This window comes from Mustela nivalis (genome assembly GCF_964662115.1).
Source record: "Mustela nivalis genome assembly, chromosome: 13".
Classification (NCBI taxonomy): domain Eukaryota; kingdom Metazoa; phylum Chordata; class Mammalia; order Carnivora; family Mustelidae; genus Mustela; species Mustela nivalis.
This window is the reverse complement of record NC_139032.1, coordinates 9650920-9875433: the sequence shown is the minus strand read 5'-3', so window position 1 is coordinate 9875433 and position 224514 is coordinate 9650920. Positions and strand designations below refer to the sequence as shown.

The 224514-nt window shown below is 44.8% G+C and overlaps 1 protein-coding gene, 1 long non-coding RNA gene and 1 pseudogene across 8 annotated transcripts; 2 read left to right on the top strand and 1 right to left on the bottom strand.

Moving 5' to 3' along the window:
• Window positions 1–13534: 13534 nt before the first annotated feature.
• LOC309846986 lies at window positions 13535–20701 on the bottom strand. 3 transcript variants are annotated; one of them, XR_014302238.1, is made up of 4 exons: window positions 20571–20682; window positions 18235–18457; window positions 16749–16827; window positions 13535–16086 (listed from the first exon to the last, which is right to left on the bottom strand). It is a non-coding gene; the product is annotated as an uncharacterized lncRNA (long non-coding RNA). The 3 variants fall into 3 exon arrangements; XR_014302236.1 differs by lacking the exon at window positions 16749–16827 and having other exon boundaries at window positions 20571–20701; XR_014302237.1 differs by having other exon boundaries at window positions 13535–16827.
• A 155-nt stretch (window positions 20702–20856) lies between these two features.
• DOCK8 (dedicator of cytokinesis 8) lies at window positions 20857–223312 on the top strand. 4 transcript variants are annotated; one of them, XM_082696632.1, is made up of 48 exons: window positions 20857–21301; window positions 66840–66942; window positions 77542–77717; window positions 80268–80339; window positions 96285–96408; window positions 101500–101712; window positions 106567–106652; window positions 110624–110690; window positions 112786–112935; window positions 114972–115052; window positions 116173–116332; window positions 118669–118805; window positions 122232–122325; window positions 123230–123392; window positions 143054–143171; window positions 145011–145081; window positions 146158–146296; window positions 146868–146969; window positions 148570–148665; window positions 149345–149579; window positions 152041–152205; window positions 153845–153990; window positions 157602–157697; window positions 160757–160852; window positions 163837–163986; window positions 165906–166019; window positions 170318–170473; window positions 172428–172567; window positions 178354–178523; window positions 182337–182482; window positions 184512–184694; window positions 185067–185199; window positions 186174–186261; window positions 189755–189851; window positions 191185–191319; window positions 192650–192802; window positions 193916–194074; window positions 194787–194887; window positions 195872–196064; window positions 201035–201178; window positions 202405–202536; window positions 203011–203145; window positions 204550–204639; window positions 207873–208109; window positions 210447–210590; window positions 212291–212397; window positions 221575–221745; window positions 222203–223312. In XM_082696632.1, exons 1-48 carry the CDS (start codon window positions 21249–21251, stop codon window positions 222261–222263), a joined length of 6282 nt encoding a protein of 2093 aa, XP_082552758.1. In that variant the 5' UTR covers window positions 20857–21248; the 3' UTR covers window positions 222264–223312. The 4 variants fall into 4 exon arrangements, with proteins under 4 accessions (XP_082552758.1, XP_082552757.1, XP_082552760.1 ...); XM_082696631.1 differs by having other exon boundaries at window positions 153845–154014; XM_082696634.1 differs by lacking the exons at window positions 20857–21301; window positions 66840–66942 and adding an exon at window positions 67818–68216.
• On the top strand, window positions 41154–42990 carry LOC309847184 (importin subunit alpha-1 pseudogene; annotated as a pseudogene). The gene has a single exon. The product of its transcript is annotated as an importin subunit alpha-1 pseudogene (transcript).
• Window positions 223313–224514: the final 1202 nt, after the last annotated feature.

The following is a 224514-nucleotide window of genomic DNA, read 5'->3' as shown; positions in this document are numbered from 1 at the left end:
GACGCCTCTGCAATTAATATTTCGATATATATTTATAATTTGTCTTTCATAAAAAGGTTGTTGATATGTATCTTATTTACTTTAAGAACTTTAACTTTCAGGGGCGCCTGGGTGGCTCAGTTAGTTAAGCACCTGACTTAGGCTCGGTTCATGATTTCGGGTTTTAAAGATTTTAAAATTAAAAAAATAATGCTTTCTTTGACTAATGCGAGAGTCACTAAAAGGATATATTGTTAAACAGAAAAAAAATGCAGGATACTGTATATAGTATGGCTCTTTAGGGAGGGGAGGAATAAGAAGGAAAGAATTGTTAATATAATATTTATTTTTAGTACTTCATTTAAAAACATCTCTGCATTGACTTATTTTCTTACTTATTGCTTTCTTAACATTAGAATTTGGTAGAATTTGGCTGATCACTTCACCATTCATTTCTTATCAATCCACTGCCATTTTCCAAGCTGAAAAGTAAAACTTCATTTTAATTTTTTTTATTATTAAATTAGTTTATTTATTTTCAGAAAAACAGTATTCATTATTTTTTCACCACACCCAGTGCTCCATGCAATCCGTGCCCTCTATAATACCCACCACCTGGTACCCCAACCTCCCACCCCCCGCCCCTTCAAAACCCTCAGATTGTTTTTCAGAGCCCATAGTCTCTCATGGTTCACCTCCCCATCCAATTTACCCCAACTCCCTTCTCCTCTCTAACACCCCTTGTCCTCCATGATATTTGTTATGTTCCACAAATAAGTGAAACCATTTGATAATTGACTCTCTCTGCTTGACTTATTTCACTCAGCATAATCTCTTCGAGTCCCGCCCATGTTGCTACAAAAGTTGGGTATTCACCCTTTCTGATGGAGGCATCATACTCCATAGTGTATATGGACCACATCTTCCTTATCCATTCGTCCATTGAAGGGCATCTTGGTTCTTTCCATAGTCTGGCGACCGTGGCCATTGCTGCTATAAACATTGGGGTACAGATGGCCCTTCTTTTCACGACATCTGTATATTTGGGGTAAATACCCAGGAGTGCAATGTCAGGGTCATAGGGAAGCTCTATTTTTAATTTCTTGAGGAATCTCCACACTGTTCTCCAAAGAGGCTGCACCAACTTGCATTCCCACCAACAGTGTAATAGGGTTCCCCTTTCTCCACATCCATTTTATCATTTTAACTTTTTAATATTTCATTTAAAACTATTTCTAAATAGCTTACAGAAGTTACAGAAATAGGGCTACCTGGGTGGCTTAGTTGGTTAAGCATCTGCCTTCAGCTCAGGTCCTGATCCCTGGGTCCCGGGATTAAGCCCTGCTTAGTGCAAGTCTGCTTTTCCCTCGCCTTCTGTCCCTCCCCCCTTCACGCATGTTCTCTTAAGCTATCTCTCTCTCAGATAAATAGATAAAGCTTTAAAAAAGAGTTACAGAAATAACACAGAGATTCTTACATACTCTTCATTCTGCCTCCCCTAATTTTAATATCTCACACAATCATAGTGCAATTAGCAAAAGCAGGAGATTAACATGAACACAATACTATTAACCAATCTGCAGACATCTTGCAAATGTTGCTGATTGTCCCACTAACATCCATTTTCTGGGCCAGGATCCAATAGAGGATCTTACATTACACTTAGTTACCAAATCTCTTTAATCTATTTATTCTGGGGCATTGTTCAATCTCTTTCATACTTTGAAATAGTACTTCGTGGACTGTCCCTCAACTCAGGTTTATTCTATGCTTACTCAGGATTAAATTCAGGTTGTGCATTTTGGGCTGGAATTCACAAGTTGATGTTATATCTCTGTGCATCACTTCAGAGGGTACATGATGTCCATACATCCCTTTACTGGTGACATTACCTGTGATCACTTGGTTAAAATGGTATCTGCTAGGTTTCTCCACCATAAAGTCACTATTTTCCCCATTATAGGGTTTTTTTTTTAAGATTTAATTTATTTATTAGAGAGAGAGAGAGCATGAGAAGGGAAGGGTTAGAGGGAGAAGTAGACTTCTTGCCAAGCAGGGAGCCTGATCTGGGACTCGATTCTATGACCCAGGGATCATGACCCGAGCAGAAGGCAGATGCTTAAGTGACTGAGCCACCCAGGCAGCCTCCCTATTATAGTTAATAAATATCTAAGGAGGAGATAATCTGAGACTATGTAAATATCTTATTTCTTATCACATTTTAGCCCACTAATTTTATCATCCATTATTCTTTTTTTTTTTTTAATTACAGTTGTGGTTCCTGGGTGGCTCTGTTGGTTAAGCATCTCCTTATGCTCAGGTCATGATCCCGGGGTCCTGGGATCAAGTCCCACATAGGGCTCCCTGCTCCGTGGGGAGTCTGCTTCTCTCTCTCCCTCTCATCCTCCCCCAGCCAGTGCTCTCTCTCTTGCTCTCTCCCTGAAATAAATAAATAAACCCTTAAAAAGAAATAAAAGTAAAGTTACAGCTTTATTAAAGTGTAATTGACCTAGCATAAAATTCACCAATTTTAAGTGTACAATTCAAGAGTTTTAATTCATTTATACAGTTGTGCAGCAGTGATTACAATCTAATTTTCAAACACTTCCATCATCCTCCAAAACTGTCTGTGGACAGTCTTCTCTCTACCCTGGGTCCCAGGCAAACATTAATCTACTTTCTATCTTTATTTATACAATACTGTAATTTTTCTCATTTGTTTCCTTTACTTTTCACCCTTGTTCACGTGCACAATAACAGACATAGACACTTCAGGAATGAGAAAACTTAAATCTAACACATTGTTTGCTATTTGACACAGGACACTGATAAGCCTGAAGTCAAGAGAAATGTTGAGTCATTCAGACTTTGACCTCAGACTAAAAATGAACTTCGGATAGTCTATATATTAGCAGGATCTCAGTGATTCTCTTGCTTTAGATCTTCAGTTAATTTGTAGACGTTATCCCAATTAAATTCTCTCTCTGAATATGGGGAAGTCAAAGGCATAATCTTTGATATTTTATAAGCATTAAGCAATTCCGATTTTATCACATCAGCACGCCTTGGAAAAATGTTCTGGTCCAGAGGTTTTTGTTTCTTTGTTTTGTTTTGCTCTGGCTTGTTAGTTTTATAGGTCATTGCTCCTTGGTTTGCTGTTTAAAATTACTTTCATCCACAGCCAACTTCACTAACCCAATGCAATATAATTTCAGAGATATTAGGTCTCCCCCACATCCAGGAGAGGATGACAAAGCTTCATTGCTTTAACTGGTAGATTATGGGCCAACTCTCTCCCCCAGCTATGTTTTTTTCATAAAGCAATGGTTTAAAAATCAGGACATTTTTCATTTGTAAAAACTTACAGATATGTCTTCTCTCAAAAAGTCCTTAAATTTTGTGATACATGTTTTTACAACTGGAGCTAAATAGGGACAGCCCACTTGAGGAACAGAGCACGTCTTCTTTGGTTTATTGTGTCCATACCGATACCCCTTCCCATATATATTTTTTTAAGATTTTATTTATTTATTTGACAAATCACAAGCAGGCAGAGAGGCAGGCAGAGGGGGGTGGGTTAGCAGGCTCCCCGCTGAGCAGAGAGCCCGATGTTGGGCTCGAGCCCAGGGCCCTGAGATCATGACCTGAGCCAAAGGCAGAGGCTTTAACCCGATGAGCCACCCAGGCGCCCCTCCCCATCCCATCTTATCAAGATTGCTTCACCTGGTCAAGCTCCTTGCCCAGCCCCACTGGGCATTTGTGTTTGTGATCCTAAGTTGAAACCTGAGCAATAGTTGGTGTTTTTTTATTTTAATTGAACCATAAACAATAGATAAAGCTTACCAATCCTAAGTGTGCAGATGAATGATTTTTTTAATGTAACCACAGATTTGTACATAGGAAAATGTAACTAACTCTCTCTCTCATTTCTCACCTACAGGTACACCCGGTACCCACCACTCTTTCTGTCTCCCCACACTCCCCACGTGTGTGTTTGTCTTGGTGATATTAATATTTATTTGAACATTATTGGGACTGTGAAAATTATATTTACACTTGAGCCTACATTTATTTCCTACTCAATTGTTATTTTCCCTGAAATTAATGTTTTTCTTGTTTTTGTGTTTCTAGTTTTGCTTATTTACTATTGTGTACTTATCACTAATTCACCTTAAACTCTTACATACTTGTCTGAAATGTCCTTTTCATACATTCAAATGGGTTAGGTGTTCCTTTAGTTTTACATCCTCAAAAAAAAGAAAAATTCTATTTTGGGGTCTATAACACCTTGATCGTGAACTTCCAGGCTTTAAAACCAAGATGATGGATTTCTGTTATTTAAACCATGCACTCTGTGTTATTTCATATACCAGCCCTAGCAAACAAATGCATAGTGTTTGGAAATTGCACAATGACGTGTCTTGGAGTGGGTCTAATTTCATCTAGGATCTGGACACTCAGTAGCTCTTCCAATCTGCAAACTCATGTCCTTTCCTTGAATTTTCTGGAATCATTTTGTTGGTGATTTCCTTCCTTTGGTTTTGTCTGTCTCTCTTTATGGAGTTCCTCTTAAGCAGCTATTAAACTTCCTATTTTGGTCCTCTAATTGTCTTTTCTTTTTTTCAACTATTTTCCTTCTTTCTTTTTGATTTATTTTCTGGGAGATTTGCTCAACTCAATGATGTGCCCTTTCTCTGAATTTTTAATTCTGTTATCATATATCTTTTTAATTTCCCAAAGCCCCCCTTAATTCCTTGAATAATATTTTAAAATTACATAATATTCTAATTTGTGCATATGATATCACCTCTGATCCTTCTGTACATATTAATAATAGTTTTCTGATCCCATTATAGTTTTGTTTTCTTCCACGTTGCTTTTTTTGTTTGTTTGGTGTCTACCTTTTGATAAGAGAGATGGGGAAAAAAAAAAAAAACCTCTCTAAAGGTCTGATATAAAAGGGAAGGCAGGGGCACCTGGGTGGATCAGTGGGTTAAAGCCTCTGCCTTCGGCTCAGGTCATGATCCTGGGGTCCGGGGAATCGAGCCCTGCATCGGGCTCTCTGCTCAGCAGGGAGCCTGCTTCCTTTCCTCTCTCTCTGCCTCTCTGCCTTCCTGTGATTTCTATCTGCCAAAATAAATAATATCTTTAAAAAAAAGGGGGGGGGGAGGCATTTTAGATTTCTTTCTGAGTTAGTAGGACTGTACATAAACTTGGTTTGAACCAAAAGCCTGGTCTAGGGTACTCCATGGTTACGTGGTAGGTCTACCTTACAGAGGAGAAGCCCACGGGAAAACACTTCTTGTTCTTGAGATATCAAGCAGTAATCTCTGTATTCCTTGATGTTAATACTTGTGATTCCTGCCTACAATCTTTGAGCATTTTACAAAATGTAAAAATGTGTCTAACCCTGTAAAACCTTTCAATCTCATTCACTCTCCTACTACTTTCTTCCCTATGAAGAGCATGTTTCCAGAGCAGTTGTCCTAACTTGGTCTCACGTGAAACTTTGTTTCTTGTTAAGAGATTCTAAAAGATTGGTTTACGTCAACACTTTCATGTTGGTGCTTTTCCTTAAATGTCTGATAATTTGTGGTTACCTAGGGAGTTTAGGAGGGAAGTACTAAAAAAGCGTCTGGGAAATTCTGGTCCCACGGGCGTGGGGGTGGGGGTTCGGGGGAGGGTGCTGGGAGTCTCATGAACTGATGGCTTCAGTTTCTGGTACTCTGGCTGGGCCACTGAATTGGGACATTCTTTTTAAAAATTTCTTTATTTTATTTAAAGTCAACTAATTAACATATAGTGCATTATGAGTTTCAGAGGTAGAGTTCAGTGATTCATTGTTGCATACAACATCCAGTTCTCATCACATTACGTACCCTCCTTAACGCCCATCACGCAGTTACCCCATCGCCCCTCCCACCTCCCCTCAGCAACCCTCAGTTTGTTTCCTATGCTTAAGAGCCTCTCATGGTTTATATCCCTCTCTGATTTCATCTTATTTTATTTTCCCCTCTCTTCCCCTAGAAGAAATAATTGGGGCACTCATGATGTCAATATCTTTATGTCCTTCCTCTCCACTTGGTCAAACACCTCAGACATTCCAATCTCCAGGTCTGGAATCAGAATGGACGTAAAAGACCTTGGCTTTTATTTGGTTACAAATGTTTCCGTAAGTGTTCACGGAAACCACCTCCCTCTGTTCACTGCATTGAATCCATCCCCAAATGTGCCAAACGTTCTCCAGAATGTGATGCTCTCTATTTATCTTATTCAGCCTCTGCCAGGCTGGGAGAGGGCAGTAATCTGGCTCTATGTTAGCTAGGGCATCTAAAGAGATCTCATTGCTCCTTAAACAGACTTACGAAACAATACTCCTCTGTTTAGCCCCACTTGGTCCCCATTTCCAGAAGTACTGACATTCCCACAACTTTAGGGAGGTCGGCGATGCAATCAGGCCTTCCCTAGCCTTCTGGAGGCAAGTTTCGGGATCACCTTTCTCAGATCTAATAAATAAGATGGCTTCTAATTTTCTAAAGTTTGTTTTATTTTCCCTCCTAATCTCATCTGCACTGTGGGTTTCTGCCTTAAAATAATAATTCCTTTACTATCATTACACTAGGTTTCAGAAGAAAACCGAAGTAAATGCAAATATCCAATCGATCACCCTACCCAGAAGTCCATTTTGAATTTTCACAAGGGAACTAAAATCTAGCTCAGGAGTGTTTGAAAACAAACAGATCTGCTTTATAATTCTGCTGCTGGCCATCCCTTGCCTGGGCATGTCCGGTAAACAACTAGGTCCCCCGAACATAAATTATTACTCTGACTGGTGCTTTTATCTGAGTAACCACAAGTTCATTCACTTTTATGGTTCACTTGTCAATTGCAAAGGAAGCTAATTGCTAGTAGCTTTAACTCTAGCCAAAGGCATCTTGTAAAACTCTTTTTATCTTCCTGGGTTTGTTTTTTTTTTGTTTGTTTTTTTAAAGATTTATTTATTTATTTATGAGAGAGTGAGAGAGAGAGAGAGAATATGAGAGAAAGAACATGAGAAGGGGGAGGGTCAGAGGGAGAAGCGGACTCCCCTCTAACCAGGGAGCCCTATGTGGGACTCCATTCTGGGACTCCAGGATCATGACCTGAGCCGAAGGCAATCACTTGACTAACTGAGCCACCCAGGCGTCCCTGGCTTTGGTCTTTGAATACTCATCCTCCCCCCCAACCCTCACTCCTGATTTTCTTCCAAAATAACAAAGCCTCCAATTTTTGAGCTTTCAGTAAGGACTAGGCACTTTTATATGCATTATCCCACTGAATCTTCCAGTCTTCCCTACACCCCTATAATGTCCACGTTGTTGTCCCCTTTTTATACAGTGGGGAAACTGAGGCTCTGAAAGTTAAAGTTAAAGGATCTGTTTAATCTCACACATCTGTCAGATGGTGAAGCTAAGGTTTGAATCGAAGTTGGCTCAACTCCTGACCCACGTTTACTCTACTAACCTGTCTTACAGATTATTTCTTTCTGAGCTTTTTGAGTCTTTATTTTTAGGTCCTCAGCTCATTTAATTATGTTCTCCTCTCCTTCTCCAATCCAGCTCTTATACTATATGCCCTTTGTCTGGTGATGGCATCCAGTTGCTTTAGCCTTTGTGAATGTCTACACCACTCTCCTGCCTAACCTATATTTGGCCACCCATCTGAGGTATCACTTGCTTGGGGAAAGAGTCCATGGCCATCCTAGGATGCTTTCGGTGCCTTTTATGTGCTCCTATAACATACGCAGAATCCTACAGCACATATAGAAGCAGTGATTATCCTGTCTAGAAACTATCTCTTTATGTATTTATCTCTCAACTACGCTAAACTATAGGTTCCTGAGGACAACAACAATATTAACCAAATTCATGCAACTTGTCTCTAGCCTAATGCCATGCCTGGTGCAAAGCGGATGCTCCTCAAATACTTTGTTGAAGGAATGATAAATGAATTTATTTATATATATGTATATATTATAACATATATATGTATATATATCTGTTTGAATGAAAAGATTTTCTTTTTTTTAATCTCTTTTTTAAAAGATTTTATTTATTTGACAGACAGAGCTCATAAGTAGGCAGAGAGGCAGGCAGAGAGAGAGGAGGAAGCAGGCTCCCTGCTGAGCAGAGAGCCCAACACGGGGCTCAATCCCAGGACCCTGGGATCATGACCTGAGCTGAAGGCAGAGGCTTTAACCCACTGAGCCACCCAGGCGCCCCATGAAAAGATTTTCTAATTTGAAATGGTGTTCTATGGGTGCCTAGGTGGCTCAGTTAGTTAAGAATCTGCCTTCAGTTCAGGTCGCCATCCCGGGGTCCTGGGTTCGAGCCCCAAATCAGGCTCCCTGTTGAGTGAGGAATATTCTTCTCCTCTCCCTGCCCACCACTTGCTTCTCTCTCTCCCTCTCTCTAATAATCTCAAAAAATCTTTAACATAATAAACTAAACTAAAATAAAATGATGGTCTAATGATACTCTAATGTTTGTTAAACAGAATTTCATGAAAACACAAGTCTTTAGTGCTTTTCACTTATTAATAAGAGTGTAGATCCTATTTTAATGTCAACATTTTTAAACTGAGGTGTTGCTGTTAATCTATAAAGTAAACTCTGATAAGTTTTCAAAACACATATTGAATTTCACTGTGGAAATTTTAAAATGTGAATGTTATTGAAATAAACTAAAAAGCCATCTTACTCTTGATAAAAATCTACCATTCCCTGAAGCCTTTCATTTTAATTGAAATAACGTCTACCACATAATTGCAAAGTACAATGCAAGAAATATTCAGAGAAGTATTTCTGGTCTTCACTTGTTATTGTGAATAGGCTGTTGCAGTTTTTCTTGGGGCTATGTGATAAAACTTCTTATCATAATTCCTAAGGAAATAGGAACTCATACTACTTATCAGAATTTATGCAAAATGTTTCCCAGGAGATGTGTTGTTTTTTTTTTTTTTCGGCTCAAACATTCTATGATTCTAAATAAGCCAAACTAAAAGAGCAGATTGATGGGATAAAATAAAAAGAATAGGGAGAAATAATAGACTTCTTCCTGAAGGAGCCTAACATTGAACATAGTTTTTTTTTAATCATGGGAGGTTTTTTTTTTTTAATTTTTAATTTTTAATTGCTCTTCCTGAAACCCAAGGCAGGTCATTAAAGTGACTTGAGAGTCCTTCTGTGAATTCAAGCTGGAATCAGAGAAGGTCAGGAGAGCCCAAGCCAAGGGTCCGCTACCCTTCACAAAGAGAGTTACTAATCAGATAGTAACTGTTTTGGTGTATTCGTATCTTGGGCACACAGAAATGAGGTGAATCATCTCCTGCTAAGTGTGGAAATATGGATGACTCAGGGGGAAAGGGGCCCCTGGGTGCCTCAGAGGGTTAAGCCTCTGCCTTCCGCTCAGGTCATGATCTCAGGGTCCTGGGATCGAGCCCCACGTCGGGCTCCCTGCTCAGCGGGGAGCCTGCTTCCTCCTCTCTCTCTGCCTGCTTCTCCGCCTACTTGTGATCTCTGTCAAATAAATAAATAAAATCTTAAAAAATATCAGGGGGAAAATGGACCTATAGTGTTAATAGTCAGGATATTAATTACCCTGGGGAACCCAACGGAGAAAGGGTATCGTAGGGACTTCTGGAAGTTGGTGATGTTCTCTGTCTTGGTCTTAGTGCCTGTGACATGGGTGTGTTTACTTTGTTAAGTTCATCTAGCTGTACGCTTACTCATCTGATGAGACTGTATACTCATCTCCATGTGTATTTTACATGGCAAAATAATTTCTACTAAATTAAGCCTTAACTGTATCATTTTCTAGTAATCTATTTCTGTCTCCAAGAACTTCAAACCTAGGGGAAAAGTTGCCCTGAAGTATGGCCCCCCTAAATGTGGCTTAATGGTATGGTAGGGCACCTAACACTACAATGATGTAAAATCAAAATGTAATTTTCACTAGGATAATCAAATACAACAAATACAGATATTTCAAAACTAGGTTACACAGACAGCATTTACCAAGGGAACTGAGAACCATTTCCATGACTCTTCAGTCTCACAGGACTTTTGAAGAGATTTTTTTTTTTGGAGAAGATATTTCCAAGGAGAGCTTCCATTTTGAGGAAAGGGGGTGGTAAATGAGGAAGGGCTACCCCTTCCTTCCATGGATTGCAGAACACCGTTCCGAGAATTGGAAATGACAATTCTCCTGAGCTGGGAGATGCAAAGAGGTAGCCCGACTCCGGACCACGGATGTTCAAGCAGCCAGGGGCACCAAGGTAGAGGCTGTGTTAGGATCAAGCAGGACTTTTCATGAGCATTTTCAGTGGGTCAGGACCACAGGGGTGAGATTCAACTAAAGGTCATTTGGGGTCTTGTCAAGTAGGATCCCTTAGAAAGCAGAGGACCGTAGCTGTAGGAAACCGGAAGTAGCTGTAAAAGAATCAGTGAACACTATGAGCACAGGTGCATGAGATAAGTGAAATAACCTACCAGAGAGAAATCTCCAGGAAAGCAGTCTTCCAAAAGACCTAAGAAAGTAAGGCCTCAGCTTTGCATATCTATCAGGCACAGAAAATTCGAAGCTAGCTCATAGCGGTATCAGTTCTAGAGTTCTTTCTTCCCAAAAACTTATTGGCATAGTTGACATACAATGTTATATTCATTTCAGGTGCACAGCATATGGATCTGGTAATTCTGTACATTACTCGATGCTCAGGGCCATCAGTGTAGTCACCGTCTGTCACCATGCAACATTATTACCCTATCGCTAACTGTGTTCCCTATGCTGTACTTTTCATCTCTGTGACTCAGTCTTTTTTAATTCGAAGTTTGTATCTCTTAATCCCCTTTATCTGTTCTGGCCATCCCCTGTCCATCTTCCCTCTGGCTGCCATTGTTTAAGAGTCTACGTCTAAGAGTCTGTTGGATTCTTTGTTCATTTGTTTTATTCTTTTTTTACATTCCACATATAAGTGAAATCAGGATATTTTTCTTTCTCTGTCTGACTTAATTCACTTAGCATTGTACATTCTAGGTCTATCCATGCTGTCACAAATGACAAGATCTCATTCTTTTTATGGTTGAGTAATATTCCATTGTACGTGCGTCATACATACAGAGAGCTTATATCCTATCTTCTTGATCTCTGGATGGACACTTGGTTTGCTTCTATATTTTTGTAAATAGTATTGGTAAATAATACTGCATTAAACAAAAGAATATGCGTATCTTTTCCAGTTAGTGTTTTTGTTTTCTTTGGGTAAATACTCAGTAGTGGAATTACTGGAGCTTTCTTATATCTCACCATTCATTCAACCCCAAGAGGTCAGAAACTGGCTAGCCAGTCGGAGTGGAAGAAGAAAAGAGGTGTGGCGCAAAGTGAAGGGAGGAGCCAGCCATGCATCCTTCCCCCTTCTTTGCAGCGGCAGCCAGCTGGAGGGAAATCTGTCATTAAAGATAAGGTGGAGTTTTTTTTTCTGGAGTTTTTTTAATAGTGTTAAGTGACATAACCTTGTAAAAGTGATACTACAACTTGAGTTGATCTCTGATGGGCTTCTGTCTGGACTTTGGATTTGGTTGGGGTCAAAGCTGATTTGTGTTTCAGTTGAATTCGTTCTGTTGCTTGACCCCCTTTCCCCTTGTCCATTGGAGCCCTACTTCTAAAAGTCACATGCCATCTATTTGGCGTCCCAGTTCACAATTAAGAGTAGGCTATAAGGGGAGATTGTCAATATTTTGTGTGGCAAGAAAAGCCACAGTCATGTTGTCTTTGCACTTTGGTTGCTAAAAATCTTCCTATGGAACATAGCCACATCTAGATAAATATGAAATTTTTATTAAAATTATTTCCAGTGTCTATAAAAAAATAATATATCTCACCATTTATTTAACCCCAATAATAATGGTCAAGCTATATTTGCAGCTAAATTGTACCCTAGCGTAAGGGAAAAGTCGTGAGACCCGCCCACATTCCCATATGGGATTGTCAAGGATTATCCCCACTGAATGCAGTGTGTACCCATAAGAAAAGATGTGTTTTGGTTCCATCAATAAGTCATACATTCACCTTATGTGTTACATGGGTTTTACTTAAGTGTTTTTTAAGCGGCTGATTGGTGGGGGCACCTGGGTGGCTCAGATGATAAGCATCTGACTTCTGCTTGGGTCGTGATCCCAGGACCCTGGGATTGAGCCCTGTGTCGTTGGGCTCCTTATTTGGCTGGGAACCTGATTCTCCCTCTCCTTCTCCCTCTGCCTGATACTCCCCCCGTTTGTGCTTTCTTTCCCTCTCTTTTTGTCAAATGAATAAATAAAATCTTTAAAAAAGAAAAAGAAGCTGAACCATGAGTTAGTTCTAGAAAGAGAATCATTTCAGGATCCTAAATTCCAAATACACCTGCCCATATAGATTATCTATTTTATCGGTCATTGCTTCCAGGGGTCCCTCTCAATTCTTCATCTAAGCTAAACCTCCGGCAGATAAACGTTTTTAACCTTACGCTTTTAGGAATAGTTTCATTTTATTTGGCAGCTCTCAAACAATGGTTCTCTAACAATGATATGTAACAGAATCACTTGGAGAAATTGACCGATGTAGAGGGGTCTCTGCTTTCTCCATCCTACTTCAATGAGCCTGGGACTCTGTTTACTATTAGCTCTCTAGGTAATTCCCACACTTGCAAAGTATGAGAACTTCTGTCTTAAAGACACAGCTTGCTCCTGAATGGGACATAGGTTTGTAGACATGACAGTCATGTCACCTGGATCTAACATCCACTTTCTAAGTCTTAGTACCATGTAATTACGCTGTTTTAAGAATTGCAGTGATCACGCAATCAAATTGTGCCGTGATACTGCCTGCGACTTTGTGCGAGCAGTAGTGTGTAGGGCTCAAGAAGCCTGAGTCAAGCAAATCTGTCCAAAGAACCACCACACAGCTTGCTTTCCCCTCTTCTGAAGATGTCCCAGGGCTTGTCATGGTACCTAAATGGTTATGGCAATATGGGATTTGGGAGGGGGGCACAGTTTAGAGTGAAATGACTGGGAATATATTGGAGAATACTGAAATGGGAGAAATTTCATATAAAAATTTCATATAAACTTTGGTCCTACGCTGACACTCAGCACGGGCCACCAAAATTTCTAAAGATTCTTTAAACCTGTCTGGGTAGTCCTTCCCCAAATGGCTCAAGACATTTAGGAAGATCGTAGTTATTCAAAGAGAAATACTCCACATTGTTAATGTATTAGTTAAAGGGCAAATACAATTAATAAGAAAAATGCTAAGATTTTAATGGACAAGTGGGACAAAACATAAATGGACACATCCCCACAAAACACAACCATGTCCTAAGATAATGTGGAAAAATAGTCAGCTCATCTAACCAATATGCGCCTAATTAAAACACTTCCAAATGTATTTTTAGGCTAGTCAACTTGCAAAGCTGCAGATAAATGCTAGCATAAATGAGGGTAAAATGAAAGTCTTTTATTTTAAACATGGATTAGAAATTGGCATGAGCTAGCAAAAGTCAATTTTATTTTTTATCTTTTGAAAATTTTTCAAATGTATAGAGCAGGAACTTTTACATAATCTTCAGCTAGGTTGGCCAACTGCTTTATTTGTGTTGTTTATTATCTTATTTTAATGTTATCAATATCAGGGGCACCTGGGTGGCTCAGTGGGTTAAGCCTCTGCCTTTGGCTCAGGTCATGATCTCAGGGTCCTGGGATTGAGCCCCGCATCGGGCTCTCTGCTCAGCCAGGAGCCTGCTTCCTCCTCTCTCTCTGCCTGCCTCTCTGCCTACCTGTGATCTCTGTCTGTCAAATAAGTAAATAAAATCTTAAAAAAAATACTCTTAATGTTATCAATATCATCGTTATCGTCATCATCAAGGGTGAGCATCTGAACATACATTGCAGACATTATACCTTTCTGCTGTTTTATCCTAAAAACTCGAGTATGTATCCCCTATGAATAAGGAGAGTCTCTTATGCAACCACAGTATAAGTATCAAATTTAGAAAATATAACTTTGATATAATATTTTGTTATCAAATACATAGTCAATATGCAGATTTTGCCAATTGCCCCAGTGATATTCTTTTTTTTCCTGATTTTTTAAAAATTTTATTTTGTTTTTTCAGTGTTCCAAGATTCACTGTTTATGCACCACACTCAGTGTTCCATGCAATACGTGCCCTCCTTAATACCCACCACCAGGCTCATCCATCCCCTCATCCCTTTCCCCTCCAAAACCTTCAGTTTGTTTCTCAGAGTCCACAGTCTCTCACGGTTCATCTCCCCCTCCCCAGTGATATTCTTTAGGGTAATTATTTTTCTTGATCTGAGGTCTAGTCTAGCATCATCCCTCATTGCCTTTACTTGCTCTGTCTCTGCACTCTCTCTCTCTCTCTTTTTTGTTTTAAGATTTATTTATTTATTGGAGGGGGTGGGGCCAGAGGGAGAGGAAGAGAATCTCAAGCAGACTCCCCACTGAGCGTGGGGCCCAACGTGCGGCTGGACATGGGGTTTGATCTCGCCACCCTGAGATCATGACCTGAGCCGAAATCAAGAGCCCGATGCTTAACCGACTGTGCCACCCAGGTGCCCCTCTGTAGTCTCTTTGCATCTGAACCTGTTCCTCAGACTTTCCTTGTCTTTCATGACGCTGACATTTTTTAGAGACTGCCCTGTTAGTAGAATGTCCTTAATTTAAGTTCTTCTACTATCTCCTCATGATTAGATTTATGCATTTTTTGGCAGGAGTCTATAATTTTTGACCCAATAAATTCCAGTTCTCGGAATCTGCAAGGAGAAAATAATAGTAAACATGTAAAGGACAGTTTATATGGCTTTCAAGAAGCACAAATGTTGAATAATAATAAAATCACAGCTCACATGCCCTGAGACGACTGTCCAGCAGTATGCTCTGTCCTTCATGGGCATCATCTTACTCAACTTCTCAACAGTGTGAATATGGTGGGTTGTCTTCACTGTCTACACCAGCTACCTTCCCCTTTGTCCCTCTTCTCCTTCGGTAGCTCAGGAGAATGAGTCGGAGCTCTTCTAAGCCAACCACGATCACCCACTCGTCTCCAGGTATGATTTTTTTCTTTAGGGAGAAGAAAACAGACTGATGGGGAAGTGGATCAGTGGGGGTGGCCTAAGGGAAGTCAGTGAGAGAGCTGAGGTCAGGAATGAGGCAATGACTGTACCCCAGTGAGGCACCCCAGTGAGGCACTCCAGTAAGAGGCAGAAGGAACCAGACGAGAGCACCACGCCTGACTTCTCTCCCTATCCGATGTGACTCTTGGAAACCTGCCTAAATCCTTCTGTAGAGAACTGTGTAGGTCTTCATTCGTGTCCAGTGCGTGTGCGCAGGGTGCGAAAGATGGGGGTGGCAGCGCCGGATCTAGGAGGCCTCATCCTCACCACGCTGGGTCTGTCCTCTCCTGGATGGTCTCCACCACGCACCTCCAGGTAGCAAGAGGCATCAACCCCCAGGAGACGATGACCTAGATACAGAAACAGCAACCACCACCTGGTAGAAGAAAGTCTCAACTCTTCGACAGGATGGTCCTAGTCAGGCCCCGCCCCCCTCCTTTCTCACCACTTGCCTCTGTGCTGGGCAGCTCCCCTTGTACTTTTCATTCCTGGTATGGACCATGGCGGGTCTGGGCCCTCCGCTTTGGCACGCAGTGCTCCTTGTGCCTGCGACGTCCTGAACGCCCTTCTCTGCCGGGCGAATGCTTCCTTGTTGTTTAAGACCCAGTCCCCGTGTCACTGCGTGAGTTAAGTCACTCTTCCTCAGCGTCCGACCCTCTGCCAACACCCTTTCCACTAGAATAAATCACTTCCCCTCTGTGTTTCCGCATTCACCAGAGTTTTGGGAAACAAAACTTCCCTGCCTTGTCACAGGAACCCAAGCTGCTTCTTTCCTTTGTAACGCTTTTGCGTTCCTAGACCCTGAGTTCTGCGAAGTCCGGGAGCAAGTATTGTTCATTGTTTTGCCCGTAGTATCCCTTAGCACAGAGCCGGACACATGCATGGTCACCACTCAGTAATGTCTGGGGAATGAAGAAAAAGCATACAGATGATAATAAAATAGTGAGTTAATGAATTAGTGAATTAATCCAAGGTCTTTCTAGTTATAAAATGCTATGGGACGAATATTACTATTGAAATAACGTGGCACATTGGAATATGGGCTAAATCCTAAATTAAAAAATAATATAAAAAGTGTACATATAAAATATATACATTATGTTCATACATGTGTGTTTATCACCATGATCATTAAGGGAAAGTTTCTTATTCTATATTCTTTTCATACTTACAGATTTCTTGTGACAGTACAAGGAATAAAGTGGAGAAAAATAGACATTCCAATTCTCATGTTTGAGTTATGGCTGGATTTAAATGCCAGCACGCGAATCTCTCTGTATCTGTTGTCAATGACAAAACAATAATACAAATATATACTTTCTTGTAATAATCTACCTGCTGGTTTCATTTCTCCACCCAAGAAAGAAATACAGAGATTTCAGACAAAGGCACAGCTGAAAAACTCAAGAGAATAAGAAAAGAGTCTTACTTTCTTCCGAAAGACACAGGAAACTCGATCACTCCCATCCAAGTTCACTTTAACAAATACTGAGTGTGTGGTCTGTGCTCAATACTGAGTCAAGTGTGCATTTATTTATTCAATGAGTACTTGTCAAACATTTACTATGCGTCAAGCATTGTTCTAGGCAGTGGAGGTAGAGCAGTGGGTAAAACAAAATTCTCTGCACTTATGGAATCATATTCTAGAAGCATGAGGGATAATAAACATAAATTAATAAGTCTTAGAGTATGTCAGATAGTGAGAAAGTCCTATAGAGAAAAACAAAATTGGAGATGGAGTTAGAAGTATCAGAGCTGAGAAAGGGGCATTCCAGTGTTAAACAGATGCTCTCAGAAGGTGACAGATGAACACAATCTTAAAAGGCTCGGGGAATAAAGAAGGAGTTGTGCAAATGATCACACTTTGCTCTGCAGTCCTGTGGACCTTAAATTCCACTAGGGTGTGTTCTTTGGCAATGACCTACCCTTTCTAGCTAGTTCAAGGTGCTGTCGCATTGAAAGACAGGCTCCTTCAGGTGGAGGTGGAGGTATAAACTCCATTCAAACTTTGAAGGATCAGGAGAGACTGGCTAGGACTTCGGCCATGAGGAAGACAGGAAAAATGACACCAGCAAGGAAGGCCCCAGGCCAGATCTTCTTTGCTTCTACAGAGAGGTGAGGGTCAGAATTAGTTACATAGGGTGGGCCTATACACAAACCAGTTGCAGAGAACCCACTTGGTTGTAGCGCTATGGGAAGTCACTAAAGTTAACTAAGCAGGGAAAGAAGATGATGAAACAAGTGTCTTAGTAAAATTCATACAACGGTAGAGTTTGCTTCAATCAGAATAAAAAGAAGCAACAGGCAGGGAGGCGATTAAAAATTTTCTTTGTGCTGTTACCGGACGTTGATTGCTGAGGCCAAAGGGGAAGGAGGAAGGACAGGAACAGTAAGTAGGAATGAGGTTTCTGAAGTATAAATAACAGGGCTTGGTGGACGATGAGACCCAAAGGGTAAAGAAGAGGAAGAAGTTAGAGCTGACGCGTTCAGAGTTCAGAGGGAGGCAAGCAGATGGCGTCAGCCCAGCGGGGGGTGACTGGCTCTGGGTCACACGGTTTGTGAAAAGCTGAAGCCAGAATGCAGGTTTCCTGCTTTTCCCACCCTAAATGACTCCAAACTTCTCGAACTGGCAAATGGAGAAAGAGGGCCATCAGCAGAAATGAGTGATCACAAAGAAATAGCCAGGTTACAAATAAACAGGTAGGGAGATAGAGAGGGTTAGTTTTAGGATAGTTAAGTGGACGTATTTGGGAGAAAGGCATCAATTTAGGATTGGAAATGACTCAGTCCCTTACTAGTTTGTGATCTTGGGCAAATCACTTAACCTCTCCGAGCTTCAGTTCTCCTGGTTGCAAAGTAGGCATAATGTTCTCACTTAATGCTTGTAATTAACTAATTAATTAATTAGTATTTGTAAGGGCTCACAACAGGCTCTCGTACAAGGTAAATCTTATTTGTTTGTTAAATAAAATATGCAAGATGCCCAAGAAAGAGGTTGGCTTTCTGGAGAGGTAAGAAGAAGACATAGGGAAAGCGAGAGGAGATTTTACCGTGATGGACATTACATCTGGTATAGTCAAGGGAGGTAGATGCCTGGCTGGCTCAGTTGGTTAAGCATTAAGCTTTGGATTTCAGCTTAGGTCATGATCTCAGGGTGGTGAGATGGAGCCTGAATCAGCTCTGTGCTGGGTGTGAGTCTTCTTAAGATTCTTTCTCTCCTTCACCCTCTGTGTCTTCCCTGACTCCCCCACCCAGAGCTCGCTCTCTTTCTCTCTTAAAAAAAAAAAAAATGTCAAGGGAGGAATTTTATGAAGATGAAAACAAAAGCGATGACATGGAGATGCAGAGGAAGAGGAAGGCCATGAGAGGTCTTACTTGTGGAAAGAAGGCGGCTTTCTAGAGTGCATTTTGGACAGAGGGGGCGCACAAGAGAGACACCCAAAGACAGGAAACTAAAGAAATAGTGAGAAGCCAGGGCTTTAGCTAGTGATCTGTGATCTGTGAATGTATCCCAGAGCAGATACATTGTTAAAATAGGCATCTGACTAAATTAGTGGAAAACATACTCACAGTGAATTGTTAAAAGGCTACTGAGGAAATTTGGAGTCATTTCTAACCATCCGAGAATGGACAGCATGGAGTGTAATGCTGGCCTGATCTTTCTTTCTTTTTCTTTCTTTCTTTTTTTTTTTTAAGATTTTACTTATTTGATAGACAGAGATCACAAGTAGGCAGAGAGGCAGGCAGAGAGAGAGAGCAAGGGACCTGAGCCAAAGGCAGAGGCTTTAACCCACTGAGCCACCCAGGCGCCCCTGGCCTAACCTAATTAGGTATCCAATCCCAAGTTGTATGGAGTCTGATGCATGTAAGGTGGAAGGTTTTATGGTTCCTTCCCCCTTACCTACCCACCCCCTCCAGAAAAAGTTTTCCTTGATTGCAAATTCTGAAAACTTGAGATACTCTCATTACATTTTATTTGTGTTTATGTGGAAACCAGAATATTTTGGCTGTGTAGGCACACCTGTGTCACGAACATTTAGAAACTCTGAGAAACCATATGAAAGGCCAACCTGGTACACAGCAGACTCAAGATTCTGGTGTGAAGAATTGGCCACCCATTTGCTCCCAGTTGGAGAAGTCATCACAGAATTGTTCTCTCAGCATCTCTAGATCTAAATGTTGGCTTACAGCTCCCAGTGCAGTAAATAAACTCAGAATTTTTGAAAGCCAGAAACTCCACATTACAAAAAGCTTTCTTTTCTTTGGATCTTTTTTCATAGCCTATATAATAACATTGGACTGAAGAACTCTGTCTTATGTGCTTAAAGGCATTTATTTTTTAAAACATTTTAAAAAGATTTTATTTATTTGACAGAGGAAAGAGAGAGAGGGAGAGCAAAAGTAGGCAGAGTGGCAGGGAGAGGGAGAAGCAGGCTCTCCACTGAGCAGGGAGCCTGATGCAGGGCTCGATCCCAGGACCCTGAGATCACGACCTGAGCTGAAGGCAGATGCTTACTTCACTGACTGAGCCACCCAGGTGCCCCACAGGCATTGATATTTACAGGGAAATGTCACCTGACCTGCTCTGAGGAATTACTAATCTATCAGAGTCATCCAAAACTGGAGAAAAGGAAGGTGATCAAGAAGAGACTCAATTCAGTCCTCAGGTGTTTTACTAATATATTAGGTTGCCAACGACAACCACACACATACGTGTGACTGTCATATGTGAGCTACACGTGTAATTTAAACATTCTTTCACGCAAGCCACAGTTTAAAGAAGGAAAAACAAGCAGGTGAAAATAATTTTAATATTTTGTTTGCCTAATATTAAAACTATTATTTGAACATTCAATTAATGTAAAAAAAAATCACTAACAGGATATTTTTGCATTATTTTTTCTACACTGTCTTCAAAATCTGACGTGCATTTTACATAGCACACCTGAATTCAGAAGAACCATCTGTTCCAATGGTCAGCAGTCACCCTGGGCAGCAGTGTAGCTCTGAACCAAAAATATCTTGCATTAGTATTTTTTAAAGGGCAAGTTGCCAAACAGAGGCAGAATTTAGAGAGTGCTCTATTATAGCAAACCAGTAACTTGAAATAAACATGTACTTTCCCACTCTGGTGAGCACTGGGACTTCTCTGATTTTTCTTGAGTTGGGTCTGGCCTCTTAGCAGACTTCTCAGTCTGAAAGCGCAATAAACAGGGCCGCAGCATATTCTTGAACCACAGGAAAGAGGCGTGCAGGGTTTTCCCAGAGAAAGGCATTTATCCTTCTGTTGGGGAAAAAAAAAAAAAAAAAAAAAAAAAGAAGAAGAAAAAGAAAAAGAAAGAAAAAAGAAAAAAAAAATTGAAGGGGGTGTTAGGGAATGACTTACAATGTTTATTCCTTGGCTGGATTCATTATATTTATATCAAGTGCCCCAGGAAGGTTGCGGGACCCATCTTTTGGAGAAGTTGATTTGTAGGCTGGTTGGTTGGTTTTTGTTTTCAAATCTGACACCCCCCCCCCCCCCCCCCCCCCGGCTTGGAGCGGACCCTTCCGAAGGCCCAGCCCCGAGACGCGCAGGGCTGGCCTCCCGAGCCGGCAGCCGGGCCGAGGGCGCGGGGCGGGCGCCCAGCACGTTGCCCCTCGTGCCCACCCGCGCTGGCGGTCCGGCGGCTCCGGGCAGGTGGAGTTTCCGGCCTGGCCCGGGGTCGCGGGGCCCTCCGCCCGCGCTCGCTTCTGCCCGAGGTCAGGGCCCCGGCCGGAGCGCGCCGTCGGTCGGAGCATCCGGAGGGCAGTCCCGCGGCGTGTCCACACCCTCTCGCCCGCCGCTCGTTGCGTGCCGGGCCGGGCGCCGGGGGGCTGGCCGGGCTCGCGGCCGCCGCTCCGAGGCTGGGCCCTCCCCCCGCGGTGACCGCAGCGCCGAAGGTGGAAATGCGGAAGTTTCCAGCGCCGACTGACAGATGAGGCTCGCGTCCCGCTCGGCGTGCGCTGCAGCGGCTCCGCGGCGCGCCGGGCCCCCGCCGTCCGCGCCCCGCGCCCCTAGAGGCCGACCAGCCGCGCGCGGGCCATGGCCACGCTGCCGGGCGCAGAGCGGCGCGCGTTCGCGCTCAAGATCAACAGGTAAGACGCGCCCCGCTGCGCCGCCGCGCCGCCCCGGCGGACCGAGCCGGGACCGAGTCCCGGGGACGCCAAGGTGGGCTGCACCTGCGACCCCCCGGAGCGCCCCCTGCCCCCCCCCCCCCCCCCCGGCGAGGCGGCCGCGCTGGGGCCGCTGAGCGCGCGACAGTCTCCGCGCGCGCCGCCCCCCGCCCGCGCGCCTCCCGGACGATTCCAGCCCTCCCGGGTGTCCCGGCCACCAGCGTCCCTTCCCTGAGCGAGCCCTCGGGGCCACCTCCCTCGCCGACCCCGCCTCGCACAGGTGGCCGCTCCGGGCAGGGTGAAGGGCGCGGGGTGAGCTGTTGCTGTTCAACTGCGCCGGCCTTGGAGGCCGCTGGGAGATGGGGCAAGTGGAGAAGCGGTTGCAATGAGAGTTGAGTTTCCAGGCAGCGGCTGGAGGACTTTGGCTGTTCTGAGCTGGGCTTTTCACCACCACCCTCCCCCCCACGCCCGCCCCGAAGAAGTTTGGCTCCTGTTGACTTCGCTATTTTTATTCCCTGGTCCAAAGGAGCCGTGAAGTGGAAAAAGTGATTTTTTAAAAATTCTCCATTTAAATAAACAAAAAGGAATGGCCTGTGGCTGGCATTTTGTGCATTTCCAGCACTCTGGCAAAGAGCGAAGGACAGTGAATCCACTCCGCGTCCGAGGCATAATCCAAGTCGCGCCACTCAATGCGAGCACGTTTGCAGCTCCAAGTTCTCGCCGAGGTGGCGCAGCTGCAGTCCCTCCGCTGAGAACTGCTGACAAGTATTGGGGGACCTTTTTGTCTTGCCCTGAGAAATTGAGACTGTCCGGTGAAAAGATAACATGAACCTAGGACCTGAAGGGTCAACTTATTATTGTACGGTGCCCTGAGGGCTCTAGGACTTGTTATTCCTCTTTTAGCTGAGCCGGCGAGAGGGTAGTTGGACAGTACGTGTGTAAGAAGTGCGTGTGGGGAAGTTGCAGCCACAAGGCATTAGACGCCCCCAATAGGCAGTAAGGACCTCCCCAGGGCCCATTGGGCTTCATTGCTGGTGGATGTCCACCTGCTGGGTGGCTATGGGCAAAGCATTCTTGGTGCATATTTCTTCATCTTTAAAATGAATTTAATTATTAATGTGCCTCGTATATTAATGTTAGAGTACTAAAGGTACTAGTTAAGAGGCATGAAGTCCTCAGGAATCTCTGCCTATGGGGATGTTTGTTTGTTTGTTTGTTTTTGTTTTGTTTTGTTTTTGCATTACGGTTCATGGCTGTTGCAAACCACAAAGGGCGATGAATTCATTTGGTGAGTGTGGAAACCCAAGTAGTTAGTAATGGGTGGCCCACTTGCACAGCTGTAGCTCCTCTGTCCTGTGAATTTTAGGTCGGGAGGCGTGGCTGGAACAGAAAGATGTTGGAAACTGTGGGGTTTGGTGGAGCTGATCTGGGCGGAACACCAGGGCCTGCGCTAATGCTATACACACTTGAATGCAGCCATGGGGTTGGACATGGCCTCGGGGTTAAGAATAAAGGTCTCAGCTGGTCTCAGGCCTGCTTGCAGAGTTGCCTCCTGCTATACACCGTGTGACCCTGGGCCCGTTATTTAATATGTCTAAACTTTGGTTTCTTTATATGTCAAAGGGGATAATCATAGGACCTACTTCTTATGACCGTTGGGAAGGTTGAGTGAAATAATGTCTACACAGTGTCTGTAGTACGTGGCTCAGAGTAAGTGTTAAATGTCAGTTGTCACCATTGACATTGTCATCAACTTCATCAATGTCTCTAACATTGTCATTTTTGAAAGCCGAGGGGAGAAGGGTAGGAGAGGAAGCTGGCATTGGAGAGCACTTTGGGCTGGGTCTGCTGTTGCCAGTGACAGGTTGGAGCTGCTGGGGTGGGTGTTTTCCCTCATATGACTTCCATCCCGGTGCTGAGCTCACCGGACACACCCAGTGGAACAGGGTGTGTGATACAATTTGAACAAGAAGAGCCCCATTCAAGTGAAGTAGAGAAGGTTCCCTAATCCTCAGGCAAGGAAAAGAATTGGATATTCCTTGGGGGGTGGGGAGGGTCTGCTTTGCCTTTTGAAGCATTTGAGTATCAGGTGAGTTATACTAAGGAGCTTAGCAGAAAGTATTGTGCAAAGGAGAGGGTTGGTAAGGACATACCTAGTATTAGTATCATATAAAAACTCTCCCTTTATTGATCCCTTACTCTGTCCTAGACACTGTGATGTGCTTCATGGATTACGCCACTAAATCCTTACAAAAATTCTGGCAGATGCACATGAAAGCTCATATAGGAGGACAATGAAGCCTGGAGAGGCAGTTTGCAAAAAGCCATGTGACTTGGTCAAGGCCACCCAGGCAACAGTAGTAGAGATTACCAACTACTCCAGAAACTGTGCTCTTAATCGGGCACATGTGCTATCTGGATGCATGAGCCGTGATAATTCCCCATAAAACCAAGCAGGGAATTACTTTTTTAAAATAGCTGGCATCTCGTTAGCAGCCCTGACAAACTTTTCTGTGCTCTGATCGTTTTTTTAAACCACCAATGTGACATTTTGCAATTTTGCAGTTGGAAAAGAGAATGTTTTCGCTTGCATGCCTCCTCAGTGTTGAAATATGGCCCTCACTACATTTAGCATGGGTTCCTATTAGAAGTCCCTGTTTTTTCACCTTTCTATTCAGAATGAGATGAACTATCCCTTGAAAAATATTTGTTGGGGAGGGGAATAAAATCAGCATGCTCCTTGTTATGGAAATATTCAAATCTGATGTATTAAGATTTTTATCTGTAAAGAGCTCAGTTTTGCCTGCACCAACTGAGTGAGCAGACTAACTCACAGTGGGAAACGAGTGTCCCCCACTGCTCCCAAATTCTGTGGTTTCCTGTAAGCTACATTGCTCAGTTTAGGGGCAGGGCCAAAGCAAAGTAGGAACCTGGGAACGCCCACTAGTCCCCAATCACCACGATTGCCGTGCCTCTCCCAGGCTCTGACGAGGCCTAAATTCCCATATTTTGGAAATCCACATGTTAGTAGAGAGTCCCATCCTATAGGTCTTTCTGTTTTGTTTTGAGTACAGAGTAAAATTGTATGATGCAATCGTATGACTCGTTACAGTTAAACGTTTCTCTAGAACCCGTGTCTCAGGGAGATACAGGGAAAAGATCTGAGCTGGGGAAGTAAAATTTAATTTTGCATAAGTGTCACATACTCATCTTCTTTGGGGTGTGCCCAAAAGAAGGACTCGGTTGAGTTAAGAAATTCACGGTAATGTTTGTATTTGGGATTTCAAACACCGCTGCCTTAAATGTCATAATACAGTCCATGTATGAGCACCAAGTCTTATCAACTACCCTTCTTCTTTCCTGGCATTTAGTGCTTCCATAGATTATAAAAATTATTATGAATATTTTGAAAATTCATTAAGTGAAATCTGGTTTTCTTTCACACACAGAAGAGATAATAGAATCTGGCATGTATTAAAGCAAAATAAGGGGCACCTGGGTGGCTCAGTGGGTTAAAGCCTCTGCCTTCAGCTCAGGTCATGATCCCAGGGTCCTGGGATCGAGCCCCGCATCGGGCTCTCTGCTCCGAGGAGAGCCTGCTTCCTTCTCTCTCTCTGCCTGCCTCTCTGCCTACTCGTGACCTCTGTCTGTCAAATAAATAAATAAAATCCTTAACATAAAGGATCTCCTGGACACTCGGGATGGAAAGGATGAAATAATAACAGCTTATACTTACGACATGGCTACTGTATGGCAACTTAAATCTTGGCACGTTATGATTCATTGACCCCAAGAATTGTGAATAATTATTACCTCCATTTTACGCACGGAGAAACTGAGTACAGAGAAGTCCTAAAAATTGTCCAAAGTCACAAAATAGCTAATGAAGGGCAGAGCTGGGGCTCAAATGCAGCAGCCTGGCTTCAAAATCCTCTCCTTTAATCTCTATCCCATGCTGTCATCTCCGTTTTATTGTAAGATAATAATAGAATAAGAAATGTTTACTCACTGCTTGCTATGTGCCAAGCATTGTGCTAATAACTTTATCCATCTACATTGCACTGTTGTAGAAAAGGGACAAAATAATTGCCATTATTTAATGGAAGATAAAAACAAGGAACCGGGAAAACATTGCATTCAAGAATCCCAGTGATTTTGGGCATAAGGACCAGAACAAGATGAAGGTATAGAGATCTCCCTGAGAATTATATGTAGGCCTTTTCATCTGTGAAGATAGCCTAGGCGTAGAAATCTATGTTTAAATGCTTGTCAACAGGGAAGCAGTGCTGTTCATTAGTAATGAGGACAGAGTGGGGGTTTTGGTGTTTTCTGGAACTGCTTGATTTGTCAGACACGTTCTAGACCAATGGCCAACACACGAGGCTTTAGGCAATCAAACTCAGGATTCTGGTCCTCACTTTCCGAATTGCTTTCTTCCATTCTTGGGACAGCTCCTTGAACTTTGGGCGTCAAGGGCAAATGACAGAACCTTCTGCCAGGGTGACATGTCCTTCCTTTGGAGTTCTCTTAGTTCTGACAGTTCACATGCATTTGCCGAGCAACCGTTTACTTCTCCATGGAACATAGATGTATAATTACATCATGTGGTTACCTGTGGAAAGCAAATATAATTGCATCACCTGGGGGAAGAGGTAGAGCTCCAGGGACCCGGGTCTCCCATCTCAGTGCCCCAGACAGAGCTAGTGCTGGAATGGGGACACGTGGCGAGCTCCCCGTCTTCCTGTCCTCTTGTTTAACAGGGATTGCGAGGAGGCAGGGAGGTGATGCTCAGACTTCTTGCCAAAGAAGGCTAAGAAATGGGAGCCCTTAGTTCTTTTCAGTAGCAAACGATCAGGAGCTTATTATGTTTTGCAACAGAATGTACTTTGTTGGTTCCCACAAGTGTCTAGTCTAATTTATTAGCAACCGGCAGCCACGAGTGTTCTCTAGGGTCTAGGGAAATGCACATGTTTATACAGTTGTGGCAAGTGTGGTCCTTCTGCTTCTGGAGTTTGCTCTGTAGTGGTACAGTTGGCTGTTTGGACAACTTGGGGACGCACAGACTAAAAACAGGCTGAAATTTCTGAAAGTGCATATAAAGGCATCTGTACGCCTGCGTTTGGTGAAATCAAACAAATTGATAAAGTTGGCATAGGATGTTGTGTCTTACTGCATTCAGATCAGACGCAGGACCAAAAAAGCAGGATTAGGGGTGGCAGAAACAGAGCTTCCCCTGCCCTCTGTTCTTTTCATCCATGTTCAACATCAGAAATAGGAAACAAGTAAGCAAAAATGTCGACCACCCATAAATCACAGCTGCTAACCTTTGCATATATATCCTCCCATTTTTTTTTTTTTTTACAAAAATAAGATCACATTGTGCATGCTGCTTTAGGGCTTTTTTTTTTTTTTTAAATTTTAAAATACCTTGAACAACTCTCTATGTCAGTCAGTATAGATCTACGCTATCATTTGCATAAGGCCCTGTAAAACTGCTCTGACTGCATAGACAATGATTTATTGAATTCATTTTCTGCTATTGTACCTCAAGAGAGTTTCTAGTTTTTTGCAGTAACAGACAGAGGTTGATGGAATGTCTTAAACATACATCTTTTTTTTTTTAAGATTTTTTATTTATGTATCAGAGAGAGAGAGGAGCGAGAGTGAGCACAGGCAGACAGAGTGGCAGGTAGAGGCAGAAGGAGAAGCAGGCTCCCTGCCGAGCAAGGAGCCCGATGTGGGACTCGATCCCAGGACGCTGGGATCACGACCTGGGCTGAAGGCAGTTGCTTAACCAACTGAGCCACCCAGGCGTCCCTTAAACATACATCTTGATGTGTTAGTGCTACCTTAGAAATTCTGGGAGTGGCCTTGCCTTGTCAAAGGAAAGAAACTTTCTTTAAGCTTTTGATACACATGGACAAATTGTCTCCCAGAAAAGTTACAGTTACTTCTGCTTCCCCAGCAGCCTAGCCCAAGACTGATCATTTCCTCACATTCACACCCCTGGTGGGTTTTATCATTCTTTTAAATCTTTATTTGCAAGCTTGACCCCTGCCCTTCAGTGTCTCTCACTTCTTCCTGTTTAGCTTCTCTGCCAGATCCCTGTGTGACCTATGAAGTCCTGCTTCAGGGATTAAAATGGTCATACATTTCTCCTTCTTTTGCCTGATAGACAACTAAAGATGGTGGTAACCTCCATCTTCCTTGGTTTCTTCCTTTATTCATTGAATGGGTAGGTTAATGATAAAGGTAGATTGTTCTAGCAACTTAACTTTCTTCATTCTCTTTTAGATTCTAGTTGTCACACTTTCACTCACTTTGTACCGTCACAATCTAATCTAATCTACCTGTCCTTTGCATAAACTCTTGCTCTTTGAGGTGATATGGCAGGTAGGGAATCAGAATCCCTTTCTATCACAAATAAGATCCAGATGACGTCATTCACTGTGTTTCCTCTTGGATCCGGGTGTACATAGACTGACCTTCTTCCGCACTTTTTTGGGTCCCTCTGGCTCTGGGATTGACTTTATGTTTATACAACATGTTAGTGTCGCTCTGCTCAGAAACCTCGAGAGGCTTCACGAGTGCCCTTATCATCCAAAGGATAAAATTTATTGTACTTCCTATGCAAGAGGTCAAAGATAAAAAATAGGGAACAGGTTACCTAATGGTATTCAGGCTAGACTGGAACTAGATCAAGAAATGCAGAACTGTAATCAACTTCTTTCTTCCATCTGTTGACTTTCTGTTGCATGGATGAGTTTGTTGGGAGACTTTGCAAATCCTAGGCTCATAAGTTTGAGGTGGTATTCATGAATGCTCTCCAGCTAATGAGCCTTATGCTGTTCTAAGCAGGTCATGGAAGTTGTGGCCTTGCCTGCAAGGAACAAGGACATCGACCCAAGATTATGGACCGGGAAAGGAGGGAGACTTCCTTTGCCTCTTAACCTTGCCCTTCGGGGCATTGTGCTTTTAAAGTGGTCATTTTGGCTTTGTGCTACTTATTCTCAGAATCCATCCAGAACATTCTTGGAGGTCCTTTAAGAATTGCTCTCAAAGTTTAGAGTACATTTATTCTAAAAAATAAGCTCAGTGGCATGAAATCTTTTTCCCTTGATGGAGAATCTGCTTTTTGCCTTACTTGGAAAGTTTCAAAAATGTAGCAAATTTAGAGAGATGGTAACATGGCAGGTACCCGAGGGCCTGATGAACGGAATGAACAAATGTGAACTTTTGGTCACTTAAAAAAAAAAGATTTTATTTATTTATTTGGCAGAGGGGGAGAGAGAGAGAGAGAACACAAGTAGGCAGAGAGGTGGGCAGAGAGAGAGTGGGAAGCAGCCTCCCTGCTTAGCAGGGAGCCCGATGTGGGACTCGATCCCAGGACCCTGAGACCGTAACTTGTGCGGAAGGCAGAGGCTTAACCCACTGAGCCACCCAGGTGCCCCCACTTTTTTTTTTAAAAAAAAAGTAAGCTCCATTCGGGGCTCTGTCTCACAACCCTGAGATCACAACCTGAGCTGAGTAAGACCAGGTGGCGGGCGCTTAACTGACTGAGCCTCCCAGGTGTCCCAACATTTGTGACTTTTGTCTTAGATATTTCTAAATGGAAAAAAAAAAAGGACATTACAGATAAATCTGAAGGCCCTGTATTCTGCTCTCCCATCCTGTTCTTTCTTTTGCTCCTCCAGAGGCCAGCACTACCACCAAGTTGTACTTTTAGTGTGTGTATGTGTGTGCGCGCACGTGGGTACACGTCCGTAAATGATATATTGTGTGGTTTCTGGCTTGAGCCAAAGTCATTAGCATTTGATCCGGTCTGCGAAATTAGATAATCTCAGTACGAGTTAATGGAAAGATATGACTGTAGAATCACGGAGCTGTTTTTTAAAGGCCTCTTCGAGTAACTGTGAAAGCAGTTGCCGAGAAGAGCTCCTAAGATGATTTCAGGAAGACCGCTCTATCAGAATAGACTGCATGGCCCTTCTTGGGTGACGTTGTAAGAAACAACCAATGAGGGGTGCCTGGGTGGCTCAGTGGGTTAAAGCCTCTGCCTTCGGCTTAGGTCATGATCTCAGGGTCCTGGGATCGAGCCCCACTTTGGGCTCTCTGCTCAGCGGGGAACCTACTTCCCCCTCTCTCTCTGCCTGCCTCTCTGCCTACTTGTGATCTCCGTCTGTCAAATAAATAAAATCTTTTTTAATAAAAGAAAAAAGAAACAACCAACAGCAGGTATTTACATGTGTACAGTCTGGTCATGCTTTTTTCAATCATTCCTGACATTATAGTCACATTATTCATTTCCTGGAAAAGCCAGGAAATTAAAAAAAAATTTTATTTTCTCCATCTGATGATTTGCATTTGACCTGAGATAAGGAGTTGAGTTGATAACATGTTTATTTTTAAGTAATATGTCATTTGTTAAAGATCTTACTTTTAAAAATTTATTTGAGAGACAGTGAGAGCATGAGCAGGGTTAGGGGCCGAGGGAGAGGGAGAAGCAGACTCCCCACTGAGCAGGAATCCGGACATGGGGCTCGATCCCAAGACCCCGGGATCATGACCTGAGCTGAAGGCAGACCCTTAGCCAACTGAGCTACCCAGGTGCCCCAGTAATATGGTTTTTAAAACATAGAATAAAGAGTCTGCCTCATTGCCTGGACTTTTGATTAGAAAAAGTAGGTAGATTAGCAAAAGAGGGTATGGTGTTTGCTAAGAAGTGTGTGGCTTCTCTGGCATGCGTAGGTCTGCACGGTTGGGCTGGATTCTCCCCTGTTTGAACAGGGAGATTTAATCCCCTGGGGCACCAGACCTCCCGTGAGAAAAAATGGGAAGAATGGCCATAGATAGCAGGTCTGTCCTCCAAATCACCACTTTGCCTTGCTGCGACACAGGGCACAAGGCACAGGGCAGCATTCCGCACCCAGAAAACCCCTTCTGTGGTAGAAGTGTTTGAGCTGTCTGCCTTGGGTTCTTGGCGCTGTCCTTGAGAACTCAAGAGAAGTTGAGCTCTCACCAAGACAATAGACCCTCCCCCTGGGGTCCCAGGTCCCTGGGGAGTCCAACCAGAGCTGCCTACCGGGTGCTTATCACCCAGCAGGGATTTGCACCAGCATGACCGTCTGCTTTCCCTTCTGCTTGCAGAAAACATCAGGCTCAAAGTCCACCAGAAATGTACCTTCTCCGGCGAGTTCACAGACATGTTTCAAGGCAGTGGCGGTCATCTGTTCTCTGCAGAAACAAGATTGTCACCTCCCTGTTGAGGTCCTCCCTGGGTTGCTTGACCTACTAGTATTGCCTTCTTTTGTTCCACATCGCTGCCTGCTCTCACGCTATCCCTTGACAGGGGATTTCCACTTTACCTGTTGTGTGTGGCTCTCTCGCCAATCACTTTGTTCAACTCACACGAGTTTTTTTTTTATTGTCTTTAACTTTCTCTAGGCAGCGTGAGGAGGGAAAAAATAGCAACCGGCATCTGTTCCCCAGAATTCAGCGGGAGTGAGCAGCTTGACATAAGAGAACACAGGAGATGGAGTTCTTGTGGCTGGGTGGGGAGCAGGGCTAGAGTGTTGACAGAACCCTGGGTAGGATGGAGGAATTCCACCAGCGCTGGAGGGGTTCAGCCAGGCCCGGAGGCACGGGGAAGGGAGTGACAGAGGAAACTGGTATAATGGGGAGGTGAACTGGCCAACCAGGAGCAGAATGGGTAGGGTAGAGGGAGCTCGGTGAGATGGATCTGGAGGGAGCTGCAGTCATCCCCATGGTGAGGTGATGAGGTCTGGGATTAGGCTCTGGTCACAAGAAGGGACTGAGAGGGGACTGTGTCCCCAGATACTTCAAAGGAAATCAACTGGACTTGAGAAGCACCTAAATAATTACTCATTAGCTCGTGTCATGCACCTTGACTATAGCCTGCTCTGTGCCTGGCAGTGTTTTAAGGGTCATGGATAGGGCCACAAGCAAGACAGACAAGGTTCTTGTTCTACAAGAAGTCATTCTCCAGGGGTGCCTGGGTGGCTCAGTCGGTACAGCGACCGACTCTTGGACTCTTTCTGGGTTGTGATCTCAGGGTCATGAGATCGAGCCTTGCATCAGTCCTGCACTCAGCGCGGAGTCTGCTTGACATTCTCTCTCCCTCTCCTCTGCCCCACCCCCTCTCATGCACTTGCTCTCTCTCTGAATAAAATAAATAAACCTTTAATTAAAAAAAAAATAAAAGAGGTTATTTTCCAGTGGCAAGATCATAAAGTAAAGCAGGAAAGAAATAAGGAAATACAGGTAAAATGAGTGCTACGCAGAGAATGCTCAAGAGCCGTGTGGCGAGTGTGGCTACCTCAAAAGAATGGACAAGGGAGGCCTCCCCGAGTGGCTCAGTGACGGGGACCGGGACTGGGTGGGGGAGTCAGCGAGGGCCGTGGCTGGAGTAAGAGGAAATCTGGTGCGCTGGAAGCAAAGAAAGAGCCCGTGTGTCTGGAGTAGAGCAGGTGAAGGGAGAGTGGGAGAGGTGAGGGAAAAGTAGGCAGCAACCAAATCCTTCCAAGTCATGGGGAGAGTTTAAGTATTACTCCCAGTGCCGTGGGAAGGTTTCTGGAACAGAAGCGTGATGCAATTGACTTTTGTTTAAAAGTGCGCTCTGGCTTGCCCACAGAGAAGCAGAGGGTGGGAACAAGGAGTCAGGTTCTAGGGGATGTTGGTGGTGGCAGCTGGGTCTTCAGGGGAGAGGGCTGTCAGGTCAGAGATGCAGCTTGGAGATTGAGCAGATGGGTTAGATGTGGTCCAGGAACAGTGGGAGAAAAAGACAAATCACTGTGTCTCTGGGGTCGGAGTTCTGGGTAGACAGGGATGCTTTTTTTTTTTTTTAAGATTTTATTTTTCATTTATTTGACAGAGATCACAAGTAGGCAGAGAGGCAGGCAGAGAGAGAGGAAGGGGAAGCAGGCTCCCCGCTGAGCAGAGAGCCCAATGCGGGGCTCGATCCCAGGACCCTGGGATCATGACCCCGAGCGGAAGGCAGAGGCTTCAACCCACTGAGCCACGCAAGCGCCCCAGGACATGGATGCTTTGCACAGAAATTGAAAAGACTGGGTGAGGAGCAGGCTTTCAGGGTGAATCAAGAGTTTAGTTGGAGGCATTTTACGTCTAAGATGCATATGAACAGTGCAAATGGAATTTTCTACTATGTAGGGAATATAGTAGTAGGAAATTTCCTATTATGTAGGTTTATTTAGAAATCTGAGACTCAGGAGAGAGGTCAGTGCGGGATACTTAAATGTGCAAGTCATTACCATGCTATTTTTCAAAAAGGAAGAAAAGAAAATATTGCAGTTATCTGGATAGATTTTGATAGCCATAGAGCTGTGTGTATGGTATGAAATCATTCTTAATTGAAAAATAAATATGTATATATCTCCCTGTAGCGATAACAGATCAATGCATATGATAAGGAGACCAGAAGGACATATGTGGATGGGTTATCAGTGTTACACCTGGGGAGTTAGTTGTGTGACTGATGATTTTTGTTTCCTGGCATGTGAAGCGTGTGTTTGCATGGTATGTATATTTTCCAAATTTTCCTATGAATTTTTGTAACTGGGAAAGGTGAGATTTCTAAAAGAGATAACGCCATGATTTCCATTCGGGGAAACTGGATAAGGATGGTGGCATTGAGTCATTATGAAAACCTGGAATCCGAGTAAGTTTTGGGTGGCTGACTTGGCACTTCTCTCGTAGAGTTTTTGTTTAAGAGAACATAGGAGGCTGCGCACTGATGTAGAATTAGCCCTCCTGCCCTGCGAGAGGATTTTATTTTTTACCTTACTGAAGGTGATGTGGTCACTTGGAGGTGAAACTTCAGGAGCCAGGCTGGCCTTTGCCATGTGCTCTTTTTCCTGTTCTGCACCATCAGCAATGTTCCAGATGGGTCCGTAGCCTATGCCGGGGAGTCAAGACAGTCAGGGGAGGGCCGCGCTTGCTCTCTGAAGGTCTTTGTGTTTATAAGCTACGAAGATTTTTGGACTATTCGTTATGACAACATAACCAAGCCTACTCTGATTGATACAGAGAAGCATAAAATATACAACATATCTTATAGGGTAGCTCGAGATGTAGTCTCGGAGCTTGCACGAGAGGTCCGGATGGAACTCATTAATTAGGAAGTCATCAGTGAAGGTGGGAAAATGTAGTGGGAAAAGGAAAATAATGGGACGGGGCATGAGCCCCTGCCAGTTGGTATAAGAGGGAAAAGCTACAAAAAGAGAGGAAGAAGAATTGGGCTCAGGCCTGGCAGACAGTGTAGTGCTCGAAAAGCAAGCTAGTAGGGCAATTCGAAAGGTCAGAGCACAAAGGAAGAGCCATTGGATTTGCCTTGCTGGTGGTCAGCGTAAAGGTCTGAAAAGGCAGTTTTAGTGAAGCTGTGGGGAAGGAAGTCAGATTTCAGAGTGTTGGAGGGGAGTCAGGGCAGGGGAAATGGAGGAAGCTGGGAGCTTTAAAAAGTTCAGACGAGGCAGAAGAGAAAGTGGGTAACCAGAATGTTCCAACAGACCTTTGACTTTGGCGCAGACGTCACACACATGCTGGACAGAGCATGCTCTGACCGGAGAGGGAAAGCGCAGGTAAATTTCATTCCCATAAAATGAGTCTTAACACATGGATAAAGATAAGATCCAATACTGCCTGATAGATTAAGAACATTTTGCTTTGCACCACCGCTGAGACCCTTAATCATAAATACAATATTCTGTTTATCTGTTCTCTTGCGGGGAGATTCTGAAACTGTCTAGACACTGTCAGGTGTTATGTTTCAGAACTAAAAATTCTTTGTACTTTATTATCTTTATGTTTCTGTGCTTGAAGGACAAAAATTATAGGAAGGAGCACCGGGATCAGTTCCATTTTGCTACCTAACAAACCACCTGTTGTGGGTCGAATTGTGTCTCTCCCCAAAGATTCCTGAGCCCTGGTACCTGCAAAAGCCATCTTGTTTTGGAAAGAGGGTCTCTGCCGATGTAAGTTAAGTTGAGGTCATACTGTATTAAAGGGGGCCCCACATCTAATCGGTGTGATCCATATAAGAAGAGCCACAGAGCCACGGACACACACAAAGAGGCCACGTGAAGACAGAGGCAGAGACGGGAGTCACGCCTCCACAAGCCAGGGAACGCGAATCTGCCGGCAACCTCCGGAAGACAGGGAGTCAAGGAAGGTTTCTTCCCTTGAGCATCAGAGCTGGAGCATGGTCCTGCCGACACCCTGATTTTGGACTTCCCCTTTCCGGAACAGTGAGGGAATAGATAGCACTGGGTTTGTGGCTATGCGTCATGGCAGCCTGGGAAACTAATACGTTACCCCAAAGCTTATTGACTTAAAGCAACAGCAGTTTCTTGTGTCTCATGATTCTGTGGGTTGGCATTTCGGGTTGGGCTCAGTGGGGCCCTTCTGCTGGTCTTGCTGTGGTCATTGGTGTGGCTGCTATCATCTGATGGCTTGGCTGGATGGGATGTCTGTGATAGCCTCACTCACAAGTTTGGGGCCTCGGTGTTGCTGTCCCTCTTCACCCGGTCCTTATCCTCCAGGAGTCTGGCTCGCTATTCCTACTGGGGTGGAGGGAGCTTTCTAAGAGGAGGAGAGTGGAAGCCACAAGGCTCCTGGAGGCTGAATTTGGAGCTTATTAAACATTCCTCCTACCACATTGGTTGGTTCAAACAAGTTACAAGGCCAACGAGCTTTAATGGATGGGGAGATAGACCCGCCCTCTCAGTGGGAGGAGGTGTGGTGTGTTTGGCCATTTTAGTCTTTTACAGCACTGAAGCAAGCAAGCAATCATATTCCGCTTTAAAGTCCATGGATTTCAGCAGAAGGTCTTGTCATTCCCTGCTCCCATCACCGTACCCATTTTACTGGCTGGGAAACTGGGAACAGATTTAATGGACTCCTTCGAAGTTACCAGTGAGTCATGCTTTGTGAGAGGCTTCTCTGGCCCATGGACGTCAGCTCTGTGTCTGGAAGAGCTAATCACAGTCCTGCCTGGAGGCAGGTGAATGAACGTAATAGCTTCTTGGGTTTCTTTTAAATCCCGTAATTACATCGATGGAGCCGAGATGGCAGAGCTGTCTGGTGCAGAGGCGAAGCAGCAGTGGGACCATACCGAAGAGACAAGGAGCTCGGAAAGTCCCAGGTGTCACTCCAAGGAGCAGGATTTGAGGCTAATGACTAGAAATGGGGTCAGCAAGCTCTTTATTCTCAAGAGTTACCCTGTGGGCTTAGAGCTTCGGTGGTCCCGTGTGAGTCCTGGCTGGGAAGCATTAAGGTGAGTAGAAGAAGAAAGCACACCAAGGAAGGCAGAAAGACCGGCCTGTCAGGACGATACATGACGTGGAATTGCTTTTAGCTGCTGCAGGAGCAGACAACCCTACAAAACAGTGGCTTCGACAGATGGGGAGTTTATTTTTCTTACGTAACAAGAACTCCAGTGGTTGGCAATTCAGACCTGGTAGGGGAGATGCCACTTGAGACTTTGTGTCTTTCTGTCCCGTCATCCTTAGTGTGTGGCTCTCATGCTCATGGTCGTAAGGGAGCTCCTGAAACTCTACGCACCGGAAAAATATTGAGGACAAGAAGAAGACAGAAGGCCAGAGAAGCATGTTGGCTAACATTGCTCCCCTTTAAGGAACTTTCCCAGAAAAAGGAAACTGGACATTTGCTATCTATCACATTTGGTGGGATCCCTCTGCCTACAAGGGAGGTTAGGAAATACAGTTTTTAGTAGCCCAACACGTTGCCACCTCCAACAAAACCTGGGTTGAGTTAGAAGGAAGGGGATAATAGCTATTGATAGTCAATTAGCGGTCTCAGGCATAGTCCCCCTCCCTGCACATTGCAGTGGGCATGAATTAGTGACAGGACTTCCATTGTAGCATCATGCCACCCCCAACCCATTAATACTCGTGTCAGATTCAGGCTCATCGAATTCCATGATCCTAATGAGGAGGGATGATCCAGACCTCATGAGCTAGGCCTCATGAGGGGGGTTTCCTGGACTTATAGGTCCAGTATGATCAGGGTAAAAGAGCTGTCATAACAAGTCATTCCAAAATCTCAGTGAAATCACCCAACAAACATTTCTTTTATATTTATGTCACAGACTGACACAGGTTAGGTGGCTCTCCTCTAAGCAGTGGCTCTGAGACCTAGGAAGCTTCGATGTTATAGCTTGGCCATCTTGTAACTTTTAGATTACTCTGGTATCATTCAGCCAATGGCCAAAATGAAGAGATAGAGAAAGACTTTGTAGCTCATCGTTAAATACCTCAACTTAAAAGTGGTACACATCTCTTCTGCTCACGTTACATGGTGAGAACTACTTATAAGGCCTACTGATAGGCAAGGAGAGCTGGTGAATACGGTTCTTGTCTGGCAGTCACTTGCCAGCAACAGATCCTCCCTGGGAATGGGGAACATGAATCTTTGGGGGTCAACTAGCCATCTCTGTCACAGGGCCCCAGTCACAAATGAGGGGCTGTTAACCAAATGTCAGTGAACATATGGATAGGCCTGGTTTGCTGTGCTGTTGTCAGATAGATGAAGACCATGGGGTCTATGTCACAGGGATATGGTGTGGAGACAACCAGAGAAGCAATATCCAAACGTCTATAGCTAAGCACCTGAGATTCCAGATGGAACCACTCAGAATATAAGGCATACCCATCCTTTAAGGCAGGGTGGCTGACAGTAGGAAAAAGAAAAACAATTTAAAATCTCATTGAAATTGAGGACACTAGAAGTACTATGTGAAAGCGAATCTTTTCTAGAAACCCCACAGATTGGTAAGGAGCCCAGTTGCTCAGCACTTTTTTTTTTTTCTTTCTGAGAACAAGCATTTAAAAAGCATTTGAGGAAAAACCAGAAGATTAAGATATTTTTAAAAGCTTTTGAGTGATTAAATGAGAATTTTTTATTTGACAGGAAATAAGATGTTATCTAAGAGAAAGAAGCTTTCTAAAACATTCACTCCCACTGGAGGGGTAACCTTGTGATGGTCCCAGCTCCCCTCTGTGACAGCATTTTGATGAGAAGCTGAGTCACGTTGCTTTTTGTGACTGGCTTGCTTTGGGTTTGAGGAATCCTCTTGTTTGATTTGCCTTTTAATCATTTTAGTAACCTGTGAAATCAGTCTTCTCATTCACGTTATCCTTTGTAGTAATAAACAACTCAGAAAGCCCTCACTGCAGGGAGGAGAGAGCATAGACCTTCAAGTCAGAAACGTGGGGAGGCAAACAAATCTGATTCCTGTCCCGCTTCACTGATTCTCGGTGGGAGCATCTTGTGAAAGTTCTTTAATTTCCCTGAGTCTTAAGTTTTTTCGCCTGTAAAACAGAATAATACCTATGTCATTGGGTCAAATGATAAAATCCCTATGAAAATGGTACGTAAGTCAAAGAGCACAACACGCATATTAATGACACATTAATAATTAATAATTAATGACACATTTCTGTGATTCGTCAACGTGTCTTGTGTGATATACCTGCAACCAGGTCTCCAGCTAGGAAGGTGCTCAGAAAAGAAAACTAAGAGTGAGCACGGACAAAGTGAAAAAACAGCAAACACAAAGGATAGAGAAGTGTTAAAAACAGCTACCACAACATAAAGTCAGGTTTCAACCCATTTACTAAGCCTGTCCCCCAGAGCACGCACGCACTTGTACCCATGCACACACGTACACGCCACACACGCATTGTAGCTCACTCAAATGGAAAGAGATGTAAAGGCCAAGGGGAAATTTGGACCTTAAATTTCCCCATGACCTCACATCTTCTGAAAACCGAAAGAGGTGGTAGACACACACTGTTGCCTTTTCCAAAAAGTAGCTTCTGGGGAAAATCAGGGCAGTTCTGAAAGTCTGCAGAGGGAATGGTAGAGCCACTTAGATAAGGCTCATCCTGGGTCTAGGGATGTTTTATATGAGAGATGGGGAAGAAATATGGGAGGGCAGAGCCGTTCAGAGAAGATGTGGTTCATCCTAAAGATGACCTAGAAGATGACCTAGAAAAGCTAGAGTTACAGTTTGGAGACTGCAGACCTGTTTCCTAGACTTTCCTTAAGTGAAAGATGGTTTCTTATGACTAAAGCTCTATGTGCGAATTATAGAAAAAGCAGGAATGCACATGAAGCAAATATTTTTAAAATATTTTTTTAAAGATTTTATTTATTTATTTGACAGACAGAGATCACATGTAGGCAGAGAGGCAGGCAGAGAGAGAGGAAGGGAAGCAGGCTCCCTGCTGAGCAGAGGTCCTGATGTGGGGCTTGGTCCCAGGACCCTGGGATCATGATCTGAGCTAAAGGCAGAGGCTTTAACCCACTGAGCCACCACCCAGGCACCCCATCAAGCAAATATTTTATTTCTAGGGGTGCCTGGGTGGCTTGGCCAGTTAAGTGTCTGACTCTTGATTTTGGTTCAGGTCTTGATCTCAGGGTCATGAGATTCAACCCCTGCATCAGGCTCTGGGCTGAGAGTGGAACCTGCTTAAGATTCTCTCTCTCCTTCTGCCCCTTCCTCCTCCCTGCTTGCTCTCTCTTTCTCTCTCTCAAATAAATAAACAAATAAATAAATAATTTCTAGTTCTTTGACCAAAAGTTTGTCACTTTTAATAGCTTGATATATTTTTCACACAATTATGTGCATATTTTTTACAAAATTGGAAGCAGACTTATAGACTATTTTGTAACCTGCTTTTTAATTTAAAAATATATTATGAACTTTTCATGTCACTAAATATTCTTGCATGACATTTCTAAATGAATGCATAACATTTCATTGTGAAGATAGATTGTTATTTTTTTTTTCTTCTTGAATGATTCTTCAGTATAAATGCTGGAAATTGAACCGCAGACTCAAAGGTTATTCAGTGATTTATATAGCTGCCCAGTTGTCTTTCTGGAAGGTTTTGTGTGACATCTGTCTTTAGAAGGAAATTTAATTTAATTTAGGAAATTTAAAAAGATGGCATTCCTGAACTTTACCTTAATTCTTAGGGGGAAGTACCAAAAGATGGCTTATGTTCAAATAGATACAAACAGGTAAGATCAATTTTTTATAGATAGCTTCAAGTAAAAAGATCAACCTTGAAAGATCGAACTGAAACCATTATTGTGATTGAGTCAATGAACCCAAAGATAAATTTGGTTTGGACAAATACTATTAATTCATGAAGTTTCCTGGTAGCCAGTTTTAAAGTGAATGGTTTTCTGGATAATCTCAGTCCTATTTGAGGGCATCAGTATGCTGATATTAGTTACCAACATTTCCAGCTGTATCAAGAATCTATAAACTAGCCCTCTTGAGACAGTTAAATGCATATGTTCTTTTTTTTTTTTTTTTTTTTTTTTTATTTGTCAGAGAGAGAGAGAGAGAGAGAGCGTGAACACAGGCAGACAGAATGGCAGGCAGAGGCAGAGGGAGAAGCAGACTCCCCGCTGAGCAAGGAGCCCGATGTGGGACTCGATCCCAGGACGCTGGGATCATGACCTGAGCCGAAGGCAGCTGCTTAACCAACTGAGCCACCCAGGCGTCCCTAAATGCATATGTTCTTAAAGAGAATACAATTATATAAACGTATTAGATCACCTAGAAAAAATAATTTATTATGTACACTTTCTTTTTTGTTGCCAGAGTTATATGCTATTTACATTTGAGTCTGACATTCGGAGGCGCCTGGGTGGCTCAGTGGTTTAAAGCCTCTGCCTTCGGCTCAAGCCATGACCGTGGGATTGAACCCCATGTCAGACTTCCTGCTCAGCAGGGAATCTGCTTCTCCTTCTCTTCCCCTCCGCCATCACTCAGTCTCCCTCTTCTCTCTCTCTCAAATAAATAAGTAAAATCTTTAAAGAAAGATCTGGCATTTAATTCTCCATTATCTCCCCTTACTAATTCATTAATTAACTCAACAACTTATTTATTCATTCCTCCATTTGTTCATGTGACAGATATTTACTTGAGCACATACTATGTGTCAGGTACTGTTTTACCCTTGGGGGATATAGAAAGATCCTACCCTCATAGAACTTAGGTTCCAATGAGGAAAATAGATAACAAATACACAGATCAACATATAATATAACGTCAAGTGGTGTTAAGTTGCTGTGAAGAAAATCACACAGGGTGAGAGCTTTGGAGACACCAAATCATTTTTAGAGCGAACACGAATGAATGTTTGAGTCACGACTGGGTTCCAGTGCCCATTTTACCGCTTCCTGATCAGCTTTGAGCAAGTCCCTTAGTTTCTCTGGCCCTCAATTTCCTTATCTATTCAAAGATACTCTTGTATTTCCTAGTGTTGTTAGGGGGATTAAATGCGATTCTGTAGAAATTGCTTATCACGTTGGTGTTTGAGAAATATTATTCCTCTTTCTTCCTGTCTTTTGGGAAAGGGAAAGGGAAAACGATTTGGTATAAATAATTGAATTCTCATGTGAGATGAAGAAACTAGCATGTTCTTTATTCCATATTTAAGGAAGAGATGGGTAAAAATTTTTTCAAGTTTTTTTTTTTTTTTTTCTGAGCAAAATCAAATACCAGCTTCTTCTCAGGAGAGAAGGGCAGAGTGAGCCTTCGCATACTTAGACGACCTCTAACATCCCTTTCAGTGCTGACAGCATTTTGTCCTCCCCTACTCCATCCACTTGAAAGGGTGAAGGCCAGGCGCCAGACTCTCCTTGATAAGAAATAAAAAATGATAGTAATGTGACTATGAGTTTTTTTTAAATTCTGTTTTGCTGAGAAATAGAAAGATCAGTTGTATATGGTGTCTTCATTGACAGGGGGAGACTGATATAAACTGGGGAAGCTGAGAAACCAGTGGTGTGTTTCTCGCTGTGCCAGAAGGAAAGAGAGATACAATGTGGTCACTAATAATTATTTTAAAACATTAATTCTTGGGCCGTCTGGGTGGCTCGGTTGGTTAATAAGCGTCTGCCTTAGGCTCAGGTCATGATTGCAGGGTCCTGGGATTGAGTCCCACATCGGGCTCCCTGCCCAGCAGGGAGTCTGCTTCTCCCTCTTCCTCTGCCCCTGCCCCCAGCTTATTCTCTCTCTCTCAAATAAATAAATCCATAAAATCTTTAGCCACACTGTCCTTGGGGTGATCCATGCTGGACGTTTTTAGGACAGCTGACCCGCTCTGGCCTGCCCTGGACCACCTCCCGTGGAAGACTGAGCTGGCCATGTAGCCTTCTCCCTTTGTCTCATAACCATGGCCAACAAGAATGTTAATTCACCAGCTGCTCAGCTTAACAGATTCAAGGACAAGGGGAAAGACAGTGCAGAAATGAGGTGGTGCCGAATAGCTCCTTAGCCGAGGAAAGCTAAGAAGGTTGACCAGATGCTTTCAGCATCTGGGGGGAGCGTAAGCTGATTTCCTGATGATGCTCCCTCAGCGTTGCAGGAAAACCACAACAACTAGGGCACTGTAAATTGGTCTGTTGATGACATTGTCAAAGGCAAACATAGCAACAAATTGGAAAGCCACCTCCAGGCTGCTCACGTTGCTAGGAAACTGCTTTCTAGGGAAGAACAGCCCCGTAGATGCCATAATCCGGGCTGGTTTGATTCCAAAATTTGTGTCCTTCTTGGGCAGAACTGACTGTAGTCCCATTCAGTTTGAATCTGCTCGAGCTCTCACTACCATTGCTTCCGGGACATCAGAACCGACCAAGGCTGCGGTAGGTGGAGGTTCTCTCCCAGCATTCATTCCTCCGTTGGCAACTTCTCATGCCCACGTTATGGAACAAGCTGTGGGAGCTCTAGGAAACAGTGCCGGTGACGGTTTGGTTTTTCGAGACTTGGTTATCAAGCACGGTGCAACTGACCCGCTATTGGCTCTCCTTGCAGTTCCCGACATGTCGTCTTTAGCCTACGGTTACGTACCTAACCTTATCGGACACTTTCAAGACTTGTGGTAACAAGAATCCTGCGTCCCCGAGATGCTCTTGAGCTGATTCTTCCTACCTCACTTGGTCTCCCGCATCATGATGATCCAGAAATACTAGCAGATCCCTGCTGGGCCATTTCCTACCTTCTGATGGTCCAAATGAATGGTCTGAAATGGTTGTGAAAACAGGATTTGTGCCCCAGTTTGGGAAGCTTCTAGGAGCTACTGAATTGCCCATTGTGACTCCTGCCTTAAGAGCCACAGGAAATACTGTCCATGGGACAGATGAACACACCCAGGTGCTAATAGATGCAGGAGGGCTTGCTGCCTTTCCCAGCCTGCTAACAAACTGTCAAGCCAATGTTGAGAAGGAAACTACACGGACAGTGTCAAACACCACAGCTGGCCACCAGGACCAGACACAGCAAGCTGTGAATCACGGGTTAGTCCCCTTCCTTGTTGGTGTTCTCTCCGAGGCAGATTTTAAGACTCAAAATGAAGCTGTATGGGCTGCTGAGAAACTAGGTGACATGGAGACAATATAATGATGGAAGAATGCGGAGGTTTGGACCCAATGGGAGCTCTGCAAAACCACAAAAATCAGGGTACAAAGCTTCCTTAAACTTGATTGAGAAGGATTTCTCTGTAGAGGAAGAGGGAGATCGGAAGCCTCTGAAGGCTCTCGGTTCCAAGTTGAGGGTGGCACTCCTGGGACCTTTAGTTTTTAGCTTGTACACCTGAGGCGGAATGTGGTTTGTTGTGTGCTCTGTTTGGTTGGAGTTTGTCTTACGGTTTCTCTGCTAAGAACTCCTTTTCAGTGTGGTTTGTTATTGAAGCACCTTTTACAACGAAGATCTACTTGACCAGTTCTAGACTGTACAAACTGTACAGAGCTTCTCCTCTCAGTGGGCTTCTTATTTCTATGTTGAATCTTCTCTGTTGCAGTATTCTTAAATAAAGATTAAATTCTACCTTTTTTAAAAAAAATCTTAAAAAACCCTCAACATTAATTCTTGTACTGATGGACACCTGCTATGTCCTTCCCATGCGTGTAATTATATGTATTATTATATATTCATATGCATATAATTATGTCTTCTAGTATTAAATTATGTTGTTATAATTCTATAGTTCTCGTAATAGGCTCACGGGTGAAGGGTGTTCTTCTGATCCCAAGGTGTGGATTTGGAAACAGAGGCTGGCTCAGGTTATGCAGTTGTGAGTGGTAACGCAATGGTGGAAACCCAAGTGTAGGAAACCCAGCTAAGGCCAGACCCGTGTGGTTAACCCCTTGCTTCTTGTCATCGCCAGCACCTGCTGCCCACAAGCTGGCTCACCTGCCCACATCAGTTCTCACTGTGGCCCGGCCGTGGAATTTGTTGAGATTATTTTTTCCATATGCCGTGATACGTTTAGTTTTGCCTCAGATGGGCGAGCGGATTAGCTTTCAAGAGAGATGGACCGTCTCCACTCTAAACACAACTAGACGTGACCTTCCCGCATCTGAAAACATTGTGGTAGAATCCCTTCATCACTGCGCACATACCCTTTTATGGGGTTGGTTTTCTTTTTCTTTTTTTTTTTTTTTAAAGATTTTATTTATTTATTTGACAGAGAGAGATCACAAGTAGGCAGAGGGGCAGGCAGAGAGAGAAGGAAGCAGGCTCCCTGCTGAGCAGAGAGCCCGATGCGGGACTTGATCCCAGGACCTTGAGATCATGACCTGAGCCAAAGGCAGCGGCTTAACCCACTGAACCACCCAGGCACCCTGGGGTTGGTTTTCTAATCTTCCTATTAGAGTGGTCAACACTGACTTAGTTTTCCTCTGGTATTAGCTATTGAGTAGAGATGCATTTTCAAACTTAAAAATTCTTTTTTTTTTTTTAAGATTTTATTTATTTATTTGTTCGACAGACAGAGATCACAAGCAGGTAGAGAGGCAGGCAGAGAGAGAGGGGGAAACAGGCTCCCTGATGAGCAGAGAGCCCGATTCGGGGCTTGATCCCATGACCCTGAGATCATGACCTGAGCTGAAGGCCGAAGCTTAACCCACTGAGCCACCCAGGCGCCCCTCAAACTTAAAAATTCTAACTTCCCCTGCCCCCAAAAGCCCTAAAACTAGGACGGATGTCCTAAAAATACTGCCCTGCCTTCAGAGACTTAATCAACTCAGTGATACAATGCACGTAACTTGATTTTCAGACGGAAAGGAGGAGAATGGGACGTTGGGAGATGACCTCTCTGTATTTTGGTGTCACAAGTGGTAAAACACCTCATTTGAGATGTCACTGCTGGGTTCCACCAACACTGAGGTGTTCTGTATGTCCACACTCAGGCTGTACCTTGGGCTTGTGTCCCGGGAGCCCCGGAGGGACTCCTCAGTTGTTTGGTTATTTTCCCCTATATTCTCCTTGGTATGCATCTTTTTTTTTTTTAATTTTAATTTTTTAAAGATTTTATTTATTTATGAGAGAGAGAGAGAGAAGGGACAAGCAGACCTCATGCTAAGTAGAGCCCAATGCAAGGCTCTGTCTCAGGGACCTGAGATCATGACCTGAGCCAAAATCAAGAGTCAGATTCTTAACAGACTGAGCCACCTGGGTATGCACTTTTTAAAGTGCATCGCCCTGTTCTTTGGTCTCCAACACTGAACTTTCTATCATCATATGGCCTGGTTCATTTACCAGATTTATTTGGTCAATATCATATTTCTTCCTTTCAAAGAAACACCATTGGGGTACCTGGGTGGCTCGGTGGGTTAAGCTGCTACCTTCAGCTCAGGTAGTGATCTCAGGGTCCTGGGATCAAGCTCCATATCAGGCTCTCTGCTCAGCAGGGAGCCTGCTTCCTGCCCCCCCCACCCCGCCTGCTGCTCTGCCTACTTGTGATCCCTCTCTCTGTGTCAAATAAATAAATAAAATCTTAAAAAAAAAAAAGAAAGAAACACCATTCACCTATGTGAAGAGCTCTCTCTCTTTTTTTCTTTTATCTGACTCAAATACCATAGCCCAGAGAAAATCGGGACGTAAGTGAGGTTGCTTTTAGACCCCCTCCACCTTCCAATTCCCTTCCCTCTTTGGCTCCACCCATTTCCAGAATGTTCTGGGGTTCTCATCCAGACATGGTGTCCAAGCGTTCTAACTGTACCTTTCTTTTCCCCCAACCCCCTTCAAAACCAGCCACTGGCTGATGCATTCTTCCACATGAATTGGTTTGGGCTGGTATGGACTCAGAGTGTTACTACTCATGACTTAGCTGCATTTCGACTGAGCTAAATGCAGGGTTGCTGTCCGAGGAAGCAGAACTAACTCTGGAAAGTAGGGACTTTCCACGGACATCGTCACCTTAACAGATGGGCATTTGTGGCCTGATCTTGCTACCTCAGCCTGGGTGCTGGAGTTGGGTGCGGGCACCGCATGTGGCCTTACTGGAGAAGGATTACACAGAGCAGGGAGGAACGCGATGCCCCATCTTCTCCTTTCTCTCTTGAAGCCTGGTTGTCTTTGTAACTGCTCTTTCTGCTGTAATTACCTTTCCTACCTGAGAGCTCCCAAGACAGGGTGAAGGCCCAGGCAAAGGACTGTGGGGAAGATGCCTAGGATCTTGGGCCGGGGCCAAGAACGGCAAGCCTTCAAGTCCAGAGCTAGCCCTATGGCATGACCTTTTGGGGACAGATCTTCCTTCACCAGAGTGTTCACATCATCCCGAATTTGCCATGGTGAATTCTCTCCAACCGTAGGCTCTCTACAGCAGCACAGAGACAAGCCTCCACCCAACACATAGCCTGCCTCTGACCACAGCTTATCCCTTCCAAAGGTAAATGCAAGAGAAAAGTCAGTGATGTTTTAGATGGTTGTCAGCTCCCGTTGGACAGCCTCAGTACATTTTCCTTAAAAACGTTTAAAATACAATACCAAACCTTTCTTTTCTGTGCCTGGTCGGTGAGAGTGTATCGAGTCTGCCATGTTAATTTTGACCTTTCAGAGAACATGCTGTTACTTTTAATTATAGCATCGAGACAATTCGTAGCATCCTGAAAACTCCATGAAGTTGCTGTTGGCCCAAAGTCCCTCTCCCTTATTCTATTTTATTTATTTTTAAATTTTTATTTATTTATTTGACGGATCACAAGTAGACAGAGAGGCAGGAAGAGAAAAAGAGAAGAGGAAGTAGGCTCCCTGCTGAGCAGAGAGCCCGATGCGGGGCTGGATCCCAGGACCCTGAGATCATGACCTGAGCTGAAGGCAGAAGCTTAACCCACTGAGCCACCCAGATGCCCCTCCCTTATTTTAGACCACAGGCTGTATAAGCAGGAAGCACGTCTTGGGACCATCGGAACCTCTCAACAGGATTCCACACTCTAAGGATCTTTTAAGTTGTCCTGTGTCTTGGACAAGCATTTACTGTATCTTGAGGGGCATGTGGAGCTCAAGATGTGAGGGCAAGAGAGGGCTGAGTTGTTTATTATTAAACTGACAGGAAACAGCCCAGGCTCATTTGCTGCTGCTTTCAGCTGGGCAAAAGAGGATAAATTAATTGCTTTATAGAAATTCCTTTCTGCATTCTTTAGGAAAAATTTTTCCATGTAAGCTAAATGATGAAACTGAGCAGTTTGGGGCTCAACAACTTTGACATTGTCCCTTGAAAGAATGAAACAATTAAAGAAACTGATTTCCTTGGAGAAAAGGCCAATTATAATAATATAGGTACTCTGCAGAAAATATTCACAGCAGCCTCATCACACGATCCTGTAATACCATGTAATATTGGGTTTTTCCTTGCTGGGATTTCCCCACACCCCCTGCCTTTTTTTTTTTTTTTTCCTTCAATGTTTTAGGCATACGATGTATTCACTGAGCACACCTAGGGGATCCTTTCCCTCTCATTTTTAGAGTTATCCCAGTACCACCATTTGGGAATAAACAACATTGAAAGGACCCAAAGGGGAAGAAAACCAATTTAAAAAAAAAAACACACACACACACAAAATCAAGGGCAATTGACTAAGAGAGTTGGCAGGATGTGTATAAGCCCAGGGAGGGGTTTCATGAAGAAGGAGAAGGTCACTAGTATCTGATGCAAAGAAAGGTCACGTTAGACAGGACAGGAAAGAAATCACTGGTTGCCCAGGGAAAGGTCATCAGTGGCTAGATCAAGGATAGCTTCTGCAGAGGGGCGAGGGTGGACGCCTCCTCAGGGCAGGGCAACGGAGCAGAGAGGAAGTGGAGGCTTGGCGGTCAGGGCCAGGGGAGAGAGGAGCTTGACGATGAAGGTTTTCCTTTCAGATGAGACTGAATTGAGCCGGTTTCTAGGAAGAAGCAAGGAGTCAGGGAAAGGAGGGTGCTGGCCAAGACAGGATATGATGCTGGAATCAAAACTGAAATAAAATTTTCTGTTCTGGGTGCCTTTTCTGCCTTCCCCATCCCACATCCCGGACGAATATTTGGTGCATGAACAGATTTTGGACTTTGAAGAGCTCCCCTTTTCTTGTGCTTGGGATTTGTTCCTTGGTGAAACACAAAGGGACAAAACTGTACATACAAGAAGAAAATGGTATTTGGTGGAAACTCTCCCTTCCCTAATTGCTCTTAAATCCTTTGCCCGTTGCTCGTATGGGTATTTGAATGACGTTTGGAATAAATTCCAAGGCTGCTTACCCCTGGAAGGATTCATGGTGTTGGAGCTGAGTTCAAAGTCTCAAAAACAAGCCAAAGCCTGTTCCTTTCAGTAGTCAGGATAAAGTTTAATATCCTTCTTCGGAAAGCTTTCACGCGTTAAGTTTGCCACTGCTAAGCTGCCGGAAAGGGAAAATGCCAGAAGTTTAACTCCTATAGCAACTTTCTGGTGCAAGTTACATAACCGTTCTGGATTTGAAAAGCGCAGGTAATAATACCTACTTCTTGGGGTTGTTGTGAGGATTAAATGGGCCAATTAATACAGTCCCTGTCAGACAGTAAATATGTACTAGGTGAGTAATATTGGTTACGGCAGCAGGCTTTTCCAGGTTGTAAGGGTTACAGACACTGACTGTCAGGTTACCTCTGTTCATAGTGGATTATTTAAAGGATACACCACAAGGTAAGGAGAACAGGAGACTACTTACTCAGCACACTGAGTCTGCAAATCTAAGGGCAATTCTTTTTTCTCTCTCTCTGTCTCTCTCTCTCTCTCTCCCCCCTGTGAGCATTTACAAACTGCAGGTTTCACATGAAAATCCAAATTTCCAGTAGCACTAGGCATATTCTGCGGCTCTGTCTGGAGCTCAACAGTCCCTCACATCTGCACACAGGTCTGGGATCTCAGGTTTGCCAAGATTAGTGCCAATCCCTGCCAAAAGTAGACATGGGCCCGAGGCCTCCATGTAAGGCCATGCAGGTTGCTCACTGTGCAAGGCACCCAGCTATGGGGCCAAATATGGGCTAAGTTCCTATGATCTGCAAAGGGCAGTTATTAAACCCTGACGGATTTGGGACTTGGGGTCTCCTTTTCTTCTTTTCTCTACCTGCTCTGCCTTCCTCATCTGCTCACCCTGCTGCGTCTTTCTGTCTCATGGCCTCCTCTCACTTGTAGCTTCTACTCCTTGACTCCTTCTGTCTGGGTGTTTCCGCACCTGTGCCCACCCCACTTCCCAAATCAACTAACTGATTTGCCCAAGATCGTACAATTAGTAGGTGATGAAGACGGATTTGAGCCGAGCTTATCCCTTGTTGGAAAATGATTACTGTGTAAGTTAGCATGAAGACATTGAAGATAATTTCTTATTAGATTTGCTTATTAATATGATTTTTTAAAAGATTTTTATTTATTTATTTATTTGACAGACAGAGATCACAAGTAGGCAGAGAGGCAGGCAGAGAGGGAAGGGGAGGCAGGCTCCCCGCTGAGCAGAGAGCCTGATGCGGGGCTCCATCCCAGAACCCTGAGATCATGACCTGATCTCAGGTCTTAAGCAGAGGCTTAACCCACTGAGCCACCCAGGCACCCCTTAGATTTGCTTATTAAAAGAAATTCTTATATAGATTTCCTTGTTAAATGAGGACAGGCTTTCTTGTTAACTTTTACGCATAACCCACATGCATTTAAACTGACTTGTCATTTCCTGGTCTAAGGAAAACTCGGAAAGGGGCCAAGTTGATCCCAGGGCATTCAAAGGCGCTAAGTGCTTTGTTCTGTCCTTGGCACAAGGGTTTGATTCAAAGGTGTATTTGTCTGGGACTAGCCGTGAAAACCTGGTTTTACCTTCTTTACTCTCTGTCTCTCCTGGCGAAGGACCGGACCTGCATTCTCTCATCATTGCGCTTTGGAAGTCATTATCTTCCTCAGCCCCTGAGGCCCCCGTGGGATGGTCTGGGCTTCATTTCCTCAGAGTTCCCGTACGCAGTTAGCGGAAGCAGGGTGACATGAACAGTGACCTGACACCACGGCCAATTTCGTTTCTGTGTTATTCTCTCAAGTGACTAACCATTCAACCCAGTGAAACACTTCCTTTATGCTTTAGAGGGGTGGGAATTACAAGCATAGGTCAGGGATTCCCGACACCTTGAAGTCATAATGCACGGATTTCTTCTGACTTAACGATTGTACTTAAATGCAACTTTCTATAGGAGCAAAGACCGCCATGGACTTTCTTGAGACTTAAGAGAACCGAATTCTCATCTCCTCTTTGCTTGTTAGTTTAGGGAGTGGTTCAACCTCACGGAGTGTTTTCTGACTTGGCTCTTCCCCTCCCTGAGTACTGTGCCCTTGTCTTGCTCACTTCCCAGGCAGTGAGGCTCTGGGCAGAGAAGGTGGGCCTTTGCAAAGTTCTAAATTTATGCCAAAATAAGATCCTAGCAAAGCTGGAGACACGTTCCCCGTCTTCTTGTGGAGAAGACCTTGGGCTTGACCGAAATCGATGTGACGGGAAGAGTTGTGTGGGTCGGCTTTGCACCCCTGATGTGCGATAGCTTCAGTTCAGAAATCAGTTTTAGGTTTTTCGTTTCTAAAATCTCATTCATGTTAATGACTGTGTATTAACGTCACCTCAGTGGGCTCAGTGCCAAGTCACCTGGTGCAAAAGGATTTGAACACCCTCAGGGATCATAACTCCACACTGAAGCATGAGAAAAGGAGGAGTAGCCAACATTTTGAATTGTGTTCAAATGCAAATTTTTGTAAAACATGGGAGTATTCAGGAACTGGAGAAAGTTAAAGCTTTACGTTATTCCCCTGTGGATGTTGAGAAGTAAAGCTATTTTCTCGTGTGTTTAATATTTACGTAACTGCATAGGAGTTTAGTTTAATAGGAACCACAAAATCAACAGTAAGATACATTCTCTTTTAAATAAGATTTTATTTGTTTATTTGAGAGAGAGTGAGAGAAAGAGAGAGAGAGAGAGCACAAAAGTGGAGGCAGAGGGAAAGGGAGAAGCAGATTCCCTGATGAGCCAAGAGCCCGATGTCAGGCTCGATCCGGGGACTCCGGGATCACGGCCTGAGCAGAAGGCAGACTCTTAACTGTCTGGGCCACCCAGGTGCCCCACGTGACGAACCCTTTTGTAAGGGAGGAGCAAAGGAACTTATTTTTATAACTGGGTAGAGATGACATCAAGGATCCAGCATCAGGATTTTTATGGCCTGTAGTGGATGGAAACAAGAATGAGGCTCCTTCTGAGACCAGCCGGAAGGACTGTTTACGGAAAAGACAAAGAACATGGGGGCCTCCTGACAAGTGCTGGCAGAGGACGAGTGTTCAGCCGAGCGGGTGGGAATGTGCCCACCCAGCCCAGGGAGACCCCTGCGAGAGGACACGGGGCTCCTTAGGTCAGAGGCTACGTAGGCCTCAGAACTGGCTCCAGGCCCTCAGGTCTTCTCTGCTTCCCTTCCCTTTTCTGGAAAACGGGGCTATTACTTATCCCGCGGGAGAGCTGTGTGAGGGCGAGTGCGGCTTTACAGAATGTGTATAATACTCAGAACTTATAAGGATGTGCATTTCAGAAGTCTCGGGGACGTTTCCTTTGCTCTGAGCTGAATATGTTAGTTGAGGTGGGGTCTGGTCCCATATTCTTTTTTGGACAATTCTCCCTCATTTTGGCCATCTCCTGCCTCCAGTGAAGGCACCAAAATGTTCTCTTGCCTCAGATGCCTGCAGTCATGAAACAGCAGGACCCTGAGCTGAAAGCTCACTGGCTAGTGTAATGCTTGGTTCAGAATAAGGACGCTTCTTACAAAATACAGAAACCCAGGCATCAGGGCTCATTTGCATATATGCTTCTCAAGGGCAGGGGACCTTTGCTGTTCTCACTGTGGAACCTTGACAAGATGGGTGCTTAATAATTGTTGAAAGAAGAAATCAAGGTCAGACGTCTGGGTTTTTGTCTCCCCTTTCCTTCCTAGTCTTCCTAAGAAATTCTCTTCATTCTACAACTTTCCTGATCTGCTCTCCAGAACATTGGCCCTTATGGACCGGTCTTCCTCCTCCCCCACTAAAGAGCTCTTTTTGTTTTCTTTTTCTTTTTTCTTTTCTTTTTTTTGGAAAAACATTTTATTTATTTATTTGACACAGAGAGAGAGAGAGACAGCGAGAGAGGGAACACCAGCATGGGGAGTGGGAGAGGGAGAAGCCAACTCCCCGCTGAGCAGGGAGCCCGATGTTGGGCTTGATCCCAGGACCCTGGGATCATGGCCTGAGCCAAAGGCAGACGCTTAACGACTGAGCTACCCGGGCACCCCTAAAGAGCTCTTTCCTCAAGTGAGCAATAGTTAGCCATTAGTAGCTTCCTGACTTAGGAACAATGCGGTTTCTCTAGCGTAAGAAGCATGGTTCGCATCCCCCAATCTATAATAAATGTTGAGGGGCACCTGGGTGACTCGTTTAGTCAGGTAAGCATCTTACTCTTGGTTTCACTCAGGGTCCTGGGATCAAGCCCCACATTGAGCTCCACACTCAGCGCAGAGTCTGCTTGAAGAGTCTCTCCTTCTCCCTCTGCCCCTCCCCCCGTTTACCCGCTCTCTTTCTCTCTCTCCTCAAGTAAATAAATAAATAAATAAATAAAATCTTTAAAAATAGGTATGATTAAATAAATTTTGAGGGAAATATAGTGGTAGTTTGGGTTTGGGGATTTGGTTATTTTGGGGTGCATTTATTTGTAGAAAATGGCACATTTTGGCTAAATCTGAGGAGGAAATATAATCGTTGGTCAATGAATGTCTGTTAGCATCTTGATTTTCAGCTTCACTGGGTAGGCAGGGTTCGTTAGGCTAAGGGAGATGGTCAGATGGCGGAGTCCAAAGTCTGAGGGTGGGGGAGTTAGAAGGCAAGGGCAGGATGGCCGGTGGAGCTCCAGGTTCTTGGCTCACGTCAGAGAAGCGGTTCTGAGGCTTGAGAGTACCTCAGACTCACTTGGAGGCCTTGTTAAAACACAGAAGGCTGCGCCCCCACCCCTGAGTTTAGGCCTCAGTAGGTCTGAGGTGGGGCCCAAGCATTTGCTTTTCTAACAAATTACCGGGGGATGCTGATGTCGCTGGTCTGGGGACCACACTTTGAGAACAGTTGCCATCTAGAAAGAATAGGAAGATACAGCTGATCTTACTGGCCTCTGCTTAGTACATGTGTCCCCCTCAAGCTGAAGCTGGGTTCGAGAGCGAACAACATCTTTCTCAGTCATCCCAGTAAATTCCACAATTTAAGGAAGAGGAAACCGACAAGAAAGGAAGGGGTTAAAATCGTCCCGTTTCACCTCAGAGTCAAAGGCATTTTTGTACTTCACAGCTGCAGTCACCTTCGGGGGTAGAGGCCACAAGTCTCTGGGGGTCTTACTGAAGGAACTTCACTAAGACACAGACAGGCTGCCAGTTCACTGCCTTGGTTGTGTATCCAAAAACAAATAGCCTTATTCTAGGGTCTTGGGTGGAAAAAGAGTGTGTGACCTCTCAGCGGCCAAGGATCTGGCCAAGCCCAGGACCAGTGATCTGGATAAAGCGCAAGTCAGAATGGAGAAACGAGGTGCTTTGAATTAATGGCACCCAACAGTGTTTGTTGAGTTTAATGGAATTCAGGTGGATCAGGAGGGGAACATAAGGGCTCGAAGTCTCCTGAGAACACAGTTTTATTTAGGAATTCCAGGAGACGAAGGAACAAAATAATAAAAGAGCCCTCAAGAGACTCTTAAGATGCTCAGGCCCATTCCTATGTCTCAGCAGAAGAATTTATGTTATTTAGAAAGCTGACGACATTGTAGCTTAAAAATGTGTGTGTGTGTGTGTGTTTGTGTGTGTGCGCGCGCGTACATAGTTTCTGTCACAAAATTAGGGCAGCCACAGCACAAACTATACGGAAAAACAGAAGAGAATAGAAGAAAAGATTCTTGTCTCTCTAACATACTTGTGAACAGCATTTCCTGCTAGTGGTTTTCCTTCTATGTAATTTTAAATTGTGTATTTAGATTTAAAAATATATTTTTTAAAAAAGCTTATATAATCATAGTGTCTAAGAGCCCAGTCTCTGGAGTTGGATAGCGTTGGTTTCAAATCCTGACTCCAGACATTTCCTGCCCTGAGTTTTGTACTTGTCCGATGGGGGAAGACACTCCATTCACAGTGCTGCTGAGGAAATTCGGTGGAAAGGTCCACATCCCGTGGTCAGCGCAGAGCCAGGCCTAGAGCAAGCACTGGATCCGTATTGGCATAATTTTCTGTTCTCACTAAGAAGCCATGCCTACGTTCCACAATCCTAATAATTGGTAATATTATCGACATCTAGAAACATGCCTATTTTTATTTCATGAGTCTGGTAAGATTTCATTCCACAAATTCTTCTGTGGTTCAGACTGTGCTTGGAAGAGGTTCTTTGACCAGCTTACTGAGAGCTCTTATTCCTTGGGTTTTCCTCAGAAATTAGACTCATCGAGGAGCAGTCCAAGCCAAAACATACCAATGACCATTGGGCTTGGAAAGTTTGGTTCATTTGCTCCCTAGCAGCCTTAAATTCTAGCAGCCTTGCTAGAGAGCAAATGAACCAAAGGCTCATTTGGAGCTTGGAGGCTGCTTCCTCCAAGACCACAAACTCTGTATCATTGCAGGCATCACTTACAGCCTTGTTGATGGTGGGTTGCTAGGGAGATAGGTGAGAAACCGTGGGTGGAGAGAGGAAGATCTCTTACCTCTATTGGACAAACAGCTGTAAACTCAGGCTTAGCCAAATCTACATCTGCAACCTGGACCTATCATTTCTGCCCCAGACCTGCTTATCCTTTCACCAACTTGACTGCCGCTGGGTGTCCTCTTGGGACCACAAACCCAGAATGTCTGAACCAAATCTTCAGGCTGACAGAAGGTAACCACACTGTCCTGAGTTTTCTAGATGCCCTGTAAATGAAGAGATTAATTTTAGATAGCAGCTTCCTGCCCGTAAAGGGAAGAAAAGAGCTCGTCATTGAAGACCTTAGTTTTGTTTTTCAGATAAACAGATCTTGACACTACAGGACAATTATAGGTACAATAAGCAGAATAGCCAGCTGGCTCATGAACTCCTTAAATTTGATGCAAACATGTTGTTCATTCTCTTATACTGCTAAAGTGTTAATTGATCAAATAGTATGAAGAACAAGTATGCAAATCCTTTGGCCCAGGAATTCCACTTCTAAAACCTTATTCCACAGCTATACTTATAAATGTGTGAATTAGCAGATGTGTCATTTACTGAACGTTATTTGTGCTGGCAAAAAGTTGTAGACAACATGGGAATGTTGTCAAGTTAAGTCAGTTAAATGGATTGTGGTAAATTCATACAATGTAATATTCCTTCATTAAAAAAAGGAACAACTGTTGTGTTCCCATTTGTGTACAGTATTGGGGAAAGAATATGTATATATGTATTTGCATCTAGACTGCATCTGTACAGTAATATCCACAAGACACTATTATGTAGATTGTCTATGGGGAAGGAGCTTACATAACTGGAAGACAAAAGTGAGAGGGCGACATTTTATAATGTTCTTTTTTATATTTAAAAGTACAAAAAATATTACATACTCAAAATAAAAATAGGATAGTTTACAACTATATCTAGATATTACATATAATTTTTCTTTTTTTCCTTTTTGGTTTATAACTAGTTTTTAAAAATTCGTTTAATCAGCCTATGTGTATAAACACAAAGGAGAGGTTTAATATTATTCCATCTGCAAAAATTAGCAAATATTTAGAAAGCTAGTATTTTTTTTTTTGACTCTGAGTTTAATTCTACTGTGGTGTGAGACTACCTGTTCTATGTGATTTCTGAACTTTGAAATTTGTTGAGACTTGATTTTTGGTTCAGTATATGGTGACTTCTGATAAATGGCACAGGAAGAATGTGTACTCTGTCATTAAGTGTAGATTTTCTGTATAAGTGAAATAGATCAAGTTTGTTTATCATCTTCAAATCTTACATATCTCTGATTTTTTGCTTTACATGTTCTATCACTTACCAAAGGAAGTATGCAGAATTCTTTCACTAAAATTATATATTTGATGTTTCTCCTCTTCTGCAGTTCTTGCTTTATATGTTTTGAGCCTTTATTACTTTGTGCATACACATTTAAGATTACTACATCTTTCTGCTGAACTGACTTCTGATCATTCAAAATGTCTTCTTGACCTTTTGTCACAGTTCTTGCTTTAAAGTCCTTTTTGCCATATTATTGTAGTTACACCAGATTTCTTTTGGCTATTTTTGCCTGATTTTTTTCCACCACTTTGTAAGGAGTTTATCTAGGCATTTACCCAAGACAAATAAAAAGAAGATGTTTCTAAAAAGGTTTGCCCATGAATGTTAATAGCAGCTTTATTTGTAATAGCTAAAAACTGGAGAAAACTCAAATGTCCATTAACAGGTGAACAGATAAACAAATGGTCATATATCCACCCAGTGGAAATCGTCTGTAAGGAAAGGAAATGAACTACTGAGAGATGCTACAACATAGATCTCAAAATAGTTAGGGAAAGAAGCCAGAAAAAAGGAGATCTATTGTATTATTCTATTTATGTAAAATTCTAAAGAATACAAACTTATCTATAATGATAGATGACAAATGAGTGGTTACCAGGGGAGCAATGGGTTGGGGGAAGGAGGGAGATTAAGAAGTGGCAGGAGGAAGTTTTGTGATTGCAGTGACGGTTTCATGGGTGTAGTTTGTGTCAAACTTATAAATTATCCACTCTAAATATATGCAGTATATTGCATGTCGGTTATGCCTCCATAAATCTGTTAAAAAAGAAAAGTATATGTGTCTCTTGTAAGTAGCATAAAGTTTTTTTATGTAATCTGATGATCTTTGTCTTGTAATTGGTGAATTTACTCTAACTACAGTTAATATAATCACTGACATGTTTGAGTTTGTTTTTTTCCCTGCACTCTTTCCTTCCTAAGACTGAGATAACTTATCTCAAACATGATGCTAAACCATTCTACCTATTTCCCTGGGTCATTCTAAGGAATGAGATCATTAGATGTAGAAGTCTCAGTGAGTTATAAATCATTGTAGTTTTCAATTTCTTTCCTGGTTTTCAGAAATGAGCAAGATGAATCCTAGATAAAATTCTAAAGCAGATGCCCCTTTTCAACAGAAAGGTTTATATTTTGGCAGATTGCCTAGCCCTTTTTTTTTACCTTTTGAACCCCTTCATTCATTTCTCCCGTGCCTTTTGGCAAGCACTAATCTGAGTCTGTATCTATGAGCTTGTTTCCGGTTTTGTTGTAGATTTCATATGTAAGAGATATCATACAGTATTTGTCTTTTCCTGTCAGATTTATTTCACTTATCATAATGTCCTCAAGGTCTGTACATGTCATTGCAAGAGGGAAGATGTCATTCTTTCTTTTACTTTTTTAAAATATTTTATTTATTTATTTTAGGGGGGGTGGCAGACAGAGGGAGAGAAAGAGAGAAAATCCCAAGCAGACTCTGTGCTGAGCACAGAGCTCCATGCAGGGCTCAGTCCACGACCCCGAGACCACAACCTGGGCCAAAATCAAGAGTCAGATGCCCATCTGACTTAGCCACCCAGGTGCCCCAAGATTTTATTCTTTTTTATGGCTGAATAATACTCCATTGTGTATGCAGTCAAATGCTCTACCACTGAGCTATACCCCCTCCATTGTGTATGTGTATACAATTTTTTTATTCATTCATCCATTGACGGACACTTAGGTTATCTCCATGTCTTGGCTTTTATAAAGAATCCTGCAGAGAACATGAGGGTGTCTGTATCTTTTCATGTTAGTGTTTTTGTATTTTTTGGATAAATATCCAGAAGTGGAATTGCTGGATCATATGGTAATTCTATTTTTACTTTTTTTGAGGAAGCTCCAAGTGTTTTCCAAGTGGCTACACTAATCTACATTCCAACCTATAGTGCCTGGGGGCTCCCTCTTCCCACATCCTCACCAACCCTTACTATTTCTTGCCTTTTGATGCTAGCTATTCAGACAGGTGTGAGGTGGTAGCTTCTTGTGCTTCTGATTTGTATTACCCTGATGATTAATGATTTTGAACATTTTTTTCATGTACCTCCTTTGGAAAGGACATCTTCTTTGGAAAAATATCTTTCTGTATATTTTCTTTGGAGAAGTGTCATTTCAGGTCTTCTGCCCATTTTTAAATCAGACTGGCTTTTTGCTATTGAGTTGTATGAATTTTTTAATATATTTTTGATATTGGCCTCTTACCAGATACATGATTTGCAAATATTTTCTTCCACTCAGTGGATTGCCTTTTCATTTTCTTGATGGTTTCCTTTGCTGTGCAGAAAGTTCTTACTTTAATGTAGTCCTATTTATTTGTTTTTGCTTTTGTTCCTTTGCTTTTGGTGTTAGATTTAAAAAATCATTGCCAAGACCTATTTCAAGGAGCGTACTGCCTATATTTTCTTCTGAAAGTTTTATGGTTTCAGGTCTTATGTTCATGTTTTTATTTGAGTTTAAATGTATATTTCTACTGTGTTTTTCCCCTATTTTTCAACTTGTCTCTTGTTCCCAGAGAGATTAGAATACATACTTACTAGAATTCTATAATTAGTACTTTAACCATTTCACAGACAATACAGAAACTTTAGAAGATTTGAACTCCATGTACCCTTCCCACCTTTTGTGTTATCGTTGACATGGATTTTGGTACTATGTATATCTTGAGTCTTAGTTTTTAAATTTTTTAAGATTTTTAATTTTTTAAAGTGATCTCTAGGGACGCCAGGTTGGCTCAGTCGGTTAAGCCTCTGCCTTGGGCTCGGGTCATGATCCCAGGGTCCTGGGACAGAGCCCTGCATTGGGCTCCTTGCTCAGTGGGGAGTCTGCTTCTCCCTCTCCTGTTCCTCCTGCTTGTGTACATGCTTGTTCTCTCTCTCTATCTATCTATCCCTCTTTCTCTGTCAAATACATAAATAAAATCTTAAAGAAATAAAGTGCTCTCTGTACCCAACACGGGGCTTGAACTTATAACCCTGAGATCAAGAGTTGCAACTGAGCCAGCCATACAAATAGTGTATATTTTGAATCTACATTATGGTCATTACTTTGTACTGTCATTGCTGCTTGGATTTACTCACACATTTATCCTTTTGACACACTTGATTGCTGTCAACACTTTTGTGCCTCCATCTGGAACACTTTTCTGCTTTCCTTCTGTCTAAAGAGCTCTTCACTCTTTCTTTTCGTCCAGCTATCCTGGTAATAAATTCTCTCAGGTTTTGTTCATCTGGTGAAGTTGTTATTTATCCTTCTTAATGAAGGATATTTTCACCAGGTAGAAAATTCTAAAGATGTCATCGCATTTGTTTTGGGGTTTCAAGATCTTTTTCAGGAACATTTAAAATTTCGCCTTGATTTTTGTCAGTTTTACTATGAGGTGACTAGGTTTGGTTTTCCCTGTATTGATTCTGACAGGAGTTCGTGGTACCTTATGAATCTGGGTCTTTGTCAACACTATTTCTTTAAATCTCACTTCTGCTCCTGTTTGGTCTCTCCTCCTCTTTGGGGACTTTAATTTACATATGTTAGATCTGTTTCTTTATGTGTCAGGACACTTTTTTGGAGGCATCTTTTTTTCCCCCCTGCTTTAAACAAGTACAAATATGGGACGCCTGGGTGGCTCAGTCAGTTAAGCGTCTGCCTTCGGTTCAGGTCATGATCTCAGGGTCCTGGGATTGAGACTCCTCTCAATGGGGTTGTGGGGGGAGATTGGCTTCTCTTCTTCTCCTGCCCCTACTCCCTCTCTCTCTCTCTCTCAAATAAATAAATAAGTCTTTAAAAAAATTAGTACTTATAGGTGTACTTTTATGCATTTATTTATTTTTAAAAGATTTTCTTTATTTGAGAGAGAGAGAATGAGAGAGAGAGAAAGCACACGAGGCGGGGAGGGGCAGGCAGAGGGAGAAGCAGACTCCCTGCTTGCAGGACTCAATCCAGGGCTCCAGGATCAGGACCTGAGCTGAAGGCAGTAGCTTAACCAACTAAGCCACCCAGGCGCGCTATAGGTGTACTTTTAGGTGATTATTCTGCCTCATCAGTAGGACATGACTATGTCAGGAGAGAAACTAACTTATGTCATGTTTTTCTTTTCTTTTTGTTTTTTTTAAAAGATTTTATTTATTTATTTGACAGACAGAGATCACAAGTAGGCAGAGAGGCAGGCAGAGAGAGAGAGGAGGAAGCAGGCTCCCTGCTGAGCAGAGAGCCCGATGCGGGACTCGATCCCAGGACCCTGAGATCATGACCTGAGCCGAAGGCAGCGGCTTAACCACTGAGCCACCCAGGCGCCCAGATCATTTTTTTAAAAAGATTTTATTTATTTATCTTGGGGATGTGGTAAGGAGCAGAGGGAGAAGGACAAGCAGACCCCAAGCCAAGTGGAGTGTGGAGCCCAATGCAGGGCTGGATCCCACGAACCCCAGATTATGACCTGAGCTGAAATCGAGAGTCAGACACCAAACTAACTAACTGATCTACCCAGGCACCCCACCTTCCATTGTTTCGGTGTGGTCAGCTCCAGGAACTGCTCACTCGTAAGCCCCGCTGTGTGTTTTCAGACTTGACCCATACCGTGCTCTGTGATCCAAGCTGGCTTATTTACATCAATCATCATTTACTTTTTCTACATACATTTAAACATCTTTATTGTGGTTGTTACGCTGTACTGCCCTGATGTTATAATTCAGGAAGTTTGGGAAATAACATTCTTTCATTGCTTACTTGGTGCAAATCGTTGCTGGTCCCAAACAATGGTTATTTTGCAGGATTTAATGACGCCATGTGCCTGTGGTCACATACATGTGTGTGCCACCCACACGTGTCTATAATGAGCATTTCTTACTAGCTCCCTACTTTACCCTTGTATTTGTTGAGTGTTTTGTAGTTATGGAGTCAGTTGTTAGTTACTAAGAGCAAATTACAATTTTGCTTTTCTCCATTTCATCCCTTTCACTATTGTTTAAAACATATCGCATTCGGGAAAACCCTAAGCCCCTTTGAACACTTACTTGGTTTTTTTTCTTGAATCAGTTTTAAAATTCTTCCAGCCATTATGGCTGCTGGCCGTCCAGCATGTAGTAAAAGAATTTTCTTTTAGTGATGAAAGCCAGCGAGAAAGCATCCGGGACGATGTAGTTTCCTAGCACAGCTGCTGGTGTAGATCATGGTGCTAAGTGTTCCACTTGGAGATTCTGGATCCTCTTTGCCAGTTCCAGCTGGAAAGGTGCCCAGGAGATCCGATAGCCCAGCCCCTTCATTCCACATGTAATGAAACTAAGACAGCTTGGTTAAGGAATCCACTTGAACTCCAACAGCTGGCAAATGGCTACATTTATTGTAAACAAACAGGACAGACTGATAGTTAAAATACTTGAAGTAGGAGTATGGAAACCTCATACTTAGATATCATGAAATGATAAAAGCAAACAAACTGCTTTTTTCCATCAGGTCTGTTCCTACTTTCTTTTTTTTTTTTTTCTCCCCCCAAGTATGCCTCGAAAGTCCTCTTTTTATTAGGGGGACAGAGGGCGAGGGAGAGAGTGAGTCTTGGGGCTCTCGAACTCCCATGGACTCAATCTCACAACCCTGAAATCATGATCTGAACAGAAATCAACCTGCTAAGCCACTGGGCACCTGGGCTCGACAGTCATTCTTATTCCAGAAGCTTCCTAAGCGTTCCTAGGCTGAATTAATAACCCCCTGCTCTTTGCTCACAGGGCATGGTCATATTTTTTTATTGTGATTCTCATCATGTTGTATTATAATTATTTATTCAGTTGTCCATCTGTCCTCCTACCTCCCACCCACTGGGCTGAGCCTCCAGGAACAGCTACAGGATCATCTTGGACTTTAATCCCTAGCACTTGGCAAAGAGCCTGGCACTTTTGTGCTCTGGATGTTTTATGAATGAATGAATGAATGAACTAATACTCTCTTATTGTCTTGCACTATTAGGGAATCTTTACTGACATAAAAATCACCTGGAGTTGCTGGCTAGCCATGCAGTTTTCCAGGCCATGCCGTAAGAGATGCTGTTTATAGATGGGGATAGGGTCTAGGAATCTGCATTTTATTAAGCAGCTGATAATTTGAAGCATATGGTCCATAGACCGCCCTTGGCAAGCTCTGCTCCATCATTAGTTCCACTGACCCTTAGTCCCAACTGCGTGTATCACAATTACCCATCCATCTGAATAAAAACAGAGCTTGGCTACACATCCCCCTCTACAATTTTGACTCCTGGGTATGGGTACCAGTGTTTAAAACAAGTTCCAAATCTCCCTCCCAGTTTAATTTGTATGAATCAAAGAAATAATATTTTAAAGCATTTTGAGTTATTAGAAGAAGAGTGTCTTAGGTCATCAAGGAAATATCATCATGATACATATAAATCTGGCATCAGGAAAATTATCTGAGACTCGTTGAATTTGGGCTGAAACTCAAGTACAGAGGAAATAAAACCCACACGCCAGGACTACCTACGTGGACACAAGTCTGGATGACTTCTTGCCCGGGCTGAATTCTCTTAGCTCTGTGGGCAGGCTTTCCCCTTCGCTAGGGTCAATGTGAAGATGAGGAGGGTTGATTCTGATGCTGGGAGGCTGGGTGCTCTTCTGAGAATGAAGTTCCATATCTTGGAAATGAACAAAATTTTAAAAAATTTTTGAAATTTACAAAATTTTAAAAATTCCCAAGACTGCACCTTTGCCTGCCTGCCTTTTTTCAAAATGCTGAATTTAAGCAGCTCTACATCACAGAGAGCTAAATGAGGTAGTTTTTAAGCTACCTTTAGATAATTACCGAACAGATTTTTTTTTAAGGTTTTATTTATTTATTTGACAGAGATCACAAGTAGAGTGGCAGACAGAGAGAGGAGGAAGCAGGCTCCCCACTGAGCAGAGAGCCCGATGTGGGGCTTGATCCCAAGACCCTGGGATCATGATCTGAGCCGAAAGCAGAGGCTTTAACCCACTGAGCCACCCAGGTGCCCCCTGAATGGATTTTTAATCCTTTTGTTGTATTTACACATATACCGTTAGTCATTTCTATTCAATTCCTCATTCTACCTTTCACTTGTAACTTGGTATGCACCTTTCCGTGGGTGAGCCTAATTTGCATTTTTATTTGAGGTGGTTAAAATCACATTTCACCTATTTGCTGTTGTTGACTTCGTGCTCTCCCTTGTGTTAGGTGTTTCGGTTATTTTCAGTTATTTGCCGCCATCTGGAATTCTGATATTCATTTCTGCTCAAATTATATGTTTGTTTGAGTCCCCCGGTGTATACTCTCCAAAGTGAAATGATTACATTGAAAGGTAACGACAGTTTTAAGGTTCTTGTTGTGTATCACAGTGTTGCTTTCCAGAGGCACCGAACCTATATACAACCCTGGGGGGTTCCAGCGAGGTGTGGGGCACGCCGATTTTCCCACGGTTTGACCAGCACGTGATTTTGTCATTCTAGCTTATTTTTGTTGCTTTAGTATGTGCTCAGGGCCTCTCCAGAGAGATTTAATTTTGACGTTCTTTAAACGATGGACGTTCTTTTCTGTGTGGGACAATTCACTATTTTCATTTTAAGGACCAACAATTCCTCTCCGTGTTTGACAGTTTTGAAGGGACGGGCTTAATTGCCTTCTGTAGAATTGATCCTGTAGGGATGGGAAATGGGGTCAGGCTCGAGGGTCAGGGAAGAGGATCGGTTGTTCGGCTCCGAGTTGGGAACCCGATGTGGAGAATCGCAATGGGAACGCCCGCGGACCCTCTTTAAGGAGGATTGAAGAGTGGGAACATTCTGATTTCGTGCTGAATTAAATCCTGGGGTTTTGGCATAGGGTGATAGATCTTGCTTCAAGATGGAAGCAAGAATGTGTCCCTGCTTCCTTTCTTTGACTCTCTGTAACACCACACCTTTTTAGAAGTTCCCATTTCAGGGGTGCCTGGGTGGCTCAGTGGGGCCGCTGCCTTCAGCTCAGGTCGTGATCCTGGGGTCCTGGGATGGAGTCCCGCATCGGGCTCTCTGCTTCGGTGGGGAGCCTGCTTCCCCCTCTTTCTCTCTGCCTGCCTCTCTGCCTACTCATGCTCTCTGTCAAATAAATTTAAAGATCTTAAAAAAAAAAAAAAAAGAAATTCCCATTTCAGGTAGACCCGTCTGGTCTATGGCGGGAAGAGCTTCCGTAGGACCAGGAGATCATGTTATTTGAGAGGTCCTATGGGGAGGCCCTGGGGGCAGAAGTCGCAGGAGCAGTAAGTCCTGTCTGTCGAAGGCCCCCAGGTCACAGCAAAGGGCCTTTGCTTGGTTGTCTTGTCCCTCTGTGTGTACGGCCATCTCCCCAAGTAAGCATATAACTGAACGCCATGGTGGTTTGGGTTCCTTTGTAGTGCCAAATGCAAGATACAGGGTTGTTCATGCAAGATGGGCCTTTGGATATGGCCAGGAGTCTAATCTGCTGGTTTTTTAAAAATTGGTGATGGTTCAGCTTGTCATGAAAATCAGCATATTGAGTACTTGGAATCAAATTCTGAAGGTTTTCCTCCATTCTTGGCTGTTTCATTCAATTTAGTAATTTTTGCCTTCCCTCTTGTGTCTTTAGGACACTTAACACACATCCATATCTGTATCTGTGTTTTTATCAGCTTTATTGAGAAATAATCCACACACCACTTAGTTTACCCATTTTTCATGCACAATTTGCTAATTCTTAACATATTCACAAAATTGGGAATTGGGTTTCTGTCACCACAATCTATTTCATTTATTTATTTTTAAAAAATTGTTTAAGTCTGTTAATTTATTTGAGAATGAGTGAGAGAGAGCACCAACAAAGTTGGTGCAGGGAAGGAGGAGAGGGGCAAGCAGACTCCCTGCTGAGCAGGGAGCCCGGTGCAGGGCTCCATCTAAGGACCCCGAGATCATGACCCGAGCTGAAGGCAGACCCTTAACCGACTGAGCTACCCAGGTAGCACACCACAGTCAATTTTAAAATATTTTCATCACCCCAAAATGAAACCTCGTTCCCATTAGCAGTCACTCCCCATTTGTCTCCAAAGCCCTAGCCCCAGACCTGATTTCTGTCTCTGTAGACTTTCTTGTTCTGGAAATTTCATATTAAGGAATAATAAAATACGTGGTCTTTGGCTTTAGCTTCTTTCTCTTGACGTGATGTTTTCAAGGTACATCCATGTTGTCCTATATGGTAATACTTCTTTCCTTTTTTGTTGCTGAATAATATTCCTTTGCATGATAGACGGCATGTTGTTTATCCAAGCAACAGGTAATAGACATTTGGGTTGTTTCCACTTTTCTATTATGAATAATGCTGTGAGCATTCCTGGCTAAACTTTTGTAGGAAATTCTGCTCTCATTTCTCCTGGGTGTACTCCTAGGAGTGCAGTTGCTGGGATCTATACGGGAACACTATGTTTAACTTTTTGAGGACCAACCAGATGACTTTCCAAAGCACCTGCATGATTTTATATTCCCACCAATAACGCGCAATGCTCTGATTTCTCTCTACTCTCACCAACACCTGCCATCGCCCGTGTTTTTTTCTGAAATAGCCATCCTAGTGATTGTGAAGTGGCAGCCCCTATGGTTTTGGTTTGCGTTTCCCCAGCAGATCATAGAATACTTCTTATCCTCATGTGTTCTTACACTTAAAAAAATTAAATAAGGACAAGATCTCAGATAATTCAGGAATACAGTGAGAACGAACTGCTTTCACTTCCTGGGGGAGGGGATATCACTTCACTGCTTTCTTCTGTAGGGAGTCCCCCCCTGGCCATGAAGCTGCTCCGGCCATATTCTTCTATCCTCGTCCCCACTCATCATCCGGAATCCTGGGAAGGAGAGATCATTGTCCTGTGTTGGGTTATGTGCCCACCCCTCTGTTTTGTAGTTATTAAGTACAAGATGAGAGTGTGGATCCTGAAAGGACTTTGAGGTGCTCTCGGATTGGGGGAATGAATGCTCCACGTGGGACCAGAACAGGGTTTCTGAAGTACCACGTTGCCACGTCGGAGGGTCAAGCAGACAATGTCAGAAACCTTATCATGCAGAGTAATTACCAATTATGCTTAGCACACAGTGTAATGGAGAAAACATAATAAGCTTTATAATATTCAAATATTATTTTTTAAAGTCATCATTTAAAAAATTTAGATAGCCCTTGGCTTGACAAACAGCATATTTCAAACACACGATCTCACCCGATCCTCAGGAAACGTCTGTTCATGTCTCCTTCTGTTATGTCGTGGTCTCACTGGGGTTTAAATACACTTCAGAGAACTAGTCCGGGAATCCACCCACCAACAAATGAGATCGGATGAGAAAGGTGACGTGAGAAAATGTATTCTGAGCTCCGAACTAACGACTAACACATGAGTGCCTCAAAGACAATCTCTTTGCAAGCTGGGGTTTCCCTGGTCCACAGCTCGGGCCAGTAGGTGTGAGCAGACAATGGGGAACAACTTTCCTGTACCTGGTTTCCAGCTACCGAGGGTGTTGGCTGGGGACAACAGTGTTGGGCTATGAATGACTCAAAGGATCGCTCTGCTAGGAGCAGTTTGGAAGGAGTGCCGTCCTTGGAATCCTACATAGCACTCAGGGTACCTGGAGGAAGGAGGGATTGTTCATATCATAGATCTCTAGAATGTTCTTTCATAGCAGGCAGCCGACCAGAAGGGTTCAGCTGCTTAAAATGAGAATGGCGGGATCAGAATGGCAGCATGGGGTTCAAAGGACTCTAGTCTGAGACCAGATGTTCTCAATGCATGTCCTCATGTCCTGAATGGCTCAGGAAGAAGGACCCAAGCACTCTGGATCTTTCCTCTGGCCTCAAACTCTTCCCTCCTTCATGCTCCCATCCTTTCAGTACTGGGCAGCAGCCATGGTCGGCTGTGGGTGTCCTGGCCTTGGTGAACTTTTCAGGGCTGTATATGGTCAGACAAGAGCTACGCTGTCCACTCATAGGCCGCCGAGGACATGTTAGTTCCGCCAATTGCCCAGCCAACGCCTGGGTTTTATAACACGATACCGAAGATCGTATCTGTAATTGTGATAATCTGTGAAAATAGCCTCTTCATTTGGATATTTGTATCTTACCCAAGGTATTCTTCTGCGGAAATAAGGAAGCAGTTCACTCTCCCTCCGAACCTTGGCCAGTACCATCGACAGAGCATCAGTACCTCTGGTTTCCCCTCTCTTCAACTAGTAAGTATGAGTATGGGTTTGCTTAGAGAATGGTCATGTGCAGAAAGGCGCAGTGCGTCTTTTGCTTCCTGCTTTTCCTTAGCTCTCTGCTGCCGCCTTACACTTCCAGTTACGAGTTCCTACCTCCATACCTGCTTCTTGACATCACACGGTTTCCCTCTCACCTTCCATCTGCCCTGCGGACCTCCAGGGACCATGCTTCTGAAGTCTCCGGCTTCAGTGGGCAAACAGGCTGCTTGATTTCCCCCAAATTATGATTCATATTTTGGGGAAGGGTGGAGTGGCCTGGAACCTGACTACCATTTGTACACAGGCTTTTATTAGGAAAATAAATCCTGAAATCCGGAAAGCCAAGTTAGGAACCTTAATTTTTAAAAATGGTTTTCTTGGACGTATAATTTACACAACAATAAATTCACTCATTTTAGGTGTATGGTTTGATGAATTGGGCCAGTTTCTAGTCATTTAATCTTTAATTAATCAAGATACAGAACAGTCTCTTTACCCCCTAGATGCCCCTCATGCCCCTTTCCAGTGGGTCTCTTCTTCAAACCTCCAACCCAAGGCAATCACTGATCCACTCCTGTCACGATTTTGCCTTATCTGGAACTTCATATAATTGGAATCACAAAACAGACCTTAATTTTTTTTAAGATATTTATTTATTTGTCAGAGAGAGAGAGAAGAAGCAGCATGAGGAGCAGCAGGCAGAGGGAGAAGCAGACTCCCTGCTGAGCAAGGAACCGGATATGGGACTCGATCCCAGGACTGGGATCATGACCTGAGCTGCAGGCAGATGCTTAACCCACTGAGCCACCTGGGCATGTCCAGACTTTCATTTTTGAAACACACTCCCCCTTTTAATTTGAAGGTTGCTTACATTTTTACATTAACACCTACTGTCGAGTGTGTATTATGTGTTACATTATTTGAGGGCTAAATGCCAGACATATGTCAGGTGGGCTACACCTCACTTAAATGAGATGATTTGTAAAACCAGAAGTTGAGTATTCACTTCCTTTGTGTGAGGCTACAGCCCTCGCTGTGCTCACTTCCTCACACGCAGCACGGCGGCACCTTATTGCTTCTTCTAGTGGTTATCTTGAGGAGGTTAGGTTTTTTTTTTTTTTTTTTTTTTTTTTCATTTCTCACTTACTACTTCAAAACCACTTCTGCTCTTCGAAGTTTTGTAACCTTCCACTTGTTTCCGGTAGCTGCCATCTTGCTCCTGTAACAATTACAAGACACGGCGTGTAACTCTGTGTCTTTCAAAGGTATGTTTGCGGCAGTGATGTGTGGTGATTTCAGTAGGATAATTTGTGTGTTGTTTCATGGACGAAATGAGAGTAGCAAAAAGTGGATAGCACCTTTTACTGCAAGAGGTAATGACATTTCTTCAAAAAAAAAATCTATTTTTTTTTTTTTTAAGAAATGCTGACTTCGGTGTTCGGTGGCTTGCTAACTGTCCTTTTTGTTTGTACTTATCCTGCTTCAAAATTGCAGATTATAATAAAAGCACATTAAAGGCATGATGTCCGTGCTTTCAGATGGATTAGATAACCTTTAGACTAAAATATTAGCTATGGGTTTTTTTTGGTTTAATTTAATGCTAATCTATATTTCATTAAAAACCCTCCTAAATTTTTTAAAAAATTTCTGCCTCACGTTGTATTCCAAACTGTGCAGAATTCAGTTAAAAAGTGACCAGATACATGTTTATAGTTCAAACAAGGTAAGGAGGGAGGAGGGTTTGGTGCCTTGCTTGTTGGTTAATTAAGACTGCGGCTCTCTGCAGTGGCTGTCTTGAGAAACAGTCGGACATCATCATGAAGAGGCTTTAAGGAAGTTGAGCTCACAAGCGTTAACCCTTTCTCTACACACCAGCTTTGACATTAATGCTGCTGTCTTAAGTTTTTCATTTAAAGACACAAAGAAAAAAAACCTTGCTGAATGTCTACGGGTGTTCTTTTGGTAGTTTTGCCTCTTTACCCATAGGTTTTGACAAAAGTGAGTTTTGGTGAATTTCTTTGTTAGCTAGGTAGTCAATTACCATGTGGCTTAACTACCCATTTTCTAACAGAGGCTATCAAAGAAGTTGCAAAAAGAAGCAGCAACGTTTAACTACACAAGACTCATGCTGTTCCTGCCTGTCCTAATTTATTCCTGGTTCTATTTGCAAATAAATAGCCTTTAAAATAGCCATATATTTAAAATATATCTTAGCATTCCAGGTTAGCTCCTGGATATCTCTGCCCAGATCACAACTCCAATTTCAACACTGGGTGCTGCCCTGGACCCTTCTTGTTAATTGCACGGGGAAGAGGAGTCAGGAGGGAGCTAAGGGGCCTTATTTTAATTCCCCCTTTAAAATAAAAGCACAACTTGTAGAGGAAATCACCTTAACATTTATCTGCTGTCACACTGTTGTATCTCCATGAAGTGGCCTTTCTTCTCCCTGAGTCATCTTCCCGAATGAAGGCTCCTCCACCAGAAATCATCAACCTAATGGTGATTTCCCTTTACCTTTAAAAAAAAAAAAAAAAAAATCAATTTCGTAGAAAGCTAATGGGACATTTCAGCAAGCTTCATTCCTGGCAAGGTAGAGAAGGAGCTTATCCTCTAAAGACTCTGAGGCTGAACTAGCTTTTAAAAACACTTTTCCTTCCCAGGGTCCTGGGATCCAGCCCCGCATCAGGCTCTCTGCTCAGCAGGGAGCCTGCTTCTCCCTCTCTCTCTGCCTCTCTGCCTACTTATGATCTCTGTCTGTCAAATAAATAAATAAAATCTTAAAAAAAAAAAAACACTTTTCTTAAATGCAAAGCTATATAGGCTGCTCATTATATGACTTTAGACAATTGGAAAATAAGACCAAACAACTTTGTTGTTTCTCAACAAAGGGAAACAAGACCTTTGTTTCCCTTACCTTTATTTATTTATTTATTTTTAAAGATTTTATTTATCTGTTTGACGGAGAGAGATCACAAGTAGGCTGAGAGGCAGGCAGAGAGAGAGGGGGAAGTAGCTCCCCACTGAGCAGAGAGCCCGATGCAGGCTTCGATCCCAGGACCCTGAGACCATGACCCAAGCCGAAGGCAGAGGCTTGAACCACTGAGCCACCCAGGCGACCCACTCACCTTTATTTATATAACTATCCATTTCAACAACCAATGGCTGTTTAATTTTTAGAAGTATTTAATGGTGCCAAGTTATTTAAAACTGGACCAGGGGTCAGTGGGTGGCTCAGTCACTTAAGCATCTGACTCTTGGTTTCGACTCAGGTCATGGTCTCAGGGTCGTGAGATTGAGCCCCACTTGGACTCTGAGCTCAGTGGAGAGTCTGCTTAAAGATTCCCTGCCTCTGCCCCTCCCTGGACTCACCCATAGGCACTCTCTCTCTTTCTCAAACAAATAAGATCTTTAAAAAAAAAAAAAAAATCAGTGATTAGTTTGTTGTTTTGCAAGCAGTCCAAAGTTGGCCACAAGCCCAGGTGGACCCCATTTTGCATGAGTATTTCTGCCTTCTGTGAATTTGTGTATGTGAATAGAATTTTTGTGTTGCAAAAAGTTGCATTGCATTATAAAGTTGTATCATAAAATTTACTTTTCTTTTAGACATAAATCATTAAAAATAACCATGAGGTTTTTTTCTACAAAAACTCATGAGATGGATCTGGGTGAGAAGCATTACTGCCACTGATTAGGTATCTAACCGGGAACAAGTTAACCTCTGTGAAGGCTTCAGCTTTTTTCATTTGCGATGTTGGATGAGTGCTCCTCCCAACCCCGTCCTGCTCCCTTAGGGCTGATAGAATGGTGACAGACGTTGTGTAAATAGTGTATTGAAGACAGCAGTGAGAAAACTGGTGGCCAGAGGTGGTTTCAGCTCTGAAAAGCCTTGTGGTCTACTTGGGAGGAAAGATGATCCCGAGGACCTATACTGTCTTTAGCGTGCTAGGTGTCCCAAAGGAGGTAAAAGCTTGCTGGCCGAGGCGGGAAGACTTAAAGGAAGGTTCTCAGCCTGGGCTGCCCCTTAGAATCATCTGGGACCTTTCAAAACACCTGCGGCCAGGCCCACCAGAGAACATATGGAAACGGTAAAGTTCGCTGGGATTTTGGCATGTGATCTGGACGTAGGATTCTTTAAAGAACCGACATTGGTGGAAGTGTTCCAAATAGGAGAAAACATAAAGTTCGTTTCTTTTGTGGTCCTGGTTACTCTGGATTTCAGAAAATGTGGTAGGTAAGGACCACTTGCTAGCCCTGTGGATATATCCTTATATAAATAGAGAGGCTTCTGTTGTAAATGGATCAATCCCATGAGAGAAAGGGTGTGTGTGTGTGTGTGTGTGTGTGTGTGTGTGTGATTTTGTTAGATTTTTTTTATAAATTATATAAATTATAAATGTCAGCTCTAATTATAAATGTCAGCTGTGATGTATGGGGTGTTTTCAAAGTAGATAAAATATTTTTGAGTCTTGCATTCTGGAATATGAGGAGGATTGACCATTTCAAGCTGGCTTTTTAGGCCTCATGATATGGTTATAGACCTGCCTTGGGTGTCTTTGACACCCCTGTCTGAGTCATTTGTGACCAGTGCTGGGGAACATGGCCTTGTGCACAGACTCATCTGTGTGTAGCATTGCCCTCTGGCTTTGGAATCTTCCATTGCCACAGCTATTTGGACAGGTTGGCCAGACCCCCTCTCATGCTAACCATCCACACCAGCAAATGACTCTATAGTTGACGTCTTCTTTAAAATGAAATAGTAAAGGACGAAAGCCATATTCTGGTCATTCAAAGTCAAAAGGAGAGTGAACTACACGAAAAGGTTGGGACCTCTGTCTGAAGGTAGAAAGGAGGATTTGAGGTGCCGCACATGGTTAGTAATCTTAACCTACATTTTCATAGAGGGAAAAATTCTATTTTTAGAAATGAGACTAGAAAAGATTGGAATGTAATGGTTCTGCTGAAGAAAAGGATATAAAAAGCCACATCCTAAACACTATGGTTACATGACTTGTTTGTGTATAACATTTATATTAAAAAAAAAAAAGTCTCATACCTTTGAAGGCGTTCATTTCTCTAGTGTGTTTAAGCTTCTGTGCAATAAAGCAACCTTTTGCTTTTACTGGCAAGGATGACCTAAATGTTAGATCACTTGATAAATACGGTTCTTTTAAATTTTTCTGATGCTGTTGTCTTTTTGTGGATCATCTGTCAAGGAGTCGGGCTGTCCTCAGGTTTCATTGATTTCCCTTGAGGGGCGTGATGGAAATGAAGATTTCAATACAGTTTTCACGCAGATTCACAATGGAACATAAAATGACAGAGTGACAGCCTGCGTGCAGAGCGGGAATTTCATTACCGTCTTTGAAAAGCAGGGACATCAAAGTATCTTGGTAGAAATAGATTGATGCCCATGATGGCCTATCAGCCATCTTCCCCTCGGTGGCAGATGGCCATTGGTAGAAGTAGGGAATCATTGTTGGAGCTAAGTCGTGAAGTTCTTTGAAATAATGGAGAAGAACTTGACTGTCTTCGGCTCTGTTTACCTACATATAGTAGAAAACTGAGAGGATTGTCTTAAGCCTGGCTTCCTTCCTTCCTTCCTTCCTCCCCACCCCTCCTCCCTTCCAGAAATATGTTTTGGGTCTCGCTCTGTGCCAGGCACTGGTCTAGGAGCTGGGGATGTGCTAGTGGATACAACAGAGAGTCTAGCGTCATGGAACCTATGTTCTAGAATGGGTGACATGGACAAACGGATGAATGCGGACTCTGTCAAGGGGTATTAAGTGTTGGAAGAATGAAAGAGGGAAAGAGGATAGAGAGTGATACCGAAGAGGAGTTATTTGGGTGTCTGTTGGAAAGGAGACACTTGGGAAGAATTCTGCATGAACTTGAGAAGCGTCTGAAGGAAAAGTTTTCTAGTCAGAAGGAACAGCAAGGGCAAAGTCCCCAAGACAAGAGTATGTCTTCTCTTCCAGCGACAGCAAGGAAGTGGAGTATGAGCTGAGCAGAGCAGACAGGAGACATGAGATCAAAGGGAAAGCAGGGCTGGGTCCTAGGCCTCAGAGACCACAGAAGAACTTCAGCTCTTACTCTGATTAAGAAGGGAAGTCTCTGGAAACATTGAGCCAGAGGCCAGGCATGATCTGACTTTTTATAAAGATGACTTACAGAGTTCCTTTTATAAGGATCACTGTACTGTGGTTGCTACGTGGAGAGTAGATGGGGGGTAGGGAGGGTATTAGGAAGTTGTCCCAGTAACCCTGGAGTAGGGCTGTAGAGAGTGATTCCAGTAGAGAAGGAGAGAAGGTTGGATGCTGAATATACTTCCAGAAGTAAAGTGGATGGGATTTTCTCATGGACAACGTGTAAGGCATAAGAGAAAGAGAGAAACCAACATAGACTCTGAAGTTTTTGCCCCAGGCAGCCGGCAGAATGGAATCACCAATCCCTGAGATGCCAAGACCTAGGAGATAAGGGAAGAAAAGATGGGCAGGAGGCAGGAAAATTAAGAGTTAGTTTTGAGTTTGTTGTGTTTGGCAGTCCTGTTAGGCCACCAGATGGTGATGTCTGGACCAGATGGTGGTGTAGCTGGAAAAGTCAACCTGGATTTCAGGGCAAACATATAAATTTGTCACATTGAAAAGTGATATTTAAAGCCATGGGATGGATGAGCTCCTCGGGGAGTGAATGGAGATTGAGAAGCAGAGACATTTAGGACTGAATCCTGGAGCACTGCATTGTAGGAGGAGAACCTGGAAACAGCGATATCCCAAAGGGAGAGTGACCGACTATTTCAACATGTTCAGGACTGAGGGGTTTCGTGGTACACGGACTTTCAGAGACTGCATCACCTTCCATCTGAATAAAGTATTGCAAGAAAGAGGGGGTGATTAGCTGTGTCCTGTACTGTAGATGAACCAGGGCTGAGCAATGACCATTGAATTTGGCAGCAGGGGAGTCTTGGATGACTTTGACGAGAGATCTCTCATGAACAGCCCAGGAGATTTGAGGACCATCCCATAGGGGTGCACACACATGAGGGCACCAGGCCAGTACCCCTGGAGACATCACGCCTCTCCCCCAAGCCCCACACAGAGCAGCATGAAGCAACCCCTGCCCCCTCCCTCACCGCTCCCCCCCGCCCCCGCCGCCAGTGCTGTAACAAAGGACCCTTGTGATTACCTGTGTGATTTGGGTCAAGTCATTTAACCTCTCTGTTTTTCAGCATCCTTCTTTCTGAAGTATTTGCCAGATTTGTTATTTTATTTTTAAAGATTTTATTATTTATTTGTCAGAGAGCAAGAGAGCACAAGCAGGGGGAACAACAGACAGAAGGAGAAGCAGGCTCTGCACTGAGCAAGGAACCCGAGGCAGGACTGGATCCCAGGACCCTGGGGATATGATCTGACCTGAAGGCAAACACTTAACTGACAGAGCCAGACCCAGGCGTCCACAGATTTGTTATTTTAATCTGGTATCCATGTGCTCTCTGCATATACACTGTGCTAGGAGCTACACGGATTCATTTTAAACAGATACCGTTCTGGTGCTGTAGGAATTGTCAGTTTCAGAACAAATGGAATCCCAGTCATGTCAGGAGAACTAGGCTTTGATGTGCATTAGGGGGCAAGGGAAAGTACTTGGGGTCTCCACGTACTTGCCAAGGGCGAGAGGAGTTTGCATCGCCTTAGGAATAGACAGCTTCCTCCCTTGTCCATTTCGGTGTAGAAAGAGAGGGGAACTAGTCAAATGCCAGCTTGTCTGTTGTGCTGGAACCATCCTCAGTGGTCTCTAACACGGTTGATGTTTACAGTGTGCTCTGCCCTGAAATCTGTGCTGACCTCCAGAGTTTCACTCTATGATCAGTCCCGCCTATTGATTACACTTGGCGCATGGCCCCGCAATTCGTGCTTGGTGAGGTTACCGTGTCCTTATGATGGCTGCCCTCTTCAAAGAGAGCTTTATCTGTGAGAATGTAGCTGACTTCGCCTTCTCTTGGCTGACCGGAGATCTGTGCAAAGATGCTGGAGAGACGCTACCTGATTCTTCTGTATCCCCTGCCCCACTCTCCACCCCCGACCCCTGCTCAGGGACTGGCGTGCAGCAGATACTCAGCAAATCGTAGCTGAAGGAGGGAGTTATCTGTCCTTGTCACCCAGGTTCCTGGACACCCTGTCCTGTAGGCAACAAAGGCTGCTCTCAGCCACATTTGTGTCACCATTCATAGCTTTGGATTTTAGGCTTGTGACAAGCAGACTACATTGGCTGCACCGGAATTAGCTTCCCTCCGATGATTTCGCACAAATGCCATTTCTCCGTGGAAGCTTCTACTCACCAGTGATGAATGCTAGCGTCACAGTGCTTCTGAGTGTGCTTCCAATACGATTTTAAAGTATATATTTAAAGGGCCTCAGCTTGAGGGATCGATATGTCTCAGCATAAATTTACATTTGTCATTACTTTAAGTAATTAATTATGTCATTACTTTGAGCAGCTGGGCTCGTGAGAAACACAGAGTGGAACTTTTGGTCAGTGTGGTAAATGTAGTGATCACCCTCTTGCAAACACACTTACTATTGCCCTTTGTTTTAAGTATTTCTGGAAGTACAAATTCCCCAAAATGCCTGCAAGAGAAAACACAACTATCGTGGTTAAGAACATGAGCCCACCTAGGTTTGAATTCCAGGAGGTCTACCGACTTCCCAGCTGTGGAGCCATGGACAGATGATTAAATCTCTAGCCTTCAGCGTCCTCATCTGTAAAATGGGGTAAGAAGGGTGTGGAACTTAGAAGCTTTAGTGAGCCGATTTCTTGGCACAGAGTAAGTGCTCGATAGTTACTGGCTTCATGGGGATCAACTTGGCAATAAGGAGATGGGGTTTGCAAAAAATGCTGTTTCCTATTTCCGTTCCTGATTCTGAGTGCTGTGTACTGGGTTGTGGTAAGGGGTGGGAAAATCCACTTTCTCCTTTGGGGTTGGTTGGTCTTAGGCAGGTCTGCAGAGAGAATGCCTGTCATTTCCTCTGGCAGAGGTCAGTAGCGGCCTTGACCAACTCTGTCCCCACCTGTCTTCCGCAGAGGCTGATCCCCGACTCCCTCTGCTCCTCTGCTGGTCCCTGTACTTTCATGGTCTTTTCCTTAGCTGGCCTGCAGGTCCCCCAAGAAACTTCCCTGTCCCCTGTCACAGTACACGGGAGCCAGGCTGAGCTAGGGATGTCTCTGCTCTCCTCCACCAAAGTATATCCTGTTGCTTCTCTTCCGCTCCCTTTGTCCTTGCAGCCCAGGACGTGACGTACGTCAGCCACCTTCCAGAATCTCAGAGAAGGAGGAGGGACCGTGTTCCCCCAGTTCTTTGCTTTGTCCTCCGTCCCCAGAACATCACTCAGGTCTCCACCACGAGGAGGTGGGAGGAGGGAGGGCGAGCCGCATCCTCTCTGATTTTAGGTCCTTTTGCCTCTCCAGCGAGCTGCGCATTGCTTCTCCTCTCTAACGTGGCGCCCTCGCATCGAGTCTGGTGTGTGGTTTCAGGGTGATGAAAAACCGGTTTTGTTAGTATTTCCTTTGGATCTGGCCGTGTTTCCCCTCGCGCCAGTTCGAATCAGAGTCTGGAGTGTTTGTTTCAGGGGTCCGTGGTTGGCGGGGCTAGAGAGCAGTTGCCTCCCTGGGCCGGTGATTCCAAATAGACCTTCGTAAGTCACCCCCACGGAGCTGCTGGTCCCGTCATCCCACGACACCCCTCGCTCCGGTTCTTTCACTTCCTTAAGGCAGTGGTTCCCGTTTTGGGACTTCACAGACAAAAAAAAAAAAAAAAGTAAGTTGCTTCATCGCCAACTATTTTATCAACTAGAGAATTGTCTATTTTGAATCACCATGTTCTTCTGTCACTTCTTTTGTCCTCTCCCTGCCCCCCCACTGCGCGTGGATGTAGTCAGAGCAAAACAGGACAGTCCTGTAAAAGGGAGTACATTGAGGCCAGTTGCCCCGAGTTTACTCATTTAACTGCAGTCCCGGTGCCCAGCACCAGTCGGTCCAGAAACATCTGGAAATCACTGCCACCAAGTCTGGCCCACGGTGGGCTGTGATTATGTATGAAGTGTTTTTAAGAAGCAACGTATAGGATAAGTGAGGCCGGCGGAAACATGGGGCCTGAGTAGTCCCACAGCAGGAGTGTTGCATTTGCCAGGATTTAGGGAAAATTGCCTCCACGTGCGACTTCACTGTATTTGGGTAGACGTGGCCTCAGAGAGCTTTTGCAGGGGAAATTATAAAATTCAGCAAAGCCTCGTGATCTCATTTTGGATCTCCTCAGGATTCCTCATCAAGACGCAATTAAGCAGAGAAAAATTCTGCCTTGGGGTGTGATTTGGGTGCCTCACCGTGTTCTGACTTGACTTGCCGTGCTGTGTCTCTTTCCATATCACTGCCTCTGGCTCTGACAGCCCCTCTGAGGACGGCGCCACTGAGTTGTGCGCTAAGAGCCAAGTGCTTTGCCGAGTGGAAGGGGCAGGCCCAGGGCGCGCCGGCTGTGGCCTTGGTGCTTTCCCTGGAAACCCCGTGGGAACCTCCTTCTCCTTCCCCTTATCTCTGCAGCCTCAGTTTTATGACCCGGTGGAGCCAGTGGACTTCGAGGGACTTCTGATGACACAGCTCAACAGCCTGGATGCAGAGCTCGCCCAGGAGCTGGGGGACTTCACGGAGGACGACTTGGATGTGGCGTTCACGCCAAAGGAATGTCGCACTCTGCAGCCCTCTTTGCCGGAGGAAGGGTAAATCGTTTTCCTAAACCGTAGCTGTCAGTGTGAAGTCGTGACTGTTACTGGTGTGGAGGGGAGACGCCTTAATTCTGGACTTCTGTTGGAACTCACGGTACCCCGATCCATTAAGATGGACAGGATGCCAACTCATTACTGTCGCCTGTGGTGCTTTTTAAATCGTTTCAACCAGAGGCTTTAAAAAGGCATGTGGGGGCTAAACCACTTAAGGGGATACTCAAGGACAGGAGGAGGGGGCAGGTGGAGGCCTGGGAGCGCGAAAGCCTGGGTGTCCGCTCAGCGACCTTGGGTGACTCATCTGAGCTCCCAAGAACCTCCGTGTCTCCATCCATAAAAATGTCCAGTGTTTCAATAATAATCAGTGAAATGATTCAGAAGCATTTGAATGGTTTCCACCAAAGACCCTGGATCAAGTCACAGACAAGTTCAACCCACATTTTTTGAGCATCTACTATGTGCCGGGCACATAGTAGATGAGTAAGGCAGCATTCCTTCCTTGGAAGAAAGTTTTGCCAAGTGGGGAGACAGTGGGGAAAGCTCTGTGGAGGAAATATGTGGAGATCTGGGTCGAATTTGAGTTTCCGCGGTGAGTCAGTCAGTGTGTTTCTAGGCGCGGGCATTAGCTCTAGGTAGTGAACAATGGAATTGTGTGCTGGTGAAACTCTTGTGACTTCCATGGTGGAAAAAAACAGTGCCTCTTTAAAAGTGTAGGGTGAACTTTAATGTACATTAATTTTCAAAACAAAATCAAGATTCGCGTCTCTCTTGGACACTTTCTACTTAGTCACCTTCCCCAAAAATAGTCCCCGGAAGGAGATCATGAAACACGGCCCCTGCCCAACTGCTGTGCAATACATTCTAGTTCTGTTTTGGATTTTCTTCCATCATAGTTTAAGGATGTGGGGTGACAGAGGTACAGTATTATCGTGAGTCTTTGCTCTCCTGTTTTGATAGTTCTTATTCACGTAGGGAAGCTTGTCACATGCTCAGCTCAGACTATTTTAGAAATACTCCTTTCCCAGAAAACAAGCAGTGGGAAACACTTCCCCCACCGTCAGCCCATCTATTCAAGTGTAACTTTCCCGTAGGCAAGCTCTGTTTTTTCACCGTTGACAAAGAATCATTGCCTATCATTTCGTCTGAAATTTATGGTTACTTATTTAATCATTTTCAAATGAGGTCAGAGTCTTGGAAAATCCTGTTTCAGATACTTTAAAAAATATATAGAGGTAGGACTTTTGAATTTTGATGAAAGAGGCAGGTTTTTCCCTTAGCATCCGTTATTTAGTATAATATTGCCTTGGGATCAGGATTTCTAGCTCACCCTGTTTGTCCGATGACTTTAAAACAACCTCTGCTATTTCAATCATTGCCCAGAAGTCTGCCATTATAATCAAAAGCCAGGAAGGCCTCGGCAGCAGCACCAGCAGCAGAGAAAACAGCCGCTGACCCCCATGGCCCCAGAACTTCGTGGGGAGCTCTGGCAGTGCGGTGGCTGGCAGCCTACACTGCACAGGTCCAAGGCCTGGGTTTAAGTCCCTGCTCTTCCCCTGCTGGGTGACTTTCAGCCCGGTTCTTCTCATCTCATTCTTCTTCAAAATTCGGATAATAGTGCAAGCCCATCCCCTCGGAGGCAGGTTGAGAATTAGCTGGACTTTTTTTTTTTTTAAAAAGAGAGAAAACATGCATACAGTAGTTATCGCAGTATCTAGTGCATAAGAAATGGGTCGGAGGCATGAGCTATGGCCAGACATGCTTCTAAAAGCTTCCATGCTGACTTGATCCTCATCCCAGCTCTCTGAACGAGGCACTCCTCTATGTAGTGCTCTAACAGGAGGACCCAGAGACAGAGAAGGAGCGCCCCAGGCCACGTAATTAATAAGGGGTGAGGCATCAGTCTTTAGCCTGTAGTATTTCGACTCATTCATCTCTAATATCGAAACACTTGGGAAAACAGCCAGAAGTTTCGCTACTGTGTAGAACTGGTTATTCGAAGACTCTGATGCACCTGGAGAGGGTCTCCCATGGCACTCTTCTGCAGGTAGGACAAGAACTGCCCAGATTAAGAATCACCAACGAAAGAAGCCAGGATCCAGTCCTCAAAGCACAAGACAGACCTTCTTCATGGCTTTCCCAAAGGGAAACCTGCGTGTCCTAACAAGGTTACACATGAGCAAAAATTAGTCTCAATTGCCCCTGTGAGAAATGGGTATTTATGCTTATTTTTCTGGTTCTGTATGTGATTACAGCTAGTTCTACCTGTCTGGCATTGGAATGCCTTTAAGGGATGGGTGTAGTTTAACAGGATTCTCTGTAATAAAGAAAACCCACAGAGCATCAAATGGCAACATGTTTGTCTCATCGAAGTAGAAATGCTGTCGCCCGAGGAATGCTGCAGACACTTGATGGATGGGTAGGAATGCCCCTGGCATTCTCAGTTGATACGGGATTGAATCATGCTACTCTCCTTAGTTATGATAAGGGATTGTTTTGTTGTCTTTATCAGGTACTAACATGATTTTATGTCATTTTCCACCTCATTAGGGTTGAACTGGACCCTCATGTCAGGGACTGTGTTCAGACTTACATTCGGGAATGGCTAATCGTGAACCAAAAGTAAGCTCCTTTTTCTTTTCTCTTTATATATATACGTATATTGTTAGCTTTTACAATTGCTTGTTGTTGTTGTTGTTTTAAAGATTTTATTTATTTATTTGACAGAGATCACAAGTTGGCAGAGAGGCAGGCAGAGAGAGAGGAAGGGAAGCAGGCTCCCTGCTGAGCAGAGATCCCGGTGCGGGGCTTGATCCCAGGACCCTGGGATCATGACCTGAGCCAAAGGCAGAGGAGCCACTCAGGTGCCCCTGCAATTGCTTTTTAATGAAAAATTTCAAGGGCAGTTTTGGGTTTACAGGAAAACTGAAGAGAGAGTACTGGGAGTTCTGGTATACCCCCTTCGAACAGTTCCCCTTAGTGTTAACCTCTTGCAGTTTGGGTGCTGTTAGTTTGTTTGGGTTTTAGTTTAATTTTTGGTTTGGTTATTGCACACATAACCACATGACTGTTTCAAAGAAACTTTAGCAAGGAGGGGAATTTGTAAGTACAAAATTCATGAATAATGAATGCGGATTGACTTTATCTTGTGCCCTATTCAGATACCTGCTGTAGGCTCTGTATTACCTTCTCTATCAAATATCAACTCTGCCTGCTTGTCTTTCAAGGGTTTTAATAATCTGGTCCCACTGTATGCGGGCCAGATCCACTTCCTTTCTGCTGGACCTGGAGCCTCTTCCTCCCTATTCGTCCTCATAACCCACTCAGTCCTACCTCCACACCTGGGCCCTTGCTGTACCCTTCTGGATGTGCTCTCCCGCTTTCCCCTGTCCATCAGATCCTACTTATGGATTCAAGACCACGACACATTTCTTTTTTTTTTTTTTTTTTGTCTTTATGCAGCCTCCTCTGGCTGATTCATTCTTTCTTGGATAGACCTTACTTAAGATACATGATACATTTGTTATCCCTGATAAGCCCATAGTGATATACTATTATTAACTAAAGCCCAGAGGTTACATTAGGGTTCATCTTTTGTATCCAAGGTCCTACAAGTTTGACAATTACATAATGCCATGCGTCTGCCATCCCAGTATCATACGGAATAGTTTCCCTGCCCTAAAAATCTCCTGTGCTTCCCCATGTTCATCTCTCCCTGGCAGCCACTTACTTTTCTACTGATTACACAGTTTTGCCTTGTTCCTTCATGTCTCGTTGTGATCTGAGAGCTCATTTCTTTCTTTCTTTCTTTCTTTTTTTTTTTTTTTTTTTTTTGCTGACGAACATTCCACTGTGTGGATTTATCACAGTTTGGTTAGTCATTCACCTATGCAAGGAGAAAGTTACGTTTTAAATATAAAGAAGAGGGCCTTTTTGTTTTGTTTCCATTCTGACGAATTCTGAGGGGGGGTGGAAATTAATGAAGTGAAACTTGGCCTCAGATTCAAAGGTAACATTTAAATCCATGACCAAGAAATAGATAACTTTCTAAGCTTCCCGTCAAAAGGGCCCTTCTCTCCTGGGTTAGCCAAATGTTCTACCACATTGTCTTGAGGTCTGTGTCTCTACGTCAATAACCTGGACAGTACCATCCCATGAGAAACATGTAGACACGCAAAAATTCTCAGCCTGTGTGTGCGAATACGTTGGGCATCAGGGAGGGGAGTGTGAGCGGACTGAGGACACATCCCAGTAGAAGAAACATCAGAGGGCCTCTGTCAAGACATAAATAGTGAAATTCTGCTCTCCTCACCTCTCTTGTACTGCTGGAAGAATTGGTGTTCTATGGGATAAAGAGCAAAAGACTGTGGGGGTTGGGTTTTATCCAGGTCCCGGAAGTGTGCCAGTGAATTTGTGCTGATGCTTTTCGGAGCAGTGTCAGTAAGCATACTATTTTCAATGGCCAAGCAAGAGAAAGCAGAGCTTGTAAACAGTGATTAAGAGAACGTTAGATGCTAATCCATCATGTGTTCTAATTTCCAACATGAATGGAAAACGAAGTTTGCCAGGTAGTCAAGGAAGATTATGCTTGGCCGGTAATAAATAAAAAATTCCAGAACAAGTTGTTCTCAAGTTTTTTAATGTTGTAATTAGAGATACTTTCTGGATATTACGGTTCTAAAAAAAAGTCTGAGAAGGAACAATAAATAGAAAGGTCTGTTTTACTACATTTGGTTTCTATTTGCTTCTTGGGACACTATTTTTTTTTCATTCCTCATGGCAATTCCCGTTGGAATATTCTTTTTTTTCCCCTCTAGGTTGCACAAACTTAAAAGAAAAAAGGACTCCTTTGGAATATTTATTTTAGACATTTTAGAGTTTATAGGGAAACAAAAGGGGAAAAACCCATTCAGTTTCCTATAGACAGATAACTGCCATTAACATTTGATACATAGCCTTCACATCATATTTCATTTTATCTGTATTTGTATAAAAACTAAATCAGATTATGATACTATTTGTAGCATGATGCTATTTTGGGTTTTTACAGTAACTGGTGATTATCTCTGTTTGCTATTAAACATTCTTCCTCAATCTAATTTTTAATGGTTGTATGATATATTTATATCAAAATTCATTTAACCAATTTTAGTGTTTGCACGAGTCCCTGTTTTTTTTTTTAAAGATTTTATTTATTTATTTGACAGAGAGAAATCACAAGTAGATGGAGAGGCAGGCAGGGAGAGAGAGAGGGAAGCAGGCTCTCTGCTCAGCAGAGAGCCCGATGCGGGACTTGATCCCAGGACTCTGAGATCATGACCTGAGCGGAAGGCAGTGGCTTAACCCACTGAGCCACCCAGGCACCCCACACGAGTCCCTGTTTTTTAGGATTATACTCCAAAATGGTAACATTCTTGTGCATAGCTATGATTTTTTTTTTTCCTTCAGAATAAATCCCTAGAAGAGGAATTTTTCTGTCTAGGATTATGCACAAATTTAAGGATTTGGAAATAATATAACTGAAAAATTATCAATAATATGTGCATGAATCCTCAAGAATATTGGATGTTACCTTTTAATAAATTGCCAATTTTTCTTGCAAAGAGACTCTCTTATTTGCATTTTTTGATTATGAAATTGGGGAATCCGTTGTCCGTATATTAAGTTGGCCAGCTTATAATTTTTCCTTCATGTCCTATTTATTCCTGAAATTTGTGCGCCTCTATTAATGTATTTGTCTGGGCCTGTTTATCTCTAGGACTACCTTTATTTATTAGGGATAGTAATTGTTTGTCTGGCATATATTACACATTCCTTTTCCAGTATGTTCTTTGTCTTTCAAAATTGCTTCTAACTTTTTTAACATTCAGATTTATTTACATAATCAAATCTGTATTCCTAATTTTCCTTGTGATTTCTATATTTGCTGTCATGGTTTAAATGTAATTCACAAACCTGATATTATTTACTGAGAATTTTAAGTCAAAATGTTAATCCATTAGTCACATGATCCCTTTTGAATTCCCTTTTGAGTCTCTATTTGATTTTATCTCTTCTATAGCAACAATGATTATTCGTATATTTATTTTATTCAAATTTTTGTGCCCTTTTTCTCCCCTCATGAAACAAAGTAGTATCTTGTTTAGCTTTATCTTTGGCAACATGCTGGGGCTGGGAGTTGCTGTTGGTCCTGTTCTCTGCGCGCTTGTATAATGGGCCAGTTCCCTTCTGAGAAATTCGGTAGGAGTATGCAACTCTAAAACTCATTGCCAGTTTCTGGAAGCTTTGACTGGTGTTTTATTTTTTTCATTTTTTAATTTTTTTAAAGATTTTATTCATTTACTTGACAGACAGACATATCACAAGTAGGCAGAGAGGCAGGCAGAGAGAGAGGGAAGCAGGCTCCCTGCTGAGCAGAGAGCCCAATGTGGGACTCAATCCCAGGACCCTGGGACCATGACCCGAGCCCAAGGCAGAGGCTTTAACCCACTGAGCCACCCAGGTGCCCCTGACTGGTGTTTTAGAGAGGAAGCACCTTTTTCTGCTCCACTGTTTGATCCTTTGGTACTCTGAATTTGGTACTCCAAACATGAAAATATATTCCTAGCACACATTCTGCCCCATATGTACCTGTAATATTTTATTTGTGGGGAGAATACAACATACTGTGATACACTATTGCCAGACATCTCCCAACCCTGCATACATTTTCAGCTCAATTGTTTCCTATGGGTTATTTCTTTTAAGGTTATTTATTTATTTATTTATTTATCAGAGAGAGAGAGAGAGAAAGAGAGATCACAAGCAGACAGAGAGGCAGGCAGAGGAGGGGAGGGAAGCAGGCTCCCCGCTGAGCAGAGAGCCCGATGCAGGGCTCGATCCCAGGACCCTGAGATCATGACCTGAGCTGGAGGCAGATGCTTAACAGACTGAACCACCCAGGCGCCCCCCTATGAGTTGTTTCTTAGTCATTGTTGAATGATGATAGAAAGAGAAAGGCAAGGCAGGGGGGGTTTCTGGTGCCAAAAAGGGAGTGCAACCAGGGGGAGTCTGGCCCTGGCTCCATCCATAAGCCACTACCATGAAGAAGGAGCATTCAGATTTCTGGCTCATGTAGACCTTGACTGCTCAGGGCCTGGCAGGAAGGACAGTATGAAGTGTCATGTGTTCCCCTTTGTGGGGACAAGGAATGGGACATCGTTCTGCCAGCTCCATCTGAGCCACAGAGATTCTGTCCAGATTCAGGTGTTAACTTTTCTGCTCATTTGGGTGAGTGTCCATTTGTTCTGGGTCTTCTTGAGCAGGGTACTGGGAAGTTGGAGGAGGACACTGTGGGCGTGCTGGCCACTTGCTGCTTAGTGATTAATTGGCTCTCCTTTGAATCTGTCATTTTATTTGTCAAATAATACATGCTCATTTTGAAAGAAATCAAGCCATGTGGAAGTGTATCAAGTAAAAGGCGGTCTCTGCCTCACTCCTTGCTCGCTCCCTGCCCTTCCTTCAACCCCCTCTTAATGCACGGATGTTGTTGCTATACAGGCTTCCAGAGTTTATCAGACCCTCACCAACATATAGATGGATATTTGTATTTTACATAAATGTTATGTATGTAAGTACACATTTATAAATATGTATGTATGTTGTATATATACACAAAGTACCATTTTTTTCAGTAATATCTTTTTTTTAAGATTTGATTCATTTTTTAAAAAAGATTTATTTATTTATTTATTTGACAGAGATCACAAGTAGGCAGAGAAGCAGACAGGGAGAAAGGGGGAAGCAGGCTCCCCGCTGAGCAGAGAGCCCGATGTGGGGCTTGATCCCAGGACCCTGGGATTATGACCTGCACCGAAGGCAGACGTTCAACAACTGAGTCACCAGGTGCCCCTCAGTAATGTCTTTGACATTCCTTCCGTGTCAGAGATCTATCCCCCTGCCTGGTATTCTAGGGGTGAGGTGAAGGAATGTATCATTAAGTTACCAAATCTTTCTCTATTGATGGACATTGAAATTGTCTCCAATTTTCACAGTCATAAATAACATCAAAATAGACATCTAGGCACACTTGCCCCGACACGTGCGTGTGAGGATTTCCAAGGGTAGATATGAAGTCTGGGCATATGACACGTCCTCCTAAGGACTGCCAGATTTTTCTCCAGGAAAGCTATACCAATTGGCTCCATTACCATCTGGGCGTGAAACTGCCCTGTCCCCCGTATCCTAGCCAGTGCTGGACATGATTGGTCAAAATAAAATATGAATTCCTGAACTTGTATTCTAGTTCTTGTAACTGGATGTACTATATTTACTTTCTGAATATTGTTTCTGTCATTGAGTTTTCTTCCCTTATCTTCTCTCAAGTCCCAGTTCAATATACGCTTATCGTACCACCTGACTTCCTACTCCTAGGTATTTACCCAAGTGAACTGAGGACCTCTGTTCCTTTAAACATCTATATGCAAATATTTATAGCACTTTTATTTGTGCCTGCCAAAAATCAGAAACCGCCCAAATCGTACGCAGTGGGGTAAGGGATAGCCAGACTCTGGTACGTCCATACAGCCCAATGCTACTCTGCAGTGAAATGGAACAAATTCCTCATGCCTGAGGCAGTACAGATGACTCGCAGTTACATCACGCAATGAGAAAAAAGCCAGACAAGGGAACCTAACGCATTGTTCCATCTGTTTGCTGTTCAGGAAGAGGCAGAGCTGTAGGGACAGAAACTTGATGAGCAGTTGCTGGAGCCTTCAGGTGGTCAAAGGAAGGGACTCCAGAAGGTCACGAGAGACTTTTGAGGTGTTGGAACTGTTCTAAGTCTTGACTGCAGTGGTGGTTACACAACTCTGCGTTTGTCACAACTCACTCAAGTGTCATCTAAAAAAGATGAATTGTAATTGGGCCCTAAAATCAATGGGTAGAAATCTAAGATAGTTCCTGACATTGATTAATTACTCGCTAAATGGAAGATCTATTACTTTGCTATGGTTTTACTTTATTATTTCACAGAATGATGATTTCTCTGGAGCAGGAGTAAATGGTTTCAAGTCCAGGCTCCCCCACTTACTGCTGTGTGACCTAAGACAAACTATTTTTGTGTGTGTGCCTCCATTTCTTAATTGGGAAAACAGGAATTAGAACAGTGTCTACCACACAAGTTATATTATATGCAATAAATAAATTAACATATGCAAAATGCTTAGATATCTTGGCCTATCATAATAGATTAGCTACCACTTATGATATTTTAAAAATAGTACTACAGAATATGGCTCACGTGTCCCTGCCCAGTTGACAAATAACTTCAATTAGATGTTAGTAAGATTATATGCAAAGGAAAAAAACAAGGGACAACTCAGTGTTACTGAAGATTTCTTTTCAATTAATGATTCAGGGTAGATTTCCCCTCAAAAGCACTATAATTTCCATATTCTTGAAATACAGATAAAGTTTGGAAAATCAGAAGGCTTTAGGGTTTATCTAGTTCCAATTCAACCCATCCAAAATATTCCTTTCAAGTGAAATAAGATCTGAACACTTCAGATAAAGCACTTATATTAGCCTGTCCAAGGAATGAACCAAAAATTCTACCTGTATATTTTAATGCACTGTGGAGGGGGGACTGCTTTCCTCTGGAAGACCATACTTAATGAAGCCATTTCACCTTCTATGGACATGTCTCTGCCATCCATAACCACGCACTCAAACACTGATTTACTTAGCTCTTTTATTCCTCAATTATCTCCTTGCTGATATTACATTTCTCTGTAATATCTAAGGATAGTCTTTTATGTCCTTGCTATCTGTGATAATGGCTTTGAATCCCACTTAGGGGGCAGGGGAGTGGAGTAATGGCCACTTGTGTTCCCTCCCACGCTCATAATTCTATAGAGCATTTGCCACTCAAGTTCTATAATTGAGGCTTTTAAATCAGACAAAGAATGCTGCCTATGAAGGAAAGAGGAAAGTTCTAGAATTTCTTTTTCACTTAATAAGAAAGATTCGACTACACAGAAACACAAACTACGTGATCTCCTTTTGGAATATGTTTTCCTACTTGAGATGTTTGTGGTACTTATAATGGAAGATGCCTTGAATGGGTTCCATTCTATCCTTCATGTCTAGAAACATAAACACCATAAAATGTGGTGTCATTGCTCTAAAAATGATAGTGTTTTTCTCTCCATGCCTTTTGGAAATGACCCTCAATCTCACAAATAGAATGGGGCCATGGTTGCATATTCATCTCATCTCATTTCCAAATATTTGATTATTTTGCTTGGACTGATGTTTGCAGGCATCTTTGGGGTCACATTAGATACTTCAGCATTATTTCCTCTGCCATTTTCTCTGCATGAACTAAAGAGTGATTCACTTACATTGTGTTTGGTGTCTTGGAGGAAAGTCGAGCTCTTAAGTAATTAAACTTGTTCGCATGTTATTTATTCTCGGTGTATTATGCACAGCGACAGTGAAACATTTCAGGAATGTTATGAGCAACCTCGTAAAAGCCCTTAGACTTTGTCTTTCATCCTGGGTGATTAAAGTAATTCTGAAGGAAGGTCGTGCTCAAGGAGAGCTAGGACATCAAGGAATGGGGTATCATCTGTTTTATTACTCCATATTTTACTCCCAGTGAACTGGTAAACAATTAAAATTCAAACACATCAGTGCATATAATTCAGTTACTCCCAAAACACCATAAAAATGTCTCCCTGATCAATAATTGCTTATTATGACATGCATTTGTTGTGCTGGCTGCCAAGGTATTCAGCTATTTGCTTTCTAAAAGTATAGGAAGCAAGCAAGGCTCGTCAGCCTGTGCAGTTACAGAGAGCGATCCAGCTGTGGAAATCACTGAGCCACTCCTGAGCTGTGACACACACCTCCCATCCCCATGAACCTACACCCCGCTGAAGCCCCAAGGCCAGGGCTTTCATGAAGCCTACCCTGACCTGGCTGGAGGAAGTGGCTCCCTTCTGTAAATTTTCGAAGCCTGCTGTTTGTATTTCTCTTGGGAACTCTTGTCATACTCTACACTGCACTCTTTTTTTTTCTTTTTAAGATTTAATTTATTCAAGAGAGAGAGCATGTGAGTGATAGAAAGCAAGGGCAGGGGGCAGGGGGCAGAGGCGGAGGGAGAAGCAGGCTTCCCACTGAGCAAGGAGCCCAATGTGGGGCTTGATCCCAGGACCCTGAGATCATGTCCTGAGCTGAAGACAGACGCTTAACTGACTGAGCCACCCAGGTAGCCCTCTTGCAGAGGGCCTCTTGCATTCTGATGACTTTTCTGAATGTTTCTATCCCCTATTAAATATGTATTTCTCACTAGACTATGACTTCACGGAGGACAGGGACTCCCTTAAAGCTAGGACTTTTGTGCATTCCTCTTTGGTGCCTTATTCTCAGGAGATAGTTTATAGACATATGTTGAATGGGAGAATGAATGAAATGTTAGCAAGCAAACATCCATATCCTGTTCTTTAAGACAATTGTTCTTGGATCTATCAGACCCAACGGCATCTTTCTGTGTAATGAGTATTTTATAATACCATCTTTGTCACCCATGAACTTTCTTATTTTTAAAAGTTAATAAATTGTCCCTACTGTTATATAAAGGAGAACTATAAGAAGCATAATACATTAAATAGCATGTATGTAAATATGCAAGTGCTTGGACACAGCTCCATCAGAGAACATGATCAAGTAGCTCTTTGCAGCTGCGGGAACCATCACTGCAAGTATCACACCTACAAAAGCAGACGACAACAGGTGTGTTGTGTGGGTGACTCAAAGACCACAAGTAGCATTGCTGTTAGTAATGTGATTTTCCAAAAAGGGGAGAAAGCTCTTGGTAGAGATTGAACCATCACAGAGTTTAATTCCCCCTACATTTATATGGTAGTTGTTTTGCTGGAAAATTTGGTGCAAAAATACTGGGGGTCTGGCTCACATATTTACAGGCTGGTTTTTCACCTCCATGAAAGACAGGATATTTGATAGCTGTGTTGGATGCTGATAGATGTGTTGGGATCATTCTTCGTTGTGTGGGATGCCCCAGGCATTTCAGGATGTGATATATAGTAGTACCTCCTGGTCATTGAGACAATCAAAAATGGAAGCATCAATTACCCTCATTGAGAATCATTGCTACTAAGCCATCAGAAAACTGAAGTCCCAAAATCCAATCGAAACCACGGTTTTAGCTGCACGACTGGGAAAGGTAATCCACTAAGAATTCCTAAAAGGAATGGAGTGGAATGGGAACAAGTTTAATGCGGACAGTAACATCACTTGGGTGTTAATTGGTCTTTTGGGAGAATTCTGCAAGTGAAATCCTAAAGTGAGTGCTTCTCCAAGTTCGACTTTTGCTTTTGGTAAGAAAGTAAATTTCCCATATGAAAATGATATTATTCACAAATAAAGATGTTAGAAGACTTTAAATTCAGCATCTCCATAAAATATGGTCATCTAGATGGTAACACTTGCATTGGTGTTACATATAATGGTATTGTCATTGCTACTACTAATAATAACTATTATTCATTGAGCTGGTGGGTGATTGTCTTAGTTGAGATGGTCTAGAAGCTGAGCCTGAGGTAGGGATTCAGATGCACATGATTTTTGAGAGTATCCTTTTTAGGAAAAGCCTGTAAGGGGATGAGGGAAGCAAGAAAGAGAAGCAGAAGGAGTCAACTCAGGATAAGACTGCAGAAAAATTCTTGGCCAACATACAGGTGCCCTGGAGGGACAGCAGTACAAAGTTTTCCCACTGTCCAGCTTTGAGGCAGGGTGTGGCAATATTGTACCCCTTCATCAGTCAGTCATTGCTCATAGCCACCCAGCCAACGTGGGAAGTTAGAGGGCTGGCAGGAAGAGGGAATCACTCTAGATGTCTAGATGTCTCTGGATATGAGAGCTCCTATGCTCACAGCAGCTACAGTAATGGATACACAGCCTGGTCAATAGGACCCACTAACAGAATTATTACAATGCCAGACACTCAGTCTATTCTTCACCTTTTGTTTTGAAACAATCTCAAATACCCAGAAAACTTGCAAGTATAACACAAAGATCTTTTTCCCCTGCCCCAAACCATTTGAGGGTAGGTTGCCAACCTAATTCTCCATTACCCCCAAATACTTTAGCGTGTAATCTCTACAAACAAGGACATTCTCCACCATAATTAGCATATAGCCATCACATTCAGGAAATTCACATTGATACATTGTTACCATTTAATTCTCAGACCCTATTCAGCTTTAACCAAATGTCCCAAGAATGCCCTTTAGAGCAAGACAATCTAGTTGAAAGGCATGCATTGCATTTAGATGTCACATGCTTTTAGTATTATTTACTCTGGAACAATTCCTGGATCTTTCTTTGACTTTTATGACCTTGAGATCACAGGGCAATTATTTTTTTAGACATAATAATCCTTCCATCTGGATTTGATGATTATAAAATGCCCAGTTCCTCACCAAACTTTCAGTTTATTTGTATCAGTATTGAATCATAGTTTCCTATTTTATTCAGTAAGTTTGAATCTAGTTCTGTGGTTTATTTTGATGCTCATATTGTCCTCACTTTGACCAGTGTGAATCCCTCCAACTGGTCCTTTTGTCTTTTTCACATGCCCTCAAACAACCATTGAGCCCATCCTTGCTTTTGGTCACAAGGTATTCCAAGCTGCTCTTACAGTTTCCTTTCCTCACCACTGGATTCAGTCATTTCTCCAAGTAGATATGACTCCTTTTAAGTGGAAAGTGGTACTTAGAAGCCAAGCTGTAGGTGTTGAGTGTGCTCATTGCTATTAAAGTGTCACTCCTCCCATGTCTTCTCAGTGAACAGTGGTAGGGAGTGTGTGTGTTTGTGTGTGTGTGTGCGCACACGCACATGTGTTCTGAAAACCATGAGTTCATGTTGATACATGTAATTCCAACACGACATCAGAGTATTTGTTCCAATTTTCTTCCTTTCCATATTTTTATCCCTTCTCAGGTAGTGGAAAACATGACTCTTATTGTCCTTATGATGTTTATTTGATTAATCCTCTGATATGCAACCACCTCAACTCTCCATCCCACAGTCACCCTCCTCCTAATATGCTGGCTCTGACACTAACACCCTGCGACAGGTACCATGGATGGGCACCATCCACACCAAGCTGTGTGACTTGCCCTGCACTGATACTGAGTGCCAGGCCACCCCTCCATAGAGACACACTTGGCAGGCTGCCCCTCCAGGTGCATGCCTCTTTGTTCTATGCAGAATGTCTACTCTGTTACCACATGCCAGGCTCTTCCAGGCGTGGGCGCCCCCCTCAGCCCAGGTGAGTTCTGATTCTCCATGCCAGGCAGCCCTTTTCTATGCATGTTCTCCTCCCCCTGTTTGGCCTTCAACTTCCCGTTTTGGGCTTCCTCACCTACTCCCCATCCTAAGGCATGGAGGATTGCCATGTTCTGATGGCTTTAGTGCCAAATTGTATGGGAGGGATAGGAAAGAAAGGGAAGTGAAGGAAGGAGAAGAAGATGTATGTGTATTTGTTTCCAGTCATCACACAGGCTTTCAAAATGAGCAGTGTTACTCCGCATTTCACCCTTGAGGAAACTGTGACTCAGAGCAATGAAATCACTTGCCTATGATCTCATGGCCAGTACATAAGGAGGCAGCATCTGAACCCTGACCCCAGCCTCTAGAGCCAAATTCTGTCCACTCCATACTTTCTCTCAAGACTTTGGTCTTTAAAATCTGTTTGGTCTTAGGGTGCCTGGGTGGCTCAGTTAGTTAAGCATCCAACTTTTCATTTTGGCTCAGGTCACCATCTCAGGGTCCTGGGATCAAGCCCCATGTCAGGCTTCTCATTCGGCAGAAGTCTTCTTCTCTCCTTCTCCCTCTGTCCCTCCCCCAGCTTGCACTCTCTCTCTCTCTTTCTCTGTCTAAAATTAACACATCTTTTCAAAAAATAAATAAAATATGTTTGGTCTTTGTGTGGTTCCCAAATATACAACAGTAGGTAGTGTCTGGAGAAAAGGAATGCAGTTCTCTTCAGAAGCAGTAGGTTTGTTCATTTTAAGAATAGATTTCCTACCACTTGGCCCACTTCCCTCTCTCTCTCTTGTCTGCAGAGAGGTTCAACAGGAGCAGGGCTTTATTTGGCTCAGTTGCCCACGTTGGGTAGCGAGGCTGCGGTTTCTGGTGGCCACTGTCACTCAGCAAGCAGCCTCACTACTTACGGGTGGTGGTTTCTGCCTTCCATGGCTGGCACTTTTAAAATGAGTCATCTTTACATCCTTACCACCCCTTATCCTCTCCCCCAGCTAGCTCTACCCCTGCTGCCACAAGGCAGCTTTGTGACTTTCTGAGACTTCAAAATGGGGAAGTAGATGCTAAATCCGGAACGAGGAAGGGGGGAAACATTTGCTCTGGTTTCAAACACACAACCATGAAAATCTTTAGTCTAAATGCTTCCCATCCCCAAAATGCTGAGGGCTGGCACATATAGAGAGTTAGCATATATCTATGTTGTGAACTTTTAACACTATTCTGTGACTCATTTTCTTAATGCCTATTTGTCAGTGTCTTTGGGGTTCATTTAAGTAACTCCAGAAAATGTTCAAACAATGGAAGACCAAAAAAGAAAGAAAGTATTTGCATAAAATAGCAGAAGAGCAAGAGCCAAATAAATTTGACTTCTCCCAGATCTAATTTCTTTGGAAGAAAACTGGTTTGAATATTTCTAGATATAGTGTATGAACTTTTTCCTCATAAAATCTTAAAGCTGGGCAAATATCCTAGAATTCACCTCGTGTTTATATGTCATTGATGAAGAAATAGAGGCACTGAGGAAAGTGACTGAGGGTGATGGGGGCAAGTGCAGAGCTGTAATTGTGTGTGTGTGTGTGTGTGTGTATGTGTGTGTGTGTGTGTGTTGTTCACTTGTTAGTAAATACTTGGAAATAGGTGTACTTTGTAAGATAAGAAATAAAGCTAAGGCTGGTTGTCAGGACACACACGGTCTTAAGTTAGGCTGCTTCCTGATTTTTATTTCTCTGGCCCGAGCAGGTGGCCTGGTGAGGAGACATCTGACATTGAACCTTTGGCGTGTACAAGCCTGAAGGAAGGCCAAGGGCAGATACCAAAGTGTGAAAACAGTGTTTTAATTCACTGTTTGCATTCGATTTTAGAATTAATTCATTAATCAATTTTTAAAGGCGGGGAGGGGCAGAGCGAGTGGGGGAGGAGAAGTTTAAGCAGGCTCCACGGCCACGCCCAGTGAGGAGCCCGAGACGGGGCTTGATCTCACAACCTCGAGATCATGACCTAAGCAAAATCAGGAGTTGGACGTTAACCCACTGAGCCACCCAGGCGGCCCTAGAATTAATTTATAGTACTTAATTCCTTTGGGAAGTTTCCCCTTAAAACTGGATCCTTCAGGAAAAACAGGCACGGATTCAGTGTATTTTAATGACGACAGTGATCTTAGGACACAGCTCACTATTTACCACTACTTTGCGCTGGGTACTTTTTCCCCAAGACATTATAGTCCATGTAGCCTTTTCTTTGAACTCTTGGAGAGAGTCCCCAAAGGCTATTTTATCCACTAGCAAAGCCGTGCATCCAGCGCACACATGCGTGTTGCTGGGGAAGTTTATGTGGATGAGAATCACTTTTAAAAAGCTAACATGTTCAAAAAAAAAAAAAAAGCTAGCAGGTTTATGAAATCCCATGTGGGGCTTTCTCTCAAAGGTCTCTGTTCATAGAAAATATTATAGTAGAAAATAAATTGCGAAAAAAAATAAATTTTGCTCACACATATATCTCTTCTTTTTTTTTTTTTTAATATTTTATTTATTTATTTGAAAGAGATTACAAGTAGGCAGAGAGGCAGGCAGAGAGAGAGGAGGAAGCAGAATCCCTGCTGAGCAGAGAGCCTGATGCGGGGCTCCATCCCAGGACCCTGGGATCATGACCTGAGCCCAAGGCAGAGGCCTTAACCCACTGAGCCACCCAGGCGCCCCTATATCTCTTCTTCTTAACACCGCCATTTGCACACTTAAAGCAACTGGAACCAACATAATTTTCTTAAATATTTTAAGTGGTTAGTTACGTCTGGGGAATTGTTTGAAGGGGTCCCCCAAAATACTTTTTGCTAATTGACATTTATGAACAAGATGATATATTACATTTTATTTATTTGGTTGGGGTTTAGGAATTCTAAGCCCGAGATTATGCTGCATATTTCTCTTGAAATCTTTTCTCAGTGCTCACTCTCTTTTCCTTACTTGGAGTGTACCTTACTCATTTACTTACTTTGTTCAGTTCCCCGATTTGGCATGCTGAATACAGCCCCGTGAATACAGGTTTGGGCTTAGGGCAGTTCAGCTAGGAGACCCCGAAGATGACCATTTATAGCTGACGGTGACTTGGATTAGTCACCAAGCCCATCTTGCCCCTCTTTTGGGGGCCATTTCTTGTCTCCTTTTCTTCAAATTGCTTGTCTTGAGAGCACAGTAAAATCTAAGGACAGAGCTGGTTCTCCCTGTAGACAACACTGGGACATCTCCTTCTTTTCCCCCCTTTAATTAACTTAATCAACGACAATTGATTGGATACCAAGTCTGTGCACAACCCAACACTTCGCCCTCCCAAAGAGTTATAAACTCCGTGTGTGGATCATTGAGAGTAACGCTCCCACATCTCCTGCTCGATCTGTTTCCTGCTTGATCTGCCTAATAAATCCGTACTTATTTCATATCCTTTACCCACTCATGCAGGGGTTTTTCTAATAGCAGGAGAAATCAAGCCACATGGGCGTGTGGCTGTGTGGTTGACTTTGAGCCTCTTTTCCAAGAAGACCTTGAGTCATAAAAATGGGGAATAGGCACGTAGCTTTCTACAGTTGGTACCTGACAGCCTCTATCTGTTGCCTTTTTCACAATGGTCTAATTTCTTTCCCCAGTGACAGGGCTAGCCATTATCTTTGAAACCCTTTTCATAGCTACACGGTTTTGAAACCCCGCTTTGATGGCGTGCACGGGGTGGAGATTGAGACAGCAGAGATTTTCAGCCTGTCGGTCATTTATTTCTATTTTTTTCTTAACCATGTCCCGCCTTTCTAATTCACTGTGAAACACGCTGATGGGGACATTCAAAGTTTTCCTCTATTTTTAATCTTCAAACGATCTTTATTTGCTGCTCTGCACAGTGCTAGATTTATTTCAGCCTCTTAACACTAGGGTCATAGTTAAGCATCAGCTTGGAGCCAAATAGCCCGCAGCTGAAATGACCACACCTCCGAAGTGGCATTTTCCCAGACCGTTCCTGCCTTTAATAAGGAGCCAGCCAGGAGGCGAGTCTGTATCTCATTACAGCAGAGCCTTGTATTAGGCCTGGTGCATAATTAGATGTGAGGAGTCACAATCGGTCCTCTCTTTGCAAGATTTCTCAGCGCCGCATCTGCTCCCAGCCATTACTTTTATTTTTAATCTAACGCATTTGTACCTCTCTCTCTTTCTCTCTCTCCAAATTACGTAACAACAACAACAACATAAACAACGAAAGAAACCAAGGCAGTCCGGAGATCGGCGGCTTTAAAAAGTCTGGATCCCGAAGAGATTTTCACAAGACGCTGCAGAAACAGACATTTGAGTCAGAGTCCTTGGAGGGCCGTGAACCAAACACACAGGTATTTTCTAGCAACAAACATGGTTACCAGGTTACTGGGCTGTTCTGCCCAGGGCATGATGTTGGTGTTTGAACTAGAGAAAGGGCTGGAGTCAGAGAATGTCAGAGTAGGAAGAATGCTACTAGCTGACTTTTTTTTTTGTAAACCTGTTTGTAGCTGTAGAAGTTGGTGTTCAAATGAGAACCCGCAAGTTCAATAATGAAAATAGGTAGAATTGGAGGGGGGCACCCCCCACCCCGTAACAATTCCTGAGGAGACACAGTGGGGCCTCTAAGGCAGGCTGAGGACTGAGTGAAAATCCACACTGAGGCCAGTCTGCCCGGTTTCTCTTCATGATTTTGCCACATATTAACTCTGTCGCCCCAGGCAGGATAATTAACCTTTCTGGGATTCCTTCCCTGGAAGACAAGGATGATAATAAAGCCATCTCGTTTTATTTTAACTTTTACTTTTAGTTCGTCATTCCATTAAATTTTTTTGAGTTCATTTAAAAAATATATGTATGTAAGTGAGTTATATCATCTGTACATGACCTTTCAGAAGGCGAAAGGAGGAATGAGGAAATATTTACATGAAAAAGGAGTGTTGGGTATGGAGACCAGCTGGTGTAAAGGGAGTAGCGCCTTAGGAGAGCTGCTTGGCCGCCATCTTGGTCAACCATTGTTTGATCTTGGGGAAGTCACTTTACCACCTGAGTCCGCTCAGTGGGAAACAATGGGCTGCAGTGGGTCTCTTCCAATTTTGAATCTCAGCTCTCTGATATTTGAGATTTGTTTGAGAATATTTAAACCCTTTGGGGAAAAAATGGAAACAGCTGAGCTAACGAGGCACAGTAGTGTTTTGAATCTGATACACTATGTTGGATATATTTGAGTGATTGCTCTAGAAAAGGACAGCCATGGTTAACTGGAAAGTTTGAGAACTCAGGCAGAGGTTCTGTGGAGGAGTAGTTGAGCATATATACTGTGTGTGTCCGTTAAAACCACACAGCCCCTGAAACCTTAGAAGAGAATGTTGAAACTATGGGAAATACTAATATGTTAACCCAAAATCAAGAATCCAACTCTTGAATTTGGTAGGAAAGGCATGCCTACAGAAATAGAGAGGGCAGTATCTTTGGGTACTAGGACTCTTGTGTCTTCTTAAAAAGTATTCTTTTCTCAATTTTATACAGTTTCTCTAACAAGTACTTATTAATTATTCAGGGGAAGCTGTCTTTCTTTAAAGCATTTTTTTTTACTTATTTTAGAGAGAGAGAGAGTGAGAGAGAGCGAGACCATATTCATGTGAGGGGGGGAGCAGCAGACGGAGAGGGAGAGGGAGAGAATCTCAAGCAGACCCCCCACTGAATGTGAGTCCTCACTTAGGGCTTGATCTCATGACCCTGAGATCATGACTAGAGCTGAAACCAAGAGTCAGATGCTTAACCTACTAGCCACCCAGGCGCCCGAAGGGAAGTGAACTGTCTTAGTCAACTTGGGCTGAATAATAGAGTACAATAGACTGGGGTCGCTAAAACACCAGACATTTATTTCTCATAGTTCAGAGGTGGGAAGTTCCAAGATCAAGGTGTCAGTGATTTCATTTCTGGTAAGAGTCCTCTTGCTGGTTTGCAGACACCTTGTTGTATCACCACACAGTGGAGACTGAAAGAAAACAAACTTTCTCATATCTCTTATAAGGGCACTAATTCTATTCACGAAGGCCCCATCTTTATGACCTGATCACTTCCCAAAGGCCCTACCTCCCATTAGCCTGTTAGGCAGTAGGATTTCGACACATGAATATTTCAGGGACACAAATGTTCAAGTCCATAACACTGGTCACAATGACACCAAATAGTAACTAACACATGGGGTTGTTTGAGTAGTAAATGAATTAATATGTGTTAAGTATTTAGGTCAATGCCTGCTCATCCTTAGTGGCCGTATCTTCTAAGTAAAATAAACCAGTCATGAAAGAACATAAATTATCACTTGTGTGAGGTCCCTAGAGTCCCTCAGTCCTAGAGGTCCCTCAGATTCCTAGAGACCAAACTTAGACTGGTGGTTGTCAGGACTGTTGGGAGTGGGAGGAATGGAGATTGTCTTGTAACGGGTATAGACTGTAGTACAAATGCATACCAACGAAAAGAATTGTGGATGGTGGTTTGCACAACAGTGTGAATGTCCTTCACCCTACGAGCTGTACTCTAGAAAAGGATGAAGATGGAAAATTTTACATTCTGTATATTTTACCACAATTAAAAAATTTTTAAAGAAAGCCAGGGCTCTATTCCAACTTGTCCATTTTATAAATAGGAAAAATAAAACAAAGGGGAAGAAATTTGTTCAAGTTTTATAGAGCATCTTCTGAAATTTAAAACACCTATGGAGTTTTAAGCTTTCAGGCTCTCCCATTATAAGCATCTCACCACGCTGAATGGTAAATGACTAGAGAGTTTTACAATAATACCTATTTTCCAACAGTGTGGTCTCTACCGCCCAGTTGACTACTTAATCCGAGCCCTGCAGAGGAATCAGCCATCAGTTCCAGGGCTGAATATGATGGGCTTCCTGAAGCATGGGACATCTGCACTCTGTAGATTTTTAAGGGATTTTTCACTGGGAATTTTGACTAAATTCAGTTTTTATTTTATATCATGATCAACTCAATTTTTCCTTGTTTTGGTCAGACAGAAGTCACACCAGGTATCTTAACAAAGGAAATATAATATAAGGAATTGGTTAACCAGTGTAGGAAGACGGAGAGAACCAAATGGGAGAATTTAGGTCCTACAGAAATAAGAGCTGGAAACAGCAGGCCATCCTGCGGCTAGGGCCCAGAGCAGAGGCTCTAAATCTGGATCTTTATCGCAATCCCCTGGAGGGCTTGCTTGAACCCACAGGGCCACGCCCCACCCCAGAATTTCTCATTCAGTAGGTCGGGGTAGTGCTTGATATTTTGCACTTCTAATTAGCGTTTCCCAGGAGATGCTGAGGCTACTAGTCCCAAGACCACACTTGGAAACCACGGGTCTGGTGGGAAGAGTTTGGAGTTATCAGAACCTAGAAGCTTGGAAGATCCTTAGAGCGAGGATTCCAGTCTCTGAGGGGAGGGCCAGACCTAGCTAGAGGCCGTGTCTTGGGAATCTCAGAGGAAATACTCCACGGGGTCTGGGAGTTTGGACTTGGACCGCTTAGGAGAAGGGCCTGACTGGCTGGTGCTCATACCTCCAGGGAGGTAAGATGAGGATGGTTCTGGAAGCGTCCAAACTCGCTGGAGGCCAGAGCTCACTGCCACGACCAACGTTCCAGGAGCCGCCAAGTCCCTTCTCCCTCTAGCGCCCCCTACTGGCAGAACCCAAAAGGAGAGGTGGCAAAGCAGAAATGTGCCTTGCTGAGGACCAGGCCCAGCATCACAGAGCGGAGTATAAACTTTGGAACAGAGAGCAATGGGTAAATGACCATCACCCCATGAAGCACCCTCATCTGGCATGCTAACAGCACTCCATTAAGTCATCAGCTAGGTTGTAGAGCCAAGTTACACAAACGTGTTCGACTAATACTCATTGTGCCGAGATGCTCAGACTGTGAGACAACCGGCAACACCTTCCATGTCGCTCCCATTCTGGGCACCTTCTGAGTGGAACGGGGAGGCCAGGTTCCTGAATGTACGGAAGTTCAGTCCGTGTATGGTGCACCTCCGTGGTACACACATATTCCATAAAAATTAGAGGATATTATGGATAATAACGAATACCTTCCCTTTTCATATTAGCAATACACTGTGCTGTGATCACCTTTCTTGTCCAGGGATACATGTTTACTTGGGTTTTCTGCAGATGGCTGCATAACATCCCATTATATGAAAGTTCCCAAATCTTTGAATGCTACTTCTTTGGGGAGATATTTAGACACTTTCTATTATTTTGATACTACAATGTTCCAGAGATGCTGTTGTCCTCACAATCCTTGCTCACTTGTCCATCATATCCTTGGGATGAATTCTGGAGATGATCTCTATTGACATCCTTTCAAAGAAACTTGGTAAATTCAATTCATTTTCCCAAAGTCCTCATCAATTCTAAGCCAAAAAATCAGTAATTAAAGTACCAATATTAATTATTGCTAGCACATTCAGTTAGGTAACATTTGTGATCGAGCAGAGTAACAGTTTTTTAAGGTAGATGGATGTCACAGGAAGGATATTTTATAGAGAAATTGTGTAGTGACACATCCATTTAGTCGAACTTGAGAACATTTTACCATTAATTTTATAGTTATTTATAACAGTTCATCTATATTCTTATGATATATCGCCGATTGTGGTTATATAGTCTTTGCCAAGTCTTTGGTTGGGTTTGCCATTCCCCATTACCGGAACATTCCTAACGGAATAAAGCATCTGCTTAGTGAAAGCTTTCAGACTCTTTTTTTCAAACACACTGCGGCTAAAAGAGGATGCCCTTTGAATAGCAAAGGGCTTTTCTGCTTTTTGTTCTGGTGCTTTTTCCTATAACTGCTATGAAAGTCCTGCAGAAGAATATTCCCAGCCCCACATCCCAGTCTTCAGAAGCCTAATATTCAGTCTGAGAATTTCTGGAAGGTTTCATTGGGAAGGCTCCTCTCGGAGCCTTATTTTCTAGTTTCGGCTAGAAACTAGAAAATTCTGAAATTGAGATTGGGATGAGGTCCCTGCACACCCCAGTCCAGACTTCTCTCTGTTCAGCCTCTTCCAGTTGTGTCCTGCCCGAGCATGGGACCTGAGCGATGTGCCTTAGAGATTCAGCTCCCCCCCCCCCCCCGGAAGACAACATGCCCCAAACAGATAGGAACACAGTGCTGTTTCTCAGACCTCTCCTCAAGGACCGGTTTATCCACATCCGAGGAGTAATTACCTGCTTCCAGGTGGGAAGGAGACATTTAATTTTAGGATATTCAGGCCAGGAAGCAAAGCTGTGGTTTTTGTCAGACCCCCCCGGTTTGCTCAGAAGCCACTTGAGGCCCGATCCTCAGTCCTCCGTGGGTGCAGGGGCGAGACCCGCTGGGGTCTCGCGTTCTCATTTTGGACCCACCGTCTCCCTCTCACACGATGGGTCTCTTCCCGCAGGCGCGTCCCCGCCACTTAAACGTGCTGTGCGATGTGACCGGGAAAGGGCCCCTCACCGCCTGTGGCTTCGACCTCCGCAGCCTGCCGCCTGACCCGCGGCTGGAGAACCTCCTGCAGCAGGTGAGCGCCGAGGACTTCGAGAAGCAGAATGAAGAGGCCCGGAGGACCAACCGGCAGGCCGAGCTCTTTGCCCTGTACCCGTCAGTGGACGAGGTGGGTGCGACCCTCCCCGTGCTGGAGAGCTTCAGGGAGGAAGCGGAGTCGCCAGGAGAATATTATCTAGTCATGACCAGATAGCCCTGTCCGGATGCTTCGTTGTATGATTTCTGGGCTGTTGTCCTCCCTAGGACAGGCCTGTGCGATAGCTGTCAGTTACTAATCAGTCCTGCCAAGAGATTCCAGTGATAACAACCAGGATTTTCATTGCTCTCTACAAAACACTTTCACTGACTTTTGTCTCTTTTCATCCTCCCAACATTTCAAGGGTCTGCAGGTAGTGACCTCACTCGGTGAGTCAAACCATTCAGTTATTTGGGGGTCTGTTTTGGGGGTGAACCCAGCAAGACGTGCGCTACTTGAACTTTGATATTCTCGAGTGTTAAGATCTTTGTAAAAAATAATCTCTATGAACAACCTGAAGGGAATCGCTTTGAAAACATTCCAGCCTAAAAGAACATACCTGTGTTCTTCTTCTTCTTTTTTTTTTTTTTTAAGATTTTATCTGTTTATTTGACAGAGATCACAAGTAGGCAGAGAGGCAGGCAGAGAGGAAGGGAAGCAGGCTCCCCGCTGAGTAGAGAGCCTGGGCTCGATCCCAGGACCCTGGGATCATGACCTGAGCCAAAGACAGAGGCTTTACCCACTGAGCCACCCAGGTGCCCCCATACCTGTGCTCTTAACGCATGAACTTCAGGATCCCAGTTGCCTACTTTTTTCCATGTTGGAGCTGACCGAGGACAGTGCGATCACTTAGGCTTTGCCTTGTGGTCTCTCTCTGGGGTACTTCAGATGGCTAGCATGGGAAATGACTGTGACTCCAGTCTGTTTAGTATCCTCATACTTAATAGAAGGCTCTGTGCCTTTCCTCTATCTGTCAGAATGTCTGTACTTCTGGTTCTTACCAAAACTGGCGACAGCAGCAGCTCTGCTGTTCGAATTTTATTGAAAGCTCAGTTGCAGGATCCACAATTTGGGGGCATTTTTGCCCAAGGGATAAACCATCATCCCTGCCTCTAAATGTTAGAAATTTCGGATCCAACAGGAAGACCATTAGCGGTGCAAAGCCCCCACCCCTGGGCGTTGTGTTTGCTGACTTGCCCTGGGATGAGCTTATTGTTGGTAAAAAAAAAAAAAAAAAAAAGCCTAGTAAGGGAGGCAGCAGTCACAAGATGTGACGTGATGTCCACTGTGCAAATATTACCGAGGACACAGACCTCCTCCTCATCCAGCACCTGCTTCATTGAGGATCCAGAGGGAAATTGTCTCTCAAGCCTACAGACAGAGAAGTTGCATCCACTGGGGAAGCAGGAACACTTAGACGACTGTGCACAGCTTCTTCTTAAGTCTTTACTTCAGGTCAAATTTCTGTTTGCAGCTACTAAATCTAGTGGCTTACTTACTGGCATTTACTTCTCCTTTGTTCCTTCTTTCTTTCTCCTTATATTCCAGCCGCCTTGGTTTTCTGACCTACTTATTTCATTTGCAGGGGCCTCAAGTCCTTTTCTGAATGAGGCAGGTTAAAAATAAACATGAATAATCTGGGCGGTGTTATCGCCGCCGTTCTTCAGGTTGCAGAGTAAGAGTCAGGAAGGTTAAGTATCTTGTTCAAGATTCAACAGGCAAATTAAAATACAGAATGGGCATCCCAGCCCCGTAACCCCAACCTTTATAGTTGCCTGTTTATGTTTCTACATGGGACTGCCTTGTGTGTGAGCCCACCGAATTGAAATCCAAAGATGATATAAGCAACCACATTGTGTATCATACCTTTTCAGTTTCCATAGAAATTTGATTTTTTTTTTTTTTACCAACTTTGTCAAGAAGTAGTAACCTGATAGGTTCGATTTCTACTTACATTCCGTTTCCTCCCAGTTCCATGGTGGAGGTGCCTGTAGGTCAGAAACTGTCCCCACGTGGATGCCAGGAGAGAGAAAACAACTAAGGAGTGAGGAGGACATGTCCAGTGGGATGTCCGCTCACTCAAGTCCCTGCTGGGGGACTAAATGAGAGGGTGTCCAGTCTTGCACTGATTACAAAAAGAATCACGGACTCTGAGGAAAGAACTTTGTTTTTTTTTTTATGGTCTCTGGAACAATGCAGAAACTCGATTAGGACTGAAAGTTATAGTCTAGAAGAGGTTTTAGGTATGCTTTATTGAGTGGAGAGGAATGCTTTGTAATGATTGTGCCAATTATTTGTAAATTGCTATGTCTGAAATGCTGGAGGGCCCCTCTACCAGCCTTTCCTATTCTGAAGCTCATACACACAGAAATTGCATTTGTCCTTGTAATTTGAACTTCCTCCAAAGATGGTTCTGCGGAAGAAAGGAAAATTTCAGGCTACCTTGAAGTGATCACCCCTGCTGATTTTTTTTTTTTTTTTTTTTGGAAACACATTAATGAAACTATTTAGTATTACCTTGAGTTTATTTCCTGGCGAGGAGAATGAGAAGAGAGGTAAACTATTCTATCCAAGTTATGACTGAGCCTACAGGAGAGGTAAAAGGAGAACATAACCACCAAGCCTCTGTGAGGTGACGTCTTCCCCTGATTCACTCTCGGTTCTGTGAAAGGCATCCTGTGTATTGGTCCCTACAAAGATGCCCCTGTCCTCGGGATCACAGAAGAATTTGCATTCAATCTCCCTAGGCTGTAAGTGACAGAACCCAACTAAAAATCAATTATGAAAAAAAATGGTGGTGGGGGATGAGATTTATCCATTCACATAATGCCAGCACAGGCGGCAGATGGAGTGTGGGCCTCGGGGTCTCCTGCGTCAACTGAGAGAGGGATGTCTCTCCTACTGTCTTTGTCTTTCTCTCTCCCTATCTCTCTCCCTCCCATTCTGTCTCTGTCTCTCTCTAAATATATATATGTACACACACACACACACACACACACACACACACTCAGGAAAGTAAAACTACAGACATCCACTTAAAAGTTTGTATTTGCTCTTCTCCTTCTCTGGAAACTAGTTCCAATTTCAGATAACTATAAAGGCTCAAGAAACACATATGGATTAGAAGAGACTTAGGAAATGCATCAATATGTAGACCTTGTTTGGATCATGATTTAACAAACTGCAAATAAAAAAAATGGAGAGGGGGAAATTTGGAACTGACTGTTTAATATCAATAAGAAATTTAACTGTTTAGTAACAATAAGAAATTTAGTAATAATAAGAAATAAGAATAAGAAATAAGTAATAATAAATTATATCATGATATTATATATCATGATTCTAAAAAGGCACAGCTGTGATATCATGAGATATCATGATATATCATGATATTGTATCTCATGATATCACAGCTGTGCCTTTTTAGAAATCTATCTTTTAGAGATTTACAAATGAAGTTGTATGATGTCTGGGGCTTGGCTGCCAAGTAATCCACTATTGAGTGGGGAGAGGTCGTAAGTAGGAGTAGAGGTGAAACCAGGTTGCCCATGACTTGAATGCGTTGAAACTTACATGATGGGTAAAGATGGTTCATGACATTTTTCTCTCTAATTTTGTGTGTGTTTACATTTCCCAATGAAGAGCTTTTAACAAAGGATCCCCAAGATTCAAATCCAGACCAGAGAGAGAGGTAGCCTTAGACACCCATGAATGTATGTTCAGTTTCTTCTCCAATGGTGGGGGGCTTCTTGTTTTCGATGTGTCTGCTCTGGTCACCCTGCAAGTGACCTGAGCTTGCTCCGAGGGAGCTGAGCTCCGTGTGGGTGTCGGGCAGTGCCTCCTTGGAAACAAGCCCAGCCCTTCCACCGGACAGGATGGCCAGCAGGATTGGGCCTTGGAGAATAGAGGTTAGAGTAGGTGTGACTTAACCACTCTGTGTCACCAAACCGGGTGTAGAGTTATCGGGAAGGCAATTCTGTTGCTATTTCTAAAAATGTTACCGTTGCTGTCGGGTATCTGGGAGGAGCTCCCATGCTTTATAGCCCAGGAAAACTTTATTAGCCCTGACTACATTCTTTGGAGCCTTGTGAGCTACAGACCACCAGTGTTGGACTAGTCTATGACAAGGGCAGGAATTCAAGTTTTCAGGACTTGGCACTGTTACCTTTGCATGCATGAAAATAATTAAGATCCCGTGATAGTTCAGGTTTGAATGTGAAAAGTTTCCTTAGGGACGTGGTGTTTCTCTTTAAGTCTTGAGTCCCAAGGCAGTAAAATAGAGTCCCAAATGTGGTTAGGGGGGTGGGGGGGAAAGGTGTATTTACCATTACTAAGTTGTTACTCATGTGTCATTACTAAGTTTCCTGTACTTAGAACTTCAGCAAGCTCTACCTGGATATGCCTGTGTAGAAGCTATATGTTTAGTCTCCAATCTGTTTAAGAAAATGGTCAGCTAGAAAGACACTCTCTTCTGAGTATCAGTGGTTTACATACAGCCTGCTGTGAGCTGTTCTGACTCAGGGTTCAAATATGAAACTCACTTTTTACTAGAAAAACTTGGCAGGAAAAAAGTTCTGAATGGGGACTTAGAGCAGCCAAAAAAAAGCAGTCCGCCACACCAACAATAGGTGTAATATTTTGCAGTGCTGCCTGGTGGATGTTACTCAGTCCTATTCGTGTTCCAATTTCCTTCCTTCCTCGCTCTGTCTCTTTGTCTCCAATGCCTTGCCTTCCTAAAGGGGAAATTGTTTGCGGTCAGCGTTGACTTCGAAGCTCGGGACTGAATAACAAACCCTCTTATAAAAGGCAAAGTGTTATCTGTCTGTTAGACATAAGGCCAATGCAGGTTGAGCGCTGGGCAGCAGCCTTCCCTTCCCTGGACTCACGCCCGCCGGAACCCCTCATGGAAATTCACTTATGATTTCTTCGCCATGTGATTCATAATAGGAGGATGCTGTGGAAATACGTCCGGTGCCAGAATGTCCAAAGGAACATCTGGGCAACAGAATACTGGTCAAGGTGCTGACCCTGAAGTAAGTCTCAGCAAGCATACTAACCACTGCACGGAGCTGATCTTGCCTTTTACAGACAAGCTGCGTCTGTAGGGACGGAGCTCGAATGGGGAGGGCCGTGGGGCACCCTTGTAACCGTGTGCGGCTGTGACATGATGGGAGAAGCAGTGTTTGGAGTCAGCTAGACCCAGATTCTAACTCTCCCAAGATTCTAATTCTCCCAGTGGTCCCTCCTGTGTCATAGCGAAGGCACACCCTGAAGGGAGTCATGGAAGGGAACTGAGAGAAACAGAAGGAACAGGGAAAGCTGGGCAGGGGGAAAAAAAAAAAAAACACCTGAAAAGGAGTGAATGGTGTACTTGAGTCCACTCTGACTAACTCATGAGTGCCGGTGGTGCGTTTCTCTTCCCAGCTCTGTGTCTAGTGACTTCCCGTCGGTCCTCACTTGAAATTGGCCACAGTAGGATATTTGCAACATAGAAATGAGAAAATGCTACAAATCAGAGCTTTTTTTCTCCCCCCCACAGAGACTTGTTTGTTGATTATTGAAACAGCGTTAAATGCTACTAAAACCCAGTCTCCATGCCGGGGACCTCAGAGGACCAGAGAGCAGTGTGAACTCCAGCAAACCATTTTAAGGGAGTCCCCACTGCTAGCAAGGGCCAGTTCTTACCATCTAAGGATACAAGCCCATTGTGGCCAGCTGTCTGTTCTGTTTTTGTTTTTGCTTTTTCAAAAGAAGCAGGAAATTCAGATTTTTCTGCATGATTTCCTGACTTCTTACATACCTTCTCATTTCCTTTTTAACTATCCTACGACCTCATGTCTGCCATCTGGATTCACCTGGTGGGCCAACTGTTTGCCACATCTACTTTATAGCAATTACCTCTATTTTTTTTTTTTTTGATGGTTTACTTTTAGAGTAGGAGAAAGTCCGCTGTCCTTTGTTGACGTGTATTAATTTGATACATGCAGATCAAAATATTACATACATTATTGAATACACATAAATGAAAAATTGAAATGTATGACCTAATAAATCACAGTAAATCCAGCACACAAACAGATTGTTGCATATCTAGTTGGAAGGGTTTGCATGCCTCTCTTGCAGACGTCTACTTTGGAGAATTCTTCCAACTTCAAATCACAGACTCTGGAAAATATTCAGTTGTAAAATGCTCTATCTGGGCAACAGTACATAAGCATATTATATTTTCATACCCCATTAGGAGGGTCATTCATCTGCTGAAGTCACTTCATGGCCCCTCAAATAGCACCTGGTTTGCAATTAGGGCACCTGGATCCCGGATTCAAGGCTGTATTTCAACCCTGGGAGCTTCTCTGGGTGTTTTAGCTCTTAGGGATAAATGATGTTGTTCCGCCAGGCATTCTTGAAGTTCTTACTTGCCCTAAACTTCCGTGATTCTAATGAACAGTTTCCCCAGATCCTCTCCTGAGAACACAAGCAGGCAGAGCTGCTCAACCGGTCGTGGGGGCTCCCTTGATGTGGTAACCCCTCCCCCCAGCCAGCTCTACCCAGCGGTGGGGGGGAGGGGCGTGAGGGCCTTTTGTCTTATACAGGGAGAGGAGCAGCTCATAAAAGAGCTCTCTGGCAAGTCTGGGCTACAAAAGGCAACCTCTAGCCCTTGCAGGCCCATCCGGAAGTGGGAGTGGGCTGGCCCTTGAACAGGGGAACTGAGTGGAAGTGACCGCTGGTCTCCTCTGCGTTGCTCAGGAAGCCCCCTATTGTCTGAGGCATTCACGCACCCCCACAGGATGCACATCAGGCCCCTGGTAGGTGCAGTAACTGTGCTCTTCAGGATTGGAGAAATTCTCCCTCCTGATGTCACTATGCCACCGAGCCTTCCAGATCCTTCCAATAAATAAAAAGCAGCAGTTCTCACAGGTGGGAAAACATGACCACTAAGACAGACATGTATTATGAGAACAAAACAAAACAAAAAAAACAACAACAAATAGAGCCATTTGGATTTCTCTTAATGATAATTGTCAGTTTTCTGGCAATGTTTTTCCCCATTGTCAAAGCAGGAATCAGGTAGAATTGAGGTGCACTTGGCCCACTCAAGTGTCTTAAAAAATAGTGTCCGTATCAACATACATCTGTAAGAGGAGCAATGTACCAAAGAGACTGTCCCACTTCTAACTACTCCAAATAAACCGGATTAAAAAAAAAAAAAAAAGCAAGTTCTTATAAGTAAACCTACAGTGTCAAAATTATGAATAGTAAAAATGTAATGGTAGTGTTAAAGACCCCCATTTCCCCATTGACACGGACATGCAGTATTCTGTTTTGACCACTACAGATTTTATCAGCTTGGGAATTTTTCAGAATCTGTTGAGATCTCTAACTGTCCCTGTTTTGCTTTCGAGAAACATGTAAAGCCTCAAGCATGTAGAAAGAATCAGGCTGGTGTAGAATCTGCAAATGTTTATAGCACCTAGAAAAAAAAAAAAAAGAGGATGGCAACAAAGTATTTTTCTCTTTTGCATTTAATGTGCAAAAATCTTTAATAAAAGATTTAATGCTATCTTATGTACAGTAACCTCAGTTCAAGGAGTCTCCTTGCTGGTGAAACTGAGTGCATCATTAAGTTTACTCAGATAGATTGACTGATTGATTGATTTAAATTTTATTTATTTATTTGAAAGAGAAAATAAGCAGGGGGAATGGAGGGAGTGGGGAGAGAGAGAGAGAGAAGCAGACTTCTGGCTGAGCAAGAAGGCTGATGCAGGCTCCCCAGGACCTGGAGATCATGACCTGAGCTGCCCAGGTGCCCCCCCCCAGCCCCCGAGCATGTTTTAAATGCAGATTTTGGGAGACCTTGCAGCACCATCCTTCCCTCTAAGAGATTATGGTTCACTGGACCTCAAGGGGGACAAAGAAACCTACATTTTGATAAACTTCTCATTTGCCTCAAAATTTAAGTTTCTGGGGACTACCCTTGTCCGATTCTTGGTTTGGGCTCAGTTCATAATCTCGGAGTCATGAGATCGAGCCCCATAATGGGCTCTGGGCTCAGCATGGAGTCTGCTTGAGTTTCTCTCTCCCTCTGCCTCTCCCACTCATTCTCTCTCTCAAATAAATAAATAAATCTTAAAAAAAAAAAGTCTTCTTTTTAGACAAGGTTACCCAGCAATAAGGCCATCCTCTCACACATGCCTTGAAACAAAATTTGGCCTAATTTCCATGGCTTCTGACGTAATGGTGGTCCAGGGCCTGGTTCCTGGTGCACTCAGCTAGCAGGATCCTAAATCACGGGTTGTTAGCCTGAGAAGCTTGGAACGTGTTCATCTGTGCTTCTCGTGTCTTCCGTAACATGTGGAAGGATTATGCTCTGGGTATGCGGTCTCCTCAAACCCACCATTTCAAGGGGAACGGGCGGTTAGGGCTGACATGCTTCTAGCTCTCACTGGGTCCCCACAGCTCTGATCCTGACCCAGCAACTCAGCAGCTCCCCAGACAGAGAAATTAGGAAAGACCAGACATCCACCCACACGAATGGTCCCACTATAAATTTATGCAAAAGCAGCAAAACTTTATTTAACTCTGAAATGCCTTGTCCCCTAGAATTGAATAAGAGGGATTCTTACCCTAGTAGTAAAGGGTAAACTGGGAATAAAATCTTTGACTCAACAGAGGCTTTACCATTAGAAAACACAGCACCCACAATGGTAAGTAGAGCCATATTGGATCCCACTGTGGTGCCATTCTGCCCTCTGTCCCTTGCATTGCCCCAGACAAGTACTTTTTAGGAGAAGGTGCCATCCAGCCCAGTCTCCAATGACTGGGCAATTTCCACCAACCTCCATCTTTCTCCACTAATATCCCAGTATGAGTCTCATCTGTGTGGAGTTATCTAAATATTTTGGGGGAATGGCGTACATGTTTAAGCAGTTTATAGAGCTCAGCACTTTCAGCAAATTCAAAATCATCTAAATTAAAATGCTATTTTTTTTTCTTTCTCTGACAGGTTTGAGATTGAAATTGAGCCTCTGTTTGCCAGCATTGCCCTCTATGATGTTAAAGAAAGGAAAAAGGTAAGGAAGCAAAGAACATTCCATCCTGGGGGGCACACTATGGCTCATGATTGGGGGGGGGGCGTGTTTTTCAGATCTCACTTCTCTGCAGCAAAAACACATCAGATTTGAAAGTAGATGACCTTTGACACATCTGGTCCTACTGCCCTGGCAGTTTTTGCAGGATTGATCTGGCAATGTTACCAGTCATTTATGTTCTTCGAAGAATCTTGAAGGGAAAGCCTGCCGGAGGTAGTGGCCTGTTGAGGATCGAGAGACCAAAGAAATAGCAACATATGGGATGACACATAAACAGGGCAATTTAAATACATTTTTGACAAGTTTGGATATATATGTAATGTCACCTCTGTTTGGGAGTTTTTGCACTGTGAGATAATCTCGTCACGGATGGTGAGGACCATGAGATGAAGACCTCACTGAATGTGATGTCCTTTTAATGAAAGAGATTTTGAGTACCTCAGCCTCTTCTCCAGGAGAGTTTTACTGTTTAGTCACTTTGTGAACCCCGGAGGAGGACAAAAACAACCCAGCCACAAAGGATGCTGTTGCCCCTTTGACCTGTAACCTCTCTGTATTTAAGGAAGTGTGTATCTCTTGGATAAATGTTCATAACAGCTGAGATGTACATCAGCTCGGGTAGGTTTACTGCTAAAACTGCCAACCCCTAAATTCCAAAATGTAAGGTAGTAACTGTCCCACGTGAGCGGGTGTCAGAGATTCCCTGGAGGACTTTGACATCTCAGATGCTGGGCTCCCGTCAGAGCGTTGGACTCCAGAGGTCCGGGGGAGCCCGAGAATCTGCATTTCTAACAGCTTCCTTGGTGATGCTGAACCTGCTGAGCAGAGGACCACATTTGGAGAACTTCTGGTTTAAAAAAGAAGTTTCTGTCTTGGTTTCTTAGCAATCCAGGGTGGCGTGGGGTGGGTGCTAGCTCAGCAGAGGTCTGCTGCCCTGTCGTTCTAGAACCCCTGCTGGCAGAGCTCCACCATCTTCAGTATGCACCCTCCCTAAGCCTTGTCCTTGGCGCTGTACTCCCCAAAAAGGGAAAAGATGGGTGGGGGAGGGCTGGAAGTGTTTCGTTTGTTGGTTTGTTGAAGTGCAGGGGGCATACTAGTTTTGAGTATACGGTGCAGGGATTTGACAGTTCTATACATTCGACAACACTCACCCCCTTACCTGTTGTTACCAGCTGGGTGGCTCAGCCCCTGTGCTCACAGCTCATTGGAAAGAACCTAGTCACATGCTCACTCCACCTGCAAAGGATGCTGGTAAATGTAGTTTCTGCCGAGCAGCCAGTTCTCAGCTACGACTCTTAGCGATGAAAGGGAGACCCGACTACCCAGCGGCTCTTAACTAACACGGCACTGGCGAGCCTGGCAGCACGTGGCCTGCCCTGCTCTTGCTCAGAATCTCGAATGGGGCCTCGCCACCTGCGACATGAGAAACACTCTTGAATTTCCATGCCTGGCTTCCTTCCCGGGTTAGCCAGTGAGCAGCTAGTGTCCTCGCTGTGAGCGACCCTCGCTCATGGCTCTGCGCGCTCTGAGACCTTTCTCAGGCTTCTCTGTGCAGGGCTCTCTCCCCAGTGAACCGTCATCCTCCAGCTCTGCCCATCTGTCCCTATCCAGGGACCCTCCGTGTCACATGCCTCCTGATCGCCGTCCCTCCACTGGATGCGACCTCCCACCCTCTGGAGCGTCCCCTGTGCTCTTCCGTGCGAGTGCGGTCCCTTATCTCTAGCTCCTACTAGTAAATGGCAAAATTGCCTTTTTCCTCATTCTTGACTGTAAACTGACTGGGGTGGGTGTGGGGCAGAGACGATTTCTTGTGTTTCTTTGCCGCGGTGCCCAACGCATCATTGGTATTCAGGAAATAACGGGTGGGATAATAAAAATGCAAATGTTTCCAGGATCATCTCTCCAGCAGCTCCAAGACATCTAGAAATTGCGACAAAATGCGTATCAGGTTTTTCCCCCACTCCTGGTCCCTTATTCTTGCGGCAACATTTCTTCATGGGTTCCTTACCCTTTAAACACACGTAGACCAGAAGAACAGCAGAGGTGACTTCTTCTTTGCCTTGCTCTTTGTTTACAGATCTCCGAAAATTTTCACTGTGACCTGAACTCTGACCAGTTCAAAGGCTTCCTGCGTGCTTACACGCCCTCCGTGGCCCCCTCAAGTCAGGCGAGATCCGCGGTCTTCTCCGTCACCTACCCATCCTCCGACATCTACCTGGTAGTCAAGGTAATTGAACGCAGGCTGGCTTGCACATTCTGCATTCGGAAGCTCTCCTCATTGCCTTATTCCCAGAGCATGTTTGCGGAAGAGAGGTCAGAACGGGTCCACATATTCTCCGAGAGAGTCACTTTGTTCATTTTGTTTCATGTTCAACTGACCCCTTTTCCTTTCCAAGCAAATCCTGTATCTGAAGCTAGCACAACTCTGGGTTTGGGAGTCATACACTCTTGGTTTTGAATCCCCGCTTTGAAACTCTGTAGCTATAGGACTTAGGGTGATTATCTAACCTTGCCAAGACTTCGTTTCCTTTTGTGGAAAGTGGAGGTTATAATACTGGCCTCAGTGGGCAGTTGTGATCGCAGAAGAAAGCCGGGCCCATTACAGGCTTTATTCCTCCTACCCTCAGTGGCCCTGTTCTGGGAGGCTACTGTGGAGGAAGTCTTGGAGAGAGTACCTGCTCATGTTCTTCTAGACACCTATAGAGAAATGTTCCCAAGTCCAGGCTTTGACAATTTAAGTTGTGGCCTGTGGTTTCCAAATTTCACTCTCCCTTTGTATCACCGTGTCACAGACTATGACTTTGTATGGTACAACTCAAAATATGTGGGACAATTCCAAGTAGAAGACTGTGCATGCTCAGCTGTACTCTTTGCTGATGTAAGAAAACCAGAGGCTTTCTCTGCACCCCAGAATGACTGGTTAGAGGTTAACAATGAATATTGGGTATTTTACTTAGCTTAAGCCAAATATTTAGTTTTATTGACTGTTTACTCCAAAATTGTAAGTAATAATAATAATAATAATTTAGGTTTTATTTCACATCCATGCAGAGTTCCAGGCTTGGAACATTTTCTAGTTAGCACAGTGTTTTACTTCCAGGATCCCAACGATTACCCCATGATCCCAAGAGAGCAACCTAGAGATTCCAAGAAATTAAATGACTTACTGGTGTCTAATCTCCACAAAGGCTAATGGGACTAACGCCACTTGTTTTTCTCTTCAACCTCCAAGTAAAGCTACATTTCCTTGGAACCGAGGGTTGGCAAATTTCAGATCTCTCCTTTTCTTTCTCCCAAACATGGTGGTCACATTTCTGGCCAGTCAGATCCTTCACCTGAACCCAAATGGAAGAAGATACTCGACAGGCTGACATTCATTCGTATTTCCAGCCAGTTAGCCAAGTGAAAAGCTGCCGCATTCCATGCCTTTCAGTTTCTTTCCATGTCTGTTAAATCCAGAGAAGCGGCCCTAATAGGAAATACAAGCGAGACAATTACAGATAATTTATTCTATTCCTTGATTCATTTTGTGGAAGGTTTTGGTCCCTAACCCGACTTTTACGGAGGCCATATCTCTTTTTTACATTGTAAGTAATAATAAAGAAAATGAGCTTTTCACTTCTTACATATGTCTCGTGGGTTCTGTTTTATAAAATAACTTTTATAAAAGCATTTTATATTGCATTTTTTATTGTAGGCATAATGCATGTTTATGGTTTAAAAATAGAAAATACACATAAGCATTAGGAAGAAGATTAAAAATAGCACACAATCTCACCATACAAAGATAACTACTGTTAACATTTGCTGTGTATCTACTATCATCCTTTAGCTCAGCCTTTATGATTTTTTCTTTTTTTTACAAAACTGTGTAGTACTCTTTTTTTTTTAATTTTTTTTTTAAGATTTTATTTATTTATTTGACAGAGATCACAAGTAGGCAGAGAGGCAGGCAGAGAGAGAGAGGAGGAAGCAGGCTCCCTGCTGAGCAGAGAGCCAGATGCGGGACTCGATCCCAGGACCCTGAGATCATGACCTGAGCTGAAGGCAGCGTGGCTTTACCCACCGAGCCACCCAGGCGCCCTGTGTAGTACTCTTCATGCTAATTTTTTTCACCCTAATTTTTTAATAAAAAATAGCACGAGCATCTTCCCCTGTCATCAAGTACTGTGACAAAACCTCATTTTGATGGTTGCATTGATGTCATTATATGGGTATAATTCATGAGTTTTGTTTTAATATTTTTTTTTTTGTTGTTGGTAGATTGAAAAAGTCCTTCAGCAGGGAGAGATTGGAGACTGTGCCGAACCATACATGGTTATCAAAGAAGGTGATGGTGGGAAGGTATGACGCTTTGGCTGTTACTAAATGGTGATATCTTAGAATAAGCAGCTATTTTTTTGGAAGTTCCACAAAATAGTAAAGTCCATAATATGTCCGTAATATGTCCCCATATGAGACATTGATAAATTATGTCTTTAAAAAGAAGAAAGGAAAGCTGGTCATGGATAACTTTTTTTAAAGGAATAAATTCTTGAATTCAACAAATGACATAGACACCAGTGTCTGAAAAGAACTTGGCTAGGACAAAAGCCACATCCTGCTGTCTTGGTTCCAAGGCCCTGACCCAGGTTGGGAAGGCCACAGAGACCTCACGAAACTAAAAGATATCAGAGCTCTGCTGGGCTTTCTCAACAGTCCCAGCCCATTTCCAAATATCTTTTTTGGTGTGGTTATTTGGAAATAGGCTGAGACTTCTGTACGGGATAAATTCACTGGGGCAACACAGGTACTGAGCCTGTGAAAAGGACATCTTTTCTCCGCATCCATTTGCAAAGGTTTCCAACGTGACTCTTAAAACACAGCCTTTCTGGAAGAAGGCTTGGCTAAGGAGCACCCTGTTCCAGACTCATAAATTTCAAATACAATTTCTTGAACTCAAGGCATTCATTTTTTAAAAACTACCTTCTCTTTTGAACTCAGAACACCTTGGACATGTTACCAACCTAATAAGGACGTGGTGAACCATTATTCATTTTTCTAGAGTTTCCCAAGGCAACTTTTGAAAAGTAGACTCTCTTGACAGCTTGGTATTTAATTTGTAAAATATTTCATTCCAGAATTTTGTTGTGCAGATCCAAGTCTTAGAGCTAGCCCCTAAAAGCACTTGTTGGTTAGGTTGGTTAGCTGGGATAATGATACTTGGACTTTTTTCTTTTTTTTTTAGCTGAAGGTATATTTAATAATTGAATGTTGACTTTCTCTGAACTCTTCGATTTCTGATCTGTATTCTCTTGTCAGCAAGAATCCTAGCCTGAGTCGTGTCATTCTCCTGCCCATTCACCCTTTTTAATTAGTAGGGTAGGGACTTTGGAAGTGGCTGTCATATCCATGGCAGAGACCGTTGACTTGGTGCTGGCGCCATATTGTTTGTTTCTGCTTGTGTCTTTCCGCTTTCCTCTAGAGTAAAGAAAAGATTGAAAAACTAAAACTTCAAGCAGAAGCCTTCTGCCAGCGTTTGGGGAAATACCGGATGCCTTTTGCCTGGGCTCCCATAAGCTTAACAAGTTTCTTCAATGTCTCCACCCTGGACAGGGAGGTAACCGATGTGGAGTCCATGGTTGGTAAGATTTTTCAACTGCAGTGGGAAGGGGAGGGGTCCCCAGTGCACTGACTCTGAGGTCAGGGGCTTAGGAGTGGGGGCTCAGAGTGCAGTAAGGTGTGGAGAGTAGGAACAAAGACGGTAAATAGAATGAAACACGTTATGACTGACTTACGAACGCTTGATTGGATGGTGATCCCCAAAACAATTACCATGAACATCTGTGGAACTTAAATATACTCCTGGAGTAAGACTTTTGGTTGGAATTTTCTGGACACTCTGACACTATAAAAAGTTAATTTTCAGTAGCTGCCTCCCTTTCAAAGTAAAAGTTTTGAAATAACAAAGTACAGTAACTATCTATAGTGGCTTAGACAGTGCCACCATGGTTGGCTCTTACAGGCTTCAAAAAACAGAACTCAGGTTTCTCAGCATAATTTCCAGTCCCTTCAAAAAAAAAATTTTTTTCCCCTAGTGTAATGAAAAAGTAGAGGCCAAAAGAACATTTCTGTTACTGTTCCAACTTATTTAGTGTATTTCTCCTTTTCATCACCTCTCCCTGGATCTGAGTCATTAACTTCCCGAACAGTTTGGGTATGGAAGTGTCCAGGGGGGTTCAGAGTTCTCAAGCTGACCCACCCAGTGGAGTGTCTTTTTGTCCTGAGTGTCTTTGTGTTCAGCAAATATGTGAGGCTGTTCACTTTCCTCTTGTGTTCCCACGCCCTGCCTTTTCCCAAATGCCGCCCTTAATGGGGGACCGGAGGGAAAGGTATTTTATCACTGCTGTGAATTACCAGTCAGAACTGCGGGGTTATTTCTGATTTACCAACAACAAACCTCATTCAAGTGCATCCTGACCTTCACACCACAATAAGTGGGTTGTTGTTTTTTTTTCATGCCAACTTCTATGTAGACCCACGTAGCCTCATTTGAAAAGAATACTCACAGACTTCAGAGGGGACCATAAACTGGGTAATTTAGCCATAGGGTAATGTCCGGGTCATGGATAAATTAACCTGACTATAGAGGCTGCCTCTTAAGAAGCAACCAGAAAATGCAGTGTTTAATCCTGGAGCAGTACGGCAAGTTTAGGCGGGCAATGGAAGCAGGAAGTTCCTGTTCAGGGGCACCTGGGTGTCTCAGTGAGTCAAGCATCTCCCTTCCGCTCATGTCATGTTCCCAGGGTCCTGGGTTTGAGCCTCACTTCAGGCTCCTTGCTCAGCAGGGCGTCTGTTTCTCCCTGTCCATCTGCTGCTCCGCCTGCTCTCTTTCTCTCTCTCTCTCTCTCTCTCTCAAATAAATAGATAAAATCCTAAAAACAAAAATAAAAACTTCCCATTCAGCATCCCAGCAAGAATTAAGGATAAGAGAATATTCATAGAGTGGGCTTGGCGACATTAGAGTTCAAGGCAATTTGACCGTTCCCAGTGGAACCCCTTAATTTTGCCGGATAAAAGCAACAAGGTGCCCACCTCAATCCGAGAAGGGGATAACAGATAACTGTGCAGAGTATCGGGGTCCCAGCCCAGGTGTGGGTGTGACTCAGGGTTCTAATCCCTATTGGACAGGTCAGCCAAGGAACCCCCTTCTGCTGCCTGGTGCCCACAGGGAGAGCAGAAGAACGCTCAGATTCAGAACGCACACAGGCTAACCCTGGCAACTTTTTTTTTTTTTAAAGATTTTATTTATTTATTTGACAGAGAGAGATCACAAGGCAGAGAGGCAGGCAGAGAGAGAGAGAGAGGAGGAAGCAGGCTCCCTGCTGAGCAGAGAGCCCGATGCGGGACTCGATCCCAGGATCCTGAGATCATGACCTGAGCCAAAGGCAGCAGCTTAACCCACTGAGCCACCCAGGCGCCCTAACTCTGGCAACTTTGGGTCACAGTCCCAAAGTTCAGGGGCATTTGACCTCAGGCCTCTCCCAGCAGGATGCAAATGTAAAAATAAAACAAAAGCAAACAGTGTTGGCTCAATAAAGCTTCTCGGCAGACCCAGCTCTGGCTGCAGTGCTGGGCCCTGCTGGGTGGCCTGCCCTGATCTCCATGTGGGAGGGGCCTGCGGCTGCGCACGGCTTCTCCAGTCTGGTCAGAGGAAGACGAGGGGCTCCGACAGGGGGACAGAGGAAGGTGAGGCCAGTGGAGGGAAATTTTCATCCAAAACAAGGATGGCCACTTGCCATGTTCTCATTTCATGACTTAAAACTTCTCTTTCATGTACACTGAAATGAAGAAAGCATTGGTGTCAACTACACTTCGATACTACATTTTTTAAATGCTGTCTTTTATATGATAAAGGTCATGACTGCTGTGTATTCACACAGAAAGGCATGTTTTCGAATGACGATTGTCTTCCTTACAGGGAGAGGCTCCGCGGGTGAGCGGAGAACTCTGTCCCAGACTAGAAGGCTTTCTGAAAGAGCCCTCTCCTTGGAGGAAAATGGGGTCGGCTCCAACTACAAGACCACCACCATGACCGTCAACAGCTTTTTCAAGCAGGTATCTCTTCCCGCTCCATTGGGTCTGAACTTCTCCCCTGGGTGGTATGGGTGTTGGAGCCCAAAGGGGAGGTATATGTAATGGTTAAGGGAGCAGGTTAGTTAACCTCATCAATCCTCAGTGTCGTGATCTGCAAAACAGGGACGACGGTGCTTGCCCCGTGGGGCAGGTGGGCGTGGTAGATGGCCCGAGGTGTGTAAAGCTCTGCTCAGAGAGCCTGGGATGAAGCAAGGGCTAAATGAGTGTTGGCTTATTTCATTGACAGAAGGTTTTGTTCCCACTAAGGCAAACCCTCCTCTTTGAACAATCACAGTCAAGTTCATAATCAAATCAGTTCCATTTATTGGACTATTAAGAGCATCTGGCCGAAACAGCCCTTTCCCCTTGGTCTTGGGCTTTCCCAGCCCAACTGTGGTCCCTATCACCCCTACTCTGTCTTTCCACATTTCTGCCACATTTATTTCCTCATAGAGGGTCACCATCACGGATCTTTCTCTTTATTAGTTCAATAGATAGTCAAGGTTATTTAAAAATCAGAGAACTTCTGAGAGTGACGACATTCATAGAGACAGAAGGTAGACTGGTGGGAGCCAGAGGCGAGAGGAAGAGGGGAATCGGGAGTTGTTGTTTAATAGATATGGAGCTTCAGTTTGGGAGATGGAAGAGTTCCAGAGATCGGTTGTACAACACCGTGAATGTACTTGGCCCTAATCACTGTGCGTTCAGAAAGGGATACGATGGTGCTGTTCTTATTAGGTCTATTTTACTACAAACACATTTGACTTAGACCTGGTTTGACTCTGACTTGGAAGAGTTTCCAAAGCTCAAGCAGTCTTCACGAAGCAGTTCAAGGGCCTCTCAACAACCCCAAATGCAAAAGGAATGCTGGGGGTGGGAGGTGTGGTGGCATGCCCATAGAAGTAGCATGGGACTGAAGAGTTTCTGTTTGGGATCTAGCCCTTTCTCTTGTCCTTGTGGGGACAGGGAGCAAAAGTACTTAACTGACTTTTCTTGTCTGTACTTAGGAATAAGACATACCTACTTACTTATCTACCTTAGCTACCTAGCTACCTACCTTCCTGGGCTATTGGATTAGAGCTCTTGCCCTTGAATCCTTGGCAGAGTACCTGGCCCTTATAGGTGCCTGGAGAGTAGTGTTTATGCTTAGCCTTCTTGTTCAAGACAAATCTGAAGAAAAGGAAGATACGAAAAATACGGAAAGATGCTTTCTCTTTCTTTAAATGTTTGAAGAAGGAGGTAATCTTATTCTGCCTTGTCTCAGAGGGTAAAACAAGCATTAGTGGATTTAAGTTACAGGGGAAGAAACTTTTGGCCTAGATTTGTACAGGTCAAGCAGGCTTCCTTAGAATGTAGTAGGATTTTTGTTGAGAAGGATTTTTGTTGAGACAGTAAGTTGGGAGTGGTACAGAAGGAGTGTATTTTCCTTGTAAAAGGTATCTTTATTTTATTATACTTATCTTTCATTCAGTCATCTCATGTAATTGCATTATGGTCAGTCTCTTGTTTCTTGTCCCTGCAGTGTCCCGAAAAGCAAGTTTTAATTGTCTGGCTTAGCCTGTGACAGACCAAATGGACAATTCAACCCGTAGAGTAGTAGCATTTATCAAACACTCAGACCCAGAAGCACTCTTCTGAATGCTTTGGGTTAAGTACCCTTGTGTGTTCCTCTAAGTAGTCTTTTGAGGTGGGGTCTCTTACTATCCGGCTATGCCAACAAACAAAGAAGCATAGGGAGTGAAAGTCAGGATACAGAAGAATTACATAAGGTAACTGATGAGGCATATCAAGTTGATGCCCTAAAATCCCAATCCTGAAAAGAATGGATGCTCCTTCTTTTCAAGTATCCATGGATCAGTCTTTATTTTTATTTTATTTTATTTTATTATTTTACTTTCTTTTGTTTTACTTTATTTTATTTTATTTTATTTTATTTTATTTATTTGCTTTCCTCACAAGTGTACTACTTAATCCCCATCAACCATTTCCCCTCTACCCCCCTACCCCCTTCCCCTCTGGTAGTCATTGTTTGTTCTCTATAGTCAAGAGTCTGTTCCTTGGTTTGCCTCTTTTCTTCCCCTTGTATTTATTTGTCTGGTTTCTTAAATTCCACATACAAGTGAAATCATAGGGTCTTTGTCTTTCTCTGACTAACTGACTTTGCTTAGCAGGATATGCTCTGGCTCCATCCACGTCACTGCAAATGTCAAGATTTCATTCTTTTTTATGGCTGTGTAATATTCCACTGTGTGTCTATACCCATATTCTTTATCCATTCATCTCTTGATAGATACTTGAACTGCTTCCCTAATTTAGATGCTGTAAATTATGCTGTTATAAGCGTAGGAGTACATGTATCCCTTTAAATTAGTTTTTATATCCTTTGGGTAAATACGCAGTAGTTCAAATACTGGATCATAGGGAAGTTCTATTTTTAATGTATTTGAGGAAGCATCATAGTCTTTTTTGCAGTGGCTGCACCAGTTTACATTCCCACCCACAGTGCACGAGGGTTCCTTTTTTTCCACATCCTTGCCAACATTTTTTTTTCTTGTGTTTTTGATTTTAGACATTCCGACCGGTGTGAGGCGATACCTCGTTGTGTTTTTGATTTGCATTTCTCTGATGATGAGTGATGTCGAGCATTTTTTCATGTGTCCATTGGCCATCTGGTTGTCTTCTTTGGGAAAATGTCTCTTCCTGTCTTCTGCCCATTTTTTAATTAGACTGTTTGTTTTTTTGGGTGTTGAGTTTTATAAGTTCTTTATCCTGGATACTAACCCTTTATCAGATATGTCATTTGCAAAGAGCTCCCATTCAGTATAGACTGTCTTTTAGTTTTGTTGATTGTTTCCTTCACTGTGTAGAAGCTTTTCATTTTGATGTGGTCCTGATAGCTGTTCCCCTTGCCTCAAGAGCATATCTAGAAAGATGTTGCTACAGCCGATGTCAGTGAAATTACTGCCTGTGTGTTCTTCAAAGATTTTTATGGTTTCAAGTCTCACATTTAGGTCTTTAATCGATTTTGAGTTTATTTTTGTGTGTGGTGTAAGGGAATGGTCCAGTTTCATTCTTCTGCATGTGGCTGTCCAATTTTCCCAACACCCTTTGTTGAAGAGACTGTCTTTTTCCCATTAGACATTCATTCTTCCTTTGCTGAATGTTTATTGACCATATAACTGTGGGCTTATTCCTGGGCTTTCTATTCTGTTCCATTGATACGTGTATCTGGGAAGGAATATTTGACAAGAGGTTGAACTAAATTATTTCAGCAGTGGCTATAGTCATTGTTCCTATGAAAACCATGTCAGAATAAAACTTAAGGATCAAGGTCTTCCTGGAAATCACTGATCCTCACCCCAGGAGCCAGTGATGTCTCTGCACTAACCCTGAGTTCTCTTTTTGCAGGAGGGGGATCGCCTCAGTGACGAAGACTTATTCAAGTTTCTGGCTGACTACAAGAGATCTTCGTCCTTACAGAGAAGAGTCAAGTCGATTCCAGGTGTGGACATCTTGTCTTTTCCTCGCTAACTGTCCCAAAACCATGAATGAGTGGACATACTTTTGGTCTAATGCTACAGTTTATAAAATAATGTTTGCGGGGCACCTGGGTGGCTCAGTGGGTTAAAGCCTCTGCCTTCGGCTCAGGTCATGATCCCGGAGTCCTGGGATCGAGCCCCATGTCGGGCTCTCTGCTTAGCAGGGAGCCTGCTTCCTTTCCTCTCTCTCTGCCTGCCTCTCTGCCTACTTGTGATCTCTCTCTGTCAAATAAATTTAATCTTTTAATAATAATAATAATAATAATATAATGTTTGCTAAATGAAATGTGGGATTTTGCTTCAGGAGGGAAGAGTCTGAATTGGTCTATGTTTTTGAAAAATCTGTTAATATTTCTATTCCTATTAAAGGAGCATTATGTTTTAGATCTGGCTTTTCAGATAATCAGATAATAGTTTGAACAGAGCAGCATCTTTTATCAAATAAAATATTATATGAAACTCTTAGTGCAAAAAGAAAAGTGAGAGTGAGGTGCATTGGTAGAAGCTGAGAACATCTTCCTTTTTATTAGCTTAATAGATCCTGAGGCACCAGGGAACCCAGTTTGAAAACCAGCAGTTGTTAACTATGTGCTATTATAATGTGGTATTTTTAGAAGGAAGCTTAAAGATCCATTTTTTCTCATTGTACAATTCCTTGCTCTTTAATTTCTAGAAACTAAATCTCAAAAGTTATCAAAACATGATTTTTTTTTTCCAACTAGAGGAAATTAGCTAGGAATTCCAAAACTCTTATACTCCCACAACTCATCCTTTCTTTCATAAAAGAAATACAGCACAACAGTCTTTCTTGAGTCCCGTGTCACATGACTGCATTTTTACCGAAGTAGTCCTGTTTTCCCTCTTTAGGCTTGCTCAGACTGGAAATTTCCCCAGCTCCAGAGATCATCAGTGGCTCCCTCACTCCTGAAATGCTGCCAGTGAAACCGTTTCCTGAAAACCGGACACGTCCACACAAAGAGATTTTGGAATTCCCCATCCGGGAAGTCTACGTCCCTCATACTGTGTACAGGTAAGAAACTTGGGCTCAGGGGAAACCGTGGAACCCACATGTAGAGTTGTGCTTGGAGACCACTCTCCGTATCCTTCAACCGATCTTCTTCCTTCCTAAATTTTGGGGAAAATGAAATACGATGTTTCCATAACTGTGGATCATGGTGAGATCCATTTCTAAAAATGGTTTATCTAATTTTATTTAACCAGAACATGTTACTTGAGTCAAAGTTGGAACGTGGGATTACTTTGGACATATTCCTTCCAGAAATGAAATAACGTTCCTAGTCATTACCTCGGTTTCCCTTTGTGTAGAAGGATGTTATTAGGGAAAGAGCAATGTGACCAAAAATGTTCTCATTGTCTAAAAGAAAGATTTTTTTTAGCTCAAGATCAAGTCTGTCTTATAACATTGACAGCAACGGTAGACATCTTCATTATGTGTGTTTCCGATACAACAGCCACTTGCCACCTGCGGCTGTTCGGCATTTGAATTGTGGCTAGAGTAACGGAGGAATGGAGAGTTTTATATTATTTGATCTTTCTTGATTTGACTTTAAATCCAGATGCAAGCGGCCGGTGGTTACCATAGTGGGCAGAGCAGAACTGGACGGTAAAGGCCTAAGAGGTTAGGCTGCCTTGGTTTCTTGGTGGCCCTTCGCGGAGGGCTGGGAGGAAGCTGGTTCTCACTTATTTTGCCAAAGACATTGCTGCTCATGTATTTTGGTTTTTCTTTTGAGAAGATTTTTTTATTTTTTTTTAAGATTTTATTTATATATTTAAGGGAGATGATGAACATGAGCTGGGTAGAGGGGGAAAGGGAGAAGCAGACCCCCCGCTGAGCAGGGAGCCTGCCGTGGGGCTCCATCCCAGGACCCTGGGATCATGACCTGAGCAGAAGGTCATGATCAACTGTTCAACTGACTGAGCCACCCGCTCGATCCCAGGACCCTGGGATCATGACCTGAGCCGAAGGTCATGATCAACTGTTCAACTGACTGAGCCACCCAGGCACCCCTTGAAAAGATTTTTTATTTTATTTTATTTTAAAAATATTTTTTTATGTATTTATTTGACCGAGAGAGAGAGAGATCACAAGTAGGCAGAGAGGCAGACAGAGAGAGAGGGAGAAGCAGGTTCCCGCGCTGAGCAGAGAGCCCGATGCGGGGCTCGGTCCCACAACCCCCAGATCATGACCCGAGCCAAAGGCAGAGGCTTACCCCACTGAGCCACCCAGGTGCCCCTGAGAAGATTTTTTTTAAATTGTGGAGAAGAATGTTATAACCAGTACCTTTTTGCCACCATCCAGAAATGACGTTTGTTTTCGTGCATTTTATACACATACACATGTACATTCTTACTGGTTATGTTGAAGTCTGCTTTATCCCCCGTCTCCAGACACAGGCTTCTACCTTGCCTCCCACACACCGCAGTTATTATGAAGTTGGATGGTTCCTTACTTCTGTTTTACAACACACACACACACACAACACACAACACACGTGAACCCCGAATGGTCTTATTTTTATATTCATTTAAAATGTACATCAATAGCTTTACACTCTGTGTTACATTGTACTTTTCAATATAACAGTATAATTTTTCTTCTTTGATTATTATTGCGGCTTCGTGAATCCTATTATTTCAATGGGTCATACTCGGCGATGATAAATTATCCTACATAATTATTCTGATTTTCACAAATTTGACCAAGTTCTTAACAGCTTGTGTTTTGGAAATATTACTATAGATGCAGATAGTGCTTCGTCGTGCTTTCGACTGGGATATAGTATTTTGTAGGAAGAGGCCCTACTGTATTTCTCCATTTCTTATTTTTCTATTGATGGACGCTTATGTTTTTACCAATTCGGGGCTCTTCGAAACACTGCAGCGAGGGTTTCTGTCCTTGTTTCTCTTTGCACACGTGTGACCGCCTCTAAGCAGCGTGCCTCAAAGTGACCCTGCTGGGTCGCAAGGAATCCGCATTTTCAGTTTTATTCATGCTGCCCCCTTTTCCAAAACCGTACCCGCTTGCAGTCCTTCCTCCGAGCATGGAAGTGAGCCCGTTCCCCCACATCCCCACTCACACTTCCCAGTGGGAAGCGTGTGTATGCGACCCGACATGCAAAGAATCTCAGAACTGACCCGGTCCCCACCCTCACATCTCCAGATGCGCAAAACTGAGACCCGGGGTGGGGAAGTGAGTGGTTTGTTGACGTCAAGAATTTCAGCGAGAAGTAGGAACGAGCATCCGTTCAGTTAGAAATGGACATATTCCTTCAGTACCAAAGTCCCTCCCAATTATTCCCTGTTCCGAAGCAGCTTTTCATTGTCCTTGCTCAATCCTCAAACACAGACTCCGCCCCCATCCCTTTCCATCAATGAATAAGTATTTCTGGCTTAGTGGTTTCAGCTCCCCATTCCCAAGAGGGAGAGGAAGGCATGAAAAGGTTTGCTTGTGGAGGCTGTATTTGTATCTTTTTAGAAACCCTGTCCTATCATTGGAAAAAGAAATGCTTCTGACATTGGAATAAACTTGCATCAAATGAATTCTGTGGTGACTCAACTTCTCCTCAGTATTTAATCACCCCGGGGAGGCATTTATGGCGCTTTCTACTCCTTGCTGCAAACATTATCCCTTAATTACATCACAGCGGGACTCAGAGTGCATTTGTGCGATGTGGGATTCAGGAGTTCTAACGAGGACAAGTCCGGACAGATTCCTCTGAACCTGACTTGGCATCATGAGAAACACCCACAGGGACACAGTGAATGTTCTTCAGCTCCACTGGACACTCTAGACGCGCCAACGCCGGCCCACTAGGAACCCGGCCTTCAGTATCCCTTCGGCACCGTCGCTGGGCTCCTAGGCCAGCATATTTTATAGCTTCTGTGAGGAAGGAGAGTCACAATGAACTTGGCTCAGAACCTCACTACCGGGCAAACGTCAAGGAATTCAGAGAGCGTCTTGTCTACCTCTCTTGTGCTCTTGTTAAATGTTTACTATTTTTGCAACAGTCCCCACATGCTTTTCCGTGGTTCTGATTAGGTTGGGCTTAAGAGCAGCCCAGCCGTGGGTGAATCTTCCCTTCTCCACACACCTCCAGCTCCATTTCAGACAATAGAAGTGGAAAGCTTGGGTCAGATCTGAAGGCTGGGTCAGACCGGTGAGCTGACTGTGGGCCTTCGCTGACCGAGGCTGCTCACCTGTGCCCGAATCCAACCCTCTTTTGTGCCTTCTCATCTCCTTATACCTCCGGAAACCTGGAACCTTGTGGCTTTTCTATCCCTTTTCCCCTCTGATCAAAGTCTTTCTTTCTTTCTTTTTTTTTTTTTTTTAAAGATTTTATTTATTTATTTGACAGACAGAGATCACAGGTAGGCAGAGAGGCAGGCAGACAGAGAGGAAGGGAAGCAGGCTCCTCACTGAGCAGAGAGCCTGATGCGGGACTCGATCCCAGGACCCTGAGATCATGACCTGAGCCGAAGGCAGCGGCTTAACCCACTGAGCCACCCAGGCGCCCCAAAGTCTTTTTTCAAGCAAAGATTTCCAAACCTTCTTACACTGTGGTATCAAGAGTGGGTATGCCCTAAAGTCTTCTCTGTCGCACAGGTTTTATCATTTCAGCAGGAGTAGCAGTGCCTTTCTCTTTAAAAAATTTTTCCTTCGACCTCGTTGAATTCTGGACAGCACTCTAAGGGTTTGGCCTGTCGCTCGCTGTCCCTGCTGACATTGCTGTTTCCGCGTCTCTGATCCTGGTCCCAGCTGCGTCCCTTTAACAAAATCAAGGGAATGAAAATTAAGATTTACAGAGTGGGTGAGTTCGTTTTATAGAGGGTCCACCTCAGGAATTTGAAATATAGCTTGACTTAGAGAAATTTGATTTGCCTGGAACTTGTGGGGATGCGTCTTCTGGGCCAAGCACGGAATGTCTGTGGTGACAAACCCAGGATCTGAATTTGGGTAATTTTCACCTGAACCGTTGAGCTCCCTGGGTGTGGGAAACTCTTAAGTGGGTCCAGTGGGAGGTGTGTTTTCTTTTAAAAAAAAAAAAAAATTGGGGGGGGGGCGCCTGGGTGGCTCAGTGGGTTAAAGCCTCTGCCTTCGGCTCAGGTCATGATCCCAAGGTCCTGGGATCGAACCCCGAGTTGGGCTCTCTGCTCAGTGGGGAGCCTGCTTCTCTTCCTCTCTCTCTGCCTGCCCCTCTGGCTACTTGTGTCTACTACTACTGTCTGTCCAATGGATAAATAAAATCTTTTTTTAAAAAAATTATTTATTTATTTATTTGACACAGAGAGAGAGACAGCAAGAGAGGGGCTACAGGCAGGGAGAGTGGGTGAGGGAGAAAGTGGCTAAGTGGGGAGCCTGATGCAGGGCTTGATCCCAGGACCCTGGGATCATGACCTGAGCTGAAGGCAGACGCTTAACCACTGAGCCACGCAGGTGCCCCAGGAGAAGGTGAGGGCTGGCCAGAGTCACACATGAGAGGAATCTAAGTAGGGGTGAGGCTTCGATTTACCACCGTGTGAGTAGAACTCAAGAGAACTGTTTTTTAGTGTCTTCGAGGAGCATCTGTCGCAGAGCCTCTAATACAACGGGGCTAGATAAGCTGACATTGACCTCCTGTTCTCAGTCCCCTCATCCCTCCAACCTCTGCAGGAGCCCTCTGCCAGCCACCAGCTGGTACCCAAAGGAGCTCCATCCACACTGTCTTCTCTGTGGAGTCCTTGGTGCCTCTGCCTTACTCAGAGTGATTTACGAAATAATCTAGACCAGTTACAGGAGCCCTGCACCCGGCTCCAGAAGCATCCACATGAGCCCCCATGGGGCGGTCACTCGTGAAACAGACCCACGCTCCGAGGGAAGAGGTGAACTTCTAGAGCCAGAAGTGCTATTCCCAGGAATGGCCGGCCTCTCCCAAACCAGGGGCTTTGGCCGTCGGTGCGCCACATGCAACCTCCCGGGACAGGGGCGTGGGGTGGGACGAGCGGTCCCTGACCCAGACCCAGCCCAGCCCCGTTGCGAAATCATGGGCAGGACAGCTGGGAAAATGAGGTTGATAAACAGGCTTATCCACGTCTGACGTGGGCACCCCTTTCTCCACGGCCAGATGCAGATGTTAGCCCGGTCACATGTTTGAGCCCACTCCTGGCTTATGTCCCAGGGGCCCAGCAGCTGGTGAGGGGGATGCCAGCTGCTGCCTTCTGTGGGGCTGGGGATGGAAGAACAGCGGGGCTGCCGCCGAGGCCCAGCCTGACCTCTCGGGGCACCCGGTCCTGCGGCTGCCATGGGGGTGTGTGCGGAGATCATAGGCGCTGAGCTTGTAATTAGCTTGTTAACCTCCTGGCCATCCTTTTAGCGGGTGATTAGATCAGAGAAAGCCCCATGAAGTACATTTTCACCTCCTATCCCCCCCTCCCAAAGGCTCTGAAGCCTTTTTTTTTTTTTTTAAAGATTTTATTTATTTATTTGACAGACAGAGATCACAAGTAGGCAGAGAGTCAGGCAGAGAGAGAGAGAGGAGGAAGCAGACTCCCTGCTGAGCAGAGAGCCCGATGTGGGGCTCGATCCCAGGATCCTGGGATCATGACCTGAGCCGAAGGCAGAGGCTTTAACCCACTGAGCCACCCAGGCGCCCCTCTGAAGCCTTTTTATCCAATTAGCAGTCTTGCTGTGGAGGACCGAGCTTGCCGAGAGCAAGTATATCCGTTGGAACACGATTTCTTGGATGGATAATGAGCTGTTTTTAGGCCTCCTCCTTTTTAGCAGAATGTTCTCAGACCAGCAGTCCGCATGCCCAAAGCTCGCCTGAGGCCTGGTTGACCAGGGAGGTGTCTCCCCTATCACAGGGGGAAGCAGGAGGTTGAAAACCATCAGACCAGCATCCTACAGAGGTAGGGAGAAGGGTGTAAGATAAATGTACAAGCTGATATCCTGAACAGATACCTGAAAGTCAAAATTTCGTGGAAGGAAAGGAATAGAAATAATTCTGGAGGGGTGGGTCGGAGGGGGCCGGGGCACACAGAGTAGAAGGTGACCTTGAGACAGACTTCTCTTGGGTCCATGGCAATGGACTCCCATTCTGAGCTCCACTGGCTGTACGTCCAGCCAGGATCTTTTCCGCGCTGTGTGTTGGGGCCACAGCGGATCCTGCTGCTGGAGTATCAGGTCAGGAGAATTGGGAACGACCAAGTGTTGGAGCAGGAAATCGCTCCCCAGGATGACAGTGTTTTTTATAACACGATATGCTAAGATGCTGTGAGTACTCCAGCATGACTGCTAATTAACAGTCCGTGGCTTCTGATAAGGCTGCCTGGGTGTAAATCACCATCGAACAGTACCTTCCTTAAGTGGCTATCAAAATAATAACTCCCCGTTCTTGCGTGTCTCTTATGTTCCTTGAATTTTATGTCTCTTGGAACGCACAGCCTACTCTGGCAGTTCTAAATTATTGAAGTACGAAAATGCAGAGTAAATTCTCTCTCCCACTACTGATTTCTAGTCGTCCAACCCCTTCCTTGGGGAGAGCCTTTTAAATATGTGTACATATACATCTGTTTGATTTTATCTGCATATTTATTCCACAAATACTGAGTGCCTACAGTGTGCCAGGCCCTTTTCTAGACAATAGAGAAATTCTAGTGAACAAAATAGATGAAAATCCCATAAATTCCACAGTTCTGTTTCTAACCCTTGGAAACAGCCATTTTTATCAATGTGTGTCCCTCCAGAGATGGATGATGTCTGTACAAGCCAATATAGCTCTGGGATTTTTCCTTTCACAATGCAAGCATAGCGAAATCTCTACACTGTTCCGCGTCTTGAGTTCTCATCAAATACTGGGTTTTGGAGAGCCCTTCTGATGAGTACATAAAATTACGTCTCTAACAGCTGCACTGAATCTCATTGAGATGCATTATGATTTACTTAACCCACGATACCGAGCATCTAAGATGTTGCCAATCTTTTGTAACAAATGATGTTACAGTGAAAAAAAAAATCTTATATAACTTTTCACACCTGAGCAAACATACTTACTGGATCCACTTTCTCCTTTTCATCTTTAAAGGGATGTTGAAAGAACTCTGCTTTATAAGACAATCCTAAAACCCAGTCCTTGGTTTTACTAACCTCAGCAAGTAGTTGCTTGAAGAAAATAAACCCTATTATAAACAAACATTTTATTTAGAACAGCAGTGCAACACAGGCAAAACCGAAATGAATTCCTACTGCGTGAACTGTCCCGATACTTAAGTCCTTGTACGTGATTTCGCTGTGGCACGTTGGGCTCAATAATAATTCGGGAACACGATCCCACTTTCCTGATGCCTTGCTCCAAAATTCAGTTGTCTTCCTTCTTTTCAGAATGAAAGGGATCAGAAGGGAGGCAGTGACCTGGCAGGACTTCCCCACAAGCGCGGGCTTTGCCAAGCCCAGCCCGCAGTACATCCTTCCGCCACTTGAGGGCACAATTTGCTCACTTTCTAGGTGCTGACCCACCCGTTTTGGTTTTCCCCCATTACAAAGCAGAGGGAGTCGTGATTTATTAAAGGAAAACACACATTTGATTGATTGATTGATTGATTGATTGATTGCCTTTGACGCGCAGGACCAGGAAGAACTGAAAAGTATTGCAGTGTCCTGAGAGATTACTATTGTCTTTTTTAGGGGGGTGGGGGGCAAAGTCATGAATCCTAACTGGTCCCCTTCTGTCTTCTTTCATTAAGTAAGTCATGACCTTAGAAAGCCGGCACTTTTCAAAGCTCTGTGCTGTCCATCTGAAACTAATGTAATGTTCCGTGGCAACTGTACCGAAATCAAGAATTTGTTAAAAACGTGAGGCAGTGATGAATCCTCGCGGAGATCGCGTGTGCACGGTAGTGTCCCTTGTTCCTCAAGTCCCTGCCCCACGTTCATCTGAAGTTCAAGACTCATTCCCTGGGAGGGCACCTTGCGTGAATGTGACTGTCCTCCTGAGAGACCCTGCCCTGTCCCCTGGAGGGTGGTGTCCTTCTCCTCCCTGAAGATCCTTTATCCACAGGCGGGTTCACGCTGCCTCCCATTTGGACCTGGGCGGGACAAAGTTGATGAGTTAGGGGCAGCAGGGAGACGGTGATGCAAATAAAGCAGACCTGGGTATGTATTTAATTATGATGATGAACAGTCGGGCTGGCCGAGGAGGAGGAGCCCCCTAAAATGCAGAAAGCCTTCTTTCTTTGATTTCGGGACTTTAAAAAATATATATATTAAAATTGGTTCTTTGAAGTATCTTTCTCCTGATGAGACATCTTTGAAGTGTCTTTCTCCTGATGAGACATCCTTCAGGGAGTTATTTCTTCTTACTCCCCAGCCGAGCACGTGCAGGGGGAAACAGCTTCTCTCCTTTTGAGCTTTTTCATGCTCAGATCTGACTTTCTCCTGTGCTGTGTAGACGATCCGGGGCGAGTGGTCACCCACACTCTTCCTGTGCCGTGCCTGACCCCCGCTAACACAGAGGTGTTTTAAGAGCTCTCACTCGTGATGGACGTCCTGTGGTTTCAAGGCGTCGGACCCCATGCCCTTGACCCTTCTCAGCAGAAGTCACAATACCCTGGGGCCAGAAGTTAGAGGCTGTGTCAGAGTCTCCCCAGGGGACAAAGTGGGTAGGGGTTGGGGCAGGACAGGTGGGCCCCACAGCATAGAGTGAAATAGCCTTTACTGTTTTAAATGTTGCTGCATTAAATTGAACTATTTATTGATAGTTAAGTGGTAGGGAAAGACTGAGTTTTACAGGGGCATAAGGGAATTTTTAAAAAATGCTCATCAATCAGATTTTGTGTATCTTTTATAACTAAAAAATGAATTTCATTTATCTGCAAGCCTAAAAACCAGATAGGTTATAGAACTTAAAATGTGCCAGTTTCACCTCATGTGTTCTATGTTCTTTGTTTGACGACCTTCAAAAGGTATGTTGGGGGTTTGGCACGCCTGGTGGCTCAGTCAGTTAAGCCTCAGGCTTCCTGGGATCCAGTCCCTTAGCAGGATCCTTGCTCAGAGGGGAGCCTGCTTCTCCCCCTGCTTGTGCTCTCTCTCTCTGACAGATAAATAAAATCTTAAAAAGAAAAAAAAAGAAAGGTCAACTGGGATCCGTGCAACCATGTAGAAATAGAAATATTATAGGTTAATAAGGATAATAGAGGAATTCAACTTACTGGCTCCTTTGAGCAATTTTAAAGAGATTTCCATGCCTACGGCTAAAAATCCCACACTTAGCAGTAAGAACCTCTTGAAGCTCATTTCTCAACTTTCCCTAAAGTTTCAGGCTTTAAAACTGCACCTGTGGTTCCTTTGGCCCCTCCCCACTTTCTTCATTGGGGGAGATGTGGGTGGTGTTTTCTCTCTTATCAGAGCCCCTAGACCAGTGCCACAGCTTCTCTGAGGTCCCTTCTTGGGTTTATAGATAGAAGTGGGCCAGTTTCTCCATATTATTAATAAATTTGCACTGTGGCCATATCAGCCTATCAGCTTGTGTCCGCCAGGGTGACACGCAGAGATACACCCTCTACTTTTTTCCCCTTTGAGAAAATCGGGAAAAAAAAAAAAGAGGCAAATGCAGAAACCTCAGCTCCTCCCGAGCTCAGAGTTCGGTTCTGTCTTGCCTTCCTTGCATCACTGACCTTAACATATCCCAGTGGCAAAACTTTGTACCCCACCATCGTTGACCTGAGTCCCGCCAAAGTCCGCACTGTCCAGGACTCTCGGATGGTACTGGAATTCTCCCATAACATCAGTGAGATCTTCCCAGTGAGGAGAGGAAAAAGGAAGGAGGTGACTCATTTTCCCCAGATGGGCTTTCTCTCGCTGTCCTCACCAGCCAGCCTCCACCTGAAGGGGTAGCTGGATGGCTGCTTTCTCTTTTGTAAAGAACAAACCTCAGATTAGTGGTCTGTCCTTACTTGGTGAAAAAGCAAACTGAGAGCACTTAGCAGTGTAAACCACCGCCCCCCCCCAATAATATTTTGAAACCAGTGAAATTTTGCTGAGACCAGACATAAAGAACAGCTTTAAGGGGGACAAAGGGAGGACATATTTTTACCAAACAGAACCATTCAGCCTGAAGGGAAGCTGCTCTACTGCCCAGAAAGGTACCCAAGATCAGAGTCAAGAGACTGAGTCTCAGTTTCTTCATCTGTAAAATGGAGTAACTCCAAGATACTTGGGGAGATAAAGACTTCACGTGCGAACGTGCTTTGCGAAATGTAAAATGCTCTACGGTACACGTGCTAACGGTTGCTATTTGTGTTACATCGCATCAGTAACTGCTCTCAGTATTCACATGTAGCAGGGGAAGAAGCAGGTTGAATTTAAGATGACTTGCTGGTGTTTTGCTCTGGTGGGGGTCTGATGGGACCATGGCACCGGCTGCACTCTTTATGTCTCTAGCATCCTGCTGGGTGGATTTTCTCCTCTGCAAGGCCTGGGCAGAGCCAGGGTGACTGCCCCAATTTTCCTTATATGGTCAGTCTCCGACTGAGAGTAAACTCTAAGCAGGTGCCTGGGGAGGGCATTATTCTCATACGAAGGTTTTGTTGTTGTTGTTGTTTTTAAAGATTTTATTTATTTATTGGACAGAGAGATCACAAGTAGGCAGAGAGGCAGGCAGAGAGAGAGGAGGAAGCAGGCTCCCTGCTGAGCAGAGAACCCGATGCGGGGCTCGATCCCAGGACCCTGAGATCATGACCTGAGCCGAAGGCAGAGGCTTTAACCCACTGAGCCACCCAGGTGCCCAATGTCTGGTAGTCTTAAAAAATGCAGCCCAGTCCCAATCTGGCATTGGAAGAGTGTCTTTAATTTGAAATTTAGGTCTTTTACAAAGCCAAATATTACTGAAGTGCTTGTTCTGTTTTTATGTGGGGAAGCAATCCTTAAAATTTTGCTGCTTTAGGGGAGAAGAAAGGATGTGGCTGATACTTCTTAGCATTCTTCTTAGCTTTTGTCTGACTGGTCGCAGCCTCTCAAAGAGACATTCATTAGTTCGGTTAATGGAATCAGAGCTAGAACCAAAGAAAAATTACTTATGTTTTTCGTAATTCTCAAGTTTTTATACTTAGTTGGAGATAGGATGGATGCCAAAGAGGCTCTTTTGGTACTAAGAACATTATCGTCATTATATTATATTATAATGTTACAACGTATATTATAACGTAATGGGTTGTCATTATATTATACTCCTTAGGCCAGGAGAATAGCTCTGAGATCCAGTTACGAGGCAGAAATTTTATAGGTATTAGAAAGCATTTTCTAAAGGAATCCTATGTTTAAATGTCAGTAAATAGTTGACCGATGATGTTTTAAAAACCTACACACTTGTGTTACCTATTGCTGTGTAACGAGACTTTACAGCATAAAACAACACACAGTTGTTATCTTCCAGTCTGTGTGGTTTATCCAGGTGTGGTTTAGCTGGATGCCATGAACCCAGGGCTCTCAAAGGCCACAGTTCAATGGTAGCCAAGGCTGTGACCACCGCAAGGGCCAGCTAGGGGAGGATTCACTTCCAGGCTCACGCCTGTGGTTGTTGACAGGATTCAGTTCCTCTTGGATTACAAGGGCTTTCATTCATCACTAGCTGTTGGCAGGAGCCCTCCAGAGGTTTTTGCTATATTTGTCTCTCCATAGGGCAGCTCCCAACATGGCGAGTGGCTTCCTCAGAATGATGAGCAAGAGGGTGTATGCATAAGCAAGATAGAAGATAAAAGCCAGAGTCTTTTTTTTTCCCTAAGATTTTATTTATTTATTTGACAGAGATCACAAGTAGGCAGAGAGGCAGGCAGAGAGCAGAGATTGGGGTAGAGGGAGCAGACCTCCTGCCGAGCAGAGAGCCTGATGCGGGGCTCGATCCCAGGACCCTGAGATCATGACCTGATCCGAAGGCAGAAGAAGCCACAGTCTTTATGTAAACCTTCAGAGTGACATCCTGTCACTTCTGCTGTATTCTGTTGGTTAGAAACGAGCCACTGGGTCCAGCCCGCAAGCAAGGGGAGGGGGTTTCACAGAGCAGGAATCCCAGGAGGCAGGGTTACTGGGAGCCATGTCGGAAGCTGCTACCACAGTTCTAACCAAGCTACAGAAGTTGGGGTGGAAGACGTAGCTGAGAAAGGTGAGTTTGGCCAGGGTGTCTGAAATGTGGACTGCTAAACAGGCCTGTTCCAATCCCACCCATGTAGATAAAATATATACTTATTAAATGCTTTCTAGTCACCATGGAAGAAAGAAAGAAAGACAGGCAGACACTAGTGATAATAGAGTTCTAACACAGTGACTGGGAGCTTGATCTGTTCAACAAATTTCTGAGCCCTCCCTATGTGGGAATCGCAAAGAACATCTAACCAACAGACCTTAAAAACCACATCATAGGTTTCATGTGTGTAGCTGGGAGTTAGGAGAGATGTGGTTAGCCATTGAATGTTTTGACTGTTTTGTCAGTGTCAAGTTTAAGAATGTTTTAGGGGAAAAAATGTGGAATAAAAAAATTTGGATTTGAGACCTGCCCCCACTTCCATGTTTTGTGACTTTCCTTGACGAGTTACATATCCAGATCTTCCCAAGAGCAGTGCCTCATGATTAAAAATTACCCCATCTTCCTGTCTGTCTCCTTTCTCCACTCACACCAACAGTCCAAATCCAACCTCTTTGTAAGGAGGAAAGGAACCAAGAAAACTAATTCATACTAAGGTGGTAGTGGATGATATTTACACCTCTGAATATTTGAAAACTCCTAAGTGGTGTTTCAAAAAAAACATTTGGTAACAGGGATGTCTTAATTGGTAAAATTTCAATGAGCACAATGAAACATGTTCTAAAAAAGTTTCAAGTGGGATTGGAGAGAGATTGACTCTTTTCTAAAGCAGTCGGTTTTCCCCCAGCAGGTCTCAAATGCTTATGTATTTATGATTCTTTTCAATGTGAATCTGATTCAGACAAGATGTAAGATTGTGAACATCCCAACTTTCCCTTTGGGCCATTCTTGTCTGTGTTTGGGGAAAATGAGATTGTACTCGATCCTATGCATGCACACTGGGCCCGCACGGGCGAAATCCCTCGGCCAGAAACAGTGAGTCTCATCCTGCTTATGGGCTACCTTCTCGAAAGTCGTTAGATGACATCAAGTCTTGGATTTTTCTCTAGCTAACATGAGGCATGTACCTTATTACATATAAAACATAGAGCCCATTCATCAGTGTCTTGATAATCTTACTTGGCTTAGGTTCTTCAGATTCCTGAGCATGTGGGTAGATCTTCCCTCCCAAGAAATAACATTCTTATTTTTGTGGACCCGTTTTCTCTCAAAGTGTGCCCATTTAACAAAACACATCAGGTAACGTTGATGCAATAAGAAACATAATAATCCTTGGGAGATTCACCTTCCTAAAAAAAAAAAAAAAAAAAAAAAAGTTTAGGTAAAGCCCTTTAACCTCCCTGGAGTCAGGTTCCAGGTTTGCAAAAAGGGATGCTGAGCTAAATTTTCTGGAAGTTTTCTTCCAGCTGTGTGTCCTGCAGAAAGTGCATTCAGTATGGGGCAGGGAATTGAGTGCCCATGGTGATGAGGTTTGAGGACAGGGGTTGAACATGACTGTGGAACAGGGGTGGACCGGTGTTGGGGGGACAGGTGGGTCAGGTTGGCGGTGCCCCTGTACTGGGACATGGAGATGGGTGTGGGGACAGCTTTTCTGCGTGTCCATTGTGATTTACACGGAGCCTTTGATCCAGCTCCTTGAAAATGTTTTTATAAACTCTGGCTCATTATTTCTTCAAGCCCAGAATAACAGAAGGTGGGTTGGTGTTTTTTTTTTTTTTTTCTATGGATTCAAAGATGAAGAAATTGAACTCTACAGAATGGAAAGAGATTTTTCCAAAAATACACCACATCACAGAGGGGCAAGATAGATAAAAAGTGTGCATCACAGCTTAAGAACTGAGAAAGAGGAAATAACCTCGATGCTTATTCTTGGACACTGCTGTACATGACGGCTTCCTCATCCCATGGAGTTATCATGTAGCCGTTAACATCATGTTCATTGGGAAAACGGTCGTCACTGAACAACACTAAATGATACAAAACCAAGATAAAGCTTCATCTACACAGTGGGATAAAACTGTTCAACATACAGAGGAAATAAAGACAGAAGGAAATAAGCTTGTCTGGACAATGATTTTCCTCAAGGCATTAGGATATTGGGTAGTTGAGATTTTATTCTTTATACTTTCCTGTACTTCTCAGCTATTCAAGACTGAAAAATGGATTCATATTATTGTCATCATCCTTGTGCTTTCATGGTCATGATTATAAAAGAGTTCATGTAGGGGAGAGAGTGGAGTGGACCGACTCTAGAGGGTGATAGGAAAGATCTCTTTGATGATGGGACATCTGAGCCAAAGCCCAAGAGATGAGAAGGGACCAGTCATTTAGAGAACCGGGAGAAACTCTTCCAGGTGAGGGAAACAGCAGGTACCAAAGCCCTGTCATAAGGATCAGTTTAGAATGATCTAGGCCTTGGGGGAAAAAAATAACAAAGCAAAACCAACAAACAAACAAAAAACTAGTACAGGAAAGTAATGAGCAATAGGGTCAGAGAAATTGCCAGGAGCCACACCATATAGGGTTCATAATGAGAAGTGTGGGAAACCCTTGTAGGGGTCTGTCATAATCTGTTTCACACTTTTGGAAAAGTCCTCCTGACGCATATATAAGGAGTAAATTGTAAGGGGCAAGTGTAGAAGTCCAGAGATGATTGGAAAGCATTGCTCTGGTCCACGGGAGATGGACGGTGATTGGGAGTGGAGCGTGTAGGCTGTGGTGTGGGTCTGGCTTTGCTGTGTGCAGGAAATCATCGTCATCATAACTGTCCTTAGTAAGTTCTTGCTCATTGATGCACACCACAGCCCTGCGAGGTCCGGGTGACTATTAACCCCACCGGGGCTTTGGAAAGCCTGAAGATCTTGCCCAAGGCCAGTTCTCTGGCCCCAGAGCCAACACCCTTACCCACTCTCAACACAACCACTGGGACACATTGGTTCGGCAGAGGGGCATGGTGACCTCAAAGATAAGCAAGCGAGAGCAGAGAGGGGTCTGTACCCCCAGCCACGTGCCCGCACCCGACCTTGGACTGCCTTCTGCCCGCCTTACGACATCCGTGTCCATTCCCAACAGCCTCACAGTTGGGCTCCCTCAGTTTGACAGAACAAGATCTGGACGGTTCCACGGACACAGCCACGGCTAGGTTCAGAGAGGACACACTGTCCCTTTTTCCTTCCAGGGCCTTCATTTTCTCATTTTCAAAGATTGGGGCGTGGCGGGGGTGCCCCCCGACTCTGGCTCCCCAGACTTCTGTGCTCATCCTTTTACTCTCTCCCGGCCTGCCATCTCCTCTTTGGAGGGTGGTCAAGACTTTACTGACTTCTGAAGCTTATTGAGTATTGTGCCCGTTCTCGAAATTTAATTAATTTCCTGGTGATGACTCTCTTGCCTTGCATCTGTGTTATTTTCCACTTACGGTGTAGGTTGCAGTCAATGGACTTGACCATTCACGCCGACTCTTGGTCCTGAGATCACAAGAGATCACCAAGAGGACAGGATGATAGCTAGAAAGAGCTGGAAACAGAAGCCAGGAGGCAGGGAAAGTGTGTACCCCAGTTGGTACAATGCCAGGCATCAGTGTCCGAAGCAGAGTGGCCTAGAGAGCTCCCAAGATGGAGCAGTTGGGATCTGTCCCCAGCACTCTGTCACCCCCATCCTGCCCCCAGCGAGTCTGGGGGGAAACAAAGACATAGGAATGTTACTTATTTGCATCCTTGGCCTTTGAACTTGCACAAGCAAATGAGCAGCTGCTGGGTGTTCTTGGTAATTCCAAGTAGCATTTTCTCTCCTTGAATACCTGTGAGTCTTCACTCATTATCCTGCAAAACCATTACAGCAAGAATCCGCCAGCGTTTTTCCTCCCCTAATGTGGGATGTTCCTGTGTCTCCGGAGAAGTTTATTTCAATGTATTCCCAAGTGATTTCTCAGCACATTACACAGGGGAAATATACCATGAAAGAAAAGATTAACGAAATGAGTTCTGAGGTCAAAACATTTAGGGAAAGGAGGTGCCTCTTTCCCCCTTGAAGCGGTTCAGGACGCACATTACCTTCGTGTCCCCTGAGTCTCCCCCACCTCCCCTGCTTCCCCACGGATGTGTTCACGTGTTGCCCAGCGCTGGGGCTCTGCGGAAGAGCACAGGCAGTGCCGGGTTTGCTGGGTTTTCCGTGAGCACCGGGCTAATGGGATTCGCCTTGCCTGATACCTGGCGTCGGACTAGAGGTTGTGTGACACTCAGGGAAATAAGCATCTTTGCTTTTAACAATGATAAGTCCCATGAACTGTATGACTCTGAAATTTTATTGTGAAAGTGGGATTCTAAGCATCGATGCATCCATTCCTGGCCGTTCAGGAAGCTCTCCCTTGAACATGACCTCTGCCACATGGCTCTCTATTTCCATGTCTGGTGCCCAATCATTGACTGGGGGCTGTGAGCCCGGTCCATCGGGAGTGGGTTCACTCAGCCCCTGCCCTGGGTCTTGTCTGAGGGGGTGGTTATGAGTCTTGTCCCTGCTGATACTGTCATACCGAGGAAGAGCCATGGGGTAAATCCAGACGTTTTTGCGGAAGCAGGTCCGCAATGGCCATTGTCACCGGTGCGTGATGGCAGGATCAATCTGCCTGTTACAACTAAGGGGTTAGAGTGGCAAAAATGGAGTCAAGGCCAGCTTCGTCCTTCCCTTTTGATTTTCCTATCAGAGATTGCATAAACTAAACAGATACAGATTTTTCATCGCCTGCCTTCGCCCTTTTCCGGTGGGGCATCCTTTACATTTGAATATGGACCCAGTGAGTGGCAGCGACTACGTCCTCAAGATGGGAAATCGGCTGGGGATGGAGGCACAAATCTTTCCTGTGCAAATTCACATGCGTAAATAAGTGGTTCTCAAACCGGGGGGATTTGGAAGCCTTTGGAACAAGAAGATTTCTGTCTGGGGTGAACATGCTGTCTAGGATTTGGAACAGTGGACCAAGTGGGAAGAAAACAAGACATTTGCCCGAAGTAGGGGACATTAACTAATTGAGTCAGTCCAGTCCTTGTGTCCTGTTGATAAGACCCAGAAAGTTAGGCAGACTTGTCACTGAGATGTCATGAGTGACCCAGTATGGCAAGGTCATTCTTGTCATTTCAGTGGGTCTGATGAGAGGGAACACAGCTCTAGAGCCAGACTTCCTGACTTTAATTCCCGACTGACATTTCCTACCTCTGTGATTTGGGGCAAGTTATGTAACATATCTGCATCTCATTTTTTTATTTATGACATGGGGATGATATCATGAACATAGTACCTAGCTATAGGATAGTTATGAGAATTTAAATTTAAGTTAATAAATAAGAGTATGTCTATGTGACTCAGATGATTAAGGGTCTGCCTTCGGCTAAGGTCATGATTCCTGGGTCCTGGATTGAATGAACCTTGCTTTGGGCTCCCTGCTCACCGGGGAGTCGGCTTCTCCCTCTCCGTCTGCCTTTTCCCACCATTCATGCTTTTTCTCTCAAATCAATAAAAATCTTTAAGAAAAAGAAAAAGAAGTACTTGGGAATAGTGCCTGACACAGGATAAGTAAGTGCTGTAATATCATTGTTTCTTTGAGTCAGGAATATGACTCATCAAAAAAATACACATTTGTTCTTCTATTCAATGAATATTTATTTAGTACCTACTATGTTGCAAGCACTAGTCTGGCTGCTAGTGATTCATCAGTGGATCAAACATCAGATAAAAATCTCTGTCTTCCCAGAGCTTTCCTTTTAGTGGAATATACTAGTAAAAATGCAAAGGGAAAGAAAAAAAAAATAAAAATTTTAGTTAGCCTAGTACCTGTTCCATAGCTGTTAGATAAATGGATATATTTTTCGTCTTGTTATTGTGTTATTGTCCTATAACTTTATTGGGCTGGGGGTTTGAACTCTCATCTTAGATAGGAGAAGAAAGCTAAACCTATCCAGAATGCCGTGGTAAGAAGAAACTGAAACTACTCCATACAGACTAGAAAGGGAAAAAGAGAAAGAAAAGAAATGAAGTTAGGCCCATCATCTGTGGTCACAAACTGTGTGTAAAAGGAGCTGAGGGGCACCTGACTGGCTCAGTCGGGGAGCTTCTGGCCCTTGAGCTCAGGATTGTGAGTTCAAGGCCCACGTTGGGTGTAGGCCCACTTAAAAATAAAGTCTTTCAAATAAATAAATGATATGATTAATGAATAAAAAAATAAAATAAGCCGAGCCTTTTGTTGCTTTCTTATCCCGGTATCAGACGTTCCACCTCTCGGCAGATTTCCACGTAGGAAGGCAGTAAGACATTCTGAGCAGCAGACCTGTCTCGCTGTGTATCAATGCAGAGAACAAGGTTGGTGCTTATCAGTTGGCTGCAGCTGAAGAGAAGAATCCATAAGGCCTCATCCCTCCAAAAATAACTCACCTCTGAAAGGAGACACTTCTTTGTGATAGTGACCTCCTGAGCACAGGGTTTTGCGTTGAGGGAAGAACTTGGCACAAATAAACTCCAGACTTTATTCACTAGTTCTTTTTTTTTTTTTTTTAAGATTTTATTTATTTAATTGACAGAGAGAGATCACAAGTAGGCAGAGAGGCAGGCAGAGAGAGAGGGGGAAGCAGGTTCCCTGCTGAGCAGAGAGCCTGATGCAGGACTCGATCCCAGGACCCTCAGATCATGACCTGAGCCGAAGGCAGAGGCTTAACCCACTGAGTCACCCAGGCGCCCCTCTTTTTTTTTTTTTTTTAACAACATATAATGTATTATTTACCCCAGGGGTACAGGTCTGTGAATCATCAGGCTTACACAATACACAGCACTCACCGTAGCACATACCCTCCCCAGTGTCCATCACTCAACCACCCCAGCCCTCCCACCGACCTCCCCTCCAGCAACCCTCAGTTTGTTTTCTGAAATTAAGAGTCTCTTATGGTTTGTCTCCCTCCCCAGTCCCATCCTGTTCCATTTTTCCCTCCCTCCCTCCCACGGCTCCCCGCCCTGCCTCTCAAACTCCTCATATCAGGGAGATCATATGATAATTGCCTTTCTCTGACTGACTTATTCCACTCAGCGTAATACCCTCTAGTTCCATCCACGTCGTTGCAAATAGCAAGATTTCATTTTTTTGATGGCTGCGTAGTATTCCATTGTGTGTATATATACCACATCTTTATCCATTCATCTGTTGATGGACGTCTATGCTCTTTTCGTAGTTTGGCTATTGTGGACATTTTTGCTATAAACATTCGGGTGCACGTGCCCCTTCGGATCACTACATTTGTGTCTTTAGGGTAAATACCCAGTAGTGCGATTGCTGGATCCTAGGGCAGTTCTATTTTCAACATTTTGAGGAACCTCCATGCTGTTTTCCAGAGTGGTTGCACCAGCTTGCATTCCCACCAACAGTGCAGGAGGGTTCCCTTTCTCCGCATCCTCGCCAGCATCTGTCATTTCCTGACTTGTTGATTTTAGCCATTCTGCCTGGGGTGAGGTGGGATCTCACTGTGGTTTTGATCTATTTCCCCGATGCCGAGTATTCACTGGTTCTTTATCTTCTCTTTTCCAGGAATCTTCTCTACGTCTACCCACAGAGGCTAAACTTCGCTAACAAACTGGCTTCGGCGCGGAATATCACTATAAAGATCCAGTTTATGTGTGGAGAGGATGCTAGCAACGCGATGCCGGTAAAGACAGAGAAACATGTGCCTTCCAGCAGGGCGGGCTGAACCCCCTCCTCCTCGCCCCCGGTCGGGCCACGGGGACAAAATGCAGGGCTTGTCCGCGTGCAGAGTCCGTCGGGTCAGGCCTACATGTCAGCACCTGCCTAGGCCTTTGGGGCTACTCGAGTATGGGTCCCAGGGTGCTGAAGGGGAAACAGGGTCATTCTAAGCTGAAAGTCTCTTCCCCGACTTACTCGGTAGTGATCTGTGACATTTGGAAGAGCAGATCATTTTAGAGCATTGAAAAACATGATGAAATCTTTCCACATCACCCTTCTGGCGGAAGAGCTGGCGAGCGGGCCCGCTGTGTCGGCCACGTTTGCACTCACCCAAGCCCCAGGCTGCCTCTGGAGGCAAATGTGAAATATTGCCTAGTAACATAACACCCACGCCGTCTCAGCACCCTTCAGGAGCGGGTCTTCAGCCTGAGACAAAATATAAATCAAATAATAAGATATACTACCGCACTCTCAAAGGCACCCAAAAGGCCAGAATTTGTGTTATTTTATGTTTCTGCCACTAAATGAGATGGGCGGTTATTCCATCCCTAAGCCCTAGAGTTCCGGTCCCGTACCTTTCTACTGAAGGAAATTTTTTCCAGTGTTTCTGTTCTTCAGATACCTACTCTATTTTTTTTTTCCCTTTAAAAAAACATCCTTCTCTTGACACATGCACCTTCCCAAGGCAAGGTCTCTCTCTCTTTTTTTTTTTTTTTCCAAAGATTCCATCTATTTATTTGACAGAGAGAGAGAGAGATCACAAGCAGGCAGAGAGGCAGGCAGAGAGAGAGGAGGAAGCAGGCTCCCCACTGAGCAGAGAGCCTGATGCGGGACTCGATCCCAGGACCCTGAGATCATGACCCGAACGGAAGGCAGAGGCTTTAACCCACTGAGCCACCCAGGTCTCTTTTTGTGGCAGGGATGGGAAAGCAGTCCTCAAGAAGGACTCCTGTGGTTCCCTGCTCTGGCCCTTAACAAGGCTCCCAGGGCTGCCTGGTCCAGCTGTGCAGAAGCTTCTGGGAGGGGACACGTGAGGGCCAATCCCAGCCTGTTCTCCTCTCCCCAAGCCCTGGGACCTTGTCATGACTGCTGCAGTAATAGGAGAAGGCTCTTCTTTCCTTTGCTCAAAGAGGAGTCAACTCATGTACCTTCAGGGCTGAGTCAGGCCACAGGAGGTGTCCTTTTTTTTTTTTTTTTTTTTTAAGATTTCATTGATTTATTTGACAGAGCACAAGCAGACAGAGCAACAGACAGAGGCAGAGAGAGAGGGAGAAGCAGGGTTTCCGCTGAGCAGAGAGCCAGACACGGGGCTCGATCCCAGGACCCTGGGATGTGACCTGAGCCGAAAGCAGACATTTAACTGAATGTACCACCCAGGCGCCCTAGTATATTTTTCTAAATAACAGGAGCACGTCGACAAGCCAGGGAATGTCCTGATCACACAAGAGACCAGGTCCATGTCTTTGGAGGAGAAAGAACCTGGATCAGAGTCACTGGGGACAAAACCGTGTGGCTTTGCCTGGAGAATGGACCTCTAGACCTTGAGGCCCAGTGGAGAGGGCACTGGTTTTCTAGGCTCACACCCATCTGGCTCTCGGTCACTAATACAGCTCCTTGGGGCCTCAGTTTACCCTTCACAGCTGGTTCTTCTGCGTCGGTGTGCAGTTGGGTCAGTTGTAAACCTAGCGCACTTAATTTACAAAATGTAGCTTTGCCAGACCCAAACATCCATGGGGCTGATGACAGTTGCTTTGGTACGCCCAAAACCCCCTGCTAATTTGGTCCTTTCTCTGTTGGCACACAGGTCATCTTTGGAAAATCCACTGGCCCTGAATTTCTGCAGGAAGTATACACCGCTGTCACATACCATAATAAGTGAGTACCTTTCCGCATCTCAGATATATGCCATGGTTGTGTCATTATCTCCTGGTTTTTCTGAACCCCCTTTTGGTGATTCCTCCCAAAAGGTTTTATAACTCAGGGACTACGGGACAAAGGAAATAATATGTCGGTTCTATGATTCTGTGCTGCAGCTGCATACTTTTTGTCACTAAGACTGAGAGTAGAACATGTCTTTAAGAAGTGAATATTGTTCTGACTTTTCAGGAGCCTTCTGATGTAGCATGAGACAGAGAAGTTTTATGGTATTAAACAAAGTAATACATTTCCTAACGAGCTTGGAGATACTGCAGGGGGTCAGAAGCAAAATCCAACCCTCCTTTTCCTGTCTCCTTGTCTTCTAAATATTACTCCACATCTGTGCTACTATCTACTTTAAGAACATGGAAGTTGGCCAAAAGAGAAATGGGACCCTCATTATTCTGTGGGTACACTGAGTCACAGATTAATGTCTCAAACCATCTTTGACATTTCACAGGTTGGGGAGGGAGCGTCAGATGCACTCAGGTTTGATCCTGGCTTGATAACCTTGGCCTATTGAAATATTTCTCTGAACCCTCTTCCCTCCCTTGGGACAGGTTGAGATGAGTAATGTACTTGAAGCCCTTAGTCAAGTATCTGGGTCTTTGTAATTCAGTGAATCAGGTTCCCTTTCCTTCCTGTCGGCATTCATTTGCTAATCTAGATTCCTCTGATGAAGGCCAGAGATGGGCCCGTCCCTGTTCTTGGGGGTAGAGATAGAAAAGGAGGCCACAGCAAGACTGAGTCTTCTTTTGGAAATAAGTTGAGCTTTCCCATTATGTGTGGAGTTTGTTTGTTTGTTTTCCTAACAATGCCTTAAGTTTGTGAGGAGTCCTTTGTAAACAAAGCACATCTGGGGGTATAAAGTTGGTCTCAAGGATCTTCAGCGTGGGAGCAGAATGATGTAAAATGAGAAGCACACCAAGCAGGCAAATTCTGAGGTGCAAAGGGCCTGTGGCATTAGAAGGGATTGTTGGAGAAAGCATCATTCTTGCTTAAGCTTTCTCATGTACAATGTACTTTCGAAACAGGTCTCCTGACTTCTATGAAGAAGTGAAAATCAAGCTCCCGGCTAAGCTCACTGTAAATCACCACCTCCTGTTCACCTTTTATCATATCAGCTGTCAACAGAAGCAGGGGGCCTCCGTGGAAAGTCTCCTGGGGTACTCGGTAAGTCATTGCCACCTTGCCGATTCACACTGCGGTGGTTGGACTCCAAGGTCCCTGCAGACATAAATAACTCAGTTCAGCTCACTTGCTTTTTTCCAAATGTCAGAAGTAGCAAAATGTGCCAAACCAGATTCTAGCAAAGAGCAGAAATGACTTGACTCGGCACGTGACACATTTCTGGAATGGCAAGCTAGCGGGTGGTAGATATTGGAAGAATACGCATTTATAAAAAAGCACCGCAACATCCATTATTTCTAGATCCCATATATATGCTCCACTTCCCCCAGGGGAAGAAAGTTATTTCTTTAAGAAATATAACGGGTAAAATAAACGTTGATGTTGTCTAGACACTCACTACTTTGGCTCTGAAAGCAGTAAATCACTGATACCCCTATCTCAGGAGCTCTCAGAGAATTTAAAATGCAAAGAATTTGACAGAAATTACTGCTTGCAAGAGGCCTGGTCAATATCTAATCATCATTCAGTTGCATTTGATTATTGTGAGCTAGATAAATGGCCAAAATGATATGCTGTAATAATTCCACTTTATTCTTTATATCATCTGTTTCAGTGGCTGCCAATTCTCCTAAATGAACGTCTTCAGACTGGATCCTACTGTCTCCCTGTTGCCTTGGAAAAGCTGCCCCCCAATTACTCTATGCATTCAGCAGAGGTAAGCGGCAAGCTAGCCACTCCCGTGCCTTCCTATCTTCCGGTTCTCCAAGGAAGTTAGAAAAGCAAGCTTTGGGGGCACCTGGGTGGCCAGCTCAGTTGGTTGAGCGCCCAGTTCTTGATTTTGGCTCAGGTCATGATCTCAGGGTCGTGAGATCGAGCCCCGAGTTGGGCTCCCTGCTCAGGCTGGAGTCTGCTTGAGATTCTCTCTCTCCCTCTGCCCCTCTTCCTACTCGGTCCCTCTCTCTCTCTTTCTCTCTCAAATAAATTAAAAAAAAAAAAAAAGTCTTAAACCAAAACAACAACAACAAAAAAGGAAAACAAGCTTTCATGTGAAATTTCTTGACTTTCAAATGTTGGCTGCTAGTTGAAAATGTTTCCAGCCCTGGGCCACACAGAACTGTCTGGAGGCTGGATCTAGCATTGGGCCCTCGTCTGTGACTCTGTCTTGGAGAGTTCCAGAAGTTCACACACCAGGCACTCTTCCGACTCCTGAGAGGACAGCGTGCTTCCTTTCACTAGCGTGCAAGAGGTGCCCACACTCCCGTGGCCGGGTCAGGCTACACCGTTCTCTTGCAGGGTGTATGATGGTGTCTCTAGAGGATGACTATTCTGATGGGGATTTAAGGCCAGAAATGGTCCCCAAGGACTGCAGAACCACCAACATATAAATGGTATGAAAGAGTCATTTTAAGTACTGATTACAGAAGCCTTTGGGACTGCTCTCTGGAAACCTTTTGTTAAAAGACAAAGTGACTTCAGGATCTCCAAGGCATTAAAATTTCATGTCTCGTAAGATATTCTACACTTTGTCTCGACGTTCCTGATTAATGGGGAAATCACTGCAATATGACGGTTTTTTTTTTAAAGATTTTATTTATTTATTTGACAGAGATCACAAGTAGGCAGAGAGGCAGGCAGAGAGAGAGGAAGGGAAGCAGGCTCCTTGCTGAGGAGAGAGCCCGATGCAGGACTTGATCCCAGGACCCTGGGATCATGACCTGAGCTGAAGGCAAGGGCTTTAACCCACTGAGCCACGCAGGTGCCCCAATATGACTTAAAAAAAAAAAAAAAAGATTTTATTTATTTATTTAACAGAGAGAGAGAGAGAGAGAGAGAGATCACAAGTAGGCAGAGAGGCAGGCAGAGAGAGAGGGGAAGCAGGCTCCCTGCCGAGCAGAGAGCCCGATGTGGGGCTCGATCCCAGGACCCTGAGATCATGACCTGAGCTGAAGGCAGAGGCTTAGCCCACGGAACCACCCAGGCATCCCCAATGCAATAGGATTTTATTCCCGTCCCTAGAATCCAGGGTCCTCAATGCTGGATGGGAGCTTAGGATCCATCACTCATTTCAGACCCCTCCCATCTGTATAAGCAAATGAGAGTTCATTCGACTCGTCAAAGTAACAACAACTCGTTCGGTGAAAAACTGAACCCGAGTGTTGGACCCCTGACTCCTCGGCTAGTTCTCTGGCTTCCAGGGAGGGAGACACCTGCGTAACCCTGACATTCACACTCACACTGCCTCGCTCTGCTAGTCTATAACCAGAAAAGGGGATTGGATCGCTAATTGTTTTTTTTTTCTTTTCCCTTCAACACAGAAAGTCCCTTCACAGACTCCCCCCATTAAATGGGCTGAAGGACACAAGGGAGTATTTAATATTGAAGTGCAGGCTGTTTCTTCTGTCCACACCCAGGTAAGGAACATATCAGCGTCCTCTTCAGATCAGAGGCAGAGGGCTCGTAAGAAGAAGGGGGTGCAGCAGAGAACCATCTGTGGACAGGCCAGTAGAGGACCAGTGACAGAGTTCGTGCATGGATAAAACAAGAAACCACCTTCACTGCATCCTGGAGGCTTACAGGCCTGTTCAGGTTTTACTGGTCATTTAAAGGGAGAGACCTCCTAAAAATGTCAAGTGCCTGGATGAAGGAATGCAGTATCTGCCCTTTGGGCTGAGAAACCATGCGAGGGGCACCATGAGCAACCTTTTCCTGCTGCTGTCTCACTCCCCGCTGTCAATCGGCCATTTTTCCCCGCTTTGTGATTTTGTTTTTTTTTTTTTTTTTTTTCCCAGTTCTCCGTTCCTTCCTTTTCTTGGCCCTGTCTGCACTTTCCATCTGTTCAGTCCCCATTTTGGTTGTGTGTTTAACCAAGTGTGCTCGCCTCTGCCCACAACCAGATCAGATCCGAGGCCAAATTCTATTTTCTTCAGTTACTAGTCATCCAGAGGCTCTGTTCTGTGCCCGCTGCTCTTCCGAGGCATCCGTAGCCTCGGTCTGAAACCTCCGGGTCCCAGAGCTTTGGCTCATGAGCCCCCCCCCCCCGTGGAGCGTGGACGGGGTCCGCCCCAGGATGCCTGCTGTCTGTCTTCCCAGGACAACCACCTGGAGAAGTTCTTCACCCTCTGCCACTCCCTGGAGAACCAGGTGACCTTCCCCATCCGCGTGCTGGACCAGAAGATCAGCGAGATGGCGCTGGAGCACGAGCTGAAGCTCAGCCTCATCTGCCTGAACTCCTCCCGCCTGGAGCCGCTGGTGCTCTTCCTGCACCTGGTGCTGGACAAGCTCTTCCAGCTGTCCGTGCAGCCCATGGTCATCGCCGGCCAGACAGGTGGGGCCCGCGGGGCTGGGGCGGGGCTGGACGGGCAGGCGGCGCCTTGCGTGACCCGTGACTTTCCAGAAATCCTTAGAATGGGGACAGTGGGATCTTCCTTTCTATCGATGATGTGAGTCCAAGGGAAGCCAAGACCAGGGGTAATTTTTTTTTGAGACTTCCTGGACATTGAATAAAAAACAGATTAATTTAGGATGCTTAAAATGATAGTTTTCAAAAATAGGTGTATTGAATGATTAGAGGTGATCGTTCCAAGTCCATTCCTGGTAATGGATGGATTTATTTGGACACTGGGATATTTTTATTTTCTTGACCGACAAGGAAATACGATGTTTTTAAGGGAGTAAGACAGCTCGTATTAAATGGCGGCAAAGGAACTCTCTAAATGGAAACTCAGTGGGATCACTTCTTTAATTGAGCTATAAAACACATACCCTAAAATCCACCAACGTGTACAATTCATTAGCTTTTAGCCCATCTCATGGCTGGGCAACTATCACTGGTCTCCAGTTCCAGGAGATTTTCATTAGCCCGAACTGAAACCCGTGCCCCTTGGCAGCTGCCCCCCGTTCTCCCTTCCCCCAGCCCCTGACAACCACTCATCCACTTTCCGAAAGTATATTTTAAATGCTGACTTGGCACAAATTAACACTATTTGAATACAACGTGTAAGACTTCTCTTGGAGACAATGGCACGTAAGACCTGGGTCCAGTGGTCCTCCCGACTCCTGCAGGAGAAGGCCAGGCGGTGGGGCGCCTTTGTTGGACACTGTTTTCAGCTGGGCTGATGTCCTTTTGAGCCCCCCAGACTTGCAGATGTCTTTCGGACATTTCAGAGCCCTGATCCCAGGGCTCTGCTAAGTCTTGTGGGCTTGGCAGTAACAGTTGAGAGCCTGTGGGACCTCAGAGAACTTGAAACTGAGCAAAGAGCATCAGCGCAGGACCGTCCTCTAAAGGACACAGCTAAATATTGGGGGGGAGGTGAAAACCTCAATCTGGGAGGACGAAGGAGGCCCCCAGGAGGAAGACAGAGGTATTTGAGATAGCTTTGAAGGATGGGTGGGGGACAAGGGGCCCACATAGGGATAGTCAGATGTGCAGGGCAAGCGCAGAAACCCGGAGTGTCTGGTTCAGAACAGAAGGGGTTCTGAAAATGGTATCAAAAGACACCTTCCTGGGAGTGTCAGAAGAGAAGTGACTCACACAATGGGGCACTCAGAGCCTGGCACACGCTGGGCAGCCTTCAGAGCCAGGGGAGAAGAGGACCTCCGAATCCCTAGCTCACGCCGTGTCCTGAGATGCGTCTCTCATGGTGCCACAGTTAAGGTATTCTGTGTTGCAGACCAGCGTTTCCTCTCTGCATCCGTTGCCTCTCCAGCTAGAGCCCTGCTGAGTAGCTAGCTCCACCATTCCCAGATTCCTTCCCATGCCCCCACATATTTGCACTCGCACACAGACCTGTGCAGTAGACAAACCATTTATTCCTAGGTTTTAAGCTGCTTCTTTGTAGCAAGTTGCCACCCGTCCTGGGGCGACAGCCACCAACTAGGTGGAGGCACTTAACATAGAAGCATTTATTCAGAATATGTCAGGTGCTCTGGTCATCACAGGGGTGAAGACAAGAAGAAGGGAGAAATACGCTTCTCCCCAGAGGCTGGAAGCCTGCTCAGGGAGACAGAGGTGACCACCGGGAGCAGCCAAAGAACTTTGAGTCTTGGCATCTCTGAAGCCTTGTGCCGAGTCATGTCCGAGGCTTCATGGAGGAGGTGGATGGGGCCCAGCGGTGAAGAATTTGTGGGATTTTGCTGGCGGGAGCACAGAGGGCTTTCCAGCTGAGAACAACAACATGCGAAAAATTGCAGAGCTGAGACAGAGCAGACACGTGATGGGGACAGGACAATTGCCTCATTTTAAAGGAAGTTGAATTGGAGCAGGAAAGAAGGGTAACAAGTTTGGGTAACGAGGTGAAGCCAAACTGTGGAGGGCTGGGAGCTCCTGAACAAGACCATACATGGTAAATCAGTCATTTTGTGCAGACCCACGTGGAGGAGAGCACGGCACAGCTACTTTTCCAGATTAATCTATATGCCAAGAAACTGCATGGCGCAAGGACACATCTCAGACAGGAGGGCATGTGAGAATCACCAGGGCATCTTGCGATCACGGCTCGGTGATGGTGGGGAGGCTGCCTCGATGGTCTCCTGTCTTTGCGGTGAAGACCCACAGTGCTGGCCAGAGGAGGCTGAGGAAGGGGGAGAGGTGACGTGGTTTGCAGTCAGCAGAGCTGGGATGGAGGAGTTGTCCCCACAACCACTCACCCTGTCCTGGCCGCCGTCTTGCCCAGCCTGGTTCAGCAGGTCCGCTCTGAGGACTCCTTGACGCTGCCCCAGAGAACATTCTAGCTCGGGTTCCCTCGGGACCAGTTGTGAGGCTGCCTGTCTTTCTCTTGGTTCCTCAGCCAACTTCTCCCAGTTTGCGTTTGAGTCCGTGGTGGCCATAGCCAACAGTCTGCACAACAGCAACGACCTGGCCAAGGACCAGCACGGGAGGAACTGCCTGCTCGCCTCCTACGTGCACTACGTCTTCCGCCTGCCGGAGCCGCCCAGGGACCCACCCAAGTCAGGTAGGGTTGCCCCCCACCCCCACCCCGGCCATGGGTGCCTGGTGGGTGGGACCCTGCGCCTGGCCTGCTACCCGGTGATTCAAAATATCATAAAAAGCCCAAAGTTAAATTATATGTTTGATTTTTTTCAGTTAAAATTGATTTTATTAATTTTTAATTTATTTTTGTATTAGTGAGACCAAACTTATGTGAATGCTGAAATTAGAAAATTTGTTTCTAGTTTTTATTTTCTGACTCGCTTTCTTGCTGCCTCCCTTCCACCCCCCCTTTTTAAGATTGATTCATTTATTTTAGAGGGTCGGAGTGCATGAGCACGGGCAGGGGCAGAGGGAGAGAGAAGGAGGTTCAAGCAGGTTCCCTACTGAGCACGGAGCCCAACACCCAGAGCTCTGTCCCAGGATCCTGTGATCACGACCTGAGCAGAAATCTAGAGTTGGACGCTTAACTGAGCCACCCAGGCACCCCTCCCTCCCTCTTTTTATACCTGAAGGACTTGTTTTTTTTTTTTTTTTTCTGCCTCTGTGATAACCCAGTGGGTAATTTGATTTGGGTGAGGATTTTTATTTTAAAAAATGGAGACAACAGGTGTCTGGGATGCTAGGATAAGAATGACGAAGGAAAACAAATATCCCAGCGTAGTGGTGAGCACCGGTTCCTCCAGTTTTCGGGATGAAAAGCTAACTCCCTTTCCCCATTTCCCCCAAACTCAACTTCTGAAATAATAACAGGACATCTCTCCATCCTTCCCAGCTACGTACAGAGGTCGTCCTCCCCTGATACTTCCAGTCAGCAGGAGGTAAAAAATAGCATCAACAAGTTTACAAAGTTCAAGGTTCTAACGAAGAAACTTGCCCTTTTTATTAGTCCATGCAACGTCATTACAAATAAACCTGGTTTTTTTTTTTTTTTTGAGATTTTGTTTATCTGGGAGAGAGCAAAAGTGGAGAGAGAGCGAGCAAGAGTAGGGATGGGTGCAGAGGGAAAGGGAGAAGTAGACTCCCCGCTGAGCAGGGAGCCCAACTCCGAGCTCAGTCCCAAGACCCCGGGATCGTGACCTGAGCCGAAGGCAGACGCTTAACCGAATGAGCCACCCAGATGCCCCAGAAAACCTATAATTTCAGCTGAGTTTTTAAAGAACTTGCATAATCACTTCGGAAGGCATACACCTATTGAAAAGTGAGAAATGATGTATAACATATACTTATCCTTGGATTCTCCTATCTCAGAAAATCTTGCATGACTTATAAAGTTGTCTTAATTTAAATATTAATAAATTTAGAAGTCCCCATTTCCAGCTTGTCTGGAGCAAGCTGCAGCTCGGGCCACCCTGGGGGCTGTTTCCCTGGGGCCCTAAGAGGCTGAAGCTTCGTAGCCGCCCCCCCCCTTCGGATGAGGCAGGTGTTTCCCGCTACCACAGTCCTCACCCCTCCCTGGAGCCTCGCCCTCATCTCCTTACCCCCAAAGCCATGCTCCTCTGACCTTCGCTAGGCCTTTGATGATAAGACCCTAATTCCGAGATCTGCTTAGGTGGGTTTTTGTTCCCCTCCCCACCCTGTCCCTCTTCAGTTCCATCCCCAGCATGGTTCAGTGACGCGGATCCCCTCTTTCTGTTGACATGTCTGGGCCTGGTGGGGTGCAGGTGGGACCGCCGCCCTCCCTGACCCGCGCTACCACACGTATGGACGCACGTCCGCGGCCGCCGTGAGCTCGAAGCTGCTGCAGGCCCGGGTGATGAGCAGCAGTAACCCGGACCTCGCGGGGACACACTGCGCGGCCGACCAGGAGGTAAAGCACATCATGGCTGCGAAGGTACGGGAGATGCCAGAGCCAGGAGCGCAACACGAGCTTTTTTAGTTTTATTTTATTTTATTTTTTAAAAAATCTTATTTATTTATTTGACAGAGAGAGAGAGAGAAAGAAAGAGCATGCACACAAGCAGGGGGAGAGGCAGAGGGAGGAGAGAAGCAGGCTCCCTGCAGAGCAAGGGAAGCCCGTTGCGGGGCTCGATCCCAGAACTCCAGGATCATGACCTGAGCCGAAGGCAGTGGTTTAATCCACAGAGCCACCCAGGCACCTGAGCTTTTTTAGTTTTAGCGAAAACTTAGAGAAGCAACACAAAACGGACCACAGCTGGGGCCACAGTTCTGCTGGTCACGTGTTCTCATGCTTCAGGTTTTGACATGATTGAGACCGTTCTGGAAAGAGGCAGGGGCAAGACTGGCATTTGATCTGCTCCGTTAGTCTGTGGTTGGGAAGTTTTTAGAGCAGGGCTGATTGAGCCACTTGGAGTCTGTTTTCAAGGGAAACAATGTAGCTTTAACTGTTTTTTTTTAATGCCTTGGAACAGTTGTTTTTTATTTCGTTTTATTAACTTTTTAATACCTGCCCTTTAACATTCGTTAACATCCATAGATTAATTATACCATAGAGTAATCCCCAGAGCAAAGCCAGGTTTGTTTTTTTTAAAGATTTTATATATTTATTTGACAGACAGAGATCACAGGTAAGCAGAGAGGCAGGCAGAGAGAGAGGAGGAAGCAGGCTCCCTCCTGATCAGAGAGCCCGATGCGGGACTCGCCCCGAGGACCCTGGGATCAGAGCTGAAGGCAGAGGCTTAACCCACTGAGCCACCCAGGCACCCCACAAAGCCAGGTTTTACAAACAAAAACAGATCAGAGACGTTGATGACTTAGGCTATAATGTTTTTCTTCCATGAATTATTTTCTTTTTCTTTCTTTTTTTAAAAATATTTTATTTATTTATTTGACAGAGAGAGATCACAAGTAGGCAGAGAAGCAGGCAGAGAGAGGGGGAAGCAGGCTCCCTGTTGAGCAGAGAGGCAGGGCTCGATCCTAGGACCCCAAGACCATGACCTGAGCCGAAGACATAGGCTTAACCCACTGAGCCACCCAGGCACTCCATCTTTGCTTTTTCTTGATAAATATTCTTTTTATTTTAAAACAGTTGCAGATTTATGGAATTATCGTGAATAGAGTACAGAAAGCTTGTGTATCTGTCATGCCTCGTCTGTTATTACATTAGAATGGTACATATGTTCCAATTCATGAACTAATATCGGTCTGTGATCATTATTAACCCAAGTTCATATTTTATTCAGATTTCCTCCATTTTTCCCTCATGTCCTTTTTCAGTTTCAGGATCCCAGCCAAAATACCACATTACATTTTGTCATCCTGTCTCCTTAGTTTCCACTTGGTGGTGACAATTTCATAGACTTCCCTTGTTTTTGATGACCTCGACACTTTGGAGGGGTCCTGGTCAGATTTTGGTAGAGTGTGTCTCATTTGAAAATTTATTTCGAGCTTGTGATATAACCATACACTATAAAATTGACCAGCACAAAGCTGCCGTGAATTCTTCTTCTGAATTTTCTTTCCAGTTACCTGTGGCCCCTGTGTCTAAACTTCTAGAGTAATATTGTTTCCCCTGAGTATGATAAATCATACTCTCTAAGTTTTGACATAATTTCTCTTACAAAATCCACCCACTTGAGACGGTATATTGTAAGAAAAAGGAATTTGGAGACCCCGGTCTCCAAAATTGGTTGGAGACCCCCGGGGTTGGGTCAGGACTCTACCACCACCCCACTGTGTGATCCTGGGTGAGTCCGCTCCTGCCCTGGGGCTCTCGTTGCTCATCTCCGTAGAGTTTCTGAACCCTGGATGGATTTAAGGATCATCTATGGACCCGCCACTGGAGATTCTGACAATCTAGAGTGTGCACGCACCTTACGAAATTGTTCCTACCCCGGCGTTTTTGACTTACAGAATCAACCCACGGTGGGGCTGGAGCCGGCTCCTAGCAGTTTCTGAGAGCCGGTCACTTAAATTTTCTGGAATTTTCTGAGCTGGTTGTTAGACGCTCTTAAAAAATGAAATTATATAAAATAACAAGTTATATTGAATTTAAAATAATCTAAATGCACTGTGGTATCTTGGACTGTATCTTGAAGCTGAAACTGGACCTCAGTGGAAACCTAGTAAAATCTACATCGGTGGTTTAGTTGCTAGTAAGGAGCCAATGATAATTTTTTAATTTTGACAAAGGTACCAGAGTGATGTCAGATGTTAACATCAAGAGGAACTGGGGAAAGAAGCTGTGCGAGAACTCTCGATCACCTTTGCAACTTGTCCATAACTCCGAAATTACTCCGCTTTAGAAAGGCAGTACTCAGACACTATCCCTTCCTTGCTAGTTTACTACATTTTACTCTTTTATCTGTGTTCTTGAGGGTTTTTTGTGTCTCTTGTATCTGTATGGTGGAAGCACTCTATAATGGTTTGCTGGTGCGTATTTCTTCCCAACACCGTGTCCAGTGACATCATCTGAACTTGCAGTCTGTCGTGATGAAAGCATTTAAGGTACAGAACTAAATATTGCAAATCAGGTTCTCCCCCCAAGAGCTGTTTGCTAAACGTTTGCCAGCGTACCACAGTACGACCTCATACGTAAGGTCCCTGTAAGCAATAACATTTCCCGATTTTCCGGGACACGTGGCCTGTCTCTATTATTCACAGCCTTGATCGTTCTGGTTTCCTTTAAGAAAAGTGAAAATACTAAATTTCTTTGTGGATGGGGTTAAGAATTATCTAACTGTTTTGTAGAAAGGGGAGAGCATTTGTCCACAGTGGTTTTTTGGCAATTTTTTAAATACAGTGTTTGGGAGCCCAGGAGAGTACCATCCTAGCCCACAGAGAGGCGCTGTTCTCACATTTTGTTTTATGCTCCCCACCTCCCCCCAAAAGTCAGAATATGCAGGAGACTTCAGCACCCCCTGTCCCTAACTAGGTTGTTTTGTTTTTTTTTTTAATTAACATATAATGTATCATTTGTTTCAGGGGTGCAGGCCTGTGCTTCCTCAGTCTTCTATAATACCTGTGCTCGTTGCAACACTTCCCTGCCCAGGGTCCATCCCCAGCCACCCTATCCCTCCTCTGCCCTACCCTCCAGCAACCCTCAAATTTGTTTCCTGAGATTAAGTCTCTTATGGTGTGTCTCCCTCTCCGGTTTCATCTTGTTCCATTTTTCCCTCCTTTCCCTGGTGAACCTCTGTCTTCTTTCTCAAATTCCTCCTATCATCAAGACCATAGGATAATCCTGACTAGGTTCGCAACTATGGGTTGTTGTTCTACACATGAAACCACTAACAGGGATTGTGTCAGGAGCAAGTATAATGTGCTGTGACTTTATATCCTTTGCTTTGTTTTGTATTCATTTGTGATCAGTGCTTTACCTTTGTAACCAGAAAAAAAAAACAAAAAAAAGTAAGAAATAGGTTATAAGTGAACATTGAGGGTGCGAGTTCCAGGCCACGGGCTCAGCTTCTAAGGGGACTGATGTCGACTGGCGGATGTGTCATGGGTTGTGTATTTCAGAACTCAGATCGCAGCTGCAATCGGATGTCCTACTATTGTTCAGCCAATAACGAGGTCCCAGGATCGACCACAGCCCCAAGGCCGGCCAGCAAAAAGGTACTGAGTGTGAGGACAATTTGCTTGTTGTTCTCATTGTGATTGATAACGGACACCCTCAGAAGGCTCTTCTGCCTCCTTTCCCCGCCCCCACCAACACACACACACACACACACACACTTCAGTAGCTCTGTTCCTTGTCATCCATTTTTTTGACCAAGTGATTCCTGTTCCCGAAGGGTGGTCCAACTTACCATGTACCCAAAGTCCCGGGAGGGCTCATTAAAACCCATAGCTGGACCCTACCCCCCACCCCCCGAGTTTCTGATGCAATAGCTCCGAAGCTGGGCCTGAGATTTTGCATTTGTAACAAGTTCCCAGGAGATGCTCGTCCAGCGATCAGTCAGAGAATGCCTGGCTTCCTTTCTTCTTCAGTCGAACGTGGGCTGGGAACAGTTCATCCTCGGCAAAAGCAAAAGGCAATGACTGGGCATCATTTATTTCAGTCCTCCATCAGGTGACCTGACAGGCTTTCCTCCAAATTCATTCTAATCAGCTTTACTTAGGAGCTGGGAGACGTTACAAGCTGCTCACCAGAACATCTGATAATAGCAGAATTCTCCAGTCATCGCCGCGGCCTGTGTGGTCTGAGGGCCCGGGGTGTCTCGCTTCAGTTTTTTCTCTGCCAGACACCCGAGGATTGCTCCCTGAGAGCAGTGACTGAAGTTAAAGGTCTCAAGAGTCTTTCCAGATCCTTATTAAAATGTAAATACTCTGAGTGGAAGGATAACATGGGAAGCCATTTGCAACAGCTGACGCCACAGGGAATGTTTATTAAACATGCCAGGGGGGGAGCGAACCTCAGCTCAGCTCGCTGTGCACCAAGTGAGGGAAAGATCAGGCATGGGGGGGTCCTGCGGGGGTCTGAGGATGCTGGCTTCTTAGTGATCCGGGCACAGGGCACCCTCTGGGGAGGGATACAGGGAATTAATTTTTTAAAAAGTGAAAGAAGATCGGGCGAGGTGCTGAAGATATTTCACTTACCCTCAAACTCGACCTTGGGCTTGGCAGGAACTGGTTCCACGAACCATTCGACCTTCTTTTGAAAGCCACAGTTTGCCTACAGCCTCGCCTCCTGCAACAAACAATGGCACTTGGCTTTCCCATTGCCTTGTTTTGATTTTGTTCTCAATGATGAGAAGAGAATTGTTTCATCTCAGAGGGAAGTTTAGACTGTTTGTTCACTAGCTCAGCAAAAAGGATTTTAGCTGCTTGGCTCTCCTCTCTAACCTCCGGAGCAAGGTGTTCTTGTAATAATGTTGCCTGGTAAGCAACATAAATTACTTTAAGAAGCAGCTTATCCTCCTCTAATCTCTAAGACTCTGGCAGTCAAACTGACCTATTTCCCAGAGGTTACCTTTGAAGCCAGTGGCGTGAGGCTTTCCTACAAGGGCAAGCTCCCCGAGTAGCTGACTTACGTCACCGGCACACGCAGACCACCTGCTGGGTTGACAATCCGCCTCCCACCGCTTCCAGGCCGGTGAGCTTCATGGACGGCTCTGGACAGCAGACAAATGTGTTTCTGTGTCCGAAGGTTATAAAGGTTTGACTCAGCTGGCAGAAGGTCTGCGAACCTTCTGACATGCTGAAACACTTTAGCATTTTGGATTGTTAACCGGCTGAAGCTTAAATAGTTAGAACACCCAGAGATCTGCACGTAGAGTTTCCATTTGTATCCTTTTAGCACGGCTTAGTAAGTCTGCAATTATAATGTGCATAAGACAGTGAAATGAGCTGCAGACACGCTGTACAGCGTGCACACCGTCAAGGCATATCAAGGACAGTCTTTGCTGTAATCAGTTTTTGTTTGAGGGGTTGAGTTTGAGACTTAACTGCTGTATGTGCCAGTAGCTTAGGGTGTGGTATGAGGATGTTCAAATAGTTTTAGTTCTTTTACCCACAGAACAATAAATAAATTAGTTCATCTGTATTTATTCTAGGTTTTATGGTCAGCAGATTAATGATACCCACAAACACCCAAGGCATCCTTTTTGCCATTAGTTAAGGCGATCACCCATCCCTGTTTGCCCAGGACCAAAGGCTCGCTGGGATGCAGGGCTTTTCTGTTTTCAGACTGAGGCAGTCCCAGGCAAACTGAGAGGAGCTGGCGGCCCTACCTTCAGTCTTGAGCTTCTTCCCCAGCAAACCTGTTGTCAAGAGTATAAGTAGCCAGATAAACCAGGGAACAGGAAATGTACAAAAGATGCAAAAGTCACCACCTGCTATGTTTGCTCTCAAGCAGTTGGATAACTTGAAGGGAAGTGTAGGCGTAAAGCAGAGCTGAGTAAGCTTCCAGAATCTGACCCTGGGACAGAGGGGGTTGAGAAGTTGGAAATTCAGGCTGCTACCACTGTAATGGAAAGGCTCTGCCCATCAGCCCATCATGTTCCCCACAGTGCTGTAGTGGGATTAAAAAAACCAAGAACTGTCCTATCCGGGAGGCAGTTTAGAAATCACGGAGACATTGATTCTCTAACGGAGGTCCCTACGCCAATGGCGTCACCAGCACCTGGGAACTTGCTAGAAACGTGAAATCTCAGGCTCTGCCTGAAACCCACCAAATCCAAATCCAAACCTATGAGGGCAGACCCAGCAGTCTGAGTGTCTTCACAGTCCCCCTAGGGGATCCAGATCCACTGCCCGTTTTGACCACCATTGCTACCACATGGCTACCACATTGAAACCACTAGATTTCACAGACGAGAAAATGGAGGGCTGAAAGAGGAACGGCTTCCAGGGGTCACGCAGAGGGTTTGCAGCAGGGCCTGGGGGGAAGGAAGAAGCCCAGTTTGGACTGCTCCCCCAGAATGCAGAGTTTCTCCCAGGCTGAGGCCGTCCCTTCAAACCAACCCTCTTACCTGATGCCGCCACCGACCTTCTCCAACCCATTTGGAAGGTCCTACCCCTCAGTTAACCTCTGGCATTGACTTTGCCGTCCAGCCGGGGTCCGGGACAGCGGGGATGCCCATGCCAGGAAGTAACCATTGGTACAAAACAGAGGGCATGAGGGTGTCGAGAGCCCCTGCCTTCTCGGACTGGTTTTTGTCCTTGTCGCCCAGCATTTCCACGAGGAGCTCGCCCTGCAGATGGTGGTCAGCACCGGGATGGTGAGAGAAACCGTCTTCAAGTACGCCTGGTTCTTCTTCGAGCTTCTGGTGAGATTCTTGCCCGTTTCTGTCTGCGCTCAGCGAGGCCCGCGGCCTGTGGCCGAAAGGCCGCGAAGTTGCCCTCCCCTCCCCCACCCCTTAGGAACTGATGTCTTATCTGCAGAGTTGCTCCCGCTAAGAACCTGGGACTGTTCCTCAAAACCCAGCTCTGCCTCACTCCTCTGCCGGCTTCCACTCGCTCTTGTGGCTGCTGCCTTGAAAACACACCTCGCGCCCCTCCCTTCTCCTTACTTCGCCACTCCCCACCTGGCCGCCTGCCAGCCTCTCTTGGAAGCTTCTCGAAGTCACTTCTCCTTTGGCCCACCTGCCTGTCTTTTTGTTCCAGCCCATCCGTTCTGCCCCGGGCTGCCGATTCTTACCACAGGTCATGCCGGTCTCCTTTGGAAAACCATCCATGATTTCTGGTGTACTGGAAATCACGAATTTTATCATGGCCTGCAAAGCCTTTGCAGAGCGGTGGGGAAGAGCGTAACTGGGATTTAGAGAAAGTTGAGGCGGAGCGGAGCCCCCCCACCCCCGGAGTGCCGGAGTCCTACAGAATGTCGGCCCTGCCGGAAACCTGCTGTGGCCCAGATGAGCGCAGCGGAGTGGACTCCCTCTCCCTCACTCATTCCCTGCCGGTGCCTCCCTTGGCCAACTTCAAGCAGAAGCCCGAGGGCAAGGAGGCCTGACAGGTGTCCTCCATAGAGATCAGCTTCCCGAGGGCATGAGATTGACACAAAACACCATTTTTAAATACAAAACACCCCAGTCAGAACTTTGCGCAGGAAACCTACCCCAGACTCGGTCGCAGTGCATGTTTCTCTATGCATTGTTTGTGCATTTGCCTTATGGATGCTTTGGAAGTTATTGAAAAACAAAAATAGGGGTTTTCTCCCCAAGAAGCCTGCAAGAAAGAAAAGACACTCTCCTTAGACTCAGCCAACAACCTGGGCCCTTTAACATCCTTCAATTGCACGGATGGACAGCTACTTGGCCTCAGAGCTGTTGGACACAGGCCTCAGGCCAATTTCATACTCGCTAATGAATAAATGCTTGTGCTTCTAGAAAGTGCTGAGGCAGACCCACAGGTAAATAGGTGACCTAGTTTACTCAGAACATGAAGTATTTCACCAAGGGGTTCTTAAGAGGTACCCCGGCTGTGACGGGTCATGGAGGCCAGTAGGGGGGAAAGAATTTTCCTGCCTCACCCCACGTACAAATAATTGACCAAGGATCCACAGTATTTATTTCTACTGGATGTTCTTCTCTGAAGAGCTGAAGGACACGTAGCTGGCAAGTGACTTTAGAGTCTGGAAAGAGGCCATCAGTTGGAAGTAGGGGATTGTGAGAATTATTTATTTGGCTGTAGGATGGCCAAGCTCAGCAGGAAGGAGCCGGATAAAACAGTGAGTTCTAGAAGTCTGGTGTAGGGCAAGTTCGCCAGAAGAAAAATCAGGATGGGGACAGCTCGAAACAAAGAGGCCTTGTCTTCCGTAGGTCCTTTGATAGGAACCTAGTGAGAGAGACATGTTTGTCAGACAAAAACTGGAGCCCAGTCCGCATCCCTTCTCCTGATCCTCCCTCCCACCAAGTATGTGAGACTCTGTGAGATACAGACTCCTCTGTGTGTCCGGAACCAGGCAGGACCCTACACAGTGAAGAGAGTCCATTGGTCCTTTCGCTGGGCTTAGGATCCTACATTCTTGGGTCTCCTCTGAGCTGGCCATGGTATCATCTGAAAACATAAAACACATAAAGCCTGTCTGTTAGCCTCTTCTTGTGTGACCTTCTCTCTTTTTCCTTTTTTTTTTTTTCTTTTTTTTCCTTTGTTATCTTTGCTTGTCTCAATGCTAATGAAAATTGTTGGCCCTGGATTCTTGGAACCAGAAATCTGCTGGTCGTGCATGGAAATTCTCCCATATAGTGACTTCAGCTCCCATCATAGGAGTGGAGAGCATTTTTTCCATATAACTGGCTTTGTCCCTGCTTCTTCCAGCCCTGGCCTAGAGGGTCATCTTCAGGCAAAAGTGGGCAGTTAACTCCTAAGGCCATTTCTTTCTGCCATGACTCTCTGACTAGTCTAGGGACATTCCTGAATATGGCCTTAGACGTTAGGCATCCAAGGGTAAGAACTCCTAGTCTTGCCCATCAGAGTGTTCCTGAGGAGACATGACCTCAGATGATGTCAAAGGGGCTTGTATTACTCCCAGATCTCCTGGCCTCAAGAAGGTGTCCAAAATCAAAACATGATCTTGATTTTATTTTTTATATATATTTTTTATGATCTTGATTTTAAATGTGCTGTATTATTGTATATTGTATATTGTATATTTTTAATACATTTTCTTTAAATAAATAAATAGATACTTTAAGCGGATACATAAAGCAAAGTAGTCTTACTGAATTCAAAACATAACTTCTCCTGGAGACAGTGTTGCAAATAGTGGTTAAGTTTCCAGCTAGCTTAACAAAGAATTGTTTTTGGAAAACTGCGCTCCCTGTTTCAGCTTGAAACTCAAGAGAAGTATTTGTCCCCTCTTCTCCTCATTGTGGTTTTGGGGACAGAAGTGACTTCAGTTCCCATGAAAAACTGTACCATAAACAGTTCCTTCTGTGTCACTCGTTGGTGCCATCACCAACCAGGGCCCGGAAGGGGACGGATCCCCATCTAGCTCCGCCTTCCCATGGGTGGTTGAGGAAGGGGAGTCTTCCTACACTATAGCTAAAGGATGAAGCTCCCTGGCTTTATGAGCAGCAAGAAGGAAGCGCCCTGACTTGGGTTCAAGAGAAGGACATCCTTCCCAACTCCCGCCACCATGGTAACCCTCTGTGTCTCAAGAGCATTTCTTGTCCAGAGTCTTCTTGGGCAACCCCTTGGGCAGATAAAGCATTAGGAAGTCCACAGTTCATGAGCTTTCCTTCACGTCTTCGCCCCTTCTCCCCGCGCCGGCAGCTCACCAATTTCTGCGTTTTCCCCGCCCCCTCTGTAGGTGAAAAGCATGGCGCAGTACGTGCATAACATGGACAAACGGGACAATTTTCGGAGGACTCGTTTTTCCGACCGGTTCAAAGATGACATAACTACTATTGTTAATGTGGTCACCTCGGAGACAGCAGCCCTTTTGGTGAAACCTCAGAAGGTAACGGGGCCTTTATTTATTTTCTAAATCTTTGCCCTTGCGCGTCTGTTATTTCCATAAGCGGAGAAAAAGAAGCATCCTCTTAAGACAGTGATTTAAATATCAGCAAGTAAACATGACACCTAAGTGTGGTTATTACACCGGCTGGGGTGGGGCTAGGGGATGGGCCATGCAGATCCCAGAGGGAATGTTCTGGTTCTTAGAAAATCCATCTTGAAGTGTTACATATGAGGTCATGGGCGTGATTTTTGCAGCCTACTCTAAGGGTCAATGACTCTGGACAAAAAAAAAAAAAAAAAAAAAAAACCACTCATTATATACAGAGAGAGCAGGATAAAGCTAATGTACGAGCCTAATGAATGAGCCTAATGTAGCCAAAGATAAAATATTAATAAATCGGGTCAAAGGGCGCATAGGAGTTCTTTATATTCTTCTTGTACCTTTTCTGTCTTTGAAATTATGTCACAATAGGAAGTTGCAAAGTGAATAAAATGAAGTAGAACCATTTTAGAAGGTGACTGTAAAATGTGAGGCTGCAGTGGTCATTATTAACACCTTTATTGTAATTAAGAATATGCTCAGGAGATTTCCGTGTGGTTATTTCTTGCGGCAAAATGTCTCAGGGCAGCAGGGCTGTCTGCATTTTGGCAGGCGTGGAAAAGGAGTTGCAGTGAGGTTGATAGAGTTTCCAAAATCCACGCGGGTAGCAGCAAAGCCAGGGCTGAAGAAGACTCCAAGCCCAGAATATTCAGACAGTTAACGTCAGCTCCCCGGGAGTGGTCCCTCTGCCGGACCCTGGGGCAGGCAGACTTGCCACAGAGATAGATGGAAACTTCCCTGTCAGGTCCCGCTCCATCCCAGGAGCTGTGCGGGTTGGCCCGAATTTGCAAACAGCCCATCAGAACAAAAGGACCACATTCTGAAATCGGATTTTCAATAGAGGCAGAGAAAAGTGATTTATCGGGCGCCTGGGTGACTCAGTGGGTTAAGCCGCTGCCTTCGGCTCAGGTCACGATCTCACGGTCCTGGGATCGAGTCCCGCATCGGGCTCTCTGCTCAGCAGGGAGCCTGCTTCCTCCTCTCTCTCTGCCTGCCTCTCTGCCTACTTGTGATCTCTCTCTGTCAAATAAATTTTAAAAAAAAATCTTTAAAAGTGATTTATCCTTCTGAGAATGAAGGACATAAACTTGGAAAAGGGACTCCCCAGGGGCTCTGAAGTCCGGTTGAAAACTGCAGTCATTGTCTCTGTCGGTGCAAGAATTCGCTCTAGCGTGTGTGGCTCTGACCTCTCCTGGGTAGGAATGCTGCCTCGGTGGAGGGCAAAGAACTCCTTTCGTAAAAACCGGTTCTTGTATCCTGATGAGATTTTCTCAACCATAAAGCATCTGTCTCACTGAAGAGAGCGGGTACCTTTTACGTTAGTTTTGCCAAAGCAATAGTTACCAGAATCAAACAAGTTCCGGTAGAAGCGTGTGAAAAAATATGAGACAGCCATTCAAAACGGGTTTTGAAGAAATGCTAAACGTGCGGGAAGGTGTCCTTAGTATAATGCTGAATGAGATGAGAGGCCCAACACCGTGTATGCAGAACGAGCCTCATTACGTACCTGTCGATATGCATGTAGGGGAAAAAGATGGAAGAAAAGGTACCTAAGTAGTAACTGTAAATGAAGAAATGTTTGATTCAACCTCACACGCATGGCACCTGCTAAGGGCTGACTGGTATTTGCAGGGTCACCAGCTTCGTCCCGTGTCTCCCCTAGGGACAGTGGCCGAAATAATAGTGAATCTTTCCCACCACGGACCTGGTTGTTTGTGATCAGGGTTTCCCGCAAAATGACTCAGGTGTTGGGTTTTTTTTTTTTTGGTGGTGGTGGTTGTTTAATTAATTTATTTATTTATTGTTGGTTTGTTTTTAAGGAAAATGAACAGGCAGAAAAGATGAACATCAGCCTGGCGTTCTTCCTGTATGACCTTCTCTCACTCATGGACCGAGGCTTCGTGTTTAACCTCATCAAACATTACTGTAACCAGGTGAGCGTCCCACAGACGTAGCTGGGTTGTCCCTGGTTCCTTTTCTTCCAACGTCATGCTCATTGCCAAGTTAGCTTAACTCTTGTATGTTCTGGGTTTCGCGATCATTTTATGTCATTTGTCTTCTGCCGTGGACATCCCTAGACATACGGGGCCACAGAGATTCCCAGAGCATTTGCCAACCCAGCACAGAAGGGTCAACAAGTTAAATGTGGCAGAACTGGGAGGTGTTAGTGCTCTGATTGTCTTCACTGGAGCAATTAATAGAAATCACGTGATGGTCACGTTGGGTCTCAGACCAGGTCTAGAATTCAACGTATGAGGTCTCTTTTCACATATTAGGGCCATTAATTAAAATGTGCTTGTGGATTTGGGCTTTAAAGAACCCTGATAAAATCGGTCAAATAGCTCGAACCTCACCGAGCACAAAGCAGATATTTACAATTTAAGAGCGTCTTAGCATCTTAGCGTCTTAGCCCACAGCTCAGATTTTTAAGTACAATTCTTCTTTTGTTCGCCATTCTCCTTAAATTGCCCCAACAGTAGTCACATAAATAGTGGTTGGCTGGTGTGGTTGCTTCTTCTTTCCTTCCTTATTCCTGCTCCAGCCACCCCCCCCCAACTGTCACTGCCATGTCACTACGACTACCTCCGACTCCCACTGTCAACCTCCCTGAACTGTCACCAGCCCTGTCACCATGGCTGGGTTCTTCCTGAAAACCAGGTACTGTGCTGAACGTTTTCTAGAAACAGTACCTTTAGTCCTTACAAGGTGTCTTCTACCTTTTGCAAATGATAAAGTCGAGGTTTGGAAGAGTCGTGTAATTTGCCCAGGTTGGAAAGAGCCACGTCTGCCTAACTCTAATTACCCTCTCCCATCAGGCCTGGTTCTCCGTGGTTCATCTCTTGGTGACCCTAAGTAATTCATTCAAATTCTCTGGGTCTCATTTCCTCATTTGTAATAGAAAAGGTTCTCCCCATTCCTCCCCACAAAAGACCGTGACTTTTCCAAAGGAGCTACTGATTAGGAAACCAACCTGTAAAAGGAGAATCCTAGGGAAACCTCAGGCTTCCCAGAACACCAGCATCTTGAGGGCCCCGACCTCCTGACCCTGTGTGGGTCTTCTGTTTCGGATTCCACCAGAATGGAGGGTTGGAAGACGACACCTTTCCTCTGTGCCTTCCATCTTAGCTATTGAGAACTTGGAGGTCATCAGATGGATTGCAAATATAAGTGTATATGTTTTTCAAAACAGGTCATTGGATGAATTGCAAATATAAATTAATCCGTTTTTCAAAACTTAAAGTTGGATATAGAGAAAGGAGATACTGAACATCACGGTAGGCCCATGGAGAGCCGCTTTTAAAGAAAAATTGAATCATGATGCTTATTAAACAGTAAGGCAGAGTTTTATTCAGGCCATCGAGATAAGTGTGGGGACCGTTGCAATGCGATTTCACCCTACTGGACACTGGACTCAACTACAAAGACAAGGAAAAGTGGGAACCTGGACCCAGGGAGCGGGGTGGGGGGATTCGTGGATAAGAAATTCGTAAGCAGAAGCCTCCGAAGTGAGGAGGATTCTGGCTGAACCACCCTAAGAGGATTCTTGGTGACGACAGACCAGGGCGACCAGAAACCATCCAGGGGCCGCTGAGGGATGAGACGTTGAGGCTGGGGGGCCGGGGGGACTTCGGCTAAACTGACGAAGTAGGATCCTTGCTAAAATCGAGCTCTCGGGGACGTGCCCAAGGGTGGGCCTATTCGGAAAACAGCTCAGAGTTGCCTGGCTCGCGTTCAGTGAAGGAGAGACTCTACCACATGCAGACGCTTTCCATCACTGAAAAACCAACAAGGCATCCAGAGGAGAGGCCGGCTGCCCTGCACAGGCCCTTCATACTTTCTCTCTTGCTTTCCTTTCTTCTCTCTTTCTCTCTCTGTGTTTTCAATCTTCTCCTTTTCTTCTACATTAGGGTTGCTTCTTATTTCCCCTCTCTTTCTTTCTCTTTTGTGTCTCAGCCTCCAGAGAGCCTCAGACTTGGAATCTGGAGACCTGTGTTCTAATTCCCGTGATGCCATTCTATGCCTCTGTGATTTGGGCAGCCTTACATTGGCCTCCGTAGCTCCCTCATCTGCCAAAAGCCAGAGCTGAGGGGCCCCTGGGTGGCTCAGCAGGTTACGCATCTGCCTTTGGCTCAGGTCATGATCTTGGAGTCCTGAGATCGAGCCCTGCATTGGGCTCCTTGCTCGGCAGGGAGCCTGCTTCGCCCTCTGACCATCCCCCCTCTCTTGTTCTCTTTCTCTCTCAAGTAAATAAATAAAATCTTAAAAAAAAAAAAAAAAAGCCAAAATTGGATTAGATTTGTTCAGGCTTTGTCGTTTTGATTCTGTGCTCTGTTTGCCAGTGACGTCTGTGGGTACTGCTAGCATAAATAGTGTAGTACTCAGACCTGCAGTGATCAGTGCTTGGAGTTGAGGGCAATTGAGCTCAGCTATGAAGGTGGAGTATGAGCATCCTACCTGAGGCGAGTTATATTCTTCCAAAGTCTTCTGATTTTATCATTTTGCGTACCATCACCCAAACATTCTATCATGTTTTCTGCCATTCATAGACCATGACCATGGGTATGATCTCAGCCTTTTTTAAATAGTCACTAACAATACACAAATCTAAGCTTTTCAGTTGCTTGAGGTGGCCTTCAGCCTGCCACTAAGGGAACACCCGTCCCTTGGGGAGTGCCACCATGGGTCCTGACCTTGGGGGAGGATGTTTCCAGAACTGTATCTTATTTTGTTCTCAACATCACCAAAAATATTTTTGAAATTCCCATCTTTAATGAAGTCTCAAGGGACCTATTGAAGATACCTATACTGTGACCTTCTTTCAAGGACAAATATCTTACGCTTTCACATTCTGACTGGTTTGACCCAGCAGCTCCTGGTGAGGGACCGTTTGGTGAGGGGCATGCGATCCAGTTCTGATCAGTTGAGTTTACTGGTGGCTCCACTCGTCCAAAGTCAGCCAGCAAGACACACTGACAAAGAGCATAGGTTCTGTAACTTTGTTGCACAAAAGCCACATTTTATTTTTTATGTAACATGTAACGGTATTCATTTGTTTCAAGTAAAAGTCTAACTACAGACTCACCGATCCTATAAGCAAAGTGACCCACAGTGCAACGGCTTCTTCTAAGATGGCTGAAATATGTTGCTCATTTCAATTATGTCATTTATAAAATCACTCTCAGAGTCCACGAAGAGGAGGTGTGTCCATTCACAAGGACCCTTGCTGGGGCGTGAGGTTGCTGATGATGAACTGAGAGGCTCACGGTCCCACATAGACCCCCTTTTCCTTGCTTTGCCTTAAAAGAAGCTGCCTTCAGAGTCTGGGTCTTCAGTTGTCACCTCCCCTGAGGGAAACAAATGTTCTCTTCCATTTTGTCACTGTTGTCAGCTTTCCGTTGCTTATTGCGTGGTTTGTTTTTGTTTTAATTTTTTTAATTGAAGTCAAATTAACAGTAGAATCTTACCTTAGTTTCAGGTATGCAACATCGTGATCCAACAGTTCTATACATTGCGCAGTGCTCACGACGACAAGTGTGGTCCCCACTGTCACCGTACAGTGTTCCTACAGTGCGGTTGACTGTCCTCCCTATGCTGTACTTCTCATGGTTTCCTCGTTGAAGGAAAGACTCTCCCAGCTGTCTCTTGCTTTCTCTTCCACTTCCTCCCCTCTTAGTTTGGGGCAAACGCCAATCTTTTTGCTGGGACCACATACTTTCCTCAGTAAGGTGATGCCTTTACCTAGGGAACTGGTCTGAGAACTCCACATTGGGGACTTTAATTAGCAACTACAAAAGAACAGTCATGATGTGAGAGTCACCCAGTCTTATTCCATTAATTTTGTGTGGCCCCATGTGGGGTCAACTCCTTTCATTTAGCTCCTCGGATACAGTGACATTAATTGTGAAATTAATGACATTATGTGACCCCGAAGACATACCTCCAGCTTATTTGCTGCCCAGGTTGGCCACAGCACTGTAGATGTGACAAGGGTGGGCATCGGGTCAAGGAGCCAGGCTAGAGTTGGGCTAGAGTTATTAAGGGGAACAGTGATGCGTGACCACTCGTTGGGCCTCCCCGGAATATAGAACTTTCCATCTGTTGCACTGTCCTATTCATTTTTATTAAATTGATTGTCCTAATCTGGAGAGAAAGGAGATTTTTGTATCTGCCAGCTTGGACTCCGTTTGCCTTATAATAAACACTTCTTTCCTCTTTTCATTCTTCTTCCCAGCTGTCGGCCAAGCTCACCAACCTTCCGACGCTCATTTCCATGAGGCTGGAGTTTCTGAGAATTCTTTGCAGCCACGAGCACTACCTGAATCTGAACCTCTTCTTTATGAACGTCGATGCTGCTCCGGCGTCCCCTTGCCCCTCCATCTCTTCCCAGGTGATCAGCTCCAGAATTCCTCAAAATCTGATTTGATTAGTCGAGTCGTTTATTACTGTAAAGGTTGGTCTTATTCATTAAGAGGAAAATCCAGCTGTCCACGCTAGATCGGTTGATCCAGATGCACACAAAGACGGTACCCAGTGTTGTGCATCTAACTGACCCCTAACACGGTCTGTGACTGGTTTCTTCCTAAGCTCAGGCGTCCTTGCTGAAGCCAGGAAGAGCACAGAATCCACACGCATGATGAAAATTTAGAAATGCATAGATAAGCCACGTAGCTTCCTCTCTCTGGCATTAATCATCTTTCCACATGAGGGGGACCATCTTCTTTGCTCACTTTCCTTTTTCTGCACCCCAGAACCGTAAAATTCATGAAATTGCCTATGTCTTTATGTTTATTTCGAAATGGTTTTTAACACTGGTATTATATCTTTGAGCTATTCTAGAACTTTCTGTTGGTACTGTTATAAAATGCAGTTGGGTGCAAGATGAGTCCATCTTGAATTATACTCCAGATTACTTAGTTCTTGAAGCACTAAAAAGACCTTGTCATAAATGAATCCGACAGTCTCTTTTATAGAGAATGTATTTCTAATGAGTCTTGTTCTTTAACTGCCACACACACACACACAAATAACACTTGTATAATATTTAGAGACAAGGCTTTGACTGATGTGGCCGATCTTTTGTGGTAACAGTTTCTCACAGGTTAGGTTCAGCAGGGGCCCCAGATTCTAGAGGTATTATGCAAATACAGAATTCCAGAGTCAAATAAGTTTTGGAAACCCTGTTTTGTTAACCTGTGTTAACAGGTCTGTTTGCAGTAGACCACCCAAGAATCTCTAGCTTGTTAGTGTAAATTGTAAATACCCAAAGGGTGGAGGAGAAAAGTGTTTAATAAGCACTGATTCCCAAAGTGATTTTGCTATTGAAAACCTTTTTTATTCCCGCCCCCACAGATTTCTCAAGGGACTTGTGCTCTCTAGAAAAACTTTAAGGAAATGCTGTTTTATAACCCCATTCCATTTATAGGTGACAAATCAGTAGTAGCTCAGGACAGCAAGCAAGTTTTCTCCATGTTAGGGTCTATTTTTGTTGCATATTCCTTGAGACTAATACAAAGGTGAAGGTTTGTCTTACTAAATAAAAAGAAAATGTAGCCATTTATGCCAATAACAGGAGCTAGTTGTCAGCCACATGACCGTCTCTGTGTGCCTTGGGGAGGATCAGACTTAGAGCAGCAATTCCAAATGGGCTAACTTTGCCCTGAGTCTTCTACCCCATTTCCCTTCTGACTACTCCAGGAAGTTAGCAACCCTGGGGCCCACAGGGTGAGCTCCAGCCCCACCCAGCTGTAAAGGATTTCCAGAGACACTCGGACAGTTCCCCTGCCTGACTCCCCTGCTAGTCCCGGCAGCAGAATTTGGGCAGTGTGCGGAAGCCAGACTGAGAAGTGCCTCGGAGAAAACAGGGACCTCAAATCAAGGACGCAGTTTGTAGGAGAGGCATGCCCTGCTCAAAGCCACAGCATGGGACACAGTGCCTGTTTCCCTGGGTTTCCCGATCCACGGGATACAAGGATATGATACGAGAGGAAGCTTTCATCTTTGCTTCTGATCTGGGATGGGGAAGGGAGTAGGAGTCCTTTTGTGAGAGACCCTGGGGGCTCTGTTTTCATCTTTCCCAACGGACAGTTCTCTGCCAGCAGGGATGGGAACACAAAGCGACCACCAGGGGTCCAGCTCCCTCCTGGGGACTGTCTCTGGGAAGGGCTGATCAAGCCTGCGTGGCTCCTGAAGTACGGGCCATTGTGATTTTAATTCCTGTTCCTGTTCCTTTTGGAACTGCTCTTTGCATTTCTTTTTTTTTTTCCTTTCTTTTTTTTTTTTTTTTAAACAAGCATCGTGGTTTATTTATTTATTTTTTAATTTAAATCCTTGCATTTTTGTAGAACTCGAGCTCCTGCTCCAGTTTCCAGGACCAGAAGATTGCCAGCATGTTCGATCTGACCCCGGAGTACCGCCAGCAACACTTCCTCACGGGTCTTCTCTTTACGGAACTGGCCGCGGCTCTGGATGCTGAAGGAGAAGGGTATGTTGCACAGGTGTTAATCGCGATACAAAGCAAAAACAAAAGCAAAAAAAAAAAAAAAATCAAAAACCAAAAAAAAAAAAAAAAAAAAAAAAAACCCCTGCAAAAACCAAAAGCTCTTTCCTAGAGTTTGTAGTCCAACCTCTCCTACTTGGCAAAAATCCCTACCATTGACCAGCTCTGAGGAGTGGAAGCATCCATGTGCTGAGAAAAAGGTGTTCATAGGAACGTGGAAAGGCATGAGGGACTGAGGAAAACCCTCATAAAATGGCTTTTTCCAGCCACGTAATCACTGAGTTTTCCCGTTTCTACTAAGCAGGCTTCCCAGGGATGCTTTGATTAGTGAACTTAGGAACAAAGCCGTTTACAAGACATGCCCCAGGTGATCTATGTACACAGACAGCAGCAAGGTGCCCCTTGGCTTCATGTTGACAAAGGAAGTGGCCGCTGACTGGAAGGCAGTCACCCAGTGTCCAGATTAGGTTTCTTGCAGAGAGACCTTCCCAGGTTAAAAGAGATGTCCGAGGTCCAAGGCTTATACATCCTTTCGCCTTTTGTAAGCCTGATTACCCATGGGCTCTGGCAGGATCTACTCTTGAAGTCAACGGACAGGGATGGAGACCGACCTCCCCTTCTTTCCTTCTCTCCCTGTGCTCCCTGAGCCATAGGATTAGAAAACCCCCATCTGTCCAGTTGGACGGAAAGAGACAGTGCCTTCCAAATAGTATACATTCCATTCAACACTCACCAAATGCTTATAGTCTGGAGTATATCAGAGGTACATCAGTGCACAAAAGAGACAAAATTCTCTGCCCCGGTAGAACTCACCATTCAGGGACTCAGATCTAGAGATCGTTGGCATTGATAGATAATTCAAGCTCAGGCCTTTTGGTGTTCGGGTTAGGCACAAAGAATGGAAGGAACTTGCCCAATGTTACGTAGCAGAACCCACCCAGAGCCTTGGTCTCCTGAATCCTACATCTCCTTTAACAAGGTACACCCTTACACACCCCATCACTGCTCTCCCTGGACAACCTCTACCTACGACTCCTCCGCTCTTCCTCGCTGTGCTAAAGAAGCTTCTGGAATAAATTATGCTCATTAGTGGCAGCATTGCTGTATGTTTACAGATTTTCATCTAATGGGAAGTTTTCAAATTTTCTCTAAGCGCTTACAATTTAGAGAAGGAAACAATGATAGAAGCACCTTCCGTTTACGTTAACTGCAATCACAAAAGTACCCTAAGCACTTTGCCAGTGATGTTCGCCGAGTGAACGTCTGTCTCTGCCTACCAGGAGGCCAGTGTGAGAAACGGAATTTTCTTCTCCCTAAAGTTTGCCTTTTTCCAGAAATTCAGGTCCCGAGTGAAAGCTTCCATCTCATCTTCTCTCAATCCTAACTACACTTCTCTCAGGTTTCCCAGTAGAACTTTTTACTGTATAACGAGCGTGAATCTCCACAGCAACACAGAGTACCCTGACCCATAAGGCGTTGAGAATGAGGTTTGAGCACAAAGAAAATTGCCTTCGTGTACACAACGCGTGAGCGTGAGCATGCACGCACACACGCGCGCGCGCACACACACACACATTTTCCTTAATTGTCTTTGCTAGCACTGATCCACGTGGTATCAGAAAGTACTCTTTAGTATTTAATTAGCGGAAGTTTCTAATCGCAGTTTCCCTTCCACTGAGATGTCAAGGGAAGCAGCCCTGACATCTATTTTGATTCGTCATAAAATTGTTGCTATAATTTCACTAGCAACAGAGTAAGACTATATTCAGAGGATGTCATGTCATTTTCAGTAATTTAATTGTCACATTCTTCACACACACACACACACACACACACACACACACGGGACCTTTTCTGCCTCTCAGAGGGTAGCTAATTAAGAGTGTCTCTCCTTTGGCAACACAATAATTCCCGATTTCTGGGTTGTCAGTTACTCCCCTGGAAAGTCATTAGAAATAACTGTCACATACTTATTAGTGACTTTACCATGTGGGCTAAAGCCTCAGAAAAATCTCTTTGAACAATCCTTCCTCTTTATCAGTACTTCCTTTCGCTGCCAAAACAATGACTAGACTCAGCAACACCTAAAGGGCATCTGAAGGGCAAGGGCCAGTGAGACACATCTCAGTGTCTGGACTTGTGCAAGAGCCCTAGCTTCAGTTTCTAATAAGTCTCCCTCGAACCCCTCACTTGGGGCTGCCTACAAATGTCTACATGTCTTAAATCCCTAGTGTTTTTCAAGTATGCAGAAATCATCTAGCAGCTCTGAGTGAAGACTTAATTCCAATCCTTCACACGCTCTTCCAGAAAATAGAAGGGTGAGATCACCTTCCAACTCCTTCCATGAAGCCGGTGTCTGCCTGATACCAAAATCAGACAAAAGACATCACGAGAAAACTGAACACCAAAATATGACTCTAGATACAAATATCCTCAACAAAATGAACACTGAATTCAACAGCACATAAGAAGGGTTATACGCTGCAGCTAAGTAGGATTTATCTTAGGAATGCAAGATGCCAATGCAACACTGGGAAAATCAATTGATATGATACACTCAATGCATAGAATAAAAGTCGAAACCCATTCAGTCATCTCAAGAGATGAAGAAAAAGCATTTGACAAAATCTAATACCCTTCTTGAAAAAACACTCAACAAATCCTACCGAGGTAGAAGAGCACTTCTACAAGCCCAGAAAGGGCATCTATGAAAAATCCAAAGCTAACATTGCATTTATCAGTGAAAGGTTGATTGCTTTCCTTCTAAGACCAGGAACTAGATAAGATTATCCATTCTTACTACTTCTATTTTACTTGTCATTGTACTGGAAGCCTTACCCAGAGCAAGGAGGCAAGAATATGAAATAAAGGCACCCTTGTTGGGAAGGAAGAAGTAAAACTATCTCTGTTCACAGATGACATGATTTGTTTTTAGAAAGTCCTATGGAACCCACTAAAAACCTATTAAAGATAATAAATGTGTTCAGCAAGGTGGCAAGGTACAAGATCAATATGCAAAAATCAATTATATTTCCATATCCTTGTGGTGAACAATGTGGAATGAAATTTAGAAAACTCCATTTAGAATAGCATCAAAAAATAATAAAGATCATAGGACTAAATTTTTAACAAAAGAAATATAAGATTTGTACACTAAAAACTATAAAACACTTCAGAAATAAAAAGATTGAAACAAGTGGAGACTCATGATGTATTCATGGGTCAGAAGACTTAATTCTGTTAAGTTGGTGATACTCCCCAAATTTATCTATAAGTTCAGTGCAACTCCTCTCAGAATTCAAGCTAGATTCTTTGCAGATACTGACAAGCTGGCCCTAAGATTCATTTGAAAATTCAAGGGAACCAATATAGCCAAAACAATCTTAAAAAAGAACACAGTCGGAGGGCTCACATTTCCTAATTTCAAAATCTACTACAAAGCAATAGTAGTTCTGCCATAAAGGCAGACCTATCGATCAATGCAACTGAATTAAGAGTCCAGAAATAAATCTTCACGTTTATAGTCAATTGACTTTTGACAAGGGTGCCAACACAACTCAAGGGGGAGAGAGGAGTGTTTTCAACAGATGATGCTGATGTAATTGAGTATCCACATGGAAAAGAATGAAGTTGTGACCCTATCTCATACCATGTGCAGAACTTAACTCAAAATGATCAAAGACTTCAATGTAAGGATTGAAACTACAAAACACTTCGATGAAATCATAGGGATAATCTTCATTATCCGTATGAAGATGGATCAGGCAATGGCTGCTTAGATCTGACACCAAAAATAGGCACAACGAAAGAAAAAGAAATAGGTAAGTTAGATTTCTTAAAAGGGACAACTTCTGTGGTATATAGAACATCATCAAGAAAATGAAAAGATGATGCACAGAATAGGAGAAAATATCTGCAAATTGTGGACCTAATAAGGGATTTGTGTGCATTATATCATTTTTTTAAAGATTTATTTTTTTTATTTTAGAGAGAGCACACGTGCATGTGAAGGAAAGGGCAGAGGGAGAGGGAGAGAGAGTCCCAAGCAGACTCCCCACTGAGCGCAGAGCCTGACAGGGGGCTTGATCTCGTGACCTAGGGGATCGTGACCTGAGCTGAAATTGTGAGTCAAAGGCTTAGCTGACTAAGCCACCCAGGCTCCCTGCTCTTTATATAATTTTTAAATCTTACAACTCAATAACAAAAAGACAAGTAACTCAGTTCTTTAGAAGGCAAGGATCAGAATAGACATTTCTCCAAGAAGAGATGACCAATAAGCACCTGAGAGAGAAAAGTATTCAGCCACATTAACCATCAGGGAAATGCATATCAAAACCAGAGGAATACCCCTTCTCGCTTAGTTCCTTTAGGCAACTGTAACAAAAACACCATAGGCTCGGGGGCTTCTAAACAACACAAATTTATTTCTCATAGTTCTGGAGGCCGGGGAGTCCAAGGTCAAGGCGCTGGCAGATTCAGTGTCTGATGAGAACCCACTTCCTAGTTCACAGATGGTCATCTTCTTGCTATAATCTCTCATGGCCAAAGGGCAAGGGAGATTTCTGGGGTCTCTCATAAGGGCACTAATCCCATGAATGGGGCTCCACCCTCGTGGCCTGATCCCCTCACAAAGGCCTTTCCTCCATCATCACGTTAGGAGTTAGGTTTAAACATATGAATTTTGGGAGGACACAAACGGTCCATAGCACCTTCATACCCACTAGGATGGCCATAATAAGAAGGTAAATACCAACTAGTGTTGGCAGAGAGAAAACAGAAACTTGGAGAGGCTTGTAAAATGGTGTATTCACTGTTGAAAACAGTTTGGTGGTGGGGCGCCTGGGTGGCTCAATTGGTTAAGCTTAAGTTGGTTAAGCTCAGTTGGTTAAGTTGGTAAAATAAACCCTCAGTTTGTTTCCTATGGTTAAGCATCTGCCTTCGGCTCAGGTCATGATCAAACTGTCCTGGGATCGAGCCTCTGGGCAGACTGTGCTCAGTGAGGAATCTGCTTGTCTTTCTCCCTCTTCCTCTGCCCCTCCCCCTGCTTGTGCCTTTCTCTCTCAAATAAATAAATAAAATTTTAAAAAAGAAAAGAAAACAGATTGGTGGTTCCTCTAAAGGATAAATATAGTTTCCATAAGATCCTGTAATTCTACCCCAAGATATGAAGTAAACTTGATATCCGAGAGAAGTAAACTTATATCCATACAAAAACTTATACACAAATATTCACAGCAACTTTAATAATTTATAATAGCCCAGAGTGGAAATAATCCAAACGTCCACCAGTTGATGAATGGGGTATTAAAATGTGATCTGGGGCTCCTTGATGACTCCGTGTGTTAGGCATCTGACTTTTGATTTTGGCTCAGGTCATGATCTCACTGTTGTGAGATCGAGCCCCATGTCAGGCTCTGCGCTGGGCATGGAGCCTGCACGGGAGTCTCTCTCGCCCTCTCCCCTGCCCCTCTCCCCCACTTCACAGCCCACCCCTCTCTCTCAAAATGTGTTCTATCCACGCCATGGAATATTACTCAACAATGAAGAGGAATGAATTACCAGATGCTACAATATGGTGGACTTTGAAACATCAAGCCCAGGAACAGAACTCAGGCTGTCTCTTTCTGGATTCTAGACACCTCTTCCTCCTTTTCCATGGTTTTCACATGTCACCCCAATGATCCAGGAGCGTTCTGATGCCTCCTTGTTGTTTAAGAGTGTTTTGGCCGATCTCCGTTCACCATAACCTCTAGCTTTCTGTGTTGTCTCAGGATCAGCAAAGTGCAAAGGAAAGCGGTCAGTGCCATCCACAGCCTTCTGAGCTCTCACGACCTGGACCCGCGCTGCGTCAAACCGGAAGTGAAGGTCAAAATCGCTGCCCTCTACCTGCCTTTGGTTGGCATCATTTTGGATGCTTTGCCGCAACTCTATGACTTTACAGGTAATAATGCCTCCGTGTCCTTCAGGGACTGAATGAAGGGGCCCCTGCCAAGTGCCCCACTGGAATGAAGTTTCCGCTCTTAGTTCTAGTGCTGATGTGTTTGTGTGAGCAGTTTTCCACACCGGTGCTCTCAGAACTTTTCCACATGAGTCCCAATAAGTGTTGGGGGGTTTTGGGGGTCTGGGTTTTCTTTTCTTTCTTTCTTTCTTTCTTTCTTTCTTTCTTTCTTTCTTTCTTTCTTCCTTTCTTTCTTTTTTTTTTGGTTCCAATAAGTTTACTCTTCGTTTATTTTGTAAAGAATCATAGTCATGTGTGGTGTTTCCTTTCAACATTTTAAAAATTTAAATTCAGCTAATTAACAGATAATGTATTACTGGTTTCAGAGGCACAGGTCTGTGATTCATCGTGTTCTAGAATAACACCCAGTGCTCATTGCATCACGTCCCCTCCTTAATGTCCATCCCCAGTGACCTCATCCCCCCATCCACCTCCCCTCCAGCGACCCTCAGTTTGTTTCCTATGATTAAGAGTCTCTTACAGTTTTTCATTTAGAAATCATTTTTTCACTCATTCACCCATCTGCTGGTATATGATGAACTTTATAGACCATCCATCGCAAAGGATGAAATACTAACAGAATTATTCCCTTGGCAGATCACCACTCTAAGGCATTGAAATAAGGTGTTCCTGGTCTTTTTCTTAAGAATGGCTTAGGAGGGGCGCCTGGGTGGCTCAGTGGGTTAAGCCATTGCCTTCGGCTAAGGTGCTTCCCTTCCTCTCTCACTCTGCCTGCCTCTCTGCCTACTTGTGATCTCTCTCTCTCTCTCTGTCAAATAAATAAATCTTAAAAAAAAAAAAAAAAAGAATGGCTTAGGAAAGAAGCAGACCCAAGCATCCTTAATGATTGTTCCATATCATGGTGTCAGGGCACCTGGGAGGTTCAGTTGGTTAAGCATCCAACTCCTGATTTTGGCTCAGGTCAGGTCACGATCTCAGGGTCATGAAATTGAGCCCCGCATCAGGCTCTGTGCTGAGTGTGAAGCCTGCTTGGGATTCTCTCTCTCTCCTACTCTGCCTTTCCCAACTCTAACTGGAAAAAAAAAAAATCATGGTAATCGTGGTGTCTTCCGTATTAAGAAATTCTGCCATGGCAGAGGAATTTTGCCTTTGGCCGTAAGAGGCTGATTCTGGAGTTGGAAGTCAGTATCTCTCATTTTTCAGCAAGAGGAAAGGATACATTGTCTTAAAGGAGTTTGTGTACCTCCTGAGTTTATTTACATATTACAGTGTGGGTTAGGGAACAAAGACGGATCAGAAATTGGCAAGGGATGTATGAAAGCAAGCTTGGCCCAGCGGGTAAACATTCTCTGGTAGTGTAACATGGTGTAATGCTTCAGGTGTGTAATATAACACTTTTTCACATGTCAGACTGAGCCCCGAATTGTCTTCAGGATTTAAGGATATAATCCAGAGCACAGCCAGTGACCTGCAGACCATTTCCAGAATTTTGCTGAAAGTTTCTAGAAAGTTCCATTCAAAGACCTATGACTCATTTGTTCCCAAAGCAGGAAACGGCTTTGGCACACATTCTCCTGTGTGTCCATGTTGATGAGAATTTCCCAAATCAGTCCCTTTGGATCAGAGCTTTTCAGCACTTGGCCCCTGAGCTTTTAAATCTCAGTGGTTTCTTGATGTATGGGTTCGACCTTTATAGTCATGATGTAGCTGACAAGTGGGAAATCAGTGGAAGTATTCTATTATTAGAGCTAATATAGCTTATTTATTACATATGGAATCCGTAGATTGATACACTAAGAAGGATATAGTTTTTTAAAAAAATAAGCTAAATTCAAACTCTAGCCCATTTATGGCTACATGTGACCTTTGAAAAATTCCTCAGCCTTTCAATGCCTTCTCTCAACCTTTCCTCAACTGTAAAAATGTGGTAACAATGTCTACATCTTAGGATTGTTATAAGGATGAACCGAGAGACCATAAAACGCTATGAAAGCGTTTTATGTGGCAAATGTGTATGACCTTCTCTCTGTCTTTTATAACCATGACCCTGTGGATATTTGGGGGAATTAAGAATGCATCCTCAAATCTGATAATGTTATCAGGCCACAGGCTATTCATTTTACCATTTTACCATTTGTTTAAGAACTTGGCCACCTTTAAACCCAAATAATAAACTATTATTTTAAAACACTGAGTTCTAAAAATATTTGAGTTCTGTTTTTAGAATTTTAGCAGAAGGATATACTGTTTGCAATCTAATTTTCCTGAAAAATCGAAGATCTAAATACTTACAATGTTGACAAGCATAACAAAATATGAGTTTTTAACGAATCAATGGGTTGCAAGTGTTTTTAATACACTTTTCTAAGGTGGTCAAAAACCAGCCTTTTAAGTGGTGGGACCTTCTTTTGTTTGCAGACATCTAAACATATAAACATAAGTATATCTATATTACATAGAGGTAATAATTAACATTTCAGACATTTGAAATTTAATACATTATTGCCGAATTTGTGACCTTAGCTTGTTATTTTATAAGGAACAGTTTAGTTCTGTAATTATGGGTTCCTTTCTATTTGGTCATTATTTAAAATGTGTGAATAGAATAAAAAATGTTATATTACACACCTGAAGCATTATACCATGTTACACTATTACACTAACTGGAATTTAAATAAAAACTTAGAAAAAATTGTAAAATATTATATTACAGGAAAGTGTTATGAAAAGTTTTGAAAATTTTCATTTTTACAGTTTGAAAAATTAATTTCCAGCTGAATCTTTTGCTGAGCATTTTGTCTCTTTTATTTGCCTGCTTTTTCCTAGAGACGGTAGCAATTTAGCAGTACAATTAATAACAGGGATTTTTTAAAAAAGATTTATTTACTTATTTTAGAGAGAAAAAGAGTGCACGTGTGGGGGGGAGGGTCAGAGAGAGAATCGCAAGCAGACTCCACACTGAGCAAGGAGCCTGAGGAGCACATCAGTCTCACAACCCTGAGATCATGATCTGAGCTGAAATCAGGGGTCAGACGCTTTATCAACGGAGCCACTCCGGCGCCCCACTTGACATCAGGTTACTGTGCAGACCTTAGTGACTAATAAGTATCAGTCCCTCTGTGGGCATTGGGTAGGAGACATAGGGAAATACTGATTTTTGGCTTCTCATCAGCAAAGATTTTTTAAAGACTTTTAAAGAGCAGCTTTAGGTTCACAGCAAAATTGAACAGAAAGTATCGAGACTTCCTGTATGCGCCCGCCCCTCAGCCCCCTGTGTACACAGCCTCCCCTGTTGTCAGCATCCACCCAAGTACCAAGTGGTAACATGGGTTACCACTGATGAACCAATAGAAGTACATCATAATTACCCAAAGTCCATGATTACATTAGAGTTCGCTCTTGGGGTTGTAAATTCTGTGGGTTTGGACAAATATATAATGATATGTATCCATGATTATGATATCAACCAGACTCATTTCTCTACCCTAAAATTCCTCTGTGCTCTCCCCGGTCATTCCTCTCTCCCCCAGGCCCTGGCAGTCACTGAAGCTTCCTCCATGCCTTTTCATGGCTTGATAGCTCATTTCTTTCTAGGGCTGAATATTACTCCATTGTCTGAACGTACTACGGCTTGTTTATCCATTCATCTACTGAAGGATAGCTTGTTTGCTTCCATGTTTTGCCCATTAGAAATGTGCAGATTTTTATGTGGGCATAAATTTCCAGCCCTTGCCTAAATACCAAGAAGCACAATTGTTGGACGGTATGGTAAGGCCAATGATGTTTTCATTATAGCTGCAGATGCCCGTAGTGGAAAAAGTCGTGCCAATGGCTCTGATGAAGACCAAGAAGGAACCAGTGCAATTAACCAGAACGTGGCGCTGGCCATCGCCGGAAACAATTTTAATTCGAAGACAAGTGGAACCATACTTTCTTCCTTGGTATGTTGGTGCACCTTTCTCTGGTTTATTTTTTGTCCTGTGTCCCATCTTCCGATGGGCTTATTCTTATATTTACCTACTGGAACCCAGAGTTGAGCAGGTTCTCCTGCCTCTTTGGTCAGTCCTGAAAGGCATCAGCGTGGAGCCTGGGGCTGAGAAGTGAAATGGCTCAGATGAGGCAGCGTAGTCCCAGATGGTCCCGGATGCAGCAGTAGGTCCACGAATCAAATCCAGGCAGTCTCAGCGGTGCCTGAGTTCAAGGTTCAGACACCAGAAAGAGGCGAACTTGGGCTATCTGGGGTCAGCACAAAGTGGTATTTATTGTATGTTTATTATTACACTGTGTTTGCCTCCAAAAAAATGATTGAAGGAGCCAGTTTCTTGGGGGTGAGTACTTATTTGGCAAAAGACTTCAGCTTTTCTGGGTCCCCAGGGAGCCCAAACAGAGTTGGATAGCTCTAGGCTTTTGCACAGACTCTGGCTTAAAGAGCACCATCTCCAGAAGCACAGGGTCTGATTTCCTTGAGGTGGCAACTCTGTTCCTTGGGGAGCCTTGACTCCCTTTGGGAGATGGTGACGGTGCCTCCCCATCCAGCTTAATTTAACTTTGCGTCTCAGCTTAGGGTGTACATCCACAGAGAACTCCCTCGGTTCTCTCCTGGGAAGGCAGCCTCTAGACCTCAGTAGCTTCTCTGCTGGATGGCTTTCCTCTCTTCTCTCCAGCACTAAGCAAACCCCTGACGCCCACCAGGATACCCTCAGGAGGGCTGGAAGGCAAGGAAGTAAGAAAGAGAAAAGACATTTGAGAGTTGACCTCCCTCATTGTTGGGGAAATGCTGTATTTCATGACTTCCTTCACCTTAGTAATGTGCGTCTTACCCAAGTTAGTTGCCCAAGGGAGTCAGTGCCTTTTACATTATTATTTGGCTTGAAGGGGACATCCTCAGATGCCCAGAGTTCACAGCTAGAAGATCTTCCCTGGGAAGTTATCACTAAGGTTTTCTGTTTTTGTTTTTTTTTTTAAAGATTTTATTTATTTATTTATTTGACAGAGAGATCACAAGTAGGCAGAGAGGCAGGCAGGAGCAGGCTCCCCGCTGAGCAGAGAGCCTGATGTGGGGCTCGATCCCAGGACCCTGGGATCATGACCTGAGCTGAAGGCAGAGGCTTTAACCCACTGAGCCACCACCCAGGCACCCCTATCACTAAGGTTTTCGTAGCTTCTTGTCACCATACTCAGGAAAACTCAGCTAATTTCAGAAGCTCTACCATTCGCATCCCAAACCAACATTTCTCACACATACTCACCAACAGGGGGTTTCACATTCCATTGGGTGTTGGTACACGGCCTTGTGAACCAAAGATGTGGTACACTGGTCTCTGTCTTCATTGGATGAGTAACGAAAGCGCGCTCAGGACTCGAAATCGAACCCTTGGGACTGGGGTCTTTAAGCAAATAGCCTGATCCCCCAACCCCCAACCCCCCAGGACAACATAAATTGTCCCGGAAGTCCCAGCATCGAGGACTGCACTAAATTAGGGATTTGATTTCTTTGCCGAGCACTTGGTGACCCTCGTAGTATCCTCCGGACTCCGACAAAGAAGTTAATTCCTGCACAGTTAGGAGGTTTCTGGATCCTGGCTAGTCTTGTTTTCTTCCCTAAGTTCAGCCCTCCGGTGTCCAGCTGAAAGGAGAAATACTTGGAATCTTAGCAGTTTGGAAGCCTCCTTTTTATCAGTGAGACTGGGGGGCCCTGGTCAAGGCAGGACAGACCACCAGACCACGCTGCTCCGGAGATGGAGGGAGCCCACGGGATGTGCCCGAAAGCCTGGCTCAGACACTGCCGAGCCCCTCAGCTCAGGGATTGCAGCTTCATAGCCCAGGAAAGGCCGGATTCCTAGAAACAGTTCCTCAGCCAGGAGCAAAGGGCAGTGCCTGTGTTCTAAGAACGTAGCATCCCCGAAGCCTTTGGGGTTCCCGTCACTCACTCCTTCCCCTGCATCCACCTCACCCTCTGCCTCCCTGCAGCCCTACAAGCAGTACAACATGCTGAATGCCGACACCACCCGCAACCTCATGATCTGTTTCCTCTGGATCATGAAGAACGCCGACCAGAGCCTCATCAGGAAGTGGATCGCCGACCTGCCGTCCATGCAGCTCAATAGGATCCTGGATCTTCTTTTCATCTGTGTCTCGTGTTTCGAGTACAAGGTGAGCATGAGGTGGCTCAGCCTTACAGCAGCTCTTAGCTCCCATGTTCAGATCAATGTCATTACTATGGTTCCCCTTGGCTTGGGGGACAATGGAGGCATCATCTATTGGTCTCACTTCTGTCCTAAAACCCATAACCTCTTTGCAGTCTAGACACGACCGTTTTTCAGGGAAAGGATCTCTGCCTTCTGCAGAGAGAACCCCATTCTCATTTGCAGGATTTGAGCCACGGGACCCCCTGCGCAGCCTCTCCATGGGGGCACGTGTCCAACCCGGCAGCCGTTCGCCGCAGAGTATGTTGTGTTTTGAGGATTCTTCCCACGGACAGAGATCTCACCACACTAAACATCCTTCTGCCTCTGTCCTGTCCAGGGAAAACAGAGTTCTGACAAAGTCAGTACCCAAGTCCTGCAGAAGTCAAGGGACGTCAAGGCCAGGCTGGAAGAGGCTTTGCTCCGCGGGGAAGGGGCCCGTGGCGAGATGATGCGGCGCTGCCGGGCTCCCGGTACGTTCGTTGGCCTTGCTCTTCCTTGCTTCTCGTCAGCGGGTTTTACACCCTTGGTGAAGGGAAACATCCTTAAATGCGAGCAGACCTACTCGCTTTCCTAAGATGTCAGGGTAATGAAGGCAAACCGGTTCCCGGATTCTGTGCCTACTCTGTGCTTGCAAGGGAAGGCTGCTATCCGGAGGTCACAAGAACCCCGGAAATGTCCCCACGTGCATCTTCTGTTCAAGACTTGTCCGTGGTACAGGTCACCTCCAAGGACATGAGTCACAGGATAGATGGAATGTGGTCGCCCTCAAGGTCAAAGCCTCTCCCGGGGCGTTTGACTCATTTTTGTGAAGCATGGTCAAGACACTGGATAATACTGATTCCAAAATCGACTCCCCAGATCGTTCAGGGTATTTCTAGAACACAACCGACCCCCCCCCCCATCCCAGCCACAGGGGTGTCCGGGTGTTCCAGGCTCACCAGGAATGATCTCATCTAGGTTGAACTCGCTGCTGTATGGCAGAGAGAGGTGGTCAGGCATGCTCCGTCTTGGTCACCCTGCTCCAAGTTACACAGGGTGACAGCTTGTCCATGTCATGGGACACAGTGGCCAGGAACTTGGGAGAAGCTCAGCTCTTACAGTGCTGGGGAGGGGGCACCCTCCCCACACTCTCCTCTTCAGTAATTCACTGAGAACCCCAATTTCACTGGGACCCTCTGTTCAGGGCACGTATGCTCACCCCCTCTCCAGAAAGGCAAGGGTTCTAAAACGGTAGGCTGTCCGTCAAAGTGCAGGCGGCCGGCTCCCAGGCAGCCCTGTCTCCCTGCCCCAGCGCCACCGCCCCCCACCCAGCGTCCAGCACGGGCTCTAATTAGCCAGAGGCACAGTGCTGAGTCCTCTCTGCCCTAGCGGGTTACGGAACTTCTGGTTATCTTGGAGGGTTTCATGCTAATCACATTCCTCTCGTGCATTTCTTAACTCCTAGGAAATGACCGATTTCCAGGCCTCAATGAAAATTTGAGATGGAGGAAGGAGCAGACACATTGGCGGCAAGCTAATGAGAAACAAGATAAGTGCGTCACTCAGCAGCTTTGTGCTACTTTTACCTAAAATCTAAAACCCTTTTTCCCAGGCTACTTGTATTACCAAAACAACTGTATCCTTCCAAGGGGAAGGAAGGGAAACATCGTTACCTGTGTAAATTCGCTCTGTCCGGGCACCCAGGAAGATCGAAGGTATAAGGAGCTATGATTCACAGCTCTGAAAGCTTGACCGCACTGCTAAGCAGTTAAAGAAAACGAGTGTTTAGCAATGTCAGGTAGCCTTACCGGAGCTGCTGGAGGGGACAGGGACAGGACAGGGGACCCGAGACCACATAGTTCAAATTCATAGTGTGCAAAATGTGTAGTCACACATATTTACATCAGTATCGCTCAATATTTTAAAAATGGAAACATTCTAAATGCTCGAGAATAGGGAACTTTGTAGAGAAATATTAGGTTGGTATTAAAATTGCATGACGTAGGACATGCTTATGATGTAAGGTTGGAAAAATAGGACAGACACTTGATTTTGGAATAGAATCTTAAATCCTCAGCTGCTTAGGGTAAATACACTTTAAGACTGGCAGGAAATTTACCAAAATATTAACAGCGGTTTTCCTTGGGTCCTTCTCTCTGGACATTTAGGTTATTGATGTTTTCTTCTTTATACTTTGCTGTATCTCCTACAATGGGTGTGTGTATGATTCTCTCTCTATACACACACATGCACTATATATAACATAGACATAAGATAATGTATGCTATTATCAGCAAAAAATATAAAAAATGAAAGAAATCCTGCTGCTTGGATTGCAATGTCTAAGATAAACATGTGTAAGAATTTGAATATGTAAGACGTGCCACTAAGTATGTTGAAGAGAGCTCACCTGTGCTGTTCCTCTTTGCAGCAGGTATGAATCTCAGGGTTCACTGAGCAGAACATTACATGGTTCAAGGCCCCGCCCCACACACTTGACACACAAAGAACCACTTAGGGGGTTGGGCTGTTTACTTGCTGAGATTAGGACAGGAGCCTGGTCCTGTTGGACCCGGGCTGCATAAACTGAGGTTTGGGGAAACTTTTCCCTTTTGCTTGCAGAAATAACACCACACAGGGGCGCCTGGGTGGCTCAGTGGGTTAAAGCCTCTGCCTTCAGCTCAGGTCATGATCTCAGGGTCCTGGGATCAGGCTCTCTGCTCCTCAGGGAGCCTGCTTCCTCTTCTCTCTCTCTCTCTGCCTGCCTCTCTGTCTACTTGTGATCTCTGTCTGTCAAATAAAGAAATTAAAAAAAAAAATCTTAAAAAAAAGAAAGAAAGAAAGAACACCACACTGAGTCTTTCTGTGTAGTACTTCCCAGCACTCCCCAGTCGGGCTGATGTGGGTTTTGGGGTTTTTTTGTTTGTTTGTTTTTGTTTGTTTTTCTTTTTCGAGAGAACCATAGTGAGAGTTAGCTATTTGAAAAACTTTTCGTAATTATAATAGTGGGGTCTTTTACCTTTTTCTTTCAGATCATTTTTTAATTATTTTGGGTCTGTTTCTTCTAGAGCAGTCATGTTCAACAGGACTATAGGTTAGAATCAACCAGGAGAGATTTTAAAGCTGCCCAGATCCAGATGGACCCCAGAACAATGTATTCAGAACCTCCCACAGTAGGACCCAGACGTCAGTGTTCGGTAAAACTCTCGAGGTGATTCTGCTGTCTGGTCCAATTTTAGAACCAGCATCTTAAAGGACTGGGTGGTAGGCGTTCTAAAAACTAGATAAGTGGCAATGAGAGTTGCAAGAAAATACAAATGTGCTTAATACCACTGAACAGTACACTTTAAAATGGTTCAGATGGGAAATTTTATGTTATGTGTATTTTACCACAATTGAAAAACTTTGACAACAAAAATGAAAACCAGATCTAGGTCTGCTTTGTCCCATAGAGTAGCCTCATTAGTGCTACAAGTAAAACATACAGGCAAGATTTTGATGATTTAGCACCAGTGAAGGAATGGAAAAGGTCTCATTAGTAATTTTCATAGTGATTACACATGGACAATTCTTTTTCTGTATTGGGTCAAAAAAAATTTTCTGTTACTTTCACATTTTTTTTTTTTTTTTTTTTGCTTTCTTTAGTTTGGCTTCGGCAAAATGGAGAACGACATTTGTTTTCTTCATTACATTTCTGTCGCATCGCCCTGCTCAAAACCTAAATCTACCAATACGTTTTTTAAAAATAGCTTCTATATTTCACTTTTTTATGCAAATATTATCACTTGCAGAATGAAATACAATGTAGAGCCCCTTGGAACCCAAGACCCTGTCCTAAGCTTAAAATTTTAAAGATGTTATTTGTGTATTTGTCAGAGAAAGAGAGCACAAGCAGGTGGAGAGGGAGAAGCAGGCTCCCTCTCCCTTGGCAGGGAGCCTGATGCGGGACTCGATCCCAGGACCCCGAAATCATGCCCTGAGCCAAAGGCAGACACTCAACCGACCAAGCCCCCAAGGCTTGAAAACATTTAAAACACAAGGAAATATTTATTCTGAGCCCTCAGCAGGGAATAAGCAATGGCAGAGCTCCCACAGTTGGGTGAAGGGGACTCAGGAACAACGAGGTGCTGGTCCTGGTCAAGACTTGTGGGCTCACACATCCTGACGCCCCAACCCCTGGGGTGACATTTTAGCCTCTGGGCGTCTTGGGGAAATGACATCTTCACACTTCCCTTTTCTGGCCAGTAAATGTAGATGTTACAAGATATCCCTTTCCAGCATCACTTAGATTTTATAGGAATCATTGAATAGTGCCTGAAATGTTCTGGTTCCTCAAGACAGAAACCTCGAGGAAAAGCAGCGCCAGGCAATGTCCTGTTCCCTACCGTTCCCTCGTGGGCGGTAACACCCACCGGGATGTCAGATGAACCTGTTGTCCCGCAGAAGTACCACCTTGCTGCCCACTGGGGGAAAAGTCTAGACAAAAGGTCTACACTTGACCAAGGAACCCCCCAAGGTGGTCTTTGGGACATCAAGAGCCTAACTCTTGCCTGCCCCAGTTCAGAAGCACCAGCTTTCCTCATCCAGCACCGTTGCTATCTACGGAGCTCAGATCACACCCTGCCCCACTCCCTCTGGCCTGTGCCACAGGCTTCCCTTGACTCCGATCTAGAGCTGGTTCTCATGCAGGAAACCCAGGAATGGCTCGAGGCTTCACCAGCATCGGATTGACTCGCCTGGTGGTTAGTAGCCACCAGTAATTGCTTTTTCTCCCCATTTTGCTGTTTCTCTAACTGTCATCATTATTCATAGTAGTAGGGCTACAGATAATCTGGAGACTTGACCTAAAAAATGGTTTTCACCAGGCAGTGGTCGCAGAAAGCGCCCTGCACTCTCTGGTGCCCTGTGGCCACCTCCTCTGTTTTCATTTCACGATGGGCTATTCAGAATATTTCTTTACGCCTTGGTGCACAGATTGCCATCACTGGAACTCAGCCGGCTTTGATAGGCTCTTCAATTTGACCTTTTTTTTTTTTTTTTTCTTAGAACAAAGGCAGAGTTAGATCAAGAAGCCCTGATCAGTGGCAATCTGGCTACAGAGGCAAACTTAATCATCCTGGATATGCAGGAGAACATTATCCAGGTGAGGACAACACACACCTGATCTGTTCGACATGTTCACTGGAATTTAATAAGGATCTCTTTATAGGTAACTGGGAGAGAAATGTGATCCCCAAATGCCTTTTTTTATTTTAACCATTTATAATACTGTTCACCTTACAAATTCCAGAGATAATCAACGTTCTTCTGGCTTCTTTGACTCGCTGCTCCCTTGGGTATTGACCAGGTGATCCTATACTTAAATATGCCAAGTGTGTACCAAGCGTATAATACAGATGGGGGCTTGTAGCTGATGATCTAGAATAGGGATGAGAGCTAAGGTGGTTTGGGACAACCCCAGTTGAATTAAGGTTGACATCTCGTATGGGAGCTAAGATTATGACTGGACCAGGTGGCAGAGGTGCTGGGTCTGAATAATGAGGTCTACTTTGGACCCCAACTGGGGAAGGAAAATCACTTGTACCATGAATCTGCCATCCCCACTGCAGAAAAGCATAGTGCCACTATAACCGTTGCAATAAGAAAATTTTATCTGCTAAGTGAGTGTTTCCAAAAATTCCCAAGAAGTCTAGGGGATAATGGGGTATTGGTGAACTTGAGAAATGAGTCCCACCATGTTTCCAGTGAGAAATCATTTATTCGGGTGGATCCAGTGATGCTTTGGGGAACTAGAAAAAGAAATATTGTTGAAACCCAGGGAAACCTTAGTTATCCTCCTTCTAAGTGGTCTAAAATCAAAGTAATTGTTACAGAAACAGAAAGACAAAAAGTATGTGATGTCTTTGATATCTTAAATATTTGGCCTCATATTGGTAATATCTCTATCCATCGCTGCTCTGATTGCTATACACTTACCAGTCCTCACAGTGATTTTTTTTTTTTTTCCCAAAGAAATGGCATTTACCTGTCATTACCTTCAGTGGGATTAGTCTCACTGTTCTATTTGGAAACACTGCTGCCATCAAGCAGCCCCTTTTGTACTGGGAAGCCCACAGTTGTGCTTTGAAGCCCACAAGGAAAGCTGTGCCTTCTATATAAAGGAAGAACATTCCAAGAGCTGTTGTCTGGGATGGGGAGGGGGAGGTGTGCCTCATAACTTAGTGTAGCAGCCCGGAACTGGGCATAAATCCCAAATCATTTGGGAGTTTTAGAGTAAAGTCATTTGGATATAGGTCCTCAGCTGTCATGGTAATGGATGATGTGTGTGGTGGCCAAACCCTGAAGATCTTAGACTCAGAGAGATGGGATGTCAGCATCGCTGTGCTAATTGTCAAGAGGGCTGATTTGTGTCTTCACCCCACCACTCCCTGGCATGGCACAGGGATTCAGTGATGCTGTTCTTCTGTTTCCCCCAGGCAAGCTCGGCTCTGGACTGTAAAGACAGCCTGTTGGGAGGTGTTCTCAGGGTGCTGGTGAATTCTCTGAGCTGCGATCAGAGCACCACCTACCTGACTCACTGCTTTGCGACACTCCGGGCTCTCATTGCCAAGGTAAACACGGGATGCTTGTTTTCTTATTCCTAATTAAGAGCTGAGAGTTTCACCTGGTTTCACACATTCTCCTCTCAGGGGTCCCCAAACCCACACAGTGTGGTATTAAGTGACATCAAGGTAAAGATTTTAAGCCTCTCTAAGAATAAAGTGAATGCCCTGATTTTTTGAGAAGTCACCAGGAGAGAGTCAGTGGGTCTCCCGCTTAAAATGTGGGCAGAACTATAGGCATTTGACATGGGCACTTATCGCCCTCGCCCCGCAAGGATGACAAGATGCCCTGGTTCGGATGCATCTTCTCTCTCTTTATTTCCGCAAGTCTACACACTTATATACGCTTACATGACCAATCAGCGAGCAGGGTACAGGAGCGAGCGAATCAGGCTGTGCACCTAAACGAACAACTTCGCTAGCAACCAATGCTGTTTACTTCCTCTTTGGGCGTTCTGCTTAGTCTCACGAGGCAATCCTAACCTGGCAACTAGCCAGGCGCCATCTTTTAATGGCGGAGGCCGCCCTGGCCAGGGGCCTGCCTCCGACAGGCACTCAGTGGAGACAGGAGAGCAAATGCAACCTCACACCCTTACCTTTCACCCTTTCCAGTACCACACCTGGGTGAGATTACTTTCCTAAACGCGGACGCCCATCAGTAAGTCTTCCAGAGTGTCTTGTCGTAAAATGAGAGAAGATTTAGAAGTAAATTTTTCATAGCCTGAAGAATATAGATTTTCCTGACATCAAGTGGTCTAATGCAGTTTACTTTCTCCTCCAGGATTGGAAAACTCTCAGTTGGTACCTGCTTAATGGGATCTTTTACATTTTGTTTTAAGTTTATTTATTTATTTAAGTGATCTCTACACTCAGCAGGGGCTCAAACTTATGACCCCGAGATTAAGAGTAGCATGCTTTTCCAACTGAGCCAGCCAGGAACCCTGGAATCAGTTACATTTAGAAAGTACGATTCTTCTGCTCTCCCTTCTCAGGTTGATTTTCTCTTTCTTAGTCACCAGTCCTTTCCCGGGGGCTCAGGAAACGTAGGTCATTCCTGTACAGAGATGACTTTGCTGGTACATGTAGCCTGGATAACATTGTGGTTAATTACACCTATGCCCTGATCTTAGTTGTGTGGTTCATAATTAAATCTTAGGTGGACTCTGTGGCTTGCATTCTTCTTCAGACTCAAGGAGCTCATTTTCTTTATGGAGCAATGCATGAATTCTTCTAGCCCCTCTGCTTGTCCCGGCAGACATTGCCTATTTCAGCAGGCATCCAGCCCAGACAAAATGTGAAGGGACCAAGGGCTGCCTCATGGCCTCTGTGTCTCTCCTAGTTTGGGGATTTGCTGTTTGAGGAGGAGGTGGAACAGTGTGCGGACCTGTGCCAGCGAGTCTTACACCACTGCAGCAGCAGCATGGACATCACCCGGAGCCAAGCCTGTGCCACCCTCTACCTGCTCATGAGGTTCAGCTTTGGAGCCACCAGTGTAAGAACTCCAAACAGTGGGCAGGGGCGGGGGGACCCAGAATCAGTGCAAGTGGCCCAAAGTCAGTGCAAACATTGGTTGAGAGAAAGTTTGTGGGATCACCATTTCCTTCTGTTGCATGTGATGGGGAGACCGTTGACAATGAAGACGGATAGCAGCTTTTGAGTTTGTAACCAGAAGTGAAGATGGAGACTGGTGAAGGCAGTGGTTTCCATCTGTGTGTTTCAAGGACGGCCGAGTGAATATACGTAGATTAAAAGTTGTCCTCTGTGGGGAAAAATACACCAGGCAGGCTAAGAATTCAGCAGCGTTTGTCTTGTTTCCAAAATCTGATTGCATGGGACCAGTGTGACCTGTGGGTGAGAATTTGAATGTCCAGCGTCATCTGCCCCTGAGTTTTAACTGAAGCTTTGCAGCCTTTGGATTTATGCTTTATTGCAGAAGCATTAACCTTTGCTTTAGTTTTTCTAGATCTTAGTTTATTTAGATTTATCTAGATTTTAGTTTAGTTTGTGGTCATATTGTGGTCATATTGATGAGCACCCCCAAGAGATCTTAAAAGATAAATTGGCCCGTGGAAAAAAGATAGGATCCTCATCATGTGTGAGACATAATTATTGAAAATATTTAGGACATTTTCTTGGGGCCTGCAGGATAACCATATTTTTCCATAGGGCTAGAAGGGAAGGAGAAAGAGAAACTCACTGCCTGTCCAGGGTCCAGAATCTCAGAAAATGTGGCCATGGAGATACTGTTCCTTTTTCCGGTTTAAGTCATGCCCCAAGAAGAGGAATCTTGGTACAAAAGGATCCATTTTTGAGACCCAACTTTGTAGCAACCTCCTAGCCTTGCAGCATAGAGGCCATCCAGTCCTCCGTGAAAATGTAAAGGCCGCTGACGGATTTATGTCAGAGCAATATCCATTTAAACCGTTTAAACAATGATATGAATCTCGTGCAAAGCAGAGCTCACATTTCATTGAGAGAAAAGGAAGCGGTGGAGACGGAGCAAAAAGAAATGTTGGGGAGTCCCGGGTGTCTGGCGCGCCTACCTTCCCTTATCTGCAGGCCAGGTGCCTCTTATTGGTTCCTTCTTCTCCTCCTCCTGACGCAGAACTTTGCAAGAGTAAAGATGCAGGTAACCATGTCTCTGGCATCTTTGGTGGGCAAAGCACCAGACTTTAATGAGGAGTACCTGAGAAGATCCTTGAGAACGATCCTGGCTTACGCAGAAGAGGACACGGCCATGCAGGCCACTCCTTTCCCGACCCAGGTAAGCTGAAGAGCGCGCCTTACCTCACACACAGGTTCGAGATCAGCCATATAAACTTGAGTGTGTGTGTGTGTGTGTGTGTGTGTATACTGTGAATTTTTTAACACATATAATATGTAATTATGTAACAGGTTATATATAAAATACATAAATATAATGTATACACATGTATTTAATATATAGCACACTCTTGTATTTAATATATAGCACACTATGTTATATATCATATATATCACATCATATATATTACTGTATCATATATTATCATATATTATTGTATTATATCATATTACATGCACACACACACACACACACACACATACACACACATACATAGTGTAAGCAGAAGTCCTAAGCTGCCTCCTATTGGTGTAAAGACCCCTGATGTTCCAGAGTACAGCTAGAGGCTCTTTTAGGTGGCAAATAACCGAAACTAGCTCAAGTTACTTTAAACAAAAAGAGGGAAGATAGTATAAGGATTCAGGGCTAAATCATGGATCCCAAGGGCCAACTCACGTCTGGGCCTCTGAAGCACAGGGGCCTGCAAAAGTGAAGGCCACGGACGGCCCCTCCCGGCTCCCCTCCACCTGCGAGTTCTGCTCCCACCAAGAAGCCTGCCCGTGGCTGGCCGGTGCCCTTCCAACGCAGCTCCAGCCTGTCACCGTGGATGACAAAACCAGGATTGATTAGAGCCGCTCGCTTTTTTTTGCAGGTGGAGGAACTTCTGTGCAATTTGAACAGCATCTTATACGACACCGTGAAAATGAGGGAGTTCCAGGAAGATCCCGAGATGCTGATGGATCTCATGTACAGGTACACTTTTCTGACCAAATCAAGGCCGTCAGCTGAGGGCCTAGGGTTTGTCACTTGGAGGTCTTGTTAGTGTGATTATTATAGGTCATGTGAGTACAGTGATTTCGATGACATCCAAAAGCATAAAGAGAAGTTAGTAGAAAGTAATCATTCACAGTGGGTTGATTCATGTAATCCCTTTTAGAAATATCCCCCTGGGGTGCCTGGGTGGCTCAGTTGGTTAAGCAACTGCCTTTGGCTCAGGTCATGATCCTGGAGTCCCAGGATCGAGTCCTGCATTGGGCTCCCTGCTTGGCAGGAAGTCTGCTTCTCCCTCTGACCGTCCCCCTTCTCATGGTCACTCTCTCTCATTCTCTCTCTCTCTCTCAAATAAATAAATAAAATCTTAAAAAATTATAATTTTAGAAATATCCCCCTACTTTCAACTGAGGTACCTTTTATAATACTATCCTCTACTTATCGTAGAATGAGAGAAAAGAACTATCTGTTATCCTATGAATTATTTCCTTTTTTTTCCAGTTATATTCAAATATACATGCACCCTTTAAGTAGAATTCATATTTTACTCGATAGTTTGAAACTTTGTCTTTATGCTCCTCGTTCGGGAGAAACGACTTAGAGAAAAAAAATTGATTCTGGCGTGCTGTCATAGACGGGTCGTGCTTCTGTCTTGTTATTATTATTCTGAGAGAAAGGAAGGAAAAGGAAGAAAATTGCTATAGATGCATTAAGACAGGCCTCATTTGATTGGGCCCTTTTCTTCCCCATGAACCTGGAAGTAAATGCTATTTCTCGAGGTCCAGGACACCCTACCTGTGGATAGAAAGCGACCGACACATGTTTGCTTTTTCTCTCATTTTCTGAACAGGTGGGGAAAGGGCAGGTCGGGGGAGGGATTCTTGGCGAGGAAGAAAGTGGCCACCCACAGCAGAAGAACAGGGTCCTGAGCCAGCTGTCCTTGAAACCTTCTTAATCTGTCCTCAGAATTGCCAAGAGTTACCAGACGTCCCCTGATCTGCGGCTGACCTGGCTCCAGAACATGGCGGAGAAACACACCAAGAAGAAATGCTACACGGAGGCCGCCATGTGCCTGGTGCACGCGGCTGCCTTGGTGGCCGAGTACCTGAGCATGCTGGAGGACCACAGCTACCTGCCCGTGGGCAGTGTCAGCTTTCAGGTGGGGGCGGACACCGCTTTTCCTGGAGGGCGGTGATTCTCAACAGAGGGGCAGGCTTGCCTCCCACCCCAGAAGGCATTAGATGACCTCCAGAGACATTTCTGGGTTCTTACAGCTCAGGGTGGGCTGGGGGAGTGGGGCGCTGACCCCTGACACGTATAATCCAGAGACCCTGCCGAACACTCTACAATGCATATCGGCAGCCACCACCAAGAATTATCTGGCCTCAAATGTCAATACTGTCAAGGTTGAAAGAAATCTCCTTCAGTGTATTATATTTGCCTCTTCTAATTGCTTTACTATCTTGGGGTTTTTTTTTTTAATTATTTACAATAAATGTAGAGTTGATAGGCACTCTAGACATTCCCAAACACTGAGGTCCGTGATTTCATTTGACCTTCTGTCTTCAGGCAGATAGGCAAGGTACTATGACTCCTACTTTACGACTAACACAACTGAGAAAGCAGTTTTTCTAAGGTCACTTAATCTCCTTCCCAAAGACTGGGAGTTGGCGCAGGGCACTGACACCTGGGAAAGCATTTTCCAGACACTAGAGAAATGATTTCCCAGATGACCCATTCCTTTGATCATATGCCCCAACTCTGTAGCGTCCCACACTTCATCATCCCAAAGCAAGGAAGAACCACAATGACCTGGGGAGGGCCAAAGGGGTCTGAACCAGCACTTTCTTAGGATAAGTTGAATATTGCCCACAGTTAGCAAAGGAAAGTGGTCTACCAGGTCTGAAAATGGACTCTGGCTAGGATGCTCCATTGCCATTTGGACACCTTTTGCTGAGTAGTTTAATATGGTCTTTAGAGAAAATAAAAGTTTTATGAGTCCTTTTGTGAGAGAGACAGAATCTGTAGCAATGACTCTCCTTGAAACCAGGCACAGTCCAGTCCAGAAATAGAGCCCTTTTCAAGCCAGACTCGTGTGTAAGTGCTTGCATGATCCTTGTTTGAATCTGTATGATTGATTTTATCAAAAGCTCTTTTTCAATCTTGTTCTTCAACGCAGTTTTGTGATGGCTATGTGAACCAGAGGGAGAAGACAGTTCAGAGTAGCTTCCCCAGGCTTTGGGAAGAAATTACTGGAACTGGTGCCCCGGGGATTGGGGCCGGGGGGCCCGGTGGATAGAACTCTGTTCACCTGTGCACCTGTTTGCTTCTTATTATTAATAATAAGCCCTTTCTTACGGCTTTCAGTAACAATAATATTTATTCTAACATTTCATCCTCAACAAATCACTTCTCTTCTCAATTCGAAAGTATGAGTTTCAAAGGCTACAAGTGAAATTCTTACCCCAAAAACACAAAAAGATCACATCTGATTTTCATTCACGTAAAAGTGAAGAAAGTTACAAAAGTCATTTTAGATGTATCTGCTTCTTTCATCACATTTATTTTGGCCCTTTGATACTACCAATGATTAATATTTTAAGTGCTCCTCTTTCAGTTCCCAGAAAAATCTTTTTTTTTTTTTTTTACTTAATGTTGAATTATATCCTTCTGTTTCCATGCTTCATTAACTGAAGTATTTCATATCACTCTTTTATGCCTTTCTCACAGCTACTATATTCTATTTGCTATTTATCACTTGAGTGTTGGCATTTCCTTGCTGATTCTCATGTTTGTAAGCTTGAGAATTCTGTGTAGAATTCATTTGATTTGCTTATAAGCCATCCCAAGGTGAGATAAGATAGTTATTCTTTTTTTTTTTTTAAGATTTTATCTATTTGACAGGCAGATCACAAGTAGGCAGAGAGGCCGGCAGAGAGAAAGGGAAGCAGCCTCCCTGCTGAGCAGAGAGCCCAATGCGGAACTTGATCCCAGGACCCTGGGATCATGACCTGAACTGAAGGCAGAGGCTTATACCACTGAGCCACCCGCCCCTAGGATAGTTATTCTAAAACCAATAGAAAAACTCCACATTGTCCCTACAGGAGAGCCTTTAGCTCTATTTTTCATATATCTGTCTCCATCGATTTATTCTTCTGGACTATATTTATTGAGCACGTATTTTGTCCTCGTGACCTTTACCTTCTAGCCAGGGAGAGCGACATCCTCTAAGTACTCTATTCCTTATTCGATTACAATGATGATAAATGCTGTTAAGAAAGAGGTACCAGATGCCGTGACTGTTTATAATCTGACCTAACCTGGGGTTGTGGGAAGCTCAGGAGGACCAGGAAGGTGGAGGGGGAGGCAGAAGGAGCTGAGAAGTGTGAGGTCACCGTGATGCACAGAACATGGCGAGGTCGGTGTTCTCGGCTACATAAGAGAAGCCAAATTATGCTGCTGCCTCTGAGGCGAGCCTTTTCTCTCAGATGAGCCATGCCAGACCTTTTGGGAAATGGAGGCTCGCAGGTGACAGAATCCCAACCCTCGACTGCCCTAGCGGGGAAACGGAATTAACCACTTGCAGGAGGGAGGCGAGCCTGGAGCCGCCCCTGCCACACTGGAAGGGGGGCCCAGACCACATCCTCAGATCTCAGTGTTATTGCCACTTCCTGTTTCCGCTTTCCCTGACGCCGACCTTGTCCTGCACTGGCGTCCTGTGCCCCCTGAGATGTGTGCAGGTGGATGCCTCCCCAGGTTGGAGACCAGGAGAATGCAGGGATGGCTCGTTTCTGGCAGTTGCTGGGGAGGTTTCAGTGCCTCTTATTGGCTCTGGCAGGGTCATGTGCTCCTCCCCGAGCCAATCACAGTGACCGGAGAAATGGTTCGCTCTGATTGGCTGGGCCGGAGGAGAGGTCCACACCTGGGCTCGCGGAGGGTCCCCCGGAGGCCGGATTCCGCAAGGGGACGGTGGACGTCTGGGCAGCATTAGCAGCAGATGTTCGGAGTTGATTTCTTAAGTGCTGTGCGCTTCAGTTTTCAACCCCGTTCTGCTCCAGTAAAATTGAATTTTTGGAAAAGAATTAGAAACTGGAGATAAATAAATCTGTACAAGGAAAATAACTTCGAGGCCACTGAATTCCAAGGCAGTGAGATCGTCGAAATTCGATGCCCTGGGCTGCAGTGTTGATCCCGCAAATGTAGATACGGATACATTCTCAGGTACTGCTGACATTTTCCTCCCTGATTCTGAGGCCAGGAAAGTCTGCCAGAATCCTTTCCCTCTGGTTACAGCTAATAAACCTACATTGCTTCAGGTCTGTTCCTCTACCGGTGGAAAACTGCATACAATTCTCCTCGTACTCATTTCTTGAGTTATTAGATTCTTTCAGCTGAATCCCTTGGACTTTCTATTATTTTCGATTTGGAAACATTATAATAGAAAGGCCAGGTTTGGAAAAAAGACTGGCCCCAAGACTTTCTGAGAGCCTCCAATAGTCCTAAAACTACATTAGAGTCTTGGATGTGAAGATAGAGGACTGTGATAGCTTTTCCTTGATCCAGGTTGATTCCCTGGATCTTGCTAAGGTTGATTCCCTGGATCTTGCTAAGGGTGATCCCTGGATCTTGCTAGCCAGGCGTGGGGGCAGGTGATTTTACTTCACAAGCCAACTCTGGTCAGTTGATAGTGGCTGACTGCAGTGCGATGCTGAGAAAACTTTTGAGAACACAATTAACCTTTGAAAACAGGGACATACCCTCCCTACATAGTCAAAAATCCACAGATAACTTTGATTTCCCCTGAAACTTAACTACTAATAGCCTATTGTTGAACAGAGGTAACATAAACAGTTATTTTATTGTATTTTGTGTTCTAGATATATAATATATTCTTACAATAACTTTTATTTAAGGAAAATGAAGTTATGTAAGGAAAAAAACTTTTCCTTAATATCTTCAGTATTTCTGAACTACATGATTTATGAGTTTTTTCAAATCATTGCAAATCTCAAAAAATCTTTCCAGTATATTTTTAAATTTGATTTTATTTAAATTCAATTAATTAACATATAGTATATCCTTACTTTCAGAGTCCAGTATATTTTTGAAAATGTGTATAAGTGGACCTGTGTGATTCAAACCTGTGTTGTTCAGGGATCTACTGTATATCCAAACTTGAAGGGAAATGGTGTTATAATTGATTAGTTATGCCTGTTAAGAGTGTAGGAATAGGAAGGAGTGGCCTGTGTGCTACCCATTTGCAATCTCTAAGCTGGGAAGATGTGCCATTGCTTTTATGCTCTCTGTGCATTTCTGCCATAGCTGTAAGACGGGTTGAAGAAAACAGACTCTTAACATATCAAGAGTATGAAAGTCACTGCAAGGGCCAGAGCTGGGGTGAGGCAAGAGGTGCCTAAGGGGCAGAATATAAGGAAGCGCTCACTCCTAGGGTCAGGCAAATTCAGAGTCATCACTTACTGAGATGGATGGACCCTGAGATTGAATGCCTCTCTAAAGATTGTGCCCTCAGTTTCTCAGTAGGTTCACCCTAGCCCAGGCCCTGGTTATTGCACTCTCTGCTAGAGACTATAAACTCTATGGTTTGTGTAAAGGAAACGCTTGAAAGAAAGAACAAAATGAGAGACAACAACAGTAATTGTTGTACTGCTATCAGCACGGCCCCCAAGAGGACATTCTCACTGGCTATTATCATATAATATGGCTATTCACCTGAAAGTCAAGTTAGGAGCGACGCGCCTCCAGGGTTCACTGGGCTGATGAAACAAGGAGTCTCATTAGCTGAGAGTTGGTCTTCCCCTCTTAAAAACCAGGACCCCCGCTGGGGTCGTTTCATGACTGTAGCTCAACTGTTGTTACTTCGTCCTTTATGTATGTCCTCAAGGTCAAAAAGAAAATTCTAAGTTTTGAAGACCAGTTGCTCAGTGTATCCGTTCAAAAATAAATGGCAGCCAGGATGTCTGGTGGTTGGAATTAGAGACATTCTATAACCACAGGCTCTATGAGGATCTTTGAACGTAGGCTGGCTCAGTGCCCCACCTTGGGTTCCTCTGGTACCCTTTGTTAGTCTGGTTCCCCTGTTCCCTGGGCTTATACTGGGATCTCTTTCAGAACATTTCTTCCAACGTGCTGGAGGAGTCCGCAGTCTCTGACGACACCTTGTCACCTGATGAGGACGGCGTGTGCTCGGGCCGGTACTTCACCGAGAGCGGCCTGGTGGGCCTCCTGGAGCACGCAGCGGAGCTCTTCAGCACGGTCAGTGTTCACAAGGGTCCCGGGGCCTCCACTTGGGCTGAACTCCTAGCACTGTGAACGCCAGTCTTCACCCCGAGCCAGGAGCAGCTCCTGCTAGGCTGTACTGGGCAGGGGGTGGCCCCAGATGACTTTGATGTATGCAAATTGCATCAGTTCTGGAGGGAGCTGAGAAAGCCTTTCATCACTGCAATATTCTGGTTTCATGGCAGGCTCTTTGGCTGGGCAGCAACAAACACTGTATTATTCCCATTTAATAGGGTGGAAATTAGGCCACAGAGAGGTGAAATGGCTTGCCCAGGGTTATACTACATATGATGAGACATGTTCTCACTCCCTCATTTTCCTTCTGGTGGAGAAAAATATTGGGGCAGAGCCATTGGGAGGGGAGGGAGGGAACGGATGGACCATCTGCATTTCTGACAACTGGGTGGCCATCAGGATTGGTGCAACCCAGCCACAGCTCAGAGAACAGTGGGAGGGCCAACTGCTGAGATGCCCCTCACTAGCCTAGTCTGGGTCTACACACTCCTGCTAAGAGAAAAAAATAGGTAGATTAAGTCAGGGAGATTCAGGGCAGTGGAGAAAGTCTCTTGCCCATTTTCATATTAATAAGCCCAATCCTTTCCCCAGTTTTATGCCAAGTAAATATCAAATACTTTGCTATATTTAGCTGATCCAATTTTTTGTTCATCCTTATGGTTTTCTTTCTTTTCTACCTTTCATTTCCAAGTTCCCTGCCCTATAATCTCTATGAATTTTTTTCACTTTAACTATCTTTTCTTTTTTCTGCTTTCCCTTTCAGGATTCAGAGAAAGGGCAGCATACTTCCATTTTTCCTAAAATTCAAGAAATTGAACTAGTTAGAATCTGACCAACTCCTTTTGGGCCATGCATTGAACATCTTGCCTAGGGTGACCCTGATGATATTTAATGAGGCTGAGGCTGTCTTCCTCAATAGTTACTGGTCCCTGCTGCCAATCTATCTGTTGCTATTACTTGGAAACCCGTTAGCCCACTTAACATCATCACATTTTTAGGACCATTTAGCGTGTGTCTAATTCCATTTGCATGCTCCGGCCATCTCAGAGAAGCCCAGACACCACTCCTGCTCTGTAAAATATTGTGGTGCCCATGACTAATCCATTCTCCAGCACATAATGAACACTGGATGCTCATCTTAACTTTCCACTGTGTTAAATTCTTGTTGATTTTCTTCTCTTTCCAAGGGAGGTTTATACGAGACGGTTAATGAGGTCTACAAGCTGGTCATTCCCATCCTGGAAGCACACAGAGACTTCCGGAAGCTGACCTCCACCCACGACAAGCTACAGAAGGCTTTTGACTGCATCATTAGCAAGGTAACTAGGGGCACCTTGCCAGCAGGTCCTGTTAACTGGCAGCAGTGACCCTGTCCCAGAGACCCTTAGCCCTGCTTCCTCTCTAGCGAGAGATTTGCCTTGAGCACAGCGTTGCCATAGTTCTCACCTACCCGATGGACAGGGGCTGGGAATAGGCAGAGTACCAGAGTTCAGACAGTTCAGACTGAAAGAAGGCACCTTGAATGACTACAACCAGGAAATGTGAGAATTTTTAAAGTTCATCTCAAAGAAGTCTTTGAAATCTTTCATGGTATTTCTTTTTTTTTTTTTTTTTAATTATTTCCAAAGTTTCTTCCATAAACACACATTTTTTTAAAGACTTGATTTTGGTTGATATTAGCCATGGGAATAACTGCTTTGTGACACAATAATAAAAGAATCCTGCCCTTTGCAAGCTGGTAGATCCTCATGAGTGACCTAACTAAAGAGAGATTTTCTTATTTCCCTCACTAGGGTCACAAGAGAATGTTTGGGACCTACTTCCGAGTTGGTTTTTATGGATCCAAATTTGGGGATTTGGATGAGCAGGAATTTGTTTACAAAGAGCCCGCAATTACCAAGCTTCCTGAGATCTCTCACCGCCTAGAGGTAAGGAAAGTGCTCAACACCATATACTTCACAAAAACAAGTTAGAATGGGTCGTTGCCAAAAAAAAAAGTTGTGCATTTGTCATTGGTCTGTATAAAAATTTGTCCACATTGCATTTATAATATGAAGGTATTAGGTGAGATCACAAGGTAAAGCAGGAGTTCAAGAGTTTTCTGTTTATGCTTGTCAAAGTTTATAAATGTATAGGGTGGATCTTTATTTTCAAGACTTCCAAAAGTCAGTCAATGTCAGGTGCTTTCCTATCACTCTTGAAATTTTAGTAATAGTTTCTCAGCCTTAAGAGTAGTATTACCTTGACTTTGAATCTGGCCAAACTACTGAGTTATCCCTAGAAAGTGCTATAGCCATCCTTTTGGTCTCATTGGAGAGCACATCCCACTTCTGACACAGAGATGCTCACAGTAGCCACGCCATGAACTGCAACATGGTGAGCTCTTCCTGCTGAGCTGGCCCAAGGAGCCCTTCTGTGCGGATTATCAGAGTCAGTGTCCCCTCTCCTAGGCTAGCAGCCCCAACTCCAGATTTCTGTCTACATTTGATCCATATTGTCACAGAAAAAGACAGCATGTTCCTAGAGCAAATGATGGAAAAACAGGAAAACAGCCTAGAAAAAAGGTGAGAAAAGCAGACATGGAAAGGGCCAAGCCCTAAGAACTCGGGAGGAAAGTCAAGGGGTGCCCTCCAAGCAAAACCTCCTCAGGCTGAGTATCTGGGTTTCCCCAGAGTGCTGACACTTAACTCAAGATTCACTCCTTATGCCTGCTTGCTGTTGCTTCGAATTTATGCTTTTTCATAGCTGTACAACTTAGAACACTTTAGTTGCCAAATTGCTCCTTATGCTGTTCATCCCTGGAAAATAAGAGACTTCAATTCTTACTGGACTCAAAGAAGCCATGGCCCAGAGAGGTTGAGTAACTTGTCCAAAGTCACACAGCTCATGAGAAGGAAAACCAGCAACTGACCCTGGGCCACTTGTTCCCTAATATATTTCTCCAATGCAGGACTAGAAGTGTATGTTTTGTCTTCTTGTAAAGTGTGGTTCATCACATTCTGGGAAGCCTAGTGACCTCCAAGTTCCTAGGGTACAAAAGGCAAGATGTAAATAGTGCCATTCCCCTGTAGCTGCTTCCAGAAAGATGAAGACATTGGTTGAATTAGAGGTCAAGTAACACTTATTTTAGGGAAGCATCCATCCGTCTGCAATTCTGCACTTCCTTATATTTTTATTTTTGTCTCTGGATATGCCAGCTTGCCTCCTTAGCTCAGAAAGACTTCCAATAATCAATGTGCAAATTCTTCCTTAAGCTTGTTCCAAACTTACACCACTTCTGAGACCCAAAGAGTTGCATTTTAATAAAATAACCTTTGGTTCTCCTTGCCTAGGGATTTTATGGCCAGTGTTTCGGGGAGGAATTTGTGGAAGTGATTAAAGACTCTGCTCCTGTGGACAAAACCAAGTTGGATCCTAACAAGGTATTGGGAAGTTTGCAAAAAGTCACCCTTAGGCTCTAATTCTCTTGGTCTACCCCCGAAAACATAAAATGTCCTCCTCTGTCTGGGCTCTCAAGGTCACTTAAATGTAGCTGAATTTTTTATCTAGGACTCAACTAGTATATGGTTAGATCTAAAAGAAACAATATTCCGAGGCAAGAGCCATTAGAGCTACCATTTATTAAACACCAACTGTATGCCTTGGCACTGCACCATGCCCTTTGTGTACATCATTTCATTTCATCCTCCAAGAGCCCTTTGAAGTAGGTGTGGTTATTCCTATTTCACAGATGAGAAAACTAAGGTGCAGAATTGTCAAGCAGCTTTCTGGGACCGTGCAAGTGTCAAAGCCAGGACCCAAGCTCAGGGTCTTATCCTCCTCAAACCCATCCTCTTGATCACTGCTTTTTATTGCCTTTCTATGCAAAGTTTACACTCAACTTCACATATTGGAAAGATGCAAATTTCTCACTGCCAGCCCTTACTGGCACCCTGCTTTAGGCTGTAGGAATTTCTAACAACCACATTCAGCCCCCCCCCCCCCGGGTGACGTTGGGGGAATGATGGAAGGGCTTGGACCTCAGCGCCCTCCCTTGTCACAGGAGAGCGTATTCGGTCCTGTCCCCAGCTGGGTGTGCCCCATCCAGATTGGACACTCCCCACCCTGAGCCTGCAGCGTGGCTCAGACCCTCCTAGCCCTGCCCTGTCTTCTGACACCAGCCTGAGGCCATCCCCACATCTGACCAAATGGTTACTAATTTGGCCATTCCCGCAGCAGCCCTCAAGTTAGGAGATTCAATAGAGTGACAGGCACCTCAGGAAAGTGCCTTATGACAATGACAATTTTATGATAGAGGGTACACTGAGAGCAAGGTCTGGGAAGGCCCCCGTGTAATTCCATGCCCCCTCCTTGTAGAATCCGGGCATGTCCCCCAACACCCCCCTTGCCTGGCAGGCCTATCCATTCACCTGTCAGGAAGCCCCACCCAGTCCTGGTGTCCAGTTTTAATGTCCAGGCATGACTGATGAATTCCTGAGCCATATTATTAAACTCAAGTCTCCAGGCCCCCCCAACCCAGTTGAGGTCAAAGTCAGCCCCGACTCCCAACCCTCTCATCACATGATTGGTCTTTGGGGTGACCAGCGTGCATCCTGGAACCCACCAAGCTTGGGTCACCTCAGGAAAATAACAAGAGACACTCCTATCCCCTTAGGACATTCCAAGAGTTTTGGAAGCAGCGAGCCAGCAAATGCAAAGACTAGATATATTCCTTAGCGTATCACGGGGGACTGTCCCCCTGCTCAGCCCTCCTCATAGACAGATGTGTGTGTGAGGCTGTCTCAGCTGCTGGGAGTAAGATGAGTTCCAGGTTTTTACGGAACGCTGGGGGTCCGAGGAGCGTTGGCCGTCTGGCAGGCCTGGCCAGTGAAGAGTCCAGACTGTCCCCTCAGATCTGACCTCCAGGATATTAAGGAGATGATGTAAGTAGGGAGGAATGGACCAAAGGCAGGAGTTTGTTTTTCTCCAGATTCCAGAAGACTCGCTCACTCCAGACACCTTCCCTAGTCCAGGCCCGAGGTGGTCAATGTGCTAAGAGCTGAGCCAGCCTTCGACAGAGGGGTCGGAGGTCCTGGGAAGACAGGCACACACAGCACACGCCACAGAGAGGTGACAGTGTCGTCACGGACATCTCTGACACGCGGTGCACTTGTCTTCTAAAATGTCCAGGGCAGGTGCTGAGAGTTTTAAATGAGAAGCTGAGCCCAGAACGACAGCCAGATTTCATCACACTAAATAGTGATATACAGGCTGAGGTCAGGGATGTCCCCCACCCTTTCCACTGGGTGGGTATTACCGAGACTGTGGTCACATGGTCACAGTCATTCTTTTTTTTTTTTTAAGATGCCTTCTTTCTTAATAAGGGCCCTTTGTCAGTGTGTGTGTGTGTGTGTGTGTGTGTGTGAGTGCGCACACATGTGGGCACATTTCTAAATGAGGTACGTGCAGTGAAATTCACCTTTCTGCAGTTGGGTTCTATGAGTTTGGACAAACACGTGTCACCGCCATCAGGAAGAGTTTCATCACCCCCAAATACGTCCCCATGCCTCTTCCTTCTGCTCTGAGCCCCTGACTGTCACTGACGTGCCATCTGTTTCTGTAGTTTTTTTTTTTTTTTTAAGATTTTATTTATTATTTGACAGAGAGAGACACAGGGAGAGAGGGAACACAAGCAGGGGGAGTGGGAGAGGGAGAAGCAGGCTTCCCGCAGAGCAGAGAGCCCGATGCAGGGCCCAGTCCCAGGACCCTGGGATCATGACCAGAGCTGAAGGGAGATACCCAGTGACTGAGCCACCCAGGCACCCCTGTTTCTGTAGTTTTGCCTTTTCCAGAAGGTCCCATAAATGGAACCCTTGAACAATAGGCACAGGCCTACAGCCCTTTGAATCTTCACTGCACAGAGAGCATCTGAGATCGCTCCCTGTGGTAGTCCTCTGTTCCTTTGTCCTGCGGAGTCATCCTCTGCCGTGAGGCCGTCACACCCTCTGTTTCCCCGTTCCCCGCTGGAGGGACGTTTGGCTCGATTCTAGTTTTTGTCTGTTACGAATTCTAAAGCTGTAGACATCATGTGCAGGTTTTGGTGTGAAGGTGAATTTTCATTTCTCTTGGATGCACACATCAGAGCAGGATTTGGGGATCAGATGGCCAAGGTCACCTACCTGTGTAAGAAGTGGCTAGCCTACCTTAGAAAGGGCTGTCTGCTTTGCATTCCCATCATCGGTGAGCAGAAAGTCCAATGCCCCTGTCCCTGCCTGTGCTCAGGATGTCACTCACCTTCAGTCTGGCTGTCCTCCTCAGTGGGTAGCAGTCACAGTGGCTCCAAAACAGGAAAGCTCGTCCGTTCTGAATAGCAGTTGGAGAACTTTTGTAGCAAGTTTCAGTTGGACTCATGAGGTCAGCTTGGAGGGGCAGCTTGGAGACCGGATGTCCCATGGGCACGCTGCCCTGTCCTCCTCACCCACAGCCCTCGGTCTCCCTGGGGGTGCAGAGCAGGGAGGGCTGACGTCTGGCCCCACGCGCTCAGCTTCTGTGGCTTTGGGGCGCGCACAGGGGCGGAGCAGGGGTGCCGTGCCCCAGCCTGCCTCCCCACTGCCTCCCGGGGGGCGGCTTGCAGACGAGCCCATCATCTCCTCCGTCCCCCACCTCTTCCCCTCAGGCCTACATCCAGATCACGTTTGTGGAGCCCTACTTTGATGAGTACGAGATGAAAGACAGGGTAACGTACTTCGAGAAGAATTTCAATCTGCGGAGGTTCATGTACACCACCCCCTTCACCTTGGAGGGCCGGCCCCGGGGGGAGCTGCACGAGCAGTACCGGCGGAACACCGTGCTGACCACCGGGCACGCCTTCCCCTACGTCAAGACGAGGATCAGCGTCATCCAGAAGGAAGAGGTAATGGCCCCCGGCGCCAGCGGGCTCGGGACCAAGGTCACCTCGGAATGCCTGGGTCTCCCTCCCAGGACAACACGCACCCCTCCCCCCACACTCCCTCTCAGCAGAGAGAAAACCAAAGAAGGGGACACCCTGGAAATATCCTTGTGGTGGTGATTTTCCGACTGTCACGGCACCAGGAAATCCCAGTTAGGCAGCGACGCGTTTCATAGCATTACTTAACATTCAAATATTTTATACTTTGAGGTTCTATCTTGAACCTCAGTAGAATGACAGAATTACAGTATTGAACGTGTATATTTTTATGATACATTTATATGAAATTGCTATTTAACTTTTAAGTATTTTATATTGAATTTTTATATATTTGGAAGCTTAGAGGTGGTTCAGACAGAGTTGTGTTACTAGTGGTCAGAGACCAGGAGTAGCACGCGGGTGTCCCCAGGAGGGGCGATGAGCTGGAAGGAGGGTCCCCACGGACTTCGAGTCCCAGGTTCTTCCTGTGACACTGCCCAAGGCACTGACACTCACCCCGCTTCCTCACCGCCACACGGACAGCAAGGACCCCTTTCTCTTCTGTGGTCCATCGGAAGCGTCCGTTGGAAAAGGGCTGATCCACAAAGTGTCTCAAATCTAGACAGAGCACAAATGTTTCATTTTACTTTAAAATGCATCTGCGGACTTTATTTTTGTCCAGTTTACAGAGGGCCTCCGCCTCCCCTGCGATTTGGCGTTGGCGGGTCACAGTTCGGCTTTGTCTTCCCGTATAAGCCCCACCCTTAACACACTGACCATAGTTTCCAGCTTTCGTTTCTATAAAGCAGTCGAGGAGCTGGATAATGTGAGCGCAGGTCCTTCTGGATGCCGATGGCTCCTCGCCCCAGCCTTTTACGGTTGTCTCGCACACACCTAACACGGCAGGAATCTTGACAGCAACTCGCTTTCGTGCTGTCCTGCCCCGGCATTCCGCTTGGTGTTCGTAGAAACAGTTCTGTTTTGTTCCACACCCACGGCTCATCCGTTGGTGCACTATTTAATGAGATGAGGTCATGAAAATAACAAGCATAACAGGCATCATCAGGTTGGTGAACGCGCAGAGCTGGGCCGTGGTGCACGGAGGCCTGGCGGGGCGGGAGCAGAGGTGACTGAGCTCACCGCCCGCCGGCGAGGGTGTTCTGCAACCGCATCAGAGAGCGAGCCTCACGGCCGTGAGAGAAATGCTGAATGAGTGACTCGGTTAAGAGGGGGTTGGTTTAGAAAGCATCTATTACATTTCTTTTTGTTGTGGACTTTTAAACACTAGGGAGGCATAGCGCAGAAGTAAGCTCGTGGTCCCAGCAAGAAGCCCCACAGCTTTTCTTGGCCATGTTGCCCTTCCCTGAGAACCTCAGTGTGTTAGGTCACTAGGACTGTTGTGACAAAGGACCATGGGCCACATGGCTGAAAGGCAAAAAATGTATGGTCTCCCAGTTCTGAAGGTCAGGGACCAAAGAAAGATGTTGGTAGGGTCGGTTCCTTCCGAGGGTTGTGGGGGAGGGGTATGTTCTGGGCCTCCCTCCACGTGTGTCTCTGTGTCCAAATTTCCTCTTTTTATAGGGACTTCTATTCTATAGAGTCCATTCAAAGGACTTCTCTTTGATTTGATTACCTCTATAAAGTCCCTATCTCAAGTAAGGTCACATTCTGAGGTACTGGGAATCAGCAGTTGAGCATAGGAAATCAGGGGGAGGGGCACAACTCCACCTACAACATTCAAGAAGGACCTACCCCAACCTGCAGAACTGACCCGCAGATTGACTCTTAACAGAATTCTGATAACCAGGAATTCACCTTCAAGGTGAGTTAGAGAAGGTACACATGATGCTGAAGTTGTGTGTTATGGTGGAGACAAAAACCTTGAGTGCTGTGCTTCTGATACCTTCCAGTTGTAAGTCAAGTTCAAGTAACTTGTTCAATAATTGGAGAGGAAATTGAACAGAGTAGAAAGAACTCAGATTTTGAATGTAGACATCATTATGATCAAATTCTGAGCTCTCTAGTTACTACCCTATGTCACTTTGTGGCACTTTCTGAACCTTACAAATCCCTCTTGGGCTGTAAGATGGAGAGAATACAGAGAAACAGAGAGAATATGGGAGAAATATCCACAACGTTCCCCAGACACATAAGTGTTCAAGAAATGTTAGGTCTTTCCTTCCTCTTAACCTATCTAGTATATTTTAAATACTCGAAGTCCCCTTACCTGCTTCTTCAAATCCATGTCTGTCATGGCCCCGGGTTTGTCCATGGCTTCCAAGACCGGACAATGACTTCCCTATGCTTCTGTCTTGTGTTCAGTTTGTTTTGACCCCCATTGAAGTCGCCATTGAAGATATGAAGAAGAAGACGCTGCAGTTAGCAGTTGCCATTAACCAAGAGCCCCCCGACGCCAAGATGCTTCAGATGGTGCTGCAGGGTTCCGTCGGAGCTACTGTCAATCAGGTGAGCCGGACCGGCTGCCGGCACCTCCCCTGGGCCTTGTTCCTTGGGTTTTCATTACCTGTCTATACCCTCCTTCCTTGAGGTTGATGAGGAAGACGGCTCCATCCACATGTAAACAGTATCCCTACACTTAGACCCAACACCTGTGAGGTGTAGAAGACGACACCTCTTGCCATGGTAGCAACGAGGCAGGGACACCTGGGTGAGTTAGTTAAGTGTCTGCCTTGGGATCAGGTCCTGAGCTCAGGGTGCTGGGATCGAGCCCTGCATTGGGCTCCTTACTCAGCAGGAAGTCTGCTTCTCTCTCTCCCTCTGCCCTTACTTCACTTGTGCACTCTCTCTCGCTCACTTTCCCTACATAAATATATAAAATCTTAAGGGAAGAAAGAAAGAAAAGCCATCCCAGACATGAGTGGACAGTGGGTAAGGAGTACCATTTCCACAGAGAGGTCTTCCCTGTGAGGCCAGGCCTGGCAGCGTGCTCCAGAACCGGGGTCCTGTTGCAGAAGGCTTGGTCATGCCCAGTGTAGGCAGAGTTGTTGCAGAGTGTGAGGTCAGTCTAAGATCATCTGGTAAGGGAGAGGGTAAGGGTCTAGAACATGCAGCCCCTGGGTCAGTCACCAGACAAATCCAGCCTTACCAACCAGGAGTGACCAGGGACTAGGCTTCAGACCCAGCTGGGCGTTCTCAAACCCCTTAGAATCCTTACCCCCAAACTAAACCAGTCTCAGATACAGGGAGGGCTGGCCCCACAGTTTCTGTCCAGTGGGCCTCCTTAACTACAGATCCAGATCTGCTCTTATCTACACCTCCACTCCAAAATCCAGTGAGTGTCATGACCTTTTCCTCACTCAGCACAGCTGGACTTCCCTACAGAAATTGGGTCCAGATAATATCACGGGAGCAGAAATAGCACAGAGGGGAAATGACTATTAAATTTCCCAGATCAGGAAATATTAGGAAGTTTTTGCTTTCCGTCCCAATCCTTTAATGAAAATGGAAGACTTTATGAGCCCATAACCATGTACTGTGTGTATCTCTGACGGAAGCCAGCAATTACACAAAACGGTGCCCACCAGTGGGGCCACTTAACAAGTGAATGTGAAAGGATGAATCAGACAGACCTCAGTTTTAGAAAAGCCACTCAAAGCACATACCCTAGGATGTAGTAGTATTGCCTTTACCTACAAATAAGAACCTATTATTAGTATAGCATTTAATTAAGAAAATACATCTGGGGACACCTGGATGGCTCAGTGGGTTAAGCATCTGCCTTCATCTCAGGTCATGATCTCCGGGTCCTGGGATCGAGCCCTGAGTCGGGCTCCCTGCTCAGCGGGGAGTCTGTCCCTCACTTTCGACCCCTCCTCCTCCCACTCCTGCTCTCTCTCCCCCTCTCAAATAAAATAAACAAATAAATCCTTTAAAAAAAAAAACAAATATGTTTATACTTCTGAGTATTCTCCTAAATCTCTAGACTCCTAAGAAATCAAAGTTTCCTGAGAAGTTCAGTACCTACCTTTGATTTTTTAAAAATCTTTTTAAAATTAAAAAAATTTTTTTTTCCTTCCTTGATTTTTTATTGTGGTCATGCTACCTACAGAATTAAATGTCCAAACTAGGAAGTCAATCCAAGATTTTCTCCCAAGTAATTTATTTTTTTCCCCAATGTCCTATTGTTCTGTTCCTTTTTCCATCAGGGACCACTGGAAGTAGCCCAAGTGTTCTTGGCCGAAATTCCAGCTGACCCAAGACTGTATCGACATCACAACAAGCTGAGATTATGCTTTAAGGAATTCATAATGCGGTAAGATGGACTATGGCTGCGAAGGCAGCCGAGCAGCAGTTCTCAGAGTGGGGTCCCCAGAGCAGCAGCTAGGGCACCCCTAAAACTTGCTAGACCTATGGAATCAGAGCCCCCAGAGGTGGGGAGTGGTGGTCTGGGTATAACCAGCCCTCTGGGGATTCTGATGCAGACTCACGTCTGGAAATCATTGCAGTAGATCAGCCTCATGTGTACTAAGTAACCAACATTGAAACTCTGTAGTGTTTTCGCATTTACAGTCTTGCGTGCTCCTCCCACATCAAACCGGTATTACCACCAGCCTCATTTTGCCAAAAGGGGAAGCAGAGGTTTGGAGATGGGAAATGATTTTGCCTGAGGTCACGCAGCTAGTTAGTAGGAGAGCTGAGTTCAAATCCAGATCTTCTGAGCCGCATAGCCCACACCTCCGTCCGTGTGCTGACCGTCCATGAGGCTTTCAAGTCCAAGAGGGTGTTTTAGTATCATGTAATAACTTGTTTTTGGAATCTTAAGAATAGAACCTGCTTCCAGTTTGGTGAAAGCAATTCTAACACTGGGCTTTTTCAAAAGTATCATCTCTCGGGCAGTTCCCATTGTCAGACAAGCCTCTGTGGGCTGGCATCAGGAACAGCCCGTTCAGGCTGCATAAGAGTGGGTCTTTGAGCAAGGTCTTGCAAACTATCACACTACAGACAGGTACAGCTGGGTCTCCTGTGGCCCTGAAATGAATGATAATGAAGGTTGGGATGACCTTTCACCCATAAGAGGGAACAACATCAGGAAAATGTGTACTAATATTTCTTTCAACCGTAGAGCAGCATATCAAGTGTGGGTATAAACTTACTTGGCAGATGGGGACCAAAGGAGGCTAAAAGTGAAAGTTTGCTAAATTCACTGAAAACTCATCGGCATGCCGGTGTTGAGTACGAGGAGAGATCCCTCCTCCACAGGCGTCGGTGAGAGGTTTGTAAACGTGCTGTGTGTGGAGACACACTCGTTCTGTGGGCACGCACCCCCCCCCACAGATGGCCTATACACAGAGATTGTATTTATTAATATTTTGGGATTTGAATTGCTTCCTGTATCTGAGAGCAATTCTGATATTATGCAAAAGCTGCATTTTCTTTAGTAAATAGTACCTTTTTACAGAACAAAAAACTAGAAAAATACTGCAGGAATTTTTAAAGAAAAGAGGAAAGGAAAGAGTTCCTTTCCACTTATCTTCATTTAAAATTTGTTATGCGGGGACACCTGGATGGCTCAGTTGGTTAGGCGCCTGGCTCTTGATTTTTGCTCGGGTCGTGATCTCGGGGTCCTGGGATGGAGACCCATGGGGGGCCCCATGCTCAGTGGGGAGTTTGCTCAGTGGGAGATTTTCTCCCTCTTCCTCTCTCCTTCCCGTGGCTTGCACTCTCTCTCTCTCTCTCTCTGAAATAAATTTTTAAAATCTTTAAAAAATAGATAAAATGAAATAAAATAAGTTATGGTTGAAAGCCCCTGAAGTTGGCCGCGGCCCAGGCCTGTCTGGTCCTCTGGAAGGACTTCGGCAATGTTTAATGGGACAGAGTATGGCCCGGGTTCCATATCAGTTGTGGGGAGACCGGAGCTGAGTGTCCGTCTAGTCCCGACAGGACCCCATGTCCATGACCGAACGCCAGCCCAGGGCAGCTCACTAGCCCCTGCTGAGAGCGCAGGAAATACAGGCCTTCGGAGCTCAGAAAGGGATGGTCTGTGACAGGCTGGAGGCTGGGGAAGCCTTCACGTAACCTTCGTCTGGAATATTTAGGGTAGATCAAAGGAGACGGTCAGACGTGGGAGCCATGCCTGGTAAAGCGACAGACCACAGAACCTCGGGGGTGCCTCTGGGCCCCTCGGAGTCAGCCAGAGTAGTGTGTTCTGGAAGCCTGTGAGGACAAGAGGAGAGACCAAACACAGTCGTCTTGGCTGACGGGGCTCGGACAGAGGGAAGAGTAAAAGCAGCCGCGTGAAGAGCTGACGGATTTGGCGCCCCAGCCTGTGGCTCGTACCCTCAAGGCAGCGGGAGGCGAGGAGACCTTCCTTTCCCCTCACCCCGGTTGCTTAATTGCTTCTCAAGTCCCCTCAGCAAGTTCCAGGCTCTTAAGAACCAGAGTCAATATTCTGTCACATTATTTCCCCCCGGCTCTCTGCTTCCGACCCAGACGAGGTGACGCAAGACTGGAAGATTCTGGGGCTGGAACAGCTCTCGGGCTTTCCCGTGGAGGACCTCCCACTCCTCGGCAGACTCGAGCGGTGGGTTGATAGCCCAGATTTCCGGGGTGAACGCTGTGAACCCTCCGACGCCTCTTTGCTGAGCGCGGACACGCAGGCCTGCCGGGTGCCATGCAGTGAGCAGTGAGGGCCCGGCCCTGGGCGAGGCCTTGGACTTGGCTGTGGCAGCGGCCCCGGACTGGCCACAGAGGACGTGGCAGGTGATGCTGCTCGTGGAGCCGGTCCCAGAGCTCCTCCTCAGCCTGTTGCCAGGTCGGGACCTTGATCCGCTCCTGCCTTTTCCTGCAGTAAGAAAAAAAAAAAAAACCCCAACACCTCAGGGTTTCAGAAACCAAGATGGTGACATACACCATCTGTTTCCTTCTCTGCTCCCCAAAGTGCTCAAGCTGTTTCAGGCAGTGAGACCAGAGCCAATCCGGGTGTTTAAAATTTCTTCTTGCATTTCTGCCTTAGCTCAGGCTGGTGTCATCAAATACCATGGACCGAGTGTCTAGAACAACAGACTTTTATTGCTCACAGCGTTGAAGGCTGGGGAGGCTGAGACAGAAGGTGCTGGCAGGCCAGGCTCTGGGACGGGCCCTCTCGTACTGGCCCGGCCCCCTCAGGGGGTGGAGAGAGGAAAAGGAAGAAAGCTCTCTGACAAGGGCACTAACCTGACCCCGTGGGTCCCATCCCCCTCTGTGAATCCACAGTGATTCACACCAGAACTCTTCTGAAGGTCCTTCCCTCCAAATACCATCACGCGGGGTGTTAGGGCTCCAACATCGGAATTTGGGGTGGCAGAGGACACAAACCTTCAGTCCATATTATCTGAACGCTCCCAGCCTTACAAGGACTAAGTGACCCTTCCACTTATTTTTATGTTGCAATAAAAGACCACGCCCTCCACGGCACCCTCACCAGTGGTCTTTAGGGGACGTAGTTCCTGCCACACCCAGGCGGGCTCCTCCCGCACCTCTGGTCCCGGAGTCAGGACCCGGCCCACAGAGCGCTGGTCACACAGCAAGTTAAGAGGCAGGACCAGGACTGAAATTCTTACCGAGGATAGGCTGCCCTTGAGGTTTGGGGTCTGGTCGAGGCCGCCCAGGGAGGGAGGAGGGAAAGGGCTGAGTTGGAGAAGACCACTGAGGAGGGGTGCCTGCTGGGGCCATGGCCCTCTCACACCCCCGGCAGGCGACCACCTCAGCCCCGGGCGCCCTGCCCCCACATGATCCTTCCTTGCCTGAAAGGGCCTGGAGCCCAGTCCCGGAGGGCGGGAGGGAATGCAGTCCCCAGCCTCTCCAGTATTGCTGCCAGACCCCCAGCGTTCCAGCAGTTCCATTTCTTTCCTGGGCCTGGAGTGGGGGGTTGCTAAAGAGGGACAGGGAAGAAGCTGAGAAAGGCAGAGGATGAAACTGGGGCTCCAGACAGAATACGTCCAACTTGAGACGGAGGCCACCTGCCTGGATTCTAGCTGGAAGGGCTTCTTCCCAGGTGGAGTACACGGTGTCCCAGTTAGCAGTGTGAGCTCCTGATCCAGGCTGCTGGGGTTCACAGACCCACCGGGTCTTAACTAGCCGTGTGACCTTGGGCACGTTACCTGGCCTCACTTTCTCCAACTTTAAAATGGGAATTGTATGTATTCATAACTGTCTCTTAGACCTAGTGCCAAGATCTGCTGAGTCAACACACAGAGCTTAGGACAGGGCTGGGCACATCCTGCGTGACCGACCAGTGGAACATCATTTGGTGGGGCAGAGAGCAGATCAGTCTGAGAAGGAAGCAGAAACTTACCCGTCTGATTTAAATATAGATGTCCACCCATGACTCGGGGGCCTCAAGTTTGTACCGTAGACACAGTGGGGCCGAGGACACATGAGTGGGGGAGTGCCAGGTCTCTGGATTTGCACCTGACTCTGCGTTCCTGCAGGTGTGGGACTCGGGAAAGGGTGTTCCATCTCTGCATTCTTCCTTAACTGTGAAAAACAAGGGTCAGGAGTGGAAACGCTGGAGTACTTCATCCTCCTCCTATGGGACAAATCGTTTCTGTGCTCAGACTGCGTCCATCAGGAATCATAACCATAACGATAAGTGTTCTTACTCAAACATTCTAAGCATTTTGTATGTTTTCACTCATTACACCCTTACAAGCATAACCAGGTTGGCTATTATTATCACCTCTGTAGCGCAGGTAAAGAAACTGAAGCATAAGTGCCCGGCTTCATGTCACAAAGCTGATATGCCACAAAGCAGGATTCAGAGTCTATACCCCTAACGACTGTGCTGTGCTATTCTCTTTACGAACAGTGTTCAGTGGCTCATAACAGAGACCTGAAGGAAGATGGCTTAAAGAACATAGAAACTTATTTTTTTTCTCATAGAAAGTAAGATCAGAGATTGTCGTCCCAGAACTACGTCATCCTGGCTCTCTCTCCATTCTTTTGCTCTGCCATCCTGATCGTAGTGCATCCATCCTCATGGTCACAAGATAGCTGCTAGGGCTCTAGCCATCATGACCATGTGAAATATCAGGAGCGGAAATGAGGAAAGAGCAAAAGGGCTGTGCCCCTTTAAAGAGCTTTCCTGGTGACTTCATTTTGTATCTCATCAGCCATCCCTTTCTGTTAAGGGAGGCTAGGACCTGTAACTTCCCAGGGAGACTCATCAGATGGAGTTCTGTTATTAGAAAAAAAGAGAGAATGGATTGAGGAAGGAACTAGAAATTGTTGGCCATCCCAAGGGACTGTTGTGAGGACTCTGCTAGAGGAACATCACAGAGGAGGGAGGCCAATGGATACAGAGATGGAGGGCTACCTGATGACCCTCTCTGTAGGAAAGACACCTACCTCCTTCTGGAGTGGCCCCTGGAAGTGACTGTCTACAAAAGCCAGGAACCATGTTCTGGACTTAAAATTTTTTTCCTCTCAGTCTGGTTTCTCTAGGATTCTGGGTTCTGGAAACCCCCAGGCACCTCTGCTATGAAAAAATGCTTGTGTTCAGTGACCTGATCAACAAAGGGGGCAACCAAAGACCTGGGATGGTGGTGTCACTGAGTGAGAGCGGCACAGTCTGTGTCTGCAGACCTAAGGACAATGTGACAGATAAGGTCACTTGAGCAATCATCCCCATCGTAGACCTATGATATTGTGTAGATTTCCAAAGAGAAATAGCTCTTCTGGAGGAGGTAGATTTCGTGCATGGCTCTCTCATTAGTTTATGGATTTAAATCAACATGATGGTGGAGTGTCTGCTGGTTCAGTCAGTTAAGTATCTGACTCTTGATTTTGGCTCAGGTTTATGATCTCAGGGTTGTGGGATCGGTGGTAAGATTGAGTCTGGTGTCAGACTCGGTGCTGAATGTGGAGCCTGCGGAAGATTCTCTCTCCCTGTCTCTGTCCTCCGCCCACCCTGTCAGTTAAGCATCCAACTCTTGATTTCAGCTCAGGTCATGATCTCAGGGTTGTGGGATCGGGCCCCCTCATTGGACTCGACTCTGTGTTCACCTCGGAGTCTGGCTGTCTTCTCCCTCTGTTCCTCCCCACCACTCCCTCGCCCCCCCCCCGCCTCAAATCAATAAAAGTAATATCTTAAAAAAGGAAATCTAGAGTATAGAATCCAAATGGAGGAAAGGAAGAAATACAGAAAATGTATTTCTTCAATTCATAAACTATAAAATTTGATAAAATACAACTTGATGTTACTATGACAACATCTGAAAAATTTTTACCCCACCTATGAATATATTCCTCTTTGTCAAGCGCTGTGTTCATCTGTCGCTCTACAACGAGTTACCTCCAGACTTAGTGGCTGAAAACAACAACATTTAATTATTGTGCGTGGAGTTCTAGGGGCTGGTGGGCTCAGCTAAGTGGTTTTTGCCCAGTCTCTCGGTGGCCCCCAGGCAGTAGCTGTGGCCTGAATTGCCTGAAGTCTTCCTCACTCACATGTCTGGTGTCTGGGCTGAAAAATGCTCAAAGAGCAGGTGGTTTGGGACTCCAGAGGCACGTGTCCCAAGAGACAGAGCCAGGTAGAAGACACACTGTCTTCTTCACCCTGTCACAGAGCCCATAAAGCATCCAGCCAGGTCCAGGACACATGGCACACCGTCAGAATGTGCCAGCTGCCTCTTACTACTTTGGAGCAGAAAGGCTAGAGGGCATTTAGTTCATTCCCCTCAAGTTTTCAGAGACACACTCCCAAGGATGCGGTCAGCCCCTGCACGCCCCTACAGTCTGCCGATGTTACAAACCCGGACTTTGAAGTCATCCTGAAACTGATTGGATTTTGCACACTGATTTTGCAGTGGCTTTTACAGATTGGATTTTACACACATCCTGAAACTGATCAGATTTTATTGCTTTTTAGTTCAGAAGCAATAAAAACATAGGGGCTGGTGGTGATTTCTCAGGATTCGGAGGTTTTGTACAGCCCCTCCCCAGCCCTACCTGGAAGCTTTGATATGCAACCTTAGACATCCTACAATTTGCTGCAGTTAACATCAACTTGAAAGACTGCTGAAGGTCCAGTTAGGGGAGTTCTGGCCTCAGGCTGAGTTAAATCGGGGCTAATTGTGTGGGAAAGCTGTGGTCACGGGTTTATTTTTGCCAAGGCCAGATAGCTTCCCCCTGTCCTGTGGCCATCTTCCACGCTGTTTGCCTTCGGCTGCCACCCTGAGAATGTGTTCAGTGGTAATACAGAGGATCGGGGTCACAAGGTCTGGGTATCCCCATGACTCATCCGAGGTTTAACCCTGCAATTAGGAAAACAGTTTAAACCACATTGATCACCAGGATCCCATTCATCTTCAGGGCAATAAAGAATTATTACTAATTTTTGCATGTCAGCTGGGTTTCAACCATTACGATGTCCCTTCTAGGTCTGTAGATTTGTAAGTTTCCCGAGGTAGCACAGCATAAAATAAAAGGCAAGACTCTTTATTGTGTTTAAATAACACGGTTTTCTTCTTTGGTATGTAGTGTACTCTGTGAGAGACTGTGGAAACACTAGGCTTGAGCTTTCACGATTTTCTCTCTGATGCTTTGCAGTTTCACCGCGTGGAGCTCCGTAGGGATCTGTTTCTGTCAATGAGAGGATTTATGTCTGTTTGCAATTCTGGAAAATTACCAGCTGTTATCTCTGTTAAATGTTGCCTCTTAATTTTCATTCCCATAGAGAGTTATTTAGATGTGGGCTGGGCATCTCCATTCTATCTCCAGGTTCTTTTTTTTTTTTTTTTTTTTTTTAAGATTTTATTTATTTATCTGAGAAAGAAAGAGAAAGCTTGGGTTGGGGGGATGGGCAGAGGGAAAAAGAAAAGCAGGTTCCCCACTGAGCAGGGAGCCCAACAGAGGGCTCAGTCCCAGGACCTGATGTCATGACCTGAGCCAAAGACAGACACACTTAACCGACTGAGCCACCCAGGTGCCCCTCTAGCTCCAGGCTCTTAGCCATGTTTTAATATTTTTGACTAAAAAAAATTTCTTTGGTGATTTCCTTAGATCTGTGCGATAGTCCGTACGGTCTCCCATTCGTGTCTGGTTTATTCTCTACCCCGTCCATTGGGATCTTTCTCTTTATCTTAGTGCCTACATTTTTATTTATAGAAGTTCCATTGGTTTTTTTCTGATGTTTCCCTGATCTCTTTTTCTTCATTGTCTCTGATTATTTTCATCATGAATTTTGTACCTTTTTTTTTTTTACATCTCTGTATTAACCTCTGGTTTTTTATATTGTTCTGTCATCTCACATTCTTTTGGGGATGTTTCTCCTGCTTGTTGTTTCTGTGGGTCTTCTCCTGTGATGATTGTATCGTGAGCTCATCTTTGGCAGGGGTCACTGTTTCTGTGGGTGGCCCAGGAGCCCTGATGCAGAAAGCATTTCTCCAGAGCAGCTACACACTCATTTCCGTCCGAGCCCTGGGGGTTCCAGTTACCTTGGTTGCTTTTTAAGTTAATTTCTCACCTTGGAGCACACACCATACAGGAGTATAAATGTATAACCCACACCCACGTGTGGTGCAAACCTAGAATTTCAGTTCTTAGACTTGCTCTCCCAGTGATGGCCCCAGACTGTTAGCAAGCTTTCATTCCACCTCTCTGGACCCCTGGGGTAGCAGCTTTTCAAGCCCCCTGACTAGATGCAAGTGGCATATTCAGAGCCCCGCTTTGCCCTTGGCCGAGGCTACCTTTCCTGTCTTATGTGGGCTCCCAGCACGCCACACCACGCACCCTCCCCAAGCCTCTAGGACCCCTGTGCAGGCTTGAAACTCTAATGGGCACATCTTGGGACAGCTGCTGTGACATCAGCTCCTGCTATCACTCTGATTTGGATTCTTCTCCTCCTCTCCGGTGCCTGGGGCTCCCCTTCGTCCTACGACAAATGTTTGCTGTACGTTCCAGCACTTCTATGTGTATGCAGTGGAGGATGGCGGGGGAGGTAGTGGGCTGAGTGCATTGGCTCCGTCTACTACATCGCCATAAGTCACCGTGAGTTCCTTGTGAGCACAGCAATGACCCTGAGTTTGAATCCCGGACTCACCGCTTCCTCACAGCGTTACCTCGGGCAAGTGACCGAACACTTCTGAGCTTCAAGACAAAAATGAAGACAAATACAGCCTTTCTGAGTTTGTTGGGAGAATTAACCAGATAATGTATGGAAAACTCCTCGTATAGTGCCTGGCTTGGGGCAACTCAGAGGATCATGGTCTCTGGGTCACTTTTCAAAGACATTAATTCCTGGGTGTTCCTCCTTTGGTGTTCTGATTCCTGAACTCTGAGGTTAAGGTCCAGAAGTCCGAACTTTTGAAAGGCTCCACAGGGGATCCTGACAGGCCATCGAGTTTGTAGGTACTCTTGGAGGGGGTCAAGAAGTGTTAGATAACCTCCAAGCACCTCAGACTCCTACAAAATACCACCTCATTCCACGCCCCCAACCCCTGTGTTCCCATCTCAGGTGCGGTGAGGCCGTGGAGAAAAACAAGCGTCTCATCACGGCGGACCAGAGGGAGTATCAGCAGGAACTCAAAAAGAACTACCACAAGCTGAAAGAGAACCTCAGGCCAATGATCGAGCGGAAAATTCCAGAACTCTACAAGCCGATATTCAGAGTTGAGAGTCACAAGAGGTGAGTTCAGGGCAGAGGAGGCCTCCTGCTGGGGGATGAAGGACAGGGCTTGGGGCCCAACGGGTCGGGGCACACTCTGCCGCACAAGCTTCGGGGACTGGCAGTGCACCTGCAGTCAGAGAATCCACCAGAACCTGATCCGTCCGGCCTCTCTCCTGAGTGCCTTCCACTCCCTCTACCTTCTCCTTGACCTCCCTGGGACCTCTTCATGCTGGCCTGCTGCCTGTGGTCTTCCCCAGGACCCATTTCCTCCTGTGTTTTCTCTGGTGCTAGCATGAAGGGATCTCAGGACCTTTGCACATTCACTAACTTAGTGAGTTGCTCATAATCCCTGCCTTTTCTGGTGGGTGGTTTCCCTCTCCTCCTTAAAAAGATTAATTGATCTTTCTTACCTCTGTTTTTGTGTTTTTTGTTTTGTTTTGTTCTCTCTCTCTCTTTCTCTCCTTTGTAATTTCAGAGACTCCTTCCACAGATCTAGTTTCAGGAAATGTGAAACGCAGTCATCACAGGGCAGCTAGGAAAAGCTGTCCTCACGCATGGAGACCGAGGCTCTGTGACCCTGGAGAAGTCCTCGCTGGTACTTCAAGCACTGGATATTTGCTGCACAGGACGGACTGCATTCTCCTTGACAGGACAGCGCCCCGGAAGCCTTAGGATCCCAGGGACCGTGGGAATTGCACCCAAATGGGGTCTGACCGGATTTTGGCCATCCGTCCTGCAGGATGGGGAGACTGGAGGGTGGTCAACCAGGGGAGCCTGTGTATTTATCAAAGCATGGTTTTCCACAATATCGTACAAAACAAGGCAGAAACAGCACCTCCTGAGGAGTGGTTGGTCACTGTTTACCAGAGAGATGACTTCCTCTGGCCATATGGGATTTACAGGATAAACCCGCATTGCCCATGGGGAAATGGAAACACTGTCTGCTGTCCCATTCAGGGTGAACCTCCTGCATCCCCTGTTTATGGGAGCGGAGGGTGAGCTGGCAGGAATGCAAATACGAGTTCAATAAATCCGTGATGGGAGGCCTCACTGGAAATCCAAAAATCATGATGATGGTTGGGAACCTGGATCTAGGTGAATTATTTGTGAATTTGGTACCTTTTTGGTAACGGTGGGCTAGTTGTTGTGTAGTTACTTTTGCCCAATTGTTACTATGTGTTAAGTTAATTTAACAAGAGTTTATAGAAGAGGAGCCTGGACCTACTGAGTTCAGAGACACCCGGTACTTGGCCATTTTCAGTTCCATTCACACGCTTCTCCCGCAACACCTTGCATTTTTTTTTTTTTCCTGCTCCTTCTTGCGCCCTCTTTTTTCCTCCGGCCTGGGACCAAGTTTATTTTTGTAAAAGGATAATAGTTCTGCTTTCATTTCAGAATGCCGAGCCGTCTGTCAGCTTGTATATATATCGGCTATAGAGACGGCTGAGCTCGGACGACTTCAGACAATGTACTGTAGGACACAGATGAACGCTATTATGGCTTGAGGATTAAATCATATATTTTTCATATGCCTGATGCCCTTGACTGGTACTAAAAATGTATTAAGAATGGCAAGTGAAACGTTTCCCTTTGCAGCTCGTGTTTTTTATTTCGACAACTCGCAGCTCTCACAAAGCACTTTGGAGAAAAGGAAAGATGCCGTGCGTGGGTGTGGTCCTCCCGATGGGGCTGTCCTGGGGCGCGCCTCCCCGGCAGCATTTAATCTGGAGTTTATAAGAGAGAGAAGTGCATTTGGGTAATCCAGAACGGCTGAGACATGAATTTATATTCTGAAAGTGATTTTTTTTTTTAAATCATAAAAGCTTACTAGTTCACATGGCAAACTCTTTGGTGTTTAGGCATTTCGGGAAGAACTCTTTCTAAAGGATATTATACCTCTAATTGCTTTCCTAAATGAGTCCATAGGAGACACTTGAATTCCATATGCTGTTTGTCGTCTTCTGTGTGGGAGGTTCTGGGTGAGACTCAGGTCACATAACATCGTCCCTCCAAAGCCTGCTGTCTTAGCGAGGAGGGAGCACTTCTGAGCACAAAGCCCCACAGAGCGTCTAGAACAGGCAATAAGCCCTACAGAACTGAACCTTTCATGAGTGACTCAAGGCTGGCCGTCAGTCCTACCAACATATATTCTATTTTGCCCTCAAATAGTAAGTGGTAGTGGCTAAGCTACCTACAGCTGTCTTTTAACTCCAAGAGTCCTAATAGTCCCAATGAGCTAAGATACTCTTGATTAAAAGTCCCCTGTGTTTAGCTACCTATTGTCCCTCGTTGTTGTTTGTTTTTTTTGTTTTTGTTTTTAGTCTTTCTTGTACCACAGTGGGTGCGACTTGCTTCCCAAGTTCAGGGACTGTATTAACTTCTGCCTTCTACCCTCTACCCCAGTGCTGAATTTACGGAAGACACTCAATAAGTGTTCGCTGTACGGCTAAGTCCACAAGCGTGTGTGAGTAGACTTCTGGAATAGCCCTGTCCACTAGAAATGCGATACAGCCCACAGGTCTAATTTTAAATTTTCTAGTAGCCAGTTGAAAAATAATCACGAAAAGAAACAGGTGGCATTAATTTTAGCAATGTATTTTAGTTAACCTGATATATAAAAAACATTATTGTTTCAACATATTATCAATCCAAAAACTATTAATGAGGTATTCTATGTTCTTTCTGATGCTGGCTGCAATGTCTGTCTGTCTGTATTTGACACATTCAGATTTTATACTTGCAGATTTAATCTCAGTTAAAACCAGCCGCATTTCTGGTGCTCAGTAA

Excerpts from the sequence above, each read along its gene's own strand:
- DOCK8 (XM_082696631.1), top strand. The coding sequence starts at position 21,249 with ATGGCCACGCTGCCGGGCGCAGAGCGGCGCGCGTTCGCGCTCAAGATC. Across the intron at positions 157,698-160,756 it reads CAAGGCCGGCCAGCAAAAAG|CATTTCCACGAGGAGCTCGC; the intron begins GTACTGAGTGTG and ends CTTGTCGCCCAG. Across the intron at positions 166,020-170,317 it reads TCAAACATTACTGTAACCAG|CTGTCGGCCAAGCTCACCAA; the intron begins GTGAGCGTCCCA and ends TCTTCTTCCCAG.